Source organism: Xiphophorus couchianus, chromosome 22, assembly GCF_001444195.1.
Source record: "Xiphophorus couchianus chromosome 22, X_couchianus-1.0, whole genome shotgun sequence".
NCBI lineage: Eukaryota > Metazoa > Chordata > Actinopteri > Cyprinodontiformes > Poeciliidae > Xiphophorus > Xiphophorus couchianus.
The window spans coordinates 2,924,005-3,212,362 of record NC_040249.1 but is presented as its reverse complement, the minus strand read 5'-3'; the positions used below and the strand labels follow the sequence as shown (position 1 = coordinate 3,212,362).

Genomic DNA, 288,358 nt, shown 5'->3' with positions numbered 1-288,358 from the left:
TCTAGATGGACTTAAAGTGTCTGTTTTCCTGGCTATCGGAGACGAATTAAATATGAAGAGTATCAGTAAATGGGCTGGAAGACTCCAAACGAGTGCTCAGGGACAGTTTCCCATTATTGTCATCTATTATCTTGGACAGTTAGGGATATTGTCCGGTCTGTCGTCAGCTGCAATTGCACTGTGCATTGCTGTGGCAGGTGCGCAGGTTATGGGGTTATGTGAAAACGAAGTGGAGCATTTGACCATTAAATGGATTATTTGCACCTACTTTGCACCACAATAGCAGATAAGACAGTCATAATTAATGCATAAGGTGAGACAATACACAAAACAGCGCGACCGAGTGCAAGAGAGCTTCCAAATGGTGATTGCAAGAAAAAAACAAAAACAACGGATCTACTTATGAATAGTAATGCAGCTGAAAGACAGTTGTTAAACAGTAAACAAATATTCATCTGTATAAGCTCTGACTTCTGACCAGTAGGTCACAGTTAGACATGCGATCTTTTTATGAATAGTGTCATTCAGTGAACACACCACATGTAAGCACAAAGAGGGTCTTCACAGCAGATGCTGAGACCGATCAGAAAGAATTTGTAAGGTATGGATCCTCATCCTCTGGGGCCATAGTTGGTACAAGTATGAAATGTTTAGTTGTACTCAGAAGAAACTTTGGCACTATCGTCTATCCATTCATCACAGGACACAGAGACACACAGAACAACTGTTCTGCGGTTGTACCGCCAATTCAAGTTGAAAAACACAGTGGGGTTTGATATTTGGTGCTGCTTTTGACCAGTCTGCTATTAGGACTGTCACTGTTAACATTTTAATACAAAAGGCAGCCATATTGTGTTTTTGTTTTTTTGGATCATGCTTGGTGAGAAACCGCTGACTTTCCCAGCCAGAGTTTTGAGTTTTTGATCATTTTTCTGACTTGAAACTCAAAAATTTCAACGTTTGATTAAAAATAGAGTGCAGAATTCAGTCATCCTCTTACTAATCAAGCAACGCCAATGTCGATAAGCAAACAAACGGAAAAAGCGCACATCTTGTTGCCCTGTGGGTAATCTTGTGATGCTACCAAAACGTAGTCAGTTGATTTGAAAACTGCTAATTGCTGTTAATTCTGTTAAAAATACTAACAAAACCTTTTTAACAGCAACTGCTGTCTTCAGGATGTATTCTGATGTTGCCTCTCTTTCTAATACAAATTATTATAGTTCTCAAAGAGAAATCAGAATTGACTATTTCAGGTCAACGGTTTACAAAAATCTGGGAACAAAACTCTTATCTCATTTAATAAAAAAAATACTATTTTCTAACGATGACAAAGATTCTTATAAATTCCATTCAAAAATACGTTATTAATACTAGAGCGCTATTAAATGTTTCATCAAAGTCTTAGATGTTGTTGTATACAGTAACTGTCTTGTGCTATAATTTCCATCCAAGGCGATACGTAACAGGTAAAAGCTAACAGTAGAAAAATTCCCATTTAAAGACGGCAGAATGTTTTTAAAAGACGAACAAGTTCTCTAACCACAAAAGAGTCGGCCGTTTATGTGTGTGTGGAGCTGCGTTACAGTAAGGATCTTTCTGGATGTTTGGACTGTGTCGGATCCTAGCGTAGCTCCGGGCTCACCTCTGCATATGGCCGCTGTAAAACGTTTGCTCCTCGCACTGACAGTCACTCTGAATAATAGGCCTGCGAGCCATAAATGTCACCCCTTTAAATCACGCACAGGCCAAAGCTGCGTCTCAGAGAGAGAAGGCTTCATCACCGCTTAAGCTACAGATGCCCATTTATAATGTGTGTGTTTATAAATCACTAAGGAGACCTCGCATTCCTGAAGCCTGCAAAATGGAGGGAGTGTGGGGATAAAAAAAAGGGAGACGCCTGGAAAGGGAGGAAAAGAAAGGAAATCAAAATATATAAAGTGAAGTCAACATCAACAACGTATCATAGCTTTATGCTCTGATCACCATGAAGTTGAATATTTTGGAAAAGTGTGGATTTTTTTTCTTTCTTTGTGCAGAATTTTATTTTGTTGCACAAATATTTGCAATTCCTATCCTACATGAGAACTATTAGATTTAGACTTAATGATTATTAAATGTAAAAATTATAGTAACTAAATTGGTCAAAATGGTAGTAAGTTGTTAGTCAGTTGTAAGGTTGTAATAGTTGTAAGGTTTCTATTTGTGAGGTGAATTAAAAGAAATCCTACTTCAGGATACTACTATCCCCATGAATGAGTAATAAAAAGTTAATTATCTAGATATGAGTCACAACATTTATCTAGTGTTCAGTCTCATTCTTACAGTTCTTTATGTGTCTTTTCTTCAAATGTAGCCTAGTAAAACCCTTGTTGTACGCTTTACTCCCTGCAGAGGGGCTGGACTCCTAGCCATTGCTTGCTGGGAGCGTGGACTCTGTTCGAGTTTTAAATGTTACCTCTTCACCAACGTTTACTCGTGACATATGTAATGCGCCAGTTCAACACTATGAAGCAGTAAACTACCATCCTCTACTGCGAACAGAGAAGTCCCGAGCCGAATGAGTTAATGCTGTTAGTGTATGGACGCGTGACCAACACGTACTGAACGCTGCCATTGCTAAAACTACAAGCAGACTGTTATTATAAAACAGTGCAGAAAATTAACGTCATTTTTCACAACGTCTTCTTCTGCTTGCTCATTGGCCCTGTTGAAATTCTACTAGAGTAATCCAAGTCAATGGGAGAAAACCCAGGCGAAAAACTGAAGGGAGATTTAAATTGAGTGGAGTTGTGTAGAAAGGCAATGACCAGGGTACTTTCTAAATATAGTCTGAAGTAAAAAGTATGATCTTTAATAAGCCCATAAATGCAGACATGGAGGGATAAACACTCTGTTTTTTTGAGAACACTGTGATATATTAGTGTAAACTCAAACCTATTTAAACGTGAAAATGTTTTTTCCAGTGGTCTCTGTACAGTCTGAGTGAAAGACAAGTTTTTCTGCACAGACAGTCTCCTTCACTCAGGTGTCTGCGCAGCGTCAAGCAGCACCACCTTTCCACTCGGACTAACACTCTTGTTCTCGACGGTTAACATCAACACTCAGCTGTCAGCTAAATTTCTAAACTTCTTCCAGGGACACGGACCCACAGACTAAAATAACTCCTGCAGCGAAGATGAGTTGAAAAATGCAATCAGCTCTTGAATCCCAGCCCCTTTTACAGTCCCAGCTTGGAGATTTATGAAGTCCAACAGCGAGAGGTCCGATTGAGGAATACATGTACAGTACATCCATGCTTTTTATGGAGTATAATACCCCATAAAAGGTCATTTTTCATAAAACAAAATGGCACATTCCTAAATTTTACTCTTTGTCTAACTTTTCACTTTTCGTCTACCTTGTTCGGGCTTTTTAATTTATTTAACATTTTAAAATGACACCAAAAAGAAACAAAATAAAACATTTACATATTTGGAAATGTATTTATTTTGAGGGAAAATCAAAAATAGCCAAGGGGCTTGGAAAAGTCTTAAGTGTGTTAACCAAATTTAGACACACACATTAAACGGTACTGGACTCACTTTACTGTGTTAGCCACCTCTGCTGAACACACCATCATTGTCCCACTTTCTCTTTTCCCAGGCTGCTCTGTTTTCCCTCCGGTTCAGTTGGTAGTTAACCAAACAGAAGAAACCGCATCTCATCTTAGATCCAGCTTAGATCCCTGTTGCTCCAGGACAAAGTTTCAACTCTGTGTCACTTGAATTTCGAATTAGGGCTTTGTGTAATTTTGTCAAGTAGCGGTGAGGCTGACTGTTAAACGTGGTTACTAAAAAGTTGCCAATGTAGGACTGATCCAAAAACTATGAAACCAAGGCAATTATTTGGTATGGATGCAACCGAAGCAACCTCAAATATTTATTTAGGCTCTGGTCATTTCACTGTTTGGACATTTCATAGCTTTTAGATTTTGGTGGTTTTCACAAAAAGGAGCTGTCTGCTAAAGGAACATAATGTACCAACCACATGTCAATTCATATCCACCTTAAGAATGATTTGTACCCTATATCACCACTGGTGAATTAAAGTAATTTTCTTCAGTCAACTCATAATATGATGCAAGGGCAGTTAATAATATGTACAAGCAAGAAAACGGTAGAATCAACAAAAGTGAACAGGCTGTTACAGGATCACAGTTCTGTCCATTTTCAGGATGTTACATTTCCATTTTGACAGCCAATGGTTTAAAGCAATTTTTCTTGAATCAAGTCTGTCTAGTGTCAGAAAATGTGGGTTTATGGCTCCAATAAAAAATATCTCCCTGCAGTACGACACAAGGCATTTCCAACCAGTCACACGTTGTATCACACTCGTCTTTGATAACCAACGAATTAAAAGTAATTTTCATCAAATAGTCTGCTGTGGGTAACGACTCCAGCAAATGACATCTACGAAACAGGAGAACAGATGCTTCATACCAGCAAATGTATTGGTTCATTGTTGACTTTGGAGTGTTTCGTACGTCCTGTGAAAGCCAGTGACTTAGGAGTCATTTTCTTCAATCCTGTTTTAGTCAGTTGTAAAGAAATCGAGTTTTTTGACTCATAAATCATATCTACCAACTGAAATGAATTGGCCCAAATAAGGATTTTATAATATATTTCATAAATTTGCCTTGACACTGCAAGGCAACCAGACCCACTGGGAAAGTGTGGATGCAAAAAGGATGAAGAACCCTGAAGTGACCTGGAAACCTCTCATCTCTTTCAAAGGCACAGTAAGTTATATGATGTTTAAGGTCACGTTTTTCTCAGAAATGTTGATTTCTACTTTCACATCACCATAAAGAATAGAGCACCTCAACTTCAAATGAACACGTGTAGTGCAGTGGAAAGTAGGGTTTGGAGCGAGGGCCATTTCATTCTTTGAAAATTGGTCTTGAAAACTGACTTCTTTTTTCCCCCAATTTCACCATCATGCTGATATTCTTATGTATCTTGATAAACATCGCTTTTCTGCGTCAAAACGTCGTTCAGAAACTCCATCGGTCCACGTACGTGTCAATACAACCCGAGGCCCGGTCTTAATTGAGACATATCTGTATTGAGCAGCCAAATCCACAAGTCCCTCATTGAATATGAAAAATAGAATGTGGGAATGAGCGGCGAGGGCGGGAGAGAGATCAATGATATAGATCTGCATGTGCAGACTAAGCCGAACCCACTCCCCTCCGACCCCCACATCTTGTGTGCATGCATGCGTGTTTGCACGTGTGTGTGGCGGGCGCTGCAGCATTATTGGACATCTGAATGAGTGATGACGTCGTCCCAGACAGGGCAATTACCACCAGCGCTCATTTATTAAAGAGTGGATTGAGAAATGGAAGGAGGAGGATGGTGGCTCTGGTGCTGAGGGAATAGACGGAGGAAATGACCCAGGGAACAAATTCAGGAAATTCTGTATTTACTCTATGTAATTCATTGAAAAAGTGCTTCATCAAACGTGCATTTAGGCCTTCTTTGTGAACAAATGTGACGCTTAATTTAGGTCCCTAGTTTAGTAACCGTGATGCGTTGATTGTTCTGCTGAGAAGCAGCTCATTGTTTCCCCAATAACTCGGATCGATTCTGATCTGAGATTATTTTAACTTGTTAGTTCCCACCTATAGATCACGCTCGCTCTGACATAGATACTATTGGTGTTTAGTTGATCCAATTATTTTTATGATTCACAATTACAACATCGCCTCTTGGAGGCACAAATGCACAGCTCCCACCCCAATTTGAGGTAGGAAAGTGGGTTTTGTTTTAAATAAACTGCGGTTGAACACTTTAAATAGTAAATATTGGTGTAATTGATTTAGCTGTTCGCACTGAGCCCTATGTTGGAACCACCGGGCATGTGACCAGACACACATGTGCGGTAACACACCACATGCCAAACAACTGTGCAATCTGACAACTTGGCTTCATGCAAATCCAAAATTCAACACCTGCTAAAATCTTGGAGGTAAATTTAATGCTGTTTAGAAGTCATCTTCTGTGTGTAACTGCATGATAACATGTTGACGCCATTCATAATGCCAAAACGTATGCACTCTAGTAATAGATTTATTGCATAAAGTGACCGGTTTATATGAAACAATTTTGTTATTGCTCTCTTGATAAACCAGGCTGGCACAGATTCTGCTTCTGAACCGCTCCAAAATCAGGAAGCAAACTATTGTGCAGGGTATTCTGGGTAAATACAATCAAAACCAACGTGCAGGTCTAACGCTGGTGGAAGAAATGGCTCATAATCTTTTACCAAAGACAAAAGAGAAATCCTACAACTGCTAAAATTTGACGCTACTCAATTTTTGCTTAAATTTCCCAAAGAAGAAAGTTGCTCTCATTTCTTCTGCAGAAGTTTTTGTGTTGTTTTCTTTAGTAGTTGTTGCTGCAGTGCCACCACAGGCGAGGGTTGGGGACAGGTTTGCAATTAGTTTGGATCGTTTGGCTCAGTGTTGCGCGAACGTTAACCACACCAACTGAAAATGTTACAAATGTTGCAAATTTTGGACCTCAGTCAAACTGAGTTTACTGAACTTTCATACGTGAAAACGCCCTAAATCTGACACTACGCTTTGCTGTCTGCACTAATAATGACACACTCACCCCAGCATGCTGGTTGCTTGAAACTGAAAGTGAAACTAAGAGCTTCAGTTGCTTTGTGACCGAATTCTAACCACCTGGTGGCACGCCAAGATTGTAGCCCAAATAATAAGTTAATTTTTATTTTTTTCTGATGTTGCCTTGTGATGAACTGGTGGGTTCGTTGACAGGTCGTCCACGACCCTGTAAGGATACGCGTGCATGGAAACTGGAGGGATGGATAGATGGTCAGTTAACCCTTAAATATAAAGAAACAAATAAAGCGAAGAATGGACATGTGCTGATCAGAATGGAAACCCATTAAAAGGTGTACATGCTTGAACAACATGACAAAATACAATGTTTCACAAATTGGTTCTTCAGTTCCTCATGGTTAGAAAGTTATTTCTATCATACATGACAATGCAGACAGTGAGACCTAAGTTGGCAGTTTTGTGGGGGTTTTTTTGTATGTCGTATGTATTTATAAATTAGATTATAAAGCTCAGATTTGTGGGAAAATCTTAAATAATTCCAGGGAGGACTAGAAATAGGGAAACTCCATCTGAGCTCACTCCATCCCATAAAGCCAAAAGAACATTAGGTTCACATTTTATATTGCTAGCCCTGACAGTAGAGTCAAATTTCACTTTCCCCTTATTAGGACAGAGATATGTAATCTTTTGCCGGAACCTCTGTCTCCGACTCAAGCTAGTTCCATATTTCAGGATAGGAGGACATTGTCCCACTCCCACACAATGCTTCTGTGCTCCTCCCCACCCCTTCATTTTACATTTTCCTTCCCACTACTCACCTCCTCCTTTTTCTCACCCTGTCTGTCTGCATGTCTGAAATGCTAAGAAAACATTGTGGCTATGTAGGCTATGCTGAGAATCAGTCAGCAGCGGCTTGGTGATCAATGGGAAGGAAAATGAATCCCAGCCAAAAGGAATGTAGGTTTTTTTTAACTTTCCCCACTCTGCTCGTAACCCAGAAATCATGTGAAGGAGTGAAAAACCATTTGAAAGATGATGGTCAGCACAGAAAAAATTGCTTGTGTTTGTTCGCTTATGCGCTCAAGTCTCTCGCTGCATGGGGAAACATGGACAAAGAATGGCGTCTATTTCAAAAAATGTCAACATAAACTTGTATTTGCCTCGAACATCGGGCTTAAAAATAACCCCTCACCAGCCCTCAGGTCCGTCACATGAGCAGCGGCTCAGAAGTAAAACCCTTTTGTCGTGTATGCACACATTCATAGTTTGGCACGGCGTGCCTGACTCATGACTCAGCCTCAGACGTCCGTCAGTGTCATTATGTTGTTGTAGTGGTGCCACAGCAGTCGAGGCATCCTCACTTCAGTCCCGCCGTGTCACGAAAGCATACAGAGGGAATATTGTTTGTCGGGCTTGGGAAAGACCAGAGTTCAAGGACATTGATAGCCGTAATGTGTAATTTCCCCTCCTGCTTTCTGCTGTTCCACATCCTACTCATTCACCATTTGAGAAATTATGGTTTTGACTTTGGCTTTTTTTTTCTTTTCTTTTTTCTAGGAAAGTACCATTGACAAAACTTGACTGCTTTCACTAAGAAGCGATTATCTTTTCTCAGATATTTCTTGTCATGAACATCTATAAAAGGTTCTACACCAAATTTATTTTTTTTTTGTTTTGTTTTTTGCAGTATACAGACAAATGTTTACATGGTGACATGACTTAATGTCCGTTAGCACACGCTATTGACATAAATAAGCTTGTGGTATAATTATGGCCTTTATATTTGGTCTTTTTTTTTTATAATCAAGAACAACTAACTCATCCATTATTGTCAACCAGCAGTGTTGGTCAAGTTACTTCAGTAAATACTAACTATGTACTCATTACTTCCCCAAGAAAGTAATCCAGCCACTTTACTAATTACTTATTTTAAAAAGTAGTTACTTAATTGCATAATTACTTTAAAAAAAACAATGCCACTAGACAATACACCATTCAGTTTATTCTATTCTTAATTTTGTTTCACTCTTTTTACTTGATGCACACTGAATTACCAAAAATGATATGCACCTTCAGCCTGGTTTTTATTTAATATTTGGTAAATATTACTTTTTGAATGCTTTTAAGGGTTTTTAAAAACTGCACAACAGTGTATCTCAATATTTCTAGTAATTTATTGTGGATCTTAAGATTGCATGCACCAGGATTTCTTACATGATAATGTTTTTATGAATATTAAAAGCTAATTTCTTTTCTTCTAATCACCAGTTTAAGTAAAAGTGACTGTACCAACACTGTTCTAGAAATCTCTCCAGATTCAAAGCAACACACAGGGTTTGAATATTATCATAAAGATTTTTTTATTTTTATGTCTTTCTCCTTTCATACATTATTCATCTATAAGCCAGAATCACATCAAACGTGACACAGAGGAACTGGAAACCATTAGTTTCACTTTGTCTCTTTTGCGATAACTACCGAAAAGGACATCATGTTCAGTGTTATCTTTTTAGCCAAAAATAATTTCTGATTACCAATTTAATAAGCCAAATTACGGCTTTGATATGGAAGAAAATCTTTAAATACATGGATCAATGTGAAAATATTTTAAAATCGCTGCTAAATGAAAAGATTTACTATAAAATGGCCTAAAAAAAGAGGAATCCTGTTCAGATCTTTGTTGGAGAAATTAGCTTCAAATCAGTGGAGTCAATGTTTGTTAATTGTGTAAGGATTTAAATAGCTAATATTCAATGAAATCATTTATCAATTTATGGTATTTACACTGTGCTAATGTCAGGTTTTTGCCACCGGCGGTGATTCGCATACGATACATGGCTGCCTGCCCAGGGCAGCATGAATAGGGGAGGCTGCATCATTAGCACTGAAAATAAATAAACAGTTGTCTGGTAGTTGTTTTACAAGATACTTTTCTAGAACTTGTTAGTGTTACACCACTCCAGGATGACTTGGTGTTAGGAAAAAAGAGAAAACCAAGAGTTTGGTAACACTTGAATGTTTGTAATAAAACAATAATTATTAACAGATTTGGTCAATTTTAGACAGTTTTAGCAATACACTTAACCCTTCCTCAGTTCTAAGAGGCAGGGTCACTTTTATAAGTTTTTTCAATGTGGTTTTGGGAACTGACGGTCTGATGGGACACCCTGATCACTTCCCCGTTGTTTGACCGGGACATCTGCCATGCTCTTGAGCGTCGCACAAAGACTTTGGGAGGGTTAAGCAAGTTGTGCATTAGTGCGCCCACGCATGTCGGAGTGGCGTCCAACGCAGTGTTTTGTACCATGTGGCCACTGTGAGAAAATTAAGGCTGAACAAATAGAACAAAATCACACATTTGATTATTTTCAGGTCTAAATCCAAACTGCTTTGACTGGTTCAATAGAATATTCTGCACAAATATTCTTGAAATAAAAGGTAAGATTAATAGAACCTTTAAGCTAATCATAAAAAACACACAAAAATTAACATTTCTATTGGTAATCTACTGTATTTATTGTTTGGCAGTAGCATCGCCTTACACTGAGACAAACATTAGAAGCAAATTGTGAAATCATGTGATATCTTTCTAAAATAGTGGCCTAAGTCACTTTTGGCCATGAGTAATTATTTTTTTTGTTGTTGCAAAAATCCCTTTTTAGGAAGGCAGCAATATGAAACTATTTATTGGAGCATGAATGTAAAACAGACCCATTGGTAAGTAATTTGGTTTTATCAAATTAAATGTGTTCATTGGAAGAGTGTGTGTATCTGTGAGCACTGGAGGTCAAGGAGGGGATTCATACAAAAAACGCCACTGGTCATCACTACATTTTACTTGTAAAACAAGGCATTTTTCTTTAGTTAATATTCTTTATTTATTTACTTACTATACAATTCACACTCATGTCCTTTCAAAAATCTACGTATGGAGACGGTGGCTAACGTCGACAAAAAAAACAAAAAAAAAACATGTCTGAGAGGCCTGAACTCAGCATGTAAAGAATGCAGGCCATTGTTTTATTAGAGGTGTCACACATATGAATAAGAAATCAGCATCTTCTTTAGACCTTACTCCTCTGGCTTTCAACACCCCTGTGTTCTCTTATTTTTATGCAAAACACATCGCAAAAGGTCAAAGACGAGACGCGGCAGACGAGAAGCGAGAGCATGAGCGAGTTGGATATGAGCGCACATGCACTTATTTATATATATATATATATATATATATATATATATATATATATATACTTAGTTCTTTCACATATTTGCGAGAGTGTCTACAATTATGAGTTCACGATGTGTGTGTGTTTCCAGCAGGGGTTAGAGTTGGTCTCCTGTGCACGCTGTGCTCATTGAGAAGTGCTGTCTTGTGCCTGGGGGGTGGGGGGCAGACGGGCGGCGAGGCGCCGAAGAAAGAGGTCACATCCATATTCATCGCGTTGGACATGCACATGTAAAGCACTTTTAATATGCCGTGACAGGGGAAAGTTGTGTTGAGGCGGAAGGAGACAGAACGAGAGCAGCCACGGCGACAAACGGGAATGTTTGTGAGAAACGTCCACGTGTGCGTCTTCGTCGGGACCCGGGTGGCCTGAATCTCAATGACCTGCAAAATCGAGTGACGGGGCGTGGGGCAGTGGGCGTGTCGTTATCATCGCTGAAGAAAGAGCTAAGTGGTGCATTGCAAATGAATGTAAATGTTGCCCCTTACATATACAGTCCAAGTTAATCCACGGGATTTGAACTGGTATGACTGACAAGTGGCTTGATAGACATAAAGTGTCTTAAAAACTACATCTTCTTCCAACTTTTACACTTTAAGGGTTAAAATACAGAGTTTTTGTTTTATATTGTTTTAATATGATACATGAACACAACGTAGCACAGTTTTTGAAGTCATTGGAATTCTTTTCCAAATTAAAGCTGTCTAGAAGCTGATGTTTGTGCCTATTCTTATTTAAAACCTTAGTCTCAGACTGGATGGAGAGTATTTTTGAACAGCAATTTCAAGTTTTAAGTCTTGAGGCAGAATATCTACTTTGATTTAGGTCTGGACTTAGACTAGGCCATCCTAACACATGAGTATGCTTTTCATTTAAGCTGTGGCTGGATGCTTAGGGTTGAGGTCTTCCTGGAAGTGTGAAGCAGTCCCACACTCAAGTGCAGTTTCAAACAGATTCTCTTCCAGGTTTGTCATATTCAGCTTAATCGATCAACTCTGGCCAGTTTCCTGTCTCTTTTGAAGAAAAAAAAAGTATTCCCTTGCCTTGATGCTTTCCCCATACTGTTTCACAATTGGGATGGTTTGTTTGAGTCTGTTAATAGTTTTCACCAAGACGCAGTGTTTTGTGCATGTGGGGAAAATGTTTAATTTTGATCTTGTGGACATGTCTGTCCACATGGTTGCTGTGTCCCTTACAGGCCCAACAGGCTGAAATCGGATCTCATTGTCGCAGTTGGGTGACAAAAATCCCCTCATTTTGTTCTCAGCCTCTTGTCGTTCACCTCTTCTTGTCACGACTCCTCTACATGTGACACTATCGTGTGATTGACCAAAATTTTGTGGTTGTGTTTGTTTATGCTGCAAAGCTCTCGGACCTCAGACCTCAGACTATCATGAAGCCGGTTTTTCAGTCAGAGACCAGGAAGGACAGCTTTTAGGAGCAACTGTCCGAGGCTGTGAGGAAGTAGATTCATCTGTACGGCTCTTCCAGGCCAACCCACAAAGATTAATACGTGGCAAAAAAAACCCTCCTGCATGGAAACAGCACAGACATTGTGCAGAGAGGAAGCCAAAAAGTGTGGCACTTTCCACATGACAGTTTTGTGAAGGCCAAGCCGTACTGTTGAGAACAACTCCTGTATACTCCAAACGCCATGACATATTCCTCAGTGGGAGGGGCTTCACAGGGTCTTGTGTCTTGTGGACCTTGAAGGGCATGTACCAAAATGACCGTTTCGAAACCATGCGACCACATTTCTACTGTTCGACCTGACCATCCTGGGCCCTATGCATGGCTCCTAGAAAACATAATTTTTATGGTTCTAATGGTATCCTTTCAACAATAAAGACTTATTCTTCTCGCTACTCCTGTGAGTGGCACAGCTAATAGTTTGATAATAGTTTCTGTTCTGTGGGCCAGTGGTGATTTTGGGCCGAGGCATCTGTCTTTTTTATTTTTTATTTTTATGATGTTTATTGGTACTCAAACGTGGCAGGTCAGCGGCCCATTAGTCACGATTGATTCTGCGCTGGACCAATTACAGCAGCCCAGGGCCGATGCCTCCTCCCACTTGGGCCATGGCTGTCAATCAATCAGTCATAAACACAGGGGGGATGAAGATACGACGACATGGAGGGTGGAAAAAAAAACAAAAAGCAGACTCTGAAAAAGATTGAGTTAAAGAGAGGCAATTCGTCAGTATTTACACATGGGCTGTTTAGCAATTTAGTTTTAATGACATTATTCTAGTGATGGTGATCTTAGTGCTTCAGTAACTACTTTATTCATTTAGTTAGTTAAATGTCCTCTTTACTTGTTATGTATGTAACAATTTTAGTGTTTCTTACTTGATAGCTCACTTTTTTACTCCAACTGCTAAAGCTCAACAGAGCAAAGATGTTCACATAAAACCAAATTATTTGGCTGTTATTCATCATGAACCGTCTAGACTTGCAGATACAATTTAGACCGAGTCAAACTAGGAGATGAGATGCTGCTCATTAAGGTACAAGTTGCATTTAAAAAAAAAAAAAAAAAAGAAGAAGAAAGAAATTTAATGTATTTGTTGTTTAAATAAAGGAAGCCTGTTTCTCATAAATATCTTTTCTGTCCAAATTTTAGTATCCTATTGTACGTTGTTGTGGAGGGCTTCTGGCCTTCACAGAATAATGGGCCTGGTAGGATGGTGAAGGTTTCAGTTTATTAGATGATTACACACCAACAACACAGCGTGCAAGCACTGTGACAAGAGTTTGTTTCCATTCACAGGCTTCATCAAGTTTCCATCAACACCTGATGGGCCAGTCTCTCCTCAAAAGGCCGAGTTTTTATGTATTTATTTATTTTGCGTTTTCCTTGGTTCTCATGTTTGTTTACTAAAGCAAAATACTAATTAGTATCAGAAAAAAATGAGGCCTTTGCTGAACAACTTGATTCTTGCTCAGATTAAGTTACACACTGGTTAACTGTAGTTTATAATTGGGCTGTACAGGATTTTATTTAGGGGTGTCAGATTAAAAGGAAGCAGCATAGAAAAGGCACCCCACACCTTTCAGATTATCATTATGAAATGCTATAAACCACTTGCCTTTTCTGTTCCAGTTTAAAGTGTGCTACTTTGTGTTGGTCTGTCACATACAATTCTAATAAAATGCAACAAAAAAATGTGAGAAAGTTAAAATCCAAGACAATATACAGATTAAACAGTTAACTAAAATGTATTAAGCCGACTGTTAAAGAGTTATAGTTGGAACATCTATAACTATATATATATATATTATATAATTTAAGTAAATCTAAAAGAAAAAAAGGGACACTGGTTATAATGGGTCTCTTTGAGGTCAGCAGGAGGCGTATCATGACAGGTGGGCCCAGGTTGGCTGTTATGAAAATGACAATGTGGCATTATATGGCATCTTTTGAAGTTCAACACTGACAGTCGCTCGGTGTAAGTGCCTGTCACGGGCCGCCACTTTGAAGTTTTACGAAAAAAGAACAAAAACAGAGGGAAGAAAAAAAGTAGAATCCTATCAAGTTCAGGGTTCACGGTAAAGCAGCGTCACAGAAGAAAGGATCGCAGACGTTAACGGCGAGCTGAAGTACAGTACCGGGTTCGTTTTGTGTGTTGTGTTTACAGGCTGAGGGTAAACTATTAGGTGGCACTTCAGACAGAAGCGAAAGAATAGGGCCTTTCTCCGGGACACTTAACCCGCTGTCATGAAGCGCCGCATTCAGACCTCACCTGTACGGGCCCACAACCGGATCATCCCACGGGTGGAGACGGGGTCACGGGCGAGGTCGGGGTAAAGAGATGGGATTTTGTGGAAACCTTACTCCTGACTTTTCATACGACTCTAGACTCCCCTGGGCTCCTCCACCTTTTACGGGCTTTAATTTGAACAAAGCTTTAGGAGCAACAAGAGCTTCCTTAAGTGGACAAATTATACTATCGTTTTCCACGCTCCCGTTGTGGACTTGAGAACGCCGGGCTTCCTTTAAATAAAAGACGAAGCCCTCCATCTGGAAATGAGTTTACAGTCAGTCAAATTAAAGTTGACCCACATTTAGCCCATAGTGAACATCAGAATTAACTCTTATCTTTTGTGTTTAATGAACACCCGCGTACATTAAAACCTCAGTGATATTTTTTTTGGGGGGGGGTGGTTTGGGGGCCATTAGGACGACAAGCTCCCACTGTCTGGCAGTGAATCTTTCTCGGCTCTAACCTCCAGCTTCTCTCGAACAGTGGGGAATCCTCCTCAATCACCATAAGCAGGTCGCCTTAGCCCGGCTCATATTTTAACCAGCAGCAGCCCGCCACGGGGAGCTGTGTAACAGGACGTCAGCGGGTGTAACCCAAGCGCAAAAATTGCATTCTGAGGCCGTAGCCGGTGTTGCTTTAAGAACACCGGTCTGCGCCGGCCGGGCCCCCGCGTCTACCAAATAAGGATTTTCTCACTTACTTTTCCCCAGCAGGGGGGCAAAACGCACGAGAAACCGAGAGGGAAACTGAGAGGAGCATTCCAGAGCAGTGAAGGAGAGACTTTACGACGGTTATTTCCGCAGCAAAGAGGGGAAAAAAAAAACCCTCTTACGAGGCAGTTTCTTAAAAAGATCTGGTCACAAGGCCGAAGTAGGGGCTACTCCTACGGAGACGGGTCCTGAGGGTGAAAATCCGAGCAGGCTTTTAATCAAGAGGCGCTGGACGTTACGCAAACAAAAACCTGCGCTGATGTCATGTTGAAAAATTTCCCTTAAATAGCCAACCTCCGCTCCATAATTTAAATCTGTTGTTTTTTGTTTTATTTTGCTTTATGGATTTGTGTTAGTCAGATAGCACCTCAGACACAGATTTTAATAATTTCAAACTCACCCATTTGCACCATGGAATAATAATAATAATAATAATAATAATAATAATAATAATAAATACCACTGCTAACGTTAAGGTAAAGTTGTATCTACAGGCAACATGTTGGGATTTTCATAATACAGTCAGGTCATCTGTCACCTTTCTGCTCGTCTCTCTTCTCTTGGAGAGTTTCTTCCCACACGCTGCGTGAATCGGTGGGTGACACCCACTTGAGAGCTTTGAAGCACTGTGTACACATAACCACAAGTGGTGTAACTGTTACCGGGGATCATCTTACCCACTTCCATCAGTTACATGTCTGACAGCAGCGAGGTGTGCTTAATGCACTGATACGGTCCTTCATGCTGAACTGAACCTCCATCACCGTCTTCTTTGCTGCTGGATGATTTCATATCTGTATGTTATCTTGCTTTACTTCGCTTGATCTCAATTTTGTTTAGCAGTTTATGATAAAAAGAGAAATGACAAGTTGTCAATTAAACATTACCCAGACATTGGAAATATATTCAGAGTTTCCTAGATTCTTTGTTCAAAATGGGTAATGTCTTTACAACAAACTCCTCTTTTATTGCATTAGTATAACGTCACACTTTAAAAAAAACGTATACAACTAAGTTTTTTTAAATGACCGTTTCTAGCAAACTTATGAGTGGCACAATTATTGGTGGTCAGTTTCCTTCTGTCAAGAGGGCAGCTTTAACATTTTACAAGGTCATCACCTTCTAAAATAATGACCTACGTCATTTTTGCCAAAAGTGTTTTTTTTTTTGTTGTTGCCTAAAACAACATAAATATATATATACTCTTTTTTATATATAACATATATAATTTATTTATTTTTTGGTCAAAGTCACTTTAGGCAAAAAATGACATTAGCCATTATTTTTGGAAGGTGAAGGTAACTTTCCTTTTTTTTACAATTCCTCTAGATCATCCAATCTTGTCTTCTCACATCTTCAGCTCGCAAAGTTCAGAAATCGACATGGACATGAAATAGATAGTTTTTTCTGCGGTGACGAAAACTTCACCTGCGTAGACTAAACACCTGCATGGTGTATCATAAAATTGAAAATATGTTATTGCTGTTGCGGTGGGATATTGCTTATAAATTATCTAGCATGATGTTTTGTCCATGTGGCTTACCATAGCAGCAACATTCATGTCGGTAAACTTTGTGACAACCTGACGTAGCAGGGGATCAATTACAGTATTGTAAAAAAAAGCAATTATGAAAAGTTATTTACTCAAAGCTCAATATATTTTCGCATCATTAAAAAATAAGACAGAAATCAAAAAGTTGGATAGAATATTAAGCATTTTGGCTTAACAACAACCCACTGAGTAGGGAATCGCTATTCTCTTCCTAGTACGCTGGTATGTTAGCGGACTACTTTTGTTCCAAGAGGAATCGGTTAGCTTGTTTCAGCATGTGTACATTAATGTTGAGCGCTTTAGCTTTAATGAGTTTATATGCCACATAGCGCATAGCACTTTGGGTCGCTATCAAAGGTGTGTATAAAAAAAACCAACCTAAAACGTTTTTCACGTTTCGCGTTTCCGAAGTGTGCTGCCCTCGGTGTGTCTGGTGCCGACTCGTCCAGAAGCCTCTCATGTCCCCTCATGAGGAATGTTTTTTATTTCCTGCTAGAAGAGAACAAGAATACGAGTCAAAATACATGAGCTCAAAATAAAGCTGGCAAAACTGCAGAGATGTGCAATAATGTTTTAACTTGACTCACAGGACACCGTTCGTCATAACCAAGTCAGTGTTAGCTATCCTAATTTACACTCTTAAAACTTCATACTTTCACCCTACAAGGAATTATGTGTAGCATCAATTGAGTTGTTCTGGGTATAAATATGATGAATGAACGGCAGGCAAAGGTCAATGCATAATAAACTGAACTGTCTGCATTAGGTTAGCCTGACATTATATAACATTGGTCTTATTTATTTTCTATTGATCTCTGAGAATAGGTCGCAGGAACACAGTTTGCTTCAACGCTTTAGTTGGATTTAGTTGCTGGACTTGTCAAGAATCTGGGCCCACATACATCTGCTACTACCTCTTTCTAACACTAAGGAGACGTGTATCCTCAGCACTAAATCCCAAAATAAAAGAATAGAAAATGCTGATGCTGGTGTCCTTTCAGTGTGTCCTTGTTTCTTTACGCTACCCAGCTCCCTCGTTCACCTCCCCAGTGCCTAACCAACCTGTGATTGTAATGACGAACATCATTTATGCAAATGTAATTAGGCCCGAGAAACACGATAGTGGAGCACGGGGTGGAAATTTATCACTGAACACTCGGGCTCTAAACATTCAATTAAAATATTGAATTTCAGTGGATTTAATCTAAACGTAATAAATTAAGCAGGGGAAGAGGAGTTTGCAGTAGAGCAGGCTGACATTCGGCTGCCAGTGTCGCGCTTTAAGATGGTCGCCGATTCTTCGTCGACTCTAATCCTCCAGACGCCAAACTGGTGAGCGGAGAAGTGCGATGTCTGGTCCTGGTTGTTGTGTCTGACATGGGAAAACAGGACAACGTGGAGGACACACCAGTAAAAAAAGAAAGTGTTCAGGAAAGCATTCATTACGGGAAAAAGGAGGAGTTGGCTTGCAAAATGATTGCGTTCAACCAACAATTGGCCAAAAACACATTTTTTTCGCAATTATAAAAACATTTGACACTAGTCAGAAAATATAAATCAATCTTCCTGAATCATCACAGCTTAAACCAATTCCTGATATGTCTGGTTTAATTGTTGGTTTGTTTTGCGTGTATGAATTGGGAGCTGTGGTATTGCATGAATTTGAAAACAGCACATAGCAGTCGTGTTTCTCTGAAGGGGCAGTATTGTGTGTTTCTAGGCACAAAGTGCCATTTTATTTCACAATGTTACCTTCAGTTGCTTTAAAATTGCTATATATATCAAATATGACTTAAAAGAAATTTGACTTCATAGTTTAACACCTTGAAATTGGGTCTCTGTCTCTTTAAAAACCCGTGTTGTTTCTGAAACTCCGCCTTCACGAAGTCATCACAACATCGCTCCTCTATTAATCGTTCACGTTTTTAGCAGTGTTGCTCTGAGAAGTAGCTCATATAATGACGTCGGCAGAAGACATGAGGTGTTTGCTAATTGCTGCTGGCTAGTCTGAAGGAGCTGAGGGGTGGCGTCACAGGGAAGGGGCGCTCTCTGAAGCAGAAGCCTGGAATCTGCGTCTCCAATGCTAGGTCGTCTTGCCCGGCTGAATGGTTGCTACGGGAGGTTAAAGGATCAAAGCAACACTCCAGGTATGTTTTTGATTCACGTTATAACGTGATGTAGAGCTCAAAAATGTGAATTTTACATAAACTGCCCCTTCAAAGTAAGGCTTAAATAATCTTTTTTTTTTTTACTTGTTGGAAAGAAAACAAACATAATTGATCAAACATACATATTCTGCTACAAATCCCCGAACCTTCTTCTTGTCACCGAAAAGTCTTAACTTTGCATGCACATGTGATTAGTTCACATGTGCATGCGGTCTGCCAGTCCCGGCTTCATGGTAATGAGTTGCCATTGTCCCAGTTCTGTTAATAACACATTAGAATTTCATCTCTAGGGATGACTTCACTGCAATTATAAGAACTCTGTATGTTTTATGGATAAGACTGGGGAGCCTCTTCAACAGTGGCATTTATGCTCTTGTTTTTGTCCCTCGCCTCTCTGAGCAGAACATGACCCGGGTCGCGCTCTATTTCCACACAACGCCTCTGGACCTCAGTGATATTTTTGCCGAATTCTGCTTTGCATTTAAAGCGCAGAGTAAAACGAGGCTTGTCTTCACGTCCAGGCGTTAGAAAAGGAGTTGCTCTTTCCTGAAGTAATGCCATCCGCAACTTGTGTTGATTGCCCGTCATCGTGTCAGTGTTGTACGTTCTGTGACTCAGCCCTGCTATCTGTTTAGCGCTGAAGTCGTTCCCTGGCCCGCGATCTGTCTTTTAGATTTATTCCACATGTGTTCTTTATGTTTGACACCAGGCCAGGCAGGTTCCACACTAACATGAGGATTTTCCTTTTTCCCTTTCGTTAAAGTGCCGTCCAATCCGTCCAAACCTCAGAGAGTTTAACGCAGAGCTGTGTTAAAAAGACGAAAGCAAAACGTTGTCGGGGATAAGAGTTCTTGGCTGCTTTGGAGTTTGATTAACTACGTTTAGCTGGCTTTGTAATTAGCACTGAAAGGTATAAATGTTCATCTACTTGTATATGATTAATCTGCCTGCTGGCCTGACTAAACCGACTGTGTTCACTTTCCTTTTCTTCAATCTCTATAGAATTTGTTTATGTTTCCTGAAAAATGAATTTTCGTTCAGAATTTTGCTTCATGTGCAAGAAATTTTCTACATTTTATACATCACTTCTGAAAGTAGGATGAGTGCCAAAACACGTATCCAAAATTAATTACAAATGCCCCAATAATAGTTTTGTTGGCCAGTTTCCGATCTCTGCAGAGCTGACCGACCTGTCCCCACAGATTTCAGCTAATTACAATTTCCTCTTTAGGAACTTAACAAAGAACTTTAACTGAAGTTTTTTTTTTTTTTTTTTTTTTTTTATCTGGCAAAGATAACTTCAACAAATAAAAAAAAAACAACTTTTGAAATTATGATTTTATTTATTTGGGTTAAAAAGCTATCCACTCCCTATGTGACGATATATTTGATTCCTTTAATAAATCACAATTTCTTACATGATTCACCACATTATTTTGTTCCAGTTTCAAGTCAATGTAAGCGCCCAATGCGATGCGTTCACTCACTGCAGCAAAACCTTCCTATTGGGACAATAAAGCATCCATAATAAACAAATTTCTAATCGTGATATGAATTTTGAGCTATTATTGTCAGCATAAATTCTAATTATGTTTTTTTTTAACTTTCCGTATTGTCTGGATTGCAATTTTTTGTATTTTCTCTGCATTTTGTTCAAATAGAGTTTTACTTACAGTGTGCAGTTTACTGACACAAATCACACTTTCTTTATTAGACTGGTGTCACAATTGTAATTAGAATATTTTTCAAGAGCAATGTTTGTGTATGCGGGGCTGTGGCATTCAGTCACAACCATACAGTTACCTGAGAAATAAGTTATACGTAGTTCTTACTGTCACATTTATTGTTATCACAATAGTACCAACAAATATTGTGACAAAACTCTTAAGCCCATATTGTTCACCGTTATTCTTGAGAACTATCGCTGTATACAATGATTTGAAAGTAGCAACTACTTTGAGAGTAGTTGCGGTAAAATGTGATTTCCCTCTTTTAAAAATTGACCAAACGATGAGAGTCGACAGCATTGCTATATCTGATTCCTGCTCTCTTTAAGTTGCAGCCTGAATGAAGTATCTGTGCAGGAAATTTATTTGTTAGATCTTTTGTGCTTCCTCTGATTTCACACTATTACTGAAAATGGCTGACTGTGAGTCTTCTTCTGTAATTATTCCTGTTGATCAGATTTTCCAGCTTCCAGCCAGAGGTCCAATCAGTCATGATCTTAAAATCTTCCAGTTTCGATCACCAGTTGATCTGCATACGTCTCTAACATTAACTTTCATTAAAAGCAATAATCTGTGTATATATTTCTTAATCTTTGGGATATACCACTCCCAAAGGCAAGGAAGGTAATATCACAGTCACTGAATATCTTCTGCACTATTTGGGCTCCAAATCAGTGCCTTTCTAAATGTAATCTTTCACTAACGTCAGTCTGATCTCCGTCGTGTCTCAGACCCACAATCCGACACCAAACACCAGCCCTGAAGTTACAGATAGCTTCCCATGACTTATTTATCTCTAATTAGCCATTGTTCATCTGAAATCGTGAAACCGCAGACCGGAATAGACAAAACTTACTCCTTGCGTCTGTGCCAGTGTTTCGTCTGGGAGAGCAAGATTGATCCACCTTTCTGTATTTGATAGTGCCACGATCCATTATTCACAGAAGATCAAGTTTTAAAAGCACGCCTGATGTGCAGTATTAATGATCCAGGGAGGGAACGATTGACGAGGGATTTCTCTCGTTTTGCTTTGTTTTGTTTTGAGTCTCCTCTCCATCCTAGAAAGTCTGAGAAATGGTTCTCAGCTCATTGATGTTTGCATAAAAAAAAATATTTCCCTTATTTTAGTTGGACAATCACCTTAGAGTAACAGAGAAGATCTTTCCAGGATAAATTCAGTGATCCAAGGCTAAAGCATTCAGCAGATGGGGAACTAGTATCCTTCACTGGACGCCCCCTTTTCACACCAGGTCACAGAACCTTTGGCCTAAACTGTAAAATAATTAACAGTAGTAGCTCCTTTGCTTTCCTTTCATGTGTTGCTATTTGGCTTAACAAGTCTGTGCCTTTCAGTAGCTGTCTTTAACTTGCCTTTATGGGTGAAGCGTTTTGACTTTCAAGCAGGGAGAGACAGAAAAAAAGGAAAATCTTCCCCACAAACCATAAAACGACAGCACTAAAAAGACTTTGAAGAAGATAGTTAATAGTTGGTTCTTGCATGAGGTCTGTTTTTTTTTAAACACAGTTTTGTTAAACAGCACGTGTAACGGCCATCCCGCTAAAGAAAGTGTTTTAATTGCCAACGTTTTGCAGCGTCTAATACTCCTGCAGCTGTTTTCCAGGACCAGACTTTATGACTCACTATATAAATATTTTATCTGCACCATAAATATAGCTCTAGTCTGTGATGTTAACTTCAGTCAAGTGCTTATTTTGGACAATCGGGAGACCCACCGAGACTGAATTAGTTTTGGCTCATCTGTCTTTTTCACTTTTCACTTCTGATACTGTTACTTTCCCCTGTGCAAAGAGAGGTGTATTATAATGGCAAAACTTTGTCAACTTGGAGGAAACTGTTCCAGGAAAAGAAAATAAAATGTTTGATCAGATTCTTCATAACTATCTGTCCTTGAGAAGAAAAAAAAAAGTTGCTAAATATGCAGCGCTCGAAACATCCAAACATCCTCGATGGTGATGACTGGTACACAAAATTCTGGATTCCTCCAAAGATTACTTAGGATGAATTTGGTAAAAACCAGCCGCCTCGTTCCTCGCTTTGCTTCGTACAGAGAGGCTGTTGAGGAGCGATTGCTTCCTGGAGGCGTGGACTTTTACCCAGTCTCTAACTTTTGCCCGTGACAAATGTAGCGCGCGAGTTTGACTTTACGAAGCTTACCGGAAATGACCTGTGCTGTAAAACAACCATCCTTCACTGTGAAGAAAGAAGTTCGGCGCTTAAAGTGGCGGCTGTTGATGTTAATTCAATATTTGAATTCACTTCCTCTGCTCACATCGCTAAAATTACAGGCAGACTGCAACTCTAAAACAGCGCAGAAGTCAATGTCATCGTTCACAACTACTTCTGTCACCTCCAAGTAAATGGGACAATGCCCGGCCTGTGCTGTGAAGTGAGAATTGAATGAAGCTGAATTACGATGGCTAGTTTATTTTGTCTGGCTAACATGCAGGGGATTGATTAATAACAGTTTTATTTTTGCAGTCTTTGTGGCTTTCCTCAGACTTTGTCTCTTGCAGCCGTTGTAACTACCTGAACCTAAGATACGCACTAATTCCCCCGGTCTCTCATAATGGATGTCCCAATGTTTTATTCACCTGTCGGGACTTTAATCAGGTCCCTGATTTCCTCCGTTACACACCTTACCGTGAAACATAGCCTCCCTCTTATCTGACGGAGGCAGCTGAGCTCGCCGCCCGGCTGCCAACGCCAGACCTGGAGGTGGTAGACGGGGAGCATGTGTCGTAGGTGTGTGTGTGTGTGTGTTGTTTTTCTGCGATGCGTTTCAAAGGTTGCCTGTTACAGCCCTTTTGAGTTTGCGCTCGTCGTCGGGTGTTTGCATGTGTGAACGTTAATGTGTGTGACAGGTGCCAACTCCTATGTCAGGAGTGAGGTCGCACCCTCCCACCTCGGCTCAGGCGTCTGCGGAGGTTTGCGTCGACTCAGCAAACCGCGGGGTGAACACCTTTTACCGCCTCTGCACCAGCCGCGCACACCCACCCCGCTGGATCTCATTAGCCTCGGCGCTAACAGCAGGCCTTCGAGACAACTTGGGAAAAAATGCGGGGCGGTGTTGGCACACGTTGGTCGCATGTTTTTGGTAATGCGCTCAAGTGAATATGTTGTGCATTTGTTGCTAGGGCAGCTGTAACGACGTGGCGGTTTAAGGACGGATCTTGTTAAAAAAATCTAATAAAATAAAAAAAAAATTACAGCTGTTTAGACGATAAAACAGCCCCAGCTCTATCAGAATAAAGATAAAATTACACCTTTAGAGTGCTTCTCTGATGTGCTATATACGTTTCTATTAGTTATAAAGTAAGCTGAACTTACTTGTGGGTGCTGGAGAGTTTGGAAAGCACATTCAGAGATTGGACAGGTTAGCCTTTCCTATGCAACTCCACTCAATTTTCATCTCTATTCTATGGATATCTTCTATTAACTTGGATTTTTGTGATCGAATTTCATCTGGGCCAGTCAGCAAACAGACGAAGTTGTGAATGTTGACATAAATTTTCTGCGCTGTTTTAGTTTTGTAAAGCCGTTCAGTCCTCGTTGGCACGCTTCCATCTATTGAGCTAACATTGTCAGTGTCAAATCAATCAGTTGTGTCAAATCAATCAGTTGTGTCAAATCAATCAGTTGTGTCAAATCATAATTTTGCCTGCCTCATTCTTAGATGTTACATTAGTTGTTGAGAAAAATCGGGTACTTTTCAAACCCTGTTTGTTCTTGACATGCATGTTCCATTTTGATATTTTTATCTTTTCCATCTTCTTGATCTTTTCGACTCTCATTGAATTTCAGCGCTTCTCCCATGAAGATCCTGAACTATTAAAAGAGAACTTGGCTCTGATGAGTTAGAGATTGCTGGACGAAAAGTATTTTACTCATTTATACTTATGTTTTTTTACATGAAGACTGATTTAATTATTTTACTTCAAATGAATTACTTAAAGAAATTCAAATTCACAATAAATATAATACTTTGGAATGCAGTATTCCACTGTTATTTTAACAACTTGTGCTCGGTAAGACAGATTAAAAGTTTGCTCTCCAGCCAGAAGATTGTTTTATTTATTTTTATTTTTTTTAAAATAAATTTCATAACTCCAGGATTTCCTTTCAGATGGATATCGCAGCTACAGCCTGTTTATTTGCTCTTTCTTTTCTCAAACATTCCTCCCTGTTGAACCAGACCTTGGGCTGCCAGTGGAGAACGCGACGTGAAGTCACAAAGCCAAGGCCACCGTCAGCTTCCAGCGGTTTGAGAGAAACCTGGGAAATTCAGCTGAGACTCATTCTGGCATATCAGAATGAGATGATATCAGAAAGAGATTACTGATGAATGAGAGTTTAGGTCAAATGTTTAGCTTCAAAACTCTCTTAAAAAATGAGATATAAAATATGTGGCGTGTGGAAGCTTCATGTCAGCCAGTCTACTTATTAGCAACATTTGTTTAGTGTGCAATACGGTTCATTTTAGGAATTTTCTTCTTTGAGTTTGTACTTTATATAGCACTTAATATCAGTTCTTAACCTGGGGTTATTTCAAATGCAGTGGACACAAAGACAGAAAAAGGGCAAAAAGAAAAGAAAGGGAAAGAGACGGGGCAATACTTTATAAGGGAAGGAGGGAGATAAGGCAAGGCAATTTTGTCTGTACAACACATTATACTGATGGGGTAAGGAAAAAAACAATGAGAGGAGAATAGAGGAGAGAAAGACGGATAAAGAGAATACAAGAAAACACTTGAAGTCTGCTTCTACACCTGCAGAAAGAGAGAACAACAATATATGTACATATAACAACAACAGAAGTTGTCATATGTGCAACCACTACCAATTAATACAGCTGCTCTGTATAGAGTGTATCTGTAAACACCTCGATCCAAACACGTGTGTGTGAGCGTGTGTGTGTGTGAGCAAACTGGGTTTTATTTAAAAAATTGTTTAAAACACCATGAAGACAAAGTTAATGGCCTTTCCCTTCCACAATCTTCCTTGTGTCAGATGTTGTTTCAGCTCATTCTCTTCTCGCCGCTCCTTCTCGCTCCTTCTCGGCCCTCCTGCGCCTTTGACACGTATGTTGGAAGGACACACACTATCCGCTTTCCTAATTACTTATTGGTCATGATCAATTAGCAGCATTTTAAGTCACTACGGTAACCTTGTATAAATACACCAGTGGGGCTCAACCGCCATCATGGCTGACAATTAAATTGGTCTGTCACTGCCGGGCCCTTCATTAATCTCAACTTGTCATCCTTGTTTATGCTGGTTATAACGGCCTGCGCCAGTGTGTGTGTGTGTGTGTGTGTGTGTAGAGGCCGTATTAGATTTTGTTGCGAGAGCACTTTGAAGTTCTGTGTGTGTACGTTCATGTCACATTCACATGTGTGTTTATTTACACGAATCCGTACGCGCACATGTGCAGGAGGTGTATATTTTTTTATTAGTGTGGAAATCTTTTCCGCTCGGCACCGTGAAGCCATTACCTCATGAGTCCTTGACTGATTGGTCTAAATGGCTGAGGATTGTTTAGAGCCGTTTTCACCATGTGAGAACTTTTGACCCGCCTTCACAATGACGGCGTCGCTGTTGTGTGCTGCGTTTGGCGTCGGGGTTGACTCATCCCTCGGCGTGAGTTCAAGTCGGGGTAAACCTCATCTATTGGCACCCCTGTGGACGATTGGTCTAAAAAGCTTTAAAATAAACTCCGTTTTTTATTCCAGTAGGATGGCTTCAAGTTAAAACATGCAGAAAAGTCTTTACGTTCTGAGCGAGCAAATTTTATTACAAGCTTATTGACTTTTTTAAATCGGAGAGTCACGTCTTTATTTTAATGTTTATGAATTTCAACGAATGTATTTGTGTGTGTTATTTTTCTATACCAGCAAGAAAGTCGGGTACCGAAGATAAGAAAAAGATGTTTTTCTTGTCTTTTGTCCTAGTTTGAGATTCTGACTGAACTTTTTACTCTGACCTGAACACCAGGATCTCATTTTGTTTGTTTCATTTCCAAAACAGTTCAGTGGGAAAAAAAATTATGTTTTAGCAAACAACTAAATTTTTATAATATCACCACTGACATAGTTATAGATCCCCCTCATAGCCCATCTAAAATAATGCAACTACGTATTTTTCCTTTTATTTTAAATGATCAGAGTTTCTGTTGTGTAAACTAAATAAGGTGAAAAGTCAAGTCACCATAACAACCATTAAATGCTATTTAGTTGCTTGAAAATGATGCCAGAAAATTGTTTTTCCACCCTACTGTCACAAATATACACATAACATTTTCTAGATGGAAAATTGGAACTATGTGCTTTGATAAAAAAAAAATTACAGAAAGAAACAGTAGAGCAGTATGTAAGTTTTACAAAAATATGCTTACCACATGTTTGTTAAAACGTCACTATGCGAGACAGATAATCTACGAAAAAGGTTGAGTTCCTCCACCTCCTCACTGTGCTACTGTAGTTAGCTGCAGAAACAACCACACAGAGACAGGAGGAGGGTCTTAATGCTGTCAATCATCTTGTGTACATGCTGCTAGATGTGCTAATGGTGGAGAAACAACTTACCGCTATGCTAGCTAATCATTCGTGGCAGACTCCACTGACAGGAAGAAGCTGTGGTGTATCAGAGAGCAAAGGGAAGGGTGTGAGCTGTGCATAAACAAGGGTGATTGACAGCGCTGAGTCCCTCCTCCTGGCTCTGATTGGTTGTTTTGACTGAACTGTGTATTTCTGCAGATGGCAGTAGGACTACAGGGAAAAGACCTGGTTTTTTCACAGATTGCCTGCCTCACATTATACTGTGATGAAGTAGTATATTAGCTTTGACACATATAATTTTGCAATAGTTACGTAAAATGCCAACATGACTCACTTTCACAAAACCAACTTTTTTCCCCGTGGCGATTTCACACTGAGATCCAGTAGAAAACTTGTGGAGTGACCTGCAGTTGGGAAGAGATTGTCAAAGTTTCGCTTTCAGTTTTTATTTTACTTCCAGTGTGAGACTGAGCTGCTCCAGGTAAAAGCTGGAAGTATTCTGAAGCTTTTGCGTTCGTGGTCACTGTGGCTGCTGACAAACCGTAAACTGGAGCTGTATTTGTTTCATTTGATGATATTGTTGGTTATTTTGTGATTTAAAAAAAAAAGGATAATAATAGCATCCCTATGCAGAGCGATAGAGCATGGACGGAAACACACTCGCATACTGCTGGGAAACAACAGCAACACACAGATACACTCCCCAGACCTTTGACCCTGTCCACTGTCTTTTTATCCAGCCCCCCCTCCCCTGTTGTGACACCTCCATCCCTTTGGCCTGTGTAGTCACGTACCCCTTGGGCCCCGTACTGGTCCAGGTTCATTGTTTTTGGGTTGGTGTCTCTTACTGAAGACGAACAAAGCAGCGTGCGGGTTCTTGTGAGCGCCGGGTCGCCCCGGTTTCTATTTACATATGAATGTCGGCACCTATTTTGCAACTTGTCCTCCATCTTTAGATTCCTTTCCACGGTAATGATATCAGTGTGTTCAAGTGTAAATAAAAGTGACTTTGAGTAAACTGGAGTTCACTCAAAAGTCTGTCTTGGACTTCACTAATTTTAACCAAACTGGATTGTTTTTTTTTAAATTTATTTAGTTTTTTTTATATGCTTGTTTTTTCCCCCTCCCAAAAATAAAAAAAAATAAGACGAAATAAAACAGATTTATTTTTAGAAATTTTTTTTGTCAGATTTTCATTGAAAAACAATCAGTAAAGCTTCTGTGACTTTTTTGCTTGCAATATAAGCCCTGCCATAATCATCTTTTATTATACCGTATATAATAATCACATCTTTAACCAAGTAGGAATAAAAATAAATCTGTTGACATATTTTCTCCAAAATGAAATGCTGATGTTTGAAAACAAAGAAATAAATCCCAGCTGCTCGCTCTAAGACGACATGAAATTGTAAGTAATTTAATACTTAGAAAATCAAACATGGAATTGAAAGATTATTTCAAATATCAGATTTAAAATGTTGCCCAGATTTTGTGACTCATTGTTCCTAATTTGCAGACAACACATCAGCACATGGTAATGAACTGAGAACATTTGCACATGCCAATTTTTTGTCCTTTTTTTTTCTTTTCCACACCCTGTTAGTGTCCATCAAGTCACGTACCTTGACTTGGCGTTCACACACGCACGCCCGCACCCCCCCGCGCCCACACACACACACATACACATACACACTAAGTCATAATTAGCAGGGTGCCCATGCCTCAGTGGTTTTGTGTTGAGCAGCGGAGTGGACAGTAAGGAAGAGGGAGGAGGGTCACGGTAATGCAGACAGACACGTCACAATGGTGGGTGGCTGGCATGTGGGCGCCAGGGATGGAGACGTTGCCTGCTAATTAGGAGCCTCTAATACGAGGTGCTGCATGTCTGCCTGTGTTTATGTCAATGCATCGCCGTCGGTTCCGTGCGAGATGACAGCTACGCGCGGCAATCATTCATTCTCACATCTCCGACGTCTTGGAAATACGACCAGCTTGTCTGTGATTAACTGGATGCAGAAGGTTTTTTTGAAACGGTTCACTAAATGACCGTGTTACGTTAAACTGAGTTGTTTTTTTTGGTGGTCTTGTAAAAAAAAAGAAAAGAAAAAACAACAACCAAAAGGTCAGATTTTATGTATATATTAAAAATAGGTAAAGGATTAAAATATATATATATATATTAAAATATTAAAATAAATCTTTTAGTCAAATAAAAATTAATCACTTTTTTTTTACTTAAAAAAATGCAAATTAGAAAATGCAAATGTAATCACAGCCCATCAACTTTTTCACAGTTTCTCGCCCACAGAATATTTTATAAGACAAAACAAAGTAGATATAGATAGTGATATAGATAATGATACATGGCTCTCAAAGTTCTCAGACAAGATTAGAATTGTTTACCCATATTTATCTTCATGCAGCTTCTACATCAACTCTGAGGAGCTTTCTCCATTCTGCTGCAGACCTGCATTCCCACAGCATGATGCTGCCACCGCTACTTTAACTGTATGTTCAGGGTGAAACGTAGTGGAAGTTAGCCACCATGTGTAGTGTTTAGTTTAGTTTATCTTCCCAAATGTTGTGTGGTTATAAAGTAACAAAAGCTAAGAAAACGTTTAAGCGGTTTGAGTATTTTAGTAAAATCTTGTAGCTTTCATGGCATATGCTGGGCAATAGCCCAGGGCACAGACCTTTGTGGGGCGCCAACAATTTAGAATGATTTCGTGATGAATTAATGTTTTACATTGTATCGAATGTAAATCTCATATTAAGTGGATTATTTTTCTATTGTTAACTTTTCATCACTGAATAAAAATCAGAACTTATAAAAAAAGCTTTTTGGGACCAACATGGAGTCATCTCACATAGGATGTTTTAAATCTGCTCTTAATGCACTGTAATTTTTGCAAGAGTAAAATGTTTATTTATTTATTTATTTGGATAGGGCACCAAAACTGGCTCTAGCCCAGGGGCCCTTATCCTTCTAAATCCGGCCCTGGACATATGCACTAGACTTTTCTCCTACAAATATTCAATTTAAATGAACTTTGCTTTTTTTAAAGCCAACATATGTCTATTACAGAGTATTGTTTCTTCCCGCAGCAGCAGAATATCCTCATGATATGTGACTGTCAATTGGAAATAGGTAGAAATGTAGATTTTATTCCCTCCCTTTGTTTTGGACGGATGAATTCCACTCACAGATCAGCGCGCGTGCGAACCCACAGATCCGCGTCCCCACACCGCGTTCGTCTCCACCCTCCGCCTCCCCGCTCGGCCTTGTTGCAGCTGAGCAAGACCAGGCCCGCGTCGTTTCACATCAGGGGTGCCCGCCGGGGTCAGAGGTTATGTGTAATGGCCCAGAGCATCTCTGAGCACTGTAAGCCTACTCCAGCAGCAGACGCACTCCAGTACCTTCCACCTCTCAGCTCTTTTATCAAAGCACAGAGAGTGACAAGAGGGGTGTGCATGTGTGTGTAATTTCACAATTTATGTTTGTGAGGAAAAAAAAAAAAATTATAATTAGTTTAATGCTTGACGCTGTGCAGAACGAAGCGTAAATTCACATTGGAAAAAAAAGAGTGGATTTGTTACAAATAAACATATCAGGCTTATTAAGTTATGTTAAACTTATCTAAATGAAGTAAGTCTGACAAACATAATATGATCGCATGTAACAAAGTAACACCATTTTTAAAGTTGGAGCTCCATTCTCTTTTTTTTTTATTTTTATTTTTTTTTAAATATATATATTTGTCACAACTCAACATAAAAGTCCTTTTTATTTCAAGAGTATGAAGAGTAAAACATTTACAGTCAGAGAAAAATTACACTGTGGTTTTATTCAAATAAAAGAAAATGAAAAATAATAATTTTATCCTTTTTCCATTGAAGACAAACTATTGTACAGCTGTTGGTCATTGATATTCAAGCTACATTTTGTCATAAAGAAGCAACGCTACGGGACGCAAAGTGGCTCTTTTAGATGGTTTTCCCTGCTGTCTCCACCCTATTCACTGTAACAAAATCCACTGGTGCCAAAAAAGCATAATAAAATAACTAAATAAAAGCAATATTGTTGAAATAGGCCGTGATAGGTCCACCTGTGAAAATATGGAAAATGTTGGACTAAAACTCTAGAAGGGAATTATGGTATTCTATATTATTTGCAAATGTTACCAATTCTTGTAAATACACAAGTTTTATATTTGGAAATGTAATATTTGGTTGTAGTTTTTGTAATTTTGGGTGCTAGTACTTAAAACTATCATTTTGTACTTTTAGGTAATATTTTGTACCCTAACACTGCAGAAACTGAAGTTTCTCTAATGGAAACTCTGTGTTGGAAATGTTTTACCTGCAAGGCGTATGAACAGGTGAGTCAGTGGATACGCCTTTATGGTAGCTTCACACAACACAGCAACACAAAGTGCTTCACAGAACTACCAGCTCAACCATAGGTTAAATAATAAACAATAGAAAAGAGCAAAGTTACCTCGTAAGAAATTATATCCATCTGGCTAGCGAGGCAGGCTTGATGTCGAAGCAAATATTATCGAATAATTCTAGATTATGATGGGGATAAAAGTAAATGTGTAGGTTAATCATTGAACATAAAATTGAGAAAATGATAAAACCTCAGCTAAACATAAAAAAGCGCAGCAGATTTATCTAACATCAGTAAATCTTTCCTCTTTGAATCAAAATAAACAGTCAGTGAGGAAATACTTGTTTTCCACTTCCTGATTTCGTAACAAATGGGAGCATGTAGGTAAAACATGCGCTCTGCCATCCTTAAGCGTTTTACAGTTTCCCAAATCCCATAATGGAAAACCAGTTAATGAGAACTGTAAGCGCTCTCTAAAATTTAACATTAACAAGTGTAACACAACCTGCTGGACTCTTTTGCCAAATGGGTGCTGCTCTTAACGGCAGGACGCTATTCCAGTGATAATAAAGTCTGCGCTCTGCAGTTCGCTGCGCCACTTGCATTTGCATTGTAATTTATTACTCCGAGGCCTTTTTATGGATGCGTGTGTTATTACACTGCAGTGGTTGGTGGCAGTTAGACGGTGGCATTAGAAGTTGGAAGTGGCTGGCACTCGGATTGAGAGAGAATAAATAATGACCTCTCTAAATCCGTGTTACAACTCTCACTTTATTTTTACACAAGGTCGTGTCATAGTAATTTTACATGTACAGCCCTCCTGAATATTAAGTATTAATGTTAAGTTGTTTGAAGAAAATAAGATCCAGTTTTACTGGAGTAATCAGAACATTTTTCACTGCGAGTTCAAGGATTCAGAACACAGCCTCAGACTTTTGTGTTTTGACAAGTCCGCTTGCAATCTCTGTTGGAGTGCAAAAGGAGGAGATACGATTAATTTGTAAGTAAAAGTGTGACTAACTATTCATTTAATGAACAACTGGCTCTTCATTTCACTTAACAAAGAAACGGTTCTCAGAACTTTTTGCACCTGTAGCCAGTTTTCGTCTTGATCTGATGACTTAGTTTGATTCTTCGTCTCTCTCCCTCTGGCTCGTTCTCACCTCAGCCAGCTTTCTTCTGTCATCACCTGCGTGACAGTCCTGCTAATTGCGTCAGTATGTAAACGCATGAATGCAGCTGACACTTGTAACAGCGGGCCAATAGGTGAGACGCGCACAGAAACTGCTTTGCGTCTTGAAAATAGAAGCATAATGATCGCTTAATGTGTTATAGAAAGGCACGAAAAAAGTAGTTTTTCTTTTGCTGAAGCTCTCTGCGAGTGTTTTTTATGCATTAGCGTTGTTGTTGTTGTTGGAAAAAAAAAATCTTACCAAGAAAATTAAGACATTTCATAAGAGCAAGAGAACTTGTGTGAATTTCCCAGCTAAAATATATCAAATAATTTCCAATAAAAATTAAATACAAACTTTATTTTCTAAGTAATAATTCCAAGTAATTATTGTGATAATTTTGCTCGATTTGTTTTGTCTTCCCGTGCTGAAAAGAAGCCAAACATAAGAATTGGTTATGATTAAGTCAGAAAATATTTGTGAAACGGCAACAAATCTTTAAAATACATCTAACAACTGCTTCAGTGTTGAAAGAGTCAGCTTACAAATATGTTCGACTTGTTTAGCTTTATCACTGTTGCTAAGCTAGCAACAGCATAAATGTTTTCTGAAATTCATATAAAGTATTTAAATCTATTTTAACAAAGTGGCATAAAAACCGTTTTGATGACAACCACATTGAAGATGAAGCGTTGATGGACATCTGCGGCAGGATTAAGAAGCTTAGCTTGCTAGCAAGTTTGGAATAAGCATTATCACAGTTGCTAAGCTAGCTACAGCATAAAACATTTTTGATAAACAGATTCAGTAGATAAATCTACTCCAAAGTAGTGGTATTGAAACCGTTTCCATGACAGCCACATTTAAGTTGTATCATTGACAGTCGACCTCGCAGGACGATTAAGAAACTTAGCTCGCTAGCAAGTTGGACGTTAGCCTTAGGGCTGTTGCTAAACTTCTTCTGACCAAATAAATTCTTTCTCCAACATATAAACTTGCTCAGTCATTTATGATGTTTTTACTAAGTTGACATTTTCATTCACAACATTACATACTGTGTATGAACAGATCTGCCTTACTATTCTCTCCAGGTATGACTGGGAATGGCTAACATTTGACTCAACTAGCATCTTCTGTTAAGTTCTAATACAAATCTTTATTTATCTTTATATTTATCTTTTATTTGTTAGCAAAAGAAAAAGATCTTGCCAATGTTGGCATACATTTATTAAAATCACATTCATAAAAGACACATTTGATAGAAACGCAAACAATTTGGGTTATTAATAAAATAGCTGTGTGGAAAATACTACTTCCACCTTTTACTTCTCGGTGAGAAAACTTCGGTGCGACAGAATTAAAATGGGATTAAAAGCAGGCCTTAAATTAGGACCAAGAACGGGTTTTTTTTTGAGTGTTTGTGATCAAAAGAGAGGGGTAACTGTCTAGCTTCCTAATTGACATGGTGATATCATTTTCTTGTGTTTTCACATGAGAACTTGATAGCCCTGAACAATCCAAGTCGAGCAATTTTTGGCTCAAGCACACTTGACATAACAGAGCGATAATTGCAGGCTTTGTGTCTGTGAACCCCCCTATGAGATCCAGCGGGATCAAACCGTCTTGGATTTCAGACACTTTGATGACGCGCTAATGCCTGGAAAAGCATTTACCGCCCCAGAGATCAAACATGGAATGATGTAAATATAATGCAGTTCAAGTGAACTTTCCCCGGATATCGCGCCGCCATTTCAAGATTGAATTTTTTTTTTTTTTTTTTTTTAGACCTCCTCTTCAACCTCTGCCTGTGTTTAATATGTAACCGCTTTTGCATTTAAATCCATTGTCACCTTCAACCCATGAAGTCATTGTTATAAATTACATCTTAAATATTTGGGGTGAAGAAACCCCCAGAAGGATTTCTGGTGTGTTGGGACTAACTCTAAAAAAAACAATTAGCTATTACTGAAATCTAGATCGATGGATCTTTTTTTGTTGTTGTTGTTTAAGGTTTGTGGCGTCAATTGACATTAATTTAACACGTAGAAAATTAAAACACAGAACCAGCTTAGATCAACTAAGATCTAGCTTAGTTGATCAACCAGCTAAGCTAGATCAATTTAAATATTTCTAAATGAAATATTTAGAATTTCATTAGCTGTCATTACAGGTTGCCCTGTTCTTTCGGTGAGCTGGAGGTGCAAACCAACGAAGTCTGAAACACTTTTCACAAGTTCCAAACAAATTTACATCTCGGAAAACAAATTAGCAATTTGTGGGACACTTTTACAAGTCCTGAAACAAATCTAGAAATGGCAGAATCAACCAGAAAGGGGATTCGATAAACTTCGATCCGTCGCACTTACCCCTTCCAGTTGATTTAGTCAAATATAGATTTGTTTTGGGACTTGTAAAAGTGTTCATTTGTCTTCTAAAATGTACATTTGTTTTCAAAATCATCGTTCATCATATAAAAAAAATCATTACTTAAGGAAATACAAGTTCTGATTAGAACTATGTACAATTTTGAGTCTCCAAACTTTTATGAGTTTATAAGAAAATGCATGGTAGTTTCCCACATAAAGGTATGTATATAGATATATATACCTTTATGTATATATCTATATATACATAACAGAGTTTATATAACAGTTTCAATAGTTGCAATTGATGATCACACCTTTAATGAATAAATCTCCATCTGATGACACTCAATCTGGTTTATCAAATGGAATCTAAATACGTCAGTCTTTCAAATTATTAATCCAAAAATGATCGCCAATTAATCATTGTTTTTTTTTTGTTTTTTTACTGTTGTTGATGAGGATGGGAGAGTAAAAACCTAGTTGCTTTTAGTTTGACGTTGTCTTTGACTTGCTCTTTATTTCTCAGAAAACTGTCACAATGTTTTAGACTGCAATCAGTTCTTGCGAGTTATGACAAAGTATTCGTAAGCTCTTTATGACCGCAGCCTTGGAGAGGGGGAAATGTAATTGCTCTCTCTTTTACAAGAAGGAAAAAAATAGTATTTCTTAAGACGGATTGCCTCGAAGCGAAGCTGAAATACCTTCTAGATTGCAAAGCCTCTTAAAAGCGTGCGAATGAGCGAATACTTTTGAAGCTACCTTTAAAACTTAACCGTTCTCTTTATATTATTTGACACCTGGCATTAATGACAGGCTCCGGCAGGAAACTTCTACTTTAGGACATTTTGCGTAAGGAGTTACATTTGCTTTAAAATGGCTGACGTGTTTTAAAACCATTCGTCTTACATTTTGAACATTACTAATTCCAGTGAGAAAAATCGTCTAAACAGCTTTATAATCAGATTAATCCCTGAATTCATCTTTGTTCCTCCATCACAATGAAATGTTAATGAGCTTTGCTTGGACCATCAATCTTATTGGACAGTTTTTCTTGCATAATTTATAAGAAAGATGCGCCATAGATCCTGGATCACATCGAAGGTTTTTCTTTGCGTTGTAGAGACAAAAGGCTCAAAACACCACAAATCACCTCAGCAGAGGAAATTGTGGCCATAAGTGGCATTTGTTGACCTGGCTGAAAATAAATACCGAAGCAATTTGATGCGAAAGAAAACCAATTATGTATACACAAGTCATTTTTTCCAAGCGCAGCTCAAATCTTCAAGTTCACTGCAGCCTCAACAACAGAAAAACACAACATTTCCTCATCAAATCCCCAACATTTAATGCACCTTTAACTCTGTCCATATGTAGGTAAACCTGTAGGTCAGAACTCCAGCCTGAACTGTCAAATGACCGCGTGAGCATTTAATATTTAACTTTCAATTTGTTAATATGTGTTATATTCTAATAATTTAACCTTCAATTTGGCATCCAGAAGTTTGTTTACGGCTGATTTATATTAATTTGAAAATTGTTCAAACGTAAATTTTACAATAAGTAAATGAACAGGACAGGAAATGCCATTTTCCAGCCGGAGGTGTCATTGTGAAGACTTCCTGGAAATGATCCCAGTTCATTTAAAATAGTGGCGAGAAATTCACATGGTCATTGTTATGAAGCTACAGCTAACATGAACTGATTTTATATGAACTGATTAAATCATAATCCACCAAAGCCACAGGCTAAAAACTGCTGCCAAGACTGGAGACTCAGACCAGGAGTCCAAGTCGAGTCTGACTTGGACTCGACTGAGTCTGAAGTCTTTGATTTTGGCAGCTTAAACGCAACTTGAGTCTTAAACTCAAGTCACCATCTCAGTGAAAAAGGCTAAGATACATTTAGTTTTAAACAAAATCCCCAGTGGCATAAACATGTTGCCATGCGCTCTAACTAGTTGATCTTTGCAAATTTAACATGCCCACAGCATTATGGAGCCTCCACCATGCAAAACAGTGGCTATGAAATGCTTTTCCACATAGTCGTCCTTTTTGTTTTCTGTGAATAAGTGTTTGTCCAATTGAAGGTCAGATTGTTCTTATTATTATTTGCCAGTGTAAAATTGCTGCTGCTCTAAATTAATTTTAAGGTCTTTTTTTTTTCTGGAGATGCCAATAAATGCAATGTAGCTTCTCCTTACTTCAGGGTGTAATCGCAAATATTTTTTAAATAAAATCTTAATATGCAAGAGGTCATAACTTTTAGTTTTCTGTTGCTGCAAGACCAGCTCAGACCTCCATGTTTTATGTTTCCAAGATCGTTCTGACTCCCTTAAAAAATAAAACAAACCCATAAAAAGACTCTCCGTCACACTTCACAGGACTCTAAATCATCACTCTGCTGCCTTGCTGCTGACATTCCAGTCCAGTTCAGACAGAGTAGCCATTCAGTAACACACAAGCACCATGTTCTGCAGAGTCCTGCATCAAGAAGCCCTTCAGACTCCACATAAACCAGCACTTTCAAATACCTGTGTGCTGCCAAAAAGTTGCTTGCTTTACACACGCCCATTTTAGGTCCTCCGGCTATTACAACTCTGCTTCTCGCTTCCATAAATTTATCAGTGGCTATCTTGTTGACATGATGTCACGCAGTGGAGAAAAAAAATAACACGCAACAGAATTTATTCACAGAAGAAAAACCTTCATACACGTCTCAGATTATATGAAGGATTGCCCTAATCTGATCCTAAGTATTGGTTTTTGGGTCCCAATCAAGGCAGTTTTGACTCGGTATAAATGCGGGGCCGGATTTAGAAGGATACGGGTACCTGGGCTAGAGCCAGCTTTGGGGCCCTAAAAGAGAAACATTTTACTCAGGCAATTTACTGTACATTACTAGGCAGAGCTACACATCGGCAGCTTTAAAACATCTCATGTAAGTTGGCTCCATGTTGGCCCCAAGACGATGTAACAAAAAGCTTCAGAGTTTAAAAATATTTCAGTATTGCTTACATTAATAAAAATGTAGTAATATTAAAACAACTCACATCACATCTCTGAGTTTTTTATATATGTTAGAATGTTTGTACACACTCCTTACCCACTTTAGCTCTAGGCGCTAAACCTCCCTCCATTTTGTCTCTGGCTTGGCGAAGTCAGCTAAATGGTCACAGTCACTTTTTCTGGTTTATCTTTGAAAAACTCTGGTCTACAGCTGACCCCAAGATGCTTGTTTCCTTTTTAATTCATGTAAAGCACTTTGAATTGCCTTGTTGCTGAAAATGTGCAATATAAATAAAATTACTTTACCTTGCAGGGAACCATTTTGATGGCGAGCGCCGACTGCTGTTGCTGACATGTATGCCGCTTCGAACTAACAAAAGTGGCCAATTGCAATGATATCAGTTTGGATATTTGTAGATATGGTGGTGAAAGAGCCAGACAGCCGAATTAAATGAGTTCACCGTGATATCTTTGGTAACACTTCAGAGGAATGTCTAAAGAAACTCTTCGTGCTTCAAAATACCTAAACATGCATAAAACAACATCTGATCGTAAACATGTGTCTGCTATGCTACCTGCAAGGACGGGGTTTTGTTTTACTACTATAAAGGTCAACAAATTACACTTTTGTTTATGTTCTTTTTTCATTAGTTTAAGTGAAATTAAGTATTGTATTGTGCTGGCGGAGCAGAGCAGTTGGGATAACAAGATCTTTATTAGCATCTCAATGTAGAAAAACAATCTTATTAATAGTTCCAACAGGCAGTTCATGTCTTCTCTCATGTTATCTGCACACGAGGGAGTTCAGGCTGCTAACTCTGATTTATGGCCCCGGGGTCCAGCTCTGTATATTTACAGTCTCATGACCTGAAAATGACACCCACAGAGCCGAGCCAGTGGGAGAGAGAAGGCCAGGGAGGGTCACGGATGGAAACACTCAAAAACATGCATGCACACTCTCACCTTACATCATTTTCTTTGCCTAATCCGGCTAAAAGGAAATTTCCTTATTTATTTAATCTCATCTCTTATTAAGAAAAAGGGAGAAGTTTTCCCATGTCCAAGCCAGAGAAACTGACCCGCCTGGCTGTGCTAACGATTGCCTAAATGGTTTTTAGAAACCGAATACTGTTCAAGTTTCACAACACCGACTGATTGTGAAGAACTAAAGATGCTAATTACAGCACATTGACACGAACACAAAATGGTTCATGAAAACTCAAAACAAGTCAAGGAGCCAGAAAAAAAGTTAGAAAAAAAGAAGAAGAAGAAGAAAAGAAAAAGAAGAAGCGGACAAACTCCTAAGTCTGGGGAATTCAGCAGCCAAAAGTGACAGCAGCGTGGATTGACACCTCGGCTCCAAACTGCCAGAGAAACGTCTTTAGAGAGGCAAATGGCGCTTGGCAACAAATACAGTCCGCATGGCTTGGATTAAACCTCGAGTGATATTTTGTACCTTTGCAGCAGTGTGCTAAAAAGGCTGAGCAGTTTGAGAATGGGGGAGGTGGGATATTTGCATGTCGTAGTGAAACTTCACCAGGATAAACAGCAACCTCTCATCAGCGTCGTCCGCAGTCTCTTCCCTTCGTTTCTCCCTTTTCACCCTCATTTTCTCTTTCTCACCTTTGCGCCTGAAGCTTTTTCTCCCCTGTTGTTTTCACAAACCTGCTCTTTACCTTTCAGCCTACGGTCATATCAACACAAATTCTTTTTTGTAGACGTGGAACAGTACATGAAGCTCGGACGATGAAACAACACAAAATACGGGGTTCATTTTAGCAAAATATTTGGGAAAACTAAAAACTTCAGTTGTTTTGGGGGTTTTTTCTTCTTAGAAATTCAGCAAAAGGTTAGGGTAAGGGTTATGGGTTAGGGTTAAAAAAAAACATGTTTAAAATAAAATTGTTGTTTGTCTGCAAAACCTCAGGTGCTAGTTTTAGCTTCAGCTGGTTCAAAAGAGTCAACATATCAGCCCAAATTACGATTCATCTGATTAAACATGATTAAAATGAATCGATTAACCGGGAAGATTTAATTCTGTAATTTTTTTTTTTTTAACAGAATTAATCAGATTAATTTGTGATTAATCGGTTTAGTCTTACTAATCAAAGAATAATTGATTAATTGTTAATTATTGATGCAACTGTCATCTCATTTAGTCATTGATTAATTGTTAACTGAGAGTCAAATTGGACATTTATCAGGGATTAAGCCAAAACTGTTCAAAAAATATATAAATATATTTCATTAAAGATCAAAGAAAATCATTTGTCATTAAATATGTTCATACGACAGTATTAAGAAAACGCTACGAAAAACTAAAATACAATTATGAGAATAAAGTTTATTAATGAGTTAATCTAAAGTTGACTGATCTTGTTGACTAACGATTAATTAATAAGCATAAATTTTCTTAAAAAATTAGAGTTTTGTCTTTTTTAAGAAGGTTCGCCATATTTAATTGATTTTTAAATGTCTTCTCATTCTGCAAAGTTATTCATTTAACCACTTAAACTTATTTTATTTAACATTAGAAATACATAAAAGATCAAAAATAAACATTTGTAGCAAATAATGAGCACTTGCAGCTAAAAAATGCTTTAAAATGTGAAAAGCCGAGTCGATTTTCTTTATGTAACATCAAATAGGGCTGGTATGCTGATTATTAATTTGATAAAAAATTAGTTTTTTACTATATTTGGACCAAGTGAAGATAAAACTATGACACTTCAAGAGTTCTGAGTAGAACATATTTATGGACAAAGAAGGTTTTTTCTATCTTAAATGCAAAACGTTGACATTTTTGTACAGTTTTATCTTAGATGCCACTTATTATTTAGGATTGGAGCTTCGCTTCAGTCAGTTTTATTTTATGCAGCTGCGTTTTATTTTAGAATTAAAAATGTCCACTGTATGTTGAGCTGTTTTTGACTGGGAAACGATGTGTGGCAGAGTGGTGCTGGAATGTCCTGAAGCAGCAAACGCACCATCTGGAAAGCTGCAGTGCAGCCTGGAGTATTCTGATTGGAGCCACTTGTAAGAGAAAATGACCCGAAGAAGCGGCACAGGGAGCTTTTTAACGATAAAAACTCCCCCCAAAATTTAAGATAAAACAATATAAGGCCATTTTAGGAAATTAAACACCGTCTTTAATTGGAGCTGAGGTGAAAACCTGCTGAGGGGGAGGAGAGGAGTCTGTCATGAAGAGGAAAACACTGTGGAAAGTCAGGTAAGCTAACTATGCTATTATGGGTTTCACCTTCCTGTCGGAACCAGTCTGTTAGTATCTTTACCAACAACCCAAGTATTTTATTTCTTTTTTTTTTTTTTTTACAAACAACCACCAAAGTAGTTTGAAAGTGAACCGAGCAAAGTGCTAATTCTTCACTGTTCTGGAGAACTCGAACAACTCTTCAGTTTGTTTGTTTTCACTACATGAACTATTAGAACTAAAACCAGAACCCGCTGCGAGCTAGTAACAGACCAGAAAATGTCCAAACAGCTAGCAAAGAAACCACAGGCATATAAACAGAATAAAAGCCTCATGGACCGCTCCGGCCTGTTGTCGGTGACGTCACATAGAGCCGCCATCTTTGAGCCCTCGCTCCACTCGGCGCTGTTAGTGAAGTATCAGCGCATTTAATTCATCCTAAATCGCTAAATACTTAACAGATTTTAATGCCTTTTTGCTGGAAAGCTTATCCAAACTGCTATCATAGCTATTAATTATTTTAAACAATAAAAAACAAAAACACACCGACTCCAAACAACTTTTAAAAACTATTCGTCGCTCTGTTCAATACTCCCGTCTCTCACTTCCGACGTCTGTCATGGCGCCTCGAATGATTAAGTGACGCAGTTGCAAAGGGTCAATTTTTTGGGTCATGTGGAACTGATCTGATCGTTTCCATAGAAACGAGCAGAAACGAGACATTGCCTCAGAACTACAGTGAGGTCATTGTAGCTATGACCTCATCTGTGATGTGGTCAAAAGATCAAAGAACGTCTGAGGTTATGAGGGCTTGCATTTCAAATCATCAGTTCATATTCAGTCAGCTCTTCGAACAGCAACATTGCGTCTAGCAAGGATTTTCATTATGAACAAGTTATTGGTCGGCATGTTTTTCCCCCTTGGTTTTGGGGTCGGATATTTGGTTAGCACAGGAATGCAGAAGCTTTTTGACAAAGTATTTCCCGGTAGCGATTCAGAGGAAAGTATCTCTAAGGACGAGAGCACTGAGTCTGAATACGATCTTTTCTATGCTTTCCTCTTTGAACCTTCCTCGACTAGGAAGGTTCTTCGCGAGTCTTCCCAGACTGGGAAGCAAGCTTCTCCGGCTGGAGAAGTTTCGATCTCTGACAAGGATGATTTTGATGCTTTCCTCTCTGAAACTTCCCCGGCTGGGGAAGTTTCAGTTGAGTCCGAAAGCTCAACATTTGATTTGATGAAGACGGCAATGGATGAAGACTGGACCCATGACGAGAGCGATGTCCAGACTCCTGTCTTAGGGAATGATTTAGCCAATCTTCCCAGTGAGAAGGAGACAGTAGAGTGTGAAAACTCTTTGACAAAGGCACTAGATTGGACCCAGGCCACAACTGTTTGCTCGATCCATGAAGAGAGCGCTGTTCAGACCATTGTCCGAGGGAACGATTTAGTCAATTTTCCCTCAGAGGAGGCAGACGAGTCTGAAAACTTTTTGACGGAGGCAGTAATAGAAGAGTGGACCCAGGCCGTAATTGAAGCCTGGATCCGCGAAGAGAGCGTTGTTCAGATCGCTGTCCGAGGGAACGATTTAGCCAATCTTCCCTCAGCGAAAAAGAGAGTCGAGTCTGAACAGGCATGTGTTGCTTTCACGAAGGCAGCACTGGAAGATTGGTCCCGGGAGACAGTTGATGCCTGGATCCAACAAGACATTGCTTTCCAGGCCGCTCTCCTAAGGAACTATTTCTCCAATCTACCCCTAGAGAAGAAGACAGCTGAAAAGCCAAGTTTTGTTTTGACGCAGGCAGCAATAGATGCTCCCTGCGTCTGGGAAGAGAGCACTTATCAGGCCTGTTGGGTAGAACTTTTGTTATTGTTGTTTTTTCTTTTGAGTTTCGTGGGCTTTTTATTTTTATTACAGATTAGCCTTTACTTTAGTGTTTTCATCTGGGGTTTCTTTTTTCTATATATTGTTTATTCACTTTCTTCTTCATTCAGTTCAGTTTCAGAAATACTTTTTTGATCCCAAATGGAAATTAAATGTTGTAATAGCCCAGTGTTTCTCAATTCCGGTCCTCAGGCCCCCCTGCCCTGCATGTTTTAGGTGTTTCCCTTCTGCCACACACCTGGATTGAATCTTTGGGTGATTAACAGGCTTCTGCAGTACTTGTTGGCTGCAGAAGACGTCATGCAATCATTTGAATCAGCTGTTCTGGTATAGAGGCACATCTAAAACATGCAGAGCAGGGGGGGCTGAGGACTGGAATTGAGAAGCACTGTATTAAATATAGCCCATCAACATTCTTCAAAGAGCCATTGAATATGGCCGTCAGCAGAAAAGTAGTGATGGTGAGATGAAGCCTCATGAGGCATTGAACCACTTGAGCCAATTGGTTCGAGAAAGGGTTAATTTCTTGAGGCTTCATGTGCACACGAAACCACCTACTGGCCAGGTGTATAATCACAGCCAGCTGTATCTTAACACGTGTGATGCATTGAATTTTTGTCTATTATGGCTCTTGGGAAGGACTTCACAAAAGGTGTAGGACGAAATCATTTGTCTACATAAATTATGTATACACATATGTGTATAATAAAATATTGTTTGAATGCATTCTCTGTGTGTAATTATTCCCAAAATAGTAGTGTCATGTGATATGGCATGTTGTGTAATAATGTTTTTCTATAACTCTAGAAAAATGGCCTGGGCTTAATCAGGCAGAGGACAGTGAAAGTGCTTGTGGAACTAGGGAGGGGGTAGTGAATAGGCTAATGCTTGTGTAACTTGGATGATTTCATGCATTTTTATTAAGAAACAACAATTTCTCCACAGTTTTTGGTTTCAAACGATTTCTCTTTTTTGACACTACATGGATGAGGTGTTATTATTGTACCCCAACTCCTTGGAGCACAATAAACACCTCACCTTTACAGAAAATAAGAAACAGTGAAAAATACAGTTCCTCATAAGCAAACCTAATGCATCTGCAAATGTTCAGTTCACCTTACCTTGTTAGGGCTTATCAATTCGAAAGATGAGGGGAAATCCTCCTCTTTCTCGCCGGCTCCATCCTTCTCCTATCCTGTCCTCGCGCTCCTAAATCTCTCTCTCTCTCTCTCTCTCTTTCTCTCTCTCTCTCTCTCAACACCAAACTAACTGTCTCAAACTAAATAACCACTATCCAAACTCTGCTATCTAAACTATCAAAACTCTATCCACTCTCTCAACTGACTGCAACTCGCCTACAACAACCCACATTTTGAATGGAGCCTGTGGGGTTTCTAAAGCTGTCAAACCCCGCGCCAAACTCTGAGACACTTCCCGAAGCAGTCACGTGGTACAGCCGGGCAGCGAGGCTTCGGACTTCATCGTTTTCGGCTCCTCCCCTAAATGAAGCAAGCCTCGATACGCGCTTTACGGAAACGCCCCCTCCATTACTCGACACACGCCTCGAAGCCTCGGCACATCACGTAACATCACTACAGAAAAGATCTCCTGAAGCACTCTGTACCACACTGAACCTGAAGAAGCCTCTGACTGAAGATGGCTCCTCCACCTTCCCAAGACAATCTGATGAAGAGGATGGTCAGGATTGTCCCTAATTTTCTTGATCCTATGAAGAATCCTTTCTTCTAGGATCTGACTTTGAGGGGTGCTTAGCCCCCAACAGGGCTAAGCACCATGAGAAGATATTCGTTGGTGCAGTTTTCTACTTCTAACTGCTTATTTACATACATTCACACACAAAATTAAGAGACATGTTGTCAGTCATTCATAGAATAAAAGAACAATGTTCATTTTACTCAAACATATACTCATAAAGAGTAAAATCAGAGAAACTTTAAATTTTTTCCAGAGGTGTATAAACTCAGTTTGAAACAGAATCTCTAGACCACATCACACCTGCCAACATCTGCTAACATTAATGAGACACACAGTCATGATCTGCCACTGGAACTACAACTTTTTCGTTACCTTGCAACGAAAAAGTTACATTCCAAGCCCACCAGGTTTGAGTCCCACTGGCAGGTTCCTTTCCATTTGCCGAAAAGTTATTTGTGAGTTAGTTTTTGCCTCATTTCATGTATAATAAGACATTTCCAGTAGAAACTGGACCGAAATGCTTTTGTTTTTGGAGTCTGATTCATTTTATGGAGCTGTTGAGTGGCTCTGATTGAAACCAGAGTACAGTAAGGAAGTAAAGAAACGGATGTTAACAAGAAAAAGAGAAATTAAAGGGAGAAGAAGAAAGGCAGCAGCTCACAGCTGTCTGGCAATCAGCAGCTAAGTGTTGGGAGGAAAGGCTGAGTCAGACGGGATGGAGGAGAAAAAAAAATACTCAAAGGAATACTTTTCACTGAACGATATAGATATAGTTTGGGACTTTATAGTGCTTTTGCAACAAAGTGTTGCTAGAGTAAGGAGCACTTTACAAGAGAGCAACTCTAGAAGTATTTCCTTACTTACTTCAAAATAAGAGGCTTTGTGTCAGGATATTTCAATCCACAACTACTTTTTAATTTAAAAGGTTTCATTTAAAATATATCTTTCGTCGGATAAGCGGTGGATATAATTGCAGTGGCTAAAGCAAGCTGAAAAACATACATGTGATCCAGTAGGTGAGTGAAATATTGGCAGTGATGGGTTAAAACCAGAAAGCAGCAAAATGCCAGAGATAACATCACAATAGATAAATCCAAGTCCTTGAGGGTAAAAGTTTGTTCCCAGTTTTATAAATAAAAAAGAGAGGAATCACACCGGGTTTCTCTTTTCCTTTCTTTTCTCCAATCCAGACTGTAACTGAATCTGCTGAACTGGAAGGTTTAGTGTTGGAGATGAAATGCAAATTTTACTGAAATGCAAGACCTGAATCTCACTCCTATATTATGCTATGGTGTCCCGAGACTTATTAAAAGAGAATCGACAATCATTTAGAGGACAGTGTAAGAGTATGGAGAGCAGCTGGCTGGGTTTTGTTCAAGTATACGAAGGCAAACAACAGATTGTTGACGTAATGTGACAACATTTTGTTCTGTAAAGCAAATATGCAGCAGAATTAAAACAGAAAACTGCTTGAAATACTTATAATAAACACCAATATCTCTAATAAATTGTTACATTTCAGTTTATTTGATCAGAAAAAGGACCGTTATGAAGTAAACCGACATGGAAAACAAATCATATCTCAAACCAGTTCAGTGCCAAACCCAAGGCTTTAAGTTGGATGGCATCGTAAAAAAATAAAAAATAAAAATCACGTCTTGGTGAACGTGCCCTGACTTTAGCTCTAAAATTAACACACAGAATTTGCCCTCGCACTTTATTGTTGGAGGCCTTGTGTTTATTTCCTCAGAATGCTAAGCTATCCCTTTAACCCTTGTCCTAATCCCACCGCTCTGCTCCCCTGTGTCAGAAGCATCCTGATTGGTTCAGGCCGACAGGAATAAACTCTGAGAGTCTGCGCTGGGAGAAGGGGTCGCCGTGTTTTATGAGCTATTAAAGTTTTATTCATCCCTGCGCAGATGCAGCCTTCAGCCACAGGGTCACCATGCTTTAAATAAACTCCCATCATCCCCCTCTCCTCCGCCCACCCCCAACCTCCCCAATATCGGCCTTCTCACCCGCTGCCCCTCCCCCCCATCAAACCCTTCCACCCACAGACTTAATGGACTGTTTATTGTTTGATGTTCGAGTCGGACTTCATCATTTTTTCCCTCCCTGGCTGCCTCTCTGTGTTTTTCAGCCGACTCTTGTGTTTAGTGGTGCGGAGGTCTGAGTGATGTGGTCCGTCTGCATATTTGGCCGGCGTGCCTCGCTTCGTTTTGCGTGCGATTCTGTGCAGATTTTTTTTTTTTTTTCTTCATTTTTTTCGGGTTGGGGCTACAGAACGTGCGCAGTGTCTATAAATCCTGTTGGTGCGTCGTGTTTATGTCTTCGGTAACTCTTCCCCACTCTCGTCGCTCGTCCGCGTCCGCGTAGTGCACGCTTTTCTTTTAAGGTATCTGAGTGGAGCCTTGGTCGTCGTCCAGAAGAAAGAAAAAAAAAAGAAACTCGTAAAAACACATTCCTGAGTTGCAGTGTCTTTCTTGCCGGACGCTCCGTTGCTGCCTCTACAGTTTGTGTGGACTCACTTCTATCACCTTTCCATATATGTGTATATTTTACACATGTAATTTCCAAACAAATACGAGGCGCAATTAAATGTTGAACCAGCTGCACGGTGAGGTCAGATAGTGGCAGAATAACATATGTTACTTATGGCTATAATAAACAGAGCAGAGGGCGGAGCGGGTGAAGAAACAAATGAAAACCTGTTGCGTTGGACGTATATATGAGAATAAAATCCAAATAGACCGCCGTCCTTAGAGACTAAATAGTGAACAGCGTAATTTTTCACCTTTGTCAGCTGGCATTAAATCAATTCCTTTTTCTGTATTAACAGAGATGTATGATTGTTTATTTGAAGTAAACGTTGCTATGCTTTAAAAAAAAAAGCGTATTTTAACAGCCTCAAGCTTGCATAGAAGTCCAAACAGCAATCAATTGTGTGGGAAAGTTAACATTAAATGCACAAAAAGTCAGCGTAATCATGCGCTTCCTAACCTGAATCTTAACTTGCAACTGTTATACGATGAAATCCCAACAATAAACATGACCAAACCTCAAGATTGCATGTCCTCATTTTGATAAAGGTGACATATTTGAGGCTAAGTTCACTCTTACATCAGCACAGCATGAAATCCCCCATCATTCAGTTCAATTCGAATCCAATTCAAAAAATAATGCATTGATGCCAAAGGGAAAATAAATGTTGTAACTCATGTTAATTCAGTATTCTTCGAATGTTGTAGATATATTGTTCAAATATCTACAACAGTATATGTAGTCAATGTGGTAGCAGTCAGTATTACAGCGGTTTGAAGAAGCCTCTGACTGAAGACGCTGTTTTTCTGTACTCTGTTAAACGTTTGGGGTTTAATCTTTCTTTGCATCACAGCAAAAATAAAAAGACAGGAAAATAATTTGTGTAAAATTGAATGTCGCTGCTGTGAAACTTTGTCGAAGCGTCACAGAGGCCTTATGAATAAGCAAAGAATATACGTAAAAATACACATTGAATGGAAGAATACGTTTTTTCATCCTAGCATGGAACCATATTGTCAAATTGCTTTAACTTTTATTCATCTTAGAAGCTGATTAATATTGGACATGAGGTCAGATATTTTGCTGAAACTAAATTAAAACTTTTACAGAGATATTATTAGATATTCTGTTGAGATAACATGAAATATGTACAGTAAATAGACTCTGAAAAAGATCATATTTATACCTAAATAAATAATACCCTTCAAACATCAGTGATGTCTTTTATTCTTTCAAATACAAATACTTTGGAATAAAAGGCGAAATGTTGATAAAAAAAAAAAAAGAAGAGAATTTGCACCTCTAGGTCCAAAAGAGGATCTTTTCTTTTCCATGGAGAAAGCTCTATTTTAACGGAGCTTCCTCTTTAAGGTTCAAAACATCACATCGTCTAAAACCTCTCCGTTTTTTCCCCCCCGAATGAAAGCAAAAACAAGAGCCTAAACGCAGGACCTCGCTCTGCGCCCAGCAGCCTGGGAAGTGGGCGTAGTTTCGCTCCGCATGCTGCACTTCTTCTGTTTACATCGCGATCACTGAAGCAATTGTCACTGTCATAACTTTGCCACGGCTGTAAAACTCTGGCCTCGGCGGCCTTGTAAACCGCTGTGCATTGTCCTGGCGCCGGATCGGCGTTCTCTGGCCAACAACTGTGAGGTTTGCGGCACGTTTGCGGAGCCGCTTTTGTTTCTTTGTTTGCTTCTTTCTTTAAACCGTTGGATTTATCTTCATTAAACCTCAAAGATCCACCGGTTCCCCGTCCTGGAGCTGGGGACACAGGCCGGCGGGGGGCGAGGGGGGGCTGGAGGAAAGGGGGGGTGTTAATGTAGGCAGGAGAGTTTGCAGAGTTCTCTTACAAGTTGTGTTACAGCTGACCCTGTCCTCAACTTTGACCCCTGACCCCGACAGAGATCTGTCATGAGAGGGAGCTGCTTAACACAAAATGGAGCCTGGTTCAAGAGTCAGAAACAGAGAGGGAGCCGCAGAGTGAGGCAGAGAGAGCTTCACCGCTCACAGAGGACTCATTTATCCTCTCCCTCACTCGGATACTTCTTTTTTTTTTTCCCCACTCTCTTTTTGCTTTCTCTTTTGTTTTCACTGCAGGGACATTGTTGCCCTTTCTTCCTGCACATCTTTTCTGCACCCCCTCCTCTCCGCCCCCACCACCACCGTCTCCTCCTCTCTTCTCCTCGCCCCGTTCTGGTCGAATTTGGACTCCGACGCGGCGCGGATTCAGGGCGGCGACGGCCAGCAAAGGACTCTAGGAGGGATCCTGCGAGACGAGGCTTTAATGAGAGCGAGGCCTCATCAGCTGGGGAAAAAGGGGTTGGGGAGGCGGAGGGTGAAATATATGCTAATGATATGCACACACCAAAAAGGGGACCCCGGGTAGGAGAGGCAGGCTGCTGGCCGAGCTCCCGCTGAGCGCTGAGGAGGATGAGCAGCTCAGGTCAGAAGAATGGCAACAGAAAAGAAAAGGGGAAAAAAAAAAAAACTCCTCCTCTTCTTCTGCTTTCTTCTCCTTCACCCTGCGAGGGGCACAGACAAAAGGCAAACTGGTTAACATGTAATCGGAGAGAAGAAGGTGCCATGTTAATGTTGCTTTTGTCTGATATCTCCTTGGTTTTTTTGGGGGGGAGATGTATTGGTTTATAAATTAGCTGAATGCAAATAAAAATAAATTAGCTGAGTGTGAAAAATCATATTTTTTCTTGCACTGTTGGAAAAAATAATCATCACAATATGAAATAAAAAAAGAAAGATTAGCTTTAAGCTACAACCAGTGTCTTGTACTTTTATTTAACACTACATTATTTGACAAGAAATTGTTTTGACAATTTATTTTAGAAGTTTAAATAAATTTAAAAAACGAGTTAATTATGTTGAGCATGTGTCAACATGTCCACGAGATAACCTTCTGTAAGTCTAGAAACAAAAAGGTTCATTAATAACACAGTTAGAAATGTTTTCAGAAAAAAAAATTTCCTTTCTGTTTAACATATTTTTTTATATATATTTGAAATTTTAAATCTATCTTGACTAATTTATAAACATTTAAACCAGTGAAAATTGACAATTATAATTTTAACAGCTACATTAACGAAAAATTGTTCAAGAATTAGCATACAGATCAATCAATAGTTTTAATTTCGGGTTGAATTTTACGCAATGAAACGTAACCTGTGTTGTCAAGCACGCGCAGTTAATTGGAAAATTGGCTAAAATAAGTGTCATTTAAAAATGTTTTTCAAGCAAAAACTAAAAAGATAAAGCAACAATATTTCACCCTGTCGGTTTCGGGTTTTTTTTTTTCTTTTATTGTGTTAAATTTTAGAATCAGCAGCGCAGTTTCTCCTCCTCTCCTCCCCTGACTCTTTTCACCGGAGCGCAGCTTCTGCAAGAGTTGTGCGTCGTTCACCGGCCGCTGCTAAAAAAAATAATAAAAAAAAAAAAAAAAATGGAGATAACTGCAAAAATACATACATGAATAAAACACAAGAGCTGGCCAGAAACGAAAACGGATGAAGGACGCGGCGTCGACGCCAGGACGCCGACGATAGTGATCGGTAAATGCAGAATAACGAGAATCCTCTTCATCATTATTTGTTCCCCTCACCTTTGCTTTCGCTTTCTTATCGGACTAAATAAATAAGACGAGGGGGGGGGGGGGAGAAAAAATCCTTTAGGGTGTCGGGAAGAAAATGAGAGTGGCACCTGATGATGTCGGTTCTGACACGTGTTAATTGCTGCTCAGCTCCCCTCATCAGGGAGCCTCAAATTATTTTAGCGCTCCGGGCCACAGGCGCCTTGTTTGCTTTGCTGAGGAGCGGCGGCGAGCTGGCCCCGGCTCCGGATGGCGAGGCACCAGCCGCACAGGCGGAGTGAGACAGAAATAAACGCGTTTAATTATTAACACGACGCGGGCGCAGTCTGCATTCGTGTAGATCGGAAGTTGGGAAAGCATAAAAATAGATCCTATCAGTGGGATTTGTGTTGAAAACTGGCTATATTAGTAATAAATATAAAAGCTCTACTTTCTTTATAATTACATTTTTTATTCTCTATTAGTAAAAATAAATAAATAAATAAAACAAAAGTGGGGGAAAAAAAGACACGATGTCTCAAACTAGTAAATTAATTTGACAACAAGCAAACAAACAAAAATCCTTTACATTTTCACATGAAATGGAGGTTGTTTTTTTATATTCTTACTACAAACTCCATAAACTGTTCTAATTTTTTATTTGTAATGGTTATATCATGAGAAATTATATGAACCTTTTGGAACTGCTGTAAGACTCTTTCAGTATTTATGTCTGCATCTGACTTCAGCTACTTTAGCAACAGTGCTATTGCTAAGCTTAGCTTCTCAACCCTGAGGCTTTTTCAACAGATGAAAAAATACAAATTAATTTCTGAAATTACATTTTCAAACATATTATTGCTTCACTAATGATATATGCTTTAGCTGGTTTAGTACTGGTGCTAATGCTAAAGTAAGCATGCTAGCTTACAGAGTGTCTTTACCGTGCAGCTGTTGTTGCCAAAGAATGGTTGTCGCTGAAAAAGGTTTATTACATGTCACTTATTTAAAATGAATTTTAAAAAAAAAAAATTCTACAAAATTTTGTGGCTTAACAATCTTTGCGATAATGCTAATGCTTTAGCCACAGGTTTTCTGCTATTTCAATTGACTTAGAGCCAAATTAATTTAGTTGTTTGTGTTTATATGGAAGAAGAAATAATCTTATCAGTTATTTGGGATTTAATCAATTTAGCTGAGGAAGCAGATCATTAACATTGTTTTGTAAAAAACTTAAAGGTTAACAATCATTTTATTAGTTAAATTTAAAGATGTTTTCTCATTTCAGTACAAGAACTGCACAGCCCCAGTTGCTGCATCCATAATGTAAGCAAAATCAATGATATTCTCATACAATAATCTAATCATGAGATCAATTTGGCAAAAAACCCCCACAAAAACTCACTGACTGAATTTTAATACCAAACTCATTTATTTTGCAGCCAATCACAGCTGGTCACACACAGCGAAATTTTTCATTTTTACTTATTCATATTCCAAAAGTGACTCCCGATTCCCCAAAACAAACATACAATTTCACACCAGATGTCTGAAAGCTAGCAGTTTTCGTCCTCCCTGCTAGATTACTTGTTAACCTGTTGGCATGTATTATATGGCTGCACATGGTGAATTGTAAAGCCTTTGTTATTGCCCCAGTTTGAGGTTGGTCACTTGTTTATGGCACCAGTAATGGCGGTAATTGTTATTGTTGAGATTACCTGTCAAGAGGAGCAGGACGAGGGTGAGGGGGTGTGGGGAACGTGTCGCTGTCTTGACGAGGGGTGACAGGAGGGGACGGGAAGGAGGACACCGCGGGGGCAGAGGGAGATTGCGGTGGGAGGGGAAGGCTGCGACGCCCTGATGACTTCTCCGCTGATAATCAGCCGCTGCGGCCTCTGGGATAATTCAGCTGTCAATGCCACCTAGCAGGGCCCAGCATCAGGCGGTCGGCCCCAGCTGGCGTCTCTCACTCGAACGGAAGGAGGGGGAGAAAGGAAGCAGTGGCAGCAGAAGATGGAGTGAGGACGGCGCCTTCATCTCGCGTCGGCTCTTTAAAAGATTCAAATTGAGGCCATCATGAGGAATCTTGGCGAATGTGTGTCAAATTCAACGAAATCCTCCGGGTCAGCCGCTTATTTGATCTCTCCTAACTGACTGGACTAAATTAACATTCACTTTGATTAACAATTTATACTAAAGGGTGCCCAAAGTGTGGCCCTGGGGGCCATTTGTGGCCATGGAGGTGATTTTGTGCGGTCCTCGATGGCACAAAAAAATTTTGATGTTGGAGGTTGATACAGATTATAAAAAAAGGGTGAAATTTGCACTTTCAAAAACAAAAAAGGTACAGATGAATTCATTTTTTTAAGTGGAAGGTACAACACAAATTACCCATCTTTTGTCAGCCAAGTTTTTAGCTGTTATTTCAAGTTCACAGTAAATAGGGCAGAAAACATGCAGTGACTTTTACTCAAGCAGATCTTGGTTATAACCTCAGAGAAATAAAACAATAGTTTTTTGCTAAATCTAAAGATATTATAAATAAATGTTGGTTTTGAAACATTGCTGACAATTTTTTTTGTGTCCCTTATAAACAAGGTGGAGTTGTGAGATTTTAGATCTACACTGATTTCAGCTCCCTTTCCTACAGAAATTAGACTGCATTTGATTAAACAATCAGATAAAAAGGAAACGTTTGCAATTCTGAAGAAATAAAACGGACAAAAAAAAAAATCGAAATTCCTCTATTTCTTACAAACTGACAGTTTTGGCCCACATGGCACCATGTTTGGACACCTCTGATTTTAACCTCTGTGACGTGAACGTTTAACGGCTTTCCTTAAAACTGGAAAATTTCTTCTCAGGTTTTAACAGTTCTAAAACGCAGGTTTCAATGCAACTTGCACTACCATGACTTACGTTAAATAACAAAGCATGAATTTCCACTTTGTGTCCATGTGCGAAGCTGATGTTCATTCAAATTCGGTGAACTCTTTCTTGTTGCCTCTTTTAGTTCTATTTTATAAACTTCGTTGTCTTTCTCAGCTTGTTTCCATCATGGCAGCGATATGACGGGACTTTGGGGCCGTTATCCAGTAACACCGGCAGCAGTGGGGTCTGTTGAGGTGACTGTGGAGTTTTTTTTCCAGTTTAGGAGCAGAAAGCTGCTGTGGACCCCAAATCGTCCCTGTGGTATACGCGGACCTGTCCTCTATATGAGTTCCACAGTGGGGTCGAGTGGGGTTGCTGTTTTCCCCAGTGGGAGATTGTCACCAAGGAAATAGAGACGGCAGGAAAAATGTCAGCACTGTGTATTTTGCTTCTCTTCATGTGCAGAGTTCAGAGTTTTCTGCTGCTCTTGCTATTTTTTTTTTTTTTTAGAGCCAAAACATACATACACAATCCACATCTCACTATGGACACATACTGATCAATACACTCAGTACATTTACACAAAAATAAAAATTCCAAAATTACAATCCAGCAGATTCAGCCTCCCCCCCCCCCCAACAGTAAAGAAAATTAAACAATATAACTAAAAAAAACAAAAGACAACAAATGGACAAGCTTGCAAATTTACTTTCAGAACAGAAGACATAATTGAGAAGTAATTAGACCAAAAATTATATAATTTGGGACAAAGAAAGAACATGTGGCCAAGATTGCATGGGGAGCCTTTGCATTTATCACATATATTCACAACATCCGGGTCGCTCTTGCTATTTTTGAGTTTGATTTGTGAACGTCTAGATGTTCCACAACAAGTTTTTGCCAAAATTGAACAAGCAGTGAAACGTTTGTGGCGTCGCTGTACATCATTGTACTTTTCAGCTCTACAAAAACTTGGCTTGGTATGAGAAGTAAAAGTACAAGTTTCAGACAAATATTATACTTACACAAAAATGTTGTCACTTTTATAACTAAATAATTGAAATGATTTAGAACAGAAAGTGAAGAATTATTCCTACTGCAGTGTAAACAGAACACAATGATTATTTAGGTCACAATGATATCTATAAAATGTATGCTATTTTGACTTTGATACTGTTGATAAGCAATTACACGTTAAATTTAATAGTAGTTTGTAGTTTGGCATAACTGTAGTTTTAGAACAACCTTATTTTACTTCCTTGCTGCTTACATTTATTTAGTAAAAATATGCATTAATTGAGTTTTTGATGTCAAGCCTATGCTAAATAAAGAAAATCTGGTTTATGTGAATACAAATGACTGTAGCTTATAAACCAAGTAAAGTGTTAAGTTTGATGCAAATTAGCAACAACTGGCAAAACTGACTATGATAGTACTTAAACAGATTTTATAGTTTATTGGAGGTAGATTATTTTACTATTGCTGCTTTGGCTAAACAGGGCTTTGAAGCAGAATTATGCAGCATTCAACAAGTTTTTTTTTATTTTTTTTTTTACAATCCCATCCGGTCCACCATCACACTATTTCAAATATAGGTTAATATTGTAAAATCTCAAGTCTAATTCAACTATAAAAGGGGTTAATATGAGGATTCAAAGCTGGTCTAGATGAGCAGTTCAGAAACCTTTTAGCTTCATAAAGTCACATTTGAAGATACTTATGACAAGGCCTGGGAAATAAACACCTTAAGTAAAAAAATATCATTGTTATAGGTTTTTATTTGAGCCAGCTGAGCAGCAGTGTGCAGCAACATGTGGTATGTTTTCTGGCATCGCATTATGGCGCTTTCTTTTTCCCCCCCAGTTTTAAAGCCAGTTTCAACCTTTTCGACACTTGATATACTTTGATGCTAATAACTCTCCCATGCCTTGTGAATGTTGATTTTTGTGAGTTTTAAAGGATGTGGTCACTCAATATATAGTTTTAATAAAAGTTTCCATTTACTACCCATGTTTATTTTACACATCTACCGATTTATTGAGAAATCATTTTGAGTTTGCGGTTATTTAAATGAGTCCAGGGCGTACCTCGCCTGCTCATGAACACAGAGAGCTTGTTATCGTTTTATGTGCAATTTGTCATGTCTGGGGAAGAATCGCTGTTCTGCAACTTCACTTCTACAAAGTGCAGAGAGTTTCCAGGGTTACCAGGGACTATTCATCCGTGGCCCGTGTCAAAATGAAAAACAAACAAAGACAAAAGCTTTAACACAAAGGTTAGCGTGAATGTGATGTAAGACCTTCCTCAGTGGATTGAATTCATCCTCACGGAGACTTCTTCCTGCTTTATTTAAATTTGTCAAGTCCCTTTCTATTTCTTTTTTGTTTTTTTTCCTTTTGCTTTCACTTGAATTAAATCGTCTGCGCTTTTAACCACTGATCCTTATCTCTCTTATTGTCACAAGCCATGAATCAAAAAGCAATTGCCTCATATCTCACTCCGCATCTCTGCAGCTTTATTGTGGCGGTTTAATCCTTCGGCTGGTTGACAAAATGGAACATCATCGTGATCACCGCCGTCATAACAACTTTACCGAGAAAATTATATTAACACAATCCTCCCCTCGATATTAAAATAAAGCATGATCTCATTTTTTTCTTTTTGTCTCCAAATGATAGCATTAGCTGCATGCACGTTTGTCAGCAGAGAGTATGAGAGTGAGGTTATAAACAATGCCATTCATTATCTGGCCCAGATGCAGCGATTGTTGATTAAAGGGCGCCGAATATAACAGCCACACACACACACACACACACACACGCACACACACACAGATGGGTGGACATTAGGAAAAGAGGAGAGGCCATCTGAATAGGCTGGAGGGACATTAACGGCAACAATGATTGATATTTGCCGCGCAGGCTTTTTAATGGTATTGTTATTCCTCAGAGTTATACCCCGTCCTCCCCACATCTCGTCTCGCAGATAAATGGCGGCGTAATAATGAATAGAAATTATCCTGATTATTTTTGCTGGAGGTGTGTGGGAGAGCGAGTGGGGTGTGAATCATCGTCCAACGTGAAGCTTTAGTCGACTATCTTTTGTGGATTTTCTTTAATGTTTTTTTTAAGTTCTACATAGGAAAAATATATTAAAATATTTATATATATATACATGTATATATATATATATATATATATATATATATATATATATATATATATATATATATATAAATTATAGCTGTCTTGAAACTGCATGTCAGATTTACGTCTGTTTACTGTTTTCATTGTTTGCTACATTTACAACGGAGCGAGACATTTCTGAACAGTCTGCAGCCACGTGACAAATCAAATACAAATTGATCAAATATATAACATCAGCGCAAAGTCCAGTTAATGATTTTAGCACCTTAAGACATAAAAATGTGTTGCAGTCTGGTGGTTCTTCTTTTAATATTTCCAAACCAGCACTGTATCAACTTTTTCAGCTCCCTTCACTATCCTCAGCAGGGACATTTTGTTGGCCATACTCTAAATCCACAATATTTATTAACTGATTTGTAACAGTCATCAAAAGATGATACAGATCTTAAATTTACTAAAATATTGAAACACTATCTTTGAATTTAAAGGCCGCTTCTTGTACACATACATATCCCCCACCCCCACACAGCCATATTGTTCTGCACTTTGCACTGTCACATTATCTGTACTTTGCCATAATTGGACCTGCTGCTACTTCTTTGGTGTGGTTGAGTGCCTTTAGTTCCTTTAGTTAATTTAGTTGTATATATTGTTATTATTATTATTGTGTGTTTGCTTATTTATACTGTATATATTTGACCTTTTGCACGGGAGCTGCAATGGAAATTTCGTTGAATTCTGTTCAATGACAATAAATGCTATCTATCTATCTATCTATCTATCTATCTATCTATCTATCTATCTATCTATCTATCTATCTATCTATCTATCTATCTATCTATCTATCTATCTATCTATCTATCTATCTAAGAAGTCTGACAATATTTGCTGTCATATTTTGGACATTTACGAACTCCTGTGAACAGTTGTAACATGTTTTATGCATTTTGTTCAATTCTACCGCTACACCAAGCCCTTTAAATAGCAGTTCCCACTAGACTTCCTTTTCTCTGTTAAGGCACTTCTACGCTGCACAAAATATCTGGTATTAATTACAGCACTTTTGTTGTCTGCAGACCCCAACGAGGATTGCTCGTGTGAACAGCTGAAGTGGACATTGCCAAAAACACAGCATTTGATGTGAGAGGCCAGCTTGTCCGAGGCAGTTGCGTTTATTGCACACTCCTCTGGCACCTGCTGCTGTGCAGCCGGGCCTGCCAGGACACACATGCGAGCGCACTCACCACCTCCTCCGCCGTCCTCTCTATTTAAGCCTCTAGCCGCCCAAAATGACAGTCATTATCGCTCCTCGATTACATTCGCAGGCCTCGGCTGCTGTTTCGCTGCTCCACCACTACATTGTGTAACTTCAGGACATTCATCCAGCCACTGAAAACGCTTCATTTGCAGATTACCTGTCCCTTTATTATCGCTGAATGTTTATTTGTGATTTTTGTAAACTGCAAGACACTGATTACCATCGCGGTCACAGAAAAAGATAGCAAATTGTGAGTGCTGGTTTTTGTTGTCTTTCGCCGATTGATTCGACATTCATTTAAACACATTGAGCTCTTATTGTTATCTCATCTGTAATGTTTAACATATTTAACATGTTTTCCTCATTCATCTTTTCCTCTGTCGCCCTGTATCCCTCTAAAACATTCATCTGAATAGTTTTGCTTTAAAGTAACAACGAGATTAATAATTAGGGCTGTACAACTAATCAATAAACTATTTTAATTTTATTCCCAAATAATTAGAAAACAATCAACAAAAAACTATTACCATACCATATCTCTTTATGCATAAAGCACCTAAAATGCAACATAGTGCTGTACAGAAATCAAAACAAAGAACAACAATTAGACAACTGTAAGAAAATAGAAATGTATGATGCACTTTGCTCATTCCACTTGTCTATAATTTCCACGGTGAGAAAAAAGCAGAGAGGAATTCACACCAAATAGTGTGCAGTGCAGAGACCGAAGTGGATGCTGCAGCTTCCTTTCTGTCTGTGTGACTAGCGCAGCTGTGCTAAGTCACTTAGACAATAGCAGAGTGCTGAGTTGAAACAGGAGTCCTATGTTCGAAGTTAAGCAATAAACTTACAAAGTGGGAGAAAACATTTGAGTTTCAGCTAGTCTTTCAGCTATGAGCTGATGCTAATAGAGGTAGCAGGCTAGTGTTAGCTTGATACTTTAGCTAGTTGTACCATATGAAAACATTGTGAGTGTATCAAACACTTTGTACCTGTTTAAGTGAGTTTAGATGTTTCTTTAGAACTAAGTTACACAGCTACATGTGTTTGAGGTCAAGTTCTGGTGACTAAAGCAGCTTTGTGAACCAAGTTAGCCACTGTTGACCACTTCATATCAAATAAGAATTTAGAAGTATATCTGAATCATTAAAGACAAACTAACTGTTGCTGTATGAGACATACTTTATTTAAGGTAATAGCAGATATATTTTAAAACATTAAATTCACAAAACTATTTAGTCTGCCATTCTACTGAATCACAACCATATCCCATTAGTTATTTTAAGTTGGAAAAATGTTTGGCTCAATATATCTCCTCCAAAAAAATCTGAATGGAAAAAAGCAAAACACATTTCACTGGGTCTTATTTTACTCTTTTAATTTTATAGGTACAGTGTTTCCAAACTCAGTAATTAATGATTGATAATTGTGATTGCAATATTGACCAAAATATTCACAATTATGTTTGGGTTTTTTTCCCATTATCAAAGAACTGTTGTCTCGTTTCACTTTATGTTGCAGAACTTTGATTAAGAATGTCTTTTCATTGTGCATAAACACATCATTTCATAAATAAAAATGTTACTGAATAATTTCAGTAGCTTAGTTCATCCAGGAGAAATACTTTTTTTCTTCTTTTTTTCCCCCCACACACAGATGGATGTTTTTAAGGCTTTATTAATTCTGAATTTTTACATTTAAGATTACAATATATGTCAGACCAATAAAAGCATTGTTAAAACAGAATTGTGGGCCTAATGAAAAGTATGATTAATACCTGACTATAGGTAATTTTCAGAAAAGTACTTTCAAAGAGCCTCATCAAAGCACAAATTCCAGTTTCTTGAATGTGACCATATGTTTTGGTTTACACAAACTTTTGATTCGTCCGAAATTAACCGTGCTTGGATATTTTGTCGCTACGTTCTCAAACCAGAGTAAAAACAGCAATTGGATCTTGTTGAGTACATAAAATATTCGCTTTTTTTTATTGAATTCCTTCAGCTTTTTTTCCCCACTCGCCTTCACTTCGCCACTAAGCTACCATTAAGAACTCCTTGTTCTCCCTCTGGTTTCTTTTCTACCCTCATCCTCCTTGTCGACCATACCAACACGGCGAGCGCCATCCTCTCCTGCGGTGAAATGTTGTGATGCCGTTCCTCCGACATCTTCCTCCTCGCCGCTCCGCCACCCCTATTCCGCTCTTTCAGTAATCAAGGCCAGATGGAGGCAGAGATGGAGTGATGTGGGGAGGGAGGATTGGGTTTGGTCCTAGCAGTGTCTTAGAACGTGGTGAGCTGTCAGCCCTGCAGGGAGAGAAAAATTCTCCGGCAATAAAATATGGATTTATCACCACTCTACCACGGAGAGAGAAAGAGGGAGAGAGAGAGAGAGACATAGGGAGAGAGAAAGAGGTAGAAAAACGAACAAAGAAATTGGGTAGGAACGGGTGATGTGGGGGAGCGAAGAATATAGAGGTTTCGATAGAGAGACCCACAACTGATAGAAGACTCCTCATCATCGAAGAGACAGACTAAAGAAGCTAAGAGGAGAAACTAAAAGAAGGATGCTTGCAGCTGGAAAAGCCTCGACGCAGAAGACAGGACGGGGGGATAAAAATCGAAGAAGACAGTTGCGTGAAGAAAACACCCACAGCTCATCTGCTCGTTCTAAAGCTGCCTGACAAATTCCCTCCCGCCATCTGCACGATCCGGGGAGACGAGCGTCTGTCCAGAAACCGATGCCCAGTTGCTTTCAAGGGATGTGATGTCAAGCAAAGAGAGTCCACCTCCCCACTGGGCCAAATGAACCTGCTAAAATAACTGCTCTCCACAATCGACTGTGTAATTGAAACCAGAATGTGCGGGATTTGATAAATTGCTTGACCCCGCTGGAATGTTAAGGTCATAAATTTGTAGTGTGTTTCGGTGGCGCTGAGATGTGCAGGCTTGTGCGTTAAGAATGCGGGTGTCTGTCTGAAATTCACAGGAAAAAGGGGCTGTGTGTGTTTTATTCATTCCAAAACAAAAAAAAAAAAAAAAAAAAAAGGAACAGTCCTGCAAAGAGCGCAGAAATGCCGACGCACTTAATGCGGAACGTTCAGCCATGCACGCTCCTTAGCAACCCACGAGTTCACAAGCTGTACCAACACCATGCACCACATTTTCCTTCACGCTGACAATAGAACCAGTAATTGGTTCTTTACCCAACATCTGTAAGGGCTTACCTTAAATATGTGTTGGGGATACACAGCCACTGAGGTGAAAAATAGATCTGAAGCTTGACAAAAAAAAAATGGTCTAGATAATTATTGAAGCTTGATACGAGAAGTTGGACTTTTGTTTCCAAAAAAAGGAATTTCTCAATTTGGTCAAACATTTAGTAATTTACTATTGATATTTTGATTTGTTCAGATACATTTTTCATGGTTTCTTTGAATGGCACATGTTGCAACTTTAAAATTAACCTCAGATCACACGTTTCCATTACAAGACTGTCCACTAAATGGCAGACATCTTGAATGTTTTTTCACTTCTAAATACTCCTATTCAAACAATCTGTTGGTTTGATACAAATTTACTTGTGGAGCAGCTATAAAAAATGGAAAATAAGTAAATAAAGAATGATTGATTTTTTTTATTAATATAAAAAAAATTGTCATGGTTTGTAAACTTTTGATGTCATGTTGACAAATTTGTAAGGAACTTTGAACCTGGGCACACGTTTGTCATCCAAATTGACAGCAGCCCTAAGCACACCGCCAAATTAATTACCAACAAAGTTAATATTTTGGAGTCTTAATCTCAGTTGAATATAAACTTTGTTAGGTGAAACATTGTGTGTGTGTGTGTGTGTGTGTGAGCAAAACGGCTTACAAACCAAACTCAGTCAATTCAATGTTTGGGTATCCATTTAAATCTTCTCTAAAAGACACTCAGTCATTATTCTGGCCTTTAGAAATGGTTTTGGTTATCCTAACTGACTTAAAACAGGAAAGTATTATTTGATTTAATGTCAGACACTTCAAAACCAAGAGTCTTTTTATGCAGTGCATGTAACTACAGTATCTTAACTAGTTGTAAACCTCAAAGCTTAATCGGACCAAGTTGCATCCGTCATGGGAATCTGTGGTTGTTTGAATGACTGATTGTAGCATAAATTGCTTTGGAGTCCGCAGACTTGATCAAATACTATGCAAATAAAGGCTATTTTCCATATCACATATATGTCATATTTCTAAAATATGGTGTCACGTTGATGTTAGTTTTATTTCCTGGTTTGTTTCTGGGACTCTAAAGTTATATAAAATATCATTTCTGCCTTCAGGAGGTCAAAGGTGAATTCGTTCCCACTTGTTAGTTAGGGAAGGAAGAAGGCAGCTGAAAAGCACAAACTATGGGACCAACAAGTCACAGTCATCATCTTTGTATGCATTTTCTTACTTTGTTCAACAAACATTTTAGAAGAGAAAAGCATGAAAACCTTCTAATACTGAGCCGAAGCCTCCAGTCCTTCTTCACGTCCATCAAACTGGCTTGGCATGTTTTAAAGTTTTCATGAGCAACAGTTTCCATGGCTGTCTAAACGATTGTTACTGTTTTTCTTTAGAAAATGTTCTTGGTTCGGTTCAGTAAAAGCATTTGATCACTTTAAACTCTCACCCCCAAAATGCCCCAAAAACCTTTTATTTTTCCACTTTCTTAGAAGCAGCAGCTCCTAAAGACACAGATTCTTCACAGAATCATCCAACAATAATCACGCCTCTTCAACGTCTTCTAGTTCCGTTTTTTCTTTTAACAATGTGGTTACCTGGGAGACAAGGTTTGAAGTTTTCTCCTTTTCAATGTGCAAACTGTACATTTTTATTTATTTTCCCAATCACACAAAAGACCCAATCCAACTGTTTTTCTTCAGAAATAACTTAATAAGCAAATGGTGTCCACCAGAGTTTAATTTCATCTCAGCTTAATAATCTTTGTAAAGGACAGAGAGGTTTGTGGACAAACCTCATCACAGTGGGGAGTTTTTTTCACATTCTATAAAAGAAAACTGAAGTTTCTGGAATAAAAAGCTACAAATGTAAGAGACCAACATGCAAACGGCCCCCGCCTGATATTTGACCCCTGGACCTTCTTGCTGTGAGGCAAAAGTGTTAACCACTGTGCCCTTGTGTGCCCTCACTTATGATATACTTACTTAAAAATCTGATATATGGTAAGAACACAAATTGAACTTAAAGGTGAAAAGACCGCCGTAAATTCCACTTTGCCAGGCTGACAACAACCTGAGCAACGTAGCCGTAAAACCCTCACAGATTTTCTCTGTTTCTTAATTCAGACTCGCCTGGTGTATATTTGAATTAGTCTCCAAGTGACTGCGTCTGAACTCGGAGAGCCGGAGTGCAAAGAGGGGTCAGCGGAACGTAAACAGAGACCTCCACACGATTTACGATGTTTTCTGGCTGCTAGAATGAGGGGTCTGCTCATTCTCACAATCATAACAGCTTTTTGCAGCTTTTCAATCAACCTGACTTGGGCTGACATTGTTTTTGTGTTTGTGTTTTCCACCTTTAATTTTCCCGAATTGTCATCTTGTGCTGCATTCCTGACGTCTGTTTGTAGCTCTAATCATGTCGCTGCCTCGTTATTTAATTCGTCTTACCGAGACAGTTGAGAGCTTCGGTCGTCTTTTGGTTATAATCAGAACTTATTGTTTCACTTTCCTCCTCCGTTTTTCTCGGTGCTCTTTAAACCAGAGGTGTGTAAAGTGTGGCCCGGGGGCCATTTGTGGCTCTTGAAATTATTTTGTTTGGCCCCTGACCACAAGTCAAGAATGGTAAAAATTTGGCCAACAAAGTAGAAAATCAATAACCACGTATATTATATATATACTGTATATCAATAAAGCAACATTCATGTTTTGGAACTTTAATGATGTACAGATTTCACTTAAAAAATTATATTTTAGCAGGTTTAAAAAAGAAAAGGCGCAGACTAATTTTTTATTTAATAATTTAATTTATTTGGTGGCTTGCCAGTAGTTTAAATTTGTCAGCTTTGGTCCCCGGGGTAAGAAGCCTTAAACCCAACTTTGTGTCTCGGGGAAACCCCGTCACACATGTGGACATCTGGTTCAACATTAGAGAGCATTCATCCCAACAACATTAAACCCCCTCCCAGCCTCACCGCTCTACCCCGAACCCTGCGCCTGTTGACAGTCGTTACCTGTGCCCCAGAGGGCCCTCGCTGCCCCACGATAAAACAACCTCTACCTGGAGCCAGACACATAAATATTTCTTTTTCTATTTTCCAAAATAGCTTTTAATTTTACACGTTTTATGGCCTGAATATTAAGTGCATATGTTGTACAAGACTCCGTGTCCTCTCCCTCACCCCTTTAGGTTCACTTTGGGAGTTTTCTTCTTCAGTCATCTGAAGGGGGGAGAAACAGGGGGAGGAAAGTGAAAGGCATAAAGGGATGAGGAGGAGGAGGTTACTCGGGACTTTTCTGCTCATTTCTCCATAGATCCACATGTTTAACTGAAACCCTTGCAGGAAAGCTGATCACAGAAAGCAGTTTAGCGTTCCTACTTTGACTTCTTGTATTTGAATGATTTCATAAAAAGTAGGTTTTTCTTTTGCACACATTTCGTGCGAGTTTGGCAGCTATGAAGGGTATCAATTTTTATGTGCATCTGTTCTGTTTTTAGGAATACTTTTCCCATGCCATGAACACAATGGACCAGAGCCCCAAGGGATTTAATACTTTAATACTGAATTGTGAAAAAACGGCAAAGTGCTCAAGGTCTCAGGCCAAATCTTATAATGCCACAGTACGGTCATCTGTGAAGCTCATCTGACATTTTCAATAAACCCTGACTTGTAATTTTATCTGTACCCATAGCACTTCAGTAGTTAATTCGCTAAATATTCTTTGACACATTTGTAACTGGAATGACAATAAGGAGCCACAGAGAAGAACAAATTTTACTGACGAGTAAGTTTGGAGTTTTAGCATTAATGGAAGGAAACATGGCCCACTGATTGGTCTTAACTGAAAACAAAAACCAAGTTAAAGGGCAAGAATTGACATATTTGTTTAAATCCACCATGTCGTGAGTGTAATATGACAACCTGTGAAAAGATCACCACTTCTCCCAATGATACCATTGGCATCTGAAACCATCAATGACAATGGAGAAACAACTTAATGTTCCAGAAAAACTTCCGGCTGGATAATTAAGACAGAAGAGGCCAAATCGTTGGTGGCCATGCCAACTAGCCTGAATAGTCATGACGGACTCTACCATCAGGAAGAAGCTGTTGGCGCAGCAAGGGGAAGACGGCGCCGAAGCCCTCGCTCTGGCTCCGATTGGTTGTTTCCAATTAGCACTGGGAGAAGCCAGAGGAGCATGATTTTTTGGGGGGCGTGGGTCATATTACTGGCACAACATAGTGATAGATTCAATAGATAGAAAAACATTTTACAAAAAGCTACACAATGCAGCTCTACATAAGTGTCAAGTACACGATTAAACCAGTGAAATTGCTATTGTGTCTCACTTTAGAGCACGTTAAGTCAGAAGTTGTCTGAGGCCAAACCATAGTAGGCAGACCTTTAAAAAAAAAATAAAATAAGGACTTGATGCAGATGGAGGGTAGAAGGTGCAGGTGCTCAAGTCCCATCTTCCTGATGGGAAAACTGTACGAAAGGAGAGTGGCGACACAAGAGAGTCCTCCAAGCGTGAGCAGCCTCACACACACAAACATTAAGACAATCCAGATCAGACAGGCAAGAGAAGAAGAATAAATAAAAAAATCTACAGGGCAGCAATCAGAATCCTGAGAAATAAGAGGTTTCAGCACAAAACATGGCTTTGTCTGAAAGTTTGAACTTAAATCAATTGAAATGGGTTAAAAGTGGCTGAATTAAAACAATTCTGCAAATAAGCATGGGCCGCAATTCAGCCACATATAATATAAAAAATATAAAAGTATTACCAATTATTCCAAACACTTGTTGGCAGTTGTTCAGGTATGTCCATGATGGGAGGCTTTCCCCGTAAGAAAATGAATTACCATTTTAAACCTGCATTTTGTTTTTACTCTGGTTATCTTAGAAATGTAATTATCACAAAGTGAAACGCATTATGCAGGTTTATCGCACACATACAGGCGTTTGGAGGACTTGATTTCAACTACGATCATTTTCCACTTACAGATGATGAAAACAAGACATTTAAAATGAAAAATATTACAACACAACAACAGAAAACCGTTTTTAGAAACAGAAACGTGAGCTTACTGAAACCTGCTTATAGGTCATTTTCAAAAAGGTACTTTCAGTCTTCCTCATTTGAACGCATATTCTCATTTTCTGAATGTGGCGGCATAAAAGTCAGATTGTCCTCAGAACAATTTCAAAGACTCAAACTCCTAATCCATGACTATAACTCAATAAGCTTTTGAAATGGGAGACAACATTTCTTGAAGAGAAAGAAAAGAAGAGCAGCTGCGTTGTAGTCAAACACAGATGAGTAACGACCTTTTGCTGCTACTGTTTGTGGTTAATAAAGGGAATTGAATGTGACTGGAAGAAATGCAAACTCAGACAGCAGCCGTGTTCCTGCCGGCCATATAATTGTGCAAATTGGTTTTACCAAAATAAATTAGCTCAACGGAAGCGCGCCAATTTGAAAGCCTCACGTTTTTGGATCAAAGGTTTTTGCGCTATGATGAGGTGATTTCTTGGCCAGATCGAAACGAATTCAAATTCAAAAATGCTTCCTTGAAAACTCAGAAACACTCTTTTCACATCACATGAGTCACCTGATCAACAACCAGATGTTACTTCCCACGAAGAAGACAACAGGAACGCAGGTGGGCGTGTTTTTTAATGACTTGTCGCGAAAACACAAATGTACCCCCATACATTTCGTTTTTAACGGAAACGCTGCCATTGCGAAATTTTGTTTTTTCGACTTTAGCTGAATATTGACAAAGTTGTACGCCCTAGTGAAGTTAGAAAGACATTCCCTCGTGATTTTACTTCTGTGGTTCCTATGTAACTGATCTACTGGTGTCTAAAACTTTGTTTTTACTGTTTCTTTTTCCCCAAGCAAAAGGACATCAGAGTCCCCTGACTTGAAAAAGCCTCTCTGAACCCCCCCCCCCCCCCCCCCCCCCCCCCCCGCCCCATCCATTTACTTGAAATAAAGAAAAGCTTATTTATAAAATAACATGATTTAAACTTCCAACAGCAGCATTAATAACATGAACACCAAAGTGGTCTGTCTTCGAGGAATGCTCCACGGCTTTCTCAGCCTAAACACAGAATGATTAAATATTTACAGATCACATCTGGAAGATAATGTTCATAATAAATATGAATCACTTTTAAAAAATTTTTTTTTTTTTAATGTTTAGTCTGTTGCAAACCTTAATTCTTACATTTGAGGAATTTGCCTGACAGTTGAAGCGTTTTAAAAGCTGAATTTACATCAACATTTAGATCATAAACAGGAGTTAGGAAATAATGCACCAGTGATACCACAGCGGGAAATAAATCGAGGCAGATCACTCCTTGATTCCCCCCCCCCGTGTTTCCCCACAGTGAACGGCACCATTGATTTCCTAATTGCCAAAGCAGATATTACCAGTTTCGGCTCTGCGTGAGATGAGACGCAGAGCCGTAAATCCCTCTGAATCTGCACCCGGCAGGCTCGCATCACTCTGCGTCCGCCCCGCTCAGCCCGGGCTCCGGCGGTGACATGAGTTACGGCGCAGCCAGGATTTATCACTGTGGCGTTCGGCAGATCTGGATGGAGGGAGAGGCTTCAGGAGGAAAATTGATCCATCATGTTACCGTGGCAGAAGAGGGGACGTTTTCAGGGATTCGCTGAATTTCTCAAATAAAAAGAAAAAGAAAACTGCTTTTTAAATTTTTTTTTTTATTAATCTCAAGTTTTCTGCGTTTACGAGATGCAGACTGATGAACTTTTATTTTATTTTACGAGGCAGGTGTTGTTAAATGTGGCGCATAAATTTCAGAAGTTTAGGGAGGAATCCCACTGAAGTTCCTTGCGCGATCGTTTCTTTGCAGATGGTTGGACTAGAGAATGATGGAAGAAACGAGAGGGAGGCGCTAAGAAGTCTCTCATCTGATGTATCATCTGTTCTTTTTCCTCTTTTTTGCTATAAACAAAAACCACAATAACAATAATTCAGCCAACAGTGTCCACACATTCTCCACATCTGCTGCTCCAACCAGATGCTGCTGACTTATTTACATTTTTCCAGGTGGCCTTTTAGAAAACTGCCGGGGAAAAAATGGTTTGGAATTAACTAAGTATATTCTCTGTAAACCTTCGTGGATTTTTGAAAACATAATAGACTTAAACACTTTATCTGTAGATGTTCTCTTGAAGTCTACAGTACAATTAAAGCTTACATATATTGCTTCAGTATTTGGTAGAGTTTGTCTTTGAGAAGCTTGTCACAATAGTTTGAAGGAATTTTGGTCGAGTCCTCCTGAGATTCTTGGTGTCACCGAGTCTGGCACACACATTTCTGCATCTACCAGCAAGTTTTCTATGAGATCAGAGCTTTGTGATTGCCTCTCCAAACATTGGCTTTGTTGTCTTAAAGCCCATTTGTAGTTAATTTTGGGGTTGTGGTTTAGGGTCCATTGTCCATTCCCAGAATTTAAATTTCCATTATGTTTGTTTGTAGTCTCCAGAATCTCAGAGGTTAGGCAATTGAAATGTGAAACAGGTCTTACTGACAACAAAATATCATTGCCTTCCTATGAAATCCTGCTCGATTCTCATCTCCCTTCAGTGCTCTATCTGGGCTTTCTCCCATTGAATTCAATTCCTCTGGTAGAATTGCAACTGGGCCAATCAGTGGACAGAAGAAGCTGTGAGTGATGACATTGATTTCCTGAGCTGTTGTAGAATTGCAGTCATAGTTGTAGCAGTGGCCAATGAGAAAGTGAGCGAAGCCGTTCAGTCCGCGTTGGCCACACATCCAAATATTGAAAAATGAAAGTTGGAGCAAGACATTTTATCGCTAACAAACACAACATAGCTCATAGCTCAAACACAACATAGCTCAGAAGGTTTCATCAAGTTGACGCATTACATAATTCATGCCTAAATGTTAGCAATTGGGTAAAATCAGATCCAATTGTTTAAAAAGCAGAGTTCACGCCTCCAGGAAGCAATCATTCCTTAATATTCAGGAATGGAAACAGGTGAGTAATACAGGTGGCTTTAAATAGAATGTAAGTCCTTCAGTGTGACGTCCTTTTTGGGGGAAAAAAACGAGAAAACTGTGGAAGCAAGCCAAAAGACCCACACAGGCAAAGAGAAACGATACAAACTCCAGGCTGAAATGTCCTGACTCAGAATTGAACTCAAACCCTTGTTGCTGCAAGGCGACCCTGCTACCAACTGAGCCATTCGACTGAAAAGATTACATGTGACGTAGGAGTGACTTGAATAAAGCTCTGAGAGATACCTCAACCTAAACCTGCATGAAACGTTTCCACAACCTTCTCCCTGACCTGTCTGCTGTCTGTCATGGTACTATTTGTTCACTGACGTTGTCTAACAAACCTCCAAACGGCTTCAGAGCAGCTGGAGTTATGCTGACAATAAATCACACACAGTTGAACTTTATTTCTTGATTTGATGACTTCTGGAGACATTTGGCCACTTTGGATTTTACGGAGAGACATTCAGTTTCAATAACGGGGACTGAATGGAAACGCATCACTGCCCTCTCATTTTTAGTAGCGTTCTTCTGTTGGCTTTTCACATAGAACCGAAGGGGTATCAGTACTTTTGCCGGTTACTATAAGCAGTACTGATACCACATCTTTGTGTCCCATCTGGAGGGGAGCAGAGCGTCTTGTCAGGCTTCTCCAAATGTTTTTAGGGGAGTTAGAAACAAAAAGACGGGCATTCTGGCAGAGAGGCGTGAAGGGGTTTGGGAAGCTGGCCAGGGGCTCTTCCCCCTACGGGGACAAACTGATGTCAAGTTTCTGGATCCAGAAGGACTTAAGTGAGTGTTTGCTCTTCACATGGAAGAGACCAGGACAAAGCAGCATGAGGATCTCCTCCTGAGGAGATGGCTAATCATTTTTGCCTTGTCTGAGTCTGAGAGGCTCAGGATCAGGTGGGCAAACTCTTAGTGACGTTAAGCAGCTTTCAGCTACATTTGACGTATATTTCCATAAATAGATAGTTGTTAGAATGTCGCTTCAGTCGAAAACTCCAACTAAAAGCAATGCACTCAGGTATATTCTTAGAACTATTTAAGAATTTGTATAACTTATTGGAAAATACATTTTTATTTCTCTAACCTGTGTTTTAATCGATCATATGTGAAATCTTTTCCACATCTCCGTCAGAGACTCTTCGTTCTTTTCTGAACCGTTGGTCAACAGACCATGGATCCCTCCACCTCTGTGTTTTAACGAGCCTCTCTGTCCGTAATGCCATATAACACACACACTTTGTGTTTGATTGGTAGACATAAACATCCACTGCGGCTGCAGCGCGGTCTAAACGCCAGGCCACAATCCGCGACCGCCGTTACGCCATGAGCGCCGAAGGCCAAGGTCTTCGGCGAGAGGGGAGAACAATGGCGAGAGAAAAATGTGGAGTATTTGTCACATTTGGTCTCATGGTTTGATCGGTTAATGAAACAGGAAGAAACAGGGTTCTCTGGTCGCAATACGTTTACGTTGTGTTTGTTTTATGAACCCATGTGAAACAGTATTCGGCATCGTTATTTACTGTTGCTTATTTGCTTTGTGGTTATAATTTACAAAGATGACAAAAGGAGACCAGAATCCAGTTGCGATGTAATACCTCAGCTGGGAAAAAGTACAGGCAGAGTTCAGACACGGGTCAGAACAGAGCAGAAACCCACACAGAATGTGGAAAGACTGACATTTACAGTGTTTCATTGCTCTGTATGGGCAAACTGTCTTTTACCAGCTTACAGTAGATCTGTGGTAAACTGAGACCTTCACAACCTACTGAGACGTTCTCATAGATACAGTGTTGGTCAGAGGTTCACACACACTCATTATCAGCATTTATTTCCTTTTGATTTGGGTCTTACAACCTCAATGAATAAAACTCGAGTTCACGAGTTTAAATTGATTGTAATTTGTTTTTTTCTTATCCAACGACAGTGATGTGAAAAAGTATCTTCAGCTTGGGCAAAGTTGGCTTAGATTTTTTTTAGGGGTTTTCTCTCAGTTCAAAATGACATTATTTTTTCAAAGTTATTTCTGTCGATTTTAAAATCGCTTGATGATCAACATTTCAGTCTCTGAGGTGAAAACACTTTCTCGTGATTTGGATTTGGATTCCTGTGAAAGGTCCTCGAGCAGAAACTGTGGAATTGATTTTGATGTGGCTGGTTTCCAGACATGCACTCAGCTTTGAAGTCATTCATTTGTAGAGTTTAGGTAAGGGCCTTCATCAGGTCCAGAAACATTTTTGATTTCCTTGGCCTCATTGTCTTGTTTTAATACCCAGTTGTAACCAGGTTTTATCCGTCTTGCTCACATTTGAGGGACATTTGAAGAATTTGCAGATGGTTCTCCTCTTTATAATATAATATTATATCTTAAGTCAACACCAACCAATAGGGTCTCGTCTTAGATTTTTTCTCTTTAGGCCCCGCCTACGAGTTTCATCTCTCAAAACTTTTCGTTAAATTAAAAAGACGGAGCATCAAAACCAGACGTTGTCTGACATGCGCAAATCAAAGTTTCTGTTTTGCAAAGTTTCTCTCTGCGACAAAGAATAAGTGATTTGATTAATAATCGACAGACTTTTATATGAAAAATAAAATATTTTATTCCAATCCTAACAGTTTTGATCACATTTGTTTTAATTAAAATTACTTTTTTTAGACAAATTTCCCTCCATCCACACCTCAGAGAATCTTTATGTAGACAGAAGGAATGTTTTTCTCGTTTGCCTAAAAAGACTGGATTTACTTTATTTACTGTTTTAAAACTTTAATGGCAATTAGGACTTTTGCTGTTCTGAAATAAACAGGCAAACATGAATAAGAGTGTCGGTGGCATTTGTTGTGGCGAACCTCCGAGATGCTCAACAGACGTGACGTTGACACGTTGCGTTGCCATCAGATTACTGGAAATCTGAACGGATCTTCGCCAGCTGCTGTCCCAACGCCGCTCATTCATCACGCGCACCGCTCGGTCTGCCTGCCTGACTTCCACTACGCTGCTGCTGCTGAACATTTCTCGGGAAAGCCTCACAATCTCTCGGCCCTTCGTGGCGTTTTGTCCTTTGGACTATCGTGAGGAAAATCCAGCATCATTGGGCTGACTGTGAGTTTGATGGCGTTCAAAGTAAAATAAACAGACGGAGCGGTGGAGTAAAATGTCTGCTTTGGAATAGAATAGGAGAGAACATGGAGTGCTGTAATGTGGCAAACAGATGTCTTTTTCCAAAATAAAAACAACAAAAAAAACATTACAGTACAGTTTGGCCTGCTGGTTAAGACAGTATCTGTAGCCTAGTTTGACACAAAGTTTTACCATCCTGGATAACCTGGAGATTGATTCGACCAATCACACGGCAGCAGCTCTCTGCTTTAAGTGTAGTGTAGATGTGGTACGGTTAAAGCCAAGCATCAGAAAAGGTAATAATGTTAGCTTTAATAACCATTGATTACAATCAAACTATGCAGATACAATTTGAAGTCATGAAACCTGGAAGCAGAGGTTCAAACCCTGGATGGTATTCACATAAACTCACCAAAACTAGACATAGGCTACATTCACACAGTTGATGCTCAATCCAGTTTTTCGGGCTGAAATCCAATGTTTGTTCAGACAACTGATCAAACCCGACCACAACGAGACTTCTGTGTGAACGGTTCACGTCCCCAAAGCAACCGGCTTTGTTTATGAAAGTTATGATAGATCTAGCTGTTCATGGATCGATTTTAAAGTTTATTCAGTAATAGACAATGCTGTCACAAGATCATAACAAGGGAGACGAGGGAAGCTAATAAAAACAAAGCACAAGTGATAGCGATGGCTTTTTCCGGTGCAGAATTATGACATGTCTCACATCAATGACATGAAAGTCGGATAAAATGCGACATGACCGTTGGGATCCAAACCGGATCCACATATGGAAGTGGCACAGATTGGATTTTTTGGGGGGGTGAAAAGTTCAGAACTGGGCCATTCAGACTGCGGCGAAAAAAATCCAGATATGTGTCACATATCGACAAAAGAAGTGTTTTAAAAAGCATTTCTTTTAAAAACCCGTTTTCATTCAGCAAACATGCGCCTTAAGCTACGGAGGATGCCTTTCCCCTGCACACGAGTGCTTTTTATTTACATTTAAACAGTTTTTGGCTCATTAGCGTTCCGTGCGAAGGTGATGACCCTGCTTATCTGTTGTCGGCGAGCGCCAGCGTACCGCTGCGTCATCCATCATGGGGCCCAACAAAAGATGTGTCTTCGGTCGCTTCTGCACGGCTAACAGCTTTTCACGAGAAACCTGCCGACCTGCTGTGCCTGCGTTTCAGAGGGAGGGGAGGGTGGAAGAGCAAGCATGTGTTCATTCGATGAATCAAAACTTTTATCAGATGGGCGATGAACTGCTTCTAAAACATTAGCATGTACCCCAGATGAAAGCGTATTACTCAAACGTTAATTCTTAGGATTTTAGTTACAACTCTCTTTGACGCTAAGAAGCTTCAAAGCTACACAACACATGAAATAACCTGATATTTGTCTCTTTCCTGATGAGGATCACTTAAAGAGCCAATGACGGTTGAATGGAGCGGTGTGTGATCAATGACATCTTCAGATTTGTCAAGATAGCGAGCCGGTGTGACTGGTCAGTGTGTCTCACGGGTGCGGCGTCCCCCACATTAGCATAACAAGCTATCTGCGTGACACCAACGCCTCAGCAGATGTCGGTCTGGTGAGCGAAGTTTTAGCTTTCCATCATGTCACTGCTTTTGTTCCTGCTCTTCTTTCGTCCCTCAAACAGGCATTGTCTCCTGAGGTGGGGCTCATGTTGAGCTTGTTGCGGTTGTCAGTGTCGGAGAGTGTGATGGTTGTAAACGACACACACACACACACACACACAAACAACCCCTCTATTGATTGGTTTTAGGAATCACTTTCCGTTTGTGTCACTTAATATGTCGCCGAGGTGATATTCTGCCACAAGCCAGTTTTTTCAAGCCTTTAACGGAAGTAAAGTGTTGTGTTATGGGGTATCAGAGAAATTGGGGTGAACATATTAATAGGTGCTCCACTTCTTACATTTTTATCATGTAAAGTGATTAAGCAAATCTTTTCATAGTTTTATGTAAATTTGGTCTAGAAAAATATACAGGGAATGCATGTTTTCCATATATTTATTTATGTGTAAATACGTCAGATGTGTATTACATTGTTATATTACGCTGTAACTTGCATTATTAGAAGTAAATTTGAATACAATCTGGAAAAGATTGCATATCTTCCTCAAGTTATTTGTTTATTTATTCATTTTAAATACGTAGTTTAACAACATATAGATAAATCAAGAGGAAAACAGTTTCCTTTAGTAAAATACATTTAAGTGGGGTTGGCTATGTAACGACATTTGATTGCATTATGAATAATCTAATTGTTTTGGTAAAATTACCATCAGAGTCAAGATTCCCTCAAAGATTTGGAAACTCCACTGAGAGATTTCGAGAACTCTTCATGCAAAGTTGACAAGTGGAAAAAAAAAAGATGGCAGCACAGAAGTTTGCCTTCATATTTGGTTGGAGGGGTAAGTGGCCGTCGGTGCTCCCTGCTGTTTTACGTCACAGGAGAAACATCTCTGTCAGGCCACATATTATTATAACACAGCTTCCCGCATGGAAGCCATCCTCCTCCTCGCTCTCCGTTCGCCCGCCTATCCGGACGGGGCGCATTGCTGCTTATTAACCGTCCATGCTCCATAAATCGGGACGTGTTGAGCATGGCACTCCGCTGAGTTAGACGACATGAGCGTTCAGAACCCTGGAATCGTCTTCCAGCCGCTCCAGCATCAGATTTGCCGGATTTGGCTTGGTAAATTGTGCCAATGCTCCAGAGTTTCGAGAGAAGACGAGGAAAACAATAATGATCTTAACAAACGTCTGTGATTAAACTGCTCGGTGATTATTTGATCTTGAGGACGTTCCTGTGTGTTTATTTGAAGGAAAGTAAAATGGACTTTGTGAGTAAAATGAATGGACGTCAGTTTCAACTGGGTTTGTTTTTGTACATAAATAAATACTTCCTAGAATGATGAATTTCAGTATTACGGACACATACATACATAATATATATATATATATATATATATATATATATATATATATATATATATATATATATATATATATAATATAAGATTTTAATATAATATAAACTATTTCGTGCATTCATTAAATAATAACATGAAGGGAATTTTTAAAAAAAGTTTAAACTTGCAAGTACAGTAGTTAAAATAACCAATTCTTATGTTGCTGAACAGTAGCTGCGTTTCCCTTACAAATCTGGGTAAACCTTTGTCGATATTCCGCTAATGTCAACCCCCCACAATTTCGCAATATTGATATTTCCATTAAATAAGAAACACAATTAAAATCGCACGCGTTGTCATTAAAAATTATGCCACTCCATCATCACCCATCTACTTCCTGTCATCTTCTTTTCTGTGGTTTTTCGCCAGTGACAACTTCCTGTTGTTGATCATGTGACTTGTGTGATGTGAACAAGGTGTTTCATTGGAGTTTTAAAGTAAACCAATTACGATACAGCCACAAAAAAAACAAAAAACCCTCACTGCATTCTAGCGCTAAAACATTTGGAAAAACGGGAGATTTTTTTTAAATTGCCGTGTTTCCACTGAGGGGATTTATTTGTTTATTTTAACTGTGTGTATGTAAGTCCGTATGTATATTAAAGCTGGTTTTGACTTGTATTTTTATCTTATTGATTTGTTCAAATAAAGAAAGCATAAATACTTTAGATCACAACTAAGCAGGAATCTGTTTATTCCGTGTCTTTGAATCATGAACCCTGGTCTCCACTGAGGAAGTGAGGCCTGCAGAGCTGGAGCTGTGGCTCAGGGATGAGAAGTCGATGTGACGTCACATCGATATCACATGGTCTGCAGGGCCGACTTACCCAGCCTGTGGTTTGGTGGAGTCCAGTAACCTGAGAAATGGTTCAGATTGGTCGGTTCAGGGCAAAATGAATCTGATATGTATCAAACTAAACATATGGTGCCTTTGAAAAGTGAACACAACCCTCCTCAGATTTCAGGTAAAAATGAAAGAATTGTAAATAATTTGAACATGTTGGCTGTTGGCTACAGTTCTGAGCTTTGGATAGGCCATTTTAAAGCTTCAATTTACCTAAACTGAAGGTATTATAAGAATTTTAATCTCTGCCGCTGTGGTGCTGAAAAATAAAACTTGATTTTTTGTTTATTATTCATAATTTCATCCACTTTGACTTAAAACACCCCCATCTCTAGCTGAAGAAACGTGATCCCAACATGACGCTGCCACCTCCGTGTTTCATTGTGAGAACTTTTTGGGAGCCATCCGGCCACAAAACCCAAATACAGTTTTGTCACATTAAGAGACAGAATGAAACTTTTCTGTCTTGGATCTACAGGAGACTGTACAGCCCAAATCAAGTGCGGTCAACCTCTTCTGTGAACCTTTTTGTACCCTTCTCCTGACCGATACATTTAGATTTGTAGTTTTATTTTAAACTTTGCGTAGTTATCTTTGTCTTGGGTAACTAAAAACCCAACTAGGGACAATCGTGGCAAATTAGCTTTTGTAATAAACATGGAATATTTCTATAAAATATTTCATGTACAGCTCAACATCAGTCAGACAGGCATATAGATATTTCTCTGGATAGACAAGCAGAAAGCGGGCTAGACAGACAGACAATATTGCCCTTCAGTACTTCTCGCTTCAATACGTTTGTCCATTTTTGCAGTTGAGTTGTGTTTGTGGACGTTCGGACAGACAGACAGACAGTGAGCTAGACAGACAAACGGAAGTAGAAAATGTTTTTGAATCACTTAGCTGGACTTAAATCTAGCCATCGAGAGGAACTGCAGGCTAAAAATCAAGTTTTTATTGCTGCCTTTTGGTTGCACATTTTAATACTTATTGTCATTTAGTGCAGCAGGCATCATTACTGGCAACATGGTCTTTTAAGAAAAAACAAAAGACAGTAATCTTAGTGTAATTTTGGCAGGCTGGTCACTACTGGACAGGAGAAAATTAATGCTACTGCAAAAACAAAAACAAAATGATAGAAATCTGTACAATTTACTGTGCAGACAGAAACGCTTGTTTATTGCTGAATTTTGTTCACAGCCACATCAGTATGTAAAATTAAAAAACAATCAGAAGAGAGAAAGCAGATTTCTTCTTCGTTTTTATTTTTTTTATTTTTTGGTAAATAGTGTTAGAAAAAAACAACTTCGAGTAAATCTGTCAACGTCAGTGCGACTCTGAACCTCATAAAGCTCCTCCAGTAAACAAACTTTTCCTTAATTAGAGAAAAGTGTAAAGAGAGTGGATCCACCGTAACCTCTTCCCTGCGTGTTCTCACCAAACGCATCAGTTGAGACTCAACCTTGACAAATTAAACCCGAACTTAAAATGACGGGGTCAGAGCCGCTCTCAGCCTGAAGCGGCTGCTCTGCCTTCAAAACTAACACTTCTGGAGTTCTGCGACTTGCAGCAGGCGAGAAGAGGAGGAAGCAAGAAGAAGAAGAAGAAAAAAAAGATGCAAAACAAAAGCAGCAACAGCGATGAAGACGCACGTTTTCACGGTTTGGAGGGCTGACAGGGTGAGAGCGAGCGGAGCTGACATTTATTTTTTTTTTTCTTTCCCCATCACTGATGTGAGCCTGATGAATATGTGAGACGGGTGGCAGATTCACGGCAACCAATTACCAGAGAGAGAGAGACAGGCAGAGGAAGAGGGACGGAGGGAGGGATGTCTGCACGCTGGTTTCCACTTAGAGCAACTTTCCAAAACCAACACTGGCTCTGCTGAAGCTAAATATAATCCAATAAAGATGGGAAATATATATAGGAGCCTCGCTCAGAAACGGTAGAAAACAGCGAGAAACGACGCGCAGCCCCGACTGCAGCGACGCATGTTCAGATTCTACGCAGGTTGGATGGAAGAAAGCGGAGCTCAGACAGTGGGCTGATGTAAACGATGGCGCAGAGCCAGCAGCAGGCTACACTTTAGGTTGGAGCTTTCAGGCTGGAGTTCCGGCCCGCTGTCCTGTCTGGACCTGCCGGGTTTCTGTTTACCTTCAGAGGCCAAACCCGACCCACAGCCGCCCAGGGCCGCGTCTGCGCACTGAGGACGGCTAGTACTGATATTTAACAACACAGGAATGAATGCTAATCATGTCTTCTTTTTTTTATTTTGGTCGCGTTTGCCTAAATTGTTGCCTTTTTAAACATAACCAAAAGAATAAAATTGATCGTCAACCTTTTTACTTTAATATTTTTTATTTATTTGGTTATTTAAGTATTTTTTTAAATGTTCATTTATAAGGTTCTTTTGCACCTTCATTCCCCCCCCTCTTTTGTTCACGTTATGTCTTTCTCTAGGATTCGAACCTTTCTTAAAGGTTACTTTCTTAAGTTGCTTAACTTTCTTAAAGTTGCCTAACAATAAATCTTTAAAACGAATAGACAATCTTCCTTTAGATTTACTTTGAACACTTTGTGTCGTATTCTTTGTGAGATTTGCTCCAGTTCGCGGATTCCAGAAGGTGAGGGTCTCTATTTTTGGATCTGCGGCCCCACCAGGTGATCCTGTGTGCAGCTAAGTAAACCTTCCCCCTTCCCTCCTCCTCCTCCCCTGTGATCCTTTGGCTCCTCCGTCCTGCCCGGGCGCCGCCAAGGTCACCTTGGAGGGAGATGAGGGGAGCGGTTGAACTGGAGGAAGGCGCTGACAGAAACATCTCTGGTTCTGAAACCAGCCGTGGTTTTTGCCGTTCCTCCGCTGGGAAGTTCGCGCCTGCCAGGCCGCGTTTCCCTCAGCCGCAGCAGGAGCGCCGACCAAGCTGCAGGGGAGCTGCTGCACCTGAGCCAGGAAGCAAGCGCCTCCAAGCCGCCGGAAGTGTCTGGTTATACGTTGTGGAGCGGAGAAAACACACCGCGCGCCCTCAGGACGCTGGATGCTCTGCGCGCGCCAGTACGCCCGTCGCCATGACGCGCACCAACCCAAAGCCAGAGTCTGATACCCTCATCTGCAGCAAAAAGTAATTAGTCATAAACGAGCAGGTGATGGAGTTGTTCCTAGAGCTAGTAATGAAGTTTATTCTAATTTAAGCCAATTTATAATAAGTGACACTTTATCAGGTAAAAGATGTAAATAACTGATTTAGAACTATTTTTTTTAAAAATGTCTCAATATTAATATTTTGTTGGAGAAATTGTAGTTAATCGTCTGTCCATTAAAATGGACGTCATGCGTCACTGTCCGCATTAAAGCTGATATTTTGGTTATCATTGCGACTATATGTTCTGCGCATGCCTGCGTTGGAAAAAAACATATTTCAGTTATTGGGCAATAAATGCTCATTTTATTTACCAAAACAGAATTTTACAAGTTTGTTCTACTGAGTATATTGCTGTTTATTTTTACGTGTCTGCAGCTGAAGTGCAGAATGTGAAATAAAGAGCTGTTGGTAGGTTAGTGGAGATCAGTGATTGGATGATTTATAGTGACAGGACTTAGTAATGTCTCCCAGAAAAGACAAATTGGTATTTAGAAAAAATATTATATATATATATATATATATATATATATATATATACACACAAATGTCCATGTTATGAGTTTCTGACATATTTATGTTGCTAAAATTTCAAAAACGTTGTCGACTTGAAGAAATGTGGAAAAATATGTTTTTTTTTCTAACTGAAATCAATGTAAAGCTAACTGCTACATAGCTTTAGCTTTCATGGTGAAGAACTGACTCAAATGAAAGTTTCTTAACGTGTTTTACTTTAACATAGATGATTGTGCGTCAGCTTTTGAAACAAAAACAACATAAAAATAAATACCGTGACTCATTAAAATGACACATAGCTCCTCATGGCTACAAAACAGGCCACGCTGAGTGGATATCAGACTGTCAGCTCACACAAACTATGATTCTAACAATCTCTCTGCATATCAGGATTAGGCTGCACACTTTAAATTATCCAAAACGTTTCTTTGAAAGCAGAAATCATTAGATGACGAAGCAAAATTAGATGCTTTCATGTATGGGCTTTAGTAAAAGCTGGTCAAATCAAAAATGTTTTTGCAAAAACTAACTCCAAATAATTGGTTTTTTTCCCCCTTTTTAATGAACAAAAACTATTAGTTCATTTCGCATTTTCACAACAGACACTGTGGTGAGTAGCACTAAGTGTAACCATCCGGTTTCTTTAGCAGCTGTTCGGTCAGCGTGTCTTGAACCTCAGAACGTTTCCGTTCCAAATGAACGTGTTCTGCTTAAAGAAAGCCGAGTCCGACTCGTGAGTCAGACTCCTCCATCCTCAGCCGGCTGATGGTCCATCTAAACCCTCGGACGCGACGAGCCGTGGCTGTAATTCTCACAAAATATGGAGCAACTTCAGACAAAGAGAACTCCAAAGCTACTTTAGCCTCACATTCACAGCAGTGATTCTTCCCTTTTACCTGGATTTTCTCGACATTTCTATTGTTTATCGGTGATGTGCGGGGGTTAAACAAATCAAACCAACTGTTTGCCTCCCTTTTTCCATCCTCTTCTTCCTCTCATCACAGCAGAAAAAAAAACACAACAACCTCAGAGGAGAGCAGTACAGGCTGGAGAGGTTGCAGATAATGAGAGCCTGCTTGCATTAAATGGACAAACAGCAATCCGGCATCTCCTGACCCCTCTGTGCTCCTCTCGGCTCCATTGATCATCCCCCCCTCCCCTTATGAGATAATGCAATTACAAACATCAATAAGGAGCTGCGAGGGGAATCATTATGTGGTGACAGTGATAAATGATGCTGCAGAAAATAGCGGGCTCCTCTCAAACAATCCGCGCGCCCAAGGGGCTTTTGAGGGCCGGGGCCCTGTCGCCAAGGAGACAGATGACATCCAAAATGGCCCTCAACAGTCTTTCTCGATTCTTTTTTTTTTTTGCTCCCCGGCTCTCTTTTTCTCCACCAACAGATTGTTGGAGTTTTTATTTCTTTCTTTCTTTTTTTTTTGTGCCTCCTTTTGTTTCAGAACCAGCTGCCACGCGACGTTCCAACGAGGAGGTTCTAGAAAGTCTGTCCTCTGAGGCGCTCACAGGCCAACCTTTCATCTGGATTCTGCTTCAGAGTGATTTCATAAAGTGGGAAAATGTTGAAAATAAACTATCTGAGCTCTATGTTTTTGATAGATCCAGTTGTTTTCTGAATTATTTGATTAAAAAATAAAATAAAATTGTAGCAACAATTTGGAACTTTTCATTTAGTTACGTTTTAATCGACAATCCTGAGTAGAAATTGTGTATATTTAAACATGCAAAAAGGACCCTAACTAAACTGGATGAATTCAAATAGGCTTTTGATTTAATTTTATTCCAAATAGATAAATTAAAAGAATGTGGCGTTTGCTTTTCTGCTTTTCATTCTTAAATCTTTGACACAACAGGTCACATTAGGCCATTTCTGTTTCTAACCTCACAAATTGTCGTGTCAATTCAAAGCTAAAAAACAAAATCAAAACGTAATGAAAGAGTGGCGAGTAAAGTAGATAATGTCACAAGGGTAAACATTTGAAATGTATCGAAAGAAAGACATAAAAACCTTTCACCTAACATCTACTAACGCTGTTAATTAGCAACAGCTGCTTTGAGGTTATGAAGCCTAGCTTGCTAGGAAACTTGCTCCATCGCTAAATCAGTTAAAGAATAAAATGCTATTAATATAGTTCTAAACATTAAAAATCTACTCTTAGACGGTAATATTTTTGCCTTTTAAGGCACAGCATTTATTAGCAATGGCTACATCAGAACTAGAAAGCTTAGCTTGCTAGCAAGTGTGACTGTATCCCTAACTAGCCAAACTAGCTAAACTAGCTACACTTGATACAAACTTAAATTCCTGCTCCGACTCAGCAAGTCTTTCTGTGGCTACCTCCATGTCATTTATAGTCCAGCCCTTTTAATGTTTCAATATTTAACAAACCAAAATACTTGGGTGTATTTTAAATATATTTAATTTCTGAAATTTTTATATTCTCCAAAATTAATTTTTACAGTGTTTTGTGTTGCTAACTGGTTGCAGTCTTATGACAGTTCTTAACTTTCACGACTTTGTGCAACTTCACCATACAAACACAACATACCAGTGGACCTACTCCAAATTATTATTATTAAAGAGAATTTAGCTATTATCTATGTGGTTTTTTAAAAGTATTTAATATGGCTATCTAAAATACCAAGCTGTAATATATATATATTTCAATATATAAATTTGATGGCCTGTGAATTTAGCGTGGCTGACCCGTTTTTCGAACATTTTGTTCTCACGTCCTTCCTGCCTTGAAATGTGCAGTGACGTCTTTACGTTTTCAAAACCCAGCAGCTTTTAAAGCCAAAATGATCGATGGAAAAGACAGAAGAGTGCAGGACTTAAATATGTCTCAAGGCCTATGAAAACATTTTCTCGCGACCTGAATTAAAACTCCTACACGCCGCTTTAAAAAGTGACATATATAAACAATCGGTGGGGGGGGGGGGGGGAATCACAGACTTTATAGATGCAACTTTACCAAGAGATTACAAAACCAGCAATAAGTGAAAACACATTTAACAAACAATGGTGGTCACTTCGGCATGTTACACTCCGGGTTTTCTGCTTTTGTTTTCGAACTGAAAGCTCCTCCGCTTGAACACTCGCCGAGATTTTGAGCCGCCTCATATGAAACGCACAGCCTGCTTGTCTGGGTTTCCCTCGCTGAGCCACAAACGCGCAAACATATGAGCCTTGTGGGAGGAAGACAGGCCTGCGCGGACACCTCCACTGCTCTGGAACACGTTTCTGCTCCATTCATTATACCTGCTGGTTCACTCCGCGGTCAGCGTGTGTTTAAAGAGGACGGCCGAAGCCTGCAATCACTGCGACAAACTACAATGTTCTATGTTTTGTCTTGATAAAAGCCTTAAAAAAAAAATGTTGAAGACAGTTGGAATGTAGGTCAGCTGCGTGGAAAAAAAAAAAAAAAAAATCCCTGAGGGCAAACAGTGACGAATAATGTATAAAGTTTTCACATTTATTAAAACACAGACAGTACATTTTAAATTTAGATTTATAATTATTTTAACAAGCGTTGATTCTTTAATCAACGCCTAGTTAAACACCAAAGTAATAATAGAATGACTTAATAATTTTATTTTCCTGATTTTAAATTTTTTTTTTTTTAAAGCCGTACACTGATAAATACAACAAATTGAAATTATTCCGTTTTTCCACAATCATTTTTTTTAATTAAAAAGTCAAAAATTAACTACTCTTAGTTGTACTTTTAAGGCAGTAAAAAAAAAAACAACGTTTTTTATTATTTTTATTTGCTTTAAATAATGTGACTCACTGCAGCTCTAAACAGCAAACAACAAAAATACTGATCGCAGTGTTTCTGTGCGCCTTGGAGATCCGTGCGTAAAAAGGAGACGTGGTTGCATTTTGCGCCGTCTCCAAAGCTTTCCAAGCCTCCACACACTCGGACAGTTACCCGGCCTCCCTAAAGAGGGCAGTCATGCATGGGCTTTCTGCTCCACGTCTCCGCCGCTCCCAGCGGCCACAGGCTCAGGAATTCACATTTCACAGCCTCGGTTCTGCCAGCCATGCTGGAGAGACGCGAGGCAATTAAAACGTCGCCGTTTTGTGTGTGTGTGTGTGTGTGTGTGTGTGTGTGTGTGTTTTTTAAGATTGCAAAGTGTCTCCTGTTTTTTTTTTTTTGTTTGTTTTTTTCTTTTCTTGCTTCTTCCTTAGTGTAAATAGCATTCAGCCCGATAAAAGCGGTTCAAACACAATAGTTGCTCGGAGGAGAGACAGAAACAGAGGGGGCTGATTTATACGCGCATATTGTTGCGGATGAAACAGGCTCTCTGTTGTTCACCAAAAAAGAAAGGAAAAAAGGGGGGGAAAGACTTTTAAGGGCTGCTCTTCCAAATGTTTTAATCTGACTAAAGTCTCGCGCGTGCTCTCTCTCTCGGCTCGGGCTCGCGCTCCTCCTTTCTCAGACGCGCGGTGTAATCCCGCAATCAAACCCCGGAGCTGCTCGGCCTGCGAGCAACAAGGCATGAGGGAGAACTACTCTCCACTATTTATTTATTTATTTTACGCCTTTGCAGCAATTTTAGCTAAATGAATTTTTATGCTATAGGAAAAAAAAAAAAAAAAAGTCGGCTCTCATGCGCGCGCACACATCACCTCTCTGCATGTGTGCGCGAGGAAACTGCAGCAGAACTCATGCATTAGCTGCACATTTTCCGGCAGCAGTGGGAGATACAGTCCATGTCCCCCTCTCTGCTTTCTTCAGTGTAAACACGGTTTATGGCTGATTTCTGCCTCAGAGAAGCGAAAGCCTCTAATAACATGTTACAGTTTGTCGTAAACTTTGATCGGAGAATTTCCACTTGTTCAGGACGTTGCCAGCAACTAGCTGGTGTGTTTTTGTTTGGGGGGGGGGGGGGACTCGGGGGGGGGGCTTATGGGGATCAGTTATTATTTAGTAATGGACAATAATACATTTTTTTTTTCTCTTTAAAAAAACAACAACATTTGTGTTCAGACCTATTTACAGATATAAGTCTTGCGTTGCAGTTTGCCACAAGTCATATAGGGGACACATGTTATGTGTGACAGAAAAGTAGCACTGAGCCTCACCCTAAACGTATCACTGTCGTGAAACATGGTGGTGGCAGCATCATGCTCTGGGGATGATTCCCCCCCTTTATCATAATCAGCCAGTTACAGTTGGATGCATTCAAACAAAGCATGTTATTTGTGTTAGAATGGCCCAGTCAAATCCATTTCAGTATCCACGGCAACACTTGAAAATTGATGTTCAGTGATTCTCTCTATCATGCCCGAGTCGGCCTTGAGCTACTCTGCATTGGAAAATTGATAGAAAATTGGGAAAATCTCGTTCTGCAAAGTACGTTTACGTGAGTTTAGTGGGACTGAACACATTATGCAAACCACTTTGCTTTTTTGGGGGGAAAAAACAAAACGAAAATAAATTTAAAAAAACATGCATCATTTCCTTAATCTTCACAGATACATAAAACTTTGTGTGGCTCTGCAACATAAAACCCCAGTAAATCACGTTGGCCTTTGCGGTTTGTGGGGCAGGAATACTTTTGCAGGGCACTGCATCTGCGTAATAATATAATCTGAGACTAGTTAAGTTGTGTTATTTGAAGAAAAGTATTTATTTACAACACACATGTACACATATACCCTTCAAAGCAAAAGCATACGAGTCATGACTTTGTCTTCAAAGGAATTTTAAAAGATGTGTGTCATACATGTCTGAAGCAGTGGATAGTGGAAGCATTGATAACACACACTCTCACACACGCCCTCTCTACGACACACACGTGTTCCCAGTCACATCAATACTGTTCCACACATGCAGCACACATAAAAACTGCTGGACTTTTATATTAGCCCTGTGCTATTGGGACAGATGTTAGGTAGTTGTAGCTGCAGATTTAGTCAAAACTCAGGACCCAATTTGGTGAGTCAAGAGACTAAAATTAGCCTCATCATTCTTCAGCAACCGCCATTTTGAAAACGTCGACTTGGTCGGACTTCAACAATCCTCTTCAAACAGGATGTAGAAAGAAATTAGATGGTTAAAATGTTGCTGAATGAGAACAATAATTGGGTTATGAACTTTAGTTCACACTAGAAAACCAGTTTTTGCTTTTTACTTAAAACAAAATTAGCCTTTGACATGCTAGGTAGCTAGTGCTAGCTAGTGCAAGAATTAAACTTCAACTAAACTATTGGTCATAAAGTATACCAAGTATAACTTTTCCCATCCAAATTCAAGTGTGTGTCAGTAAAACGTCTAAAGATCACAACTTTTTTGACGTTTAGTTTTTACTGCAGTTTAGTGAACTGAAAATAATAAATTGTTGCTTAAATATTAAGTCTTTATTATTCCTGGTAATTGGTCACTCTATTCATCCCCTCTTCAGTAGCTTTAGTGTAATACACTTGTTTTAAACCCAAATAATGGTTTATATTTAAAGATAAGGAACTTAGAAGCACTATTAAGCCTATATATGTTATAGTCTCATATATAGTAGGTGATGTTTTGATACTTCTGACTTTTATATACAATGATTTTTACTTTCAGCACAAAACAACCAGTAGAAAAAAAAATCAGCAAGCCAAAAATGCTGCAATGCACTTTAGCTAAATACACATATAGTTATTTTTTCTCCACTGAGACATTTTTTTTATTGAAAGCAAGAAGCATCAGAATGGATTAATGTTGGACCCAGAAAAGGGTTTGCAAAATGACCTAGACTGGGCTGTTTTTAGCCCAGCAGTTTTTAGAGTGCTACTTTTACATTCTCTCCTGTCTGTTGATCAGCGTTATACCAACCTAGTCAAAAAAAAAAACAAGACGGGACCATGGCATAAATGTTGTTTTCACAAAGCATCTGCATCGAATTATGAGAGGGAGAAACTCCATTGGGCGCGCGAAAGCGAGCGCGCCGCCACGTGACGTTAAACGCGCCGATAAGAACCTGGAAAAGACGTTCAATCGCATACAGATGGAGAAAAAAAACAAAAAAACATGTCTTCTGGGTTATACTTGCAACTTCCCCATCGACTGTGAAACATTTCTTAGAGTGCATCGCCATGACGACACTAAGAGGATCTCCCCAGCCTATACATATAAAATTAAAGCAGTAGGAAACGGGACGGCGGGGGAAACTTCGTCCATCTGGTTGTGAAAGCAGTAGAAGTGGCCTCTTCTGGAGGCAAAAGAAGTGCAGCCTAATTGACGGCAACATTTGCATCTTCTATGTCCGCCAGGAAGCTGTGAAGAGTGGTACATAAAAAAAAACAAAAAACGAGCAAAACCAACACCTGGATCGCCGACCTTTCCGATATTCCACGAGAGGCTGTGAGAGAGTGCGGACATCGGATTTTACTTTGTTTTAAAAATAAAGACGCAACGTGGTTCAATGGAGCTGGAGGTTGAGGAGGGCAGATTTGTTGGGGACGGTGCTCGCTCACACACACGCACACGCGCTCACACACGCACACCCACAGATAAGAGAATCCGTAAAGAAACCAGGAAAAAAAGAGAAAAAAGTTCACATCCTTTTTTTAAAAAATCTATTAGAAACAACATAATATGCAGAACAATACAATAGCATTTACAATACTTAGTTTCCCAGTTCTTGTGAGAGTCCAGCGTAATTTTACAACTGTATACAGTATATTTTCTTTCTCAACTCACTTCCCAAACTAGGGCTTGATATAGTTTTATACTTTTTTAATTTCATCACTCTCGCCATCTCTCCACCCAGGTCTCAATCCACTGTATTTTTTTTTTGTTTTTAAAGGGCACCTCTTCCTGTCCTTTACAGACATTGGCTTCTCTTTGGTCCACATCCTCCGTCCCAAAGAGTAGAGCGCTCCTCTTAAAAAGAAGTCTTAACATTTGCCCTCAAGAGTCGAGAATAGATCAACCGGGCACCACATTCGCCAGAGGTGCAGGCAAATCGCCCGAAAAGAGTCAATCACAATCACTTTGATGGAGGAATCCGCGTGGGGCGTCGGGGCAGCAGCAAAGGGACTGAAGTCTTGTGTCAACCAGAGAACAAGAAGAAGAAGAAGAAGAAGAAGAAGAAGCAGTATTCTTTCAGGAGTCAGGTCTTCCTGTACTTGGCCGAATTTTGATCAGCGCAGCTCAGTTCGATTCTGGTGGAAAGATTAGAGGCAGCCATGGAAGACGTCCAGGTGACGGGCGTCAGCCAGATGAAACGGTCGCTGAATCCGGAGTCTTGTTTTCGTTGGTTACTGGCGTCGGGAAGTCGAGGTGTGCCGTTCCTAAGCTCCACGGGCCTCTGGGAGACACACGATTCCCCTCCAGCTCTGAGGAGAGAGAATATTCAACCGATCAATACTCAATAATCGGTTTTAAACTGGCCACATTAGACAGCACTGTAAACGACAGAAGGTACGGGACGGTGTTCAGGTTTATGTGCAAATGGCGTTTTGGGGGTACATCGAAAAGTTATCATTCAACCAAAGCCCCTGTTTCCACATGGTCACTGCGTCTGATACTTGGGTTGTAAGAAATTGGAGACGGGGAATTTTTTTTAAATGGGTATTAGAGTAAAGGGGAGCAGAAGAGAAACACACAATGCTAAATCAGAATGAAAGACATTTATTTTCTGTTGCAGAATGACCAAATGTGAAAAACGTCAAGGAGTCTGCAGTACTTCAGAGTCTATGAGTAGAAACTATTTCAGCAGCAGAACGTGTAACAATAAATAATTATACTAAATGAGTTAAATAACAATCAGTCATTAACAGCATTAATCAGTCAGACAGAACCAGACATTTTCATGTTTATGCACGTAAACATTGTGAGATTTCCTGTTGGAGTAGTTCAGTGTGCTGACGCGCACACAGCAGGTCTCGATGCTCAATTCTATTTTGTTTCACCGAAATGTGATTTTTTCTCGTCATTCATTTATTAATTAAATGTGACATATCAGACTCCTGTGTGAACGGTTTGCGTCCATAAAGAGCACCGCATGCGCTGAAGAAGAACGCTGATGCCACACTGCAGCACAGAAGTAATAATGGACGGAAACTTTTGTGGATCAATTTTAAAGTTTAGTGAGCAACGAGGGCTGAGTCATCCCAAGATCGTAACACAAAGGAAGCTAATTGCAAGAAAGCACAAGTACTAGCAACGGCCTTTTGTGGAGCAACGTCTGCAGGGAAGTGTGTTTGGATGCGTGGTCGGAACTATGAGTGGTGGGATTGTGATGTGATGAGCTTCAGTGACAAAGATTTGTTTCATAAGTTCATAATCATAATTTTCAGCTGTCGTTTACATCCGGATTTAAAGGCTTTTCCTGGCACAGATATGTCTCACACCAGTGACATAAAAGGCATATATAGTGCAACAAGACCGTTGAGACTTAAAAACAATCGGATACGCATCCAAATTAGCACCACATATGGAAGTGGCACAGATCAGATATTTTTGGGTGAAAAGGTTACGCCGGTGAAAAAGTTGTGTATGGCCAAAAAAACGGGTCGTATTTGCCTGCTGTGTGAACGTAGCCTATGTGTCAGCGAACAGAACCATGGTAATCTGGGTCAGAACCACAGTAGGAATCCACATACTGCGCCGATGCATAAGAGAGACACGGAGGGTTTTGAAGGATATAGTGAGTTAATCCTACACCCAACAGTAATGCTACTTTAACAGGAGGAAAGGACTTAGAGACCAAACACGCATGATCAGCTTGAAGCGATACCAAGGTTGAGTGCATAACATTTCCTGGATAATCTGTTGAACTGGACTACGAGGTAACTCGGAATTAGCCCTAGGTATTCTCTCTGAAGAGAGACTAGTCAGCAACTGAGACAGACTCTCGTAAGCAAGCCCTGAAAGCGATCCGAAACGACCTCAAACTGGTGCGGCTTGACAGCAAACGTCCTCAGAAACATGCAGAGGGTAAAGAAGAAGTCTTTCTCTTAGCAGCAACAAAGGCGCTCATCCGTCTGTCAGCAGGTGGGGAGTGACCGACGTAGTTGTCAAAGCCAAAGAGCGAGAGGCGAGAGCCGCAGACGGCCGTCACCTGAGAGTGCCGTCCACGCGAACGCTACACACACACACACACACACCCCTTCACACACACGTATACACCAGAGGATCATTACAGACGAGACAAAAGCGCAAAAGGAAAAGGATAAGGAGCACGAGAACAATAATAGTTTCCTGCCTCCCCTCATCCATCAGTTTTCAACAAAGTAGAAAAAGTGTGGCGTGTTTAAGACAAGTGTGAAATATTGTGCTGGCTCAGCTGCAGATATTTATGTTTAAAGTGGGTTCTAGTTGTTATTTTCTATGTGAGAGGCACCAAACGTAGGACGTTTTCATGTGAACATGCAAAGCAGTGGGTAGTTGAGAAATGGAATAAAAATTATACAGTTTTAATTTTTATCCCCAATTATTTCAATTTTTGCTGGTATAATACCACGATGTAAGTCTTCTGGCCCTTGGCTCTAGCAGCATGTGGTCCAATTCCCTTTGTGCAAAAGGAGCTTGAGTTCAGTGTTGACGTACGACGAGTCGAGATAAACATCAATTCTCAATTCCTGTCAGAAATTGTTTTAGTGTTGATCTCAATCAGGCCATTCAAACAAATAAATATGCTTGGACATTAGCCAATCAACTGCAGACTCTAACAGGTTCTTTATTTGCTATTAGTCTACATTTAGTTCCAATTTTTCCATCAGCCTTACTTCCTGCTGAAGCAAGTTTTGTATTTTGTTTGACCTAATAAGTGACTTTTAAAGGCTTTGCACTACATTTCATGACGAGGGTTTAAGTAAAGTGGGTGGAAAGAAAACTGAACATGTGGGCGGACATTTTCAGATTTTCACGTCAAAAACGAGATTTGTTTGCCTAGATTCTAGTGCAAATATCTTAGTACCCTGGAAATAACACAAAAATAACTTGCATGTAGCCTTTCAGCAAGATATAAGCGTCTGTTTTAAGTCAATAATTTCTTCATTTTGATGAAAAAGTACTCGCTCCATTGGTAGAAGGGGAAAATGTCATGATCTGCCAGTTGATCTAGTACTTTAGGCCAATATTAAGGAACTATTGACTTAAAACAAGCTCGTGCAATCTTGCTGAAAAGTTACTTGTCAGCAAGTTTAGTTTTATTTCCAGTGTACTAAGATATTTGCAGAAATACTTGGATCGATTCTGTTTGTGATCCTAAAATTCAGGATCTCCAGTCAGCAAAATGGAGTCAGATTTCACAAAACCTTAACAGGTGAACTCTAACAGACTATAATACTATTGGCGTAGTCGTGTGTCTTTCCTGCATTATTTTTTTTTTTTTCACCTCAGGTTAACAAGACTGCACTGATTTGACTGCGGCAAACTCATGTCAAGAGGCCAATAATGCTATGAGTGCTTGGAAGAGCTCAACGTTGCTTATGGGGTTTTTCACCTAATAAGCAAATCAATACATTGAGCTGTAAGTCTCATTTCCTCAACTCTGAATGGGGGGGGGGATTCCACAGGGGCCGAATCAACAGGGACACACATTCACATGGACAATACAAGGGGCCACGCAAACTCCATGGGGACTTGTCTTTCCTTTTTGTTTTTTTGCTGCGTTCCTTCTTTTCCTTCTAGTTGCTCAATAGTCAAGGTTCCTCCACAGGAAAAAAAAAGAAAGAAGAAGTTTTGTGTGATAGTTGGAGGGTTTGTGGAAGGGTTTAGGGAAGGGATCTTGACCCCTTCCCATCGGCGGAAGATTAACAAATTTGCGCTTAATGATTTCAGCGATGAATTCTGGGACAAAGGGTCTCCAGCCGAGACTGGTGGAGAAAGCATCCGTTCATTCAAGCGTTGTCGATTTGGGGAGGGGGGGGAAGCTTCTAATGGGCGAGAACCGAGAAACAAATTCCATACTCTCTGCGTCATAATTAATTCTTCCACTCTGTGATAATTCTCCTGAAGCCCAAAATTACAGTTTTGCAACTGGGGATGGCATGGGGGAGTGATTGGGTGGGCGCACATGGCTAATTTTGTGTGAGAAGGAAAGCAAAGAGACAGAGAAGGAAAGGAGGGAAGGAAGAAGGGGGAACGGGGTAAGGGTCATCCGAGAGTCATTCCCGTCGCAATCAAAGGCTCGGCTCGCTTCTGCTCGACTTGCTGGGCTTCATGTCTGCTGACAGGTGTATTGTTTCGCAAGGGGATATAAGCTCCGTGATCATCATTGGGTGGAAGGCATAACGCTCTCCACTAAGCGGGACTAATTGGCTTTAGTTTTAACTAATGTTGCGGTGTGACTGCCAGGCACACCTTCTGTAGCCGAGGCTCGGCACAATAACCGCTCAATTTAGCCCCTGCAGTAACAAAAACCTCAAACGCCGCTAATGAAAATTGCTTATAAAATATAATGAACCTGTGCTCTCTTAATCAAATAAGATAACGGTCCCCACTCCTCCCTCACGTAATAACCTATTAATTTAATTGGTCGTGAAAGAGTATAACATATCGCTTACTTTTAAATGACCTAGAAAAAAATAAAAAAAAGGGGGGAGAGAGGAAGAAAATTCGACGGCGCTGATGAAGCTGTACGGGGGGAAAGACTAGTTTGCGGAGACGAGACATTTTTTTTTTTTCTGTCATCATCCGTCTCTCGGCTCCTCTCCTCCCTCTCTCTCTTCATCTGCCCCTCCCGTCCTCTTTCAGTCTACCTCGCCGTCTCTCTCTCTCTCTTCCTCCCTCCCTCCTCTCCACTCTTCCCGTCTTTTCTGCGCTTCGCCCCGTCTCACCGAGGATTCCTCTGGTGGCCCAATTACGGGATTCAGCAGGCAAATTGAGGCTGTTTAAAGCGCGGTCTGCTGGGAAGGATAGCAGCTGCTTGGAAAGAAAGCTGCCGAAACCGGCCCTCGTGTTTACTCACTTCACACGGCGGCGGTGGCGACGCGGACAAAACAAAACAACAACAAAAAAAAAAAACATGTTTAGCTTCTTCTTCTTCTCCTACCTTACACTTCTGTGAGATGAGATCGCCGGCCTTCTGTTGTCGCCAACATTCGAGGCAGAATATATATATATATATTTTTTCCCACTACAGCGTATGAGCCTTGTGCAGAGGGTTAATGGTCCCTATTTTTGCAAACTGAATAAGTCAAATCCATTGGTCACACCTCCAGTGACGGCATATTTAATTTGGATCTAGTCAATTAGGCCCGGCTAAGCTCCATACCCTGCTGGCTACCTCCTCCATTTTGCAGTAGTTTGTGTCCCCTCTCTGTGCCAGGAGTAATCCTATTACCATACATACACACACACACACACACACACACATATATACCACTATACAGGCCAGCGTGGAGGTACACAGGCTAACGCCCACACATCAGCATGTATTTATTTCACTTATAAACGTTGTGCGGTGGCACACACAGCAAGGGGAAAACAATGATGTTCGGCTGAGATTGGACCCGGCGCCGCTTTATCACAATGTGCGGCTGTGACACCATCCACAGCCTGTGTACATCCAGAATTATGTGGGAGTCTGTTTTGCCCTGGGGCAAGAGCGAGGGAAGGAGCAAGAGAGAGAGAGAGAGGAGGGGAGGGAAGGGGAAGAACGGGGAGAGAAGTGAGAAGGAAGAAGAAAAAAAATCTAGAAGAAGTTGTGTGAAAGAGATGGAGAGAGGAAAATTGACAGTGTGAAAAAGCACAATGTTGGAGCGAGCATGAGGAAGACAGTGAGGGTAGGTGGAGGTGGTGGTGGTGGTGGTGGGCTCCCTGTAGCTGGTTAGCATGTGTGTATTAATGCAGCTCATGCATCAACAGCAACCTGGCAGATTTACGACACTTAAGGGCGCGCACTTCTCTCGCTCTCCTTGCACCAGCAACGACTGCTTACATTTTTGCCAATCAGTCTGTTGCCATAGTAACCTCCTACCTGCCCCCTCCCTTCCCATTAGAGGTCCCCACCCTACCCCCCTCCACCCATCTCCTGTCCCAACCCATCCCCGCCCCCTTTCCTCTTCGTCCTCGCCACATGCTAACACACACACACACAAAAAAAAAATCAGTGTACAAACGGTTTATTCTTTCATAACTTTGTCTCGATTTTGAACATTTTCTTTATTAGTAATCCGTATTGTAATATAGTATTACACTGCATGTTACTTTAAGCCTTCGTAGTTCCTCTCTCTTTTTTGTTTGGCTTCTCTTGTTTGATTTTGTGGCTTTTGGCCGTGTGACAACGACACACGGCGACAGAACGTACACAAAGAGTTACACGGGTGAGATCAAAGGCTCTTATCACCGCACCGAGGGCGGGAACGCTGAAGAAAAAGCAACAGCGCAAATCCGCTTGGTGGAGAACAAGAGAATGCTTGTATCTAAAACCCATTTAGACACGAAGAAAAATCCACTTCGGTTGCTTCAAGTTTTAGGTTTGAATGTGGAAGCATTCAAAGACAAACGTATATTATTTCCAGTATTACTGAAAATGTCTAAAGATCAAGTAGGAAGGAACGGATAACATGCGACGCTAACGCATAATCTGAAAACAAAAGTCATGTTGTCTTTATTTTATATCAAACACCTTTTTTACAGAGGGGTTTTTTTGATCCTCTCTCACACAGTGTGACGTCACCTCCACCATAGCACATATTTAAAAAGTGTATGATTTTTGGTGCCCTGATAAATGTGGGTATAAATAACTAGACCTAAATGATACTAATCACAATACATTTATCTTTTATTAGCAGCATAGCCTTGAATTAAAAAAAACAACTACCCCCTATTTGAGAACAATGGGGAAAAATGTAAACTGATTGCTAAAATCTGACACTACTCCATTTTGGCTTACATTTCGAGAAGAAGGAAGGTGCGCTCACTGAATCTTCAAATGTTTTTGTATCGTTTCCTTCTTCAATTCTTGGTGCAGTGCGAAGAGGTTGCCAGGCTATTCAAACGGTTTTGGCTCGTTTGACACAACGAACCGCTGCAGCTGAAAATGTAACGGCAACTTTGGTCACCAATCGAACAAAGTCTAGAGGACAATCAGGTGTGAAAACACCTTTAGATGCCACTCATACCTGAAGAGTGTCAGAAAAAGGATTACATCAGTCTAAAATCAGTTTGTTTAAAATCAGTTTGTTCTACTTACAACCCCCATTGCGTTGTGATTGGTCAGACTCGGGTAGGGCTACATGTAGTGCCACTGACCTTCCATGCCCATGTTCATGCCCATTCCACCCATCGGCCCTGGAGGACACAAAGAGGAAATGTAAAAATTAAAAATGTGTAGTCTCTAACTGATGGTGCAGAAATGTATTGTTGACTACTTCAAACAGGGAATTGTTCGAAGCAGACCGCACTTAGCAACAGTGTGGTTTCACTATGAAGCTGATTTGACAGACAGCATAGCAACAAAGCCCCGTGGATTTGGCTGGGAGAGGTGTGTGTGGAAGTGTTTTGAGGTGGGGTGCAGGGTGGTTAAGTCGGCCGGCAGTTTATCTAAACCTGCTGACTTCGAGTGGAGGCTGAGATTGGGTTGCAGACTTGAGAGAGAATCACAGAAAACAGGGGATAGAGGAGGAGAAGAAGAGCTTAAGGACAAACTCTGGGATTAAAGCTGATGGCGTGAGAGAGGGACCGAGTTTTAAGGGGAGTGGGAGTGAGGAGGAGGATGGTGGTGTAATGTGATTGAGCACACCTGTTCTGGTGTATCCAGGAAAGAGGGGGAGGAAACGGTGTGTGTGCATATCTTTCTAAGTGTTTTTGGGAGTGCACATCCTGCTGTTTCTACCCAAAGCAACAAGCAGCGACTGTAAGAGTTCACAATAAGAGCTTTTCTGTCAGCATGAAGATTAAATCAAACAACAACATGGCAGATATTGGCCGAAGAACACATCCACGTCTGAAGAAACGCAGAGGAGGACACAAAGGTTGAAGAGGGCGAGGTGATGTTGGAAGGAAAACGGGTGGAAGCGAGCCAAAGAAACCCGCAGGAACAGACTGAAGACAGATAGGAGGAACAACAGAGTGAAGAAAAGGACAGACACGCGGAGAAAGCCGTACCAGGTGGTCTGATTCCCATGTGCTGCTGGCCGTCCATGACGAAGCCACCCATTGGCTGGCCATCTGGATTGTAGGGAGCTCCTTGACTTACTGTGGATGCAGGAGAAGAAGAGGGAGGGAGGGAAGGAGGGACCGGTGGGAGGAAGCAGAGTGGTCAATTAGTCCTTTTAATTAAAGCTCAGTGGACGGTGCGGGATCATCTGTTGGCTGGTGCACGCACAGGAAGACTCTGCTGTCTTTCAACGTCACTCTGCTCCATGCTGGTACAGCTAGCTGTCCGCTGTAAGCCCCTGGTGAACTTTAACGCAGATAAATGCTCTAATAGGATCAGAATAAGAGTTTAATCTACGCTATGGCACATTTAAGACACCGACTGACTTTGGTTTGTGGGATTGACTTGTTGAAATTTTATTTTGATGCTTGCATCGAGTTAAAACTAAATGTCAAGACTGCAAGATTCTGCCATGGGGCCAGAAGCTCTGAAAACGGTCGAGAAGTCATATTTGTCACCAAAAATGTAATATATTTATTTTAATGATTGGAAAGACCAACACAAAGAGGTGGATCAATGGGGAAGTGAAAAGAAAAGGATAGCTAGTTTGCCAGACTGGATTCAGACTTCGCTGTCCGCACTAAGGAAAACTATTTTTTATTTACCCTGAAATGACAATCGATACTGTTTGAGTATTGTGATTTTAATTTGGTTTCTTATTAAATGGAAACACTGAGATTGTAAAGATGTGTTTTTTTTGTTTGTTTGTTTTAATTAGCGGTATACTCACAAAGGTTTGCGAAAATTTGTAGTGGAAACGTCAAATGGTCAATGAGGACAAAAGTGTCGTCATGACAGCGAAGGGTTATTAAACATGTGGAGTCTTATTTAGTAATAAAGAGACTTTTGAAGACAAATTATTGCACTAGATCTTATTTAGGGGTAAAGGAGTAAAGGGGGGCACATTTGAAACCTGACAACTATATATCCCATTCTTTCCGTTTTTCTCTTAGGCATTAAATTGTATTAACTACTATGTACAATTTCAATCATCAAATTTGAGATTATAAGCAGAGAAAATCTAGAAAAGTTTCAAGGGGGGTGAATTTGTTGGTAAAGGTTAGTAAATGTCTATATGGCAAGATTCTTTGCCCAAATCTAGATTTAAATGTAATCTTATTTGTCTGCTTAAGCAAGGTAGATTTTAAATGTCACATGCGGGAACAATTCAAATTTCACTTTGTAAATCCAAAACATTTCAGTTATTTCATTTTGACTGTCAAGCTTGACATGTCCAGCCACTCCAATAGATATTTAATAAAAGACACGTTGGCACGTAATACAGCAATGCTTTTAACGTAAACCTTTTGCTGCGCCCTGACGTATAATTATACATACGATCAAAGGAGCAAAATCAAATCCAGGTTGAGGCCCGATCCGGTTTTCAACAAAAGTTCATTCTTACTGATTGGTCCCAGAATCTGCTCCTATCTTAATACTTTATCTTATAAATACGGACTAAAACTGAGCGGCAAGAATATGTGAAACCTGATCCGGTTCCTTATTTTCTGCACCCCTCCATTGTTCTGCTCCCATAGAAAGCCACTTACCTTCGATTTAGGCCGTTTGGCGGCCAGTCAAGCAAAAGCAGGACCTCGGCCCCACTGAATGCCTTTGAACTTTACTATGCCCCCCCCCAACCACCCTACCCACTCCCTTAATGCCACCATGACCTCTCACCCCTATTACAGGTAATAAAGTTTACAGCAGTCCAAAACCAAGCCATGCACCAGGGGGACTGCTCACTCCTTCCCCACTTGCTCCCTCGAAACAGCCGCAAATAGGGTTGAGGGAGGGTGTTTAAAGGAACTGGGAGTTGCGGGGTGGAAGGGGTGGGGGTAAAAACAGGTCCAGAGCCAAAAAAGCCAATCAGCGGTCAAACCAAAAAAAGAAACGGCTGTAGGTCTCTCTAGGTTGTAGTTTGAGCCTTGGTGGAGGATTTGGTTTTCTTTTTTTCTTTTTTTTATTATGTACCTGTTTGGTGAAAAGGGGCGGGAAGGGGTTAAGAACAAACTATTTTGAGAACACAGCTAGCTTTGTGAGCAGGATAACAAGGGGGAAAAAAAAGTCTCTCATCATTAACGAGAGCTGGTCGTTTCACCGCTTTGCCATTTCATACTTTAGCAGCTTTAGTTGTCTCCTATGGTGGGATTTTGTACCCATCTTGGCTATGTTTTTACTGACCACAAATCAACTCAAAGCCACCATAGGAACGTTTCGTGCAAACCATGTATCCATTTGTACCTAGTTTGCCCTCCATGGGTAAATTTGACGTCAGGACTTGTCCAAATTGCTGGTAAATTGTAGGAAAGGCCAACATGTGGGTACAAAGTGGGGTTACGAATTGGCAAAGAGGTGAATACTTTACTTTTTCACTCCACATGGCACGTCAAGGTTGATTAATGGTTGCTGTTAATGTTGAGATATTTCGCCTTTTAACTTTATTGGTCAGTACAGAGGGACGGGGGGAATTCCCTGAAGGATTTGGACATTCCAAGAAGGGCGCATCAGTCCCGTATTTACCCACTGAGAGGCCTCCGGGTGCATGGACTCGGGCTGGCTTAAGCCTGCGCGACTTGAAAACAGTAACTATAGGAGACTTGCCTGCACGGTTTGACTGGTCGATCATGGGCTGCACTATTCTCCTCCGCGCATTAATGAACCTGCAGAGAGTTGTGGGTGGGGGGGGGGAGGAGGAGGACGGAGGGGAGGATTGCAAGGGGGAGGAGGAGAGAAAAGGAAGGAGAGGAGACAAAAACACAGAAACACAGTCAGAGCTTTACTCAAAACAAGATTAAGGGGGAGAAAAAATGCTGACTAATACCCTGAAGATCTTGGCAGGCAGCACAAAAACCACCACATTTCCAAAGTCGCCTTTTTCTCTTTAGCAAACCATAACAGTGATAAGGAGTAATTATTCTCCCATAAGCGACGCTGAGCCCCAGTAAAGCTGCTGCAGCGCAACAGTGAAAGTCGCATCTTTACTGCCTCAGTTATTAAAATAGTTGTCTTTGAACAGTCAGGGACTGCAGAACTTGTGGAAACCTGCCTAACCCCCCCTACTCCTCTAAAAAATCTAGAGTCAGCCTGAACACTGGGGTTTGTGGAGGCAGGATCTTCTCTCTGCGCCTGTCTGGAAACATTGCGACCCATCTCTTTTTATCCGAGGCGTTCCGCCTCCTGACGGGCTGAGACTGCTGACGGTTTAACACGCTCGGCTTCGAACACGGCGGGGTGTTGCTGACGGAGACGCGTGGCACGTTGCCTCTGGTGAGAGGCATTGTTTTTTTCCAGTGACAGGTGACCGTGTGTTACTTCTTTTAGTCTGTGCAGTTTTTGTGCACTAACCTCCTCATGACCTCCTGTAAAACTGCACAGTCAAACCATTGGTATTTCTATCCTTAATAGGACATGGTCTTGAACTCTGTTCATTCTTTTTTTACTCCATTAGTGCCTAACCCCAACATCACCCTGAACGTAGCCGTTGCCAGTACATAACTCAACTCTTTCACACCTTACCTGTAACCCTTAACCCTAGGAATCTGGTTGGGCTTTTGCTGCCTGTAAGGACTATTGCTTTTAAAGAAGGTAAGTTATTGTATCAGAAGAAGTCTCAAAGACATAACAAGTACAACTGGACCTGCTAAGATACAATTAAATTTTGCTGGATGATAAATTGTCCCAGACATTATTATCGATATTGATAAACGATAATATTGTTGCTGTGAGACCATTTTCAAGTAATATAATAGTAATGGCATAATAGCGCAAGAACACAGTCTCTAAGATCAATAAACAATGGAACTGGAAGACATTTTAAATATCCAAAATAATGCAACAAACAAAAGGAACTGTTAAGTTTCTATGACAAAAAGTTGTCCTTCAAAAAAAAAAGGCCAGCTGAGACCAAATCTCCAATCCCACGACTTTTGTCATCCAGTTTTCAGCGAAAAGGGAGAGAAAAGACAAAAACGATCAATCCTAAAAATACAAATTATTGAGCTCATTTTAATTTATGTGATTAATTGATTTGTTGCTTATTGCGACAGGCCTAAGTGTAACTAGAGAACAGATCATTTCTCATCTCAACAGGGCGTTATGTTTACTTTCTACATTCAAAAACAACATTGTGACACACTGGAACTGGGATTTGGTCACCTTTAGTCTTACTGGCCTTCAGAAAACGTCATTACCCTGAAAACACCCCAAAGTGGCAACACAAACAAACACAAACTCATTTCTAAAACAGATTCTTGCACTTTTATCTCACACAAAGTTAATGCCTCTCCTGCATGTATTCACACCTATTAATTGTGCATGTTCACATAGGAACCGATCTGGCCTCGGTCAGCCTAACCCCTTCTGAAATGACCCCTTGGCCTGTAATGACCCCAAGGAGAGAGGACTCTTGGGGGGCTTCTGACTTGATTTATGTGTTCCTGCTGTTGCCCGACCGGACACTTCTGTTTCATCTCTGAAAGGGGAGGGAGTGGGCCTTAACCGAACTTAAGGGGGGGGAACAATGGTAGTGGGAGACGTTTTAAAAAGCTGGAAAATGAAACGTTTATGAGCTCAGGGTTTGGGCGAAAAGGGGAGGAAGGAGACAAAGGGACGCAAACATGCCGCATCTGTTTGGACCCCGAAGAGCGAGGGGAACTCCCTTGCTTTAAATTTCTTTAATATTCCCTCATCAGAAGTGCTTTTGTGTTCCTCCTCGGTTTTATGGTTTGAAGACGGACCTGCAGGGAATTAGGGAGACAGAGGATGGCGAAGCTAGTCAGTAAAAAGAAAGATTAACAGCCTTTTTGTTTGCTGGTATTTTCTTTACAACTATTATGTCCTTCATTGCAAAAACACAAAATGCCAAGAATTTTTGGTCTAATTTCAAATAAAAAATGTCTTAGTGTCCTTAAAATAAGACAAATCTGACTCACACTTCACTTTTCAGGAAGATATAGAGCAAGTTTTAAGTCAATAATTCCTTGATATTGTTGAAAAAGTACTAGTTTGTCTTGCAGATCGTTTCACTTATAACATGGGAAAAATGTCTTGATAGAAGTGAAATAATCTGCCAATACTTTTTCATCAATATTATGAAATTATTTAGTAAAAACAAGCTCCTATCTCTTGCTGAGAAGTTACTTGTAAGTTAGTTTTGTCTCATTTTCAGTGCACCAAGACATTTACACTAGAAACTAGACCAAAAATGGAGTTCTGTGTTTTTGCCGTGTTTAAGCTGCTTAAGAAATACTTCCTGTGAAAAGAAGCAAGAACAACATAATTGGAAGTGGAGCAGGTAGCAGCTTCCCTTCTATATTTGCTACATTGAAGCACGCTGATATGGAATTTCAAAGGAGAGAGGAGAGAGAAATCTAAAACGAAAAGGGAGGAACGCAAGAATGCACTGACATGGCAGAGCACCATCAAATGAGGGAACGTCTGGAGTTTTATCACCAACGCTCGCTCTCCCTCTCTTGCCCCCCCCCCCCCCCCCCCAACCGTTACCCTGTTTTTGCTGGGGGGGGAATATGGAAGGCGGAGGAGGAGGAGCGAAGGGCAAAAAGGGTTGAGGGAGGCCTGAGCATTCCTTTAACTCTCCTCTCCTCTGCACTTCAAACTCCTCGCAGAAGGGACGAGGTCATCCTGAGGCCAGCGCTGGCTAAGGATTGACCTCTTCTTCTTGACGTTCCCTAATGTCTCCTTGCATCTGTTCTCGCTCTGCTTTGCCCCTTCTTTTTCTTCCTTCTCTACGACTCGTGTGGGAAGTTAGGCAATCAGCTCGAAACTCGACGTCGATTCTAAGAGTTAAACATTTTATTGCGTTGGCCTCGCAACTCTTGAGCAAGTTCGACTCTGCCTATCTGTATCTGCTTCCTCCTCCAGCTGGCTCTTGCTTATCATCCTTTACGGTGGAAAAAGGCAACCCAACTCCCTTAGCAACGGATCCACAGTCTGACCCTGCGCAATCCCTCCGCCTCTCAGAAACCCATGCCGGTTTCCTGTCCCTGTCGTCCCCGTATCTGCGGCCAGATGCACCATGGGGCCTGGAACAAAGGATAAAATGCCTCCCATAGTAGCAGCCGAGGGAATGGAGAGATGGAGAGGAAGAGAATAGGAGTGAGAGCGTCTGAGGGGGTGAAAAAAAGAAAAAGCAAGGCGCTCTGCAAACCAGACACTCTTGCTGTGCCCGTTAATAAGCTGACGCAGAGAAAGACTGGAAGAGAAGAAGAAGAAAAGAGTGGAAAAGAGGAAGGGAGAGAGAAAAGAAAACCAGAGTGAGGCTTCACCTTTTCGCGACCCTCCGGGTGCTGGAGGGCCGGTGTTTATGACCTGCTCTCTCCCCGGCCTCCCATCCAACACAATGAGCTTCACTATCCGGCTCGGTGACTGGGCGACAATGGCCGGGCTATTTTGGCGTGACACGCCGCCGCTGGTGGTACGCATAAAGTTGGGTTAAAAAAAAAAAAACACACAGAAGAGGGAAGACGACTTTCGCAGGTCGGGGAATCCATCACACTCTGAACGCCGTCAGAGGTCAGGAGTTGGGAGTCCAACCAAGGGCGCATATGTTTGACATACGAATGAACCGACGGATCCAAAAACATGCCAACCAGATGCTGTGGCCAGAACCAGAGCCAATGAACTGTCGGATTTATTGTCTCTGTATCCAACGTTATATACAAAGGCTTTGTAAAAGTATTCATGTCCCTTTAACTTTTTCACATTCTCTCATGGTAAAAAAAACAACAACTGCATTTTCGTCTGTTTATGGAACAGATCAAACTAAAGTGGTTCGCACTGGTCATTACTGCAGCAGCTCAATCAGAACGCTGCTGATCATGTTCTCACTAAAACCAGGCGGAGAGACCACATCACCCCGAATCTAAAGTCCTTCCACTGGCTCCATGTAGCTCAGAGGCTTCAAATGACTTCTGTTAGTTTATAAATCACTGAACGGCTCAGCACCGCAATGCATTAAAGATCTGCCGTCGTCGTAGCAACCATCCAGGCCTCTCAGGCAAAACAGCCGAAACGCCGAGTTCCTTTAAATCAGTCTAGAGTTGCCTTTGATTATTAGTAACTGGAACATTAATCGACTTACTTGATGTGTATTGATGATTTTGATCGTGACATCTGACAAAATATGTTTATTACTTGTTTTATAATTGGTGACTGTATTATGTTTTCATGATGCAAAGCACTTTGAAGTGTCTTGCTGCTGAAATGTGATGCAGAAATAAACTTGACTCCTCGTGTGAAAACAAACGTATGGTTTTCAAGATATGTACCTCTGAAAAATGATAGTTATTTGAAAACTGTTTGTTTGCACGGAGCGTTTAGTTGGCCATCTTGTTTCAAAGGGCAACATTCTGATCACCTTCCCTGTCTTTGCCAAAGGAATCCTTCCACACAGCATGACGCTGCCACCACCGTGCTTTGGACATTGAACGTTTAATCTTAGCCTTTTTTTTTCATTTTCTTCTCCCCTTCATCGGTTTAGACAAATCAGGTGGGCTTGGAATGCTGTATTTTATTGGTACCAGAGCAAAAGGGGTTGAACAACAAATACACGCCACACTTTTCAGATCTTTACCCCCCCCCCTCCTTAGCTGCCACCCCAAAAACACTTCAATGAATGACAGTTAAGTTGTTAATCTTTAAACTCTTTAAAAACAAACGAATCATTTTTATTCCACTTCACAGTTATGCGTTACTCTGATCAAATCCACTGAAGGGTGAGGTGGAGGTGTGACAAAATGTGCCCACGTGCAAGAGTTATGAGGACTCTCGCAAGGAACCGGACACTTCTAATGTAACAATTAATTCTCCAACCTTTTCTCCCTCCTCCACCGGGAAGAGTGGAACTGATTGCGACGGCGTCTGCCAAAGCCCTCGCTAATGTCCCATTCTGATTACACACACACCGACACGCCGAGTCGAGTCAGCTGCACACAGGTGTACGCGAAGCGCACGTGAAATGCCCAATTAAAAGCAAGAAATTGTCTTTTTCATCAGCTGCCTTTGTTGCGTGACCAATTAGGCGATAATTCAATAACGAGCGTCGGAAAGATGCAGACTGGATACACAAAAGGTTACTCTGCGAGCTCATTGATTTAAGTTCGAGCGCAGCTCCTCGGGATCTGCGGCGCACGTCGTCACACGTCTCCTGAGCCCACAAACCGGCTATTACGCTGGTAAGACGAGACCTGAAACACACACGCCAGCCGAGCGCCGTGTCCCCGGCGCTCACTCGCCAGTTAGTAACCTGAGACACTTTCTGCAAAACTCAGGCGGCCTACACAAACTCCCCACGTTTTGTAGCACAGCTGGATATTTCGGGATCGGCTCCGTTCGTTCTGAAGCAGTCGGCACATTTCGGCGCACGCCAACAGAGAGTCTGACATGCATATTCATATCCGAGAGCCGCTTAAAATAACTCTGCAACCACACACACGCACGCGCACGCACACGCACACACACACACACACACACACACGCCTCCTGCCTGCCAATCAGTTTGATTTAACAAAGGGGGAAAAAGCAAGCTCTGACGGGTAGCCGTGTACTTATCATCAGGTTGTCACCGCGCTTCCTAGCATCAATTGTCTGCCGCAAAAACCACAATTAACGCCCCGGCCCCCGTATCCTTCCTCCACACGCCGGTGGCGCAGCCGCACTAATAAATAGCGGCCCTGCCTTCGGTCCTTAACGTGACTTTGTAGAAAAGCTGCAGGCATCTTGTGGAAGGTTGGAGGCGCGCTGCCTGTGGGCGTGTGATGGAAGTGCAGTTCTGAGTTTCTCTCCGCGGCTGACAAGTCGGCTTGATCCTCCCTCCGCGGCAGCACTCCCTCGTCCTCCTGAACGAACCAGATTAGTTTATGTTAACTGACATCGACCGCCTGCACAAAGCCGAACGTTCCCGTCCAGGCGAGCAGCGAAGGATAAACACGAGCGGAAACAAGGATCTGGGATTTACTTGTTTACTCCGCGAGCGAGAGTGAATTTATGTTGTTTATGCACGCCTCGACTGGAGTGTTCACACTTCTTGAATTTTTTCCACCTTACTGGGTTTTTACATGACGGACTAGCGCAAAAGCAGTAAAGTCTGCACTGGTATTGCAAAACAGTCCGTCTTTTTCAATGTTCAATACACGTTAGGTACATTTTTGGAAAAGTGACTCAACTCATCCAATATTTATATTTTTCATAACTGCACGGTATTTTTGTGTTATGGCCTTATTGTTTCTTTGTATATTGTTTTTAACACCAAGGCCTTTTTGCGTGACCCTTTATATCCGTTGATGCTGTTTAATCAAGTTTATTTGTGTTGCGCATTTCAGCATCAAGCCTGTTGTAAGCTGACTGTATGAAAGCATCATACAGTCCAAATGCTGGAACCTGTAACAAACATTGGATTTTGTCGCGTGCCATCATCAAAATCATCAATACGCAACAAGTATGCTGCTCAATGTTGTAAAGACTGTCTTAGTTTTTAGTTTCGATTTAAAGGAACTCAGTGTTTCGGCTGTTTATCAGTTTTCTGGACGTTTGTTTCAGATTTGTTGCACCTGAATTTCCCCTTTATAGGACAATAAAGGCTTTTTCTATTCTATTCTTGTAAAGTGAACTGAAAATGCTTTCCTTTTCTACTGTGGGTTGCCTATATGTTCCAGCTCTTTTACTACGCTACCCCAAAATAAAAACAAATGCAAAAAATTCTTTTAAGAAGTCTCTTGATTAGAAATCATCGTCAGTATAGACGCACAAAACCATTTTTGTAGAGGAACGCTAACACACCATCCCCACTGTAAAACATGGTGGTGGCAGCATTATGCCATAATGGGAGCTGGTAGGAGAATCATTAGATCTAAATCCAGAGCATTTCTGAAAAAAGAAAAAGTAGAGAAAACTGCCAAATCCTGCAGAGGTTCACCTTCTGACAGAATAATAGATGTGAACATAAAGTCAGAATTACAATCCAATAGTTTAGGTCAAAGCAAAGTTTGGACCTAAAGCCCAGACCTAAATTAACTGAAAAACTGGAAAAAGGTTTATTTTGAAAAGATCTAGAGGTAGAAAGCTGGTGGAGACGTCCCCCAAGCTACAACTGGAGCCAAAGGTGACTCAACAAAACTTTCACTGGGCTTCTTTGCATGCATTCACTGCTTATTTGTGTATGCGAATCTCTTTGCCGCGGCGTAAGCGTCGATGTTCTCCTTGCCGTTGCTTTCCTGTGCTGTAAAACCTCCCAAAAATGATGCCTACCTGCGTTTCCTTATCTCCACTTAATCCCCCTTGGAAATGTGCGAAAACAAAATGCATTATCGGCTAATGAATACGCTTTCTTCCCCGGTCTGTATCAATCAAACCGTGCCCACCTTGGCTGAGCGTCCCGAGGGCATTTGTGGAAAACCTGAGCGCAAGATAAGAACCACTGGTTATGAGGAATTTTAAGCTTTCAGCTTAGATGCGGATTTGGTAGAGGGAGAAAAAAAAAAAAAAAGGCTGCAACTATTCATTAGCAAACCATATTTAGCACTGAGTCAAAAGATTACGCACCGTCCCTAATTTGTCTGCACAGCTTTCAGCAAGTACAAACACCTACATGCCTTGTTACAGACGAACAACGCGGCTGCGTGCTTTTGCTTGTCGGAAAGATTTCCTCATTCTCACCCCCCTCACCCCCAAACCGCCTCTCAGAACTTTTTGGTCCAATCGCAGCGCCTTGCTAAAGTGTTCACAGCCAATCACAAATTTAATGGAGCTAATTTGGATTTTATGCATGAGATCAACTCAAAACAGTAGATAATTGTAGAGGAAGTTTGATGAAAATCGAATGCTTTTCAGGATTTGTTTACAACTAATAATAACTGTGGAGTTGCATTCGGCACACTTCACCTTTATGTCCCTCAATAAAATTCAGCGCTTTAAGGATTTGTAATTATATGTTTGGGTTTTGGAACAAACCGTACGGCGCTGCGGGTCAAACATCTGAGACTCCTACACAAAACACGCAACGCTTTGCTCAGTCTGCTGTCCTGCCCGCCGCCTATAGAAAGCGTCAGTTTGCATCAGTTCTCTGAGAAAAAAAAAAAAAAAAGGTGCGGCCAAGTGCTCATTACCTCTGCATTAGGCTGTGAAGGATGCAAAAACACACGCCCGGAGGTTTAAAACCATATGGACGGAGAAACGCCTGAGAGGTTCGTTTAGAGTGAGGTCATTTAGGAGTCAGAGGACAAAGACGGAGCGCCGTGAGACTGCACCTCATATGTTATGAGACAAGAGGCCTGTGTTTGGAGTCAGCGCAACTTGCAAGCCTTTCTTGGCAGGCGAATGCGTCCTGAACCATCTCCAAACGCATTCGGCAGCTATGCGGCGACACACCCACGGACGCCGACGCACACAAACACGGCGAGTGCATGGAGGGGCTTTTTCGGCTTCTAATAACATGAGGTGGATTTACAGGGTCACATATGGAGGGAGGGGGGAAAAACTCAGGAGAAACTGTGTGAAGTTCAACTGGAGCTTCGGACCGCAAACAGACACGGGGTCGCTTAATCTCCATTGCTTCTCCCACATAAAATGCAGGCATGTATGTGTGTGCGAGGTAGAGACAGTGTTCCTGTTGCTCCACTACCTAAAGGGCCCAGTGTCCATTAAAAGGGCCATGAATCCACCACTAAAACTGGTTTTACAGAGTGGAGCAGCAGGCCGGCAAAGACGCTCAGACAGCCCGGAGAGGAGCTCGGTCTGTTTATGTGCGTGTCCATGGCAACCAGGTGCCTCACAGAGTCAAACAGAGGAAATATTTGCCACTTGAAAACCGCACGTGAACTCAGTGACTCTTACAGGAGCTGGTTCTGCAGCCACTACTGACATCTGAATGGGACGTGCCAAAAGACGACATTCAGAAACACAGACAGCGAGAGGCGCATGAAACTCAGACAGGCGCAAAAATAACGATGGCAAAAATATAAATAAATAAAAAGGATAAAGACAGAGATTTAGACATTTGAAAGGAGATGCAGTGGTCAAATCTGACTCCAGCTCCTCTTTCTGAGTGAAGCAAATTTACTCCCCTAGCCATTAGGGAGGTGAAATGGCATTGAATTATGTAGGAAGTGTAAAGAATGGTAGGATAAGGAGGGAGGCGCAGTGTAAACTAGCGTGTGGAGAGTAAAGTGGAATATAGTAGGGTATGGTATGGAAGATAAAGTAGGGTAGACATCAAAATAAGGTAGGTTAAGGTAGGACAGAGAGGGCAAAGTAGAATATAAAATGATAAGGAATGTAGGGCAGGATATGACAAAGGTGGCAAAATGGGGTTATGTAGGGTAGAGTGGAATAGGATGGGGCTGTTTTAGAGGTTTAAAGAGAATTTCACTATGCAAAGAAGTCAACTAGAAGCATGAACATTACCCTAACCAGTGTCTGGTTTCCTGCTTCTCCTTTGTTGCTTCAAAATAAGAGCTAAAAGCAAAAGTCCCAAACTAAGTCTGGGCTTAACAACCAAATAGGATTCAGGCTTCATCTTTGTCCCCGCTTCATTTCTGGCACATTGCGCCACTGTTGAACTCAGCCACCTTTGTCCATCAATACTGGAGAGAGAAAGGGATGGCTGGAAGCCTGGTGCTGGTCAGAAACAAGCGCCGCTGTCGGCTCCCCGACCGCAGCGGACCCAGCCTGTGTCCTCTAGCCTTCGGGCTTGGATCGAACCGTTGGTGTGGCTCTCACCGTGGATGCACAGCACACACTGAGAATGCATGTGGAGCTCTGTTCCATTTGAGCCACTTTAGGGGTGAGTGTTACATATGTATCACCTTATTTACAGTGCGAGAGGTTGTCAACTATAAATATAAATACGCTTAGTTACAAAAAGAATCTGTTACACGTCTCTTCAGTTTCCAAATAGAAAAAAATAACAAGGATATCTGTGGAGAGCGGTTACACACACAGGCTGTGTTGCTGACGGGGTTTTGCGACGGGCACTGCTGCAAACGGACTGGGTGACCTAAATCCCGCTCCATACTGCCCGTGTCATATCCTGCCACTGCGCGTGTCACTTCCCCCCAGCAGCTCGCAGCAGCTTTCACCATGGGGGATCCTCACTGCTGCTCAGAAACAAGTGAAGGTAGCTTTTTTTTTTTGGGCAGCAAATATCCGCTGTCAGCAGACCGAAAGCAAAAAATGTATCGTTATTTTTTCCCCCCACATGCTCACTAGCTTGGCATGGGCCGTGCAAACACAGCAATATTTTATTGAAAAATCGACACAGCCCAAGTGTCATATTATGTCTTTTTACAGTAGCAGCGAGTAAGATTTTGACATAATAGTTTAACCGGAGGCTTGGAGGGGGCCACATTTCACCAGAAAGCCAACCGAAGCAAGTTATTTATGTCGGAAACACCCGTAATTTATTAGCAGAAAATGAATGTCATCCCTACATCCAGTCTTTGTCTTTTCTTTGGTGCTACAAAACACTTTGCCATTTTGGCCCCTTTTCACAGCAAACGTCAACGTGAGAACGCCCAACCGACGGACGGACGGCGGAGAGTACGACGGCGACCGTGTGGGTTTCCACACAGACCGTGGCATTCACATTCTGCCACCCTTTCATGTTTTGGAACTAGCCCCTCCTCCCATCCCCACTATAAAAGGAGGCTGAAAAGCAAAGGAGGGGAGTGGGAAGAAAAGAAGAGGGAATAATAAAAAATAAAAAAAAAGACAGAGCGAGGGGCGAATGAAGAGAAATGCAGGTTTGGCCTCGGGCGGCGGGCTGTGATGTAAGAGAAACACGGGGAGGAGAGGGGGAGAAAGAGGAGGAGGAGGAGGGATGGCATTCGGTGGAGTGGGTGCATCTTTTGCATGTGTGTAAGGTTGTGCACCGACACACCAACCACGCGGATTTCTGTTGACACAATACAGTAAAGATCGAGTTTGTGTCGGCACAGGCTGAAGATTCCCGTAAAGGGCTATTGCTAGCAACTGAGAGATTCTGATATCGTTTTTGAAATTGTTCATGCATCTTAGGCCTGCACTGGGAAACCGAGGGTGAGGTCATATCTGAAGTGTGTGTGTGTCTGCTGTAATGTCAGAGAGTTTCAGAGTGAAGCAACCTGACGGAGCAAAGTGTACGAAACAGGCTTCGGGGCATAGGTTGAAACTTGGCCTGCTAATTCTAAAACACACACACGCACACCAGAAGAGTTTCTGCGAACAAGTTCCAGCATCTACCTTTCTCTGGCCTGTCAACATACCGAGCCTCACAACTCGTCTCACTGTACCCGTTTTCCTCTCTTTCTCTTACATTTCACTGTTCCATTATTTACCACTTGGACCTGGATTATTTAGTCTTATTCATGGCAATAACCGACACTGTAGGCTATCCGAAGCGACAGCACTCATACTGGGGATAGTTTATGAGCCCCTGTCTGATTTAATCAGTAAATCTGATTATTTAATCATTTAATATGAAGGCAAAACCAAACGTACATGGCAACACAATGTTTGTAGACAGGAAGTCTGTAAGGAGGAACCAGAACATCCAGAAGCCCAGCGGTATATGCATTTTTTATAGGGTTTTACAAACAAAATATTGATATAAGTGACAAATATAAGCAGATAAATCGGTTTCCTTCCACAAAATTCGAGCCATCAACTTAGCCGTCAAGATCGTTTGATATTCTGAGCATTAAATAACAGCAATCACATAAAATATCAGATATTGAGAGTGTTTGTTGTTGTCAGGAGAGAGAACAAAATGAAAACACTTTCTGTATTTATATATGTCTGCAGGCATAAGTACAGTTGTATTTCGTCCCCTTCCTAAAATAATGGCACACGTCAGTTTTTGCTAAAGTGTGTGTAATATTTGTTTGTTAGACATGTTTTGGAAAAAAAGAGGTTGTGATTTATTTTTTGCCAAAATCACTCAAGCCATTCTTTTAGGAAGGTGATGATATGCATTCTCATAGGGTTTACTAACAAAGTGGTAAAAATAAATAGATAAATAGGTTTCTTTCCATAAGTTTAAGTCTTTTTCAAAAAATTGGAAGTCCTTTCACCAACTTTTTGTTCTTTTTCTAAACATCTTTTGACGTACTGAGCTTTATGTAATAGAAATGACATAAAATATCAGGATGTGGGAGAGGTTTGTTAAGCATAAAATGAAATCCAAACACTTTCTGCCTTCATGCCATGCCAATAAGAATAAAACTTGCCTTTTCTGCTTAGCGAATGATGAATGTTCAAATGTATTTCTTTACTTCCCAACACAAACTTCCAGCACGTACTCAAAAGTTGTTATTATTCTTTTTTTTTTGTTTTGACAAAAATCTACCACTAGAATCTCAAAGATGGCGCCTCCAAATTCCAATCTAACCCATAAAGCCGTACAGGAAGGTTTTTAAATGGGCTCCTATGTTCATTTTAGAAGAGCTAAACTCAAATTTTCCACATTCTTGTTTCCTCCACCTTTATCTGTGTCTGCTCTGTTCCTCTGCCTCCCCCGCTCGGCTCTGTTTTGTGTCGACCCCATGCTTTCAGAAACCCGATAAGCAGCAGATGCACTTGCGCCGCGCCACGCCCTCTTCGGCTGCATCACCGTTCGTCCAGCCAGCTCCTTCTGAATCCTCTCCTCCAAACTCTCTCTCTCTCTCTCTCTCTCTCTCTCTGTCCAGGCTTTTAAGACGTTCGTAAAAGGAGGTCTTATTGACAAAACAATTGCTCGGCGGGGCTTAAACACTGCCTTTAAAGGGGTATTATTAAATTGCAGGCAGGAAGGAGAGGGGCAGCCAACAAGGGAAACCTGATGACCTGCGCATCGATTTTTACATCACCGGAGCGTTAGGAGAACTTAGCGCAGATATACTGACTGCTGCCACAGAGAGACGTTTTATATGATGCACATTGAGCTTTTAGCTGCTGCCTGTATTTAGTGCTGCATAATTGCGTTGTGTTGTTCTGAAACACTTTGATAAAGTGGCTGCAGAGAGATACGCGTGCAGATAAGCCCGAGTCCGCGCAGGTCAGCATTAGTTTTATCTTCCAAACAAATGTGCACGTTCTCACGATAGCTTATCTTCGTGAGCCTGAGCTGCTTGTGGTTCGCCGTGATGAAGACTTTTTCTTCCTGCTGAGTTGTGATCAATGGCCAGAGGTGGGTAGTAACCACGTACATCAACTCGGTTACATTTACTAGAGCAAGTTTTGGAGAAAAATGTACTTTTGATTGAGCAATTTCGCTATGAAGTATCGCTCCTTTGTCTCGAGTGAAATTTCTGGATACTCGACCCACCGAGTAACTTCGCTGAATGGAAAATGAAAACGTTTTAGCCAAAAATGGACCAGACAAAGTCACAGACCTGCGGAATTTGTTAAAGTTTCGTAAACTTTACATTGCATGAGAAAATGATTTGGAAAAATGGTCGTTTTCTCTGTTTTTACCTTCACAGTCTGTCAGAATAAATGACTCTCCCCCCGTTTTGTCTCCTGGCTGACAGTATTCGAGCTGAATTTTGACTCATGAATACTTTTGCATGTTTATTGTATGCATCTGACAGGAAAGTGTACGCCAGACTCACTGCAACTCGCTAAGGGGTATACAAGTCCACTTGTATACTGATGACATTATAATCTACTGCTCAAAGACCTTGAAGGATCACTAAGTATCTTCCTCTAATCACTAAGGATTTTTCATCGATGCCACATTCATCATCATCTCATAGGAAAGCTCAGAATCTTGTTACTAATAATAATAAGAAATCAATCAGTTCTTGTATGTGTCCACGTGGGTCTAAGGTCATTTGTGCTTGGACAGCGCCCCTGTCCACCAAGTGTATCTGTAACTTTCCTCATCCGTGTGTGTGTGTGTGTGTGTGTGTGTGTGTGTGTGCGCGCGTCTCCATTCGGGCCTTCCTTCGTTTCAATTCTCTTTCTACTCTGCACGAATCTCTCTCCATTCAAATTGAGATTCCCTGGTGCAGCGTACTTCTGCCAATAATTCATGAGTGATCTGCGGCCCCTTGCCGGCCTTTAGCATTTTTATTTAATCTCGCCGAGCCCCACCACGTGCTCGCTCATCAATAATGCACGGAGACATGTGTGTTAACACATCCGCGGTGCGTGAGAGAGAAAAAGAGCAAGAGGAGAGAGTTACACGAGTGTGCAGCAGCAGACGCTGTGTGATGAAGCACATGACGATGGAGAGAATCTGTGTGCGCGCGCGCAGGCGTTGTGTCGCTCTACCACGTGACGGGGCATGCGTTTCCGTCCGTGCGCGCGGTCGTACGCTTTTCATCTTTAAACCCTCCTCTGCTGGGACGACATAAACACGGACGACCCCGCCGCGCCTCTGTGGTCGTTTGACCACAGACGCACGAATTAAACTCAAATGGTTTTCGAGCAACTCGAAACAACACTCCCGCTAAGCGCTCCGTGCCCTCTGAAGTTGCGGAGAGGGTTCGGTGGAAACTGACAACGATTGCGCACCGTGCATGTGTGTGGATGTGTGTGGGTGTGTGTATGTGTGTGTGTGCATTGTGTGTGTGTGCGCGTCTGAATTTGATCACGTCTACGTGCGAACGAGTGTGTTTTTCCAATAGCCGCTGACAAACAGAATCACATCTAGGGAAATTGACTTCACTAAATCAGTGGGTCAGGAGGTAACATCACTAGGGGTTGCTATGGAGACACCCAATGACGGGGCTTCCCATCCAGCGCAACAACACGCCAGTGAAATGGCAGTTCCCCTAACATAACCGCCCTCTGTCTTTCTCTCTCTCTCTCTACATCACTCCGTCATTGTCCGTCTTTTATTTTTCCATTTCTTCCCCACCTCTCTCTCTTCTTCTAATCGTTCTCTTCCTGCTTTTATCTCTTTCTCCTCGTTTTCTTTGTATTTCTTTTAATTCTCAGTTGTCCTTTCAAGCCGCGACTTGCGGCTCGCTTGCTCAGACAACCGAACCATGCATGGAAATCTGCCTGTGGACAAATACCCCCCCCCCCCCCCCCACACACACACACACACACGCACGCATGTGGACACACTTGTATATATCGAAATGTGAGGGGGCAGCGGGATCCCAGCATGCAGGGTTTAACAGTTAATACCCCTTAGATTAACCACCCCCGGTTCCTCTCTCTCTCACACACACACACACGACATCTTCCATAAACCAAGATTAGCCACCTACGATTTGCACAGTGTGTGTGGTGGCCTTGCTTTCTCCCTCTCTCTCTCTCACTCGCTCACACCGACACACACACAAACCTTCAGGGTTTGTTGCCGTACCCGTACAGAAAACAAAACAAACACACACTCAAGGTAACGAGACCAAGCTACAGTTCATGTGACTGTGTACGTCTATCTGTCTCTTGCACACACACGTACAACATCACAGCTGTAAGAAGTGATCCCCTCCCTTGGATTTTAAAGGTGGTGAGGTTGGGGGGGGTCACGTGATTTGAGAACCTCTACAGGATTCCCTTTGGTCAGAAGGCAGTGTGTGTGTGTGTGTGTGTGTGTGTGTTTGTGTTGGGTATAATCCTCCACAGACTGATCCATCATACCCTAATCTAACGTCTCTGAGGTCTCAGACCAAACAATGGCTGGGAATAATGTTAACATCATTAGACGGCTGGTAATGGGGGAGTTATCAGGCCTGATCTTTTCCCCTCCTTCTTGTCCTTATCTCACGCTGTTTTTTTTTTTTGCTCTTCATCTATTTTTCACTCTCGCTAGGCCTCTCATCCCTTTCTTCTCGCCTCTCCTCCGCTCGTTTTTATGCCCGCACCTCGCAAGGCGCTTTCAAGGATTATTTTAAGGGCTGCGCAGATCAAACGCGCTCTGCCAGGGCCGTGCCTCGGCTACCCGGGCTTCAGCCCCTTTAATTAGACACGGCTAATAACGCTAAGCATGTGCTGATAGCTATCTCACTGATAAGACTGGCCGCGCGAGGACATAGGGCCCCTTTCTACCTTTAACAGTGTTACCTAAGGTTAAAAAGGATAGTTAGCAACCTTATTTTATGAGCCTGGCCAGTCACACTTGTTTGCAATTAGCTGCCCAGTTGGCACTCGCAGAGCGGTAATTTGCAGAGGCAGGTTAGCAGCCAGGCTGTAGACTTCCAAGTGGGGCCCCTTGTTAACAAGGATGACTTTAAAAACTAAAGTTGTTCCAAAAATATTTGAAATGCTGGAGCTATGAGATCTTGTGATAGTGATTCATTTAAGCTCTGATGTAATGGGGAGTTAAAACTCTTGTTGCGAAGTAAGAAAGAAAGGAATTGTTCAGATGCAATGCTCAGTTAATGAGCCCTGCTCTTTGGGCTGGATGACAACCAGGGCCGTCACTAGGTTTAAAAGACAAGGGGGGGGTTAGCCCCCAGAATCTGAGCAAACACAACAAGAAGGTAGAAAATCTCTCAAACAAAAACTGAGAAGTTGCTTTTTTCAAACTAGTTTCCAGGGTAATGGAAAACTCACACTACAAAATATGACTGAACAGCTGATCAATATAACAAATGATTTCTTAGTAAATGTTGCCAAGATAAACATAATTATTTGTGGCATATTCTGGCCAAATTATATTGAATTTGCTGGCAGTTTTTTTTTTTTTTAACAACAACTAAATAAAAATAAAAATAAAAATAATAAACACCCAATTATTTAGAGGGGCTTAAAACACTTTTTCAGAGGCTTCAGCTCCCTAAAATAGGCTTAATGACGCCACTCGTACCAACACAGAAAGCACTGAAGACGTTCCCAGAACTTTAAACACATTTAAGTGTCAATATTTAATGTAGCCAGTCAAAAAAAGAAGAAATATAACTGGGTAACAGAAGAGATACAAACAATTTCTACACCCTAAGATCATATAGGCATGCATGAAATCAGCATCTGATTTGTATAGTCAATCTAAAATACATAAATTGCTCTCAATCTGTTGCCTCGCTTGTCACGTATTCTGTCTTCATGAAAAACCCACATTCAGCAAATCTAAAGATGAGGAATCGATGCAGATTTTAAGGTTTTTAAAGTGTTTAATCTTTAACGTTTTCTGTTGCTTTTGATGCAGCATGAATTGTGTGGTCGGGTTGAAAGATGTGAAATTTACAGTGGTCAGAAAAGCCATAAAGTAGGTCATGCCACCAGTTTCACTTTCAGTTTCGAGCATCTGGAATGCCGTGGTGAGTTTTCATCAATGCAGCGTTTGTGTTTCAGAAGACCTGCATGATGCCAGCCGGTCATGGTTCAAATACTAGCAGTAGTGTAGTGGCACAGACATATGGTGTAACGTGGCACGTGAGATCTGAGACGGTCATTGCGAAGTATTCTGTAGAGTTCCATTAAGATTTTTCTAGACCGGTTATTAAAATGCAGTTTGTGAAACCCGTACCGGTAAAAACAAACCGGTACAGTCTGTTTTTACTGTACCGGTTTGTAAATCTTTGTAGATTTACAAGTAGGATTTTAACGTTGCAGAAATCCTCCAAAGTAAAAAAAAAAAAAACAGTCATCTCATCTAGTGACCCCAACTTAATGTCTCATCTACCCCCATGAGCTGCATGTACTGCTAAAAAATGACTAAAGTCACTAAGTAGGACAACAAATCAAAGCAATTAGTATTTTTTGCTATTAAGAGTAAAACTAATCCTAGATTTGAACATTCTGCTTAAATATTGCAATCGACTTAGACAAAATAAGCCCGAAGATTAAAATGAATGTTAATTACAGTAAGGCTAAAAAAGAATCCATAAACCCTGAAATGAATGGGCCAAACACCTATAATTACCCTGTAAGCTACCACTTTTCAAGTGATCATCCTCATCTAACTTGCACATAATGAATGATGTTATTGGATTTTTTTTTAAAGATAGTTAATTTACATGGATGCTCATGTCGGGGCTGAGTTAAGCAGTTGCTTTTTGAGGGAAAAAAAGAGACAGAGAGAGAGAGAGAAACCACTCCAGGCCATATCTCCTCACGTGGATTGATCTGGGTTGAGGAGGAATTCGGCAAGAGAGGGATGAAAAGTAGGGGAGGAGGGGAGGCATTAATTCCAATCATTAAGAACTAGGATAGCCCCAGGCGGTCCCACCCCGAAAAAAAAAAAAAAAAAAAAAAAATCGACTGCATGTAAACTCCGAAGCGACTTACCAGTTGTTCACTTGTAGGATGGTGAGTCCTGTGTCCTGCGCCAGCTGTTTCTTCTGTTCTTCTGAGGGGTAGGGATGCTGAGGGAGGAGAAAGACGACATGCATGAGAAGGATCATTTTTTTAAAAAATGACCACAAACTGATTAATGAAGCTTCTGGTTGAAGCGTCTGCATTCATGTGAACAATCGCATGAGCAAAAAAAAAAAAAGGCAGAAATGAGACGTGTGTGTTCGTGTGTGTCTATATCTAGATTTATACTGTAAGTTGGTGTGAGTATGAGCGCATCAATAAGCTCTTCCTCCCTCCACACACACAAATCATTAATTGAATATGAAATCTTGTAATTAATGGCAGCCAAAAAGGCAAGCCAATTAGAAAGTTAAGTGAAGTGGAGAACCAGCTCTGATAATTAGGTAGCCTCTTACACAAATATATTCGCATTGACGCCCCCCCACCCCTTTCGCCCCGCTGCATATGTAATCAGTGAGATGAGAATATGTAGCATCAACCCAAAGGAATAAAGACAAGTGAAGACGGTTAACACTCACGTAACCCTTTGTCTTCACTCCCGCCGGTTATAGATCGTAACACTGATTTAATCGTTAAGTTTGCTCCTTAGATTGATACATTTTCACTGTGGCATATCGAATGCGTCCTTGGCTTTCTTTTATCCTCCATCTTAAAACAGGAAGAGGGGATTCCCTAGAAATACATAATACCTTCTCAGTGAGGCTTTTAATCCAGTTTAAGAGGTCTTTAAAGGGTTAAATAACTTCAGCTCAACAAATCCAAGCGAGCTCTTAATGCATTTAATAACGATTTTAGGAGATGCAGTTTGTGATTTTTCCAAATTCCAATGCACAAAATCTTGCAACATTAAAAGACCTCGATATTTAAAGGGTTTGTCTATTGAGGTGCAATAGGGTTCCTTTACCGTGATAAAATCTCCTAAAAGTCTCACATTCCCGCACACAGAGAAGCTGCGTTCCCAGTATAAGTTTGCGCAAAACTTTAACATCGGTCGAAAAAACGCAATTTTCACAATTGCGGTGTTTCCATTTAAATAAGAAATGCAGCTAAGATCACGTGAATGAGTTTGTTCACATGATAAATCGTTAAAAAGAAACATGCCAGGCCATCGTCCTCCACCCCGTTCCGGTCGTCCTCTCCGTCTTTAGTGGTAACATCCGGTTGCGACTCGTTTGAGGAGACAAAAACAAGTGTTTCCAGTGCAGTTTTACGAAACACACTAATTTTGATACGGCCGAAACATCCCCTCAGCCTAGGGCAAAAATGTTTTAATTGAAAAACACGAGTTCTTTCAAAATTGATCTTTTTCCATTGAGCAAATTTCAATTTGCGCACTTTTAAAGACAATGGAAACGCAGCTATAGTCTTTCGCGAACGCTCTGGCATGGTCAGACTCATAAAACTGGAACTAAATCAATCAACTTTAGGTTGCTGGCTTAGTTTTGGATGCCAAAAGGAAACCTGGATGCATATTGTTGCATCCGATTGGTCAGTTAAACTGAGCCTGTTTCAAAGCGGCTTTACGAGTCGCCCCCACCACGAGCCAGCTGAGAACAGTTAACGCCGAGCCACCTGTTTGTCTATATAGCAGGCGGATGTGCACTGAAGGAGTGTGTGGAGTTACATTAGAGCGTGCGGCATCACGGCGGCTTGGACTCTTTTTCATGCAGTACAATGTCCGGTTCATGAGTGAGACAAATCCGGGTCTGTGCCGTGTGCAGGCCATGAAAAGAGAAGAGGAGCGATGATGAAGAACAGCCAGGGGTGAACGAAGCAAAGTAATTTCACTACCAGTGTGTCTGAACACACTGGAAGTGATTGTGTATCCATTTACATGAGATATGCTAGTTAAAAAAAAAAAAAAAAAAAAAAAAAAGAACGACCTTTTACTAACCACAGGGTTTGATTTAGTCAAACGTTTAGTTTTTATGAAACCAATAAATGTCACTGAAAAGCCTAGAAAAGACAAAAAAAAAAAAAAGAAGCATAACTTCTGTTGCTGGCATTTATTACTTGCATCCCGAATTAGGGTGACCAACACTGACACCACACATGTGGCCGGTGTTAACAAAGCGACGGCCTCATGATAGTCAATCAGACAAGAAAAATCAGTCTGGCGCCAGCGTTTTCATTTTTTTTTATTACAGTTTTTCCAGCGCATAATGACCAGGATTGTGTTTAATGCTGAGCAAGGAGGAGAGAGCGTGAGAGGAGACTCATTTTTTTCTCTTTTCCCCCAGCATTTCCTTATCCATGTGATTGGTTGCGGGGAATGGAAACACAAGGAGGCTAATTTCATGCGCTAAGTTATAATTGCATTGTCGCCTCTGGCCAAATTTGTGTCCACTTCATCAACCGTTTTTTTTTTTTTTTTCTTCTGCGCTCCTCTGCTGGAAGTGTGTGCTTGCTCGAGATTACCCCGTTTATTGTGTAGGTTTGCGTACATGTGTGCGTGTTCGAAGCTGATCAGATAATGTCAGATTTGCGAGAACCGCAACATAAATGTGCGTGTAAAACGCTTACTGCGTGAAACGTGACAGCGCTACCGTTTAGCCGCCCATTTTGACATAGCGACACGTCTACGAAAGCAGAGGTGTGTTACAAAGTCGGTTGTATGTCTATTTATGAGTTTATCTGTCAGTAGGATGTCATAAAAAACTAATAAGATTAATTTTACAAAATCTCTGTGGAAATGAGAAGTATTGGCGAACAAAGGGTTCGTTAACTCTACCAATACAAGACGGGGCATTGTGGAGAACCAAGTGCCCTCCTGGCTTACAAAAAGGAATCACATAAATTCTCCGATAACATATTAATGTCAACAAATCATGTGAAAAAAGATGTCCTCAAAAATCTCCCTGATCAAACCTGATCAATGAGTCTATTCTGCGTGCCATGGAACTGAAGGCAGGAGTGTCTTCCTCGTGATACCGAAGGGGCTTCAGCCATGCCAGCGGCCACAGCTCAGCACAAGCACGTCCTTTCTCAATGCTCCCCTCGCCGTAGCTTCCAGGCATGCACACAAAACCTGATCCACAACCCTAGTCACACTCATATAATCAGGATTTCAGGCAGTGGGAAAATGGGGGGTTGGTTGGGCGAGTGTGACTTCGAGCGACGTCAAGAAGGGAAGAAGGAAGCCGATGTGAAGAGGAAGTTATTTTAAACTGGCTGGTAGGGCAGTAACAATACGTGGGCTCACGAGACGAGACCATGCATGACACTGAGTTCATGGGAAATACACAAGATCAGAATTTTGTAATATTTTTGTAAAAACATAAGGGCCCCCTGTTTTTCTCCCCTTTGTTAACTTCACAAACTGTATTTTAAGGACTCTGTAATTGGTATAAAAATTACACTCCAGCTTACACAAGTTAATATGATGCAGTTTCTTATGTTTGTTTTATTCTAAAATCGTCCTAATGCCAAAAACACACTGAAAACACTCCCTTTTCGGATCTTTAGAACAAAGCGCTTACCATTCTGGGATTGCATTTGAAAAAATCTCGGTGCATCGAAGAGCTATCCAGTTCAGAACCGGCTAACAGCTGTTAATGGCTAACGGTTGCTACTGGACAACGGGTAGCCAGAGGCAGCCAACAGCTGGTCGGGCCGAGCCAAATGAGGCGGCTGTTAATATTAATTCAATATTTGGTAGCGTGATCAATATTTGGTAGCGTGATCAACACGGACTGAACGGCTCTGTTCACTTCCTCTGCTGCCATTGCTAAAACTAAAAGCAGACTACAACACTAAAACAACGCAGAAAATTGATTACATCGGTCACAACTTCTCCTTGCTGTGTAATCACAGGATTTCTGTGAAATTCAACCACAGAAATCCCACCTAATGGGGGAAAACTCAGACGCAGCACTGAAGGGAGATGAGAATCGAGCAGAATTACATAGGAAGGCAACGGCCAGGCTCTGTTTTTCTTGGATTTTGGCAGATTTTTATTCTCACTGCCTGTCAAGAACCAGGCTAATTTCAAAGTACTCCTTTTTAAAATTTATTTTAAGTCTCTTACAAAACAGCACATAGTAAAGGTTGACCTGTACACGAATCTTTCAGACAACAGTGGTAGATGTAGCCCTTGGTTGAACTTTGCTCTTAAAAAGTCAGATAAATGTGTAAAACTATGAATAAGTGACAGCGCATGCACTCGCATCCCTTAGAATTATTAATGAACAGCATCTTGAAGAATTCAAACAAAACCAATCACTTTCAAAAAATGTCACAACTGAATAAAAAGAGATTGTCTTAGTTAGGAGGAGGCTACCAGAAACACTTATTTTTTTATTTGTATGCCGAATCTAATATGAACCACAGACTTAAAAGAGCATTTTATATATTCTCCATTCTACTTGTGCACTTTACAGATTTTCAAGCACACAACACAAAATCCTGCCATAGTCAGACATAATGAGTGGAAATGACAACTATAATCCAAAGAATGAGTTTGAATGACCTCCAAAAATGCCTATTTATTGGGATCCCAAAGCTTCAAAAAGCCTGGGTCACTGGAAGCAAATAAGCAAAATAAGATTTCATTCATAGCTGTGCTTCAGTGGGTTTTTTCCCGTAACAGCTTTCCTAAAAAAAAACAATAAAAAGCAAAGATAAACAGAGCGGAGTGACAAGCACAACTTGGCCAGGAAGCCAAACAGCCACTGAGGAGGACAAAATAGTTTTTGTCCTCCTCAATGCTAAGCCTCCAAATTAGCTCCTATCTGACAAAACACTGTGATTTAGTTTCTCGCCCGGCAACGAGTCGCCGGGTTTCACCGTTGTCTTTGAGTGATTCTGGCTGTGGTTCGGCGGGTTGGGCGAGGGAGGGAGAGAGAGATGGAGCTAAGGAAGGCCTTGAGTGCAAAAAGCAATAACATGTTCTTTAAAAGAGCAGATGGAAAGTTTCTGCGCATCCTTCCCTCCCTTCCCCGAGCCTATCTTAATGATACGTCTTCTCCAAATATACAACTCCTTTCATGAGAATTTCCACTCTCTGCAGGGCCCACAGCATCAGGGTGCCGGGGAGGGCGGAACTGTTTCTTCTTCTTCTTCTTTCTCCTGTCTGTGTCTTATCAAATGGAGCATGTGTCAGAGTGCTTTGTGTGTCCATTATGGCCAAACAATAATTCGCTTTGCAAGTCAGCGCTGACGCATTCGCTCGGCTAGCCGCGCACGTGTGAGAGCTCAACTTTTTGCGCGGCCGAACGGACAGATGCGCAGTGTGGGTGGGTAAGAGGGGTTTTCGGTAACAACTTCCTCTCCCTGTCTGACCGTCTTCCTCCCAGGACGTCCTCAGACAAGAACAAGAGTTGGATGGACAGACGGAGGGGGGGGGGGGGGGGGGGAGGAGGAGGAAGCGAGAGAGAAATGCAGAAGGAGGAGATGTGGAAATGGATATGTGAAGCCCCAGGGTTTGACAAAGAGATAAGGGCATAAATATTCTGTCGGATCCCTATTTTGGTCCTCCTGTCCCGTGTCCAACCTATAACCGAACCATTACTGGCCATGAAAATAGAAACAGCACTGTACAAAATAACTTACAAGTTAATGTAGAACCAAAAAGACTCAACAAACAAACATTAATCTATATGTTCCATTGTTAATATCTGTATTGATCCAGATATTGGGAATAAAAACCCTCTAAATCGGGTATCAGTGACAATGTTCCCTATCCATAAGGGCAGATCTATCTATGCCTTTGAGATTGTTGGAACCCAAGTCGAAATTCAAAGACATAAATTTGACTCATTGCTCAGACTTAAATTAAGCTGCTTAATTCGCATCTTGGTTGCAATGAGAAGCAAAACAATTAAGCGGAAGACGCATACAACATGCAAAAAATGCAGAAAAAGAAGACACGCTTCTAGGTTCCTCCGATGTTTTTAAACTCTCCTTTTATCTTTAAAGCAAAAAACAATTCCACATTTTATAGTTTGGTTTCTGAATAACTGGTAGATCATTTCAGATATATAATTAAAAACATGTACACTCCATTTTCCAAACACACCATCTCAGTGTGTGTATAATTACACCCTTGCGCATTCCCTTCTTAGCCATTAGGTGTTATCATTGCATTTTCTTCTATTTAAAGCTGAGCTCCCCGAGCCTCTGTGCATCATGTTAAAAGCCTTGACACGCCACATTAGCGTTATAAAAAAGCAACCATTGAAATATGGGCGGAGGGTGGGGGAATACCAAAGAGGAAAATCATATGTTGTCGCAATGTAGCGTCCCGTGGAAGCGAGGCCGTGACACGGCACAATCTGCGGATCGCAGACATGGGTCAATGATATTTTAAGTCTGCTTACGTTTTCCGGCAGATGGCTGTGCTTGGCCACAAGGCACGACGATGCGAAAAAAGAAAGAAAGAAGTGGAATGATTCACAGTAAACAACTTTTAATTAGAGCGCATCTTCACTTCCAAAAAGACTTTTAATTGCTGTAACCGTCCCGCCGCGGAAAAAACCTGGTGCTCACATGGCCGAATCCTCTGAGTCCGCCGGTTAAATCTCAATGGAAACTGAGCTGCCCATCAGGAATGCCTGACAGCTAATCCCGAGGCCTTTTGGCTGCATCATACCGAACTGTCTCACGCGCGCACACACATATAAACTGTGGAGCCAGCTCCTGCCAGACATGTATGAGATTACTTTAAATATTTGGGGAAGCAAAGCGCTAACAAATATCCTGAAACCCTGGAGAGCGAGCGGACTTTAAAACCAGGCGTTCCGAACCGTAAGCTCGCGCCGTCTAAGCTACGGCAAGCCCCTTCAATTTCCCAATTTTCCTGCTCATTCAGTTGAAGTTTTCATACTCGTGTTGGTTCACGCTGCTTCTGTGAGAGCAGCGCCATTTCAAATTCCTTTCTGTGTAGGTGGCAGCGACTGACATCCCTTTGACTTCATTAGGGAGCAGGGACCCGGCAACAAGGCGGGCTCTGGGAGAAAAGGGGGGGATTAAAGACAAAAAGAATAGAGAGCGAGGGTGAACAAAACAACAACAGAGCCAGAGAGGAAAGGAAACAAAGCACCCCTAACCTAATTTCCTCTGATTCGAGCTGCGCCGATCCGAAATCAAAGTGTGGAAAACGGCTCTTCTGAGAGAGTTAAAGGGAGCTAACTACGACAGTGTGACTTAAAACTGGAATCTAAAATGTTTTAGCTAACTAATAAAAGCTCATGTTTAAAAAAGAAGTGCAAAGTGTTTTTTTTTTTTTATGGTGTTGGTCCATGGCAAATCAGCTCAAAGCCTGTATGAATAATTCACCATCCTCTTTTAAGGGAAAAATTTTTGATATATGCACGAACATTTGCAAAGTAACCCACTTTAAAAATGTTTTTGTCGTCAAATCTCTCAATCGCCTCTTTGTGAAACGAAGACATCGCAGGTAAAAACAGATGTTATTACACTTTTAATCCGTTAATGAGCTTTTGCTTGTTGCTGTCTGAGGAACAGTGCTCTTGTGCCTTTAGGAATGAGATAAATCTTGCTAGTAAAGCTGAAACCATAGATGGGATCAATCGCTATTAATTGAATATTGAAATAGTCAGCAACTACTTTAGTAATCTATTAATCGCTAATTGGAGTATAGAGTAAAACAAGGTAATTTGGTGGGGAAAAAAACATATGCAGAGCAGCAATTAAGTCAAACTGTACAAATAATACATATACAGTTTGAATTAAAGATATAAAAAAAAACATTCTGTAAATATGTTTTAGCTAAAACTAATCAGGTGGTGTAGGTTTAGATTTACTAAAGGAATGCTATGATATTGCACTTTAGGTAATAAAATGTTTATTTTCTTATTTAAAAATGAATTGAATTGTTTGCTTATTTGTGTCTGTTTATGTATTTCCAGTGGTGGTTAAATGTAAAATCTGTATAATGTGCTTTTTAGCCGATTTATCGTCGCATTAATTGATGACTAAAATGATTGTTAGTTGCAGACCCACTTGTTAGCTTTATAGACAGAGAGAGAGAGGAATGTCATTTACTCTTTAGACAATTTACCTGCTTCTGCTTGGGGACAATAGATAATTAGTATCATTCAACACAGTCTGAGGGCTCAGTGAATGATGTTGGGAGGCAACTGGAGCTGTTGCTCTGTCGTTTCAGGGCGCTATGATCCAACAGCTACACAGCTGAGTGAGTTTCTAACCTATATATGGAAGCTTTTTAGCGTGCGCGAACATGTTTAAGAGGAAGGTTTCGGCGTCTAAGGTATGTAAAGAATGAGCCCGGTTGACAAAAGAATCTTGTATTGTTTGCCGGCGGTTGCACTGAGTGAGAGTTGAAGGCGTGCTTCATTAATCCCCCCCTACTCCAGCTCCAGGGAGGCAAAATTTATTAAGGGGGCCGGATGTTGCACAACACCTGCTGCTGCGCTTCCCTCTGTGCAATAAAGGATAAAGGGAGTACGGCGCACTAGCTAGTGCTAGCGGTAACTGCTGCTCATTGGACTGAGGCTGATGAGCTGGGGCTAATTCAGGTGGTGATTATGTAGTTTGCTGGACCACTAAACCTCTTTAAGCCCGTAATTACTGCCTATTTGAGCAAGGGGGAGGCACTCCAAAGCGATCGGTACTTGCACCAAGCGGTGTGGAGAACAGCAGCCACAGCTGGAGGTGGGCTGCCTCGGGGCTGCCAGGGAATGAGGGGGTGTCTAAATGGGAGTAAGAGGAATCTACAAAGCCGCATCACAGTCAGGTACCGCGGAAAGCTGAGAGAAAACAGTGGGATGCCCCTAAGACCACCAGCAAGCTCCGAGCAACAATGCTCGGAGCTAGCATTTTAGCAATGATTTCTAAGCCTAAAAACAAACGTTCTCTTGTTATACACAAACAATGCGACTGGCTGGTAGGACAGGGCCGCACTGAAACTTCGTGCTGCTACTGGGGAGTTCGACGCAACACAGGCTTAACAAAGGCACTTTGCAATCTTCCTAATAGAACGAAACGTGAAAGTAATTGAAGGAAATACCATCACGATGATAAAATAAATGCTCTTTTTAGACTCTTACATACAATTGGGAACCTAAATCTCAGATCACAGCTCTGCCATGAGGGAATTCATTTCATTTCACCTGACTTTCAAGGAAATCTGACTTTACCTATTGCCACTGAAATCCGATCTCTCAGAGGAAGCAATTTAGCGACCGGAGAACATTCTAATAACCTTGGCGATATTATTATGCCATTATAATAATTACCCTTTTGCCCCCAACATTTTAATTAGAAACTCACCGTTGGCCCCCGCAGGGGTTGGTTAAAGGAATCGGAGTTGGGGAGTTGCTGGAACTAGGTAAAGATATTTCACAATTGCTGCCTTATGCTCTTTGAAGCAGCAAGTACAAAAAGACAGAAAGAGGTGAAGCAGGGCTCTTATTGAAAGATGACGCTCTTGCACTCCAGCTCTCTTCCTCTGTCTTTTCCTAAGATCTCTGGTCTATCAGAGAACATTTACCCCCTCCCTCTAACTCCACCACTTTGCTCTATATTTAGCATTTTGTTAACTATCCATCTGGCTGCCACCTTTTCCTCTTCTGCTCCATTCCATCTCCATTTAACTCACCTCTTTGACAATTAGCTCCGATGTGCTCTGTGCCCACATTCTCTTTCAATCCAGACGGTTTCTCTCCATTCCCCGTATTCTGCTCCATCCCTGCCCTTCCTCATCTTGTGCAGCAGCGGGCCTTCTCCATCAGTGCACCCCTTTTACAAATCAATGACTTAATCTGTCGTAACAAACAAGTGAGCAGCACCCTCGGCCTCGTTCTGCTCTCGAGAAGCAAGCGGGGTAACAAGACAAGAAAGCTAACAGCTGTTAAACGTAAAATGCTTCAAACGGAGAAAAATAAATGTTGAAGTGGATGAAGTGGAAAGCTATTGCAAAGCCTGGGTCCTAAAAAGCTTCAGGAGGACGTTAAGACAATCAAGGGTGAGAAGCAAGACAAATAGACGGCCATTGGTTGCAGGGTTTCAGATGTTTCTTCTTTCAGTTCGAGAGTCCAATTCCTCCACCATGAGTTATTGCCCGCCTGCGTTCACCTCCTGGTTCACTAGCTACGATTTGCCTCACTCCACTGGACACACAACCGTACACAAAAAAATCACACGAAAATGCACAAACATTGACATGCATACTTGTGTGTTTGGGTCGGTGTGCGTGACTGTCCCCCGTCACAATGACTCTTTGGGTCAGCTGGTCAAGAGTGAACAAACTACCAACCTATGGCCATGTGTTTCATGCGACATTGACCTGTACATTATGTACTTTTTCTGTGGTTTAAGTTAAAAAACGTCAATCATATTATTATAGGACAAGAGTAGAAATTACAGTATCCCAAGAGTTCATCTATAAATATCTGCCGTCTTTACAGTCCCTTAAAAACAAATAACAACAACAAAAGTATCATCGTTCAAAAATGTAAGCCAAGACAGATGAGTGTTACAGAAAAATAAAAAAAATGACAAAAAGTCATGGAAGAAAGGCGTAATGGGTGAGTGAAGTCAGAGAAGCAGAAGACTTGCATAAAAGATAGGGAGCCTGCATGGTCTTTCAGAAAGGAGTGTTTTATCTGAGGCGGAGAAAGAGAGCAGGAGAAAGAGAGAGGGTTCACGCATGGGCGAGAATACAAGTGGGAGGAACTGAATTGATAAATTAGTTCAGCCAACGTGCAAACTGATTACCACAACAGCAGAGCCGGAGCATCTATCAAGCGCCGGCATGGAACGCGGCACAAAAGGCACGCACACATTCAACTCCGCCTTAACAAAAGAGACATGAGGCTGACAGTTACAAATAATATAATGGCACGACTGCATATGCAATCGCGCGCGCACCCAACAAATGTATCTGGGGCAAGCTGTGGCAGTTGGCTGTAAGTAAAATGTACTGAGCTGCTGACTCCAGACAGAAAACATCTACCCATCCTCTGGATTGCCAAACACACTCCAGTGGATAATGGCTAACAGCTACTGCTAATGTGATTTCACACCTAGCACAATTGTTGTACAGTATGAATGACTGAACAAACTCGTGGGACACACTCAGAAGCTATGCTGTTCTGGTAGGAGGTAAACATAATCCTATGCGTTATATTATATTAGTGTGCTGGCCATTTTGTAACTTGGTCATTTTGTATGAAACTATAAAAAGAAGACATACCTACCAAAAAAAAAAAGACTGTACACACGTTTACAACCAGACTTATATAATCAATTCAGTCAGCTGGGAAAAAAATGGAGTTCAAGTAAATAAAATTAACCAGCAGAAGTTTGCTTTTATCAGGGGTAACAATCAATAGCCCAACTCGGGACCAAAGCAACAATTACTAAAATAGGAGATGTTAACATCTTCGGAAGCTAATTTACAATTCTATTCAATTAGGCTACGACTTGGCAATGGGAATTGGGGGGATTAGGAAACGCTGGTTGCTAGCATACAGATAAGACAGCAAAATTGCTAGATGACAGCATAGGATCAAGCTAACAACAAACTTATCTCTTTTTTTTCTCTATTATGCACTTCCATCCTTTGAGTTTCCAAGCCAAATTGAATGCTGCCTTGAGACAATATTTATCCAGATTCTACCACATGTCAAACTTGCCACATACTCTCCAATAAATTCCACAGCAATGGTGGGGAACTCCGCACCCTAACAAACAAAGGCATTGTTGTACCACCTTTTTTAAAATATTGCGTATGGGTAGTGGGTTTAAATTTGCCTCCAAGTGTACGCTTTCAGTCGACTCCCTCTCTGCGTTTGCAGATTGCCGTAAACTGATTAGTGGGTTCCAAACCAAGAATGGTTTCGCATATCTGAGTTACTGAGCCTGTAGCCACACACACACACACACACACACAGATGCACGCACACACATGCTGCTCACGTACAGCTGATAATGAAAAATAGAACTAGTGTGAAACACAGCTTCAGCATGAGGCCATCAATCTCTCTGACATACAACAATGAAACCACACACTGAACTGTTTCATAGCTTCCCCAACTGAGGTTATATGGGAGCTGGGGAGGGGCGCAGGGGGGTAAGCAGAAAGAAAATGATGGCAAGAAGGGACACAACTGCAATGAATTACTTTTGGTAGAAAAGAATTGTGTCATAATCACGATACTTGTAAACCAACCAAACAGTGGAATACTCTATGAATATTTTTGCAAGTTATGTACAATCTAAAAACAAGCTGCGTTTGAATATTCAAACTGAATCTGGGTGTCAGGTCTGTTTAGCTTCGAGAGCCATTAGATCTTTTGATCCCTTCCAGCGCTACTGACCGACCTTGAGGGTCTGTAAAGTTCTCACGTTCTCAAGAAAACACACAAACCTACTTCTTGACTAAACGCCAGATCAGCTCACACACCCACACAAACGCACACGCAAATGTGCAAGCTCTTGGTCCAGATCTGCGGCAGACGTCTAGGAAAGAGTTCAAAGGTGACATGAATTAAAAGTTAACTGCCCTTGAGGGCTTTTAAATGGTGGGGTAAAACGATACAAGAAGCACAGAGGAGAGACTGGAAGAAAAAAAATGGAGTCAAGCATTCGGGGGAATGTAGAGGCACTTTATAAAAGGCTGCAACTTGCACCTATGTAGTGCTCAAAGAAGTCACTTGAAATGTTGCGATAATGGGAATAACAGTGAAATAATCACGCATTTAAAACAACAATATAATATTCATCTTACTCTGTTTTGAAGTGCTTCATGCTTATGATGATAACTTTTTCTGGGAAAACTGTTTAAAAATATTTACATTTAATTGTCAAAGACAACATAAGAAATATATCCAGGTACAATGAGACCAAGATAGTACTTAAATACACTGACAAATTGAAATTTTACAGTACTTAAAACTAGAGATTGACCAGTTAGTAAACCAAAACTTAGGTCAATTACATGTTCCCTTTGTCAAATACTGAAAAATCTGATATTTTCACTACTTGATAAAAGCATATCAGAGAAACAAAAAAGGTATATAACCCTACCAGGATGTAATTGATTCACTTTTTTTGAGTTTAACAAAAATCTCATAAAAGTTTGGGAGATATACTTTCACGAGTTAACGGAACTAATATTGTAATTTCTTCATTTGCTGCTGGTTTCCAGATGACCAGATCTACTCGACAACTTCTAGCACATTTCCTTCTTTTACATATTAAAGTCCATAAAAAATCTAAATCAGTCTAAATCTGAATCGGCAGGTCAGACCTGGAAACAAAAGAAGCAAGATCTACTTGAAATAGTCTATAAACTGATTCTTGTTAGATTGAAACAAGATGGGAATGAAACCTCCGGGAAGACTTATAAGTATGTACATCGCATCAATTTAAAAAAGACAAACTACAGAATGGAAGGAAAGATCTAATAAACTTCTCCAGAAAGAGACATTAAAAAAGCCAATATCTCCAGAAGTCAACCTTTATCTTATGAGTTGCAAACCTGTGCCATGTGTGAGTCGCTCTGTTACCTACTGTATTGGCTCTACCCATCTGCTCATCTACTCAACCATCCATCAATCACGACACAGATGGCCTTTCAGGAGTCTCTGTCAAGACTGATGAGATCTCTCTGCCCCAGCCACACCATTATGCCTACTCCACCCTACACCCTCCCTCTGAACCCCTCCAGTACCCCACACAAGGCACTCACACCTCCTGCTCACCACACCTTGACCAAATGGACTCTGCCATCTTGAGCCTGTTGGCAAAGCAAAGTCTTAAGATTTGGATACAAACTACGACGGAAGCGTGAATGTTTTTCACAAAAGGGTTGGAGAATCGCAGAGTGTTTTTCCGTGAGGGTCACTCCAAGAAAAGAAGCCCCCAAAGAAAGCTTTCTGTTCGTAGGTCCCTGGGGCCTGTCAAGACGGATAATTGATGATGTTTTCATTACAAGGTGTGGGGTAATGTGGGGGCTGGGGCACAATATGTGTGTGTGTGTGTGCTGGCGTGCCGGCGTGTGTGTGTTAGTGGGGGTGGGCAGGTTGACTCAGCTGCCGCCTCTTTGACACCGACCACTCCTGCGATTGGTACGGACAAGTCGTTGCTTCCAAACTCCCTCGCACAAACACACCCGGGTGATCGCATGAGCATTTGCACAAACACCAAGCGGCAAACGCTCACCGGCAGATGCACACAAACACACAGCCCAGAGCTGGTTCCTTTCTGAAGATAAAGTCTCTAAAAGCAAATAAAGGCGCTCGTTTCTCCATTCGGTGTCACGCCAGGCCTTCGGCAGATCCGTCCATCTGCCTGTCTGTCGTCTCTCAAGACCTCTTTGAAATCATCATGCAGTGGCGCCAAAGCTTCTGACTGCCACTTAGATTAAATTAGGCCTTAATCTGAGACACCAGCCTTTGAATTAGTGTACAGTATCAAGACGGACGTTTTGCCTTCATTGTCTTTTATGAATAAATGAATGAAAACCCATAAATAGTCAGCTGATGTTTCTCCTTTCAAGTCTGCTTAATGATGCCTCTTCAAAAGATATTAACAAGGCGTCCCTGTGGCTTTGACTTTTAGTTGCAATTATGTTTTATGAGAAGCCTTATTTCTGTGGAGGATAGATAAGATAAACAACAATCACAAGACAAGAATGTTGGAAATATGACCAAAACAAAATACTGTTCTGGATTGGGTTCAGGCATTGTATCTTTTTCAGAATGTCTCCATGTTCCTTGTTTCTCCTTATCAGTACAATTGAGTAGTAAAGATGAAAGGGAGCAGGAGTAACCCTCTGATCTCGGTTTGAAAACACAACCAGAGGGATAAAAACCTTCTCAGGAACTTTCTCGAGTCAGCCAATGCTACCCGGGCGCTGACACATCCAGGTTCCAGCAATAAACAGCCCAAGAATAATGGCGTCTGAGGTAACGGTGAACTCTGACCTCAGAGCTTTTTTTCTCCCAAAATCATTGTTTAATGGACAGCCTCTAGTATGTGGTTTCTGTTCTCCAAATGTCCAGGAACTAATGCGTTTTTAGTAAAGAGTAACAACATGCTGCAGATTTTCATACTGATAAAAAAGCTCTGATCGCCTCAGTGTGGTTTGAGGATCTCATTAGTTCCTCAAGCAACCAATGAGAATCGATGGGCTGCTGTTCACTACAACCCTTCATCATTTCACACTTTGGTACTTTGGTCGTTTTGTACAGCATAGATACATGATTTATTGTGTGATATAAACCATGTGTCCAAACAGTTGGTATGCATGAAAATAAATTGGTGCTAAGACTAATCGCAACTATCTATAATTCACTCATAGTCACTCCATTGTAAGATCATTTGTTTGTATGACATACAAAACCCTCAGAAAATAATTAACTTTACTTCTGTGTGACATTTGAGCATTTTTTGACTATTCCCATAATTCACAAAGATACTGAAGATTAAAAAACTGATCCAGAAAGTTTATGTGTGTACAAAATGTACATTGGCAAAGGCACAGATTGACCTAGAGCCGATTCAAGGTCTTGTGTGATTCAACCATCCAGCCAGCTTCAGTTTCTGCTGGACTGGACTCCATGCCATCTGCTAATGCAATAGAGTCTGAATTGTACAAACACGTTTTGCAGAAACCAGAAAAAAAGAATGCCTTTTGTCAATCACAGAAGGACAAGACGATTACTTTCTGGCAAGACGATCAAGACCACGGCTGTCTTTCAGTCATACATCATATTCAGTTTATTTATAAAGCGCTAATTTACAACAAATATCATCTCGAGGCAGTACACAAGTCAAACAAGGCCTATTCATAACAACACACAAAGAATCTAATCTGGCTTGCACTTGTAGAGCGCTTTCTCAGAGGGCCACAAACTGCTTCACAGTACATGAAGAGTGAACTGATATCTGTTCAGTTCAGTCCAAATTATTCCAATCATACAGTCCGATTTAGGGTCCAATTATATGCAGCCACTGTTATCTTAACAGTCAATTTCAATTTCAAGTGATCATATATTGTCAGCTGGTAAAAACAGTTGACAAACAGTTCTCTCCTCTTGCGCAAGCATGTGGTGACAGTGGAGAGGTACATCTATTCTGTTCTAACAGGAAAGCACATTCAGCTGAAACCTGGTTCAGGACAAGTATTGGATCTGCTGCAATACTTGCAGCAGATCAAGTATTGCAGGATATCCAGCAGAAAACTGTTGCTGGCTTGGAGTTTGTGTTATTTATTTTACTCAAAAGATTCTTATCAAATCTGATACTATTTGGGCTTTCCTAAGAAAAAACGTGATACATTTACAAGCATGTTCAAACAAGTTTTACCAACCATACAGACCGGTTTCTTTTTAAACACTTTTAATTGGAATTCGTCATGACAACGATAACCAAAATTCTTCTCACGATGAGAAATTTATCACGATAAATGATAAACGATACAATAAATGCCCAACCCGACATCCATCCATTGCACACAACAACTAGGCTTCTGGCCTCGCCTAATGGTGCAGAAATGAATTATATCACTTTTCACACCTGTTTCTGCTCAACACCCCTCTTCCCCCCCTGCACCTCCTACAAGCACACGCTGCTTTGTTGAAGAAAAAAAAAAAATCCAAGAGGGGTGGGGGGATGCTCCCCCTGCTCGGCTACATCTACGTACACTAGCATTTAAATTATCCTCTAATTGTATTAACGGCGGATTATGCCTTCCAGTTGGATCTTTTTTATGCTCTCTCCCTCTTCGCATTTTACACATTTTAAGGGAAGGGAGGGAATCGGGAGAGGGGGGTGTGACGAGGGGGAAGCAGAGGCAACTCATTGAGGGTTTGTGAGTTGGCTTCTTTTATGAGCTGCGATCATGGCTGCCCCTCGTTACGCTGCATATGTGTACAAATAAGAGGGGAGGAGGGCCAGGATGTGAGTGTGTTAGCGATAATGTGTATAAAAGTGTGCGAATACACCGATGCTGACACTTCAAATGCAGCCAAACTTACTGCTACACACTCGCGCGCTTCTGCGCACCTCTGTGAACCCGAACGAGGCAGCAATCTAAATGGGAATATGGTCGGTGTGTGTGCAGCACACACAGGCGGGGGTGAATTCCATCTAATTACTCCATCACATAATTTCACAAATTGCCTTTTCATAGGGGAGTGGAGAGCAGAGCGTGGGGCGCGTTGGGGATTTGAGGCCTGAGCTTTCATTTACTACTCATTTCTTGTTAAATTAAACAAGAAAATACCATTTGTGTGGAGGGGAGGGCGCAGGTTAGGTGGGGCGGACGGAACCAGACCCCACAGTGGGGAGGAGGGACTGTGGAATTTCTTAAAACTAGCGTCTGACATTGTAAATACATAAATGTTAGCTAAATAAGTGCAAAAATACTGCCAACAATCTTTAGCTATTCTCTCTGCATCACAAAAACGTAGATTTCTCTGATCAGATGTGCACAGTCAATCCAATTAATTCTTTAATTAATTAGTATTACATGTTTTCCAGGCACATAGTCATTTTAGAGCACAAATAACTATGTTAACTTTAGTTACAAAAATGCTATATATATATTACCAGCATTTCACTGAGAAGTAGCTGCTAAACACTGTGAGTACCAGAGAAGGGTCCTATGTTAACATTTCTACCTTTGGAGCCCAGAGACGGGTCGACTGACCTGAAGGATTTTAGCTATATTTGGTTATTTTAGCTATAACCAGTTTTGCATGATTTTCCACTCCTCCTTTCTGGCCTGACGGTCAACGGCCACGTTTACAATTGAAAAAGGGATGCTAATTTGAGCCATCAGAATCGTCAGTTTGGACTCAGGTCTTTTGACCCTCTTTTCGGGACTTCAGGGGAGAGGTCGAAACCCTGGTACTCCCAGTGTAAAATGAGCTCAGCATGAACCCATCCGCCAGGTGTTTGCTAATTGCTGCTAGCTAGTCTGAAGGAGCCGAGTGGGGAGGGTTCTCTGTGAGCATAAAGTTTGGAAGTTTGGAAACCGTCCTGACGGTGAAGCTATGTCCACCCAGGCATTTTGAACAGCTAAATGGTGGACATCATTTCTCAAACAAGCTTTAAAAAATTTAAATCAACACTTTGGGTATGCTTCTGATAAGGAAATAACTTTATGACAGCTCAAAAAAGTCAATTTCACACAATACTGCCCCTTTAACATGTTTGTAAATGCGCCAGAATTAGCCAAAAAGCTATTTTTCATCTGTTGTCCCTGGACAATGAATAATTTACTAACTAAACTAACTAAAAACAAAGATGAACCAAACAGGGATAAACTGACATAAATACACAAATATTATCAATAAATATGATCAATACAAAAGAGAAAAGACGGAAACTACCACATAATTATTATAAAAAGAATAAGAAATCTCACAATGTGATGAGCAGACAAGTGGAAAAAGGCCTTTTCCCGTTTCTCTTTTTTATTACGGCCTCCTAGCCGGTTTACAGCTGCATGTCGAGCTGGCAGCAGACTGCATGCCTTGGCCATCGGTGACAGGCGGTAAACGCTAATGTTTTGTAGTCGCTCCAAGCCAGTGCAGCCAAATTCTTGCGCTGAACCCGTCCCACATGCATTGTCAACAACATATGAGCTCATTGGGTGTGTTGGAGAGAACTCAGAGTTGCAAACGTTGTCATCATCACAAATTCAATACTGCTGCAGCGAATCTCAAATGTTTTCTCCCAGTCAGACAAGCAGCTCATGAGGAAAACAACAATCTTGGGAATTAAATGATTTCTTTCCCCCCGTTGTTGCGGGGAAACAATCTTTACCTTTCCCAGGCAAAGTAGCTAATAAACACCAATGGTGGATGAAATGAGCGACTTTAACACAACAGTGAAAGAACAGCTGTGTAAATGCCACCTACCCCTTACCCTGCTGGTGCACTCATAGCCCCGTTTTGCCACCCACCTTCCCTTTCCGCTTCGATACAATGGGAACTCCCCTGAGGGTCCAGTTGTGAGGGCGACTAACATATAATACACTGAAGTTTGGGATCTAAACTTCGACTGTAGTTCTTGCTGTTTTTCCCACTATCCTGTCAAACTTAAGCCTCAACTTTAGACTCAACCATAAGCCTTCTATGGGGATAATGTGCTTTTGCAGGTAAATGCCATAATTGACAAGGCCTACTGGTCATTTCAAATTATGGCAGTATCAAAGAATGATTAGTATGAACAGATGGGTCTGGCACCTGGCATCTAAAATACTGACCAACCATGAATGTAAAAAGCCTTGATATAAATATTTTATTTTAATCCCACACTAGCTGCCATTACAGCTAATTACATTGCATTAGCTATCCATTACAAATGTTCGCAAAACTTTGTTAATGTTCTGCTAATGTTGAAAAACAACTTTGCAATTGAGTTGTTTCCACTAAGAAGATGAAACGCAATGAAAATCACACGTGTTGACTCAATAAGTCATTTAAAACATGCCTCGACATGATCCGTCATATACTTCCTGTCATCTTTGTCATTTCCGTCAGTAGTAACACCCAGTTGTTGATCATGTACCCGGGTGCTGCCAAAATCGTGTTTCCATTGTAATTTTGCACAAGACACAAATTTTGATAGGGCCGAAAAACCATCTCATCGTAGCAGAAAAATGTGATTATTTTTTCCAAAATTGCCGTTTCCATTAAGTAAATTTATTTTTGTCATTCCAATTAGAGCAATGTTACGGTTAATGGAATCGCAGCTACTGAAGCACTTAGAAAACGTAGCTAATAATTTCACCACTTTTACTTATCGTGGAAAAAAAATCTAACTATAAGAAAATCATTTTTAGCAACATTACACAGCTATTGGTATCTCTGCTTTGTAAAATCACCTTTTCTGGTAGGAAAACTCTTAGTGCTCTTTCATAGCATCTCCCAAGGTTAACGACCTTGCATGTTTTGCTAACTCTTACAAGGCTCCCAGGAGCTCTGGAATACACAAGCATCATGCATCCTCCACCTTACCCAACAGTTGCACAGTTCTACAAATTCATCCTTTGTTTCAGATCAGATCCATTAACCTCATCAATCTTTGTCTCATCTGATCAAACCCATACAATTCTAGCCAAATTCCCTGTAAAGTTCCTCAAACGCCACCAATTTACAGAAAAAGCTTTCTTTCTTCTTTTTTTTTTCTGGCATCACTGCCAAACAACCGGTTGACATGTAGAATTAAAGGTTGCTATGGAGACTCAGTGACCCCCCCCATGATGCCTGGACTTGCTTGACTTGTCTTCTGACTTCTCCACTGAGTGTTAGAGATGTGTCATCATTCTCACTCTGCTTGCTGGTAAGATAAATACAGGTCTAGCCTGGAGCCCAGTGGCTGAAAGAACCATAGTAAAAGGAGAACAAAAAGTCCTGGCTTGCTTTTAAACAGTCGCTATAAAGCTCTGATCAGCTTAAAAAAAAGGTCAAAAATAAAGAAAGGCTTCAGTTACATTTCGTGACTTTGTTAAGAAAAGATGGGATATTTTTCCTTCCCCTACTAACTAAATGCACTCAATATAATTTTTTTTCTGCTGCCACAAAAGATGGATGTAGCTCTTCTGATTTCTTCCAGTTTTGTGCCGTAAAGTAGCTCACCCTACATCCATTGTTTGCCAGCTCGTGTGAACGGCTTGGTTCCTCTCTCGCTTTTTGCTCGTGAGAAGGAGAGTTTCATGCATCCTCCCTTATCCCCCTCTTCTGCTCCTGAAGCTCATATCCTACCAACTGTTTGAAATCCAACGATGTCGAAACCCCTCATACGCCTGATTCAGAGTGTAAAATGACACAGGAGGTATGTTGGCGTGTGTGTGCGTGTGCTACAAACACCTTCTCCCTTTGACCCTGAAGGGTTTGGGGTGTACGATTAGAGATCACAAAATGGAGAGCGGGAGGTTGAAAAAGTAAAAAAAATAAATGAATAAAAATGACCAAAAATGTTACGTTTGACAACGTAACAAACGTAACGTCACATGCCGGTGTACGCAGACATTAAAGACTGCAATATCCACAATCTTCCGCATCCTCTTGTTTGGTCTGTGCCACTCAGCCAAACCATATCATGTTCTCCACAAACTCCTGAGGTCTGCAGATTGCAAGTGACGCAGAGTTAGAAAAGTACTTCTAAGGCATCTTTCCTTGGAACGGCTCTTAGAGGAAATGTTAATAAAGATTCTAAATGGCCAAACACTTTCCAGCTCCTCTATTTGCTTTGCCCTAAACTTTGAAATCCAGTGCAATTTGGCTTAATGTAAACTGAAAGTTTTGTTAAACGCTAGGTTATATTTCACTACGACGTTCTTTGAAGAAGCATCAGGAGCGGATTTACTGCTTTTAGCCATTTTTAAAAGGATGAATTTGATTGGAAATACCATTTATTTTCTCAAGTTCTTTTATAAGATGCAGATAAGATGGATGCAAAAACAATCTGAAAAAGTCTTTTAGCAGGACTCGATCAACTCACTAAACATTATTAGTGTTGCTTTGATATCTTATTGCAGTTCTCATTTACAACAGGGGTGGCCACTGGAGAGACAATCAGCCACATTTCAACCAGTGTTAGCAGAAGAAGAGCATACAGGAGGTGCGTCAATATGCAACTCCATCAGGGCAGTGTGTAAGAGATAATCTAAGGAGTTTCGTAAGTTTATAAGACATCTTGCAACAAATGATTTGTCTGTGGCCAAACCTCTCCATCTAAAAACAAACTGTGCTTGCAGACTGTTGTGGTATACTTCCCGTTTGACGGAGATGACTCATGCCATTAGCAACAATCCTACAAAAATGGATATGGGCACACTAGGTCGAAATAACAGAACATTTAGCTATGTAAAAGTACACTCTGCTTAGCATGACATTACCAATCATGTCTGAAAATCACTCAGACTGTGAGAGAACCAGAAAGAACAAGCTATTCGTCAGATAACAGGAAGGCTGAACGGCGATTTTGACTATTGTCTTTCATGGAACGTGTTGGGTATGGAAATGTCGGCAACCTTTTGGAAATCTCAGAGCTAAGGTAAAGGCCCTCAACATACTTCATCCAGAGTGCCGAAATCATTTTGCTCAAAGAGGGACATCCACCTGCCAAACTCTACAGCAGGCCCGGGTCGAACTATTTCGACCGAGCTCTGTGCAAAGTGTTGTGTGATTGGTCAGAAGTTTGCTGCTGACCAAACTTCTCCATGGCTATATTTGAGGAACGTTTTTTTCTGACGTGGTGAGGAATTATGTACTTTTGTATAATTTTTTATTAAATAACTCGTAATGCTAGCTGTGCTAATCGCTAATGTAGGATCCTAAGGATGGCTTGCAATATGAACTCTAATGAGCATTCTCTTTCTTTTAAATTAATATAATTTTATTGTACATAATTGAGGTCAAATTTGACAAAAACCGGAAATCTGCTAAATTCTGAAAGGTACACCTAGAACTGCTTTTTGATATTTAAAATCTATTTCAGTTCATTAGAATTTATTGATCTTTGAGAATGTGTTCTTGCTTTAGAATGGCATTACCTTTATATTACTTAAAAACGGTGTCAAAATAACAATATTATTCTTTATCGCAATAACATCTGGGATAATTTATTGTCCGGCAAAATGTACTGGTTTTGTGACAGGCCTAGGAACGCCTCTAAACAAAGGAACAGAATCTAACAGGATACCTATAGAGACGAATGCTTCTATAATGATCAGATCTGATGAAAATATATTCAGACATTAATTTTTAAATCTTGGTCAGCTGGAGTGAACACGCCCCTTCTGATAAAACAAAAAGCATATTATCACTTTAAGTGTAAGACAAACTAAGGCTGATCTTCATTATGAGCCATAAAACTCCTGAAAAGAAGCTACTGGAACAAAAGTCACATCTAAACAGCGCCGAGGAGCTTATTTTGAGCTAATAAATCTCCCTGTAAACCTAAGCCTAATTCTATCACCCGCAAAATAACATTAGCTTCCACCAAACTATTTGTGTCAGTCTCAAACGATGAGTGGATTTCCTGCTAATTGAGGGAAAGCAAAAGCCAAGCCACTGGCCTTTCGCGGCGTCTCATGCATTTTGCTAACTAATGTAACGAGGTTCTTCGGCCTATCTGCACAAACTTGCCCGGGGTGCTTCTGCTCTGCTTCTTCCTCATTCAGCTTCAGCGGACGATCAGAGATTCTCTCCAACATTACACGGGTCTCCTGTCTTTGAAGTGTTCGTCGTACAAACCGGGCCCGAATGCGTGCCAAGTGTCGGATGGTGTGTGTTTCAGGCAAGGGCGTAGGTTTGGTCTAAGTTTTGGTGGGACCTTACAACTTACTACCACTGCGTAGTATATTGAAATATTAAACTAATCAGTGTAGATTTTCGTTTATTTATTTTGTTTTTGTTAAAAAATACATTTTTTTTTTTAATTAATATGGCAAAAATTGGTCGGGACTATTTTATATCCCTTGAATATTGGTCGTGACATGTCACGACCGTCCATACCCAAACCTACGCCCATGGTTTCAGGTGTGCAGAAGTCTCTCTGCCCAAACATTAGCAGCACAGAGCTAGCAAGACATGGGGAAGATAGATAGCTGTTGGCGGTGAGTTGAGGATCACACGTGGCGTGAAACACATATTGTTGGGCTGAACTCACCGTAAGGTGTTGGAAGAGCCACGCTCTCATGATGTTGGTGGCCACCTTAGGAAAAATCCCTCTCTTCTTGTTGTGTTTCTTCTCTTTGTCCGGGTCGTCGTCGTCACCCGTGCTCGGCGAAGCCACGCTGTTGTCCAGGCCGTCACCTGTCACATGACGGGGAAACAGGAAGAGACAGCTCCGATCAGACGCCTGGGAAGTTTGTTTGCTTCCTGCAGCTGCCGCGTCTTTCGGGTTCAAAGGGAATAAATGTGATTTGGGGGAAAAAAGGAATTCTGGAGGTTCTTTGTGTCGGACGGGGTATGGAGCCTTCGACAAAGGCTGGCAGAGAATGGCACCTCGCTAAATGCATTCACTTCGAATACATTTATAAATAAACCCCAGCCTTTTCATTTTTCTCCCCACTGTCCCTGAAAACACAGTAAGCACTTGCATTTTCTCGTGAGGAAAAAAGAGATGGGGGGGAGGAGAGGGAGAGCACAAAGGACTTGTAAGGTTGCATTTCCCCACTCTCCCATCCAAGCCCGCGCAGAATTGAATATGACAGAGAGATTTAGTCTTTATTATCCTGAGGGGAAAATAGTTATTGAAGCATTCTGCCATTTTACCTGGGGTGGAAAGAGTAACACGGCAGTACAAAAGGCAAGGTTGCGAGGATGTGGGAGGGGGAAATGAAAGGAAAATAGATGGGAAGCACAAACAGCGCTAACAAAGCTAGCTGCTTTTCATAACAATAGCATCATGGCTGCTTACAGCAACCTGTAGGGCTTCGATAAGACTCTATTAAGGCCAGTTAACCTCACCTAAGGGGGTACAATGAGACAGCTCAGAGCATCTGAGCATTGAAAGAGAAAGGAAAAGTGCTCCACGGGCCTTTTCTCCACAACATTAACTCTTCAACACAAACACACACACTTGCATTCAAAGAGGCCCAATTACTGTACGGATTCCATACAGCTCCGGTTGGAGAGAAAGTGGCACTTCCCATCTGTGTCGATGAAAAGCCTAATTGTTATTATCATTATTCCAAAAAAAAAAAAAAAAAAACGTGAGCCGCCCTGAATGAAGATGATAATCATTAAAGAAACATGAGGCGAGGTAAACAAGTGGCACCCTCATATGCCGGGGTATTCCGGCGCCAAACAACCCGACTTTTGTCCCGCAATGCCTCCCTCGCCTGGAAGTGAGGATGTGGAGGAAAAAAGTTATATATATATATATATATATATATATATATATATAAACCACAGAAGCAGTCACTGGACTGGATTCTGTTATTTATTGATTATACGCTAAGCACTTCCAAAGAATCTCGGTTTCTTCACAGCGATAAGAGTTGAGGGCAGTTCACCGACTTCCAATGGGCGACACCTGGCACCTTCGCAAAACCCCTCCCCCCACAAGATCCAGGTTCATTGATAATTAATGGCGATGTTGGCGCTAATCCGATTGGAGATGACTTTTTTCCAGTCTGCCACATCAATGGAATAATCAAGGGCCTAAAACCCGGGCCTTTGCTCCCCATTACCTCAGGCAAAAGAATTCCTGAAAGCATGCCTGGAGGGCACCTGAATTATACACGCCATTAGGAGAGAGAGCCTCTCAACAAACCAAACGAAACAACACACTCGGCCAGCTCTCCCTCTCTCTCTCCGACTGTGCTGGCAGAAGGAGATACATATGCACACATATTGAAGGCTTTCTAATGAACCTCATGTGGAAGTGGAGGTGACGGCATGAGGGGAGTGGGCATGGCAGAAACAAGAGCTGGCTTGGCATTGATGCAAACACCACCTACTGCGCATTGATAATGCACATATGAAGATCAAGCGCGTGCTTGGCCCAGGCTAATGTAACACAACCAGTGGATAAAGCAATGGAGAATTAATCATCTGGTCATTGCACTTTGTCATTTTACCTAAATTCACCACATTACAATTCAAATATAAATATACATATATTGGCTTTAGGACTTCTTCAAATTAATTTACTCTTTATTTTTGAGAGTTTTTAATGTCTGTCAAAATACACAGTCTGAACCGGAAGTGATCCGCACCACTGAACCGCCATCTTGGTAGGAAAGTGCAGCATAAAGTATAGATGAACCATGGCTTCGAAACCAACAAAAAGGAATGGCAATAGAGTAATAGATGTAATGTACTTACACTGTTCATAAATCAGATTGGAACAAGGTTATAAGCGTGTGGCTTGTTTATTGTTGTCATGGCAACTAAATAGCAACTGCTGTGACAGTTGATTATGAATACCTACCAAAATGGCTGCTACACAGTTCCCGAAAGTGTTATGTCACATGAGAACTATGTAATAGTAGAAGAATGTTTTCTAGTAAGGTATATTAAGGTTTAAACATGTTATAGTTTAAAGTCACTGAACACCAGCAGTGTTCCACATTTCTCTCTGTTTCGCTGTTTAGAAATATTTCCATTGGTTTCATCAGTCGTGTGTGAGAGACTGGCTACCGGAGGAAAACAGTCTGACTATATAGTCAGCTGATAACAGTTTGTTATACTTGTGTTACTCTACGAATAAAAGAGCAAAGAAGTATATAATTCCTAATTAAACATGTTTAGTGTAAAACTTATACACAGTTTAATGGGTGCAATTGTGCTTAAGTCAATGTATCAAATCAAAATAAAAGGAGATAAAAGGAAAAGGTACCAGTAGACTGTACAAGTAATATTGATGCATCCTCAGGCATCAACAAAGTTCGTATATTTGGTCTGTATATTTGATGTGTTTTTAGATGTTTAGTAGGAGTCCAGACCTGTTTTAGGTTTGCTTGACAAGCTCAGACTGGTCACATTGGGATCACAACGTATTTATAGACGATGAGCTACACACTCACAAAATAATTCATTTCATGCAGACAAAGAATAAACAATTCCTCATCTGCCTCACTTATATTTTGGGTTACGACTAAAGGCCCCCACATACTCTGTCTGCCGAGGTGAAGCGGACCTCCACCGGACATGTCCGCGCAAAGATAAATTTTTATGACCGCGTAGGCGGTCCGCTTCGCGGATTAGATAATTGATCTGGTCTACTGAGATCAATTATCTCAGTAGACCAGATTACTGTGTTCTCGGTGTCGCACAGTAAACTGCTCGGTGAAAATAGTCTTTATTTCATGCAAAGGTGGAGGCAAAAAGACGATTCCTTTACTTCTTTATCTGATGTCTTGTTTTTTTGTTCTTATAATTCTGCATAATACACTACATCAATATTTGCGTGAATATAGCTAATAAAGCCTGTTGCTGTGAAGCATTTTTGCTTACATTTCTATGACGTCACCGTGACAACTCTATAGCGACTTTTATCATGTTGATGTCAACTTTAAAACAATATTAAATCATGTAACCCCTCTTCTCGATTCACACTGTTTTGCTTGTTTTGGACCTAGACAAAATATATATAAGTCTAAATCAGGGCTATGCATAAAGTGAAGAATGATTCATGTATAAATCATGTCTCTGTGTTGAAATCCAAAACATGTCTCCATTGCTTTGTGGGTGGCTATCTGTAAAAGAAATTACATCATATTTGACTTTGCTACCAAATATATCACGAAACTGTGGATTTTTACTTAAGGTCAACAAACCAGGAGATCCTCATGACAAGACTACTGTTGTTTTTTTTTCATTGAACAATCAATTGCAATTGTTCAGCAACTAATGCATTAATTGATTAACAAGACTTTTCAGCCCTGCGCTCACCAAGCAGGCACACATTGAGCACATTATGCAGCTTCTCAGCCTTTCTCCGTCCTGGAAACACACTCACATTGCAAGCTTCAGTTACATCATTAGCCTAGGACAAGCACCGTCTGAGCCCTGTGAGTGAGTTCAGCTTTTTCTTCCTACTGTTTCAGGGCAAAAGAAATACGCCCGCCCCTCTACTCCCCGCCGCCGCCGCCTCCCTTCCCAGCTGCCTGCTGGAAAAAGACGGGTGAGCCGAGTCGGGGCCCTGTAATCTAAGACCAGATTTTCATTGGAAGCAAATGCTTTCAATCCGTCGTAAAGACCGGCTCATGTTCAGCAAAGCCTACAATAACAAACCCAGGGGCTCGTCCCATGCGAGTTGAGAAAACAGAAGCAAACGGCCGGAGAACCGGCTCGGAGCGGGATCGAACGAGCGCCAAAGCTAAGGGAAGAAGGCGAGGTACGATGTGAAGAAAGGAAAGAAGGCGAATGTTTAGAAAATACAACAACAAAAAAATCGTTCACTATCAACAGTCTCCTTCTTTTTTCTGCAGTTTTATCAGCTGCAACCCAAAACAGACAGGGAATTGCTAACACATTCCTATCCTTTACACTTCTAAGTCTGACCTATGGACTCCTACTTTCCCTAGAAGGGAAGCAAGCATCCATAGGTCAGACTTAGAAGTGTACATTTACTTTACCTAGAAGGGAAAAAAGAGGCAGAAGGCCATCGGTTTTATTGGCATTTCCATTTTCAGTGCAATTTGATACGAATCACCTCCACGAGGTCTGGGGCTAATTTCTGCTTTTTCTCTACCTCCGAGCACGAGGGAAGTCACGGAGAAGAGAAAAGGGCTGAGCCTGGAAAGGTGCCGAAGCTGTTGTTTCGGCAGCCATGCCGAGGAAATGTCAACGGTGCTACGGCAGCCTGTCAAGCAGACAGAGGCTACACAACGTAGCGGAAAACAAAGACGAGATAAAGGGTGAAACGGCGCAAGGAAGGATGGAGATGGAGGGAAACGGGAGCGAAACGTGCAAACTCAAGACACTCACGGAGGCAACGGAGGGGGAGAAAATAATGAGTAGGAAACGGTGCAGGGGAGTTAATCAGATGAAAAAAACAACAACGAGGAGCAGTCCGTTGTTGTTTATTGGGCATTATTTATCTCGATCTGACATCTAAGACAGAAAAAAAATAAACACCTATTCAGAAAGCCTCTCCCAAACCAAATACAAGGTGACAGTCATGATTCTGGACAATAAAATCACAAGAGTATGCATAACTTGGTTTTAACAGATTATTGCTTTGAATCTCCTTAAAACTAGTTTTGATGCAACACACGGCTGCGAAGCAGACTTCATTATTTTAATGCTCGTCAAATCATGTCTCCAGTTCATCTCGAATACATCATACGGACTAACAAGGATGATAATGTGAAGAAATGCCAGAATATCAGAGAATGTCTGCTTCTTAATGAATATGCAAAAACTTGTTAGTGTCGTGATTAATGACGGTTTGTTACACGCGTACACTCTAAGCTTAAACTGGGCATGCTCAGTAGAACAGATCAATTATCTAATCTGAACTCGTCTGTGACATTATTCATAATGTACGACGCAATAATAAAAGACTACAATGTTTCTCGTTGGGCTTCCAGACGCTAGCCAGTTGGGGGAAGCAAGACTTCATCTGGTGAAGTAAGTCTAAGCAATTATCCAGAAAGTGACCATCAGAAATCACCAAAAAATGTTCGAGACTTTTATTTTGGTGAAGCATAAAAGGGAGTTTTTCTCCGTTTTGTTGACAGAGTCGACTACAAAGAAGTTCCAAAAGCGCCTCAGATGTCTCCACCACGTTTTAATGTTGGCCATGGCGACATTTTGCTAACCTTGCTAAAGAAGAGACTGTTAGAGACCAATACAAACGATTTGTAAGCACTGTGAACCGTTAGCTGCCAGCAGCGCTAAAGCGAGGATTTCCCTCAATGTTCCTCAATGGAACCGAAATAAGAGACTTCTCCAGGGTTTTATAATGAGTAGAATAATAAAACACTGTTTCTATTTGTCTAAATAATAGAATTATGAAGTTTTAAGTCTATTTCTAAATATTCCACAAATCTTGCTTCGCTCCTTTGAACTCAGTATATCTCATCTCCTGAGCTGAATGAATCAAGAACCAATCAATGTTGTGCTTGAATGAACAGACTTTTTTAAAAAAATTTTTTTACTTATTTATATTTCTCATGTAAAAAAAAATAAACAAAACAAAACAGTAAAATAGTCTTTGAGATGTTCGGTCAGCCCGCTGTGTTACAGTCCCTTTTTAACAGTCGTTCAGTTGGGTCAGAAAGCTAGCCAGGCAGCTGATGAGCAGCTCATTCAATAAAACAGTCAGTTACTCTCCATGCACAGTCTGTCAGCCTTACTAAGGGCCTCAGCAGGCTGTAACCCTGGGCTGCATGCACTCAGCGTGGGGAAGCTAACCTAGCAAGCTGCAGTCCCCACACAAGAAAAAGCCACAGGCACAGCTCTGGGCCTGCCCCACATGATCGGCCATGACAACGTCTTCGCAACTAGTTAGAGGAGGGACCGAGAGGGGGGATGACGGGGGGAGGGGGGGGTCACGGGATGGAGGGGAGGGAATCAATGCAGAGAGGCGGGGGTGCATGTTTGTCTGTGAAGAATGTATGCATGCATAGATGTGCAGTCGTCTGTATGTGCGTGCATCCTTCTGCCTTTCCCCATGAATGTGTGTTTCCAACCACAGAGGGTCTGCATGCATGCAGGCGTGTGTATGCGTGTGTGTGTGTGTATGCGGCAATTAGGAGCAGGCCACTGACTGGAAGGAGCCAGGGGCAGTTGAAATGCCCCGGGGCCAACCAAGGGAAGGAATATTTTATCGGTCCCCTCACAGGGTGTACACAAAAATACACACTCAGACACAATCCCAGTCATGTTTACTGTGAGCGAAGAGACAATGATGTCAAAAATTTGCTTTGCTTCCTTCGTTCATTACAAGGCTTGTTAGCATTAGCTAAACCGATGCATTCTTCTGTGTTCAGCTTCAATTGGCTGTTTTCTGTGTTCTTCTCAATCCCCCCCCCACCCCCCGCCCTCCCCTCTTTCTTTCTACTTCATTACTGTCATGTCTCCTCCTCCACTCCATCTGCTAGCTCGACGTTTTGTGTTTAAAGAAATGGTTAAAACAGTTTGGAGCAAAGTCCTCTCTCACCCGAGTATATAAACTCTCTTGTTGTCCTCATTCGCTCTAAGTCCAGATTAGTTGGTCTCTGATAGTCTCAGTGGGACCAAAGCTACTGTCAAACAGCTCCATTCTCAAAGAAGTTTGTTCAAACGCCGGTGAGCCTTTAAACGGTCGTCACTTTATGCTGTGGGCCAACGATAACTTACACATGAGACTGATGTGAGGGATGGTGGACAAACCAGTGTGAAATAGTAAGTGAAAACAAAGCATGGAAATTGAGTTTAGTATTTTTGAATTGAACTGAAACACTTCCAGTCAGGGGACCCATCTAATAGATAAGTAAGGCATTATAGTTGGGTCATGTCAATTTGTTAATGCTGTTAAGCCATCCTAAAAAGTACTGTGGAATATGGTGTTACTTTTTGCCTCGAAAGGTTTGTAATGTAGTATAAGTGAACATCATTATGGGTTTTTTATGGCCTTCTAATAGATTTTCTGCCTTGGCAGCATTTATGTTTTCATTGTTCAGAAGATGCCTCACTTAAGCTGTTTTTTTAAAAATGTTTTTCATGTGGAGTGAGGGGTTTAGCTCACTTCTGTCTCTGAGAACAACATCACTCTCTACACTGCAAATACAACATTTTTACAAAGTATTTCTGCCTAGTTTCCAGTGCAAATATCTTAGTGCACTTGAAATAAGGCAAAACGAACTTACAAAAACCCTTTGGCAAGATGTAGGAGTTTGTTTTAAGTCAATAAATACTTAATATCGATGAAAAAGTTCCAGTTCGACTAGTAGATTATGTTACTTACAAAATGAGAGAAATGCCTTATTCTAAGTGAAATAATCTGCCAGAGGAACTGCTGCTTTTTCATCAATATTAAGGAAACATTGACCTATAACAAGCTCCTATATTAGGAAGTAAAAGGTTACTTGTGGGTTAGCTTAGCCTTATTTCAATTATAGTAAGATATCAGAACACAAAGCGAGGCAAAAAAATACTTCGTAAGATTTTGTGTCTTTGCATTGTTCACAATTTGTCTTGCAAAAGTTACATAAGTTTTGTTAATAGAGGCATTACTACAGGTTCACGCCACACATTGGTAAATCAGACAAGATAACTAAAGCTTGACTGTGGTGAAGTTACCATTCCCACCCGTGAATCACGTTGACTGAAGTACGTCAACACTTAACTCAAGGTGTTGGTGTAGAGAAAGTTGCAGAACGGGAACGTCAATAGAAGAAGCGTTAACGGGAAGGACATTCTTCACCCACAAACAAAAAAAAACAAAAAAACAAATGCAACACTTTTCAACTTATCTATCAAACCTAGTTTTAGACGGTGTAAAAATCAATAAAACAGCATTCATAAGGTTTTTGCTTTTTATACTATGTTACCTTTACATAAGCCAGTTGTTCCTTTCAGTACATTTCAAGACTATGGAGGCACAACCCCCCATTCTGACTGGAAATAATCATAGCCGCAATGACTAAATGAAGATCGTTTACAGCTTCCTAAAACTTAGTTGGCACCCCACTGTGATGATTTTCATATTGGAGTTGTTTCAGAACTACACTGTGGTTGTGGTCCCTCCAGGGCTAGCTGTTAGCTTCAGCCTCAGGGACAACTAATTAACTTTCCAAAATGATTGCTCCTTCAAATCTAGAAGATTTGCAAAACATCCTTGGTGTAAGAGTTAAGAATTTTCTCTAGGTAAGGTTTCCATACTGTAAATGAGACAGCAGTTAATGATACCTTGTCATAAAATAATACGAAGGCTGACATTTTCCTGTGTCCACTCTCGTTACGTTTTCATCCGGCAAGTGCAAACGCCTCCGTTTTATCGTCTCCCTGTCGCCCTGTTATCACCCCTGTGCATCTCTCTTTCTCAAGGCGCACTCTGACATTATCAAGCTGTATCTAGGCTAATCTGTTATGATCTGATTATGAACCATCTCTCAGAATAAGAGCGTCGTTGGCACTACCTGCCCCCTGCACATGGGCACAGGTGCCACGAGGAAGGTGTCAGCCATTTTTCTGCTGCCTGGCAAATTAACAGCCATGGACTTGCAATTCACTCATCTGCGAACTGCGATCTTGTCGCCTCCAGTGCAATGAAGGAGATGTATGACATTTAGCTTTCTAATAATGTTTCTTCTTAGAAAACTGGCTGAGATGAGGAGTAAAGCTTATGAATATCAGTTCTGTACCAGATGTCATGAGTGGGACACGGTTTTAGGAGTCATTCGCAGATGGCTAAGCGTTTTTCGTGAGATGTTTTTGCGAGGTTTTATTGGCTGTGGATGAACCGCGAGGAGAAGAAGTGGAGACAAGTCTTTCGACTTTATAGGGGCGTAGTTATTCCAAAGGTTTTTCCCGATCAAAGAGAAAAGAGCGCGTCTTTGATGGAGTCCAAGTGACCTGGAGCTGATCTTTCATTGGCCGCTCGTTGAGATTCACACCCCAGAAAGCTCACATGACCCTGGATTGGCTGCTCGGGAAAGACCCAGGCCTCAGGGGCCTGTTATCCTTTTCCACATGGGATACACACGTCTCATATTGGCAGGCGAGAAATTCATACATACACACACGGACACTCCGAGCATGATGGACGGAGTACGCGCGCGCACCCTTGCTGATGTACATTCACTAAAGTGCTCGCCCTCTCACTCTATTTTTTTTTCCTCTTTCTGGGACTCACACACAAACACACATACATTACATTCCCAGAAATCCTCAGAGGGGTAAAGAAGGGCCTGCGAGAGGGAGGGAGTGCAGAAAAAAGTGGCGCTTATTGTACTCAGACCATTCATAAGCTCGAGACTTGCTGAGGGGGAGTTCAACAAGGGGGGAAGGGGTTTCAGGCCTTGGGAGAGTGTTGGGGGGGGGGGGGGGGGGGGGCTCCCTTTGCATGACTCTAGGGGTCCCTCCCACCTCCACACATTCTGAACATGCAGGCATTCCTTGCAATGCATTTCTCAAGCAGGAAAGGCCCATTCGGTGCACCAAAGAACACTTTTTCCCTCTTCCTTCCCAAACTCATCTGTGAGGCAACTTTCCAACAATGACTATAAAAGTGTTCAAAACCAACACACTCAGACGTTTGCTTCAATACAAAACACTCTCTGTGACCAATGCTGCTTTGCTTTCCCCCCCCCCCCTTTTTTCTGTTTTTTTTCCTTCCCGGCTTGGAGGAGAGATGGAAAGCAATCCCCACGAGTGCTCTGCGGATAATGACATGCGCTGTCAGGAAAACAATATGGCTAGTCTAGACTTCCCTTCCTGCCTTTGCCAGAAGGTCTTAGCTCGTTTTAGATGTTCGCCTCAAACTTCAGCCACTTTGTTTGGATCATGTGACTCTGAAGACAAAAAAAGAGAAACGACTGATCTTTGCAGGCTAAGAAAAGAAAGAATGAAAGAGAAAGAAAGCTCCTCTTGTAAAAAAAAAAAAAAAAAAAGAGCTAGCCAGGTAAACAACGATGAGCAAACTGAAGTAATTGCTTCCTGTAATCAAAGACAATTCCATTAAAGTAATTACAATAAATAAAGAGCGCTTTGCGAGAACAAAGCAACACTTCCTTGAATGATGACAGTTTTGTGGATGGGCGCCGACAGATTCAATACCGAATGCAACTGGTGAGTCATCTTCAGGCATTATTTGTCATTACGGCACACTGGAGTCTTGTTATTGTGAGAATCTGAGCCAAGTTTGGGGCAATCATTTCTGTTGTGGTGATCTGATTGAGGAAATTAGGAAGTCAGATAAGAGGAATGTCTTCAAGTCGCAACAAAAAAGAATAATAATAAAAAAAAACCCCATGTGCAATAAAACAAAGCTGGCGTAGAAATCAAAAATTTGTGGGAGCCGATTGGGTGTGTTGTTGTTTGTGAACACATTAAGCACACTCCGTTCTCCCAGTGACACCCCTAATAAAGGACTATGAAATATCAAAGTGACACGAAAAAGCAGGATCACTTTCAAAACGGTAAAGACTAGAGAACAAAAGCTAGGATGCGGACACAGGAAGATGGCTTGTCTCAACTTATCCATGTGTTTGAAAATGTAAAGAAATAACATTCATCTTGCAGGAAGGTTGATTAAGTCCACCAGCTCCACTCTTAGTGCAAGAATTTCACATGTTCAGCATAAATAATGTAACAAAACTGAAGAAAGCTGCTAATAAATATGACGGATTTGCTCAAAATAACCATGTCACAAAGTTTCCTTATTGTAAAATACTTAAGACATGACAAACGACCCTGCTGCTCTCATCAAAATAGGAAAGACAGCAGAACAATCCATTCAGGTAAATCAGATGTTTTGGCAACAGGAACATAAATACTCTCCCAAACTTGCCAAGTCTGAGTAATGATTCGAAAGTTTAAAGTACCTGGAACTGTGACAAGCAAAAGTGTATGGGGGCTCAACTCTACGTTAGTAAGTGTGATAAGATGTGCATCAGATTATGCTACTGCAATAAGGTGAGAGTTTTTTTTTTATACAACCTTATGTTCCAGTTAAAATGGAGGAAGTTGTACATATTTATGATCTTCTCCTAAAGAGATATAATTTAAAGCTGCACCTTTAATAAAACAAATATGTTTTTTAACGTATTTGTTGAAATGATCATTATATTGAGACAGTATAAAATAAATAATCTGTAAAGGATTTTTAAAAAATCACCTCCTCACATTCCCCACTGCAGTCAGAAACAACCAATCAGTCAGGAGGAGGGTCTTAGTGCTGTCAATCACTCTCGTGCCCAAACCCTCCCCCTTGCTACAGCTATTTCAGCACAACACAGCCTGCCACAAATGCTAAGGCTAGTCACCATCCATCATCATGGCCACCGATGATGCTGGATTAACAGTTTTCCTGTAATGGTAAGTTGTCTCTCCGCCATTAGGACACTGAGCGTAATTGATTGACAGCGCCAGGACCCTCCTCCTGGCTCTGATTGGTTGTTGTTGGGTCGGGAGCGTTGCATTTCTTCAGGCGACAATAATAGCACTGGCAGGAAGTGAGGGAGCTCGATCTTGTCACATATTATCTGTCTAATATTACACTGTCAGGACGTGGGGACAGCTTTAACAAATAGGTTAAGACTTATGGTATAATTTGGGACATATTCTAGTTATTGTATAAACAGAGAATGTATTTTAGTTTTATTTTTGTAATTGGTTTCTAATGTATCTATTTTGATTGCTCTGTTTCCGTGTTGGTGCCGCTATACTGTGAATATCTTAACTGGGGGTTTATTAGTCTATTAGTTTAGACTAATAAACTTATTCTATTCTATTCTACTTGTGTTGGTAATGTAATGACAGCCTAAAGTCTGACCCATTGGCCTCTTTATAAACCACATCTTACAGGATGTTCATTACTCTATTTAGGGCAGTTCTCCCAATAAGTTCTTATGCTGCTGTATGTTTGTGCTGGGGCCCATCCACTGGCTATGGAAGCAGGAGGGGGGTGGAGGGTCAGGCCTGTTGACATAGCCATAGGTGATGGCAAAAATGTCAGTGTAAATGTGACTGCTCCCTCTGTGCCATTTTCCCGAAAAGGCTCATCACCACAGGCTGCCTGACACGCTGGAAACTGCCTCAAGCGCAGGGCACCGACACGACATTAAACTGCAGCAAGCCTCGGCGTTCGCAAACACAAAACACACATCCGCATTGACCGCCTCATGTAGTGTTCCCGCTCCCGGATCAGCTGGGAAAGAAAGAGCGAGGTAGAAGGAGACGCACGCCGCAACCCTAAAATGAAAGTGCAGGGCATTGAATTCAGCCTTTCATGTGCAGCACTTTTTCTTGTGTAGCTATTGATTTTTTTCCTCTCCTGTCTTTGTGTTGCTGTTTTCTTTTCCCTTTTTCCCCTAAACTGGAGACAGAAGGCCAGAGTTATAGTTCAAATAGCAGCGCCGGTGAGAGCGGCGCAGAGCTTCTTCGCCTCCGACACAAAGGCTAAAACACGGAAACTGTGGAAGAACGTGCCTCTTTTGCAGCCGTCTCACTCTTAACTCTCGCTGTCGATTGTTTTGCAGCCTCTCAGAGGGCTTTTGACACCTACAGCACACCAAGCTGCGGTCCAGCTTAACACACGGCAAACAGATAGAGAGGGGAAAATAGACCATGGAAGAAGGACGGGAAGGGGGGAGGGGATGGCAGTGGAGGACAAGGACTATAACAAAAGGTAAAAGCACTTAACAGCACAATGGCACCACAGTTCTTTCCAAAAGTCAGCTGAAGTGCTGAAGGGCATTCCAAAGTCCTTGAATGTAGACATGGGACAAAGAGAAGGAAACTTCAGCTAATCTAAAGGAAAAATATCCTGTTTGACTTTACTTTGGACCAAAATTCAATAGATAAAAGTAGAGGGGAAACACCTTAAAGAGACATCAAAATGGTCCCCTGTGAAAGTGCAATTAATATCTACTAATACAGCAATGTATGTTTTAAAAAAAAAACAACACATCTGTAGAGGAAACATCCCTTTAAACTTCAAGTAAATACATGGCTGTTCTTCAAGCTCTCCAAACTAAGTTCAGGCAGTTTAAAGTCAACATGAGTTGAATAAAATACAACATTTCTTGTCCCCAAATCAAAGTTTTCTTAAATAATTTTCAAACCGCTAACTTATTCAACTGCACCGAGCCAGATAAAACTACCATTATAAGGCACTAAAAATTCCGTGCAAATGTCATTCCCAGCAACCAGTCTCTGCTCTCAGTAATCACACTTTTATGTAAACCGTCTAATTTTAGTGGTGCAAAAAGCAAAAATATTTAAGTGGTTTAAAAACGCTAATTTTATAGCCTTTGCTCCCCCTTACTTTTATATCAGGCGGTTACTCTGATATTCTCTTCTCACTATGTGTTTGGCACAGGAAGCTCATTGACTGTGGAAAACCCCCTACCTTAATTTACAGTGTAAACAACCATGGTTTCTCTGTTAATAACCAAAGATTCACAAAACAGTGGCGACTGGAGTCTGGTTTGGCGTCTGTCAGACCATAGCTGCTAGTTTCGGTTTCAAGGAGAATCTAATTTGGATTCATGCTATCTGCAGCCAGAAAAACGTTACCTTTTAACAGAATCTCACTTAAAATGATTTAGAACTCTTTCGTTGTTCGTTTTTGCAACTTTCTACAGTGTAAGGTCACGTTTGATACAACCTTTGACAAACAATTTCAGCACACCCGGCTTTTCCCACTGCTAGCTTATCAGTGCCGGCCAAACTGAGACATGCACTCAGATAGTACAGGCACGCTAACACTGCTGTGGCATGCGCTAATAATAGTGCATTAGCATCCAGATGGCTGTTATGGAATAACAGAAGATTTTTGTATTTACTTTAATATGGTCTGTGCTAACAAGTTGGATGTTAGTGAAAGACTGGTTAGAAAAAAACAATTTAAATCCCTGGGTCTGAGACGCCAACCCACTCGTGTGGTTGGATTTACATTTCAGGGGTTTAGGACATTCAGTGTCATAAGATATGGTATTAAGCACCTTTTTGCGTTTGTCCAAAAATATTCAGTCTCCTCTCTCGTTGAATAATAAACTCTGCGCCAACCCACAACCCAAAAGAAGAACACTGTATCGCTGCTCCCCCTCCAAACGCCTGCTTGTCATGGCCTTGATAGGTACAGGATGCAGTGTTGCATGGATGCGGAGGATTAGGAGTCCTATCAGCCGACCCATACGCCGCCCTGATAAGGCTTTTAGGACAGAAGCAGAGGAAGAGGAAGTGAGTGGGTTTACAGCGACCCGTTTCCTGTGGAGCATGGGCCCGTGTGGACAGAAGTGATATGCCCCCCATGGATGCTGGTGCTCCTGCCACACATTCCCACCGAGTCACTTCCTGAAAGAGGCAGCCCTCTCTGGAGGGTGACTTCCTGGAAGAGTATGACCTCCCTTCTGCTGAAGAGAATCTCAATGCAACAAACACTCCACGGTTGCCCCTGGAAGCTGGTGCACACACACATATAAATTTATATATGTATACATACGTATATATGTGCTTTGAATGTGTGTTTAACGACACCATTCAGGCCTTTAGTCCAAAGGTTATCACCGGTTGGGATCTCTGCCACCAGTACATGGTCATCTCTTTAGGTTTCACTGGCCTGGAGCGAGAAGGGACGATCGGGTTACATCCCAATGTATGCATGTTCACAAGTGTGTGCACCACAAGTGGCAAGCTTTGTGTCGCTCTGCAAACACACAAAGTAAACGCCCAAGCTTGCCCTCCAGCCCAGCCTACTGTTGTGTTTATCTACAGGTATTTGTTATCTGGCTCTCTCTCTCTTTCCGCCTTCTCCCTCCCTAAACTCTTAAAAAGGTTCACCAAGGTCTTTATCTCTCGGCCGAATCCCTCTTGCAGGTATCCATGTCAAAGGGACCAATGGGAGGGGGCCTCTGGGGACAGCATGTTGGGTCTGGGTCAGCCCTGGGTCAAGCTTTAAACCAGAAGACTTGCATTAAGCAACTCTTTACCTCCAACTTACTGCATTCCACATTACCTCAGTGCACAGCACGACATTTCACTCGTGGCTCTTTTGCATCTTTATGTTTCTTACAAACGTAATGGCACACACTCAAATGACCATGAGCAACCTGGCACATGCGTTGCTGCAGAGAGCAAAAACTACGAATGCAGAACCTTGCGCCTTGTTCGAGTACAGCAAGGTTTTGAAAACCAGTTTCGGGGCACACTTTAATGTTCTTTTAATGAGGTGGCAGAGGAAGTGACCAGAGTTTTCTCCAGCTGTATGGGGGCATTAAGTGATGCAGAGCTGCATCCACCCAACTTGTTTCAGTGCACTGTTGGTGTTTCACTTTTCCTTTACACACAAGAAAAACAAATTCAACCACCGATTGTACGTTTATTCAAGATCAGGTTTTAAGAGTGACAGGTTCCAGGAAGAGAACAGACATTTCTCTGCCTAGTCGTATACACCAGATCACTATGGGGTTTCCCAAGGATTTCCCAAGTAAGAGGGGCCACATAATCCCTTCAGTGTTATCTGGGCATGCGAGGAAAACCTCACATGGAAGATGTTGAGGAGGTATCCTGATCAGATGAATGAACCACCTTCACCAGACTCCTTTCAATGTGGAGAAGCAATAAGGGATCTCCATGTAATCCTGTAAGTTTAAGACTAGCCACCCTACGGAGGAAGTGCATGCCATCCCCTTAACTCCAGGGTCTCATTCTTTGAGTCATTACCCATATCTCATTATCAGACGCGATAGTCAGAATGTAGACAAACCATTAAATTGAGTCCTTCTCTTTTTAGCTAAGCTCTTTCTTCACCACTACTGGAGAAGTGCCCACATGAGTTTGGACAAGAACCCAATCCATCTATCCATCTGCTCCCCCCACCTTGTAATTCCTCCCAAACGAGATGACCAGGACACTTTAACTCCTCCACTTTGGGCAGAAACCCAGAGCGAGAATCCATCCTTTTCTGGCTTAGAGGAACAGACTCTTATGCCTGAAACGTCATACTTGTTTACAAACCGCTCTAGTGCACAGTGAAAGTGATGGCCTGCAGATGCCAACAGAAGCACATGTAAACAACTATAACCCTAATATTGCCAACCCAAGACACTCTTACACAAATCCAGTTGTTGGAAATATTTATGGTTAAAAAACATACCCATAACTCCACCCACCCAGGTCTTAAGTTGGCAAGCAAGTCTTTTAAGCTGGCTGCAGGCTGGCAAGCAGAACAGATAAATTGACTAATTTTTATTAGCTTCTTATAATTTTTGCTCTACAAAGACTCAAACAGTAAAACAGATACTATTTTCCACAGAGAGGACTTGGAAACAACCACTAAATTTGGTAAATGTGTAAAGTTACAAAACATTACAATAATCCCAGTAATCAACATGCTGTTATTTTAGAAGCAGTAACACATAATGTTGTTTTGCTGTTTGAATAAAAGAAATTAGACCTTGTTCTGTCTTTTTCTTTTCCTTACAACCGTTGTGCTCTGATAATGTGGTATTTTCACTCAAAAGATATCATCCCATGAGAAAGTCACACTGGGCCATGCCCAGTAAACAGCAAGGCAGGGCCATGCAAGGGTTATAAAACAGTAACATAAGTAGCATCCAACCCATATCAATGAGGAATAAAAATCCGCCGGGATGAAGGTTGTGACCAAATATGGCACTTCTGCTGGTGTTTTCCTGGCATGAAATTGGCTTTGTGTTGGTAGCGTTTGGAGAGCTGGTTGGTAAATTCTCCCCCGTCTTTTGTTCGGAAAAAGGAGAGCGGTTGGGGGGTGGAGGAGTGTGATGGAGGGGTTGGGGGGGCTCCATGCATAATGCTCTTAGCCAGGGAGGTCTGGAACTGTGTCTATAAATTGAATTATTTCAATTTGAGGGAGAGAGTGAGAGAATAATGGAGAGTAGCTGTGTGGGTGTGCGTGTGTGTTGCATTTATATGTGAACATATGCATGTGTGCCGAGAGAGATAGAGAGAGAGAGAGAGACTCATTTTCTATTCTTCTGCAAGGTTCATATTTACAAGTGAGAATATAAACCAACTTGCGTAAGATTAGAGAAGAGGCCAAATGTTAGCTTGCAACTGGAAGCTCCAGTAATGGATAAAGAAAGGGCTGAACCATCCGGTTTCAGCATCTTGATGTTCTTATCGAGAGAAAACCAAATTTCTTTACCTCGTATGCTTCGTCTAATATTCGTGACATCCAAAACGCAAAAACAACCCCGGTGGCCATAGGTGTATGAGTGAATGTTTGTGTGCGTAAGGGTGGCGGCGGGGCTGAAAATATTCCTGACACAATATAATCGGCAGGAGACCATATGGCAAACTGGCAGCAAGCTATTTATCCTTATCCTCTTTGGAGGCTAAAATTAGCACTTCGCTGTTTGTAGCTTTAAGCTGGACTCCAACCTCTGCCACTGAGTTAATAATAAAGAAACACCACCCTCCTCCTCACAACCCCCTCTAACTTTTTTGTGTTTATCTTTTGCCAACTCTCAGTACCCCACTTTAACTATTTGTCCCCTCTCTTAAAAATAGAATCTGCCTATTTTATCATTTAAGAGTTACAGTATGAATGTCTTATCATAAATATTTCCTTAAGCTGCTGTTCCCTAACAGGAGTTTGTATCAGGAAAGCCAGGATTTCCTGAACATGGACCCCCTTTGCTAGCTTGAAAGAGTGGGATGATGAAACTAATCTCTTTATCAAAAGGCTAAATAAACATAGCCACTCTGTGTGTGTGTGTGTGTGTGTGTGTGTGGGCAATGCTCTCTGTGTGTGTGTTGCTTTGTGTGCTGTTGGGTCACACTAAGCATGGTCTGGTTCCAGCAATTGATTCTGTCTGTTTAAAGCTCTTTTTATTAGACAAAAAAAAACAAAAAACATAAACAAGAGAATTTTTTCTACCTGTATGGAGAATATATTGATATGACATTACCCCTCCTCAACCTGTTGCTAAACACTTTTGGTGTGACAAGTAAGACTCCCTTATTGTCTCTCTTTTTGCTTTCGTGCAGCTGCTAAACACTCAATTTATTTATCTCATCTTTAGACTTGTGTTAATAATGCTCAAGATCAATTGATGAGCTAATAACTAAATTTTTTATAAATTTCATCTAATCTTTTTACATATAAAAATGCAATAAACAGTTTGATTCTTATATGTGACTTTCAACAATTGGCAGAGGTGATTGCCCCAATTCTCCAATCTGATATTAGTTATTAATTATTGTTCTATTTTGACCCATATAACAGAAAAAAATGCATATCATACCCCTTAATAGGTAAAAACAAATACTCGTTTAAACTCAGATATATACAGTAATATATATATATATACAGTCAGGACAAGACATTGTCTGAGTCATCCAACTCAGGTTTTCTATAATAATACTGTATTTAGACATCAGTGACATCTTAACATAAATCTGATCAGAGGCCTCTTGGGCCCTGAGCTCGGCTCGGTTTCCAGTGAGGAGGAGGAAGATGCAGTCGGCAGTGGCAGGAGTGCAAAGTCAGGAGGAGCGAGCGAGAGAGAGTTTAAGGTCATTTTCTGGACCATTCATAATGTGTTGTGACACATCAGCAGCGAGCTGCTGTGATTTTACTGTCAGATTCCCTTAGAACCCGCACTGCTCCTATTAGGGGAACGGGGCATTGTCTTTCTTCGACAGCTTATCTTTGCATTATTCAGGCTGTGTGTACTGTACACTACCAAACGCAGGAGTTGACATGCGACTCCAGTTAATTGGGAGCTAAAAACAGAGCATAACAAGGAGCCCAAACTGGTGACCATTCCAAATTTGTCACTTTTTTATTTTGTTGTAATTTTTCATCCAAACACCCACATGCTCGACTGCATCAGCGAAAGGGGTATACAGTTTTTTCTTTTGTTTTGTCCTTGTCTGCCACATTGATTTGCATGACGAGTGCCTCACCACGCTCCGAAGTGCTTACATTTGCAAATCCGAGCTGCCGAATTTACTTCTAAACGCAGCGATATCTAGTAATTTGACGAAACCAGCGTGTTCCTTTGGGACACGGCTGTACTACAATTGAGCAAATTGCAGTGGCGCGCACAGGACTCGAACCTGAACCGGGGGGCTGTCAGGTCATACGTTTTCGGATCAACTTCAAGACGCACCACCACGCGAAAATGCCTTTTGAGTTCCAGGACGGATCGTCAGCGTAACAGGACGTCTTGTTATGTAATGTTAAGTGAAAAATCAAAGGAAAGAGAGAAAAAAAAGAGAGAAAATCTTCCAACGCATTCAAGCATTCTTTTGCTAATCTCTCCCGTCTGACACACGAGAGACATGGAGAAGGCTACAGAGGGTGTGTGTAAACAGTATCTTTTAGCAACCACCAGTAATTAGATATAGGCATTTGGCATTCGCACCAGTCACAAATTAAAGAAGAGTGCTTCCTGTAAACAGACAGTGAGAATGTGTCTACATCATTAGTGTGCCACAATTATAACATAGGAGCTAAAGATACATTTCCCTCCCACTAGCACTCCCTCAGTCAAGCAAATGAAATGAAACCATTTTTTTCTTCTTCTTCTCTTTTTAAGCACCAGACTGTATGAATGTATCCATGTGCATTTGTGCATTAAATACAGAAAATAAATTGTTGCAAAGCAATATATACATTTTTTTTTATATATTTAGAGGCTTTCTTGAGGGAAGCCCAGAGACTAAGTGAAGGCACACGAAGTGGGGGGTGGAGTACCAAGGATGATATTTCGTGCAGATGCTTGTCATGAATGAATATGTATTTCATGTAAATTCTGCACACAAGGCATATTGTAATGGTCGGGGCTAGACTTTGCATTTCTTTGGTCATGCAAACATGCCCACATGTAGCCGGCGGACGGACGGATACGCCAGCCGAAGGGATGCATGGGAAACTTAAAGTAACAAGGAGGAGAGGGAACAATAACTCGGCTTCAAAACGTGCTGGCAATTCCACCCGACGTTATCACAGAAAGTCAAAAACGAGCAAATGGCAAGAGGGACAACACAGAGGAGAGTGAAAAGAGGCAGGAGGGGAGGGGGAGCTAACTCATACATCCATGCTCTGCCCCAAGTATCACTTTTGGCACTGGGGCTGACTTTTAGTGGCAGAGATGTTGGTATCAACTTTGTACAGGGTAAATATAAAGCAATTTAACCTTTGTAAACTGAGCTATGATTCAGAGCTAATATGTACAATGTAGTCAAAAAGATAAGTGGACTGACTGCTTGTGTTGTGTTTCATTTACCTCTGAAGATGGAAGTTACATTTGTGGTTCACTGAGCTTAAGGTTGTTTTCACACATAAAAGTCCGGTCGACTCGGTTCAATTGGGGACCAAAATTGCAACCTTTGTTACATTTTCAGCTGCTGTGGTTCACTTTCACTCTGCTTTGTGTCAAACAATAAAAACCCTTTGAAAATCCTGTTCCCTCCTCCGCCTGTGGTGACGCTGCGCCAAGAACCACTTAAGGAAACAACACAAAAAACCTAAGAAGAAGACATGAGCGCAACGTCCTTCTTTGTAAAATATAAACCAAAATGAAGCAGCGTCAGACTTTAGCAGTTGTAGGATTTCTCTTTTTGCCTTTGGTAAAAAGACCACAAGCCATTCCTCCTGCTTGCGCGAGATACACACATATTTGTTTTGGTTGTATTTACCCAGAATGCCCTGCACTATTTCCGCTTCCTGCTTTTGAAGCGATCTCCAGTGCGCCTGGCGGTTTGCATTCAAACAGTGCCAGAGTTCACTTCAACCCAACAAAGGCCGAGGATTGTAGGTGGACCACGGTTCACTTCTTTCGTTCCCCATCAGTGTTTGATTGTGCATTCACACCTCTCCAAACAAAGCGGACTTTCTAGGCACACAGACTGACGTATGATTAAAACGGACTAAACAGGACTGGTGTGAAAGCAAGTGATCTAGTTGCATGTTGGAAAGCAACTGGCAATCTAACACGCAAGCAGCTGTACCTTCATGTTCAAATTGGATGGACAGATGGATGAAAGTCAGGAAATCCAAACATTTTTCTATGCCATGTGTTTTATTTTTCCTTAGTAACACGGATCTGGAAACGATAAAAATTGAAATTCATACTTTTCCAGACTGTGTGGGAACCCTGTGATGCATCCAAGCACTCTGGCCTAATGTTCACTTAAACAGAAATTGTACAATACTGTGGCTGACAACTGGTTTATTGCTAGTGGAAATAGAAATAAACAGCTGGTTTCCCTGAGTTTTATAAGTGGTAGTCATGTTGAATTTTGAGGTGAGAATCGGTGACAAACCCTCAACTTTACCAACTCCCGGGTTCCACTTCTGGTTTTTCCTCAGTGAGAAACGATACATTCAAGTTTCAGGGTATAAATTGAACACAAAATCAAACTGCATCCCTCATCAAAAACTGTTTTCAGAATGCATTTTAGATGCATTCTGAAATTTGAAAACTTCCACATTTTCGACTTGGAATTACAATTCAGGAATTTGATTGGTTTTTTTTTTCCAACTTTGGTTTTTAGCACCAATGGCATGGTGTCCAAATGGAAAAGAACATTTCAGATCTTTTTCTTTCTTCCAACAAACCCTAACAGTACCGCCCTGTCTAGTTTTACTCTTCTGCTTCTAAACGCCTGTCATTATGACGGTCATTGGAAAACCTAATACACTCCATAGTTATTCTCGTTCTAAATGTTTGATAAACCCTCACGTAATTTCCAAAGTCTCACAGTAAAATGTGTATGCACATCTTATCCGATGGGTTTATGATTATTAGCTTCTCACACATAAAATATTGACTCAGGCCAATAAAACCAAGTTCGTGGATGTGATTGAACAGGCAGAGGATCGTTTCATGTTAAATGATGTATAAGAGAGGAGAGGCGAGGTGGAGGAAATCATGCTGTTTGCTTTTATTTTAGGTTCTTTTATTCGTCGCTGTGCCCCCGTTCCCTCCCGTCTCCAGCAGATGTGTGACAACAACCTTAATCCTAATTGCAAACGGACTCCGCTCTGTGGGAACCTGAGGCAATTTCCTCTTTTTTTTTGTTTTTTTCTTTTGAGAGGAGCAAACTCAGGCCACTCGAGTTTGCTTACTGGCCATAAAATCTTATCAGGGTACATCGTTTTTCAGTAAGATGTGTCATTACTTGACAGCGGACGCGTCAGCCGGCGCGATAGCGAGAGTGAGAAGTTGTAAAGCCCTCAGTGAGTTTGACCGAGAAAGGTCAAGCCCGGGCGCCGAGAAGCCTTTACTTTTCCCAGGTAACTGCAGGTAATAATGTTTGAGAAGCCGTAAATCTGGGGAAGGTGGAATAAACATTGCTACCAGCAACACACAGTCCGGGGCTGCTTTGTAAGGATGTTTTAGAAGCAATAAGACTATATAGCTGTCATATATTGGTTTTTTATAAACTGCGTGTGAACAAAAAGTTTGGATCATGCGTTTTATGTTGCAAGAGTTACCTCAATGTCTCTCCACAAGAGATGTTGCGCTTCTTTACTGGCGCATTCAGCTCAGTGAACTCCCAAATGACACTCGGCGACACTTAACGGCGTGATCGGCCACAACTTTTCCACCGCTCCCCTCTCCCTACCGATTTGCACACACACATAAAGACACTGCTCCACCCTCCAAAAGGCTTCCGCAGCATTTACGCCGAGATTTCTCCCCTTTCATCTCGTCTTACTCTTCCATTTTACACGCTTTCTTTCAGCCTCTTTTTTTTAATTCTGCTTTCGCTCTCCTCCCCTGTACTCACACCCTGAGGAAATCAAAAGGAGAACCGTGTTTGCGTCTGCCAGCTACCTCTACCTCCACACCTCCTGTGATACCGACTGAAGAACAAAAAAATCTAAACCAAGGGAACCGCACACCTTTTATCCACCCACAAGAGCCTCACGTTTAAACAGATTACTGGTAAAGCTGGACACCAGTAAGACAATTACCGGACCGAGAGATCTTGCTCGATCACGTCTAGACATTGTCTAGACGAAGCGCACCTCAAGCCGAGCAATGACCATCCTTGATTTTTTTTTCTCTAATTAATGCATTATGATATTTTTCTAACAGAGGAGTGGAACCGTTTAGCGTAACATTGCTGCTGTAAGGCTTTACGCCTTTGCAAAACTTGGCTACCACTCCAGATTCTATATATGAGGTACTGGAAGAGTAGAGGAAGTCATAGAGGGTAACAGACCACACAAACAATCACAGCTCCCTCTCTTCCAGTCTACTGGACAATCGGACCAATTAATCGGTGACTTTGAGGGGACCACAGGAAGCCGAACGATTGGACGAGCAGAAGCCGACCGCTGATTGCTTGGCTCCCGTGTCCGTATCTGCAAAAGCCCACCCTGACTCTGGGAACTACCCAATAAGACAATCGCAAACAGCAGCTATGAGCTCTGACCTTGTTGGAGGGCACCGAAGTTGGTGGGTGGATGCATGGCTGGATGGATGCATGAAAACATCAGAAATATCTCTGCCCGGTCGATGAAGACTCACAACCGCTGAAGGTTATATGCTATGATTAATGACGAAAATTGGCTTAATTTATTTCTGATATTGTTTCAAGACATTTTGCAGTGAGTAATCCTATTTCACATAAAACAACTCTCAGTATCCAGTCATATGAAATCTGTTTGAATAGTAAAATTCACTCTCACTACTAATTCTCTACAATCACAATTTTACAAATGTAGAAGAAGTTATTTTGTCGGACTCTGAAGTTGGCGTCTACTCTTTGGAGGTAAATATGAAGAGTCCAATGTAAAACAGAGCTAACCTACAAAAATAAAAACGATAAATTTTTCAAGCAAATTTGCTTCGCCAGGTCCCAGAAGTAAAAAAGCAAAAAAATAAAAAAATTTAAAATTAACTTGTAGTACAAACTGAAGTGAAGGACAATAAACCAGGAACCAGGAAGTGTTGCTTGCTACTTATGCTACTCAAGCTAAATCAAATCATAAAGCTCTGGTTTGCTCTGCATCCCCAGAACCAGAACCAGAACCAGACAAGCAGCATTCAGCTTCTATGCACCACAAACCCAGAACAAACTTCCAGAAATCCTTTCAAAAGCAACTGCTTTTGAACCATAATAAATGGAAAACTGACCAATACATTTGATGCTTGTTGATGATTTTGACCATGGCACTCGACGAAATGTAATGTTTGTTCCTGGTTTCTCAAATTGGTGACTGTGTAATGTTTTCGTTACTTTTTATTTTTGTGTTTTTATGGTGTAAAGTTCTTTAAACTGCCTTGTTGCTGAAATATGCCATACAAATAAACTTGACTGACTGATTGATTAAACTCGAGGGATAAATCAGGAATGAAGCTAAACAAAATGGACAACTTAGCAAAGAGACCAACTTTAAACTGGATCTTCAGACACTCTGTTAGACGCTTGTTACAGAAACACTGTTGGTTCCAATTTCTTTTAGCTGAATCTATGAAAAATAAAAACTGTGGCTGAGGTTACAAGTCAGAAAATGAGTAGACAACGCATTTGAATGTGCAAAATCCAGGTCTTTGCTGGATTTAGCTTTTTTTGTCTTTTCTAAAATACAAACCTTTTGGACATTCACTTGTCGTCCATTCACTCTAGGTGTGTTTTTACGGCCTGACAATTCATCTTTTTGTCTTGGGTGACCGAGGACAAGGTTTTACGCCTCAGTCTTTGTCGTTACGTAGCCTTGAAAATACAAATTTAAACGTTGACCTTTTATTCACGTGTGTTTACTCCTACATTTACAGTATGTCAACTTGCTTAGTCCTTTTGATAAAGCCTTATCCTTTCAACCATTTGAGATGTTACAGGCTTTGTTAAAGAGGAAAAGACGTTCTCTTTCTTCATGTCTTCTATGAAATTCTATGCCAATAAGGTGAGAAAGACCTTCTGATCAAAACCACTTTAACAGGTTAAAAGAAAGTCTGAGACCTTGGAGGCAATGGGTAAAGAAATGATTGGACATTTGTGTGTTTTGTTAAAACACAAGCTCAAATCCCAGGCCAATATTAAGACACCAACAATGAACGCAGACGCCATCATACCGGGAACCTTCTTCACAACGTTTTATTTTTTTTTAGTTTTCACAGATTATTTTACATTGCTCAGACGTAAGGCAACCTTTTTTCTACAAAATTTTGTTTTCTAATGTATACAAATCGGCCAAAGTTTAAAGAAAAAAAACATGGACAGACTTCTAAAAACCCTGTAGATCCTGATCAAGACCACTGGAAATCCTTACAACAAAGTCTAGCTGCTTGGGGGGGGGGGAAGAGCACAGACAATTGGAGCGGTTCAGAAAGTTTTGCATACTACTTGTTTTTCCAGCGCAAATCAGGCGAATGAAAAAGCCTCGAGCTGGATATTATAAACTCCGAAAGTCTCAAACCAACACTTGGACACCAGCGAACGAAGGCAGACACCGACATGAAGCCTAACAGGGAGCCGTTTGTCTTGGCGCGGCGCGCTGTACTTTGTACAAACAGTCCGGGTAATTGGTGATACATATCTAATATCAGCAGTCGTCGCCTCGTTCCCGGGACGATTCCGACCAGCAAAGAGGCCGAACCCTGTAGCTTTCAGATAGATAGAGAGAGAGAGAGAGAGAGAGAGAGAAAGAGCAAACACCCGACCGCACGTCTGCAGCTGACCAAGTCGCCGCCTGAATGTTATTCTGTTTCCCTCGCACGCAATACGAATTCACACAGGCAAAGAGGAGCCACTTCATTTTGCGAGAAAAAGAGACGACATGAGGGACTCCCAGCCATCGCCGGCGCATGTGATCTGTTAGCTTTTCCCTTTACCCTCCGAGCATTACTTTTCACACAAGAGTACGATCCAAGGCAGCTTGTGGGGCGCTACAACAAAGCGCGGCTGTTGGTAGGAACTAGTTAGCACACAGCTGGACTAATAGAGCGGGACTAATTAGCTACAGGGAGTTCCCTCGTCAGCGCTTTGCTGGACGTTTGCAAAGAATCTCCCGAAGAAAGAGAGGAGAAATAAAAAAAAAATTTAGAAATTAAAAAAAAGAAAAATAAGCGTCTTTCTTAGTGTGAGTCCTCTGGGGAGAAAGGAAGACACCCAGAACTGATTTTAATGACATGTGTGAAGCAAATGTGATCCTCCCTCTATTTTTTTTCCTCCTGTGACTGCCAATGGAATTTGGAGCTAAAAAATACCATGGGCATTGTGGTCGAAGCATAAACACCATAACTGAGGATGCAGCATGTGAGGATTGTCACCACATGTAAGAATAAGAGCCGGGCTTCGTCTCTCTCCCGCCGCCTCTCTGACACTGACGAAGCGCTGCAAAACATCTGCGAGGTTTACGAGTTGACGTTAACCATCTTATCATGGAAAAAAAAAAAACATATATGTTTCACGTCGATCCATAGTTCTCACGGTTTCTCCGGCTCTTTGATTTTCGACAGAGAGAGGGAGAGAAAGAGTACACTTCCGGGTGAAAACAGCGATTTTTATACCACTGGGCAATGACCCAGTAAGAAAGGAGGCCAGAGCAGAAGCATGTGTTTTTCTCAGTAATAGCCCTCCAGAAAAGAAAGGCAAGTTCAGTTGTTAAAGGGCCGTGTCTATCCAGCATCCTTCATCGGAGCTGCTTCGCTTTGCTGGAGGACAGGAGATGATAAGCAGGGGAGGAGAGGGAAGGAAAGGTCTGAGGACAGAAGTGAGGAAAGGGGCAGAAATAAGAGAGATTGGTAAAAAAAAATTGGCAAACATTTTCTTACGCTTTTTATGTGGAGGATTAAAACACCTCCAGCGAGATTAAACCATCTTTCTCTCAACACCACTTAACCTTAGTAAGTCTTTAATACAGTTTATATCATTTTAATTCAGGTTCATGTATATTCAAATAAAAAAAGGGGCAATGAAAGCTGCAGTATGTAATTTTTATTTAAAAAAAACAAACAAAACACATCATTAAGTAAGTTTAGTACAGGTGGACCGTGTTCCTCTGACCATAAGCCAACAGAACAACTTTGGGATGTGTTATAATTGAGACTTTGCGACAGGCCAACTCATCCAACATTAGTGTCTGACCTTACAAATAAGCTCCAGGTAGAATGAACAAATATTTCTCGTGAGAATGCACTCCAAACTCCTCATGGAAAGCCTTCCCAGAAGAGTTCGAGCTTCTATGGCTGCAAACAGTGAGACGACTCAATTCCAACGCTTATGTCCAAAGAACGGGGTGTCATTAAAGTTTGTGTGTGCATAAAGGCAAGTGTCTTAGTACATTACACTTGGCAATACAGTACGGCTTTAGAAGTAATGGAGAACTGTGAAAAAGTGTGGTCCGAGAAGAACAGGTTGCAAAGACAAGATAAAAAAAAAGTTCAGAGGCTGAAACGATAAAGTGCAAAGATAAACATGGACAAAGTTGGGAAAAATGGAAGAGAAGACGGTAGGAAATGAAAGCGAACACACAGGAAACAAAGAGGGGTAAAGGGAATGGAAAGACGAGGGATAGACAAAAGGTGATGTTTGAGAGTGAGTGGGAGGCAGAGAAGAAAAAAAAGGGGGAGGAGAAAAGAGGAGAGAAAGCACAGGGATGCATGAGGAGAGAGACACAAACTGACAGTCAAATGAAAGGGAGACTGAAGTGTAGGTGGGAGACAAGGGAAAACAGCAAATGGTGGGGGGGTGAGACATGAAGATGAAAGAGCGAGAGAGAGGGGAAGAGAGACAACTGTCGGGGAGAGAGTGAGCAAAGTGCCAAACAAATAAATAACCAGCTTACTGGGATTACCAAGTGAATGACACAGAATTTGCCCGAGCCAATATGACGCGGCAGTGATAGCTGCTAACCCATATAAACCTGAACGCGGTCCAACGCGTCCCGCGGCGCTCTACCGTTGTCACTGCGCTCCGATGCTACGGGAGGCCCATTGTTTATGTGGGCTCCTGTAAAACGTATCGCGGCGTCTGCAGGCTTTGAAATGGAAGAGTTGTTTGAGACTACCTGAACCCTCAAAAAAGAAAAAAAAAATTGAGATTAAGAAAGAATACGCTGCATGGTTAAACATGTACGGGCGCAACAAAGGTTTTAACCAGCTCGAAGCGCAAACGTTACGCAACAGATTCGCATTGTTGCTCTCCTTCAGCTAGTTAAAATCAGTTGACTAAAGCTAAGCGATTTGTCATGCTTTCAAGAAAATCCTTCTCACAGTCTGGAGTTTTAGACGTGTCTGTGTCTTCTTCTCCTACCACAGTTTAGTCACACCTGAGCAGAAAATCCTATAGTTGAGTCTATAAACACTCTTTGTCCTTAAAAGTGACATTTAGAGAAGAATTTCCAGGCGATGTCAAACTGATCCTGTTGCCTTAACGTCCCAGAGGAACATAAAAGGAAAACCCTATTATGAACCTAATTCTCGTTTTATGAATTTTAAAGCAACAAAACTGTTCTAAGGTAACATTTCTAAGGCAGGGATGCAATGAGATCGTGTGTTTCCAGTCTGGGTGTTAGCATTCATTTTGGCTGGTGAAGTAAGGGTTAGCTGTTTTTAGGTTTTTCAGACATTAACCTGTGTGATTTAAGCTGTTTAATCTATGCATAATAATCTATATTTAGCCACTATTCAGACCACTTTAGCTAATTCTTTTTCAAAAAAGCGACTAGCGACAAATCCAGCAACTATTTCTGTGTTACTGGAGATTTTGGTGACAACGTAGAGCCACCAGTTGCACTGCAGCTACAGTTAGCACTGGGCGCTCACTTGAGTCCCTCCAACCCACAACTGACAGCAGGCTAGCCGCGCTGCAGCAAAGTCAATTTACGGTCAGGTCAGTCAAAACCAGCAAAAAGCGGCTATGAAAAGCTGAACGTGACGAATCAACCAACACTTTTTACCTATTTATGTGGCAATATGTTGGGTACTCAGTAGAAATTAAACAGTTAAATGTGGTTGATCTGTAAGCATAGGCTAACTGTTAGCTACTCAGATAGCTAAACGAGTAGCACCTGCTTAGCTTCTTCCTCTAGGTGCTAAAGTAAAAGTAAAGTAAAGCCCTACTTTTCTGTTTATGAATGAGTCTTGATAACATTCTTCAGTTCAAGCTCTGTTTAGACTTTCAATGATCTTGCTAAGGCGTCATGTCATCAAATGCTAACAAACACTGTAGCGTCTCATCTTATGAGGTGAACGTACAGCCACACCAAAACAACTGAGTGAAGTTTAAATCATAAATTGCACATTGGCAAACAGAGATTCAATTTTCTTCAGTTTTACGAATTCCCATTCTTACGGTTAGACGCTAACAATGCTAACAGCTTGCTAACCATGCTAAGCTAAAGGGAAATTTAATCATTTAGTCATGAATTTGTACTGCACTTTTTCAAGACTAGTTTAAAGTCTGTCGTGTTGACATGTTGAACAGGGATGTTCTGTTTTGGGAAAACCAAAATTGTATAAATCTTTTGGCATTAGGCCCCCCTTTAGACAAGACAAAATAAAACAAGCATGGAAATATGTGGACAAGTCCAACCTATGCTGGAGTGTTGCAGTCTGATCCTTTGAAACATAGTTTGTGATTAGTAAAAGTTTTGCCGCTTTTGTGACAAAAAAAAAGCAATTTTTAAAAACAAAATGTCAAATAACTTTTTTTCAGAGGTAGTTATATTATTACGTCCCGAACTGTCAACTAAAACCTGAAGTTATTAAAGCAATTTTAACAAACTCAGTCATGTTTTTTTAAATAAGTTGATGAGAAGTTATATTTATACTCGCCTAAATTCATCGCAGAATTCAAAACACACAGCTTCAGCAACAAACACACACACACAGATCCTCACTACTCCACATTTTACCCTCTAATGAAGTCCAACGGCAAAACAAAAACCTACGAGAGTCCAGACAGAGTTAGAAAAACAGAGATGTGAGGTGACAGAGAGATGATGAGACAGAGTCATTGTAGTATAAGGAGCCAGTCTATAATTGGAAAGATGTGAAAAATGAAGTGTCAGTTTGGTCAATAAGGGGGAAAGGTCGCAGAGACAGGAGCCCAAACTCTGCACAGAGCATGCTCATTAGAGCGACCAATCAGCTCTTGGCTGGCTGCTCCCAGACTATTACGCATCAAAGGTAGAGGAGTGGACACACACTTGTACAATGTCTCTTTGTCTTGGGGCCCAGTAATTTCAGGGCTCTTTCATCAGCCCGTTCCTCTCTTCCACATGATCTATTTTTCATTTCTTTGTAAGCTACACGTCTGAGTCCTCAGCGCTGACCAGTACTGGCGAAATAATAAAAAAAAAAGAAGCAGTACTTTAGTTGGAAACACGGTGTGTGAACGTGTGTGTTGACTTCGTAAGGCATGGCAGCGTTCTCTGCTCCTACCCAGGCTCTGCCTCCTGGAGCAGGCAACCCTGCAAACTGCTCGCCCTGACATCAACCTCAATAATACATAAAGTTGCATTTCTGTGTGCAGTTGGTTCGCAGCGTCAATCCCAACACAGCCAGCGCGCCGTTTCTGTCTGCCTCTCTTTAAAACACACCGAGCTTCACAATGCACCAAAGGACAAAGGAAGAGAACGTCAAATCTAGGGTTCTAGGCACCAAAATGAGGAGAATCCGATTCCATCGACTTCTGAGCGAATGTACTGAAGCTCAAAGAATGTTAGGAAGACAACAGGTGTAATATTCCTTCATCCACAACAGGAGTACTTATCAGTTCAAAGAAGTGAATGTGAAATAAGAGGTAAGGAACTTTTCTCTTCTCGTTCATTTTTCAAGCGTCTGCTGCTGCTGAACTCTTACCCTGTTCGCTGCTGTTGTCCCCGCTGTGAGACGTGTGTCCGCCGCTGGACGGTCCCGGCGTGCCTCCGGAGCGCGTGGATGCCGTGTCGTCGTGGTCTCTGTTCCAGGATGTCTGTTCGGGAGAGAGGCAACCAAAGAGACGGCCATTTTTAATACATCTATTTTTTTGTTGTTTTTGTTTTTAATCAATTTTAATTTGTGAACTGAATGTGGATATCTAAAGATGCACCAATCAAGGTAATTCTGACTTCTGTTTTCCTTTGCCAGTCGTAATTTTGACTGATTTTGTTATTTTCCCCTTCCCCTCAAATACCATTACATATTAAAAAAAAAAGACAGAAAAAACTGTTTTGAATCCATCAGAAAAAAAAATGAATTTGTATTTACAATTTGTTTCTACATCAAAATCCATATCCCTATCACGTTTTACTGTATGATGTTGGTGAAGGCATTTATAGGTCAGATTTTGTTCTTTAATTGAATGCATTCCAAGCAAAGGAAACCCTCGCTACTACAAAATAAAACTCACCCAGAGCCACAAAAAGCCATTTTCTAAACTAAAACTAACTGGCTAAAGTGTTTTATTGTGAAATCTGGAAAAATAAACTAAATTGTATTTCTATTTTCTGATCGCCATTGGATCTCTGATCACTATGTCAAATAACAACAAAAAACATCAACTTTTGAAAAGTTTAAAATATAGTTTGATTCCGGACTCTACTTCATTGATTGGAGCATTTCCAGAACAATGGCATAAAAACAGACACAAATTCAAACTCAAAAATGAACTCAGGATTCAGTCTACAAGCTCACCCTGCAGTTCATGAGGCCCTTCGACATTTTTTTGTTTTCTTCACAAAATGCAGATTATTAGACGTTTCTCAAAAAGGCCGGTCCAGATCAATAGAGAGCAAACATGTTGCTTCAGTTCCCAGATTTCTGAAGCATGCGATCCGTGGCCGCATCCATTTGCCCCAAACCACTAGCAGATGAGAATACGAAACAGCTACAACTTAAGATAGGCTACGGCAAGCGCCAGGGAGTGATGTCATCCGAGCAGAGAGGGAGAGAGCAGAAGGTAAAAAAAACTCGTGCAGTCCCCCATCGGTACAAATTCTCTGTTGGGTCCACAAGTGAAATAAAAATAATATATGTTAAAAATATTTTAAAAATGGACGACGACTCACAGTGAAGTGGAGCTAGGTTTCATTTTGGGCATGGCAAAAGCTAAATTAAATAAGCAAACGCTTTTCCGTAATCTTTCCTTAAACAAAATGAAATGCAACACCGATCGGGCCGAGTCTGAATGAAAACAAATGAAAATGTTTGAGCGTAGCCAACTTCGAGAACAAAAAAAAAAACAACTTTATGATGCAGCCGTGTAGCTACCGACTGGACAAGAGCTGGAGTTTATATATAGCAAGTCGGTTCCATGTAAGGCCAGATGAGGGTCATCTGAACGCTGGACAGTGGTTAGCAAATGGCCCAGAAACGACTGAAAACATTACGACCGCACGCCACAAATAGTGTACATACAATAAATCACACAGTTATTGACACATCGAAGCCTTCATCGCACTCATACATGCAGATTTACTGCCTCGCAAAAGTATTCACTCCCCCTTGAGACTTTTTGACTCAAAAAGCCACTTTTATCCCCACCACTACAAACTAAAACACGCATTAAACAATTTTGTAAATCCATACATCTAGCTAAAGTGTTTTATTACAAAAGCTGACGAAATCAAGTTAAAATTTCTTTTTTCAGAATTTTAAATAACACGAATCCTCTATTTTACAAGCTTGTTGTGGATGTTAACTTATGGAAATACTCACAAGATGACAAATTCTTGTTGCATTCATTTTCGGTTTTGTAATAGTTGTAAGAAGGTCAAGGAAAAGGATACATGGCAGACTTGCACAACATCAGGAAAACGCTACAATGTGACACTATTACCGAAGATTCTGGTGACAATAACAGCTACGTCTCTGACTTTATCATAAAACACGAGCCTCACGGGTCAGTGTGAGAGATGTAAGGCAACTCTGTGTAACATAAGCCACACATTCTTTTAACGCTACAAAATTTTCGGAGCGGCAAAAAGAAGAAAACCCATTTCAGAGAAACAGCAAACATGTGGAAGAAGACCCTCTGGTCAGATGAGGCCAAAACTGAACCTGAACACACCATCCTCACTGAGAAACGCTTTTCTTTTACTGATTTGTATTCACACGCTGGAGTGGAGCTTCACTTTCCAGCAGCACAAAAATCATAAACACGAAGCCAGAGCTGGTCATTTAAATCCAAACATGTGCAATGATGGCCTAGTTCAAGACTTGATGTGAACCCAATAGAAAATCTGTGCCAAAACTTGAAATTTTATGTCCACAGATTAGGGATGCATCGATCCACCTTTTTCATTTCCGATATGGATACCAATATCTGAGGTTCATCATCGGCCGATACAGAAAAACAGAGCTGAATTTAATTTAAATGTTGTTTTTTTAAAAAACACTGGCACAAATTACAGAAACAGAAATTAATTTGATAACTCTGCACCAGTACAGAACACTTGATTGCTTCACAAGTTTCATCAAACATGTATAAACAACTTTAATTTGTTCAGTCAGTGCAATTAGGAGTGCACCAGCCAAAGTAAAATAAATAATAAACTGAATCTGTCAAAAACAATAGGGAACTACTTTGGTCAAACATGTAAAAAAAAAAAAAAAAAAAAAAAAAACAGCAGCAAATATTTCAAATGGTTCAAAATGTGCAAGAAAATGTAAATTGAATAAAGCATAAGGTCGCACATAGAGTTAGACTAAATAGATTGGCCACATTGTCACCGATTCCCGATCCAGGATTTTTTTCAATATCGGGACCGATGCAGATATTGATATCGGATCAAGTGCATCTCTACCACAGACGCTTTCCATCCAGTCCGAACGGCACGGCACACTTCGGACTTCGACAAAACGTTGGAATTCTTCCGCTTCCCTTTCATGATTACTTTAGCTCGTCCATCACACGAAATCCCACCGAAACGCGTCAAAGGTTTGCCGCTGTGGCGTGAACAGAGCGCCACAAAACTCAACAGAGACGACTGCTTTGGCACCACGCTGCACATGAACGTACACAAAAAGAGCAAAGAAACCGCACGGGCCCTGCCGAACACACAAAGGCTGCTAGATGTGAGTGAAACCAAACCAGATGTCTCCCGGCGCTCTGCGAAGCAACATTAGCGCTGAAGACAGGGGTGAGAAAGGAGACGTCACAGGAGAAGGGAAACTGAATCAAATGCCTCCGAAACGACTCTACATCACAAACAAACAGAACGCGACGCAAATGCTTATCGAGCCTCCTCCGCCCGCCCGCCTAGCTTTGCTTTGCGAAATCAAATGAGGCAGATATCAAAGTGGGGCTGTGTGTGTGTGGGGGGGGGGGGGGGGGGGGGGGGGGTGTGCACGTGTGCTTTTAGGTCGTTTTGTGACGAAATGAGTGATAGAAACCCGCAAGGAGGACGAGAAGAGGGGAGAGGAGAGGAACGTTGTGGGAACGGGAACAACTGGTTTCAATTGGGACGCTGCGATTGGCGCTGCTGCCGTTGCGTGAAGGGTTTGGAGTTGATCTTTGCTTTATTGAAAGAAAGGAAGACATTATTTCATGACATGGGATTTGTTTAAAACAGAGTGTAGACTTGAGCGGAGAAAATACAAGTCAGCAAATTCAACACATTTGGAGCGGATTAGAGCTGCTTTGATGTTCCCAGGCTATGAAATTATAATCCAGTGATTACATGGACGATATAATCGTTTTCCAAATTAGACTCTGAGGCTATTCAATAAAGACTGAAGTTCCTGCGCGACGGCATGACTGGGATAGGGACAGGGATGCTGATTTTAACGGGGATAAGAACCAAGGATGATTGTTTTTTGGGTTGTTTTTTTTCTGTTCTTATTTGCTGACCGTAGAACAAGAGGGGGGGGGGGGGGGGGGGGAATGAAACACCCATGCATGACCGAGTGACTCCAGAGCACATCAGAAGTGAGGTAATCCAGACCACATGCTCAAAACACAAACAGTTAACGGCAGCGTTTGCCAACTCTGTCCAAATCTGCTCTGTTTAAAAAAATACAAATATAAAAGAGGGAGAGATGGAGAGAGAAAAAAGTTTTTTTTTAAAAAAAGCCAAACATGTTTATTCAGAGCTCCGTAAAGAAGACTAGTACAGCACCCACCCCCGGGGATGTCGAGCGGTGAGAAGTGAAAAAACCCAAGAGCGTCGGCTTGTGAAAAAGGACGTGATTTCCCTTTCCTTTCTTTTTTTTTTTTCCATGTCCTTTTTGTTGTAACTCTCTAACAAATTCCATTTGAAAATATAATTAGAACGAGAAAAAAAAAAAAAACAGAGGGGGAAACGGCAAAAAAAGAGAGAAAATTACCACATTAGCTGTAATTGAACAAAAGAGCGCTTTGCCTGCTGGGAGGTGGCCACCGCGGCCCCATGGGAAACGGGGCGGGGCCGAGACGGGGCCCTGGTGGCATCTCTGCGGGGACGGGAGAGAGGGAAGGGGAAGGAGAGGGGAGTTTATTTATAATCACAGGCCGCCCTTTGGATGGAACGGGGCCCAGCTCTGATCTAACACGCAATTAATACACACACGGCTGAGATAACACAACCGGTGCACACAGGGCTGCGCAGCATGTGTGTGTTCTCAAACACACTTCTCTTGCTTGGTCACTTAGCTTGCACAAACACACACATACAAATAGTTTGGGGGGGGTTTTTTATTCCGCAAACACTTGCACACCTGCCATAATAACAAAAGCGCTCACCTTGACCAGAAAAAACAATACAGAGACACACACTTACCCTGTGGTGCTTTTAAACAACGGTTTAAAAGCACCAAAAAGAAGAGGGACACCTTAAATGTATGTAAATTCAGAGGATGAACAGATGAATAAACAGAAACAGAGAGGAGGAGGAGGAGGAGGAAGAGGAGGAGGAGGAGCGTCCCTCCGCGCCCAAGGCTTCACACTTGATTCATTCTGTTCGCTTAATGAGCGGCCGTGGTCTCTCGCTCAGAAAACGCCTCCCTCCCCTGAAAATTTCTCAACCTGCTCCATGTCTCCTGCGCAGGATAAAGATTAATTCAATGCCTAATTGTTCAGTAAATTCAATTTTCCACATTCTATTCTGCCTAGATTTAGCTAAACTTCTTAAATCTTCTGCGCCAAGCTAAGGGAGCCCTGTTTCTTTTTTTTTCTTTTTTCTTTTTTTTTTTTTGAGCCACACATACCTTTTCCCTCCCACCCTCCTCATCCCCTCCTTCATCCCTCCTAATTCGCCGTGAAAAGATTTTCCTTGCTGGAAATTCAGATTCCGCTATGATCGGTGAGGCATTCCAATCCGATGCGTTCTCATTGTGCCTCGTCTAAGATGCGAGAGGGGGGCTTCCCTTTCTCGCCTTGCCAGACCCCCATATCATACAAGCGCTCATGCAGGAAATGCTGCCTTGCCAATTCATTTGCAATGATAAAGAAAATGGTTGGGGTTATATTGCTTTGCCACCCAGCTCTTCCCTCTGTTTTTTTGTGCCCAAAATATCTTTTCTGATGTTATGGATATTTACAGGAGACAAATTTGTTGGCACCGCTGGTAAAAATGTGTAAAAAATTTATTTTTTTTAAATTTCAGTACTATGATCTCACTCTGAAAGTTTTTGCTAAATCCAACCTTTTACTCTGAGTATATCTTGCTATTGATCTGATACAAAGCGAATACGGGCCCAGAATTGTCGATACGGATACCATTATCGATACTGAAGCTTTTGATTATTTACGTCTAATATGTCATCAAACGTCTGACCTTCAGTTTTTCTGCTTTTTCCGCCATAACAGAATTTGGACTATATTTATCAAAGTGTATAAAATACTATAAGGACATACCAATGATATTTAGAAACTAGAGAAAAACTAAACAAATTTGTGCGAATGTTCTTCCATAGCTAAACAAGGTACAAAGCGATCCCCATATCAGATCAAATCTAAAAAATGATTTTTTTTGAGGCAGAGTTCAGAAACTACGACACAAAACTAAAAGAATATTTCAACAAGGAATCTGAAACTACAATACCATCCTTACCATGCTAGTATCGATCCGATACCGATATCGACATGTTATCGATGTCAATAATTATAATCGATCTGCCCACCTCTAGCTTTTGTTGCTAAAAAGTCCAACACTGTCCCACTGTCTCACTCCACAGATCTATTTGATGACGTACTGTATATGTGTTCAACTAGGCAAATAACGCTCTGCCTTCGTCTCCTTTTGCATTTAACATTATATGATACACAATTTGATCACCAGATAAGCCAGGCAGCCACAGAACTGTAGGGCAGGCTGAAAAATTCTGCTGCATGATCGTCACCACACACTGCTTCCTAAACTGATCACCATTCACTCACCTCAATATGGTAAAATCTTGAAACTGAAAGTCAAGCTGACACCTTGCCATGTTTTCTGATTAATTTGGCCAATGGGTGCCTGAGAACTCATGGAGCTTAAAGATTTCCTCCCGAGATAGTCGCGTTATCTCAACTCTGAAAAGAAAATGAGGCAAAAGTAACATACCCTGCTGTCCTGACACAGCAGAACACTGCAAATTCCACACCTTTTATCCCAATACTAATGAACTATTCAGAGCAGAAGTGCATGGAAAGTAACACACATAGAGGATGTGAAAGGCGTGATGTTCCACAAATTTCTCTTCATATCCCCACATAGCACATGTGTTTTTATTATGATAGCTTACTCATCAGCAGGTTTACTTTAAGTTGACAAAAGCACAGAGTTCTGGTTAAAGTTGGTTTAAAATGGTAGGACAAAAAAACTATTTTTCTGGCGTCCTCCTTTAAACCCCCCATTTGGCAGATAGATAGCATTTAATATATACTGGAGACTTTGTGACTCTCTTTGCTGCTATTCTTAATTTTAAGGTATGTCGTCACCTAGCTTAGTGGCTAGTCGCTAAAAGAAAAGTCCATCTGTGTCACTAAGTATTTATAACCCAGGGAAGCAGGAAGTCACAGATTCAACTTAAAAAGTAAAGTTTATGTGGGAATTATTTTGCCACAGTTGATTTTTTAAGAAGAAGAATTTCTTCACACAATAAATAAAGATATTCAAATGTTTACAGTTTGTGATTACATCGCAGGACTCCTACACGATTCATTTATTTCCGTCTTTTCCAACATTTTTATCAAAGTTTGTTTCCCTTTCTGAACTTTTCAAGCTGTGCCAGGGAAAGTGTATATATATATATATATATATATATATATATATATATATATATATATATCCGAAGATGACAGTCAGGCTTCTCAGAATTCCTCATGCATCCTTCCCCTCTGCGCCTGTTTTCTTTAACACAATTTTTGACCTTTTGCAACAGCGCTGCTTTCTTGAGCTGAAATCCGCGAGAATACCATGTGTATGCGGCGGCAGTGGCGAGATGGCCTGCAATAACTCCGGACACATTCTCCCACTCAAGCGAGCGCTGGTGGGAAAGCTGTGAGTGAAAGGGGCAGAAGGCCAGCTATTGTAAACTCTTGTTTGCTTTTGCCTTCAACGGCGAAGAGATAAAGCAGGATCTGCCTCTCTGATAACCGGCCAGGCAAGTGCTTGCCCAACTACCTCTGCTTTCTCCCTCCCTCCCCCTTTCGCTGCAATATCAGCGCTTCCAAAATGAAAAGAGAACCTGATAATGGTATGCGCGGTGAAAAAGAAAGGAAAAAAAAATGTGTGTGTGTGCAGGGGGGGGTGCGGGGGCAGACCAAAAGGACCCCCAACTCTCTCCCTCCCTTTTTGTTCTGCACTCCCTAACTCCTAACAATAGACAAAGAAAGGAGAAATAACCTTATAATTGCTGAAAGGGCGGGGGGGAAGAAAACTGGATTTTGTCTCTTGAGTGTGTAAAGTATGCTATGCTGAATAGCCGTCAGGTACGCTTCAAAACTGGTGGGTCAACCTCGCAGAGGCAAGCAAAGATAATTACATGTTTGAGATAATTACCGGAGCTTTCAAAGTCTGCTCAGATGGCACTCGTAGAAACTGACAAACTGATTTTGTTTCTCCGTGGCCGTCCTCCACTACGACTCTCCACGCTGTACGCTCCGTGTTTATCCCACGAGAGCCAAAATCCAAACAAAAACATTAACTCCAGTGCCCTCCCTTAACCACCAGACAAAGCACATCCCCTCCTGTTTTTTTTTTTTTTTTTTAATGTAGCTACAAGTGAAAAAAAAAAAAAATAGAAAGAGGGTTGATGTGATTTCTCCGTGGCACGTTTCGCAGCGGGTTTCTTCTGCAGGTTAACTCGCTGGGATTTTCTCAGCCTATTCCTTGGAGACGAGCTGTTTGTGACGGCGGCCATTGTCGGGGAGCTCACAGGGGGTTAGGCGGGAGAGGAACTTTCCATTAGCTAAGTACACATGCGTTAAGCCAGGTTATTGTTTACTTAGCCTAAGAAACCACAGCGGGCCTCGGGGACAGACATGGCCGCTCATCAGAGGCGTCAAGAGTCACAAGCCAGAAACTTTTATATCTGCAGTTGGGATCCTGTGGTTCGACTAAGCACTGCTTTCCAGCAATACTTGCGAAATCTTAAAACAAACAATAAATCAACAGCAAAAAAATAAAAAAATAAAACAATAAACGTATGGTGGTGTTTAGGAGGCTCCCTACATTTTTATCTTTGATGTCACTCCAGGGTCGAGTTGCATAATCATAATCACCCCCTACTTGTTATTCGCTGCACAATAATGAAGAGGCTATGAAACACACAAGTCACGTGGTCATCTCTTTGTATCACTTGTTGAATCCTCAACAGCCGCCCTGCATTCACAACTCAAACCAGAGGAGAAAAGGGGGAGTTTAGGGGGAGAAGAAGGAGGAGGAGGAAGGTGAAGGGGGGTCAAACCCGTTCTCTATTCAACTACAAAAGCAGCTATTACCAACAATCACTACAATGTTTTAAAAGTTGGTGTTAAGAACAGCAGCGCGCCACTGTAGGAGAGTCGGCGAAGTCGGCCGACACTCCATACCTTGACAAGAAGTGGGCTAGATTAGCGACGTAGCGATTAGGAAGGTAGTGGAAGTTATAGTTTCTATTGGCTTAGGAGGTTAGAGGCTTAGTGGGGAGGAGAGAGAAAAGGAGAGGGGGGAAGAGGGGTCAGCAGTGTTTGACAGCCAGAGTTACCTAAACCAACACCGCTGGGTCCCACTGACCTGGAAGCCCGCACTTGTACAGCAAAACAGCGCCATTTGTTAGGAGAAGATAGCATGATAGCACTATCAGGAGTGAATTCTTACACCGTGACCACAACCCTTCTCTCACACACAAGCTGGGCTTGTTTGGGGGAGAAGAAAAACAACCACAGATCCCAAAACGTATAGATGTGATACGAGATTTGCATTCTTTTTACGCGAGGGAGACTTTTTAAAAATAATAATGAAAAAGTCCAAAGGAGTTCAAGTCAGCAGAGTTGGGCAGTGACTAGTTATATTTAGGCAGTTACATTTACTGGAGGACCTTTTGGGGGGGGGGAAACTTACTTTTAGGAGTATTTTTACTACACTGTCCGTTTTACTTTTATTTCCGTAAAATTTCTGAGTTCTCTTCCCACTGCGAGTAACTTTACTGAACAAACATGTTTTAATCAAAAATTCACAAAACACAGACACACACCTGTAGTTTTTGGAAAATGTTCATAAGTTTTATATTGAAAGAAATAGTTTCTTTTCCCTGATTTTGTTATTTAGTAAATTACGTTAGTTATATGACTTATTTTCAATTTTGCTCTTTAAACAAATTTCATATTTTGGTCTATTTGATGATGTAATTTTCAAATATTAAATGACTGATGTTTTGATCAGTAACCCAGAACACGAGCAGCTGTTTTACCAAATACGTTTTGGGTCATTTCTTGGACATGGCAACGTGGACGTAGTGCCACTCTGATCCGAGTACAATTTTTGACTACTCTACCAACTTTCGCACATCAGTCGCCGGGTATTCACTCCTATGTCAACATAAAGTCAAGCAGGAATTTTTTCTTTTCTTTTCTTGAAGAAAAAGAAGAAGTTTCAATTATTTCCAGCCCCACTTCAGCCCGCATGGCTCAATCAAGTAGAGGAGCTCTTGAGACTTGGAGTGAGTCCTCAGCACTATTAGCAGTGCTCAGGCTCCACGGGCCTCGGAGTTCATTAGTAAATTGCAGTAACTCTCCCCACCCCACTCCACCCCTTGCTCTCTGTGCAATTAAAGACAACGGTGCAAACGACATTCTGCAACATTTCCCTGACTCCTCAAACCGAGCTGGACGTGTGTGTGCCAGGCAAATTGGGCATGCTGCTGCAGTCGTACTCACACAACAATAAGCTGCTATATATATATATATATATATATATATATATATATATATATATATATATATATATATATATAGTCAATAAGCGGTTCTGCAGGAGAATTTCTTCCCAAAGAATTTGTACCTGCGAGAAAAGTCTCTGCAAAACCAGCAAGGAAGGAGTTAAGAGAGTCCAACTGGTGCTAACCAATCACTCCAGTCACATAGCACCTGAGGGGGGTGCTGCATTTATCAGGCTGGTCTGAACACACACACACACTGCAGCGCGTGCACGCACACAATCACACACCCACACACACGCTCGCGCAGAGAAAGACACACACAAACATTGGGAGGGTGAGCCCAAACTAGCTGGGCTGCATTCACAAGTCAGCGCAGCGCCTCTGACTTCTTCACCTCTCAGCTATGCTCTGCTTTTCTTTTTGAAAGTGCCGCTCGATCTCCCCTTTTGACAAGCTACGAAAAGAAAAAAAGGGGGAAACACACAATGCAGAGACACCTAAAGAATGAACCCGGAATCACTCCTATGACGAGGGATCGTGCAACTGAGAAAGTCAGCATTGTGAGATTGGTGAGTTTAATAAATTCAAAGTATTTTTTTTTTCCTCCCACTGACATTTTTTTTTTCTTCTCCTTCTGCTACAGTCGCCTCGCTGGAATAAATTGGTTTGTGAATAAATGAGCCCAGTTTCTCCTTCTTGTTAACATTGTTCCTTTGTGCAAATTCACTTTCCAGTCCACTTCAACTTTATGCCCAAGGGCATATATTAAAAATACATATGGAAAGAGATAATGCTCGCACAATGCAAATTTGTTAAGGTTGCCACTGCCTAACTACCACAGTTGAGATGTAGCACAAAAAAGTAATTTTTTCTCTCTGAACTTTCAACATTAAATATATATAAATCGTAGGTAAAACTATGCCACTTGAATTTTGGGTAGAACATATTTACAGAGTTTTTTATTTTATTATTTCATCTTAAATGCAATATGTACAACGTTTTGTACAGTCTTTGATAATCAATTAATCACGTTTAATCCAATGAATTGTTTCCGCTCCAATAAATATGGCTGCAACTACCATTTATTTTAGTTATTGATTTGTCAAATGACTATTTTGATGATTAAATGAAGCTAAAATGCCACTTGAGTTTTGGGTAAACCACATTTTGCAATGTTTTTTTTCTCTATTATTTCATCTTAAATGCAAAATGTAAAATTTTTTTGTACAGTTTTGGCTTAATGACCGCTCTGAGTGCGCTGCTCTTTCAGCAAATGGCCTTCTTCGAGTCTGTATGCACCAATAATGATTGATCGATTACTTCATTTGTTGATGATTACTTCAACAATTGATTAATCGCGATTAATTGTTTCAGCCCTAAAATATATATACATATAAAGTTTGTCATGAGATTCAGCTTTGTTTGAGTTACAATGCCTGCATTCAGCATAAACAGGCGTGCACCCGCTGCCTGTTTGGATATGCCTGTTTGCGCACACACAAAATAAGCTCATCCGTCAACATTACACATCTGTCAAAAAGTTATCTTATATCTTGATATGCTCGCAGGTCATTTGTGTTCCTCTGTCAGAGTAAACACAATCCGGTGAGGATCCATCCTGATTTGGCTGCACAGGGACCATCATTATGTTAAAATAGGCCACGTCTTCATACAGTCAATTAAAGATCTGCACGAGTGCCCCCGAGCACAACATCATTTCCTTCATATACCTCAAAGCCCCAGGGTTTTAACTCGCTATTTGCACATCTTGCATGCCGCAGAGCTTCAGTCAATCCTCTGACCTATCCATTTGAAATCATAATAATATAAAGGAAATTCTCTTCCTTTTTCCCTCCCTCCCAACCCAGAATCCCTGAGAGAATAGGTGACAATGCTGCTCAAAGAGACACTTAAATGCACAAGTGGCGTTCTGTGTTATTTAATTATGTCCCTGAATTAAATGAAGTATTATCTTCCACTGTGATCTCTCTCTCTCTTTCTGTGTGTCTCTCATTTCCATAATCAGACATAAGGGCCAGGGATCGGAGGAGCAGTGCATGCGCAATGGGGCGTGAGGGGAGGGGGGAATCTTCCCTGTCGGGGCCCCCAGTCCTCTCCCAGTCCTCCCATTCAGTCCAGAACATAAAAAGCCAGTGGCTGCCCCTCTCCTCCACTCAGACCAACCACTCAACCATATGGAAGTCCGTGGATTTAAATTATTTAGTCTAATCGCTTCATTACTTTTTATGTAGGACTATCCAGCTAATCCCTTTAATTTGGACACTTGATTCTCACCCCCAACCCCCTTGCTGCCATCTATAGGTTATAACCTCTATTATCATAAGCCCCTTTAAAACTCTGGGATAGTTTAACTTGTTCTCGTCTATAGAGGCTAAAGATGCACCAATCAGGTTTGTCGTGGCTGGGAGCAATTTTTGGTTTTCTTTGCGAGGCCAGCCAGTTATGATTCCCATGTTTTGGTCTAAGAACTAAAAATGCAAAGATAAAAGTTGTAACTCCAACAGAAAATTAAAGATTCACAACATTATCCTCATGTAGGCATCAAAGTGGAATTATTTGTTGAACCACAGAAAAAAAAAAAAAAAACTGGATCAAAGTACATACAGTTGGATCATACATTCGTAAATTAATATTGTGACCTTCCTAAAATACTGGCAAAAAAGAAAGAAAAGAAAAAAATCACCCTCTTTATAACAAAAAAAAAAAATCTGATTTAGGCAAAAAAAAAAAAAAAAAACGGAGAAAAAAAAATCGTTTTTGGCAAAAACAAAAAAAAAAGACATCATTCAGTTTATTTCTATAGCACCAATTCACAACAAATGTTGTCTCGAGGCCCTTTACAAAAGAAACTAATCATTTCAGTTCAACTACACACACATTCCAATTGATCCTAGTTATCCAGCAGCTCAGTAAGCTCAAGTAATCATCCAAAGTAGTTTAAAAAGTTTCTATCTAAGGAAACCCAGCAGATTTCATCAAGTCACTAACTTGCATCGTTCACGAGTTACTTTTGAACATCGGCCGGTTCCAACGACCGGCCCGACAGATCGGTGCGTCTCCTGCTGCAGCCTCATCTAGCTCAAACAGACCCGCGCTATTAATAGCAAACATCCAGATTTGCATAATTCTAATCATCAGTTACTGTTATCATTATTTAACTGCAGCGTACGGACCATTAGGGTCATGTGTGTGAAGCATGCTTGTCCCCAGAGTCCCAACAGTCAGCGGAGCACATAATGAAGGCTGTGGTTATCACCGATATCTGCACAAAAGAAAACACTCCCTAATCTACCTTTTGATACCGCCAACTGCTTCTATTGTTTTGTTTTTTTCTAAATAAACCTTCCTATTGGGGTAGAATCTGTGCAGAGTAAAGCAGAGGAGAGGAGAGGAGAGGAGAGGAGAGGAGAGGAGAGGAGAGGAGAGGACGGGGGTCCCGATAAGCAATGTGCACTCATGTCTAAGGAAAAACACTGACAAGACGAGTAATGAACCGTGAACCCTACAGTGGAGAAACCACAGTCTGCAGCCCCACAACGCTGCACTCTCCTCTCAGCTCCACGTCACCCAGGAGCTTTGCTTCATTTCTGGTGAGGGGTGGAGGGGCAGGGGGGGGGGGCTTCCAAAAAAGAGAGAGAAAAATGAAGAGGGGCTCTAAATTAAAATCGACATGAAGCAGGTCAAGTTTACGGCGATTCTTTGGCGAGGTAATCTCCTCAGGTCGGTTCCGGGTTCAAGTCTTAATGGACCAATAATAGCAACATTATTCAGATTTCTCTTCTTTCATTCCGATGGATGGAATGTAAAACGGGCTTTAATCATATGCAAATAACAGAAGAGTGAGGCAGTGACCCAGAATAGCTGAATAGCCAGCAGGGAGAGAACACACACACACGTGCACCCACGCACACACACACATACGCCGTTACAGATGGAGAGACGCAGCTCACCTGGTCCAACGCCACCGATCTTGTGATTTCCTCGTTGTCTGATTTGGAGCCCCCCTCTCTGTCGTCTATGACCAAGTCGATGGGCATCTTGCCTTTCAAGCAGCTGATGTACCGGTGACAGAAATTATCACACAGCTCGTGTACCTGCAGGGAGGGGAGGGGGAAATCACACAGCAGTGCCATGATTTAAAAACATTTTTTTAAAAACACACCAGCAAAGATTTCAGGAGGCAAAAAATATGTGATAAAACCATTGACTGAGTGCTTTAAAGAAGAAGAAGGTTTTGTTATTTTAACAGTAAAATTACAAAGATTTCTTCAGTGGGGAAATAATGTACAGTAAGTGAGTGTGGAGAAAAGTAGCATTGATTTGCAATACTTGCTGGCACAAATCATCTTATCGACTAAGCAGAAAAACAACTAGTTTTGAAACGATGTGACTTTAGGGAAACATATTTGAGTTTGTGATAATCCTTTCAGGTTCATGAGCTTAACACACCTACAGCTTATTATTCACGTTAATTCAAAACTACAAGGCAAGAGTGAGTTATTTTAACAATAACCAGTGCAAGATTTGACTCTATTTTTGTGAGCGTAAAAAAAAATTAAAAAAAACTTTCAACAAGCTTATATTAAATTAGCAAGATATTAAAAGTTGTACGTTAATAACTGTAAAGTTTGGTCATTTTAAACGGTGTTCTGGATTCCAGTTTGCCACTGATTAAGGCGCGTTGGGTCCAGTGAATTTTGGTTTTCATCAAGTCAGTGGCGGCTGCTGCTGCTGCTGCTGCTGCTGCTGCGTGACTTTCATTTCTCTCCACTCAAAATAGAGATATCGTCAAAAATTGACAGTGACAAGAGGGCTCAGAGGCTACAACACACTCAACACCCGTGCTAAATTCATCATCGGTGCCCCGGGTAGTGGCCATTAAGCCGAGGACGACCCGCTTGACTGACATTTAAGGTAAACTGTTTAATGTCGCCTCAGAAAGGCTGTATTGTCACTGCTGGGGTGATGCATCCCGACCTGATTTTTTTTTTTTTTTTTCCTGCACCAGGGAATCGAAACTTTTGCTTCCTTTCAATCTGAGCGCAAGATCTTGTGTGCAAGTCGCAAAAAAAGAAAAGAAAAAAAGATAGTATTAATTTCTCAAAGTAAAAGTTGACAGCGGGATTTCAGCGGTCTATCTGATACAGAGACAAATTAGACCATATCACACTCATCGCTCGGTCTACCCACAGATGGCAGCCTGAGGGCCTTCTGCCCTCCGCAAAGAATCAATTCTGGAAAAAAAAAAAATCCCGCAAAGTTTGCCTACATGTTTCACCTTCCGTGCAGTCGCTTGCCAACATTAAGCTTCATTAGAGATATTTGGGCACAGAGAGTATCCGTTCCAGTTGTAACAGCTTGTGCCGTGATTAAACTACGCAAGGCAAAAAAAAAAAAAAAAAAAAAAAAATGGCCGCGTGATTGATTTCGACGCTAATTATAACCGACTCGCAAAAATACATTTATGCAGATACAGCCCATAGGTCTGAAGTGGCATGCTGGACAGAAAAGAAAAAAAAAAAATGGTGATGGTAATATTACCTTCTCCAGCTCCAGAAGATGAAATCGTAAAACTTGAATGGCTTGAATCATCTGAAAAATTAAAATAACAATAAAAAAAATGAGCACTTCACATCTCTTGATATTAAACACGCGCGTTTTTCTCAATGCGAGTGGCTGCAGATGAGCGAAATATTCATACGAATGGAGTTTTATGTGGAAGTGATATTAAACTTGGACGTTATTGCAATGTGGGAAGTGCAAGAGCGCAGACTGGAGCTGCAATAAGCCTCAGAGTCAGAGATCTATTAGCCTCCGCTCATCTAATCTAATGATTTTTTTAAAAAAAAAGAAGAAGAAGAAGGAATGTTGCTCTATAACGTCACATTTAAAACATCAAGTGGTTAAGAAAAGGCTGAACAGAATAACTTTGCTGAGTTCAAAGGCAGCGTTCTAACAGCGGCCCTTTATGTGCACATACAACCAGGGGCCATCATCATATCAAACGGCACAAATCGGGGGGTTTTGGGGGAAGACATGATGTGCAATCCCATTTTAAGTTTTCAGCACCACGTGGCTCTGTGGCGAATAGGAGCAGCCCGCCAGGAGACGCGCCAACCGCGTCCAGAAATACTATCTGAAATGTGCAACATGTGATCATTTGGATTTCTTACCAGATTATCCAACTCTGGATTTGATGAAAACAGAGGCTTTTCTGCCCGAATCTGCAAGCAAAACGAACGCTTTCAGAAAATGCATGAACATGAAACAGGTTCGAGCAGGATTAATGATGCATGGCACTTTTGGAAGAAGAGAAAGAAAGAAAGAAAGAAAGAATAGCACAATGTTTGCGCGCAGCTGAAAACTAATTTTCTTCTCTCCACGCAAAAGTTATAAAGCAAGAGGCTCTTAACTATAGGAGCTCAACCGGTATCAACATGCAGCAAAAGAAAACAAGAAAGAAGAAAAAAAAGCCAAACTTTTTTTTTGTTGTTTTTGTCCCGACCTGCTTTGCAAACACCGCTATGTCTTCATTGAAAGATTCCGACGAACAGACGTCTCCTCCCGCCACCCCGGGCTCTCTGGGGGTGCAAGTCGCTAATTCACATTTCTCAAAAATCAGTGCAAGCAAGGGGAACAGGGGGTGCCTGGAAACACACACACACACACACACACACACACACACACACAATAGCAAATGTCACCAGAGAGAACAGCGCCGGGGTCAACACTACTCCGGGCTATAAGATGTAGCCAGCCGTGCGGCTAGAGCCTCTTTCCCCTTTCCAAAGCTCTTGGCCCGTGGGGACTGCCGCTGCCGCAGCCCGGTGCGCCTCTTCCCCCCCTGTTTATTCGCAAAGGAGAGCCGCAAACAGCGAGGGGACTCCTTTGACTAAATCTGCTCTGCCTCTAATAGCATAAAAAAGTCTGAGAGTCTGTCTAACAATTTCAAAGACAAGGTCTCCCGTTTGGATCTGTGTGATTCAGTGTGTACTGTTGCAATAAGTGTGTGTGTGTTTATGGCTTCTTTTATAAAAAATAAATACATAAATAAAGTGTAGCTTTACAACGCTGTTTAAGAAAACGTCTATGTACAAATATTGGAATAAATTTTTTTGGGAATAATTCATAATTAACTTGTAATATTACGTCAGATAAATTAGCATAAAAAAACCCCATATTTCTAAATATATATATATATAAATATATAGAATTAGCGGTAATTGTTCAAATAAAAAAAAAGGGTAATTACTGCTCCTATTCTAAGAGTTGCGCCGAAACAGAAATAAAATGAGTAAATCGTTAAGTGAATATATATATATATATATATATATATATATATATATATATATATATATATATATATATATATAGGCTACAACAAACGAGAACAAGAAGTTTAGCAAACGTCGAGTTTATAGCTCAAAATGAAGGGAGAAACTTTAGGCGGACATTTAAAGCGACAGTGCATCCAAATGGTAAACTTGAACACTTTTTCCTCTTATTTGTTTTTGCAGAAACGAGCAGCAAACTCGCCTTGCTCTCTAAGTGCGCGTTTTTCAGAGTGTATCCAGAACCAAACACGCTCATGTTTACTTTGCTTTCTACACCAAAAAAGACAAAATAATAATAATAAAAATGATAATAATAAAGACGTCTCCCACCCACCCAACTACATTTTTTTTTTTTTTTTTTTTTTTACACCAAGCTCACCACGGCTGCACACGAACGCCGGTTCGCACCTTACCCGTAAATGGCGTCTTTATCTCTCTTGAGAGCGTCGTTGACGGAGGAGCCCATGCTGGGAGGCATGGAGTTGGTGTGCGCCGTGTGCGGGTACTGGTGGGAGTGCAGCTGGGGTCCGTGGTTGAGGTGCACCGCCTGCATGGAGCGGGCGCCGTGCGGGTCTCCGTACATGGTGGTCGGGATGCCCACCCCGTCCATCCCGTAGTGGGGCAAGTCTTCGTACTGCACACAACAAGCACGCAGTTAAAAGTGTGTGTGTGTGTGTGTGTGTGTGGATGGGGTGTATGTGTTTGGGGGGGGAGAGGTTAAGCGTGGGGATGTACCCGAGTCAAACCAGAAACTTTAATAGACAAAATATCGAATGTGCTGCGTTTGACATTTTAATTATTAAAAAAAAGAAAAAAATAGTTTTCAACGATCATCAAGGAAAGGGGAATTCTTTAGGTTATTTATATATTTTTTATTCATTTCAGAACTACTATTTTAAGAATATATGTATTGTCTTTCCAGCTCTTAAAAATATTGACCCTCATATTAAGACATGTAGTTATGAAGATTTTTATTTTATTCCCGCTCAGAAGAAAAGTTCGCAGGTCTGGACTCTGTTTCCTGAAGACAAAAAGCTACAATGGAGAGTTGTTGTTTTTTTGTTTTTTTTTTACTCTCAGGTCAATGACGGCGACTGTTGAAGCCAAAAGGGAAGAAGAAAAAAAAATGCATATTGATTTTTAAAATAAATTAAATAACAATAATAAAGGCACCAGTAACGCGGCTCATTGAGGATTTTGTCGACTCAACGCGGCGAGTTGTTGGGTTTCAACAAACATCAGCCTGTTGTCTTTTTGTTTGTTTTCTTTTGTTTCCTTTTTACTGTGCACGAAATATCTTAAACTAGTTAATTGCGTCGCTTTCTAATTTTAAAGGCTCATAATTTCGCCTACACACTAAGCACAACATGCGTAGCGCACGCACGTAAAAGCGGATTGTGATTTTTTTTTTTGTGTTTGTTTTTCACACAAGATGTCAACCTAAATAATTCTGCTTTGAGTTGGACATGTCCTGCTAGCTGCTTTTAAAAAAAGCAAACACGCCATCAGTTTATTGGAGAAGCTCGGGAGAAAAATGTAAGCAGACTTTTAATAATAATAAAAAAAAAGAAAGTTAAAATGAAAGTTACGAGGGTAAATTCCTCTTTAGCAGATTGGAAGTGGGGTGAGTGTGTGTGTGTGAGTGTGTGTGTGTGTGTGTGCGGGAGGGGAGAGAGAGAGAAAAAGGGTCTGAATTATTGATGGTGCTCTCAAGACGTGACAAACAAGTGTCGGGGAGAGAGTAAAAAGCATTATCACTTATAGCTGAGCGTCTCGACCCTAAAGGCAAAGAGGTGCAAACCCCAGCGTGGCGCAGCTGCAGCGCAGCGCCAAACTAAGCCGCTAAATGGCTCCGCTTCCCACAACACCACTGCTTTTACACTCTGGAGTACTTTTGTCCGAATCAAGCCAACCTTACTAAAAAATAATAACAATAACAATAATAATAATAATGATGATTTTTTTTTAAAAAAACAACTTTTTGTCTCATTTTTTTAAGCGCGATTTTGGAAAGGAGAGCTAAAGTTTTCCTCTTCCCCTCCATCCTGCAAATAAGTCCGAGTAGTAAATATTGACGGGACGCTTCAAAATCAGGGGGGAAAACGCATGGATTTGTTTTGCCTCTACCCTTCCCTCTCTCTCTCCCTCCTCCCCCCCCCCCTCCGTCGTTCACTTCCAGTTACTGGCCTGTCATAACCAATCTAAGAAACGCAGCCCGACGAGAGATATGATCGCGCTTCCAGCGTCCCGCGGTGGGGCCGGTTCGTGGAGCGCGGCCGTGCGCAGCACCGTGCCAAAAGACGCCAAAACATTACATTTTGTATTTTTGGTCAGGAGGACACGCGGGGCAGAAAGTTTTTTTTTTTTTTTTTTTTTTTTTTGTGCAGCCGACCGTGGGTCCGTGTGTGCTGGTACGAGCGTTAATGAAGCCACGTTACAGAGCGAGCATCGTGGTGGACTTGAGAGAAACTTTTCTCTTTTTTTTTTTTTTTCTTTTCTCTTTTCTGTCAGGGGAGGATTGCCCCTACGTACCCGTTGCGCCATAACCCTCCTCACTCCCTGGTCGTCCTTTCAGTTCGGGTAAATCCCCTCTGAGGCCAGGGTGGACGCGGGGGTAAAAAAAAAAAAGACAGAAGGAAAATCCAAAACAAACGAGAAGAACTCTCAGCACAAAATCCCGAGTTCGTCTTTCACTCTTCTTTGCTGCTGCTGCTGCTTCTTCTTCTTCTTCTTCTTCTTCCACGGAGTGGTGAAGCCAGCTCCCGCTTCGCTCTCGGTGCAAGTTCAGCCCGGGCGCGGCGGATACACGTCCTCGGCTGTCCTCTCTGCAGCGGCGCCGGGGTTCCTTTTTCCCCCCCCCCACCTGAAAAGCGGGGTGAAAATAAAACAAACCCCCTTCAAACAAAACTGTCCACTCTCATGGCTTTTCTTCTTCTTTTTCTTCTTCTCTCCCCTTCTCTCTCTGCCACTCGGACTTGTCAGTCACAACGCGAGGGGGGCTTGTCAAAAGTAGCGGATGAATGATGGATCCGACGCGCGTCTCCACGGGATCGGCACCACCTCAACGCTTAATGGCTCACAGTCGCCGTTAAAAAACGAAGCAGCTCTCCTCTCGCTTTCTTTGATCACTCTCGGCTCCCGGCTTGATTTTCTTATGCAAAAGCGTCTAGAGGAAGATCAAGAGGAGGTGGGGTGATAATTCTGGCTTGGGCTCTCTTAAAGGAGCCACGATCGATGCTGCGCGCGCGCTGGGCTGCGCGAACGCGTCCGGCGGAGAGCGTGTGCGCAGGGCGCGTGTGCATGCGCGAGCCGCCGCGGCCGTTTGTGCGCACAATGGGGACGTTTGTGTGCGTCTCGAGCTCGAGGAGGAGCGCGGAGGATCTGGACCAGACTGCTGAAACCCGGAAGTAGCGGTGGCCATAACAGGTCGCGTCTTACACAACGCACCGGGCTGCAGCAAGTGGCGGCAGAGAGGAGGGGTGGGATGAACCTGCGAGAGGAGCGGAGCCAGCCGCTCTGGGATGAACATTAAAAAATATATTATATATATATATATATATATATATATATATATATATATATTTTAAAACCCACTTATGGTTTGGGATTTGAGTCTCATCCCCAAACACTCACTGCTCGTCTTTAAAACATGCAGATGTTTTGCTGCTAACGGGTTCATAATCCACTTATGGAGCTTGTGAATAGTTTATGGACGACTAATTAATCCAGCTTTTAACTCGGTGTGAGTTATTGTCAGGTGTGTAATCAAGAGCCCTGACAGCCAGGAGTGTAAATGAAGGGCTCGTCTGTTTTCCTGAAGTTTCAAAAATAATGTTTTAACAGTCTGTCGTTACACTATAAAAAGGAATTTTTGGAGGCTATTGAATATTAGGCGATAAAATGATATGAAATTTGAATCAAGGGTCAACATTGTTGCTAGAATTTGACTAAAACGGTTGGTTCAGTCAACTGTTCTTCTCACTCATCTTGTGTCTAACAGGCAGGATGATATTTATGCCGGGTGAATTATGAGTGGATAAATCAACTCAGTAAAAAAAAAAAAAAAAAAAACAACACATTCCCTTAAGATGTGTGGTTGTGATGTTTTCTGTGTTTGAGCAAGAACTCGGTTTGTGTTCAGCTTTTAGCATCAGCGCTAACGCTTATGGTGAAACTTGCTAACAAGTTGAGCGACTCAAATCTGCGGCAGTCCTTAATGGATGATTCATCTTAACTGTGGGGGTCTTAGAACATTACTTTATTCCAACCTTTTAGAATAAATTTTAAATTTGTACTATTTCAATACCTTCTCAGCTTATGCTAGCTTAGCTACAGGGCTAACGCTAAAGATGACGTTGCTAGCAGGCTAGGTGTCCTGAACCGTCGGCAGCCATTGATTTTGAATGGTTCGTTCTAGCTGAGGGTGACTGGGTACATCTGTGTGTTCCCCCTTTAAGGAATAAACCTTAAAAGTTCACTATTTCAGCTCCATTTTGTGACTTTGCTAGATTAGTATTACATTTTATAGCTTAATCGTGAGCTAATTGTCATGTTTTGTTTTAACCATTGGAGAACAATCCAGATTAGCAAAAATGATCTTAACTGGAACCAAGTTAAATTAGTGGAGTGAGTAAATCTTGTTTGGAGTTATTATCAAAGTCTCACATAGCTGTTGAGCTACGCAAATTATTACTTCAGTTTTATTGATAAAATACTAACAGTTTGTTTTACTAGTGTGGTCCATTTGTCTGCAGGTTGCGGACCTTCCCCTCTCTTGCTCAAACTATTCGGATTAATATTAACCTTAGAGCAAAATTATGAAAATGAGCCACACATTTAATAATTGAGGAGAGAGCACACTATTACAATCCATAAGAATAACTAGGTTACATGTAAATGATGCTTGCGTTTAGCCCTCCAATTTTTGTTGCTACATTAAAAAAAACAAAAAACTATTGGAATTTCAGTTTTGGTCTTAATCTTAGGCTGAAGTAGTGCAAACTCTTGGTGAGCGCACCTTTTTAGGTCTGAATCGCAGCTGATGGTGTCCCGCTCCCCCGCAGCTGCGCCGAATGGGTCGCTCCACTCTGCCCGCTCTGTCCAATGGTAGAGAGGCGCAGGGCTGGGGGCTCCCCCTCTATTGGTTCTCTATAGCGTGATCGATCCGAAGCTGATTGATAAGAGTTCTTAGGCCACAATTGCGAGCGGTGCGCAAACTAGGAAAAGAAAAAGAAAAGGAAAAAAAAAAAAAAAAGAGTCGTTTGCGGAGAGAAAACACACAACTTTGCGCCTCCGCCGGTTTTTACGGTGCTTAACTCAATTTACAAAGCAAATTATCTGGCCAGAAAGGGTCTCTGCGTGTTTCTCTTTCAGTCTAACGCACACAAACGCGCGCGCGCACACACACACACACACATATATAAATATATATATATATATATATATATATATATATATATATATATATATATATATATATGATTTCATGCAGGTTTTCAAAACGTCTTAAAGTAAACAAAGTTAAACTCTGATCATGTTGCAAAATGTGTGCATTTAAAGTTAAATTAATTACTAATTCACTTTAAAAGAAAAACGGACTGCTGTGCGCCAAAATCGCTTTCCTCGCAGAGATTCTAAACGTTTTTGGTGAACATGAATGGATTTTAAATGACGATGCGAAACGTACAATGAATGTGCGCTCATTGTACTGGCATTATTTCTTGCATTATTGATGCCGTGTGGTATTAAATGATTACCAAAATTATTTGAAAAAAATGTTTCTCGTTAGATGAGATTTCTTGACAGTAACTTATTTGATTTCCATCAACCTTTCTAAATTTTTTTTTTTCCCCTTTGCGCCAATTAAGACTATACCTCAATATTTGCTTTTAAAAAAAAAAGAATCACTGAGATTTTTCAAGCACGTGACTAGTGTTTACGAGGGGGGGAAAAAACATGGCTGTAGATAGAAATGACCAGAATTATAAAATGTTAAATATACATAACGTATATAAATAACGTTTATCTGATCTCGCTTTTGAGTTTTACGCATCTCTTCCTCCCACTGCAACTTGTGAATGAACACAGTGTGAGAGTAGAAGAGCCCTAATGTCCCCCTGATTGAGCTCAGAAGGTGTCGTTGGTCGGTTTGAAGTTTTCTTTTCTTTCTTTTTTTTTTTTTTTTTCCCCCTTCGCCCAGGAGCGTCCAGCCATCGATCATCTGCCCCCCCGGTGCCACCGCCGGTGTCGCAACACGGATAATGCGGCTTCACACGTTCGGCGCTGATTCCTGAGCCACTAAGTCCCCCGCGAGCGGTCAGAGTCGGGGGGATGATTTTACGGGCATGAAATGACCGGTTTTGAAGAAGAAAAAAAAAAAAAAAAGAAAGAAAGAAAAATAAAAGGCTGCTTCAGTCCGGCCGGCGCGCGGCTCCTCCGTGGAGCGGTCAGACGGCCGGAGGATCCGCCGGGGACTTTTACGCACTGAGGAAACGCGGACCAACGCGTAGACTGACTTGTTGTTCTGTTTATTTCAGCTGTTTTGGCTGGTGAGTATAACGCTCCATCTTTTTCTCTTTTTTTTTCTCTTTTTTTTTTTTAACGCAATTGTAAATAATTAATTAGACACTTTCTTTTTAAATCGCGTTCTTTGTAGGGAAATCGTATATATATATTAAAAAAAAAGGAAAACAAATAGACGCTGAGCCTTCTATCCCAGGTGATGGTGACATCTTGAGCGAAAAGCCACCGCGAATTAACATGAAGGGAGTTGACATCAGTGGCCGCTGACTGTAAAACAACCACCGCGGCATTATAAAGCAATTAAGCTCCTTCAATTAGCGTCCATGAAAATATTTTTTAAAAAGCGAACTGGAGCGCCGCAGTCTCTCTCCTGGAGCTGCTCTCTGGTGAGGGTCAGTGGGGGCTCACTTCGGCTTAATCCGCTTTGCGGTGACGGTAATGCATTGAGTCGTTTCAATAAAATCACTGCGTATTACTTTCAAGTGGCTGGATGCAAATTGACAGCAGCGCGTTTGACCGGAGAAACAAATGGGGAAGCGTTCTTAGTTAGGCGGCCCCAGACGTCGCCTTCGTGTTTTCCTGCGTTTGGACACAATGAAAGGTTAAATAGAAAAACAACAACAACAAAAAAACCTATATTGAAACATATATATATATATATATATATATATATATATATATATATATATATATAACCTCTGTGTTCCATATCGATGTGACCTTTAAAAAACAAATTCCACTGTACAGTTTGAGAACAGATTTTTAGCAGGAAAAGATACAACTTCTATTCTGTTTTTATTTTTTTTTAAATCACCAAACTTCTAAGCAGTTTTTTGGTACTGGCCGGAGTTAGTTCAGGAACAAATGGCAGCCCCCCCCCCCCGGAGAAGTCAAAACGAGGTCAACTCCTCGCAGCCCCGCAGCTCTGCGCCACAAGTTGGGATCTGCAAATGAAAAAAAAAAAAAAAAGAAAAGAAGAAGAAAGGGCCACTGCAAGTCTCTCTGGTTTGTGTCACCGCTGCTGCACACATGCAGACCTGCTGCAAAGTTTTCACAGTTGATCTAATTAGGTGCAACTACCGCCGCTATGTTCTCGCCCTGTACGAGGCTTCGCGTTTGGGGATCATTAGGGCGCATTTACGCGCGCGGTGTGTGTGTGTGTGGTTGCTTTATTTACTTATTTATTTTATGGATTTATTTTTGTTCTTATTAACAGCCCCGTTGTTATTCAGAGGAACATGCGCTCTTGCTTTGTGCAAGCAAATGGTTTATTCTGGTTTTTTTGTTGTTGTTTTTTTATCCAAGTTGGTGCCAAAATGTTACAGAACATACGGCATCAAAATGTTTTTAATCAGAAGGAATTATTATTATTATTACAATTTAGTACTTTCAGGAATTGATTTTTTTTAAAGTACAAAAATAAGATGTTATATGAAATGAAGTAATCCTGATTAGTTTTTTATTATCTAAGCAAAGTGGCAGAAATACTTGTTAGAAAAACAAATACGTTTGTGCTGCTGCCTTTAAGTTTTTGCACTGAAAAAAAAAAACAAATATTGAAGCGCATCACATAATGACGCTTTAACCCTGAACTCAGCAACCGCCTCTAATTATCCGGGGCTGCTCTTTAATCTGAGGTTCTGTTCCCTCCAACTTTGGCCCAAAACTGTTCATCTGAGCCGCTCCTGCCTCCACCACACATTAATGCTTAATCATTTGCGCCGTCTACCGGCTATTTTAGAAATTGCACGCATTGCCAGACATTTAAATAAAGCGAACACAGAAGGAGAGAGAGAGATAGAGAGAGAGGGATCTTTACAATATTAACCTAAATGTCATTTTCGCGAGTCGTTATTTGCACATTTATCAGCGAGGAGTGAAGGCGGTGCGTGTTTATAACGCGTTGTTAATCGTCATCATTTTTGTAGAAGTTTGTGATTGCTGCAATAAAGACTTTCCTCACTCACGCAACGGAGGTTTTTGTGTGTGTGTGTGTGTGTTTTGTATTTAATATCTGCTTCTTCGGTCTTATTCTCTGCAATACAGCTGTTGATATTACGCAGATTTCAACGGCGTTTGCTCAGTTACTGTCAAAAGGTGCTTAAAATGCAAGTGATGAAAAGAACTAAAATCCTTCGGATCACCAGGTGAAGCAGTTCATACCTAGTTTTAATAAAAATGCTTATTTAATCTGGTGTGATTTCTCTACTTATTACAGAACGATTCACATTCACGGTGGTCGTTTGCTATAGATGTGACACATTCAGACAACAGGAGGGTTTTCATCTGTAATTTCAGGCAGACTGATGGTGTAACAGTGAAGAAGAACTGAAAAAACCCCACATACATTATAGCAGCAACAGTGAATTAAAAAGACATAAGAGAAAAGAGTCAGATAAAAATGATATGTATAAAGCCTACCATACTGTTTAAGAGGAGCCTCAAATATAAAACTCTCAGATCAAACACTCACAATATTTCACCAACAGCAGTTTATCCAGATATTGCAACACGTTTCTCAAGGTCCGAATGTTACATGAATGAAATGATGAATGCTTTTTGTTAACAGCTTTTTGTCAAAAATCTGCAATCTGTTGGTTTTATGTCTGACCTGTGGATCGAAATCAACTTTCTTCACCAGGTTTGTGGGTTCAAATAGGTCCGTTGACTTTCCGTCGTAATCAGAGTCACAAGAACGCTGTGAAAACACTACATCTGAACCAGAACGTTTGTTCTAGTTTCTAGTCCAAATGTCTCAGTGGACTTGAAATAAGTTGAAATTAACTTACAAGTAACGCTTCAGCAAGAAATAGGAGCTTGTTCTACTGAGTCAATAATTTATTAATAGTGATGATAAAGCTCAACTTCTGCTGGCCGATTATTTCACTTGTAACACGAGAAAATCTCTTGTTTTAAGTGAAAAATCAGCCAGTGGAGCTAATACTTTTTCATCAATATTTAGAAATTATTGACTTAATAAAACAAGCCTATATCTTGCTGAGATGTTACTTGTAAGTTAAATTTCTCTTATTTCAAGTCAACTAAGATATTTGAAATAGAAACTAGTTAAAAAAAAAAAACTTGGTAAGATTTTGTGTTTTTTGCAGTGCAGCAAACCAGACATAACAAAAAAACATTAATTAAGGATTAGGATAAGGACAAGAGCAGTATTCACGAGACAAACGTGCAGATAATAAATACATGTATATGAAACATCATGAACATGCACATAAGAAGAGGGTTTTTTCCTACTTGTTTGTTTCCAGCTTTTCATTAATTAGAATATCATCCACTTGCATTTTAGTTTAAAAAGTAAACTTATACATCCTACAGAGAAATTGCACACAGTGTGATAAATTAAACCGTTTCTGTTCATCCAGACGACTGTTAGAAAGCCCAAACTCTAACTTTGACTAAATGATTCATCGCCGACGACCTCCACGAGGAAAGCAAGAGAGAAAAGATAACTAAAGAAGATTGGCAGCTCAGAGCGCCGTGTACAAGTGTAACAGCAGAAAGTGTAGTGGAAGGAAAAAGTCTGGTCAGCCTCGAGGGGATTGTGAAGCCGAGCACCATTCGGGGGGCGAAGACCGAGGCGCAGATCAGCACGACGCAACACAACCATCTACTAGGACGTTTGAAGACAACTCCATGCATTTGGACAATGTCTACTTCATCAACCCTGGTCAGCAGACGCGCCTGACCTAGACTGACTAGAGAAACATCAGATCCAACGATCTGAAGGGAGCCGCTAAAGGAACCTGGGTTGGGTCAACGCCTCAGCGGATTCACAGGCTGATCCCGTCCATGTCACGTCGCACTGATGCAGTAATTCATGCAAGTGGAGCCACGATGAGGCGGTGAGCGTCCAAACTACACAATATGTGGACATGTGCTTTCCTGTAGTAAAACCCTTTTCTATTTCTACACTAATTTATTACTCAAACGCTGAGAAACTTGCTACACTTTAAGGATTCATTCTCAAACTTATCAGAAATGAACACTTGAAATTTAGTAACAAGTCTATGATATTCGAATACACATTTGAATTAAATGCAGAAAGAAAATCAATGGCACCCTCATCGATTGAGATAGAATAAAAATATGTTCTTACTGTGTCAAGCGACAACAGCGAAGGCTGAATATTAAACATGTTCAAAAACAAAAATGCAGAATGAAAATACGGTTGCAACAACTGAATGACAGAATTCAGCTTCTGTGCGCCTCAAATCTGGAACAAACGTTCAGAGAACTGCAGAAAAGCCGAAACGCTGAGTTCCTTTTCAATCAAGACTAAAAACTCACCTGTTAAGAGTTGCTTTTGATTAGTCAGCGGAACATTGAACAACATCACTGCTTGATGGTTTTAATGACGGCATTTGACAAAATGTAATGTGTATTCCTCGTTTCATGATTATGTCGGTGATGTTTTTCCGATGTAAAGCTTCACTGATGGATTGATTGAGAGAAATCTATTCATTTCACATGCAAAACAATGAATGAAAGTTTTGCTCAGTTCTATGTGAGCCGAAAGAAATAATAATAATAATAGAAAACTCGGTGTTGTGGCTCTGAGCAGTTGTTACATAGGCGGCGCTGTCGCATGTGAACATGTGGATTAGTGACAAATAACCTGCAAACGAGTGAGCCCACGCGCCTCGGATGTAACGGCCGGGTCAGCAGCTACACTTTTTTTTTGTTTTTAACTCCGGGAGAAGCGGCTGCGACTGAATTAAGGGATGAGATCTCACACACCTCCTCTCTATCCAAACCCATCCAGCAGCATTTGTCCCCGGCGCTATTATTTCAGGTGTGCTAATGGTGTCACAGACACTTTTGCAGGGGAACAAGAGGAGACAGATGGAGTTCTAAAAAAAAGGGAAAAAATGGAGGAGAGGAAGGGGGCATCATCATCATCATCACCACCACATTAAAAGTCTCCTCCATCCAAAACCAAGGGAGGGGGTGAAAGGTGATGCTTCCTGGGCAATGGGTGGAGGGTGGGTGGGGGTTCTTACACCTCTCAGGGAGACTGTGAATTGATCAGCACCTTAAGAGAGAGAGATAGAGAGAAAAGTGAGAAAAAATGAGTGCGGCAAAGCGGAGGGATGAAGAATGAGTGTCGGGAGCTGAGCTATAAAAACCAGGAGGGGAGAAAAAAAAAAAAAACCCACAGAGCACCGGGAGGGAGAGGCTGCAGACGAGGTGTGAAGACTTATCTTCTCCAGGATGGGTGTGAGTTTGGGCTGGAGTGGAGAGTGGCCTGGGAGCACCAGCATAGCCTGGTGGTAATAACGCAGCAGACCCCCAGAGAAACAGCCAGAGCCGGCCAGAAAGAAGAGATGCGGAGCCGGACTGCTCTGGAGCCGCCGGCCGACGCTTCACATCCATGCTGACGCAGCAAAGCATCCCAAAAGTATTCATACCTGCAGAACTCTCCCCTACATTTTCTCTTGTTATATCCACATACCTCAGTGATGTGTTCACTGGGATTTAAAGCTATAAGAACCCATTTTTAAGTCTAAAGAGCTGTGCTTAACATTGCTTTGATTTGAAAACCTACACGACCCTTAAAAAAGACCACTTTAAAGGAGCAGCATTATGTATTTTCCTGCCACAGAGTAATTTTATAGCACTATTAAGTAATTATGATACCTTCAGTTGTTATAAAAATGCTACATCAAGTATGGCTCAAATGAAATTTCACTTTGTAATTTTAGGCCTTGAAATTGGGCCTCTGTCTCTTTAAATACTCCTGCTCTCTCTGAAACTCCACCTTCAGGAAGTCATCACATTATCACTCCTCTATTGACCCTTTAACACGGTTTTTATCAGTATTTCACTAAGAGGCAGCTCCTATGATGACCTCAGCTGATGCACAGCTCCACCAGATGTTTGCTAATTGCGGCTGACTAGTCTGAAGGAGCCGAGTGGGGGAGTGACGGCGGTGGGATGCTTTGTGAGGCGGAAGCTCGGAAAGTGCAGCTCAGAGGAGGAGCTTCGTCCTTGAAGGCGGAGCTAGGTCCACCCAGGCGTTTTCCACAGCTGAATGGTTGCCACGGAGATAAAGGGATTTCTCAAACATCCTTGAAAGAATCAAGGCAACACTCCAGGTATGATTTTGATGAGGGAATAACATTATAACATGAAGTAAAGCTTAAAAAAAAGTTGATTTTACATAATACTGCCCCTTTACATAGAATTTGTTGTAAACCTAAATTTGTGGTTCCATACTTCTGGATTCTTCTGTGGAACGTGACTCCAAATTATTTGCTGCAATTCCACACATTTTGTTTTTTTCCGTCTCGCATTTGTAAAATATTCAAACAGAATATGAGAAGCTGACATACCTTGGAGAAATGCTACTTGACATGCTGTTAGCAAAGCAGACAATGCTGGAGTGGTGCTTATATTTACTGATTTGCTGTGCTCACAAGAGCAGAGATAAGGAAAACTGTAAATATTAACCTCTGCTGTATCGCTAAGGCAGTTTCCACTGTGCATATTAATATACATTTGGTGTCTGAACAATTATATTTTTAGTGGGGGTGTATTTTAATTATTGATAGTCGGCTGCGGACCCTAAATTCAACAAATACTGGGCGTCTATTCACTTTTAGCAATAGAGTAAAAACAACTCATTAAATAGATGAGTACATTTGTGCATCATTGGATCTCAGTATTGATACAGCTGCTCTGTCAAGGCTTTAGAGGAGTCTAACATAGATACAAAATATGTAGAAAAAACTTATTTTAACGTGTTGTTTCATAATTGTTAATATTATCTATAACGTTTGACTTTTCAGTTTTGACAAAAGGCATAGATTTGGTGTGGAGTGCGAGCCTGACTCATGCTTTCTTTCTTAGACTTTACTAACGTTGCTTATACACATGACAGACAAGTTTGTCGCTCTTGTTTGAATTGTATATCGGAGATAAAAACTAATTATACACATCATAGATTGAAACATCACACGTTGTGAAAAAAAATTTAAAATCAGAATCCAGTTTATTCACCAACTTTGTACACACAAACAAGGAATCTGACTTCAGTTCTGCATTACTCTTAAATTGAGATCTTTAAAATAAAACCATGTTGTTTTTTCCCTTGTAGGCATCTATAAAAACACTGGTTTTACAAAAGAGGAAGGCAAGGTTGATTTAGTGCAAAGAAGTCTCTCTTTTTTTTTTTTTACAAATAACGTTACATAGCACTGGCCTGAGTTTAAACATGTTGTGTCCAGGATGTGTGGGGTCTGCAGGACTGATTCCTGCACATATTCCTTCCAATATGTCACAGCTTTTATTATACTGGTCAGCTTTTCAACTGATTCTTAAACTGTGATGAATTTTTAAAATTTAAAGTGAGATTAAGTGTCAAATGAAACACTCAGGCGCAGATCAAAACACACAGTTTGCCAGATTGGATGCTTGTGTCTGTATTTATGAATTTGGCAGAACCATTTTATCCAAAGCGACTCAGACATCAAGATAGAACAATTCCGTTTTTAGGGAAGTAGGCGGCAGGGGTTAGGAGACGTTTTCTGAAAAGGTTCCACACGAACGACACAAAATGTATTTTTCACATTTGAACACGGAGAATCAGTCGAACGCGAAGAAAGAGGAAGAAATGACCCTTCTTGTTCCGTTGAAATGAACGACCAGAAGGCCACAAACGGGAACAGATGGCGCTTTTTTTTTTTTTCTTCCTTCAGGTGTACGGTTGCGTTTACGAGAATGAGTCACTTCTCCTTCAATTTTAATCTCATCGCCGACCAAGAGTCTGGTAACAAAAACAGAGGCGAGCATCCAAACACAACTCAAACCCGGTCGCCTTATTTTATTTTATTTTTTTAGCATTTCAGGTCCCGGCCACCGCATAAAATAATCTGAGAGGTTAAATTCAGGTCCGTCATGAAGCTGGTTGGTAAGAAGAAAAGCAAAAAGTCAATTACAAAATGAAGATTTAGGGAATTTTTTTATGGACTGTGCTTTGAAATATGCCGGTAAAACAATAAAACCAGGAGCAACTTTTAGTCCTGCCAGGTCAGAAACGTGCTCTGGAGTTCATCAGGGGGGCACTCATCCATCCCTGCAGAAGCGAATCAGATTACCAAACACACTGATTGACTGCAGCGGTTACTGCCCTCTCTTCTAAACAAAGTTATCTCCTGTTGAAGTTCACAAAGAGGTCAGCGATCACATCATCTCCCCGATACTGTACGCCATTCGGGAAACCTTGTAAAGGAAGCTTTTCAAAACAGAAATTTCTGTCATAACAACAAATGTCAGGGACTCTCCGGTGGTTCGGCTGCAAGTAAATAAGACAAACCATACCAAGGTTTTGTTTTTTGTTTCTTCTTCTTTTCTTTTTGTTCAAAACAATGATACGCAAAGTTGTTTTATGCGAAAAGCTCCATACGCAAGCTGTCAAGAGAATCAAGGCGGCGCGAATCAGTTCAAAATCGCCTTTTGCTAATTATCACAAGTGTCACAACCGTCTGGAGACAACAACAGACGACTTGGCACTTCTATCTTTATACCTTTTGTTCTGCCTTCTCTTTTCTTTCCCTGCAGTTGCTTATGACACGTTACGCCACACCTGCCGCCGACAACTCTTCTTCTCCACTCTCGTTCAGCGCGTCCCGAGTTTGGAGGAGCAGAGACGGAGCCAGGAGAAATTGCGCGAATCGTGTGGATCGGAAGAGTTTGGATCGTATCGGCGTCGATTTGGAGATCAGTAGTCAATATTTTGTCATCTGCGCGAAAGATGGATTTTTTTTCTTTTAGATCGCGCGGTCTTTGCATCGCTTTGTTTGCCTTCAGGAGAGCAAAGTTGTTTCCAGAAATAGGATGGGTTCACGTGACCCGCGCTGAAAAAAAACAAAAAAAACTTTCATTTTACACAGGCTTTAATGGTGGCCTAATTATCAAGTAATTAACTTTTATAAAGATAATTGATCTGAGTTATTATGTTTTATAATAGCTTTAAGCTAATCAGTGGTTTGCTTAAATAATAAAAAAAGTAACTTAATGACTTATGATTACTTTTGACATTTATTATTAACTTGTTAAAACTTTTCTTGTTGTTCAACTTGAAGGGCTATAAGTAGAAATCTCAATCTGCTTTTGGTTTGAACTGATCATTTAACTTCAGGTTGTGGCAACTCTCACAGCTTTTTTAATTCTTGAAAGTCGAGTCTTCATCAAAACGAGGAACCAATTATGAAATCAAAACATCTGCACTTTCTCATTGCAGAAGTATTTCCCATGTTAATTACTTTCCGCGACTAGCCAGAAGGTGCACTCTGAAAGTTTCTGCATTTCAACAGAAGGGAGAAACGGAGAACCTCGCGGCTGGCCGCCTTTCCCTTCCCGAGTGGGTTTTGGGGAAAGAAAAAAAGTCAGAGTTTCCATCCAAAGCGGTGACAGAGTTGATCAGCGTGGATTGACACGTTAGCAGCGATTACTTTGTGCCTGCACTCCCTCTTCACCACCAAATCCTCAAGAGCCTCCACTGCATCGAGCGTTTGTGTTCCTGTTACTTCAGCAGCAACACTAGTGAACATCTGACAGGTAAATATCATTAAATAGAAAACTGGTAGAAGCAAAATGTGAAAAAAACCCCGATGAGTTTATTAAAGGGGGAGCATTATGCTAAATCAACTTTTTTTCATTTTTTAGATTTACACCAGGTTATAATGTTATACCCTCATCATAAACACACCTGGAGTGTTTCCTTGATGCTTTCATGAATATTTGAGAAATTGTTTAGTCTCCCATGGCAACCATTCAGCTGTGCAAAACTCCTGGGTGGACCAAGCGCCGCCTGGTCTGCAGCAATTAGCAAACACCATACCAGCTGAGTGCATTACACAAGCTACTTCACGGTGAAACGCTGGTAAAAATGCTGTTAAAGGGTTAATGAGAGCCATATTGCGACGACTTCCTGAAGGCGGAGTTTCAGAAAGAGCAGGAGTTTCTTAAAGAGACAGAGGCCCAAATTCAAGGGGTTAACTTTGGAAGTAAAATTTCTTTTCTGTCATATTTGATAGATTTTACAACTAATTGAACTTATCAGAGTTACTTGATTGTGTTACAAAATTATTCTTTGTGATTGGAAAACACATAATACCGCCCCTTTAATGCATCAGCATCATTGATTTATGGGATAAGAGCAACTTCAAATATTAAGTAAGTAAAACGTACTTATAAGGAGCATCTGAAAGCATTGACAAAGCAGGCTGTGGAACCAAATAGGAATAATTAACATTAAAAAAATGACATAAAACCTGATCATGAAAAAATGCTTGCAACTATATTTTTAAATGCTGAGAGTTGTGCCAAAATGAAAACTCATGAGCAAAATATTCCGCAGACTGAAGTGGCTTACCTCCGTCGTGGTGTTAGCCTCGAATGAGGAGCAAGCAACAGATTGCAAGTCTGGGACTGAAGGTGAACACAAGTACTTTAAAACAAATCCCACGGTTTACTGAGTCACTCCATAAAACTTGTGCAATATGAGTTGATTAACAGGATTTGGTGAGACGTCTGGCAGATGCATTTGGAACGACTTATAAAACGTATGATTTGTCCAGACTAGTAAAACGGGCATTACAGTAATCTAGATGTGTGAGTAGTATTTTTTTCTAGATCTACAGTGGGAGCCATACGTCGTAAGTTAGAAATGTGTCTTGATCAAATTTTTTTTAAAAAGACAGGAACTAAAAAATTATGTGCATCAAAATATCAAAATATTAGCATCAAAGTTTAAAACAGAATCAAAAATAACTCGTCCTCCAAGTACAATTAAACAGGAACTATTATATGGTGCTATATTGCTGGTATTAGAAATCAGGAAAAAAGCAGAACTAGTTAAACAATGTACTAGGGTCAACTGTCTGTCTAGTTCTGGCTTAGAATATATACACAACTGAACTACTGCATAGATATAGTAGGAAATATCAGAAAAATATTTAATAATGTCACCTAAAGGAAGGTTGTCAAAAACATTAAAAATGAACCCAGAGTGGAGCCCTGTGGAACTCCTCAGTCTGGGAAGAACTGCTCTGACATGATGAAGAAATATCGACTTCGCATCTCTGCGTTTCCAAAAAGCAGCTTCATTACTCATCAATTTCTCCAAATGTTTGTTTCTTAATTCTTCAGCAAGTCTAGTCAAATTTAAATATGAAATCACACTTAAAAATGGTTTCATTTGTGGTTAGTTTTAAACATTTAACTGTACATTTCATGACATTTCGCAATCGTATCGTCGCATCAACCTCTGTCAGTTTAAACTCCACGACCGTAACTTCAATATACCTGCATTATTTATACAGGCAGGACTCAATGCATTTAACCAATGAGGATTATTTACAGATGGATATCCTTTTAAAAAGCAAGAACGCCGAGGTTGGATCGCTGCATGTTTGTTTCACCGACTTAGAGAAAGTTTTGGAACCATCTTCTGCATTATTCTAACCTGTAGTTCCTTTTCCAGCCAGTGGAAAAGTAAATCTACTGCTGATTTAGGAGCAGCGCAGGTTAATCTGATCCCCCCTGGGGAGTCAACATCACAAAGCTGTGCGTAAAACATTTTAAAGATTGACCTTTCAGCGACCAAGCCATTATGGATCTCACTCAGTTGGCCTCAGACAGGTAAATCACATGTGTGCAAGTCACACGTCGCCATATTTGACACCCAAACTTAACATGGACGCTTCTCTGATGAACGCAGCTGAATTTTAACATGGATTTACTAAAATCTTCATTTCTGTGAAGTGTATCAGCACACACACACACACACACACACACACACACAAGCAGGAACGAAACACGCAGTCTGAGAGCCGGTCTCTGCCTGACAACATCAGAGCAACCTGATCCGTCTTACTTAAGGTCCCTACCTGCATTTACTGCTCCGTTAAAACACCTTTTTGTTGCTCTACCAATTCACCACGCTGTGATGGCTCTAAAGCAGCATATGGTCTTCATCTTGTGATAAAAGCCAGCAGGCTGCGGATGGACAACGCAGGAGAGGAGTGTGTGTGTGTGTGTTTGAGTTCGTATACGTACCCCCGTTGTTTGTGTGTGAGCGCACTTTGGCATAGGTTTACGTGAGCATCTTAGTGCAAATTGGACTCGACGCAACCGAGGGGCAGCGAGAGAAACTGCATGATGTCACCGTCGTCATACTGCAAACGCAACCGACTCGGCTTGGAGGACGTTTGGTTGCAGCCGCTTCGCAAACACAGGAATGGAAGGAGGTTAACGCATAACGACCAGACCAAGCGTTCGCTTTCCATTTTTGTCTCTTTCCCAAGAATATTGGGGACACTTTTACTGCAAAGTGATGTGAGGAGAAAGCCGCGGCAGAGTAATTAAAAGAGCAAAATTAACCATCCGCGTGTTAGTTTGAAAGGATAGTAGGTCACTTTCATCCGGATAAAACTGTACCACACCAAACGGTGATCAAACTGGATTATAATATTGACTAGTGCTTAAAACAAATTTGTTTTTCTGTTTAGCAAGAGATTAAAAACAGCAAAGTGCCAAAAGTGTAAATCTTTTTTACACTGCCATGTAAAAATGTCCATACCAATTATTCCCATTTTGTCACTTTATACAGCCACAGGCTTTAAAGTATATTTTTGGAATTTTATATAATCAATAGGAATACCTGTGGAGGGAATAACATACAGTAACCTGGCCCTTTGTTGGTCTAGTTTATAGTGCAAATATCTTTGTACACTTGAAATAAGACACAATTAACTTATAAGTAACTTTTTGTCAAGATATAGGAGCTTGTTTTAATAATTCCTTAATATTAATGAAAAAGCACCAGTTCCATCAGCAGATTAGTTGTCTGAGACAAAGACTTGTTAGAGGCTGTAAGACACAAGGCAAAGATTCTGCTTGTATTACATGTAAATTGGACATCGATGGACAAAAATCCATTCATGAACTACTTCCAAATGTCTTCTCCAAGTGAAAAAGGAATTTTAATTGGAAAAATGAACAGTTCGTAATGTTTGCTGTTTTTCTTTGGGTTTTGTGGTTTTTATGTCTGCACTGCTCAGTCAGGTTTCTAAAAGTCAGTCTGACTAGAGCCCAGCTGGGGGGGGCAGTAAACCAACACTGAGGCTTCGGACTCCCACAAACACATGAGCTCCCAAACAAACCCCGACGTCCGCCCCGCCCGCCTTTATTTTGGGCTTCATCATCATTCCCCTCTCATTGCTTCTCCCCTCTTACAGACATCGCTAACGTGGATTTGCGCTGCGAGTTACACAAGACTCTCCGAACACAATACGCGCTCGGCTCCAAATTAAAATACCAAGGGTTATTGAGCAATGCCTCTCTAATGGTTTCATCTGCCAATGGGTGTATCTTTGCACACATAAATACACAAACAGTGTCTCCACTCCAACCAAAAGGAGCCACTCTTCTCTCTTCTTATGTAAGCTGGCAGAAAATCTCCTAAATCCCTCTCTTTTACTGTTGTTTTGTTGCATTTCAGCTGCCACTCCTTCTAAAGCAACAACTGAGGATGTGGCAATTAGAACTGGAGCGAAGCATTGGCGCATCAGAGCATTTAGCACAGATGCTAATAAGACAAAAGAAAGTAAAATCCCAGGTCTTTTGAAACATCAGAAGTTCATGCTTTTAACGTGTCACTTTAAACATTTGGTACTTCAAAGCAAGAGTCCAAATTTAAGTATCAAAGTACTTGTAAAGCTCCAAGGTTCTTCTTCTAATGTTTCCCTAATAAAAAAAGAAAACATTTTATGCAGAATTGACTCTTTGGGTCGGTGAGAATAAATGAAGAGCCAATGTTAAGACCAAATGTGTTTGATCTTTCAGTACTGTCATGAATCAAAGGACAGTTTTTTTCCCCCACTGGGTTTCATTGGGAATTAAATGTTAAGATGAAAAACCAACATTTACTAATGGCCACTTTATTGGCAAAATCCTCCTTCTGCCTTCAGAATTGCTTTAATTCTTGACAGCAGAGAATGGACGAGGTGTCAAAATACATTCCTCAAAGAGTTTGGTTTATTTTGAAAGGATGCTTTCATTCGGTTACGGCAGATTTGTCGGCTGAACATCCTTGACGCAAATGTTTTCCCAAAGGCGCTCTACCGGGTTGAGATCTGGCAACTTGGAGCCACTGGGCGACAGAGCATTTATCGTTATGTTCTAGAAACCATCAGATGTTGGTTGCACTGTGGCTATGAAGGGATGAACATGGTCAGAAACCTTTGCTCAGTCGTTACTAAGGGTCCCAAAGAGTGCCAAGAAAATATGCAGTTTAATCCAAATTCTGATCACACTATTTGAATGTCGCATCTTGATCTGTTATGGTCCCAATTTTAGGCAGCAGGCCACCACATTTGTAGGGGTTTTGTCTTGTACCAAAGGATCCTGAGATTGTATCCCAGCTGGGTCCTATCTTCATGGAATTGTCATGTTCTCTCAGGGTACTCTGGCTTCCTACCATAGTCCACAAACTGGCTTGTTAGATTGGCTTCTCTAAATTCCCCTTAGGTATGATTGTGTGCATAAATGGTGATGTGTGTGTGTGTGTGTGTGTCACCTTATGATAGACTGCTGGTGGCGGGGTGAGAAAAAGCCGATCATCTTGAATTAGTCAGTCAGTTCTCCTCTGAAGTCAGCAAAGTGTCTTTGTTTAAGCAACTGCTGCTCACTTTGTTTGGGCATTTCTCTTGAAACAAAGCAAAATGATAATTGGCCTTTATAGCTCTTAATCAAGTCCAGAGGATCCCAAGGTACTTCACACTACATTCAGTCATTCGCACACTGACCTGCCCTCTGATCACCACCAGCCGGTGCGGCAGGTGAAGTGTCTTGACCAGGGACACGACGACGGAGAAGGATGGAGCCGAGGCGTGAACCGGCAACCTACCGATCACGGGGCGAATTCCTACCACCGTCTCCATCATCGCCCAACAAGTCATCTTCACTATGACTGGAACCCTAAACGCAACAAATTGCTTCCGGGCCATCGGTTGATTTGCTAATGTTGTGACCAAGCAATTTAACAGGTGCACCACATAAAGTGAGCAGGTAGTGCATGTTGACAAGCTTTGAAAACCCAAACTGAGCCCAGCAAAGTAGTGTCACGTACACATAAGGTAAGGTCTACTGTATTTCTGACACATCCGCAGGTGCAAAGTGGATGCAGTGACCAAAGGGAAACAGAAGAAAGCATTAGAAACAACCAAGAGATAAAGGGTGTGTTGGAAACAATGAGAGGAAAGGTCATGAAAACAGAGGGAGAGCGAATGAAGAAGTGAATGAGGCAGGAGAACGGCAAGAAGGAGAGAAAGAGGGAGCAATGGAAGGTTGCTGCTAATTCTTCCATATCTAAGCCTCTTTGCAGAAACTCCCTTTGTCTTCCAAGTCCCAGTCATTAGAGCCTAATCCTATCAACCAAGGGCTAATCTGAGGGCAGAGGGTTCAGCCCCCTCTTCACCACAGGCCAGCACACACACACACACACACACACCATCACTGGCAGAAACACACACACAGGTACGCTGCTAAACTTTAAGCAACGTTTAAAAACGTATGAATTCCTGCTCTATATCACATCATTTGCACACATAACATAATTACAATTTGTACTAAAAATGTTGTTTTGCAATGTTGCAAAAAATAAAAGCATTTACCTTCAAAAAGTTCACTTCAAGTCCAAACTTTCAAAGCTGTGACGTTATTTCAGAAGCAGAGCGGAGTGTTTGGCTTCCACTGATGTGATGCCGGGGTGTGTGGCTGCGTGGCCGGGCGGCCGGCCGGCCAGCATCAGCTCCCCACACACTCCGCCGGCGCCTCTCCTGCTGCCATCATCATTCTCCGCTTTATTTTCAGCTCTGACTATGCCCAAGATTAGTTATTGATTAGCAAAGATATAAATTATTCTAAAGTGAAAGCCCAACAACACAGTCATTATAGATCGACCACTGGCCAGCTTCAATAGATCACTCTATTTCCTCTGCACTGCGCCGCTGCCATCAGCTGGAGAAATGCTCAAATAATGAGATGAAAAGAGAAGAGGGGGGGGAGAAGGTTTATGACTTTGGCACACTCTGTTTGACCCTTCCTATAAGGTGTTTGGATAATATCAGCTTCAATTTCTGAGATGGCATGCCGCTTAGAGAGTTTCAACTGGTGGAGTAAGATGAAGCAGGAGAGTTTGTGTCCATCAGGGTCATAAATGGATGACAAACCTGATCAAGTTTCCTGAAAAAGATGAAGATGATGGTGTTATTTCTATGAACTTACAATCCAGCAGGTTTTGTATTAGACGCCAAATTATTCTGCTAATTATTTCAACAACTCCCTTTCTCATCATTTATAAAGACGAGTACCTTTAAAAATCCCAACACCACTTTTGCTCTCCCTTTGTTTAGAGAGGCCAGTCTCGGCGCCATGCGTTGACCAAAGCTGCGAAAAGCAGGAGCCCGAGCTTTGCAGTATGTCCCGACTCAAAATATTCTTGTATAGAAGTAGATTCCGGTTCCTAAACTCACCGCTCAGTAGCTACGCTTGCATCTTTCATCGACCGCACTAGAGCTATGACTTCTGGTTCTAAAGCCAAACTTGGTGGTGTTGTCCAATCAGCAACGTTGGACATACCTCTTCCGTTTTTGTTAATGTCGTGTCTTGTGATTTCTAATTGTGCACAGTGAATGTTTTTGTTGCGTTTTGCCATTTGCGGTTGTGTTTAGTGAATCGCTGAAGCCGGTTTGCACTTCGGGCCCACCGTGGAGTCGGGAATTTTTTTGTTGTCCGTCATTTTGACCGACAGGCTCAAAAAAAAAAAAAAAAAAAAAAAAAAAAAAAAATCCCATGGTGATCAATATTGACCCGTCAATTTTTGAGACGACAGTAATGACGTGTTCAATTACATTTCATTTTCATTTGGTTTCATTAGTATTCAACAAACATTGACTGCAATAAGTTTTTAACATCAAGTTAAATACTTTGGAATTAGCTTTCATAAAGTAACAGCGGTCAGGAATATTACCACAGACACCAGAACTAGACACCATCAAGAGTCTCAAAGAGATGCTGATGCATCATGACAAAAACAGAATTATTAATAATAAGTGACCTTGATTAAAAGATATTTCTGGTATAGAGGGCTGGTTTAAACAGAGTGCATGAAAGAGGAGGATCAAGTGTGTGAAAGGATGAATCTTACAATAAAATATCCACTTACTGCAGAGCTCATGACTAAATGTAAGAATTGCAAAGATATTAGTTCATGTCATGTTTCATTTAAGCAACAGGTGACATAAGAGGGCTTTAAGCAATAGAGCCACCCTTTGTTATATATTTCACATTGTTGAATGGATATTTATTACATCATCTCAAATACGTCTGTATTAGTTTTAGGGTGAAGGTAGAGAGGTAAGTTTCCAATCTTTCATTTTGAAATATTCTTTTTTTTTTTCTCCTCACTGTTTCCACTTCTAATTTTTTTTTTCTTTTTGCTTACACATTCAAACCAAAGTAGCTCAGTAAGTTTGGAAATGAAATGGCAGATTGGGGTTAGGAAAAAAGGATCATGGTTCGCCAGAAGTTACACCATATACATAACTTGAGCTTTTCTCACAAGCAATCACGACATCACAACGTCACTGTGAATTCCTTCGCGTTACGTAACTGTGGTTTTCACAAATGTTGGCCACAGAAATCCGGAGAGACGGATCCGATTGAGTCAGAATACAGATTGTGGTTGAGCTCTTTGGGGGTGGGCGGGATAAAAAGTGGTTTTCAGAGACAAATATTTGAAACCCATATCAAACTCTGCCGCTCGCTCCTTTCAAGCCGACCCCAGGACATGTTTTTCCCACTGGAGTCCAAAAAGTCATCATGTCGTTACCCATTGCATGCATCATTTGCATTTAGTGATAAATAAAAAGTCTATCGCTGACTTGTAGCGGGAATGTACCTACCTGACTAATGGCTGTTTGGATTTTCCTCCACAGCTGTGATCTCTCTCTCTCTTTCTCTCCAAGTGAAAACATGTCTAACTTGATTCCAGTTAATAGGTCATGGGATTGGGATAATAAGCTGTTGGTATTACGATCCTTGGGACACGTCAAGGAATTACTTTGCATGGGTATTGAAATTTGGAAGTGCACTGTCGTCATCTTATCTGGGAACAGGAAGAGAGGAAAGCCTCAAACGTCCTTCCTTACTTTGTCTTCAGCGTCGCTCCCCAGCTGCTTCTGGGGGAACCCAACATATGCACAGGACATAAAGCGTACCTTGGGACATAGTAGCGAACTTGTAACCGTACCTGGTAAGACGGTATTGTTTATGTACTGCTCACCCGAAAGCAGCACGTTGTCAGTCACTCCCTCTTGGTTCCGCAATCCTGGTTGCATACTGGTTGTCGACAGATCGACTTGTGTGATGTGAAACAACAAAGTGATGGTGCTGTGTTTGTGGTGGTGTGTGTATGATGTGAAAAGAACTGCTGTCGGCACCAGTAAAGACACCCTTCCCTCAGCATGCTGGACGCCTGAAACCGAAATTGACAGTATGCTCGACTTTCTGATTTCGGCGAATATCTCTGATCATTTCTGACCAGTTGGGGTCTGTCGTAGAGCACTGGAACTTCATTCGTCGATCATGTTGATCTTTAAATATTACGTCACAGAAAAAGTAGCTTTCCTTGTTATTGAAACCTGTTCATTTCTATGCCTTTGTTCCCAAAATACATTAACTATTCAAACATGAAGAATATCTCAAGTGGCAATCATACTCCAAATGTATGTCAGCACATGGTTCACTTGCTTTCCTCACACAGCGAATCCTAACTAACTGCTAGACATGTTTATAAATACAAATTTTTCGGTCTAGTTTCTTGTCCAAATCTATTAGTACAATTAAAATGTCACTAATTTTAATTGTAAAGTTACAAGTAACTTTTCAGGAAAACCTGAAACGTTTTCCTGAAATAGGAAACAGGAAGTTATAGGAGCTTGTTTTAAGTTAATACTAATTAAAAAGTACTAGTTCCACAGGCAGATTTTTTCACTCAAAACAATACATTTTCCATGTCATCTGTGAAATAATCTGCCAGTGGAACTAGTACTTTTTAATTAGTATCAATGAGATTTCTCGTATTTCAAGTGTACTACTATTTTCTCCAGAAACTAGACAAAAACAAAAAAATACTTGGTAAGATTTTGTGTTTTTGCAGTGCACGTGAACACAAATGACAATTTAGGAAACAGGCTGGCCGCAGCTGAAGCTCTGCATCTACGAAACAAGTCTTTAAGCAGATAACTGTGAATTATTTTATAAACCCCTGAAACTCCCCTTACAACAGAGAGTGGGATCACACAGAAAGCAAAGCGCGCCGTACAAGTCCGCCTCTTTCATCAAATGTGCAGTATAACCTCTAACAACTTGCTGCAACCAACTGTGCTTGTTGCAGCATCATTTTCCATTTATGCTGAAGTTTTGTCGCTTCTCGCGTGGGGACGTAACGCGACAGAAGTGACATTTCTCCCAATTCATGGGCCGTGCGAGCTCTTTGCCAAACATTTTCTTGCATCCTCGTTGTGACAGGGTTTGATCACTAGTTGGTTTTGTTGTCACTCGGTTGCAGAGCCGCAAGGAGGCGGAGACGGTTCGGCCTGTACAAATGGGGGGGGGGGGGGGGGGGGGGGGGGGGGGTTTAATCCACGGAGGTGTCAGGGAGTTTAGCAAAGTGTAAAGTGCTTAAAGCATCAGGGCAACACAATCCCCTGCTGGTCACAGTATAAATCACCATATATTCTTATTGGTCTAAGCCCTTGTTATGAGTAAATACATCCACAAGGCAATGGAGGCTGGCAAGGTTCACAGGAGATTCATCCAGCAATGACAGAGGGAAAGCTGCTGTGTGTGCCGGCGTGCGCGCGTGTGTGTTTGGGAAGCACACACCGCTTAGGGAGGCTAAGGAGAGGATAAGGAGATCAGCAGAGGGGGGAATATCATGCTTCTTAAGCATGTATACACTTTCTAACTTTTACTTTTTTTTCCACCCAAACACTAAATAAATCCCCCACTCATCTGAGCATGATAGACTTCCCATTCCCCCCTTCCTCAATTTCCTTGAAATAATCAAATGTTGCTGACTTTTTGGCATTTTCACAACACCCTCAGCCAGACAAATTTCAAAGAAAACTAAACAAATGTAATGACTGTTTATAATTCCCAATCAACAATGCTTGTTTACAAAATTTCATGCCCACTATGCGGGAAAAGCTCGCCCATAAATTAACCGAAACCACACACAATCAAGCCGGGTGTTTTTTGTTGTTTTTTTTGGGTTGTTTCCCCCCCGCCCCAAATCTCTAGCACAAATTATTTGTTACTTTGACGTCCACGTCTTTAATGGACAATTTTGGGGAGAGAGGAAATGGAGGAGGGCTGAATAAAGAGAGAGAGAGAGGAGGGGGGGATGACAGTTTCATATTTCTGTAAGCCTCAAACTTTTGGCAAACAGAAGAAAAGCGAACTTGGCCCTAATTCCATCTCACGCTGGAGTTTGTGCATTCTAAGTTCTGGAGGGCTGCTCTGGCAAAGGGCCTGAGCCCGTAAATTGGATATTAGGGGGCGATATAAAGGAGCCTGTGTGTGTGTGCTCCCGTCCCGGGGAATTATTGCCTCCCAATATCCCCCCGCGTATACGTCTCGGGCTTCCGAAGCCAGACCAGATAGATCCTCATCTCATGAAGGGGGCCGAGACTATATCCATCGCTCCTTAACTTTTATGAAGCCTCCAAGCTCTACAATGGGATTTGCCAGGGTGTCTTTTCCCTTTATCCGAGCAAAGGGGGGGATGTGACAATGCAGATATAGCTGCAATTCTCTGGGCTTCTGATGCTCCGACGTCCTATTTGAATACCAGCGTTCCAAATTGTTAAGTGGCATTCTTTTTCTTCCTCTGTGAAGCCGGCCCCACAACAACATTTCTCCTTGGCTTTTTAGAAATGCCTCCATTTTTATCCTTCTCTTCCTCCTTCTCCTTCTTTCCTCTTCCTATAAAAAAATCCTTTTATTTTTTTGCCCTTCATTGCGTTTTCTGGATCTATTTTTGACACTAACCTTGTTTCAATTGGCCATATAAATTGCGTAAATTGGAATTACAAAAATAAGTGGGATAATGGAAGTACGCCAATTTTGAAAAAACTCCTGGGTTTTTTTAATCAAGGTTTTGTGCTGGGATGAGGTGATTTTTGTAATATGGAAAGTGTTTCTGATATGGAAACACTTTCTGACCAACAACCGGATGTCACTACTGGCAGAAAAGACAAAGAAGACGACAGGAAGTGGTAGGGGGCTGACGGCGCAGCTTGTTTTTTCATGCCTCGTCGCTTCAACAAATTCATTCACGTGTGATTTTAATTGCGTTTCATATTTAATGGAAACACCACAATTGCAAAATTGTGGTTTTTTTTAGATTAGCGGAATTTTGTACACACTTTGCAATGGAAACGCAGCAACTGACTCCCAACCTTTACCAGCTTCCTCCATCTTACTCTAGTCTTGTCCTTCTACTTATATTGCCAGAGTGACAACTGCCTCCCCTTTGTCTCGTCCCTTTTTTCCCCGCCTTGCCCCTTGAGCACCCCCTTTGTCCCCCCGGGGTAAGCCTAAGAAGGGGCAACACCATCAGACTGTGTGAAATTAAATACATTACAGCACTCAGGATTAAAGTGTTTCATAGGCAGTTGCTCATCCACATCAAACTTTAGTTTTTTCTTTTTGAGCCTAACATTTGATCTGCAAACCAAGGCCAGAAGAGAGGGACTGGAACACTTGTCGACCCCAGAGAGCAAAGCCGTGTGTACCGAGAGGCAGGGGAAGGTGTTCTTAAAGTGGATGGTGTTTTCAATCTTATCCTGTTGCCAGACTGGGGATGGAAAGGAAAAATGGAAAACGTAAAAAAGAAAAGAAAAAAAAAGAAGAAGTTGGACAAAAAATTTACTGCAGTTACTGGAAACACCAGCTCGCAAGAAAATAAGGCAGTCATCTGTTCTATTTCACAAGGCATGCATGCTGTATATGTGGGTATCGTAATCCAGGAATTATTAAACGTCTCTCCGCAATGGTCTGCGTTCAAGTAACGCAAATACAGTGATTTTAGAAGTCATAAACGTTAATGTACCATTTCCCACTTAATGAGGATTAACTTACATCATCCATCACATCATCACAATCTGGGCCACACATGGCTGCCGTCTCGCTCCGGTCCGCTTTCACTCTGCGAATGTGGGCAAAGTTTCACTGCAGGTACCTGAATGAGCTGAGCTTCCAGTTGTTTCACTTGGAAAGAAAAGAAAAGTGAGCGTTCAGGAGCTAGAGGCCTGCTCTGAACTTCGAGGTCGTTAAGTGGAGATCAACGTTTTCTGCAGATTTAACTTTTTTTTATTTACTTGTAGCTCAGTGTACTAATTAATATCATTCCATTAAATTTCTAGTCACACAGAACCTTTTACTCATCCGTCAGCACAGATGGCACTTGGCAAGAATTTTTGTTTTGCGTTTTAAACTTTCTTTTTTCACAGTCAAAAATCTACATTATTAGTGAACAATGGCCTGATGGTGGAACCTGAAAAGCACTTGGTAATTCCATGTGATTCCTGATGATTTTATTTTCATAATAATCTCAATAAATCCATATAGCTTTATATGATAGACTACATACAGTTTCAGCTAGATGCTAATTCATACAGCAGCCTTAATATTTATCAGCGTCACTGTTTAAAGATGAATAAAATCTTAACTTGTTTTTATTGCTCCTCCCAACAATTTGTCTAACATAGACGAAACAGAAGCATTTCCTCAAATCCATACTTTCATTTTCCAAAAAACTGACTTATGTTTCTAAAGCTTCTTTATTGTTAATTCCTGATGTTTTGTTTCCCTCATGTATAAAAATCATGTGACACAGGCCATCTTTTTTATTTTTTTTAACCCATGCTCCCAAAAATGGGAAAAACAAGCGACCATTACATTCAAGGAAGACAGTAAAATTGAGATCTTTATGAATCAGGAAATGACAAGAAAATCACTCCTGGGCTTAATCTACAGTTATGGTTTAAAAGGTCATTAAACTGAGTTAATATAGCACTGTGCTGGTTATATGGACCACTCAAAGCGCTTCACCACAAGTTGTGTTTCCATTACAAATGTGTTCAAAGACTCAAATATTCCACTAATGTCGAAAAAACACAATTTCACACAATTTCACAAGTGTTGCCGTACTGTGACTCTCCAACTAGTTCCTGTCGTCTCCTTTGTGGTTTTTGCCACTGGCAATATCTGGTTGTTGATCACGTGACTCTTGCGATGTGGAAAAAGTGTTTCCGTTGCAGTTTTGGGAAATAAACCAGCTCATCCCAGTGTAAAAACGCTTGATCAAAAACCATGACTCTTCAAAATTTGCATTTTCATTAAGCAAATATCATTTCAAAATGTCAAAATGCGCAAGTACAGTACATGGCACATGGAAACAGCTACAGAGCCACACTCACCTAATTGCATTCATAAACGTATACACATTTATACCCTGAAACACAAACCCACTTTTACCCAAGTGATGTGAGAGAAATATTATTGAATAACCTAAATTTAACATGCCATGGACACTGAGAGGAAAAAATCTCATAGTGTATTATGAGAGTTGCATGTAATAATTCAGTATGAAATGATGCTGATACAGTAACGAAATATGTTTATACATCATTACCATGGGGGCTGGTAAATATGGGAGGTATTGTAATCTAATTATTTGAACGGCCAAAAAACGTAATAAAACAATAATATTGGAAATAAACACTGCACATTAAATTCAGCGTCTCAAATTATGACGCAAAAATATCAAACTGGTGCAAGGCGATTTTCTGTTAAAGAAGCCCAGCCTTTGGATATTCTTAATTAGGGCATAATCAGGGCAAGCGTGCCAGAGAGTCTGATCTACAAGCTCACATCTTTTATACTTTACAAAATAAAATAACCATCAAGTTGCAAAATGCTCAATTTGATGATGTCAATGTTTGTTCTTCACACTTCCAACAAGGAAAACTCTATCCAAATACCAACCCAGTCCTTTCCGAGGATTTTCCGAGGTCACAGTGGGAACATGCCCACTCTAACCCAGGACTGTCTTGCCATAAGGCCCAAACCACTGCACCACCACGCAGCCCCCACAACCAGAAACTCTAACTTCTTATGAGACATTTGGACACGTTTCTTTTTTCAAAGTCTTCCTACTTATGCACAGCTGTTTAATAACCTCATACTGACCTACAGCCCTGTTTGACCCTCCCAGTATTAACCTGACTGGATACAGTTAATTGAAATTCTGTCCATGGAAGCATTTGGCCTTCAGTCTCGTAGTTTAACACCAGCTTCATCTGCTGTCTGGTCTTAGAAGGTTGACCTGAAGACCGTCCATAAAGCGATGATGTCAGAGGTAAAGGAAAGCCTGTCCGGCTGCGTTTGGTCCCTTTTTATCTTTGCCCTTATTCTTGCTTCCCTTTAATGAGTCTCCAGGGACACCGGCTCCCACTTAATCCACTCGTCTATTTTGGCTTCCTCTGTAACCTCAGAACTTCGGTAAAGCTCATGTTCTTTTTGGTTTTCTTCGATTAAAAGTGTTGACACAGACTGCTTGCTGGATGTAATGTTTCGAAACAAAGTTCACAAAGCATCATTGTACCATTAAAATTATATACATATTCACATGAAGGGGAAAAGGACTTAAAAGAAAGATCCTGAAGGATTAAAAGATTGCTGTTTTTAAGGATGATTGGAAGCTTTTTCATTATGGGTACCTAGGCATGACCACTTCAGCTCAGACACAACCAGCAGCTGCATTTACGACAAAACAAAACAACTACTTGAAGCTCATCAAGTCACAGAAGAAACATCTGTTTGGTTTCGAGACATAAAAGCCTGGTTCACACGGCAAGATTTTAAAATGGTCGGTAGATTTTCAAAACTTTAGAAAGTACCCACACATGACAATAGATCTTAGATATAACAGGTTTGGTAGTGCAGGGTGTGGTGTGCATCCGTGTGTATCAAAGACAGCACAACACACACAAACAGATTTCCCTCACAAACACTACAATGTCAGATAGAAGGTCTGGCAAAATCTCTCGAGATCAAACGTGAGTTCAGAGTAAACGACAAACATGGCTGACGTCCGCCTGAATTTTCACTGCACCATGCATGGCTTGTCTTCTGTATTTTAGATTCCCCTCCATGTGACTTCACTTCCTGATTTAAAGTGTAGGGCATTCTGGGTAAATACAACTGAAACAAATGCAAAAGTCTAGCGCTAGTGGGAGAAATGGCAAAGAAGAAAGGAGAAAGCCTACAACCGAACTGGTTGTTACTCTCCTTTTGAAGTTTCTCGAGTTATCAACACAAGAAATCTTTGGCAGTTGGAGCTGGATAGTTAAGACATGATCATATTTATTCTCATTCATCAATCAGTAATATGGAGGCAGGTTGATCTCTTATAATCAATGTGACAACATGAGATAAAAACATTGTGCAGAATCCAGCAGATGATAGCAATGGAACCAAGCCTGACTGACAGATGCAATCAACTCTAGAAAACGCACGTCTTTCTGTGACTGTTACGGTTATAATAACCGTAAAAAGAAAATCATAATGTCCCACATTTATCTGTTGAAAAACAGCAAATAAGCATCAAAACCTGAAGCAATCCAAAAAGATCTCCTCCACATGTGAGCATCAATGACCAGAATGAGAGCCAATAAGTTTCTACTCTGGCTAATCTGACAAACGTATTTACATCGTCTCACTGTAGAAGGACGAGGCCTAGACCTTTGTGTGCAGAGTGACGGAAACACCCAGACTGATCCTCCTGTCCTACACCTTCCACTGCACAAAAAGGGGCTTTTCTCCAGCTAGAAGTCAATCATCCTCATCAAGCAAACAAACAAACACAGAAAAGAGCCGCCACGTGCCAACCAGCTGGCATGAGAGGACACTCTCGCTCTCACAAGCACCGCCGAGGGAAAACAGATTAATAGAAGAAAGGAAGACAACTAAAATGAAGATAAACACAAACAGAATGGGGAGCAGTCAGAGGTGAGGAGGGGGGGAGTGAGGGTTTAGCAATGGTGCTGTGTGTTTTTTTTCAGTGAGACTAGAGTGTATAATATGGGCCCTTCATGGGATTGATCCAGAACATCCCCCTCCTTCACTGGGCTTTTCTTCCTGCTCAAATTGAGGGATTACCCCAGGAGGAAGTGCTTTGATTAGGCACAATAGGCATCTATCTTCTGTTGATTTGTGGGATTGAGGAGGCAAATCCCTGACAAAAAGCTGATACACACAGAGTGCGGACTGTCGGATGATGCCTGGTTCAAAGGGGGAGACAGCGGGGCTGTGAGGGTACTTCCAGGGAGAAAGACTCATGAATGGCCTCCTCCAACCCTTTGAATCATTTTGGCAAATGGTTGAATGGGTTAGGTCTACATTAGGGTAACAGACAAGTGTGCTCACAAACGTGCGCACACTTGTGCACTGATTGACAGACCTAAACGCAACTTGCCCAGGGACAGATTGCCTCCATTGAGACCGATGGCCGCACATCACACTGAGGTGTAGCCATGTTACTTCCTCCACTGCCAAGCACAATAACTGGCAAACATTTTCACTTTGTCTTCCTTTGTGAACATGTTTAACTTCCTATAAACATAGTAACATACTTTTGGTAGACTCTTGCAGCTGTGACAGCTTCGACTCTTCTGGGAAGGTTTTCCTCAAGGGTTTTGAAGGTGTGTATGGAGAACCTTTGACCATTCTTTCAGAAGTGCATGTGTGAGGTCAGACACTGATGTTGGGTGAGTGAGTCTGCACCAAGCTTTACACTTCACACCAGGTCAGGCAAGCGCCGTTCTCCCGGCAACTGCTAAATTTAGACTTGTCCATTGGTTTGCCAGACAGAGAGGAAGGTTTCGTTACTACGGTGAACTCATCTTCACTGCTCTAAAGTCCAGTGGAGGCCTGAGTTACAATCACTGCATCAAACACTCTGGATTGTACCCGCTGCTCTGCCTTGGTAGCGCATCCCATAAAACTCTCAATCTGACGCTGTTGAGCTAATCCTGTATATACAGGGCGTGATGCGAGCAGACTCTGCAGCAAAGCAGTCGTCTCAACTTCCTGTGAACATCACAAATTTGCTTCTTTTTTTCAATATTTTCTCTGGTTACTGTTGGATGTCCATTAAAACTGTTGATTCAGATCCAGTAATCCTGAATCAAGCCTCTAAACACCGTCATCTACTTTCTGTAGGGACCTGGAGCTACCAGGCAGAGACAAACGTGAGCTAGCATGGGAGGTTGGAGTGAGGTGCAGGGGGTGGGGAGGGTTGAGATTTGTCGGATTTACACATATACAGTTTCAGATATTTAAACTCCCCAAGGTCAGAGCATCAGCGAGAGGGGGCAAAAGTGTAGCAGAGACCCGCGTGCCAGACTAAATGAAGAAGCAGGGAGCTAGTAGAGAGTGGGAGTGTTATACCTGTAAGAGGCTGCAAGTAGCAGCTAGCGCTACGGTGAGCTGAGAGGGGCAAAACTTCAAAGGAGGTGGGGGGAGAAGGGCTCTCATTTAAATTCTTCAGTCCAGTCCCTGGGATTTGGTTTAATGAGCTGAGAAGCAGGGGTAGACAGCTGACTCCTAACTGCGTGTGCGTGGGGGCGTGAGTGCGTGTTCACATGCACTGGAGTTAGAGGACTTTTCCCACCAATAACCCCCTGTGTGCATGTATGCATGCAAGTTTGGTTTGCCAGACGTCTGCACAAACACGCACTTCTCTCCTCTCTGAAGCTTCTCCAGCATTACAGACTCCCTTCACACACACACAACCACACACAGGCTACACTGTAAAGGTCCAAACGTTTGCCAAACTGCAGCAGACTGGGATTCTACTTAGCAACAGATTTTTTCTTCCTCTCTGTCACTCCTGCCACTAAAACTGGTCAAAACTGGCTGCTTTAGTGGCTTCAGAGCTGCACTGAAAGTTGGCTCTTGTGTTTCTTTTTCAATGGGGCCTGCTCCTGTGCTGTTGTTAATCCTTCAAGCTTGAAAAAAAAGAAAAAGAAACTCCAGTTTCCAGTTACGTTTTGCCTCATCTGGGGCAAAATTGTTATAAGCAATTTTGGACATCTCTTTGTGCAGATTCAACACTTTCAGTTTTATTTGTGTGCCAGTTTGTATAACATTTTTATCCAGGGTTGTAACTCCTTCAGCCCGAAGAGAAACATAGTTTTTGGCAGGAAGGGCAGGTAGAAGTGAATGTGATAAAAAAAAAAAGAGAAGAGCAAAAAGTAAAATCAAAAGGAGACATTCATAATAAAAAAAAGGAGTGCGCTTACAGTTGAGCCTTGAGGTATCCCACAGGTTTGAGGACACAGAGAAGAAAAAATTGTTGCCGAACTGTCCGGCAAGCCTGGAACTATGACATATGAATTATTTAATACCAAAGCAGGTAAGAGTGCCCCAAAGACATAATGCTGTGGGTTCTTTGCTTCAGGCAGGGAAGGAAATATGGGAAAAGCTATAGCATGCATCAGTACATGAAGGTTTAGTTTGAAGGAACATACCTCAGTAATGTCATGACTTCAGATGTCGTGTGATTCAAAGATAAAATGTTATTGTGAATGAAGTTAGGTTTGTTAAGATTATTTATGAAACCTTGAAATGTAAGCATCCAGAAGGAGCTGTTGATCTCAGCAGCTAACCAGCCAATGACCTGAAGAGCTGAGTTGGGTTGTGGTGGGTAATTTAATTGATCGCAAGTGTTTTTTGTTTTTTTTAAGATTAGCAGAGGCGTGCAAGAGATTCTGAAATGGCTGAAAAAGGAAGCTGTAAGTAGCTGCGTTTTCGTTATAAATGAGCGCAGAACTTTGTCAATATTTCACTAATGTAAAAAAAAGAAAAAAAACAACAATTTCACAATTGCTGTGTTTCCATTTAATAAGAAACACAATTAAAATTAGACATGAACAAGTCGTAACAAGTATGCCGCGCCGTGTCCCTCCAACTGCTTTGTCATCATCTTCTTTGTGGTTTACGCCAGCAGTAACATCCGGTTTTGATCATGTGACTTGTTTGATGCAGGAAAAGTGTTTCCGTTGCAGCTTTGTGAGATAAATCAATTTCGATAAGAAAACCACCTCATTTTATTGACAAGGATTTTCAAAATTGCCATGTTTCCATGAATTTATTCTCAAGAGACCAAACCGCGTGGTTATATGGTGAACGGAAACGCAGCTGGAGCGGTTATTTTGTTTCTTTGCTTTCACTTGATGATCTCTGTGATGGGTGGAGGAAGGCAGGTGGGTTGTAACGACTTGGATGGAAGAAAACGTCTATTTTTTGTGAATGCAAAGCATTCCAACAGAGATTTGTCTCATAAGGAAATCCTTCCATTTGATCAATTGTGTAAGGCGGATGCTCCAGGTAAGTTGAAGAAAACTGCTTAAAGCAGCTTGTTCACCAAGAGACGCAGGACAATCCGGCGCCACCAGAGAGTTCTGCTGGTCTTTTTCAACTGTGACTCGACTGGCAATTAAATTTTCTCCATAAAAACAGACAAAACAAGACAAAAAATTGCATGTGAAATATGCAGCTATTTCTTAGGCATGTGACAAGAAAGGTCCTCATCTGGCCCACGAGGCCGAATATGACACTGGTGTTAATCTGTAGCCCTGCAGGAGAAGCCGGCATACAGAGAGATCCCATTTCGTCTTTCATTTGGTCCCAGTAGGCCCCATCTCAAACAGTAGGATTAGTAGGGGCCCTTGCAGTCACTTAGTTGTCTGCTGCTGGAAGCCAAAAGCTGACAATCCACCTCTAATGGGGAAAACATAGGAGATGTGTGCATTTGTGTTTAGCAAAAATGTAAGCTATTGAAGTCATGTTTTCTTTTGTCTTAGTCCTGCAAATAAACTGACTGCACGTCGTTTTTATTAATAAATGGTCTCCGAGTGAAATTAATCTCATCATTATCAAAGTTAATGTATGGCACGTTGCCCAGAAGTGTGTGGAGGGCTGGCAACAAAATTATCAAAAAAAAAAAAAAAACGGAAAAGAAGAGACAAATGAAGATTGAGGCATTTTTCGAGTTCAAAATGAGGAAGCTGAGAAATAAATGAAAACGCCGGCTGGCAGTAAGAATGCAGTTTAAATTTAAGAGTTATGCTAAACAACAGTTTGCCAAAAGAACAATGCATGCTGGGCGAGCCATGCTGCGTAGATGGAGATGATAAAATGATGTTTTTATTAAGCTAAAAACAAGATGGCTTTGTCCACTCAGTTTCTTTGCTGTTCACACGTGTCCAGAAAATTCTTTTTGATAGTTTGTGTATCTTATTGTTCTTTGGGAGGGGTTGTCGCAAACCAGGTGTGATGTGTTATTTTCTGATTTGCCTTGAACATAAAAAGCTGAGAAGAAAACATGAGTGTGGCTCCAACTGTTTTAATAGTTATACTGATTCAACTCTTGAAATTAAAGACATATATATACTGGTGAAACACCCCACATGTAAAGATAAAAATTTGAGCCAAATAATTGTTTTATGTTAAAAAAGAAACGTAATTTTCAAACATGTTGAAATAAGTCAACAACCCTACGCTTGTAAATAAACATTTATATTTAAACTAGCAAGAGACTAATTATAATAATAATAAATATATAAAAGATATGATTTTGGTATGACAAATAAGCATTCTGGACTTTTTAAAAACAAATATAAATTTATTACTGTCCCGGTTTACAAGCATTCCAAGACACTGAAGTTAGCATTTTTTCTACTACCAATATGCAAACTTCAGCAACATAACAACATTTTTAATTACTGTAGCTAGATGAACGATAGGTCAAACTCAAAGTTCAGATTTCTTGATATAGAGGTTTTGTTTAGCTGTTGCCAGTAATAGTTCCCTTACCTGTGCAAGACAAGAGAGATTTAGCAGAAAAGTGAATAAATTCTTAGGTTGGTGTAAAGCTAACAGCTAGCAAGACTCAGCACTGCTTTCGCCCATTTAGAAAATTTGAAACGGCTCAAAGTATAAACGTCTACATCAGCTGATATCACTGGATATTAGTGGATATTAAACTGGTATAGTTAACCCTGTTTATGGATGATCAATAGTTTAATGATCACCAGAAAACTAAAGGTTCAAATAATCTTCACTAGCCAGAAATGTGCTGCAGCTGCTGCAGCTCTCTCTGGATGCGACTCTTTGACTTCGCTCAGGCTCCACATCGGCGTGTTTGCTCTCCTGGCAATGGCAGAGTCTGATGGGAGACACTGTGAGCATCTCTGGCTGCTGGGCCCGGAGATCACAGAAACAACATATGCTCACTGGCAGCATATGTTGCAGGTGGACTGAGACCTGCAACCTTTTAACCTCCTCCCACTCTCTCTCCCACTCTCAAAAGCCAACAGAATAATGTGGATTACGTATGCAAACGGACTCAGAGATCAGAGTGAATGCACCAAAAATACTGTGTTGGCAGGTTTCTTTATTTATTGTTACATAAAAGGTCAAGCACAGGTGCTGGTGCTCGCACACGCAACACACACACTGTTTCGTACACACACTCGCACCCTAAATGAGAGAGAGAGAGCGAGAGAGAGAGCGATCCCCACCTAGCAAGCGATATTTTGTATTATTCATGAGGGAGACAATATTCAAATAATCATGAGCTTCTGCTGGCTGTGCCAAACACAGTTTCTCTTCTGCTCTACAGCCCAACATAAAAGTGAGAAAGTTACAGAAATACCACCACATTTGTCCAGATGAAGTTTTTTTTAAAACAGTGTTACTTCTGTTTAACACGGGGTGAACAGTTATTGTAGAAATATTTTGCCATCATCACAGATGTTGGTGTATATGTATATGTATTTGTTCTGTTTCTGTATTCACTGCGCTTACCTGACCGTCTTTGGTGGAGAGTAAAATATTTTGCACACAATCTAATCAAGAGACACGAAGTGGTTAAATAGTTATTAGTTGAATTACAGGAAATAGGTCTGACTGACATCAGCTGGAGGCATTTCATGCATTCAGCATGCTGAGATGAGTAAGTCTTCAACAGCGTACTGCAGACAGAGCGTCTGCATGATGCAGCATGAGATTCAGTAATGTTTGACATTTGACTAGAACTTGTGTAAGGTATGTAGCACCAGAAATAGCATTCTTATACTATTTTACAAAAAACTTAAAGTGCAACTAACCCCTTAACTTATTTTGTCAATAAACTGTAGGCTGTTTACGGCTCTGTCTTTATGTTTTAGAGCAAATTTTGTAAATTTGTAAGAAAAAAGTCAAAATTTGTCTGGGGCAGGTCTATGCTTTCTCAGGGGGTTAGTTACACTGTTACATTGTTTAGTGTTGTTTATACAGTGTCAATTAGTCATCAAGATTAAATATCGATTCATCCAAATAAGTCAGAAAAACCTACATGGAAGAAGCTGCTTGAACCAGATGCAGGGAGACGACGTGACACCGCGATGTTTCCTCCTTGAACCCCAGTGGTGTGCGGTGCCATTTTTAAACATGTATAGAAATCCACACTGCCTCATCGAACCAGACTATTCTCCTGTTCTGATGACATGTCCTTGTTACTAGTTGTTCTAGAGCAAATTTAAGTTTTCTTTTTCTCCAGCAGTGGAGTGCTTCACATCTAACGTGCTAAAAGGCCAGTCCTTTTGAGAACCTTACACAACCTTTTCATGGATAAACCGTATTCCAGGTCTTTCTGACGCTCTCTGCAGGTGGTCGCTGGCTCACTAACAGGTTCTTCTGGTTATTCTATAGAGTATCATGAAACTTCCCTAGAAGTGTTTATTGGAAAATTCAGGAGGTTAGACTCAATTGCCCACCATATGTTTGGCAACAACAAGGTTGCAAAATTCTTGAGAAAGTTCTTTGCTTTTACCCAACATATTTGTCTCAATACGTTTGCAGTGACAAACTGGTTTTTAGGCGAGACTAACTATCCATGCATTGTCTGTGCCTCATTTCACTCAATATTTATTCCCTTTGTCGTTTCATTTAATTATGCACAACTTAATGTATGAACTGATTTTTTATTTTTTTTTTTTGCTACTTTTTTCCATCTGTCAATTACTCAAGTTGTAACCAAGCTCTGAAGTAAATTTCACGCCGTTGGAAACATATTTACCAAGGAAAAACATCGACTAGTTTTCAATATAAAATACTCCCGCCACTTCAACTTGTACTTTTTATGAGTTGAAGCATGAAAATCAGAGCAAACATGCAAGACAATTTTCCTGAAGAAAAGAAAAAAGAGAAATCGGAGACGGATGGAGCAGATAGATGGAGCCTTAATGGACAGAGGGCATCACTTTGAGTCAGGCGCCAGCAAGGTGGGGAAGCATCAAAGGCTCAATGTTCGATAGTTTGAACCTTAACGCAGCAGAGCTATAGCCACACTCACTGCTCACTTGCGTTTTTACTGCAGCAGCCAAGCTGGCTCCATGTATGTAAGTGTATGAGAATCCCTACAGTGCAGCCGCAGTGTGTGGACACACTCCTAAACTAACCTCCAAATAGGACACTGGAATTTTACATAACCGCCAAAATAAACTCCTAATTATGTGTCAACACTGAATAAAAAAGCTACAAGTATTCACACATCGAGCCGCAGCATCGTAAGCATGTTATAAGTAAAGCTTTTGCGCCGCATCAGTTGTCAAACATTGATTTTTGTGGAACGAGTTGCGCCGTGTAATATGTGGCCAGCAATATCTGCTGTTAGTTTGTCGACGGTGTTTCTGAAGCCCATTGGTAAGCCAGAGGCACGCGTCGTGAATCTCAGCGGGTCTGCAGTGCGACAGAGCCAACGGAGGCGGCCGGCCGCAGGGTGGAGCCAAGAGGTTCCTTCTTCTCCTCCTGGATTGGACCGGACATGGATCGGGCTTCTGAAGAGTTCTTTAATTGAGAATTCAGAGAACAATCCCATCCTGAACTGCAAGGACATTTCATTGAGTTATTTTATAGAGTTTTAGTTTGTAAAGAACTTTTTTAATTGTTTCTAAAATTTAAAAAAAGTGCTATTTATTGATATTTTGCTCCTTCTGGGAGTAAGATTGCTTATCCAAACCTGTACAAGTCTTTGTTCTGACTCACTTGCTGCCCCTCGTTGACAAAGAATGTATTGGTGTGTTGCTAAATCCTACCTGGTTAGTGCTTACGCATTTTGCCGCTGCTGGCAGGATTCGAACCTGCAGAGTAATAGCCCCAATAGGTTTTTGGGCAATGATGCTGAACCTAATATATTACCTATTAAGACATTTCAATAAAACCTGTCAAACTTTTGTAGCTCAGAGACCAGATTTATAGTTGTACTTGCTTGTGTTCATACCCAATGGATTACTTGTAGGAATTCCCCTTGGCAAAATAAAATGTTTGATTTTTTTTTTAACGTATTTGTTAAAACTGTTCCTTACAGTATAGAATGAGACTGATAATCTGGAATCTCCATTCTCTCACAGATCATACAACATTTGGCTAGAGCCTTTTCCATTTTTAGCAGCCTTTACAGACAGAAACTCAAAATGACAAGATTACCACTCCAACGTCACCATCAAATTAAACCATGTAACATCAACTCAGTAAAGTGTCTGCAGGTTTCGGTTTTTTGCTCAACCTCCTTCACCAACAAGTCAATGGAAACAAACCGGCTCAGCGGACCTCGTTTTTGTTCTCTCCGTGTTAGCTGTCCGTCACTTTGATTGGCAGACAAGTGTCAGAGTGAGGGAATGTCACAGCAAGCCGGCAAGAGAGCAAACGCCACAATGGCAATCTCAATATTTCATCTCGGCCCTTGAAGAAGGTCTCAGCACTCTCATGGTTTAAATTCTAATCGTGTTAGGCCACAGGGCATGTCATTTAGAAAGCCAGCCTCCGACTTGCCGTCCTTTTGCTTTCCGCCCCGGCCCAAACAAATTATTAGAAGATTCCATTATTTCGCCATTATGCATATGCGTTTGCGTATGGCTGGCTCTTACAGAATGGGGAGAAAGTGAATGGGTAAATAGGATTGGTTTAGCTCATCACGGACCAATACGTCTGGTCCTGGACACAGCTGGGGTCCTCCGGGGTCTTCAAATTGGTCATCATTAGGGCCATAACGTCACTGTTTTGCTTCTGCTAATGCCTCCATGCAGCTGATCGGTGTGTAAAAAGCCTTTTCTAGCTCGTTGTTGGTGGCGTGTGAGACCCTCAGACCTGAAATGACTTTTCTTCTCTTTACACTGTTAAGAAAAAACAAAAAAGAAGTCTGATCACATTCTGTAAGCTTTGGGGGATTCATATTTAATGAAATATTTCAGTGGTCTTTGTGAATATATTTATAGAAAAGAGACTCGGCATTTCAAAATTCATCCAATCGCACTTTTGACACTAACAATGTAGAAAAATGTAAGCAATGCTTTTTTTCATTTTAGATGCTACTTGTGTGGCATATTTATTTACAAACAATCATTTGTACTCATGCTGACGACGTAGAGGACGTGTAGACGCAGGCGCTCTGGTCGGGCAAAACCAAAATTAAACTTTTTGGCCTCCATGCAAAACGGGGGAGGAAAGGGGGTGAATACAAAGGCATCGCAGGCTATTCAGGTTTTTATTTGCAAGGAAAAAACATGAATCTTCTTCCTGTTTTCCTTCTAGTTCCAATTATGTTGGAATGCACTGCGGTTGTGACATAAAATGTGAAAAGGACAAGAGGTGCGACTTCTGTTTACTGTCTGGTGTAGAGGAGTGTTCTGTGAACTCTCTGAGACAATATCAGTCCCAGGTGATAAATGTAGTTTATAGGGGTGCAGCGATTTATCGGTGCCCATTTCCTTAATTTTGGGAGATCGGCAATTGGCCGATTTTTACATCTAATCCACCGATGTTATTAATCTAGGCAAAGGTCTAAAAATCCACCACCTCTTTCTCCTGTGAGAGAGGTTTGATTCACAAACCGGTCGACCAGAACATGTCTGCACATTTACAGTTAATAGTCACCCCAACTGTTCCCAATTCAGCAACTTTCTTGATATATTGAACATTTCAGACAAAACAAAACTGGTATCGGCCCTAATCGGAATCAGTAAATTAGTAATCTGCAATCGACCAGAAACATGCAATCGGCGCGTCCCTAGTAGTTTGGTCTCTGCTTATGATCCCAGTTGCAAAATAATCTCAATGGCAGAAAGGATAAAAGCACAAACACACAGCGTTATTGGCGTCATCAGCTTAGCATAAAACGCACTGTGCACAAGGCCTTTCTATTCACCATAAATGAGAGCAGAGGGAGTATTACACATCATGAAAGATATAAAGTGAATTGCACTGCATGAGGCGATAATCCATATTTCTGCCCTGGACAGTGTGTCAGGGTTATTTTTGGCATTGTCAGCTGGCTGTTTTTTAATGCCCTGCATATTTACAATGTCATGCTTTCCTATTTTACAGCCTCGGACGGATTTCCTGTGGTCTCAGGGCAATAATCGCGGCCAGTTCATAACTCTGTGGGGATTATTGATGCACTTTCACATCCACATAACACATTCCCATTTGGTGCAGCGTGGTATTAGTCAATGTACCTTGCAGCATCGGGGATGAATATATTCCCGCGGTGCGTCACTGCATGGGATATCACACCGTATCGAGTGAGAGCCTCAGAGGTTTTATCTTTGCTATAGTTATTCATCTTTTCAGTGAGGCCCAGTCAAAATTATGATCATAAATTCGATAATGTAAGCACATTTTTTAGTTTTACCTGTACTAAAATTTCAGTATTAAGACCTTCCCTGGACAGGCAGTACAGATGGTGGTCTGGGCTAATGTCACACCTCGTGGGCAGTAAAGTCCAAATAAAACTGATTGCCTCTCAGCTGCAAAAGTATTTATGGACCAACACAAAGCAGTCATATATCTGGAGCAAAGGGGGAAATTATACAGAATTTTACGAATTTTTTTTTTTTTTTTTTAACAAGCAAAAATCGGAAAGTTGTAACATTTTTCTTCACTACAGAAAAAGGTACCGGCCTCATTTAGTCTGCAGCCGTTTAACAAACATCATGAAAATTTATGTCTGTAGATGTGCAGAGTTGGTAGAGATGTGCTAAAAGACACTTTGCAACGAAAAGCGGTTCAACAAAGTGTCGATTCGAGGTTCTTGAATGTTTTTGCGCTCGACACTTTTAAAACAAAGTGAGTTTGAAAACCATGTAGAACTTTCTTTCCATTAAATACGTCTGAGATGAGGCAGTCAAACAGTTTCGCAACTAAACAGTGGTCATTTGACATAAGTATATTCAGTTAGGTGGTGAGGCGGTAGAGTGGGCGGGTCCTTGATGCAGCTGCCAGGGGTTCGATTCCAGATCTCATGACCTTTGCTATACATGGCACGGATCAGCAGGTATGCTGGGTATTTCATAAATGTCCAACATATCGGTTTCAACATCGATATTGGCCGACATTAGTCACGTTTTAACATATCGTTTTAACATTACAAACCGATGTTCGTTTCCATATTGTTGCCATTTGTGTGTGTGTTTTGGATGGAGCTGCTCATGTGGCATTTGTTCGGTCAAGTTGTAATGATGCAGCGCAGAATTATGGGATATTTAACTGAAGCAAAGAAGCAATGTAGGCATCGTGGTCACTTTAAAACAGCACCAAAGCATATGCAAATATATATACTATATACAATCTCTAAATATCGGAGATCAGCCACAACAGCAGTGATACCGATATGTTAAAACATGACTAATGTCAGCCAATATCGATGTTGAAACTGATATATTGGACATTTATAAAATACCCAGTATACCTGCTGATCCGTGTCATGTAGAGCAAAGGTCATGAGATCTGGAATATTAATTAATATTGGATATTGATATCAGCCCAAATTTTCACATTGGTGCATCTCTAATACATATTTATATATACAGTATGTGTGTGGCTGATTTTAAAGATCTAGTCAAATTTGTTATATTTGAAATGATTTGTCTGATCTTATTAACTGCTGTGGGTGGGTGGGTGGATGGATGGATGGGTGGATAATCAAACTAAACATCTGGTGAAATATTGTGATGATTGTGTATTTTAATAATGCAACAAACACATACTCAAAAACCAAATAAGTAAGTGTTTTTATTTGTAAGGTTTTGTACACAACATAGAAATGTCAATTATCAAAATTTTATTGGCAAACCTAATGGTTCCATACAGTAACAGTTGTCTCCAGCAAAGAGATTTTAAATATGCTGATTGGAAGTGGAGACGGTTAAACAACATGGGGTGGTGCACACTTTACCACTGCTCAGAAACAACAACAGAAACAGAAACGTCTACCTGAATTTCCAGCATCGCTCCCGTCTCCTGACCAGGACAAGCCTGATGCACATTTAGCCTGGAGCTGCAGCGCCCCAAGTAGATTCACTCCCTGCAACAGCAACGCCGCCACTTATTCCCTTCACTATCCAGTCTGCTCCGTCCGCACTTGTTACAAAGTGAAGCCTCGTGTCAGTAAATCAAGTCAGAGGGGATCATTTAGCCCTAATGGCTCAACTACAACTGGACCCCCTGTTAAACCGACAACAGGCCCCTCAGCGCTGCAGCAGAGTGCAGCAAAATGTCACCTCTGAAAATTAGCCATCAAGCGGGGGCCAATTTTCCCCCGAGCTAAATTGCTAAATAAGTAGCCGGGCCGTAATAGGTAGCAATCTGGGGGCTAATCTGATGAGATCATTTGGAAAATGTTGGACTGGGGTTTTGAGAGCGCCAGAGTGGAGCTTTGTATGCGAAAGTGTGTGCCTGCCTGGGTGAATTGTACTAAACCGGTTGTACTTTTTGGCCATTACAAGTAATAAAAAAAAAGAGCCACCTGTGATGGATGTACATGTGTGGGCATTCGTTTTATTTATCTGTTTTGTGGGGATTGCGAAGGCACACATTAACACGTTTCTGACGGTGCACCAAAGTGTGACAAAGCCCCGTGTCATCTGGTCTCCGGCTGCGACAGAAGAATTGTTTGTACTCAGCTGGAGAGTCACGTGACGGCCGGCATCCGGCGTAATGTGTCGGGGAAGGAGGGCGAATGTTATTGTCGCCGGGCACCAGATGCCAGCTGGCAGAGGCACAAAGGGAATCGACACGGAGCGCGTTGTACAATTGCTGTTATTGATGGCTGAGCCAACAGAGAAGGTCTTCACCGTCAGGAAGCGCACAAAGCCGGATTCATGCATGTACATGCAGACGTAACGCCATGGCAACACAAGAGAAAATGTGCATGTTGTTCGCTTATTGAAAACACACATCGCTCTGAAAGATATTGATATTTGGGCGAGAAATCTCGTGTAATTACACAAGAAAGGCTCAACGTCAACGTTGAAAAGCACGACAAAAAAAAGCCTGGATGACGACTTTTCCTTTGTTTCATTGCTACAGTTTCTTGTAACTGTACCTCCTCATTATCTCTTGACCCATTTTTAATTTTTTTTTTTTTTTTACACGGCCATAATTGTTATTAAATCTGTACAGAATGAGGTCAGTTGCTGGAACCATTCACCACTGTGCTTAGTAATTAATGTTTTACAGTGAATATCTCATTAGGACAGACAAAGGTCGATAATAGGAAGCTGAGTCGGTGAGAAAAGGGAGCAACAAAACCAGTCTGGTTTTATTGTGCTTCGAGATTCATGGGGATGTATGGCAGAGCTGACATGTCTGAAAATAGTTATATTTTTTTGTATAACATGCCTTATAGCAGCCAGCAACACATTACAGTGGAGCAATCTTAATTCAGTATTAAGGGACTTTAATGCTATCTACTGTCTGAAAATCATCTTTGCTAAAAGCTTGGATAAAATTTGAAGTTTAATTTTTAATTCATCAAAATATTTTTCTTTTCCTTTCTGTCTCTGATAAAACCGAAAGTCAGAAAATGATTTAGATAAGATGTCATGATATGCCTGCGTGTTTTGTACATCGGTTGTTTTTTTTTGTTGTACTTTAGCTAGAGTAAAACTCCCTTGTGTCAAATAGAATAACCTTAATACATTATGAAACTACGAATTAAAACAAAAAAGAGCAAAAAGTAGACGTGTGCGATACTGCATGTTTTTGGTAAATACAGAGCCAGTATTGCAGATACAGGCACTTTTTAAGTTTGATATAGATACAAACCTCTGACCATTAGCTATTTTTGTAGTTTTTCTTGTGACTTTTTTTTTCAAACCTAGAATTTTAAACATAATTTGTGCGCATTTTCCCTCAATGAAGCACGAAAAAATTGTAAATCCAGAGCAAATCGAAAACAAAATCTTTTTTGAGGAAGATTTGAGAAAACGCAGTGCACAAATAAAACAACATTTCAAGAGGCAATCTGAAACTAAAATATCAATCTTACCATGCTAGTATCAATCCGATACTGGTACCAAATTGGTATCAATATCACTGATATTTTGAGATCAATCTGCATAAAAAGTCAAGACACTGGAAAAAAAATATCACCTACAATCTGTCCAGAATAACAGGTAAAAATAATAATGTATTCTTCCTTTAGGGTAAAATATCTTGTACCCGTATTTTCCCCTCTACCTATTACTGGAAAATGACTGTCGGTGTCACATTGTGTGAGCTGTGTCTCTCCTCCTCCTGTGAACGACTAAAGGGGAAGGATTGTGAGTTTGAAAGAGTGCTTCTATTGGTGAAGCACCTTCTTTGATCTGACAGACCTGAGCCAGACCTCAGAGGCCTCATCTCCCTCGATAACAAGACAAAGAGGATAAACGTGTTGATAGTGGCAGACGGCGCAGGAATTCTGGGCAAATGTGTCAAATTAGTTCTCGCGTCTCGGCTTCATTCCTCTCCACCTCACTGTGATCTCTTGTTCCTCTCACTCTGCTGCACCTTACACCCACGTCATTTTACCCCTCACTCCTCTCTCATACGTCCCGTAATTCCTCCTGTGACCCCCGTCTTCTGTGTCTTTCTCCACCCGTTTATCTGTACTTGTAAAAATGAAAGGGGATTAAAGCGTAGAAATCAAGCAACAACAACAAAAAAGTGGTGATCTGATCAATGATAATGACCAGATTTCTGAAATTATTGTCAATATGTGTATTATTTGCTGTATCAGCCACATTTAGAGATCTGTATTTGTTTTTTCATGACTCATGAGTTCAGAGATTAGACAATGCGTCAAAAGACTCCCTGCGATGAAAATATGCTCCTGATCAAAATCTCAAGACTGGGAAGAAATCACAAGTACAATTTCTAGCATAAAATTGCTCGGGTAGATAATAACAAGGCTGAGTAGGCAAAAAATGCACAAGGCAAACAAATGCAGTGGACAAGTTACACATTTAACGCCAAACAAACTGTCCATCAGCTGATGAAAAGTTGATCAGACGTTTAAAACTTGTGGACATGAATCTGACTTTCATGCTAGTTTCTGTGAAACTCAAAAAGGCAAAACAGGCTTCCTGTCTTTGAACATGGCAAGTTGGTTGAATTGCACAAGCAAGGTCTCCAGCAAAGAGCCATTGATCAGTTGGGCACAGTAAGTCATTCTGAAGTCACAGGATATTAAAGACAAAATACAATTCTTGACGTAAAATTAACCATCCCACATCTTAAGAGATGGGGTCATTTCAACCCTGCACGTTTTTCACTCTGTGCGCGGTCAGGCGGTGTTGCACTGATTTCACCTGCACTTTTACGAGTGTTTTCTTGTGTTGTTTGGAGAATTTATGTTCTGATGGGACAACACTCCTGCTTCCCCGTTGTCCGACCATCATTCTCAGGAAATGCCGACTGACTCTAGACGTTCACAGAGTGCAGTACTGGCATCCATATTTTTTGGTGTGGTATTGGTGCCAAAATTAAGACTATTGCGCACCTGGCGGAGGCTACTTCCACGTCGCAGGAGGCTATATCCCTTTTGAATGCAACGACCCGTAACTAAGCAACCACCAAAGTGGCCGGTGCTGGCAAATGAGAAGGAGCGTACTCACTTGCATTAGCTTTGGAGAGGCTAACAACTAGCAGCCTAGGGCTGGTCGTCCACTGGATTCCTCTGTTAGCCGTTAAGCATGAATAGGTTAGCGTTAGCTATGCTGGCCACTAGCAGGCCAAGGCTGGTCACTCACAACTGACTTTCTTTCAAGGAAACTTCATCAATAAAACTGATTGGCATACAATACGTAAAATCTCCATACATTAGATGATTTGACTTTTTTTTTGACAGTTTCCAAAGTACAAGCACAAACATACCGGATAATACCGAGCTCAAATTGGCTTTGACAGATAATTAGTGGCTTCTTTGCTTAATTATGTTGCATTAGCATATTTATAACATGGCACTGCTTAAGATGAGGCCATCTTAAATTCTTACTCACTATCACTGAACTCTGTTTTCTAACAAACCCATTTGGATTCCGTACCGACAATGAAAGTCCTCATGATGCAATTTAATTTAGAAAATGAATGTTACCTGACTGTGACTTTACACTTTGCATTGTGGAAATTGAAGAACTAGTTAGACACCCTCACGAATTAGAAACAAACGCTGACAAAGTTTCCACGAACATTCAAAGCAGAAGCACTGTATCGTTAAAATTAACACACAATTTAAGACTCTTTCCAATTAATTTCTTTTCATTAGAAGTGTAAGGTCGTCCTGTTTAAAACTTCCAGACCCAAGCAGTTTCCAGTTGGTGACTGAGGTTCACTGCATGTAAACAGAAGCAGGCATTTTGCTAGGGGACACCAGAAAGGCTGAAGGGGGTCTGAGGCTGAAATGAAATGATACCAGATGCTCTCCGCATGCAAGTTTCTGTGTGAGTTTGTTGTCAAAGTAAAACCAAAACAAAAACACACACACACACAAGAAAAAAGATGGTTCAGATATGCAGAAGCACATATGCAAGACGTATGCTGATGTGCAGGACCCAAGGACATTCTCCCGTGTTTTGTCCCAGGTTTCAGAGTTGGCTTCAGATGTTTTCTCCTCCAACTCAGCACCCCACAATCCTCCTCACCCCCACTGCCCCCAAAGACCCAGGTACAGAGAATTGTCTTACACCCTCTAGATAATATGGTATAAAACCTCTCAGTAATGCGCTCTGTGCTTCCAGCCAAACCTCTGAGCAAGGTTATAGTGCTTGCATGTACTGTATGCTTTACTTATGCATGAGCCACCCTTCCATCCAGGGGAATTCTGATTCTTTTCCCGTGATAAAAGTTGCATGGCCCTACCCACTCCAAAGGGAGTAAATGATTTAACGCAGAGACTCATGGTATGATAAGAAAGCAGGTAATGTTAATTCAGCTTATTTTTCTTTTTCTTTTTTTAAAAAAAAAAAAGGATTCCAGGTAGAGAGCGGGGCGCTGCTGTTATAAACATGTGGAGGAAGTGCAAAGTGAGCGGAAGAAGTGTTGGGTTACAACACTTTTAAATCTGAAGTGGCAAAAAGAACAAAAAACTGAACAGTGACGTCATTCAATAATAATAAAGTTAAGAAAAAACTTTTTTATGCAAGGGTATTATTGAAACTTGTGTAAATGTTTTCTTTTGTTCATATATATACACTTATTTTAACAGAACAATGTGTGCTATGTCCTGTCCTGTGAATTGCACAGTGAGGATTTTGTCTTTGTTCTGCTCACTTATCTCAGGACAAAAGATGAAATTTAGCTCTTGTGCTAATAGCTAAACTAGCAAAATACATAATTTAGCTACTAGCTAACTTAGCTTATAGCTAATTTATTATTTATTAGCTATTAGCAAAATATGTTCCTAGCTAAATTAGCCACTTTGCTAATTTAGCCCAATTAGCTAAATTAGCTAACTGAATTGTGGTAATATTAATGAACATGCACCATCCTAATCAATAAAATGATTTGTCTGAAATAGGTTTAAAAATGAAAACTTCCACTTTATAACTATAGTAAATAAAACGACAAGGCACTGTTGTTGTTTTTCTTACATAAAACGTGATTATGGTTTTACAAGAAGTGCAAGAACGATTGCACTTCCTGTAATCATTCTTACAAGATGAGTCTTCCAAAAATGCATTTGTGCTTTATGATTATTTACTCCCACCCCTCAGTGTGTGCTCATGTGTTTATGATCTTGCCCATCCTGCCTTCCCTTAATCAGGAGTCTGACAAGGAAAAAAAAAAAAAAAGGAGGCCACATGTGCTACTGCAGCCTCCCTCCCCTGCTCCTTTGCCCTCCTCTGCCTCCGCCTCAGAAAGCATCAAAAACTCAAATCAACATTAAAATAGCTTTATGTGTAAGTAAGATTCAATGAACTCCATTATTTTCCCTGCACTATTTGCTTGAATAATTTAGGGTAGATGGCTGAATTATGGATAAAGTGTACAGTTTGAAGAAGGGGGTTCATGTGCAGCCCGGGGCAATAGCCGAGCTTTAATGATGTCTGGAGTGGTGGACGGGCGGAGGGAGAAGTCGTTAGCTCCGCAGTCATTTTCTAAAGGATTAAAAACACACTTTTAAAGCAGCAGGACGGACGGAGGGACGTGCGAAGCTAAAAGAACCGAGTGAAAGTGTGTGTGTGTGTGGAGGGTGGAGGTTCTTTTGGCGGGCTGCGTTCAAATTCTGCCAAAATTCTGGGGAAATTTCCTCATTTTCTTCTTTGAACGGGACAGTACGAAAAGCTGGGAAGCAAGTTCTCGATGGAGATGATCAAACGACGGCGAACGTGAAGGGTTTCAGAGTCGCTCCTCTTCCCTCCCGAAGGCTTTCGGCGTTGGCTGCGAAGCCAGCGGGAGCTGCCGCGGGTTTGTGTTTTCCTTCGGTTCAACACGGCCCCCCAACCCCCTGTTTGAGCGTCTGGAGTCTTAAACTGGCACAGCGAGGATTTATACCATTAGTCGGTAGCAGTGACATCCAAAAACACACTGCCCCGCTCACACACACATAAACACCCCTCGACAGCCAGCAGGGAGCCTTCCTGTTCCCACTCACTCCGACCGGGAAGCCAAGCCCAGACTACGCTCCTAATTACCCACCTTCCTCTAATTATCCAATCATAAAGCCATTAGCAGCCTCACACCATATTAACATGGTACCGCCTACATGCCAATTTGTGTGGTGCCAAGACGCGAGTGGAGGGGATTTTCAGTTCGTTACCGTAGACTGTGCTTTTGTTGGCCTCTCTCAAACCAACATTAGATTTGCAAACAGGTTTTTAGCAGCAATTGGTTTCTTCTTTTTTCCTCTCCCTCATTTAACAATAGAAATACGGCATTTGACTCATAAGTTTTTAAGTCTAAAATCTCTCCTAAATGTGTGTTTAGGTCTTCTACTGATTGCTTTCTGCTGGGTTGTTTTTCTCATTGGCATGTTTTTGCAAAATTCTCGGTCGTCTAGATCAGTTTAGCTGAATATGAGAGATTAAACTGAGAAGTTTTTATACAGGTTAGAATGTTACCTTTTTAATGACAGGATCATTTGTTCTTAGCCAAAATAAAAAATAAATAAATTTTAAAAAAGCATTTAGGACTTTTAATAGCTTGGCTCATATGCTAATTTATGAACTGCATACAATTAAAACACTCCTGTGTTTTCATTTTGTTATTTTGCGTCTCCCCCATAAAATGGACACATAAACCTACCATGAATCAGTTTCTACTTGCCTTAATTATTACCTGTTCTTTCTACTATCTACTCGTAGTCTGCTGTAAGGAAATGTGATTTTATGAGTATGAATTGTGTCTATCGCTGAACATAAAAGCATAAATCTCTTGTGAGCACTCAAAAAACACATCTTTTTTTGTCTAGTTTCTAGACCAAATATGTTAGTACACTTGTAATCATAAAAAAAACAAAAAACTTACAAGTAGTTTTTTCAGCAACATATAAGAGATTGTTTTAAGTAAATAATTCCTTAATATTGATGAAGTTCTTGTTCACTTAAAACAAGACATTTTCCTAACGTCCTAACTTTAATACTGTTAAATTTTGTGTTTTTGCAGCGATATTATGGACTCTCAATACTCCTCAAAGTAGCACTGTATCCCATCAGCATTAACGTTTCAGTCTTAGTCGTTTTGTTTTTTTAATGGTTAAAGTCACGTAAGTGAAACGTCTCACTATTTGCGAGAAAGGGATCCCAGCACAACTTTCATTTTCTCATGACAACGAGATAATTAGAGTCAGAGTTCCCACTTGAACCCAATAAAGAATGGCAACAAGGTCCTGCAGCCTCAAAGAGTTGGACGCTGCAATGCATGAATCACAGAACTACCCGTGGAAGCAATAAAAGCTGATCAGGCAACACAAGAAGCGTTTAATTGCTGTCATGGCCGAAAAGGCTTTTATGCTGTTTATCAGAAACAGTTTTTTTTTTGTTTGTTTTTTTGGCATAAGCTTTTGTGCTAAAATCGAATAAAACAGATTTTCTTTTAAAGTCACACACATTGTTTTCTCTGCTGGAAAATGTGTTTGTCCTTTCAAATAAGGAACAAATCCCTGTGCGGATTGAAACCGGCGTTGTAAAGTTAATAAGGAATACAGAGATCAGAAGGAACAAATCTGTCTGCGCTTTAGCAAGGTATAGGACTAAACTGACCTGGAGTTGCTCCAAACACCCTGTCAAGAAAATCCGAGCTCATCCCACTTCCCCATGCTGGAGATTTTAGTTTAACAGTAATAATAAATAAAGTTATCTTTAAAATGAATCACTCAAGTGACATCTAGGCCCAACAGTAGACTTAAGTGTCAATAAAATAAATCTAGTTGTGTGTGTTGTTTTTGTCTCATGCAAACTTTGCTTTAATTCTACTTTTTTCTATCTAATCATAAGAAATCATAGTCAGTCAGAGAGAGTCATTAAACAGGAAAAGCAGGTTTCCTGGAAAAAGAGGAAGTTTCCAGCCTGCAGATTTATAAAAATAGCTGAGACTATTTTAAAGCATGAAAGTTTTAAAAAATTAAATCTAAACATTATTAGTAATTGGATAAGATTCAAAGTAAAATACTTATATGAATATTGGTTTACTTGTAATAATACACTTATATTTGTGGGAACTACAAGAAAAACAAGTAACTGTAACTTTAGTAGTAAATAATTAGAATCATGTATTATTCTTGGTTTCTTTTCAGAAAAACATCTGTAATAACTCACATTAAGATCATAATAAGAGTAACTAATAAGTAATGGTTATAAAATTATAAATGAATACTAAATCAGAGAAGCTAAAGAAAATAAATGTGATATAAATGTGATTTTGACATTAAATTTGAAATGGTGTAAAAAGGTGTAACTGCAATTAAACATCACTGATATGTTGGAGGTAGAGAGTAGGTGAAAGGTTGTGCAGGCAAGGGACACAGGAGGTTGAGCAACCCTGAGACATTGGCACAGACATCAGGAAATGTCTGTAAGACAGTGATGGATATGAGATCATCTGTCTAAGCAGACAGCAGGCGCACCAGGGGGGTGGATGAACCCTATATAAGGTGAGTGCAAAAGAGGAACCGTTCGTTGGATCCTCCGGGCAGCTTCGAGCCAAGATCGAGATGGACAAAGAACTCTGCAGCTGAAGAAGAGCCGGGGCCACGGAGCCGGAGACTGTCCTGCACATGGAGACCAACCCGTCTGGCCCACAATCTGTGGCTTCGAATCGCACTTCTCTCATCGGCTGGGTTCTGACCCCAAAGACAAAGATGAAGACAAAGACAAGGAAGAAGAACTGGTGCCTTTTTTCCTGCCAGCACCAAGTCCTGTGTGACCTCAGCATCCATGCGGAGAGGAGGCTCATCAGACCTGCGGAGATCCTGGCCTTCATCGATCAACATCTTCCTCCTGTTGCAACACCTTCTTCATCATCGTGCCAGGTCTGGGGTTCGAGGCGCCAAACTCCGTCCGTCTCTCTCAAAGGTTCCCTTTTTTAGTTCTCAGTATCAGCAGTAGGGAAAGATAGACTAGATGATTGATTTTACTTATTTGATTATTTCTGCTACTGAATTAAGCTGTACTGACCCTTGCAAAAATGCCTTACTAATAAAATATTTAGCATAAAGAAAATCTAAAGATGTTGTGGACATTCAGTTAATGAGTCACCTTAAAGTTCTTTGATGGTTGTAAAATAGCTGTGATGTTTGATTCTGGAGAGGAAGAGGTGGAAAATGTTTTTAGGTTGCTGGTAGCCCATATTTAAAACCTCATCCTTGGGACTCGCCCGAGTCACTAAAACCTACCTGGTTCAATAACAAATGCAAGTTGCAAAATAGAGAACGAGCGACCGTTAACAGGTGTGCTCTGTGAAACTAGTTGGCTGTAGGCTGCTCAGTCTGGCTAATTCACAGGGGGAAGAAGGGTGGGACACCTGGATGTAGGCCGTCAGATAACCAGGCGAATCGTTTCTCGAAACCAGCTTAAACAGAGTTTACTTCAGTTCTGGACAGGGTAAATCCCAGCAGATTTAGGAAACTCAACGGACCCGTTAGACGGAGAGCTGGTAGCACATCTCCCCTCTCAGAAGAGGAAGTACGAGAGTGAGAGAGTAGAGACAGAAAGGAGGGGGGGGGTGTTGCGCAACAACAAGTGGCGCCCAACGTGGGGCCCAGTCCAACGGAGTAGGAGGGCCCTATGGCCAAGTTAGTAAAAACAGATGTGAGGATCTGAATAGCTCACTTGGCTTGTTAACTCTTAAGGAATAGAGTTAATGGTGACTGATAAGGCCGTCAGTCACAACCCTTGCAGTAACTGTATAGCATACAGGTGAGGGAAGGCTTCTACTGAGGATAAATGACCGGATCCAGACAGTAAAGCTAGTAGCCAACATAGTCTAGACCCATCCCTGCTCGAAGGCTAAAGAGAGGCTTTGGGGGATAGACAACTCGAACCGACAGAGAGACGGAGTGATGGATGATCACTTCGAGGAGGAAAATCTGGGGAAGAAACCGGAGGAAGCCGGTCGTCCAGATCGTTTGGAAAAGGAGGAGACCTCAACAGAACTGCATCAGCTTCTACACAGCTACTGTGACTCAGACCTGAAGCAAGTGGGGAAGTTGGTTCCAAGAATGAGGAACTGAAACATCAACCCCTGACAAAGGAAAGCTGGCTCACTCTTGCTGGAGTGGTTCGTGATGTAATGCTGACCAGACCAGCCAGCAACCATGCAGAGGAGACGGAGAAAGGTGTCATCAGCCGACGATGGATGAGCAAGCACACCGCGTCCTCCACTGCAGCCATCGAGAAGACATCCGGCAACAGAGGAACAAACACCAGCAGCTGACATCATCACACAGACGCAGACATGGTTAAAGACATCCTGCTGGACCCGGAGCTTGAAATTGGGCCAGCACAACCCACCAGTAAGAAACGACCGCAAGAGACATCTGAGAAGCCAGAACAACCGGAATGGACAATCTACACCGATGGATCCAGAAAGGGGTCCGACCAGTCGGCATACTGGGGATTTATTCTGAAGCAGGATGGCAGAGAGAAATGCCGTCAGAAAGGAAAAGCTCCCGGTAGTGCTCAAGCCGGAGAAGTAACGGCAGTACTGGAAGGATTGCTGGAGCTGGTGAAAAGGAAAATCAAGAGTGCCAGGTTAGTAACTGACAGTTACTACTGTGCTCAGGCCCTTAGAGAGGACTTGGCCATTTGGGAAGAAAATGGTTTCGAGACTGCAAAGGGCAAGCCCGTGGCACACAAAGATTTGTGGAAAAAGATTGCTGAGCTAAAAATGCAGTTGGAGATAGAAGTTGAGCATCAAAGAGCACACACGCATGAGGGAGCTCATTGGCGTGGGAATGATGAAGTGGACTGTTATGTCCAACAAAGGAAGATCGTCTTTGTCGGTACCGAGAAGTGGGACAGTACTCCCAGAGGACGGGAGGTCCCAGAAGAGTACGTGGTCGAGGTCGTGCGGAGCGTGCATGAGGCCCTTGGACATGCAGGCGTGCGACCTACCCGTAAGGAGCTGGAGGAGCAAGATCTTTGGATCCCAGTGAAACAAGTCCAACGCGTGCTGAGGGACTGTGAAGTGTGTGGTCAATACAACGCAGGTCGCCGAGGGCAGCGGATGGAAGGTTTGTTCATCAAGAGCACAGTCCCATGGGGTTCAGTCTGCATGGATGTAGCAGAGCCAATGGGGATAACAGGAAAGAGAGGTGAGAAGTACCTCTTGGTGCTGATGGACACAGTGACAACTGCTAGAAGAGCAGGTCTTCCCCTGCAGAGGAACTCCGTTCACGTCACAGAAAGCAGGGAGGCGAAGACACTTCTCCTTTTTGCTTAGAGAAGGAAAAGGGAAGTTGCAGCTTGAAGTGTCACTGAAAACAGGGCAGAGAGTTTGGATTAAAGCTCAAGATCGGCCTGCATCTACGGTGATCAAGCTGAGATTCAACGCCCGAGATTTTGTAAAGTAAGTACTGAACTTCAACACAGTACTACTGATGAAGAAAGGGGTCCATGAGGAAGCAGTGCTCAAGCCAGTTCTTAGCTACAGCGAACCAGAACATTACAAGAAGATGGCCAGAGAATCAAGCACCATGCCATCCTACAGTAGACTGGTCACTATTACGGGAAGGTTGCCGTTCAAAGAACAACTTCAAGGCTTTGGACTGGGAGGGCCGTGAAGAAATTGGATTATGCTAAAGAAGAACTCCTGTCACAACCTGATGGATTAAAATGGAAAAGGATCATGATTACGGATAAAGCGTCATGATGCTTATGCTTTTTGCTTTGCTCTGCTGAACAGCCAGAATTTGATTTTTTTTTTTTTGAGGCCTTCTGTCTCAGCCCATCTTCCCTAAAGAACCATTCCACATCCTGAAGAACCGACAGTTCATCCAGCGAAGGTTCCTGTAGAAGAATCAGAGCGATCCAAGTTTTCTTCGACATTCATCACCTCATGGGGGAAATCAAAACTCCAAAGAGGGGGTGTCAAGAGAAGTGGAGTTTTGATGACTACACTGAGCCCTCTGTGAAAACTGAGGATGAAGAATCTGCATCTTCACATCCCAGACGAACCTCTTCTCTTTCTAGTGGATGAGGACGGCGAACTGCAGGAGGGTGATGGACTCCCAGCATGTGAAAGGTCTGACCTCGTGGAGGGGGTGTCAAGAAAATCCGAGCTCATCCCACTTCCCCATGCTGGAGATTTTAGTTTAACAGTAATAATAAATAAAGTTATCTTTAAAATGAATCACTCAAGTGACATCAAGGCCCAACAGTAGACTTAAGTGTCAATAAAATAAATCTAGTTGTGTGTGTTGTTTTTGTCTCATGCAAACTTTGCTTTAATTCTACTTTTTTCTATCTAATCATAAGAAATCATAGTCAGTCAGAGAGAGTCATTAAACAGGAAAAGCAGGTTTCCTGGAAAAAGAGGAAGTTTCCAGCCTGCAGATTTATAAAAATAGCTGAGACTATTTTAAAGCATGAAAGTTTTAAAAAATTAAATCTAAACATTATTAGTAATTGGATAAGATTCAAAGTAAAATACTTATATGAATATTGGTTTACTTGTAATAATACACTTATATTTGTGGGAACTACAAGAAAAACAAGTAACTGTAACTTTAGTAGTAAATAATTAGAATCATGTATTATTCTTGGTTTCTTTTCAGAAAAACATCTGTAATAACTCACATTAAGATCATAATAAGAGTAACTAATAAGTAATGGTTATAAAATTATAAATGAATACTAAATCAGAGAAGCTAAAGAAAATAAATGTGATATAAATGTGATTTTGACATTAAATTTGAAATGGTGTAAAAAGGTGTAACTGCAATTAAACATCACTGATATGTTGGAGGTAGAGAGTAGGTGAAAGGTTGTGCAGGCAAGGGACACAGGAGGTTGAGCAGCCCTGAGACATTAGCACAGACATCAGGAAATGTCTGTAAGACAGTGATGGATATGAGATCATCTGTCTAAGCAGACAGCAGGCGCACCAGGGGGGTGGATGAACCCTATATAAGGTGAGTGCAAAAGAGGAACCGTTCGTTGGATCCTCCGGGCAGCTTCGAGCCAAGATCGAGATGGACAAAGAACTCTGCAGCTGAAGAAGAGCCGGGGCCACGGAGCCGGAGACTGTCCTGCACATGGAGACCAACCCGTCTGGCCCACAATCTGTGGCTTCGAATCGCACTTCTCTCATCGGCTGGGTTCTGACCCCAAAGACAAAGATGAAGACAAAGACAAGGAAGAAGAACTGGTGCCTTTTTTCCTGCCAGCACCAAGTCCTGTGTGACCTCAGCATCCATGCGGAGAGGAGGCTCATCAGACCTGCGGAGATCCTGGCCTTCATCGATCAACATCTTCCTCCTGTTGCAACACCTTCTTCATCATCGTGCCAGGTCTGGGGTTCGAGGCGCCAAACTCCGTCCGTCTCTCTCAAAGGTTCCCTTTTTTAGTTCTCAGTATCAGCAGTAGGGAAAGATAGACTAGATGATTGATTTTACTTATTTGATTATTTCTGCTACTGAATTAAGCTGTACTGACCCTTGCAAAAATGCCTTACTAATAAAATATTTAGCATAAAGAAAATCTAAAGATGTTGTGGACATTCAGTTAATGAGTCACCTTAAAGTTCTTTGATGGTTGTAAAATAGCTGTGATGTTTGATTCTGGAGAGGAAAAAGTGGAAAATGTTTTTAGGTTGCTGGTAGCCCATATTTAAAACCTCATCCTTGGGACTCGCCCGAGTCACTAAAACCTACCTGGTTCAATAACAAATGCAAGTTGTAAAATAGAGAACGAGCGACCGTTAACAGGTGTGCTCTGTGAAACTAGTTGGCTGTAGGCTGCTCAGTCTGGCTAATTCACAGGGGGAAGAAGGGTGGGACACCTGGATGTAGGCCGTCAGATAACCAGGCGAATCGTTTCTCGAAACCAGCTTAAACAGAGTTTACTTCAGTTCTGGACAGGGTAAATCCCAGCAGATTTAGGAAACTCAACGGACCCGTTAGACGGAGAGCTGGTAGCACATCTCCCCTCTCAGAAGAGGAAGTACGAGAGTGAGAGAGTAGAGACAGAAAGGAGGGGGGGGGTGTTGCGCAACAACAACCCACATAACGCAAAGAATTACTTAATGCAGATTTAAAACAGATTCATTTATATTTCGCTATATATTTAAGAAAAACCTGGCAGCAAAAATCAAACTGTTTTGATTGGTTGTTTTTTTTTCCCTCTCATAAAATAAATAAAAGTATCCGTGTATTGAGGGGATAATTATACAAAGCATCTGACGATCCGTCACAGCAGGTGGCTTATTATAGTGAACAGAAAATCCAAAGCAGATACTGTTGGCAACAAATGTCACGTAGGGATAAAGAAGAATTTCTTTGTAGCCGTTTTCCGCAAAAAAAAAAAAAAAAAGGATCAGCAGTGGACAATTTGAGATGCATAAAAACAGTAGGCGCTTTCAGTGACCTGGAGACATGGAGGCCTTTCATAAAGTTTTGGACATTAAAGTGAGATGACCTGTCCAAATTCAGACTAAAAAAACCTCTCCAATGGCAAGACCAAACAAAACACAGACAAATTCACAAAGCTGTTTGTAAGTCCTAAATATACGCAAGCCAGAGTTTGCACAACCTGCTTTTCAGAGTGCATGGAAATGGAGATCTGCTCCAAAAGTAGCTCTACTGAGCCATTAACTCGTGCTCCGACGTAGCTTACTAGCATATAAATTAGGAATTATGCACAAATTCAGGAGCTTGTTCACCAATATTTGTCAAGAGTATATTTATGTAAATTGCAGCCTGAGCAAAAAGACTAGAGCTTTGCGTCATGTGTGTGGGACGGAAAAAGTACCAGCTGCTGAAATCCGGCGATTTCCTTTTAGGCAGGAAAAGAAAAATATCAGCTGTGTTTACATTAACCATACAATTACGCAAATTAGAAGTCAGAGAGTTAATTTGGATGATGTCGAAATGGATGTATTTCGCCAAACTGCTCATGAGATGCTCCTTCTGGCGAAACCGACAAAGAAGACGACAGGAAGTGGTAGGAGGATGATGGTTCTTGTTGTTTCGACATTAGCAGAACATAGACAAAGATTTTAACACATTTGTAACAGAAATGCGGCTATCCACAAACAGGCCAGGGGATGAAGCACAAGGCAAATAAATTATTTAATCAAAATGAATTATTTGAGATATGTTCAAAAAGTTTAGTTTTTTTATTGCCGAATACAAACCTTTAGATTGCCCTGTCTTCAAAACAGAAAACGTCTGGTTTAGGGAGACATCACGAGGCTCAGCGACCACACAGAGCAAGTGAAACTATAAAAATTTAACAGGGATGAGGCACGGGCAGAAACAAAGCAACGAAAATGAGCAAAATTTATATTTGTACATCTTTAGAAACATCAAGCAAGACAAACTTGTTTCCTGTTTTTGACTGGTCACCAAAAGGCTCTAAACCATTTCAGTATCCACCGAATTCATTGCAACAAACACCAAATTAAGGTCATGGACACAAACCGGTGGCCTCTTCAGCGGATGTTGCTTTGGCATCATTCACCAAATATTCAACTCATGCAAACTAAGTTGAAGGTGAACTGCTGCTAAATGTATTATTGATACGCTCAGCCCCAGCAGCATGTTGCGCAACAGAGCATCCAGATTGTTCCCTCCTTTATTCATACCCATCAGAGGGATGGCAGGTTATTGGAGGGAATGGGGCGGATGAAGAAGACACAGAGCACAGATGTTGGTGCAGCTGCAGAGCCGAGGAGATATTTGGGTTAACGGCCGGTGCGAGACGTGCGCAGACTGTGTTAGAGGAACTCGGCGCAGCCCTGGATCAGACACTCGAATGAGCCGGAAGTCCAAACTTGCAGCAAAATTAAAGTTGAGCAAAATTGGAGGTATGCACTTAGGAACAATTCACTCCATTTTTGATCACTTGGAGGAAGGATCTGATGCGCAGCTAATGATTCTACCCACATTTACTCAAATGTTTCCACCGTCCTACCATGAAAGCAGCAAATGTAGATGAAATATCTTTTGATGAGTGTCCAGCACGCAGTCATTCTGGGAACACGCCTGATGTCAATCAGAGAGAATCTGATTTACTGTACGTACGTTGTTGCTCTCCTAAAGAGGGTCTTCTTGACATTTGCTCATTTACATGCGTTATCTGAAGCCAAGCTCGGCAGAGAGATTACAAAGGATGAAAAGATGCCAACTGTAAAAAAAAAAAAAAAAAAAAGTATCAGCATGGAGAAGGTACGGAGCAAATTATGACATATCACAGAAAATTAATGTTTCTCTAAAACTTAGTAAAAGATGTTCAGAAAGGGTGATCAGAAACTGACACCAACACTAACTGCATTTCCATCGACTTTAAAGCTGCGCAAATTAGAATTATGGAAATAAATTTGTTTAACGAACCCAAGCCGTCTTCGAAAAAACTCGCGTTTTCGGTAAAAGGCTTTTCAACTCGTTTGAAGTTTAATTTTCAGATGTGAAAACTGCAATGGAAACAGTTTCTTTGCGTCACGCGAGTCGTGTGATCAACAGCCGGATGTTACTAGTGGCGAAAAAGACAAAGAAGGTGACAGGAAGCGGTGGGAGGACAAAGGCGCGTCATCTTTTTGAATGACTTGCTGCATGAACGAACATATTCTTGTGCGGTTTTAATTCTGTTTCTTATTTAATGGAAACACTGCAACTGCAAAATTGGGCTTTTAACAGAATATCAACAATGTTTTGTGCATATTTGTAATAGAGACGCAGCTACTGAAGGAGTCAAAGTAATACAGTTTAAGCTGCTTTCAAGCTTTGAGCTGCTGCATTGTGCTTAAAATCCAGGGTGGGCCATAAGTTTCCATACATAGGAGAATGTAAAATGTATATTTCTTTTATATTTCAGACACCCAAGAAGATGCGTTTGACAAAAGAGCAAAGAATTGAATTTTGTACTGATGGCTGGATCGGGAAGCAGTCGCATGATTGCACAAAACTTTAACAGGAAACACGGAACGAGCGTCACACACGACACTGTGGCGAAACTTATTTGCAAGTTTCAGAAAACTGGAAATGTTGCAGCTCAACCATGAAGTGGTCCAAGACGTGCAGCGACTACACAGAGTCCCACAAAAATAAAAAACGGTTGTCCAATATAAAATGTTTATTTTTTCTATGTATGGAAGCTTATGGCCCACTGTTTATAACGCTGAATACGTATATAGGGTTGTGTATTTATTTTCATATCTAATCCAATAAACTTTTTCCCCGTTGTTCTGAATTCTTTGCCGATTTTAACGTCGGAATCCATGTGACCATGGACGATGCGTCCGTCAGAGGCAGGTTTTAATAGACTTCCAGGAGAACCGTTGGCAGAAAGTCGAGCCAAGGCCGGGAATATAACCGAGCCTGTCAACACTGGCAGAGACACAAACAAACCACAGAAAAACTGTGTGACACACACACACGCGCACACACACGAGTCGCTGAGACGAACCCATTCATTCTGCCTTCCCATTACCAAAAACTCTCAACACCGGCTCTACAATGACTCGGCTATATGTCGCAACTCCCCCAGTCTGTTTCTCTGTCTGCTTGTGAAAACATCCTCATTATTTGACCATATGAGCAAGGTGACGGCGAACAATGGCGCTTTGTCAGAACCGATCCATGCCCAAGGTATGGACTGACAATGGAGGATCTCAGTGTCTCGTCATTGTAGAGACACACAGCTGCCTCCCCTCCCAACCCCCTCGGTGCACAATCAAACCTCTGCCATTCAGAGACAAACTAATAAACGACGCTTTTGTTTTAGCTCCAAACCATTGTTTTGTCTTCATCTTTGGCACAGATGCTTTTCTGTTCGCTTCCCAAACAAGCAGCATTTTTGCCTATTTTCGAACAAAGAAGATTGAAGACTTGTTTACTTGAAAGTCACATTGGTATTTACTGGATACCTCTTGTACAAGTATGTGAAGGTTTGCAAGCTGCGTTTCCTGTTTTTTTACATTTTCACTGCTAATAAAAGGAACTCCTAGACGTCGATAAGACAGTTGATTAAAATGAACTCCGCTGTTGCTAACCTATTAGCTTTATTTAGAAATCTAAACAGTTTCGTCTCTTTAGCGTGAAGTCAATATAAATTCTTTGAACGTAGTATGTAGTCAACATCACATCACAGTGAACTGAAAACTGAAAATGTTCAAATTTGTGTGACCACTATGCCAAACCGCTGTATTTTAACAAGAGACCAAATGTTGAGTTCATCTCAACTTTCTCAATGCAATGGACGATGTTCTCACCTACTTTTTTCACAGGACGTAGAATAGATTCTAAAAAGGTAGAATACATCCTTTTTTGAGGTATTTTGGAATATTATTTCTCTAATGTACATAAAACTGAAAATCCTGTTAATGCTTTTCGAGTTTGAAATCCAAACCTTACGACTGCAGATCATTATCAAAGGCGTCCTTCAGGAGCGTTTAATAAACGAATGTCAGCTTAATACATTTTACGTCTTTACAAAATGATGTAAATAAGTCATTTATTTACATCATCTGAACATCTCTGACGTTTGATGAAAGTGTGATTTATTTGCAAAACAAGTGAGCACAAGAGCTTCGTTCCTGTTCTAGACAGAATAGAAATGAGCTCATTACACATACAGAGCACTAATAACACTGGTATTTTAAAAATTTAAGTAGAAAATATATATAGAATATATATACAGGATAACATATCAAAACCCTAAGCTTTTACGAGACGCCATTTTGTTGCCGTTTACTCAGCCGAAAACATGTTTCTTTATCTCATGTTAGCAGTAAAAGCAAGCTGGTATGAAAGTCACAGACAGAAGGTTTACAAGCGAGGATTCGTGGAATTTAATGAGGAAATGTTTTAAAGAACTGACATTTGATAGAAAACACTTGCTTGTTTTATTTTATAATTTTTTTACTTATCAGCAGGAAGCGGGATGCAGTCCTAAACCTACCAGAGCTGGTGAACCGTAGCTCAGTTTTACTTCAATGCTTTTCAGCTACTGGTCAAATCTCAGTGGGTTCATACGTCAGTCAGCACTCGGTGATGCAACTTTGCATGGTAACTTTTACTAACTTTGTACACACAGATTTTATATTGAAAGAAGGTCAAAACTGACCTAGAAAGTCTGTCTTTTATCAGCATAAGCAAACAAATAAAAGAATTAAGGACAAATAAAGCAAAAATACACACTATAGAAAACATACACAATGAGTAAAATCCCACCAAATTGCAAAGATGGTGGCAAAATAGATGCAGCAATTCACTAAACTTCTTTGCAGCGCCCCCTGTTGGCAGATTCCTCATGCAGACATGTTTAATTCACCTGCAGTGTCATTCAATAAAGCACATTTTAAAAATTGCTGAATCACAATAGTGCTGTTTGAGTATTTATTGTATAAATTACATTCAAAATAGATAGATGTTCTATGAACAAATGGATAGAATATGGTAAACAAACATAACTGGGAAGCAAATCTTGGGTAAATTCAGGTTTAAGGTCATTTAGAGGACTGTAGAGGTGAAAAACTGAAGCATCTCAGCTGATCTTCTTCAGCTTTACATCGATGTCTCCCCCCCGTCCTCGGCGCTGCGTCGCCCTCCGTCATCCTCAGGTCATAATGTAACATGACACCAGTGGTTGCATCGAGGACGGGCCGGCCAACCCCGAGCGTTTAAGACCAATGAATATCATTTGCTCCCCGTAGGATCCCTGGCGCTCTCAGGAGCTAGCGCTGCCACTCTGAATCAGCGTTCGCGCCTGTCATTTCCCCGACATGACAAAGGCGTGCACAAAAGGCACAATTCACGCACACACACAGTCAGCGTTGTGATTTATTGTAGATATATATTTACACGTATCCTACTGTAAGGGTGTGTACACCAATCTGGGGGCCTGTAATGGATGCAACCGCTCACCCCAAAGTAGTTTAGCCCAAAGGACGGGCATCATCACACACCGCCGTACACACACGCACACACGCGCGCGCACACCCCAACAGGGATATTGTCAGCCTCTAGAGACCACTTTGTTGTTTCTGATGCTCCTGTCATCCTGAATCCACTTCACGCCGCTCTTACAAATCCAGAGGTTTCTCTCATCTCACACTTCCTGTGGCCCTCTCTTAAGAAAACCAGCTGCTTTCAAAGGTTATCGCCATGCAAACCACATTAGGAACCTTTACAGGTGAAAGCAGCCTTGGTGAGATCCCCTCCCTCATTAGGGGGATTAAAAACAGGGGCTGGCCCTCTCCTGGGTTACAAACAGCCACAATACACCCCCCACTCGCCCCAGCAAACCTTTGCTTCTCAAACCTCTGCTCTGATTTCCTGGCTAAGACCTCTGTTTAAATTCCCTCCTGCCCCTGAAAATGTCCTCCCAGGGGGGATCCTCTGGGCTTTGATCAGCCGGTATGCACCCATCCACGTTCACACACCCCTAACCCCCTCCCCCCCCTCCCTGCACCCCAACACCAGGGGGACTAAGTGGACCAAAGGGGATGGGGGGGTCAGGGGTAATCCTGCTGTAGATAAGAGAGGAGAGGCAAAGAATAAAAGGGGAGGGAGGTCTTGTAAAGATCAACTGGAGTTGGGTTAAGAGGTGGATAAGTAACTGGGGGGAGTGGTGAGGTGCTAATGAACCTGACTAATACCCCTCCATGCACACACTTCTACACGCACACACACCGAAACGTCTTTAATTAGACTAATTACCTGCCTGGTCTGAAGCAATGAGGGTACCTGCGAAGAGGGGTCAAAGCGTGCGGTCTGGATGGGCTAGAAACCTTGTTAGGGGACGCCTCGTGGCAACGAGAGCTGTTTGTGCTGCGTAATAATCACCTAACACGGAGAAAAGCACTGGAAGCTGTAATCCTGGTCCAATAGGCCAGTTTTAAACAGCTACACTCTCTCAGGAAAATAAATTACCTTTTAAATTTGTTTTACCACATTAGGCCTTGTTAAAACCCGTACAATTCAATATATTTTACTGGAATTGCACATGGTAGGCCAACAGAAAGCATATAGATACAGCACATCCCCAAAGTGCCAAGCTGTCGCTGCAACACCCGAACAAGACGCCAACGTTTCCTCTGACGGCTAATTTGATGATGAGCGCTGGCATCATGGCTGAAACATGAATATGATCTCATGTAGCTGTTTACGTCTGTCGCTGCCATGGCTTTTAGTGACTTATCACGTGAACAAGCTTATCCACGTGTGATTTTAATTTCATTTGCTCTTTAATGGAAACACCACAATTGCAAAATTGTGTTTTTCCGACATCAGCAGAATATCGACAAAAGTTTGCATGCACAGCTTCTTACTCTCTGTAGCTCAGATATTAAGACTTTCAGCTTCTATTCACTACAAAGCTGGAACAAACGTCCAGAAAACTGCAAAACTGCAGAAACACTGCGTTTCAGGCTGAAAACTCACCTGTTTAGAGTTGCCTTTGATTAGTAGTAACTTCTAGTGACTACTAGTTACTAGCAGTAACTACTAGTACCCTGCAAACAACTAAATCTTTTGGATGTAAACATCTTAGTACACTTGAAGTAAGACAAAACTAACTTACAAGTAACTTTTCAGCAAACACAGGAGCTTCTTCTAAGTCAACAATTTCTTAATGTTGATGGAAAAAGTGCTACGTCCACTTCAGATTATTTCATTTATAAAAAGACCTTTTTCCCACGTTATAAGTGAAACAATCTGCCAAAGGAATTAATACTTTTTCATCAGTATAAAGCAATTATTGACTTACAAACATGCCAGAAACATTTGTTTGGTATCAGATGTCATCATTTGTCAAAAAGACGTATGTTGATTTGCTCTGGAAAATGCATATTTTACTTTTTTTTACAAAGCCTAAAGAAAAACTGCAAAAAAAAAGAGTAATAAAACAATGAGCTGTTTGAACTATCCCATGTTTTTACGTTGTATTTTTGTACGCTTAATTGTGAAGTGGAAATATCCAGAAAATGTCCTTCTAGACATTTAAGATATCAGCGCTGATTAAAAAGTCTTCAAATGCTCATCTAATCAAATCATTTTGAAGATTAAATAACCGATAAAAACGTCCAAGATAACAGCAAAGAAAATCTTCATCCCACACCGAAGAAGAAAGAAAGGAGAAAGCGCCTGAGGCCCAAAGCCGTAGCCAGATAAGATTTCAAAGTGATGACGTAAATTTGGAAATATTGGGGAGGGGAATTTAAACAAGGCGGCAGCGCGCTGCTAGGATATTTCTCCTTTTGTCATATAAAAATGGCAGGTGAGCCAATTTGAGCTGAGTTATATTGTACATATAAAAGCTGAATATGCACATTAAGCTGTGAAATGTGGGGAGAGTTCGGCGCTTTGAGCTCATCAGTCTTTCGTCACTGAGCATTTCCTCTTTATTACATCAGTTACTTTGACCGAGAGTTTATGATTATTTGGGAAATTATCTCTGCACTGGCTTGGATTTGCTTTTGCCTAAGAACACGGTCCAAAATGTATTTGTGATTTTTTTTTTTTGTCACATTCACGTTTTTGATTATTAATGATTACCCAACAACAAGCCGACGTACGACGCGTCTTTCCTGTCTAAAGGGCAAACAGAAGACAGGCAGCGGTCTTCCCATGCAACCCGGTGAGCATATTTTGCAAACATCCAATGGCTCCTTTAGGAGCAGTTATGGGCAGCTGGTTGCACGTTTAAACGTGCTATTAGTTTGTGGTTACACATTTTGCAATTTTGCTTTGGTATGGGATTTGAGGCACCGCTAAATGCACATCTTATCTGACATGAGCTCATCCCAAAGCAACTTTAAGTCCCCCCGTTGTATATAAATGACCACCTGCACTTAGCGCGGCTGCATTAATGCCCCGCATTCGATGCTGAGTGCTCGTTAGGGTTCCTCGGGTCAAACGCTTTTTAAACGCCAACCAGCTGCATTCAAACGGAGAGATGACGCCCATAGATCATAACATGGAGAAAGAGGAGTCAGCTCAAAGCATCTCAATCGCTTTGGCTTCGCTGATGATTCCTCACTAAACAGCTCTAAACAAACTCTTTCAAAGTCCTGATGAATAAGTGAAGGGATAAAAGCTACATTGATACCATTCTGGCGCATTAAAGTGCCAAATAAATAAATAAGTGGTGATGTGTAAAAGGGAGAGCGAGGGAGGGAGAAGAAGGGGGAAGAGGGGCTGTGTTGCGCATTCTTTCGTACATTGAATCTATCTTATTGGAGCATGTAAAAATAGCTCAACAGAGGCTAATTGTGTTTGTTGCTGAATAATGGATCGCAATGGAAAGGGCCTTCCTGGAAGTGGGGCGGGCCTCGGCTGCTCCCTGTTGAACCTTTTGGGTTCCTGTCTTCGCTTTCGCCTCCAGGTAAAAAATCTGCCACAGCTCCGCCCTCCTGTTTTACTTCCTCACACACGCCACCCCTCTTCTCTTCTCTTCTCTTCCTCCTCACTTTTGTCGCTCCTGATCTTCAGCGTCGGTGTCTCAATTTTTCTCCCTTTCAGTCAGCAGGTGTTCAAAAGTTTCTGGACTACAAGCGGATGTCAGGTTGACTCTCAGGGAATATAAACCGTACAGAGATGCAGTCAAATAAGATATGAATGAGAAATTGTTGAAACCTAGAAAATAAAAATAAAAACAAAATCTAAGATTAATTTATAATTTAACAACAAAAAAAAAAACTATTTTAATGTCACAGTTATTTTTGTCTTTTCCTGTTAACACAGTTTGAGGTAAAAAAAAATAATAATAATAATAGTAAAATAAAATAATCTTTTTTACCATACGTCCAGTAAACAACCAGCATGTTTGTTTTGATTGGGTGCAAATCAACAATTTGCAGCTGCCCTGCTAAAGTCCTGATCTAATTCAGATAGAGAATCTGTGGAGGGAGCTAAAGATTACGTTGATGAACCTCCAACCTCAAAAATCTGGAGGTCATTACGATAAGCCATAAAATGACCAGTGGAAACATGCAAAAAATCTGATAGGAAACCATCAGAGTGATTTGACTGCATGGTAATGAAGATTTTTGAAGACTGTTGTAAATACATTTTCAACTGGACATTATAAAAAAAAACAAAAAAAACCATATTTTTTTCTTTTTTTTAAAAGTGGCAGCAGTAAAACTGCAGCCACTTTTACTTGGTTTCATCTTTTGAGAGATGCCGGTGTCATTTACTATCATAAACAAAATCTTTGGTGGAGAAAAAACAAAACCTTTAAACCCAAATCTTCCAGGGGCATGAACAGTATTGCACTTAAGGGGGCAGTATTATGTAAAGTCAACTTTTTTGAGCCTTACATCATTATTCACTCACCAAAAACACACCTGGAGTGTTGCCACCATCCGTTCATGCATGTTTGAGAAATCCTTTAAATCTCCCATGGCAACCATTCAGCTGTGAAAGACACATGGTTGGACCAAGCGCCGCCTACGAGACACAGCTGCAAGGACGAGCTGCAGTTTCTAAGCCTCCGGGCTTCCGCCTCCCACACTCGGCTCCTTCAGACTAGTCAGCAGCAATTAGCAAATGTCTGGTGGAACATCTGCTGAGCTCATTATATACATTACTTCTCAGTGAAACGCAAGTAGAAACGTTTTTTAAAGGGCTAATAGAGGAGCGATGTTGTCTTAGTCGAGTTTCAGACAGAGCAGGAGTTTTTAAAGAGACAGAGGCCCAATTTCAAGACAAAGTTATGTTACGTGCAGGATTTTATAGCAACTGAAAGTAGCAGTTACTTGACTGTGCCATAAAATGTCATTATGTGTCTAGAAAATACATAATACTGTCCCTTTAACAGCACTAGTGTGGATATCTGTTCTAAGTGAAATAGATTAGTTTTTAGTAGTAAGGTGTTTCTTTAAGAGGCCAGACCAGACAAAGCACCAAAGGGACAAACTGGCCTAAATAAACTGATGAGTGCATCACTAATATTAATCTTTTTTTTTTCCTGTGTGGTTTAGATCTTGAACTCTTATGGTTTTTTAAAGGGGGTTTAAATTACTGTTTTTGTACAAACAAACAATTAATTTACAAAGTTGCAGATTCTTTATACCCAAACAGCAAATAGGAAAAAAAAAATAATCCTCTTACTCTGCAGAAGCCACAAGTAAAAAAAAAAAAAAAGAAGAAGGCTTTGTTGGTAAATACCCGTATCAAGTCTGTTGCCTCTCGTCTAATATGGAATCAAAGTTGTCGTCCATGTGACTGGGAAAGTTGAAAGCGTGAGGCTGCAACTTTGCATAAACGTCTTAGCCGCTATCGTGTCATCAGAGGAATGTGTGCACTTGATGGAAGACTGCTTACACTTCCTCCCCCTCGGCAGCTAAAGGCTTGTTAAAAACTGCTTTTCTCCCCGTGTGTTGTTTGAAACGTGCGCGGAGCTAATGAGTCCCATTCGTTGGGAACTTGAAAACTGTTTTTGTTTGATGTCAAAGTGGGAAAATATAGTTGCATTTTTGCTTAAACTAGTTCAAGTCCCCAAAGGTTATTAAGGTCCTTCACAACGCATCAATCTGGAATAACAGCTAAACTGTCCTGCTCGCTAAAACGCCGATCTCTGCTGTAGCGATAGATGAGACGTAGATAGCGGCGGCGATAATCTCTTTGACAAACACAACGCCGCTCAGACCGATAACTCTATCTTTCATCGCGGCGTTGTTACACTCTTCCCAGCATAAATCAAGATAAACATCTTGGGATGAGACACCTCCTTTTGAGAAGTGTGCCCGTGTCTTTTAATTGAACAAAACCATTAAAAGGAGCCGAGGGCGAAACAGCGGCGGGGTCCATCACTTCGGCAGGGTTCGCACGTTGGCTTCTTTGATCACGGTTCGGATTTATTAGATTTTCTTCTGATAATAAGACGCGGAGGTGGTTCTTATCCGTCTCATGCGGCGGACTGAGACATTGGGACGGGCGTTCAGACTTGGAAGACTCGCTTCCTGTTTGTCTTGATGTTGGCCGCAATAGAGATGGCGGATTAGGCAGGAGGAGGTTTCACATGGTAAAGCGTACCGAGGTTTTAAAAAAGTTTTATGATGGGTGAAGTTTTCCTCCTACGGTCAAAAAGGTGCAAGACAATGTGCTGTTTGAAGGATGAAATAGCGCCTCCTCCACTTGTTGCTGCTGGTCAGTTTACAAAAAGAAGGCTACTATATTTCTGTCTCACATAAAAGAAAGACAAATTCATCTGCTTGGGAAAATGTGATAAAAAAAAAACACAAGCAGTCATTGTTTTTAAATTATCCACTCATTTTACAATAATACTGTTTTCATATTGTTGGTTAACTGGGCAATAAACATTTTAAAACTGTTACAAATTTGAGCAGGTTTTTATTCTGTACTATCAAATTAATATAAAAACCCTGTAAAAATATGTTAGAGATCTTTTGCAGCTGCTGCTTTTCCGTTATAAATAAATTGGATCGTGATGCACGTTTTTCATTTAAATTCTGTGAAGATTTCCTGTGTTTAGTTAAGCTTGTCAAACAGTGGAAACCTTATAAAGGCCCACTTTGGAATATTATGTTTAGGAACTATATTTAGTTATTTGATCTCCTCTCTGTGTGGTTAAATTTGTTTATCTGTCTGTGACTCTACAGAGAAAATGGTACAAAAACAAACCCAGATGTTTCATTTTAGATATTTCAGAAATTCAGAATATTTCTAAAAAAAAAAGACTTAAATAAATAAGCAATGCTTAGCTTGGTGGGGACACAAGTAAAGCCTGGTGGCCCGCCAGGCTTATAATACAGTGGGGGAAACCCTGGCTTATAAAACACCAATTAACACAGATTGCAATGTTACAACTTTAAAATGTGTTTATTAATTTTCCTATTCTGCAAAAAAGAAATTAAATGTCCTAAATGTAATTCATTTACTAAGTCTTTTTTTTAATGTTTGCATTTTTAAGACTTTACTGCTGGTGTTGAGGTATTAATCTTTCAATTACACATAATTATCAAGTGATATTTTCAAATTCTCTGTCAACTTTAAACATTGTTTTAACTCAAAAACACGACGGGCCGCTGGATGAATGACTGCCGAGCGCCCTAACCCTAACCCTATCCCTAACCATCGGGCTTAGCAAGTTTTCCATGGGAAAACTTTCGTAAAGGTTTATGTATTATCCAGTGTGGGCTAAAGCTAAATAAAGTTGCAAAATATGAAAATATGTAGAAGAAAATCTGCGCCGAACTTTGACTCTGTTGCCTTTTCCTCTTTGTTCATTACACAGGCTGCTGTGTCCGGCCAGGGCTGGTCAGTTGTCCATTTATTTCTCTGCTGGGAGAGGAGACCACTCTTATCAATATTTCATATAATCATATGATGTTGTGTTTGGTCAATCTGCCTTTTATGGTCTCCTGCTATCTTAAGCTGAGGCCGTCAGTACTTAGGGCCGCAGAGGAAATCAATGGGCAGGATAACATCAGTGGCCTGTGTGTTACTGTAAGTTCAGTAAGACTGTGTTAGCATTTCCTGTAATGTTGACATCATGATGTTTTTAAGACCCTCTGGGGAGGGATTTGAGATATAGCAATATGTTTTTGAAGGCACCCATGAGACTGAGGAGTGTCTTAATGTTTGACAAAACAAAAGTTCCTCTGAGTCTGAATCAGGTCAACTTTTTCAGCTAATAAACGTTCAGAAAAGAGCTTTTATTTAGATTCATTTTTATTTTTTACATTCTGACTGTGTGTAATTTACGTGCACGTTATTCAATGAAAGAAAAATACATTTTTTAATGTACCTTAAGCAATCTGGGTTGCCATCTGTGTGTCCTTGCGCTACCTGACATTTCTGAACTGCTATAAAAGTCCAATATTATTATCACCAACTCATAATGCAGGCTCCATGAATAATTTTAGTGCATTTAGCGGGGGGCCTCGTCGGTTGAAACAAGCTCCGTTCCGGGCTCGTGCGTCGCCCGGTGGATCCGGAAACCCCATTAGCCCGGTGGTACCGCATGAATTAAAAATAGACGGACATGGTTTCCCAGTTAGGGCCGCTTCGCCGACTCCCGCCAACGACCAATCCGCAGGACGTACGCCGTTCTCCACGCGGAGGCCGCAGCCCGACGAAGAACCGGGAAAAGACGCTAACCGATCAAGAACACGGAGCCGCAAACCTTGTGAACCGCACCGTGGTACGACTGTCATCCCAAGATGTTTTCACAATGTTTTACCATCCTTTTTTTCTTTTCTTTTTTTTTTTTTTTTTTTTAATGCGCCTCGGGGAAGTGTGAATTAGATGGCAAACAGGAGAAAATGTGGCGGAGACACCTCAGCTGAGGCGCGTTAGCGAGCTGTCACCAAAAACCCCGAGACGCTGGCCGAACCCGCCGACAGGAGAGCGGCTTCATAACGTTCTGAATTAACTTCCAGGTCAGCTTCGATTTGTTATTTTATTTTATTTTATTTTTGTCTGCCGTTGAAATGAGCGCTTCTAATAAAACATCGTTTAAATCAGGCAGGATGCACAGCTGATTTATGCAACTTTACATCCGGCTCAAGCACAAGTTAAGAAAGACAAAGGAAAAGAGATGAAAGATAATGGAGCCGAGTAAGAAAATCGAGAACAAAAGATGAAGAGTTCACAGGTCGGAAATAATTTTAACAAAACAAAATGACAGATGGGAAAACAACTACAGGGTCAAGTAAGACTTTGAGTTGGAATAAGAAAGTAACAACTACAATGCCTTGCTAAAAGTGTTTCCCCACATCCGAACCGTAATCTTCATTGTATTTCTTTATACTTTTCTGTAATACAAAGTACTGCATATTTGAGAAGAGGATGGATTACTGCTTGTGGTTTTCAATTTTACAATTTTTACAAAAACAATTTCAAAGGTTGAGCCATGTGCCCCCAAAATCCCTAAATAACATCGAGCACAATCAGTTAACTTCAGAGGCCATCTTGGCAAATAAAGTCGATCTCTGTGTAACTTCAGGTTTAATGTAGCCGTTTTCTGGAGGCCTTATTAGTCTGCTAGGCTACGTTCACACAGCAGGTCTTGATGCTCGATTCAGATTTCTTTACATGGGCATTCAGTCTCGATCAGACAGTTTGATGTGAACGGTTTACGTTACCAAAGCGAAACGCATGTGCAGAAGACGAACGTTGACATCACACAGCAGCATTTTGTTTATGGAATAATTAATGGAGTCATTTATAAATCAACTTTAAAGTTTATTCAGTGAACAGTATCATCATAAGGACATGAATAGTTGGAACCACGAGTGGTGAGTTTGTGATGTGATGTGCTTCAGTGGAACGGGTTTTCAGACGATGTTTACGTCCTGATTTACCGCGTCTGGCTTTCTCTGCAGCAGAATCATGACACGTTTCACATCCATGACATAAAAGTAAGATAAACGCGACGTGTCCGTTCTGGCTTCAGACGCTTTGAAAACCTTCAAACACCAATCCGATTTATTAACACATATGGAAGTGATCCAGATCGGATTTTTTGAGGGCTGGAAAGATTGGAATTGGGCCGTTCAGGCTGCTGTGAAAAAGTCAAATAAGGGCATAAAAAGTGGATTTGGGTCACATTTCGGATATCCAAAACAAAAAACTGAAACGGCAATAATTAAAATTGATGATGAAGTCTCAGGAACTAAAATTGCATTTGAAAAAATTAATAATAATTCAGCTTAGTCAGGGAAAACAGGCTGAAGTGGCAGGTAGTACAAGCTAAGTACTTTGCGCTGGGTGTCAAATGTTTGCAGAGTTTCTCAAATGCCGACTTTTCAAAGAGAGAGCATCTCTTTAAAATGATCACAATCATCTTAATTTATTATGCAGTTAACTGGTTTATTTCTGATCATGACAGGCTTCCATACATTCTTATGAAACAAGCAATAAACATTACATTTTGCTGAACGTCATTGTAAAGATTATCACACAAATACCCTATCTCCCAAAATACTTTTCAAGAAAAATCACTCCAAGCCGCGAGACGCCACAATTATGAACCACTTTGATTCGAGTCTGTTATCTAAAATCCCAATAAACTAACACCACACTTTGTCGATGTAAAACGGAGAAACGTTAAAGGGGTAAGACGACTTTTGCAAGGCGTTGTTAAATCGGGGAAAACTGATGGTGGAAATCATGAAACAGATGTTTAAAAAAAAATTACAGTGAAGTAGATAAAATGTTGTTTCTCAAACAAGACAAGATGCGGGGAAAAAATTTCAAGGTTTTAAAAAAAAAAACAAACAAGTAGGACCAACATTGATCAGGATGTAGAGGACCAACATGATACGGAAAACAAAGAAACGGAGCTCCGGTGGCAGCGCTGTGAGGCAGGAGCTTCCCAACAGCACCCCAGCCCCATGCTCTTCACTGCCTGCTGTATATTTAATAGCCACTCCATCATTCTGCCTCCTTTCCTCTCTGCCTCTCCATCCCTCCATCATCCCCCCTCCACCCTCTGCTCATCCACGTCTTGCCCGAGCAGATGGGAGATTGTAAGGCTAGGTGGCCCATCCAGGCAGTGCAATCTGTCTCCGCGTGCTGCACTTCAATCCGGTGGGGGGGGGGGGGGGGGGGGGAGAGAAAAAAAGAAGAAGGGGGCCGGAGTGTTTCCAGCTTGACTCCTCGCATATGTGGGGCTTCAGCTTGTGTTATAGAAAAATAAAAATCAGCGGAACGGCTTGGACTGAAAGCATGTCAACAGAGGCAGACAGAGAGAGCCAGGGGGAATAATTGTTGGGGAATTAATCAGTTGGGGATGCTTTTTTACCAGCTCCTGCGTGGCTGAGAGTAAATGCGACGCCAGGCCAAGTACAGAATTAAATTTACACCATTACAAACATGTTTATCCCTGTGCTCTGTAGTGTGAGTGTGTGTGTTGCAAGAGAATCTGTGTGATGCCAGTTCAAAGCAGTGTCACATTTAAATGTGTCACAAACTTATCCTCCCTTTGGATTTTGTTTTTTTTTTCTCCCTGCAATTGTCTGCAAGTGGCATAAATAAACAATGACTGGGTCCGGCCAAAAAGCAGCAGCTTCTCTGGACGTCTGGACACTGTGACAGCAGCCGCACACCTGGTATGTAGATGTGTAAGAAGCCCCAAAATAATTGAGTAATTTTTTGCTTAACCCATCCTTTATGTTTTTATTTAGTGAGGAAAAAATATTGATTATCACAGTATTTCACACAATCGTGCAATAGAACGGCACTTACTCTAATCATCCAGAGGAACGCAGCATCACAGATCCTTCCCCATGTTTAACAGTGGGAATGATGTGCTTTTCCATTTTATCTTCTTTTTTTCCCCAGCTAGACCAACCTGGATGTTTGTTGCTGCAGCTTAAACAAGGGCTCTGTTACCCAGTACCGACAGGCCGAATGCCTGCTGCAGGTCCATGGCACCGTGGTGGAAAGGTAATGGTTCTGGCCTGTTTTTAAGTAAAATTTGTATACTAAAAGTCTGAAGCAGTATGTCTGTTTAGCCGAGTGCAAGCTAGCTTTGGCTAATTAGCCAGCTAACATTAGCATTGGGTGTTTCTCAAGGGCCACTGCCAGGACGACCCATGTGGGGATATTCTGTTGTAATGTGTTGGTTTGTTTATTTGCTTCATCTAAATTCGGCAGGTGTTTACTCCATATTCTGGTTTACACTTCCACCTCTATGTACATTTGTAGCCAACATATCTTGAGCCTCCTGCTGCTTTTAGGCAACGCTGCTTGTGCTACTTGCTACTGATGACTGAAACAGCGTTGCATTCTTGATTTTTCTAAATATCGCAGGAAAATTCATTGCTTATTGTCCACTGATGTGTGTTCTCAATAACAATGAAATAATTCCATACGTATTAATATTATGTAATATTCAATACCGTGTTGGCAGCAGCTTTAATCTAAAAACAAATTCGGTAATTTCTTACATTATGGTTTTTATTTTTTGCTTTAATTCCATGATACCTTGGTGTTTCTACTTAATGTTGCCTATTTAAAGGTCTTTAAAAAAATAAAAACAGTAATCTTTTCTTCTGTTTCTGTTAAATTGTCTCCGGCTTTCTCGAAAACCTCTCGCCGGTGATAAAGTTGTTTAGCTAAAACTATCCTACAAATAAATGTGACTTGACTTGCCCTGTGGGTAACATCGGCAATCTAATTTCCATAATCACCTAATTGTGTCAGTCACTCATCGTCTGCTAAAACAGTCTTTCCAGGTCAAAGAGATGCTTTTGCTGCAGTTTTCACAGTTCAACACAAACCAGAAAGAAAGAAAAAAAGAACCAAAGGGGAAAAATACCACTGGGAGAACAGCCTGTAAGGTGGCAACTTGACTCTGACATCGCCAAAAACTCGGTGGTGTGAGGAGAAGACACAAAAAATTAACGACAGTAGGCGATAAATTTTTCATCCGCGCTACACACTCGAGGTGAAATATGCGAACTGCAGCTGCAGCATGACGTGTAAAATGTGTTTGGATCTGACCCGCAAACACTGCTGAGGAGCCTATGAAAGATGCATGGGGCCACTGGAGAGGTATAAAGAATTTAGAGATATAAAGGATATATGACAAATAAATCAGGATGCAAATCTAACCGGGTGCCACTGGGACTTCTCCAATGAAAACGGCCTGAATAATTGAAGAGGAAGAGGAAACATTTCATCAATGAGAGGAGCAGCGGAAACCGTTCCCCGCTTCATCTTTTTTTTTTTCTCTCCTCTCCCCGACCTTTTTCAGGGGGCTTTCCAAGTCTTTGAAGCAGAAGGGAACTCCACTGAAAGACACAAGCATGGAAGCACGCAAAAACGGTTTTTGAAGAGGAAATTGATGAACAAATCGTTGCGACAAAGTTTTTTAATTATTTAAAAAGCAACTCAGACAGAACCAAAAAGGAAGAAGGCATAAGAGAAAGTGCAAGTCAAAGAACCATCTCTCAAAATATGAGGTCTTTTTTTTTTCTGTACCTCAGTGCTTTAGCAGATGAGGCCTCTGGGAACACAAAAAAAAACAACAAAAAAGATCTACTGTTTAATCGCTTATCCTCACTACTTATGTTTTCATCTTGACTGTCTAAAAAGATGATGGACCATTTTCCTTTAAGGTCAACAGTCCAAATTTCTCTGTTTTCCACTTTATTCCATCAGTTCCAACTTTACCTCGTAGTTTTCCATTGTCAAAATCAAAAATCTACATACAAACAAAAGGCATGCTGAAATCAGACGCTCAACATTAAGAGAAAAAAGAATAGTCTAACGGGAAATCATGATGGCAAACCTGGGTTGCCAAGCATGATCATCATTGGCAACTGCGTCACCCAGGATACTCACTCCCCATAGGTGGAGTTCATTGATTAGTTGGAGCTCACCCCAGAGTCATAACACTCATTAAACACTGAAGATTTATTATTTTTTTCTTTTTCCTTTTTTTTTTGGAGAAAGGGAAATGAGAGCGTCGGGAATTCTGGGAAGAACTCAGAGGTCGTATTCATTAAGAGGTTAGAGACCCTGTTCTGAGCCCAATCTGTATTTCACCGCCTGACTTCCACCTTTGTAACATCACTGTTGGAATAACCTTCATAACAATCATGTGGAGGCTGGTTTTTATTCTGCTGATGTTGTAGAACCTTTCAACAGACTCTATGGCTAAATGAAGGTCATTTCATCAGCTATTAGAGTTTCAAGCTATTTTTCCAAAATTTTGTTAGCCAGAAAACTGATCAGTTACTTGGTGACTTTACACCAAATAAACAGAAGGTGTAAAGTCACAGCATTATGTATTTTCCAGGCATATAGTGCTGTTTTATAGCACAATCAGGTAATTATGCCACCTCCAGTTGTTATAAAAATGCAGTTCCTATCACATATGACAAGAAATTTGACTTCATAAAACTACAGTACATGGACAGAACATTGTCAATTATCCAATTTTTGTTGCAGCTCAATACTTATTCAATTTATTTGTGGTTTTCATGCCAATGACCAGAAAAAAAACGTGACAGGCAACCTCACATCACTGTGAGCAAGCAAACCTCAAAGACAGAAGTTGATTATGAATCTACACAATGAATAATCTATAGTTGGAAAGACTTATGAAACAAGTCAGTGTATCTGTGAAAGATTATACCTCCATTCAGGTTGGACACAGTTTTTCTTTTTTCATTTTGTCTCGCTTGAGCGGTCACAACAGCAGCTGCTTTAACACAGAGTCCCGCATGATCTGTCATCCCGAGTTAAAAACACATATGCTTATGAAGTGATACGACGCTGTTGTGACAAATACGTGAGCGCAGTGTCACATCTCATAGCGCGCAGTGAGTGACATATCAAAGACCATAGACTAACCACTTGACAGAACCTGTCCACACTCTTTACATTTTAAATGCGGCTGAATTGACAGACTGAATGTGTCCTTGGATGTGGAGCAGCTTCCTCACTGATGTTAGTAACTGATCTGCACTTACAGTTAAAGGGGAAACGCTGTCTGCTTTTTTTTTTTTTTTTTTACATATTGCGATCTGCTTATTGGTCATAGATGCTAACACCTTTATATGTCTGTTGCAAAGTTTCTGTGTGTATGTGACGTAATTTCATCATCAGTTTCTTTAGCAAACAGATTGGTCTTAATAAAGTGGGAAAATAGCTACAATAATTTTGAGAAAAGTAATATGGTTATTAAAATATATATGTATATATTTAATGAAGGTGAAGAGTACCTCACAAAAAAATAACTGACTTGATCTTTTTGTTTTATGTAAGACAATTAACTTCAGGATTTTAAGGACAGTAGTTGAGGGCATTTCAGGCCACATTGTATATTACACTAGCATATAGCCCATTTCTCATTTCAGCTATTTTTGCTTTTTTTTTTTTTGTCACATTTCCATGATTCAAATTAAACAAATCTTCATTTCCTGCAAAGACAACCTTGTAAATACAAACTGAAGGTTTTTTAAACGATGAATTCATTGATTGGAAATCATCCAATTCTTTTAAAGCAACATGTTCCCATCAGGGGCGTCGGAAGCATTTGTAGTGGGGTTAGAGCAGGATTGGCTAACATGGGGCTCCTACGTGTCCTGGTGACTTGACGTCTTTGTCAAGATTCCCATTTTAACTTGTTTGTGAAGTATTTTATTTTGAAAAATATCAACTTCTTTTCAGCAAAGACTTCACACACGTCTGCAGATCAACCATCTCTATTGCAGTTACTTCAACTGAACCTCTAGCGCCTCTATAACACAATTATACCAATATTACCTCATGACCAAAGCTAGACATTGAGAAATGTCAATGGGACTCACGTTACCTCATCTAGTTGTCAGACTGCGCTAACGATTCACTTTCTTGATAGAGGGCTCTGCATGATTGAGCCAAACTGATGACATCAGCTCTCATTGTCGCAGACTACTAAGGATAACAAACAAAAACTAACCTTTAACAATGAACACAGATGGGAACACAAAGGCTACAAGTAACAATCTACAAGTAATAGGGGACGTAAGGTAACAAATGTTGAAACTAAAACATTCAAACACAAAAATGTTTCCAGTCATTAGCATGTAGGGCCCGTCCACACAGAGATGATTTTAGGTGTATCCGCAAAAGTCTTCTGTTATTTAGACTTTGCATCCATATGTATTTGGTGTCTTTGAAGACCAGAAATGGTCGTTTTTGAAATCGGGTTCCAGACCGGACAATTTCAGAAAGCCGGTTTTATGTTTCTGTGTGGTTACGCAACCCGTGTCTTTATTCGATTGATGGCACGGTAACTCCATCTGTCTCTCTCTCTCTATCATGCATGTGCCTCACTTTCACAAATACCAAACTTTAAAAAGATTTAAGTTTGAGAAAAAGACCAAAACCGGAAGAGGCATGTAAGGAAGCAAATGCTTTGTCACTGCACTGCAAGCATGAAAAAAACACTGATTGTCTCAAACTAAAACACTCATGCAGAAAGGGCTACATGTATTTGGGAAAACTCTGTTATCCATTTGCACAGTTTGGCCTATTTTACACTGTGTGTATAAGAGAGGGTCAAGGTCAGCAGCGCTACCTTGAAAAGGAGATGAGAGGAACTTCCTCGGCTTGGAGCAAGCACAAAGTAGCTGGTGGTGGCATGTGGGAGGGGCAGGATAGCCAGTAGACAGGGTGAGGGCCAATGCCAGTACGAGGCTTTTTGTGTGTTTTGTCAACTGTGGCAGCACCCCTTAGGTCTGGTGGACATACGCCTGGTTCACTAGACAACTGCTTTGTTTTTGCTTGGAGGGCAGCCATGATGTTGGCGTGACAACGGTACGACGTGACCGAATAGAGACTTGCTTACTCGAAAAGTACTTAGTGTTTTCAGAGATGCTTGATATCCTGAACTGTTTGCCCAAACTCTGATTCTCTTGACATTGTCGAGACCCAAGATCAGTACTGATGTTGGCCTCTCTGTGTTTTCTAGTGGCATGACTATAATCTATAATCACCTGGAGTTCCACTACAAAGGAATGTGTATTCCTGCACTCCTCTTCAGCCCTTGTGCATCTTTCAACCACAAACTATGCCAGGATTTCAGAGAAACAGAGCATCCGTTGACAGCAGGCGCTCCTCCAAAGACATGCTTCTCATGCCTCGCAGAGGCCCCCCTTGTACAGAAGAGTCCCACCCCCTCCACTCTCCTCTCCCGCAATCAAAGACAGCTTCATTATCTGCTGACTAATTTTGTGCCTGCCCCCGAGAAGACTCCCAGGTAATCGCGGTGCAGGTTCACCCTCCTCCAACGCACCTCTCCAGAACAGCCGCCCAGACTCGGAAGACCACAAGGCCACAGGTCTCCTTAACAAAGAGCCCTCTCAGGAGTCTGCATTTCACTCCCCCCCCCCGAACCCTATAACAACTAGGGGAGGAGAAGGAGGAAAAGAAGGAGGAGGAGAGTGGAGAGCAGCCAGCACTGAGACAGTCGGCAATACAACATTTGAATGCCCCGACCGGGGACACACCGTTGTGCCTCTCCAATTAAATTATCCAGTCCACAATGGCGAGGCCTTGAGAATTGACACTTCCATTGAGAGTGTGTCAGCAGCTTTGTGGGGACCGACAATTTCTATCTCTGCAGAAATAGATTTGCTCCCGAGGGGAGCAACAATAGCAGGGCAATCCTTCTAATGCTCATTTCTAGTAGAAAAATAGGGATGAGAGCTGGGGATTTGGAAGGTTTACTTACAGGGACCGAGGGAATTCTCTTTTGAAAGCGATAATATATTTGAAGTGTCTTTGACCAGTGTGAGCTGAACTGTGATGAATCTGGTTTGCCTAAGACCTGAGACAAATTCACTGTTTTTTTTTTTAGTCAGATCTAATGTTTTTTTAAGGCATTTCTTTCCAAGATTTTAGCAACTTAGCAACTGGCCCAAAGACTTGGAGCTCATTGCCAAAGATAAATGGCCAGAAATAACAGTGGAAGCATTCAAATATCTGGTTAGCACTTATGAGGGTTTAATCACTTAAAAGTCAACAAAGTGTTTTCCATCTTTTATTTGTATGTGTTTATATTGTGTTGACAACCAACCATCTTAACTGGATGTTTTGTCACTCTCCTGTTTCTTTTTAGTTGACTAATGGTGAACAGCACACTACTTCATTGCACAAACTCCTGAGAAACACATAATTACTGACTATTGCTGATTGCAGGCAATCTGGTCTCCACAACAATTCACAATTTATCACTGGGATCTGAAAAAACAAAATGTGAAAATTGAGACTTCTTTGTCCAAAAGAAGAAATTCCCAATAAAGATTGCTGTCCAACGGTGACGCATGCATGAGTATGACCTGAGGACGACGGTAGAAAAGCAATGTGTTACGTTGATTGTGACTGCTAGTGGAGTTCTTCAGAAACCCAAAGATGGAAGAATAACGGACAAATGTGATGGAAACAAAGTGAATATTAGAGACAAAGATGGGTACTGTCTTTTTATTTTGGAAAAATTAAGAGTTGACTTGTAAGTTGTTCCCCCGTTATAAACGTGATGCTCATGACTTTGTTTTACTTTTGTCATCGTCATTTCCTATTTTAATGGAAATCCTTTCATTTGTTTTCATTTCATGCTTTTTCATTTTTATTATATTAACTGTTTCAACATTTAGTAATGTTGAAACCATTTTATCTTCTTGTTTGCATTTCATGTGTTGATTTAGACATTTTATTACAAATACTTGGGTATTTTCAATTGGGTTTTTGTTTACCATATAGGTTTTGTGTTAATTTACAAAATTTCTTTGTTACAAAATGCAAAATCTACAATTGCACTTCCTTCAGTAAACTTTTGATGTATTCACCTATTTTATCTTTGTTTTAAAAAATTAGAATGATTCTGTCTAATTTTGTTTAAGAGTTCCTGTTTATACCTCTGTGAAGCACACCATCTGCCAAGAAAGACAGAAAAGTTACCCAAGATGTAGGTTAATTTGATTCATTCTACGACATTTTACTGGTGTACATTAATAAAAAAAGACAAAGACAGTGCCTGAAGTTGTATTTTATTTTGGAAAGTGTTCACAGCAGAAGAAAATGTCCTGCTTCTAGCTGCTGCAAAATGGCAAAAAAAAAAAAAAAACACAACAAATATTCCCTCTGACTCGGTTACAGCTCGGTTACCATCTGTTATTTATATACATAACGAGAAGCTACAGGATTTTCTCTGAAAAGGTTGTCATGGATTTTAGGTCAGAGTGCAACAAAAGTCGTTTGGAATTTCTGAAAAGAAATCTCTTCTTCCTGAAAGGTTTGTTCAGACCAACCAAACTACCTTTTCAAACAGCTGCACAAGTAAAGCGTAGGTACTAACATATCAAAATGTTGCGCAACATTTTATACGACACTGCCAATAGTGTCGTATATAAAAACCCAAAGTACCGCCCCTCTTCTCTCTTTTATCAGTCCTCAGAGATATCTCAACAAGATTTTTGACTGTGATGACAAAGGCAGAGTTGTTCTGTATGACTCCGTGAGTCCAAAGTGAATATGATGGACAAACGTACGAGGATAATATGTCTGTCCTCCCTCTCTGAATCTAAGTGGATCTTGGTGAAAAGTCGAGCCTTTTTGTCTGACCCCAAGAGGTCAAACTGATGCAGGTTGGTGTGTGTGTGTGTGTGTGGAGGGAGGGGCGGGGGGGGTTGTGTGGGATGTTTCCACAACTGCACCCCACCCAGTCTGAGGTTCCATGCAGAGACGTGTCTGTCTTTTTGTCCGACCCGGCAGATGAATCAAAACCCTGTTGGTATGAATATTTTAATATTTCCAGCAGCTTCATTCTTGAGGACCCACTGCAGAAAGTACTTTTTGTCTAGTTTCCACTGCAAATACCTTCGTGCAACTGAAAAAAGGCAAAGCTATCTTGCGAGATTTAGTTTAGGCTTTTCAACAAGATTTGTACAAATCTCAGAAGAACTTTTACATCCTGAATTTTTCAGATTTTCTCATTAGTTTCCTCAACGTTCACTAATAAACTTCATTCTGTATTTCCCCCCCCCCCTATTCTCTATACAGCTTATGGGACTTCTACAGATAGGCCTGTAATGTTCTGGACCTTGTTTTGGGTTCTTTTATTTAAATTGTCGATGTGTCCGTCGAGTACTTTGTTTTTCCAAACAAGTCCTGTTGAAGGTTTACAACCCGTTTCCTCTACAGTGACCCTTTAAAGAACGACAGATGTCAATGACTCCAAACACACAATCTTTTACATTATTATAAAACAGCAGCATATTTACAGAGGTAATTTTACCGTCTCCAGACATCCGCTAGTTGTCTGGAGCACTTCCATTTTGTAGAGCAAGGTTGTAATGTTTCATAGTTGACTACTTCTATGGCTATTCGCAGCATTTTCCCTTTTGCTTCCATTTCTTGTGGTCCCAGCATTTTGTCTTTGGTTGCAGCACCGTGTTTGCATTTGTTTTATTGATTTTACTTTTTTTGCTTCTACTCTCAGTAATTGCCGCATTTGACGTTTGCACCGTTTTTCCATTGCAATAATTTGTCTCGTTTAAGTTTTGGAGTTTTCGCGTCATTCGCGTTTGCACCGGTTCGCAGCGCATTTTGTCGTCTGCTGCGTGTTTGCACTTGTCGGCCGTCGTGGACAACGCCTCGATGAGGGGAGAAAACTTGGAGCAAACAATTTCAAGTTATGTCAGTTGAGTTATTATTTGACAAAAAGTCAAATGCTTTTTCACACAAGGCCAGCTTCAGAAAATTATATTACTACACAGAAGAAGTTATTGGAACAATTTTCTTTACAAATGTGACACGGATCATGATAGAGGACTTGGCCCTAAAAGCCAACTGGTAGACTTCTCAAATATCAAATAGCCTCGGGTTTCCCAATTAAAAGTACCCAGGTATGTCTGGCTTAAAATGAAACAGAAATAGCATGCAAAACATTTTATTTATACATTCTTTTACAATATTAAAAATATACTTTATTATTCTAATTTAAAACCCAATTTAGCACAGCAACCTAGGACAACGCTGGAAGCAATCTGAGACGTAAACACAAACAACCGCAAACCAAATTAGTAGCAATGCAAATTAATGACACAAAATAATATTAAACAAAAGAGAAACAAATCTCACATTGCATCAGCCCAGTCCTATAAAGGTGTCTCCAATCAGCTAATTTTTTCTTTTTAAAAAAAAAAGAAATATAAACTGTTGTTCTGTGGTGCTCTGCTACAACTCCAGCTCTAGAGGACGACCTATTAACCAGTTAACAGAGCATCTAAACAATGCACCTTGGTGAGAGCACAATATGCAACAGCAGCAATCTGTAATACCCAGAAATGACAATAAAGTGTCTGCTGACAATAATAAAGCCATATGAGGTAAAATGGAAAAACTTTTACCTTAATCAGCCACACAACAGCGTACGTTCAGATGCTGTAGTGGAAAGCCACTGAAGTACATCCTAAAAAGCAATTAGAAAGCACGTCAGGAAGATAGTAGCAACAATATGAAAAGCGACCCAACATTACACAGAACCAGACACAGGTGGCAGCAAAAATCCATTTATCCTACCAGCAGCACAAATGTGCCGGGTCCAAATCTTGGCGCCAGCGCTCATCGGACAGATCCAACTGCACACCACAATGGACCCGACGCTCATAACCTGGCGGGCACACCTGGCGCCTACATTCACTAATGAGCCCGGCAATGCTGTGAACCGGAAGTGGAGGTGGGGAAACGGGGCATGATGTATTCAAGGACCCGAAACTGGTGGGAATTTACAGCCATTTTATATAAACACTGTTATAGACCACCCGGTTACACAAACGTAACTACGTCATGTGAATTGTGTCTTGTAGTAGAGATGCACCCGGTAATTCTGATTTTGGAAGATTTGTGTTTTCTTTTGGGCCAGTAACACTTAAAAACTAAACTTTTGATTGTGAAATAGTACATTTATTTAAACAAGAATCAGTATTATTTAGTTTTTATGTTTTGCATAAAGCCTGGCCATCGTTGCGTGTGTCACAGACGAACATGAGGGATTGGGTCAAAACCAGATCCAAGTGTGAAAAACTTTAACAGTCCTCACATGCTTTTTACCAGGTTAGTTTACATACCTTATCTAAAAATTCAACTGAATTTGATCATCGCTAAGACAATAGACATTACAATGCATCCCAATATTGTGTGAAAACAGCATGTATTAATGTTCAAACTACTGTATTTTATTTAACATATTCTTTTACAATCCTACTTGAGCTCTCCCGTGGGTCGTATTTGACAAATTAAGTTTTATTAAAAAAAAAAAATAAAAAAAAAAGAACCACATCTATGTTCTCTGTTGGAAACAAAAAAAGATTTAACTGTAAGCCCAAAGGACTTCTTTTGTCCAATCACAGACACCATGTAGTCCAAGAGCCAGAGGAAAGAAATCAAGACAATAATTCTCCTCCTTTGTCTCGGTTTCTGGGTCAGGGCCTAATTGATTTCCTGATTAGTAGTCCATCAAACTGAATCACAACCTGCTTTCGCACCTGCGAGGGGAGTGTGATTTCATACTTGAGAAATTCATTAATGTCGAGCAGTTTATTTATCTTCTTAACAAGTCTACCCTGGTAATTCTGAGGTCTGTAATTTAACGAAACGTGCAGAACATCAAGGTGAGACGAAGAAAGTAGCAAAATTATGGAAATTGCATTTTCTCTTTAGGTAAATTTTCACCTTTTTTTTCCCACCCGGAACGTGACACTTATGATTATTCATCTCCTGACAACAGCTCAATTACCACAATAATTCTGTTTTTCATTTGTTATCATCGTGGGAAATATACTGTAACGCAAGAACCTACACAGTGTAATACATGTTGTATACAAGATATACATAGTCGGAGAGCAACATTAATGCATTTCATTTGTGGAACGAGTCCCGATCCTCCGGTGATGCATAGGCTTCAGCACTGCAATTATCTCCTCAAGAGCACAATGTAGGCATAATTTCCCCAGACTGTGTAATTATCCTTCAGTGAGATGATAAACCCATCACAAAAGTTTGAGGAATAAGAACTTCGCTCAAACGGATTCGTCTCCTGAATCGAGAAGAATCTATTTTTAATCGTTTCGCAACCAGGTGTCTTGATTACATTTGGAGCCTTTGGCGGGATGGAAGCAGCTGGATGAGCAGAGAGAGGGAGGCATCCACACAGGCAGACTTTACAGCATGCTGAGAGGAACGGGGTTTAAGCCAGCTGTTGGGGAGATACCTGTACATGTACACTGACTTCATGTTAACTTGCAAGTTTTGGTACAATGAGCCTTTGCTTATAACCCCGCCGGGCTATAAGCCGCTGATATCTTCGCCGCTCTCGGTTTTCCACAAGGACGCAGCAGAGGACTGCATTCTTAACAAATCTGCTACTAAGGACGCAGCCCTCCGTCTCCAAGGATTCGAAGGCTGTCGATCTGTGTTGCCAGATGCTAGCATGTGCTTGTTCTAAATGAAAATCAGCGCTTTCTTCTTTGATTTCCAATTTTGACTTCCAATGGTTCACTTTCTGCTAAAGAGCCCCCTGGTGGTTGAAGAAAAACTCACAGAAAAGCCACACCGGGCCAGAAGGCCGCATGGTTCAAAGAGTGGGAAAAAATATAGCGGCTTATAGTCCGAAAAATACGGTAATTTGAAACATTTCGAATGAAATAAGAAATTTTGCACTTACATTTTGTTTAAAATATTCGAGAAGTCTTAAACATATCTTAGGTATGATTTAGACTACTGACAAAAGTGTCCGGCTAAATGTTTGGTCGGTCTCCATTCAAGTCAGTCCTTCTCCTTCAGTTTGGGAATAATCAGAGGAGCATTTTGGTGTGCTCATCGTAACCCGACACCAGCCTATCGTTCCCTACTCGGCCCTTCTGTCGTCTCCCATCAGGCCAAGCAAGGCAAGCTCAGCTGCAATTATGATACTCAAAATAATTCCACAAAAGTGGAGCCATCATTAAATAATTCGGTCTCCCAGTCCTGTCTTGACTTTTCCTCACTCATGACATCATTCAGGCTAAATGTCCTTGTGCAGCTGTGTGATTCAAAACAGAAAAAAAAAAAAAGAATACTCACACATGTATCGATTTTTGTCGGCAGCAGCTAAAAACATTTCCTGAGACGACGGTTTGCTCCAGAAAGTGTCTCCGAACTAATTGAAATCACGGCTCAGATGCCTCTGCAACAAAGCCCTGGAGGGGTCTGATTTTGCACGTCTGTGTAAACAAATAGTGTTTAATTTTACATGAGTATTTGCTTGGCGCCCAACACCCTAAGAGCACGGCCATATCATTAATAAGCCAGACTTGCTCATCAGACTGTAAATGGTGCGCTTCATGTATAAAATATCAGAGGAACGGAGTGGCCCCGGCGTCTGTAAAAAAGGCTTGAATGGTCGTCGTGGCTGCGATTGATGGAGCGCAGCGACACCTGAAACCTGTGATGTTTACGACAAGACTTTGACCCTAGACTGGGTCTGGCGTAAGTATCGTATTGTGTATCATTTATTGTATCAGTAACTATCAGTTAATGTGAAATATGATTAAACGCAGTTGCTGCGTGTTGACAAGTGATACAAATGGCACTTTTTTATGTGACAGGTAAAGAAGGTTTTGAAAAATGGGTTTGTTTTTTAAGAGCAGTCTTTGTTTTTGTGGCGCTATAATTGCAGTGACACACAATCAGAATACAGTTCGCTACAAAGATGCGATAAATACTTCTTATCGTCACTTTTATCATAATCACAATAGTACCACAGAACGTTGTGATAAAACAAAGTCAATGTCGCCCACTTCTGGTCGGCGCTACAGAGCGCTGTTCCCAAAAACCAGTCAGCACAAAAACAACAAAATAAGCAAAAAGCACACTACTTTAAGCTGCAGTCACTTTTATTTAAAAAAAAATATGCTTTTTTACAGGTTTTTACATCTGCTATTTCCATCCGAAGAAAAACACTGCTACCAAAGTGAAAACAAGCAGCGCGCACGAGGGCGTGATTGACAGCACTAACACCCTACACCTGGATTGTGATTGGTTGTTTCTAGTTACAACTGGGAGCAATGGGAGAAGGCAGAGGAGCTACATTTTTTCACACACTATCCGTCTCATACCAAATCCCTGTAAATCCGAACCTGGCTGAGATGACAACTTTAGCTCGAACTGCGACAACTTTTTACAGTAAAATTCATTTTAGTGTTCTATACATATAATCCAGCAGGCAGTGGTAGCTGCTAATATTTAACCTGTCATTGAATGTAATTTAACGTAAGTAACTAGGGACTTTAAAGCTCTGGTAGGTTAAGTTTGCTTGGATGCTGTTCTTTACCATCGCAAATAAAAAGTCATTTCATATCATTACACCAGACACCTGGATCCATATCCAATGAACTGTATTAATATTTTGGTATTTTTATGAATATAAACAATGCTCACGTATTTGGACTTAAAGTTCTAGCGATTAAAATTTAGTTCTAGTGATTTTAATTTAAGCATTTATTCTCTGGGCAACTAAACGAAATAAAACTTTGTTTTAGTTTGATGTGACTTTTACTTGAACTATTCCAGTCAGACTTAGTTCAAGGGAAAGAAAATAAAAAAAATACATATATATAATTTGGGCACTGAGGATTTCGTCTCAGTTAAAAAGAAATTTTATGTAGAGTTGGAAGAGATTCAGTGACACGTGAGAAATTAAATGAATATTTTCTGTATTCCATTGACTTAAATATGTTTCAAGAACTCTACCGGACAAAATTGTTGGTTCGTCGCGATGGTTCGTGTAAAGGACGGCAGGTGTAAGAAAGAAAGAAGCGGCTGAATAAAAGATGAACTCCACTGCAAGGTGATGGGGACTGCACTGGTTTCAGTCCTCGGAGGGTTTAGCACGGCGTATAGACTTCGTCCATGGCTGTCCAGTTGTGATTAACTATTAACCGCGCCAGGTTGGGATGAGACAAAAGCAAATGCATGTGGTGAACGCCTGCTTGCTTATTCCCTGGATCCTCTGCAGTACGGGCCTCTCAGCACCGCGCATGCTGAGGTTGTAAATAAAGACCAAGCCACTCATGAGTGCTGCCTCTGCATAGATGATGTCCTAATTAAGATATGCAGTGAAATGGTTGTAGGGTGTTTTCATTTCATGGTTCACTCCACATTCTCTATGTGCCTGCACACACACACACACACGTACATCAATCCTGTGGTTTTCATCATAAATAAACTGAATATCTTCTCACCAAACTACTTAATACATCTGCAGTGTCATGCCAGAGCAGATTCCTGTTCTATACTACAGACCATTGCTTCCTTGCAATACATTTATGCAGGAGGAAAATAAACATTTTTGGTTTAATGACTTCACAAAAAAAAAAAAAAAAAGGCTCAGAGGACTGAAAATATTTTCTGTAAAAGTTTAAGTAAATACAGAACATGTAAAAGAAAAAAAAGTCAGAGATAATAATAATGTAAAGGATACGGTAAACGCCCGTCCCTACCTTCCCGATTTACGATTCGTGAACAGTTGAGGCAAATTCAGATTTTGATCAAAATTCTTTACCCAAAAAATACAGGTTAAGCTGCACTTCCCTAAATAACAGCACACACTTGTCTTCAGTCATTTTAGTTTGCAATTTCCCAGCAAATGTTTCCAAAGATTTTGAAACAAAGGCTTCCAAAAATCAGGATTTTAACGTATGGCTCATTATTATTATTTTTTTCTGTCAGTCAGGTCATTTAAAAACTTCAATCTTCCCTTTGTTTAGATTGGAGTTAAATAAAACGGTAGAGACCCCTACACACAAAACACAAGCAAAGGAGCCCAGCTATTAAAGGGCTGAAAAACACTAAAAAGAAAACACTCAATGTATCATTTTGCTGTAGTCTACCTATTTATTCTACTCCATTCATTCCACTGGTAAAATGCTGTATGCTTAAATAAACCTGTGTTTCAGTTTGATGACTCAGGAGCCCTAGAAGAAGAAATGCTGCTACATATGAACAGTCTGTCCATCCCTGGAGTGTAAACTATCTAATCAGAATAATATCTGATTAACTTGCATCCCCAAAAAAGAAAAGAAAACTAAGATAACCCACTAAATTTGCTCTAATCTACTCCACTGAAGGTTTATGACATCGCGCTAGTGTGTGTGAGGTAGGCGTAATGTATGTGTGTGTTACAGTAGTGAGTGCAGCACAGAGCCAGAGGGCTCAGTGTTTGATCCCTGCCTGTAAAATGGATTATCTGGTGGCAGGAGGGTGAAAGGATAGCAGTGTGTTTGCACTGAAATAAGAGGAAAGAGTCAGGATGGAGGGGCGCGTGTGTGTGTGTGTGTGTGTGTGATCTCAGTAGCGGACAGCCCCAGGGACAGGGCGGCCCCTGAGGAAACGTGTCTTAAGAAGCTCGCCATGGCTCCAACTAATGCTCACTTTGTCACCCAAACAGGGCGGGAAAGATAATCAATAGCCTTTGATAGCTACTATTAGGGTTTTAACAAGCTTTTCCTCACGCTGGGCTGCTCCAGCAAGGAGAAATGAGGAGAGCCAAACAAGTCTTCATCATCATGTCTTTTACAACCTTTATGCGTCTCCACATGGCCCTCTGTGTTTTATCTGTTGCATCAGGACGTTTTCGTAGTTATGTTTAACAAACAGCCGGTCGTCCTAAGAGCGTTTGTGTGCTCTAAATATAGTTATATCACAGTTCAGTCTTATAAAATATCCTCCTCACCTATTGGGGACAAGATAAAGAATTTTTTCTGATTATTGTAGTACAATAATCTCAAATTAAGCAGACTTTTAATTTAATATTATGTATACACTTAAACATTAAAAATTGCCATTGTCCCAAATTATTGGTACCAGTGAAACTGCAAAATAAGTAATTAGAATTGCAGCATTTTTTACAAATATATATATATACAGTATATATATATATATATATATTTAGGCTCAGGTCTGAAAAACTCAACCCGAGTCCATTGCCATTGAGTCCAAGCCTAATCAGAGCCAAGTAATTAATTGTAATTATAGTAAACCCGACATTTTAATTAAGATTTTGACTGCTTTCGTTAAGCAGGCAGTGTAACGTCTCACATTTTTAGCTTTTGTTTAACCCTCCTGTGGTCTTAAGAGATGGGGTCAAATGTGCCCAGTCCGGTGGGGGTATTGTGTGGTTTTGGGAGCTGACGGTCTGACGGGACAACTCACCATGAGATCTGCTGCGCTTCTCCTGAGCGTCGCGCTAACACCACAGGAGAGTTCATGTCTTCCGGCTCCATTTTGTCGCTCGTCGTAGCTGCAGGGTGAGTCAAGTGCGAGTCTTCTGGGATGTGTGATTAGTCGGAGCTCAACAGGACAGATCTGCGGTGCGCTGTGCTTGTTGCAGTCTGATGAACTTCTGCACCCAACTTACTTTCTTTCCTCAACAGGTTAAACTGCGTACTCCTCTACCTTAGACTGCAATTAGTAGATTAACACAACTTTGTCGCGCATCTTTGAAACAACCATTGGATGCTGTTGACGTGCCATTTGGTTGTTTGAAAACAAAAACAAAAAATTGGTAGGAAAAAATGTTGGCTTTTTACACTTTGAAACTTCCAAGTTTTTCTAGAATATTTCTGATTGTTTTGCTCAAATATACTCCTTTTTTTTTAAAAAACAAACAAAAAAACAACTACAATGACTGTGCTACGATTGGCCCTCTGAGCTTCGCAGTACAAAAAAAGCCAAATCAAAACAAACATGGTTCTGAAATAGTAATTTAATTAGAAAAAGAAAACACCCGTTTCTTCATTTGGGATTTTTTTTTTCCCATTGGTGAATAAATGTGGCCAAATTAAAAGATGGAGTTTTGAAAAATTTCAGCTTCAGATTACGCTACCGCAATAAAAAGTTAATTTATTTTCGGACCTTTTACAAAAAGCTTAGCAGGAGTACCGATAAGGTGCTTGTTTTTCTGCGAGGGTGCACCATATAATTTCCATTTCACTCAGGTACATGCCCACATCTGCACCGCCAGCACCTAAGCTAAACTAAATCTAATTTGCTACATCTGTGTTTCTCACATCATTAGAATAATTGTTCCCTCCTCAGCTGTTTCCCTGCTGTTATCTATCAATTTCCTCCCCTCAAACCAAAATGATGTGTTCATTTCAAGGACTCATATGAGCTTTTTATTTCTTCCCATTTTTTTTTTCCCTTTACCCCTTTTAATCTCCAACCACTTCTGTCAAAATTAACCCCTCCCTTTAAAATGTGCGATACTAATAACCATAATTAACCCAAAATGGAACTTAAATAATTACAGACCAAGAGGATTGCTCATTCAAGAGAACGGCAAATTAATCGTCTTTCTGAGAGGCTGATCAAGGTGTATTGTGTTTTGTTCCCGCTAACACTTAATCTTCATTTGCTGACAAGTTCTATTAAAGACGGCTTTGCCAGTCACCAGTTTACAACACAAACAACTCTTTATAAATAGTATTCGAATTGAAAGAGTGACTAGGTAAAAAAAAAAAACTGTCCCAAACACCCTGAGTAAGGACAAGTTAATTTATGTGGAATATACATGAGGGTGGAGCAAGATGGGTTAGAGGTGGAGATGGGATTACTAGTCCCACTTGTAGATTATTCCACTTATGACACAACATATTAGTGAAATAATCTACCAGTGGAACTAGTACGTTTTAAAAAAAATCAATATTCAAGACTTATTGAATTAAAACAAGTTTCCATATCTTGCTGAAAAGCAACCTGCGAGTTAGTTTTGTCTTATTTTAAGTGTTCTAGTGCACTAGAAACTAGGCCAAATAAATACTTGGTTAGATTTTTTTTTTTTTTTTTTTTTTTTTTTGCAGTGATAGAGAAGGGCACATAATGGCGAAGGGATGCAGTTAGCTCTAAGTTTAATGTTCTGTCCCAGCAAGACGCAGTATCGGCCATTACAGGGGTCTGGTTTGATTCACTTGACCATCACAGTTAACAACGTTACACAGGGTGGCACAGAAAACAATAGGCAACAAATGCACATACTGCAAAGCTTATTTCAAAGATGCAACTTCTCTGTTATGCTATGACAGAAAAAAAAAACAACAGACCAATGGCTTAGAGGTCTAAAAATGCGCCTCCTGAAACAGTTTTGTTTGGATGGCATTGATGCAGCAGCAGAAACCACTGAAAGGATGGAAGGAAAACAGAGGCTGAGTCAATGAAAGCTTATCCGTCTATCTGCGTTCCTGGTTTCCTCTTTATCTCATCCTGCAAAAGGCAGGCGGACGGGGGCAGATTTGTTTTTTACTAGGGCTTTACAGTAATGCGCGGCGGGTGAAATTATCCCCCCCTCCCCCAGCCCGAGTTTAATTATTTCCTCTCGTATCAATACAGGCCACCGATGCAATTTCCGTGTTGATCCGATTAAAGAAATATTACATTCTGCCAGGGCACGGGGCAAATTGACTTTGGTGGCAAGGTCTTGACAAGAACCAGACATGCAGCTTTATGCATCAGTAACGGTGTAACCATGTTATCCATGCACTGCTTCCTTCAGTGGAAAGCAAGATGCAGGCTGTTTCCAATGAAGACAGAAGAGCAGAGGCAGGAAATTCAGCATCCAGGACATGGTTAGGATTTTCATGTATGCACCTTTCCCGAGAATACCTGTCATCACGACCATGAAAGCTACCATGTTGGCCAAAATGCAGCAATTCAGGTGTAAAGACAATATTCCGGAGAAAACGACCCGCTAGCTTCATTTCTACGCAGTTTGAGTTTGCAGTACCTCCGTTTCTATTACAAATGTGCACAAGATATTTCGCTAATGTTGGGAAAAAAATTTTTTTCACAATTCCAGTAATTCCATTAAAAAACATATGCAGTTAAAATCACACTTGAATTGAAGTCTGTTCACGTGATAAGTGATTAAAAAGCTTTCATTCCCTTACTACTTCTGTCATGTTTGTCTTTTCTGACAGCGGTAACGTCCGGTTGTTGATCACGTGACTCGAGTTTCCACTGCAGTTTTGGGAAAGACATTATTTTTGACATGACTGAAAAATCATATCAAAAATAATGTCAAAAATCAGTACTGTAAAAAAGAAACTTTTTAATTAAAAAAACATGAGGTTTTTCTAAACTGCCGTGTTTAAATTAAGCTACCGTAATTTATTTTCAGAATTACAACACTTTGTAGAATGCCCTCGTCATTTAAATACAGCTTCAAGTCCTGTCTGGATAAGTTTCCACTAGCATTAGCAAGAGGCAGAAAAAACATAATAAAAGACAGCAAGGTTTAGTGATGTGAAGAGAAAAAAAAACAAACCATCCAATGAGTATGGACGCTTTTGCGGCTTCACTTTCATGTGCTTGAAGCAGAAAATTGTATAATGGAAAGTAAAACAGAATACAGGCATGAAAGTCAACAGTCATGTAAATGGAGAAGAAGACTAAGAAACTTTAGGAGTAGAGCTGGGGCAAAAAAAAAAAAAAAAAGAAAAGCGCAACCATGTGTTGCGGGGAAACACCTGTAGTCCTGACAGGTGTTTTCCAACCTCTCTTGCAGGACTCGTGATTAGGAGCCTCCACGCTTGCCTTACCGTGTCAAAGGGAAGCTTATCCTCCCATCAGTGCAGTGGAGGCCCTGGGTAAAATGATGGTTAATTAGGCAGCAGAAAGCTACAGCCTGGATGTTGGTGGAATCGGGGCCTGTTTAAAATGCCGCTGCTGTAGAAGCCGGTCTATGTTTACTGTACGCTGGAGAAAAAAGTCCAGAAATGCCGGAAAAAAACTAAATACTCGAGTTACAGGTCTCTTAGTTACACTTAAAAGTTGAATTCATTCCATTAGATTTTTCTTTTATTGGAGTAAAACAAATTTGATATGTAATTAAGAGAACTGTCACAAACAGTTACAATGAAAGTAATCGATGCACAATGCCATAGTAGAAACGCAGAACAGTAACCACAGCGCCGCTGCTAGATGATACTGTAAACCGTATAATGCTTGCTTTTCATGGCTGAGCCGCTCAGACATGGGGAAGCAATCACAGGAAAAGGGACAAGGTGTAATCACGCACAGCTGGGGAGACTAACGGAGGCTGCATTACTCAGCACTAAACACTTTCACCTGGCCAGAGCCAGATTTTTCAGGTTTTAATCATGTTTCACTGAAAGCTGAGCTGAAAGAAAACTCGCCTTACGTGACTTCCAGTGAACGATGACGCGGGGTTTAATGATGGGTAGCGTTGCTGGTTCTGAGTCAGTAACTAATGTTTTGGTTGTGTTTTTTTTTAATTTTTTTTTTTATTATAGGTTGACAGTTTTCTTGCTAAGGGTGAAAATGTTGGCGGGGTTGCAATGCTGAGGTGCTACTGGAACCAAATACTGAATAAAAAACACACAAACGTTTGTTTCTCTGGAAATTCGAAACTTGTTCTGCTTTAGGTCAGTCGAGATTACCAAAGTTGTTTCTATTTGCCAATTGCCAGAGAGCCTTTTCTATTTCTCTTTCTCTTAAATTCAGAAGTTGCGTATATTCACTCGGTATTTGACAGGGCAACACAGAGTTTTGGTAGAGCATTCAGAAATTACACAAGTTTGCTTGATTTTGGGCCCATTTCTCCTGACATAACTGGTGTAACAGAGTGAGATTTCTTGGCCGCCTTGCTTGCGTACGCTTTTGTGATCGTTGTCTCGTGTCATCCTGCTAAACCCAACATCGAGAGAGCACTTCATGTTTGTTACTGTATCATTACAGCCACAGTGGACAGTTAATTAGAGAGCACAAAAGTTATCTTTTTAAACACAAACAGCAATGCAGGAGAATATAATGTGAAGCACAAGTAATTTTCTGGATTGGGG

General features: G+C 40.9%; 1 protein-coding gene and 2 long non-coding RNA genes across 4 annotated transcripts; 1 reads left to right on the top strand and 2 right to left on the bottom strand.

Moving 5' to 3' along the window:
• Positions 1-86,015: 86,015 nt before the first annotated feature.
• Positions 86,016-193,757, bottom strand: meis1b (Meis homeobox 1 b). 2 transcript variants are annotated; one of them, XM_028006014.1, is made up of 13 exons: positions 192,893-193,756; positions 190,774-190,994; positions 189,532-189,673; positions 189,200-189,250; positions 188,568-188,618; positions 186,977-187,120; positions 172,566-172,677; positions 141,317-141,462; positions 117,671-117,747; positions 99,116-99,174; positions 96,460-96,549; positions 95,546-95,643; positions 86,016-88,736 (listed from the first exon to the last, which is right to left on the bottom strand). In XM_028006014.1, exons 1-12 carry the CDS (start codon positions 192,902-192,904, stop codon positions 95,585-95,587), a joined length of 1,164 nt encoding a protein of 387 aa, XP_027861815.1. In that variant the 5' UTR covers positions 192,905-193,756; the 3' UTR covers positions 86,016-88,736; positions 95,546-95,584. The 2 variants fall into 2 exon arrangements, with proteins under 2 accessions (XP_027861815.1, XP_027861814.1); XM_028006013.1 differs by lacking the exon at positions 95,546-95,643 and having other exon boundaries at positions 192,893-193,757.
• On the top strand, positions 183,083-183,685 carry LOC114137443 (uncharacterized). The gene is made up of 2 exons (XR_003593994.1): positions 183,083-183,574; positions 183,649-183,685. It is a non-coding gene; the product is annotated as an uncharacterized LOC114137443 (long non-coding RNA).
• A 34,606-nt stretch (positions 193,758-228,363) lies between the features above and the next one.
• LOC114137442 (uncharacterized) lies at positions 228,364-277,169 on the bottom strand. The gene is made up of 3 exons (XR_003593993.1): positions 277,044-277,169; positions 276,872-276,933; positions 228,364-232,254 (listed from the first exon to the last, which is right to left on the bottom strand). It is a non-coding gene; the product is annotated as an uncharacterized LOC114137442 (long non-coding RNA).
• Between the last annotated feature and the right edge of the window lie 11,189 nt (positions 277,170-288,358).

What these genes read in the sequence shown, in the direction of transcription:
- meis1b (XM_028006013.1), bottom strand. An exon ending in GATCGGTGGCGTTGGACCAG is followed by an intron (nt 172,678 to 186,976) that starts GTGAGCTGCGTC and finishes TCTCCCGAACAG; the next exon opens with ACATCCTGGAACAGAGACCA. An exon ending in GGACAACAGCAGCGAACAGG is followed by an intron (nt 141,463 to 172,565) that starts GTAAGAGTTCAG and finishes GTCATGTGACAG; the next exon opens with GTGACGGCCTGGACAACAGC.